This window comes from Melanaphis sacchari, unplaced genomic scaffold (genome assembly GCF_002803265.2).
Source record: "Melanaphis sacchari strain LSU unplaced genomic scaffold, SCAv2.0 Contig23_pilon_pilon, whole genome shotgun sequence".
NCBI classification, from domain to species: Eukaryota; Metazoa; Arthropoda; class Insecta; order Hemiptera; family Aphididae; genus Melanaphis; species Melanaphis sacchari.
The window spans coordinates 2,516,732-2,744,769 of record NW_020271114.1 but is presented as its reverse complement, the minus strand read 5'-3'; the positions used below and the strand labels follow the sequence as shown (position 1 = coordinate 2,744,769).

At 26.1% G+C, this 228,038-nt stretch overlaps 14 protein-coding genes across 26 annotated transcripts; 6 read left to right on the top strand and 8 right to left on the bottom strand.

Annotated features, from left to right (window-relative positions):
• Positions 1-983: 983 nt before the first annotated feature.
• On the top strand, positions 984-7,781 carry LOC112594757. Of its 2 annotated transcripts, XM_025339723.1 has the most exons (8): positions 984-1,341; positions 1,409-1,590; positions 5,015-5,151; positions 5,363-5,599; positions 5,672-5,839; positions 5,985-6,086; positions 6,147-6,252; positions 7,685-7,781. In XM_025339723.1, exons 1-8 carry the CDS (start codon positions 1,217-1,219, stop codon positions 7,714-7,716), a joined length of 1,089 nt encoding a protein of 362 aa, XP_025195508.1. In that variant the 5' UTR covers positions 984-1,216; the 3' UTR covers positions 7,717-7,781. The 2 variants fall into 2 exon arrangements, with proteins under 2 accessions (XP_025195508.1, XP_025195507.1); XM_025339722.1 differs by lacking the exons at positions 984-1,341; positions 1,409-1,590 and adding an exon at positions 3,689-4,753.
• Positions 7,782-10,077: 2,296 nt separating this feature from the next.
• On the bottom strand, positions 10,078-11,193 carry LOC112594690. Its single transcript, XM_025339634.1, has 4 exons — positions 11,017-11,193; positions 10,776-10,942; positions 10,601-10,693; positions 10,078-10,522 (listed from the first exon to the last, which is right to left on the bottom strand). The coding sequence occupies exons 1-4, from the start codon at positions 11,079-11,081 to the stop codon at positions 10,104-10,106; spliced, it is 744 nt and encodes a 247-aa protein (XP_025195419.1). The 5' UTR covers positions 11,082-11,193; the 3' UTR covers positions 10,078-10,103.
• Positions 11,194-11,635: 442 nt separating this feature from the next.
• Positions 11,636-19,473, top strand: LOC112594794 (mediator of RNA polymerase II transcription subunit 23). Its single transcript, XM_025339795.1, has 21 exons — positions 11,636-11,816; positions 12,079-12,323; positions 12,578-12,710; positions 12,777-12,959; positions 13,028-13,315; positions 13,800-14,003; positions 14,085-14,171; positions 14,248-14,450; positions 14,513-15,027; positions 15,304-15,478; positions 15,548-15,878; positions 15,938-16,092; positions 16,573-16,753; positions 16,822-16,964; positions 17,031-17,157; positions 17,237-17,336; positions 17,717-18,004; positions 18,227-18,386; positions 18,451-18,735; positions 18,803-19,012; positions 19,119-19,473. The coding sequence occupies exons 1-21, from the start codon at positions 11,757-11,759 to the stop codon at positions 19,348-19,350; spliced, it is 4,305 nt and encodes a 1,434-aa protein (XP_025195580.1). The 5' UTR covers positions 11,636-11,756; the 3' UTR covers positions 19,351-19,473.
• Positions 19,474-19,933: 460 nt separating this feature from the next.
• Positions 19,934-24,998, bottom strand: LOC112594793 (HBS1-like protein). Its single transcript, XM_025339793.1, has 11 exons — positions 24,675-24,998; positions 24,069-24,140; positions 23,809-24,003; positions 23,599-23,727; positions 23,047-23,194; positions 22,754-22,987; positions 22,282-22,394; positions 21,032-21,148; positions 20,741-20,974; positions 20,502-20,675; positions 19,934-20,424 (listed from the first exon to the last, which is right to left on the bottom strand). Exons 1-11 carry the CDS (start codon positions 24,715-24,717, stop codon positions 19,961-19,963), a joined length of 1,923 nt encoding a protein of 640 aa, XP_025195578.1. The 5' UTR covers positions 24,718-24,998; the 3' UTR covers positions 19,934-19,960.
• A 1,470-nt stretch (positions 24,999-26,468) lies between these two features.
• On the top strand, positions 26,469-29,059 carry LOC112594582 (ras-related protein Rab-21). Of its 2 annotated transcripts, XM_025339440.1 has the most exons (5): positions 26,469-26,796; positions 26,935-27,278; positions 27,395-27,562; positions 28,550-28,668; positions 28,734-29,059. In XM_025339440.1, the coding sequence occupies exons 2-5, from the start codon at positions 27,120-27,122 to the stop codon at positions 28,966-28,968; spliced, it is 681 nt and encodes a 226-aa protein (XP_025195225.1). In that variant the 5' UTR covers positions 26,469-26,796; positions 26,935-27,119; the 3' UTR covers positions 28,969-29,059. The 2 variants fall into 2 exon arrangements, with proteins under 2 accessions (XP_025195225.1, XP_025195226.1); XM_025339441.1 differs by having other exon boundaries at positions 26,469-27,278.
• A 2,663-nt stretch (positions 29,060-31,722) lies between these two features.
• Positions 31,723-52,538, bottom strand: LOC112594762 (protein phosphatase 1 regulatory subunit 12A). Of its 7 annotated transcripts, XM_025339728.1 has the most exons (20): positions 51,763-51,987; positions 49,346-49,476; positions 48,322-48,440; positions 48,092-48,251; positions 47,878-48,022; positions 47,660-47,808; positions 47,262-47,452; positions 47,082-47,193; positions 45,488-45,619; positions 45,228-45,332; positions 42,890-42,988; positions 41,865-42,093; positions 37,719-37,850; positions 37,372-37,516; positions 36,901-37,073; positions 33,412-33,543; positions 33,243-33,350; positions 33,072-33,161; positions 32,797-32,917; positions 31,811-31,886 (listed from the first exon to the last, which is right to left on the bottom strand). In XM_025339728.1, exons 1-19 carry the CDS (start codon positions 51,985-51,987, stop codon positions 32,828-32,830), a joined length of 2,667 nt encoding a protein of 888 aa, XP_025195513.1. In that variant the 3' UTR covers positions 31,811-31,886; positions 32,797-32,827. The 7 variants fall into 7 exon arrangements, with proteins under 7 accessions (XP_025195514.1, XP_025195513.1, XP_025195515.1 ...); XM_025339729.1 differs by lacking the exon at positions 32,797-32,917 and having other exon boundaries at positions 31,723-31,886; positions 51,763-52,537; XM_025339730.1 differs by lacking the exon at positions 31,811-31,886 and having other exon boundaries at positions 32,828-32,917; positions 47,262-47,440; positions 51,763-52,538.
• A 1,637-nt stretch (positions 52,539-54,175) lies between these two features.
• Positions 54,176-59,496, bottom strand: LOC112594763 (SID1 transmembrane family member 1-like). Its single transcript, XM_025339735.1, has 15 exons — positions 59,131-59,496; positions 58,915-59,063; positions 58,549-58,692; positions 58,325-58,469; positions 58,173-58,256; positions 57,643-57,866; positions 57,516-57,583; positions 56,695-56,785; positions 56,019-56,166; positions 55,774-55,959; positions 55,595-55,712; positions 55,272-55,511; positions 55,102-55,197; positions 54,798-55,036; positions 54,176-54,729 (listed from the first exon to the last, which is right to left on the bottom strand). The coding sequence occupies exons 1-15, from the start codon at positions 59,317-59,319 to the stop codon at positions 54,553-54,555; spliced, it is 2,298 nt and encodes a 765-aa protein (XP_025195520.1). The 5' UTR covers positions 59,320-59,496; the 3' UTR covers positions 54,176-54,552.
• Positions 59,497-60,709: 1,213 nt separating this feature from the next.
• On the bottom strand, positions 60,710-63,471 carry LOC112594787 (homeobox protein TGIF2-like). The gene is made up of 3 exons (XM_025339774.1): positions 63,263-63,471; positions 63,029-63,183; positions 60,710-60,821 (listed from the first exon to the last, which is right to left on the bottom strand). Exons 1-3 carry the CDS (start codon positions 63,437-63,439, stop codon positions 60,710-60,712), a joined length of 444 nt encoding a protein of 147 aa, XP_025195559.1. The 5' UTR covers positions 63,440-63,471.
• A 4,747-nt stretch (positions 63,472-68,218) lies between these two features.
• On the bottom strand, positions 68,219-86,217 carry LOC112594654. Of its 3 annotated transcripts, none has more exons than XM_025339560.1 (9): positions 73,288-73,380; positions 71,062-71,217; positions 70,913-70,983; positions 70,736-70,836; positions 70,334-70,643; positions 70,048-70,263; positions 69,560-69,883; positions 68,959-69,485; positions 68,219-68,614 (listed from the first exon to the last, which is right to left on the bottom strand). In XM_025339560.1, exons 1-9 carry the CDS (start codon positions 73,358-73,360, stop codon positions 68,290-68,292), a joined length of 2,103 nt encoding a protein of 700 aa, XP_025195345.1. In that variant the 5' UTR covers positions 73,361-73,380; the 3' UTR covers positions 68,219-68,289. The 3 variants fall into 3 exon arrangements, with proteins under 3 accessions (XP_025195345.1, XP_025195347.1, XP_025195348.1); XM_025339562.1 differs by lacking the exon at positions 73,288-73,380 and adding an exon at positions 86,135-86,217 and having other exon boundaries at positions 68,290-68,614; XM_025339563.1 differs by lacking the exon at positions 73,288-73,380 and adding an exon at positions 74,473-74,553 and having other exon boundaries at positions 68,290-68,614.
• Positions 86,218-92,774: 6,557 nt separating this feature from the next.
• LOC112594761 (UDP-glucuronosyltransferase 2B10-like) lies at positions 92,775-106,325 on the bottom strand. The gene is made up of 6 exons (XM_025339726.1): positions 106,023-106,325; positions 98,251-98,646; positions 95,977-96,408; positions 94,507-94,726; positions 93,767-93,986; positions 92,775-93,462 (listed from the first exon to the last, which is right to left on the bottom strand). The coding sequence occupies exons 2-6, from the start codon at positions 98,644-98,646 to the stop codon at positions 93,174-93,176; spliced, it is 1,557 nt and encodes a 518-aa protein (XP_025195511.1). The 5' UTR covers positions 106,023-106,325; the 3' UTR covers positions 92,775-93,173.
• A 1,894-nt stretch (positions 106,326-108,219) lies between these two features.
• Positions 108,220-118,966, bottom strand: LOC112594724. The gene is made up of 13 exons (XM_025339676.1): positions 118,816-118,966; positions 116,909-117,393; positions 114,805-115,243; positions 114,445-114,667; positions 113,897-114,119; positions 113,251-113,467; positions 110,707-110,916; positions 110,225-110,487; positions 109,781-110,111; positions 109,183-109,405; positions 108,892-109,111; positions 108,466-108,709; positions 108,220-108,231 (listed from the first exon to the last, which is right to left on the bottom strand). Exons 2-13 carry the CDS (start codon positions 117,334-117,336, stop codon positions 108,220-108,222), a joined length of 3,033 nt encoding a protein of 1,010 aa, XP_025195461.1. The 5' UTR covers positions 117,337-117,393; positions 118,816-118,966.
• A 9,294-nt stretch (positions 118,967-128,260) lies between these two features.
• On the top strand, positions 128,261-137,094 carry LOC112594824 (UDP-glucuronosyltransferase 1-5-like). Of its 2 annotated transcripts, XR_003114671.1 has the most exons (6): positions 128,261-128,382; positions 128,946-129,773; positions 130,741-130,966; positions 131,606-131,825; positions 135,717-136,896; positions 137,021-137,091. XR_003114671.1 is itself a non-coding variant. In XM_025339839.1 (5 exons), exons 2-5 carry the CDS (start codon positions 128,949-128,951, stop codon positions 135,976-135,978), a joined length of 1,533 nt encoding a protein of 510 aa, XP_025195624.1. In that variant the 5' UTR covers positions 128,261-128,382; positions 128,946-128,948; the 3' UTR covers positions 135,979-137,094. The 2 variants fall into 2 exon arrangements, 1 of the variants encoding a protein (XP_025195624.1); XM_025339839.1 differs by having other exon boundaries at positions 135,717-137,094.
• Positions 137,095-142,739: 5,645 nt separating this feature from the next.
• On the top strand, positions 142,740-155,662 carry LOC112594825 (UDP-glucuronosyltransferase 2A2-like). Of its 2 annotated transcripts, none has more exons than XM_025339840.1 (6): positions 142,740-142,868; positions 143,378-143,638; positions 147,847-148,404; positions 150,288-150,513; positions 154,051-154,270; positions 155,397-155,662. In XM_025339840.1, exons 2-6 carry the CDS (start codon positions 143,378-143,380, stop codon positions 155,638-155,640), a joined length of 1,509 nt encoding a protein of 502 aa, XP_025195625.1. In that variant the 5' UTR covers positions 142,740-142,868; the 3' UTR covers positions 155,641-155,662. The 2 variants fall into 2 exon arrangements, with proteins under 2 accessions (XP_025195625.1, XP_025195627.1); XM_025339842.1 differs by lacking the exon at positions 142,740-142,868 and adding an exon at positions 142,911-142,982.
• Positions 155,663-178,201: 22,539 nt separating this feature from the next.
• LOC112594742 (F-box/LRR-repeat protein 14) lies at positions 178,202-181,030 on the top strand. Its single transcript, XM_025339701.1, has 2 exons — positions 178,202-180,291; positions 180,874-181,030. Exon 1 carries the CDS (start codon positions 178,831-178,833, stop codon positions 180,232-180,234), a length of 1,404 nt encoding a protein of 467 aa, XP_025195486.1. The 5' UTR covers positions 178,202-178,830; the 3' UTR covers positions 180,235-180,291; positions 180,874-181,030.
• Positions 181,031-228,038: the final 47,008 nt, after the last annotated feature.

The following is a 228,038-nucleotide window of genomic DNA, read 5'->3' as shown; positions in this document are numbered from 1 at the left end:
ATTATATCAAGCGCTATTGCAATATGATCTACTTATTTGGGGAGGTCTTTCTGCTAATGAGCTAATGCTATAAAACCTTTAATAATACAACAAAGACAAATTGTTCGAATATGTTTACAGAAACCTATGTACTCTTGAAGATTCAACAAGTCAAAATTTCAAATTATTTAATGTATTACCTGTAAATTTACTATTTAAAAAAGCTGCCATTTTATGGGTAGGTAAATATATAGATTTTTGGAGAAATATAAATAATGAAAAAAAACAGGAATCATTTGGCATATGATGTTAAAGTGATATATTTAAAAAAAATCTTTTAGTCAAAAATTCCTGGACTACCTGGATTCTACTTATTTAATTCAATGCATGTTATTATTAAAATAAGAATATAATCGATAAACTCAAAAATGTTCAAATATCTATTAATAATTGGTTATTATCGTACTTAGAATATTATGTTTATTGTTTACAAGTAGTTATTATGTATACATTATTTATTTTTATTATTGTTTTTGTCTTTTATCATTTAATTATTATTTGTAAATTAATTGTTGCTCTCGACAAAAAAAAAAATTTAAAAAATTAATAACTCATGTACTTACATTCTCCTATATTCATATGCTTATCAATAAATATTAAACTATTAAGCGAAGTTTTGAGGAGATAGCGAAAGCAAACGGTTTGCCAACTGTTTACTGATTGTTTTATGTTTATTGATATAGCAGTACAACATAATAAATTTGTTTATCGTTCATCGCCAAAACGCCCAATACGATCCAAAAAAAAGATTTTCATTAAAAAATAAAAATGAATAATCAAATTAAAAAGGGATCCACATTAAAAAATCTTACACAAAATTATCGCTAAAACGATTATTGTTACACCGTTTACTTTCGGTACCTCCGTGAAAACGCGATAATCTTCAATGTTTCGTGATAAGTGTTATCAAAATGTGTGTAAAGTAGACCAAATGATTCCTAATCCAGCTTCAAATGATATTAGTATAGATACTTATAATATTTTCGCATAATTATTATTTATAATTTATTGCAGTTGTTCATGTTGTACTTGTTTACGGGTGCATCGTAAGTATTACGTGACTCGTCAAAATTACTAATTCCGAATTATTTGAAACTGGATGTTATTCGCGAGTATAACTTTTATCTGGTGTCTGAATAAATTTCAATTTACATCACTCAACTATGGTATTCACTAAATGGAACAGCCCAGCGTTTCAAGCAGAACCTATCAGCTGCTAGATATGTCGGACTCCGGCAGCAGTTCGTCCGCACATATTCCGCCATTGATATTGACTTCGCCGAGGAAAAAGAGATATAGAAAGTGAGTACACTCAGTAGTCAATATTGTTATTATTTTTGTAGTGTTCTATTTTTATATTATATTCTAGGTTTGGCAATAATAGAGATAAGTTTGTAGAAAAAGTGACGTTTGAAAAATGTCGCTTGCAGTCACGCTCAGTATGTGTTTTTTTTGTTCTATCTGTTCTCATTGTCTGGCTGCTGACAATGAGTTGGTTTATCAATGCTTTGCAAAACGAATTGGACAAATTCAACCATACCATTATTACAAGTAAGACTTACAAATTGTATTTATCAATATTACTAGGTATTCGTTTCTCCAAATCTTTAATGGTTCTACTTTCTATGGTTAATTTTTTTCTGATAGGTACTTAATACTTTTGTTGTTTACGTATTATTAATATATCTAATCAAAAAACCTTTAACTAGTAAACAATTTTGTGTAAGTAGTTAAATATCAAAGATAAAATATAGATATAACTAGACACTAGATAGCTGTTAATAATTTCTCACTAATCTCTTTAATGATAGGTATTATGATTTTTAATAGCCATCATTTTTTTTTTTTTTTTTTTTTTTAATCTTTTATAAAGTATTAAAACAGAATTGAATCATGAAATCTCTGAAATCTAGCATATTGGTTTTTTCATAGTAATTTTCATTAAGATTGAAACAAAATGAATTATATCCTATGATATTATATATTAATAATAATTAAATTGAACATTAAAACAATTATTAAATTAATATTTACATACTATATAAATAACACAAGTTTATTTTTAACATTATTTGTTTATATAAAAAACTGCAAGACTTAAATTCAATAAAATTGATCTTAATATAAATTGTTTAAATTAATATGATTACGTCTAAAATGTATGTATAATGCAGTTATTGACAACAGCTTCTTGATTTTATGACCCAGTTATTTCATAATATTCTATCTTAATAATTATTTCTTAAGCAATATTAAAAATCTGTTTTATACTACAACATTACACTTTAATGTGTTATGTACAATTATTGTATTGGTAATTTTCAATAAACTGGGTCATTCAAATTTTATATAATTTCTATTATTTTTTTATAAACAGAATATATTATTTACATTTTCAAAATGTAGATTAAAAAAGTTATTGCTATATAATATTAATGTTGTTCAATCATTTTATTATAAGTGTACAATACATTACAATTTATTTGTGTTGCATGGACCTTAAACGTTCACATTATGCATACGAAATACCTATCGGATATCCTGTTTTGGAACTACATAGTACATTTTATATTTTCTTTAATAAAAACCTGAAATTTGTTGAAAAACTTTTTAAAAAATGCAGGGGGCTAAGTCCCTCTAAGCCCCCCAAATTTACGATTATGGTGTTTAGTCAAAAATGTATTACTAACAGAATCAACTATTAATGTACAAATAATTGATCTTTAAGCTAACAAAAGTTAGAAAAACTTACAAATTTACGAGTATAGTTTAGTTTATAGGTTTATGGTATAGGTTCTATAATTCATTATTTATTATTCATTCTAAATCCAAGTTTATACTATGTATTATTAATTAAAAATATCTTTATAATCTATTTGAATAAATCATACTAAATGATTTAATACCTCATAGTATAACTTTATTCTTCAATTACACACCAAATGGTTAACATAACAGACATGTAATAAATTCAATATAGAACATCTGGCATAGCAGTTTAAAGTATAAACACAGAACATTATATTGTCACAAACAATAATAATGAATTTAGGAAAAATAGTGGTTTGAATCCTATTTCAATGATTACCTATATTTTAATTATAAATCTTTGATAAATAAAACTTTCTTTTTTTATCAATAGCTTAGATTAATTAATATATTGTATAATAATATATGACTTGATAATTATTAAAGTTTATTTAATTGACTCGGATTTTAAAAATGAACATACCTATAAATTGTAAGTAAAAACTAAAAAGTAAAAATAAAATGCGAAAATCAACAAATAGGTTTATAGGTATCTTTTATTTACGAATAGATTCGTGTAAATAATACTATATAAAAATTTTAATTTAACATAAAATTAAATTAACTTTATTTTTCACTATTAAATGTTCAAATCCAATATGATTTTCAGTTGTATATTATATATTATAACGTAGAACAATTAACATTAGAAAAACGCACTAAATTGTTCGAAAAATATCTATATTTTAGCAGATGTATACTGTAACAATTTCAGTAAATCTTATTTGGATTATGTATAAAATCTTTATACCTACTTAAAAATTATAATTTAGATACGTTATAGTAGATCTATGTATATTGTAGTTATGAAGAAAATGAAAAAGTCATTCGGTGATAGACATTTTTTTAATCAAGCCCATTATCCCTCCTTTAAATTATTTAACTTGTCGGTGATGACACTAAGATTCATAGGTAGGTCCCGGCCATAGATAAACATTTTGTACAAACATATCGCCGAGTAAAAACGTAGTTACAAACTTTATTAATTAACCAGTAAGTATATAATATTCAATATCACATCAATAAAGATAGTTCATTTAAAGAACAACAATTTAAAAAAAAGTAGTTTTCCGAGAGAAAGTACGAGTATGACAAGCTCAGATTCGGATACGCCACTGGCGGCGGCGGCAAATTACAAACTATTGATCAGACCGCGTGCACATTTTGTTCCACCCACTACCCCATCGACGGCGGCTATAGTTCAGTTGTTTAAGACTTAGCCATTACTGCCGCAGTTGACAGAGCACGCGACCACGAGAGACTCAACGTTAATATTATTACACTGTCATTGATGTTATGGCTGCAGTACAATAACAACAATATTAAATAATATACAATGTTGAGCCGGATCTACCTGTAGTCTTTGTATATAAATCGTATTCAACAGTCAAGACACCAAACTACCCTCGCAGCACTCGCCTGTACTATAGTTACTTACTCATCACATATCTACGCACCGCGCAACACTATCGTCTATCCCTATTAATATAGCCCCCAAAAACAGACGCGTCATCGTCATGCCTGTGGCCGATGAGCAGTGACGTGAGTAGGCGATTCTCGTCGGCCGTCGGCGGCGGCGGCGGCGGAGGCTGCAAGAAAATGCGGAAACGGAAGGAACTGGACGCGTTGACCGGCTGTACGGTGGTTGGCGTCAATCGAAACCGCAGGCTGATGACATGCTCGTCCGACTCGGACTCGTGTTCCTCGTCACGGGCGCCGCCCACGCCCATAAAGCTGCGGCGACAGATCACACGTAGGCGGAAACGGACGTTTGTCGCCAACACCTGGTGCAACGCCCTGAGGATGTTCGTGACGTTCGGCTGCGTCGTGTGGGTCGTGTTCGAGACGTATACTTTCCTCGACGTGCGCAAGATCCAAGTGCACTTGCAAATGCAACTCGACGAAGGTGTGTGACAGGGTGTCAGCGGGTTATAGTTGGTGGGGAAGGGGTGTTGTTATTTTTAGCGAACTGACTCCGGATGGTCTATTGTGTAAAAATAATTATAATATTATATTATTTATGTTTATGTATCTGCAGAAAACTTCAAATATATGAATTATCAGTGAGAATGTGGGCTCCACTGATTCCAAGCCATACTCGCATGGTGTTACGTGCACACATACTTGTTTGTATTACTTTTTTAAAAATTTTTATTGTTTTTTCCAGTTGCTGCTGGCAATCGTGGTGTACCAGATGACCTACAGAAATGTCATGCTATGTCTAAACAGCTTCAACAAAACCAGACTGATATCTATCAACGTCTAACAGTGAACGATGGACAGATCTTAAACTTAACACAACAGGTGAGTTTTATTTTCATAATTCATGATACCAGACTATTAGAGTACATAATTACTATGATGACTAATTGATTACATTAAAATGGATTTTCATTTGTTGTACAGTTTACAAAGAGTGTTAAATATATTATATTTTATATTTTATTACATGCCAATCATGCCATTTCAACTTTGAAGATATTTTTAATTTCATATTGTTTCATTTAAATTTTAGGTTGCTGATTTGGGTTTGAGGTTATCATTAGTTGAGAAAAAAATCAATGAAAACACGGACCTTTTATCTAATCCAGATGCCACAAAAGATCCATCTATAAAAGTCCTATCATCAGAAGTTGCAAAACTCGGTAGTACTTATCAAGACTTAAGTGGCAGTGTAAAATCGCTCAAAGATACTACTAGTTCATTACAATCATACCAAACTATATTGAAAGCAAATGTTTCTTCAATAAGTGTATGCCACAACTAATGTTTTTAATATGTTTGAATAAAATTATTTATACATTTTATTATTTTTATCAAATAGGAGAAATTAAATAATGTTGGAAATATTAAAACTGATGAAACTATGATTAATAATGTATCTGGAAAGTTACATGAGCTAATTGAAAATATAAGTTTTAATGTCACAACCTTGAACCGAACACTTACCAGCCGAATCAATTGGTTATCTGGAGATCAAAAAACCAACGGGGTAAGAAATTATGAGTAATTGAAGTAACTAATTAATTGAAATACTGTTATGAAGATGATTTTTTATATCTTTGATTACTATTTTTTAAGATTATATTATAATCTTTGATTGGTTTAATATATTACATCTTTAATATATTTTATAGGTAGAAATAGAAAAATTAAAAGAGGACAGTCAGAAATTAATCGCTCAAGTAAAAACAATTGATACTAAATTAACGACATCATTTAATGAAATGAACTCAAAAGTAAAGAATTAAATATTAATAATGAACTATTAAAATAATATAATTTTTAATATATTGTAGGTTATATCTTTAAGAACTCAAATTGACAAGATTGCAACTAATGTTACCAGTTTACATGCTCAATCAAATTTTGATAACTCTTTAATGAGTTCAAGTCAATTAAAAGGTAAAATTTTAAATTTTCCATATGCCCTTATTTTAGCATGATATATTTGACATGTACATTTATTATATGTATAATATGTTAATATTACAATTTTAGATATGAGGAAAAATGCAAGATAAAATTTTGCCATCCCAATAACTTGATAATTTTTTTTAAAATAAACTAATATCTTATATAGCAGAATCTGATGTAAAACTATAAAAATAGGCTCTCAAATTTATGCTATGCAAACCTTCAAAAAAGAATACTTTATGAATACCAATACACATAATTCTAAATCCTACATTTCTGGAAGTTAAATTAACATATATAAATTAATTTATTCTGATAAATCATTGTGTAATCAGTGTAATCATGATTGATGTGTTTTGATTAAAATATTAGTCTATGGTATTATATCAAAGTATCAAATTTTCCGAATATTTACATTAAAATTATGTTAACACCACTATTTTTAAATAAGTTGTTGCTATCCTAAAAGTTATTTTTTGCTAAATTGATATCAAGTATTAATTATTTCAATGGTCTTGGTTTTAAATTTGTAACATTTTGACTTATTTAATATCATAAAAATACAATTCTGCAGTAATCATCATAGGCAAAACTAGACATTTTTATTAGGTCAGGCCAAATAAAATATATATAAAAAAATATGTGCCCAAATAATTATTAAAATATATAATATACATTATAAAAATTTTCAGCCAGTATTAGGTCAGGCCATGGCCTGACTGGCCTGACCCGTAGTTTCGCCTATGGTAATCATTATCAATTTTTTGACTCCTTTTTCATATAATTTCTAATTTTTTTTCATTAAACTATAATGAGTAAAACATTTGTAAAAGTTAACATGTAGCTGAAATAGATATACAACTAAAAAAATCAACTAATAATACTTTGAGAATACCAAGATGCAATAGACATAATCCTTAATACTTAGAAGTGAAGCTACTACATTGACTAAATGTAAATAAATATATTATAATCAATTATTTTCTAATAAATTCATGATTGATTATTATGATGAATTCATGTAATGTAAATGTATTGAACTCATTAGTTATTGCATTTAAATGTTTACACATGTGTTACTTAATGAGTTTTTTGTAATCTACAGATTAGGTTGAAAAAGCTACTGCTTACTAGTATAAAAAAGTAATTACATTTTTGTGTTTACCAACCTTCTATTTTGAAAGACGCATCAAATAAGATTCCAGGGTTTCATAATCACTGTAATGGTCTAATTAATAACTTACATACCTAATATTATTCAAAATGTTAAATTATATCAGTATTAATAGAACTTGATCATAAATTTATATATACAATTTACTTATTTTACTAATAATCTAACATAATATGCCTCTAAGTATATTTATTAGTGAGGTTTATAAAAATCAATTAATATGAAGTATTATTATTTTGTTTTTAGGTGATAAAAATGGAACTCAGACAAAATCCTAATATTAGTATTTTTTATTTTATTTTATGTGCACAATGCTGTTGAATAATTTTGTTTTTTTTTTCTTGAAATAATAGTTTAAATGTTTACGTTTATGAGTTATGAGTTTTGTTTTTGGTATGAATATGTTTAGTTTATTATAATAATAATAATAAAAAAATGTATCTATAAATAATTTGTTTGATATATTAAATGGACTGTTTGGTAGTAATGTTTTAAATTCCTATTAAATATTAAAATCAAATTTGGTTTAAAAAATTCATTTTAACTGAGACATAATGATAATTATGAACTTAAACACCTTACATTTAAGAGCAGTACTATATTTTTTTTTTTTTTTTTTTAATGTTGTACTTTTTTTTCTAGTTTGTACTGCAAAAAAAAAAAAATATTTTTCTATATTCATTGAAATTAATTTTGTCTACAATTATGAACTTAAATTATTGTTTTATAAACAAGTAAAATTACATTGTGGTAAGCTGTAACATAAATTTAAATGTACAATGTATACTTTATATAGATACAGTTGTTATAGCTGCAATAAATTATTTTAACCATATAATAATTTCAAAGAACTTATTAACATTTTATTAAAACTATAAAATATATATTACAGTATCTAATTTATAATATTAATCATTAAGCTAATTGTTTTTTTTTTCAATTATATGATATGTTATTATATAAATTATTATACCAGAATATTATAAAAACAAGAAATGATGTGTAATATTTGTATTAAGTTTTAAAATTTAAAACTGTTGGAATACATAATCTGTGCAATATATTTAAAATTGTAATGATATGCTCACACATCATTGTATATTACATATTCATAAAATTCAAACAAATATTAACAGTTAAGTTGTCGCACGTAGATTAAAACCCCATAAACATCCTTTCACCACTGATGAAAGAAACGACTTATATTATATGGTCACAAAGGAATTGTCACATGATTTGTGGCAATGTGTTGCAAAGCGTGTGACCCAGTTTTGTGTGCCGCGAGAGCAAGGAATGGTTTAATGAGGGTCTCTGTCGCCTAGGAGAAATTCTATTTCTTTAGAAAACGTGGAGACCTACGATGGTGCCACCTGCGACTCTGGCCGGCTTAGCTAGGTCGCCTTCTCTCATCGGTGCATGAACACCGACTAAGTAATGAGTGCAGGCGCACCAGACAAGCGAGCAGGAGCTCTTCCCAAAACTACCTCACGGCATATACACAAGATTCTGCGAGCGACAGCTGGACTTCTTTTTTATAAGTCAAATCAGTGTTGCTTTATTTAAATTTAAGTTTTTCTTAAGTCATTTCGTAACTTATGTCACCTTACATCTTTCTCTGGGGAACATACTATAAGTATTCACTGCGACGAATCAGGTAAGGTGCATGTCTATAATACTTATTGTTAGTACAGGTCCCTTTACTATCTAATTTGCGTAACAGTGTGTTTGGTTACATTCTCGAATACAAGACCTCGAGAATCCTCCAAAGAACAGGAGAAAGGTAATAATACGAGAACAAGTATATTTAGTAATTATTAACACCAGAATTATATCCAAAGCTTGTGTCCCTTGTGTTTCTCAGGCCTCATCAAACCTCTACTTTTTATCATATTTTTAACCGTATTATTTATTAGTTTATTTTATCTTATATTTTCTCGTTATTACACGATGTTGAGCTTTTATTAGCAAACATTGTTTAGGCATGTATTCAACATTAATATTTAATCATATATTCATATGTGATATTGCATATGTAGTTGTGTTTAGTTAAGTTAAAAAAAAAATAGTTTGATTACATGCTTACACATTTACCTCATTGTTTATTATCATAAAATGTGTTAAAATATTAATCAATATCCAATCAATATTAAATGATATATGATTCATAAAAAATAATAATAATAATAAGATAGGTATTCAATATTTTTAAACAACTGAATTTATTTTAAGTTGTTTATTATAAAACATATGTAATTAAATTATTACATTCAATGATTATGAATCGTCATAGGAGATCACGTCTAATTATTTAAAATTCAAATAAATAATTTTTTACAAATTTAAAATGCAATAATATATATCATATCAGATTATATTATATACTTTTCAATGATTATTAGAATAAAATATGAAAAAAAAAACAATTTCAAGCTAACGGTGCCCAATCAGTATAATGATCATTTAATTGATTAAAAATATTTGGTTTCTGATATAGTTTATTAAATGTTTTGTGTTTAATATTTGGTAAAAAAAATAATATGAGATCGAAAATTTCTTTCTGCTTCTAGATATATTTCCATAGCAAAGCGTTGTTTCAATATTTTTCTTTTAAGAGTTTAAAATTGGATTTGAACAATCAATCAAAAATGGGTGACTACCTCACAAGTTATTTTATTTTTATTTTTTTCAACACAAAACCAGTATTGTAACTTGTTACCTTATCTAAAAATGGTGTTAGTCTATTTGAAGATTTTACATAATCATGATCTTGTTCAACTGTATTTTTTATCTTCAAGTGAGCAGATGCACTGTCAGTTAAAAATAGTTTTTGGTGTAATTTTTGAACAAGATTATCATAAGTAGTGAGTTTTTCTTTCAGTCTTTTTATTTGTTTTTTCAGATTTGCATTTTGAATTTGTTTTTCTCTATATTTGTTCTTCACCATGTCCAAATTTTTCTTTGCCTCTCTCGGAGTCTTAAAATTACTTGGAGTTAAAATTCCAATTGAGTTTGCATTAAACACTTTACGCTTCATTGGACTTTGACAAGGGTTAGACGTACCGTGATAGTCCACTGGTTCAATATCTTAAATAATATTAATACATTTAGACTGTTATGTTATGTATGAAAATAATGTTAGATAATAAATAAATGTATGCAAACCTGTATTTGTAGAAACTATGGGTTCAACACACAAGCGTTTCATAGGAGTTGGAGAATGACTTGAAGTATCATGGTAGGTCAAAGGTTTAATAACTAAGATTAAATAATTGAATTTATAAATTTGGACTGAAATGTTATGTAAGCAAAAAACGTTTTGTAATATATTGATACATACTTGTACTTTTAGATGCTAGGAATGGAACAGCATTCTTCTTGAGATACCCACTTGGTAAGTAATTTTCTGGTAAAAAATGATCATTGCATATCTTGTATGATGGCAAATATAATTTTATATTACACGCCTTTAACCATAATTGTTTACGATTTTCATTTTTAGGAAAACTATAATAATATAACACCAAACATTTAACGCTAATATAACATTTTAATATTCTTTTATAAATTATTGTACTTACGAATGAAATGATTTCTCTGATCCCTTAATATACAATTTCTTACAAACAACACACATTCTTGTCATTTTTACAAATAAGAATAATTATATTATTAAAATAAAATGTAAATAGAAGAAACTAAATAACTTTAACGACAGGGGTGATGAATGATGGTATTGAATATTGATATTTATTTAATTATTTTGATGAAGATGATACTAATGATACTATTGAGTATTGATAATACGATATACGATAATAATTATATAGTATCACAGCGTCTATAAGCACAACCTGGTGGTATAAGGTCGGGCTTGGGGTACTTTTCCTGAAGTCTGTGATTGTAATCCATATATTTTTAAGGTGTAAAATGACGTAATAAGTTCATTATTGATAGTACTTATCTTTTATCATGAGTAAACAATCCAAGCATAAAAATTTAAAATGCACTAAAGCCAAGTCTCTCAATTCTCAAATGTAACAGACAGTCCGACCAGTCCGTGTACCTAGATACCAGCAGCTAGTGTGTACACATTCGTGCGTTATTAACAATTGTAATTTATATTTAAAGTATAACCGGTGTTATTAATATAAAATAATGATCATGTTGTAATTTAATATTATGTATTATTGTGTAAGCATTATCGCATTATTGTAAAAACTGTGAAACTTCAGTCTTTTAGTTAATTTTTTAATTATGCCGAAATGTTTTTGATAGAATGATATTGTTTTGTGATTGAATTACAGCAGTAAATAGCAATATGACTGCCAACAACGTGACGGCAGAAACCAGTCTCAATCAAATACTCGATGAAATAGCGGTAAATAATTTCATAGTTTTGTAATAGCATGTAACATATCATTACTGAGACTCAGTTTAAAGCCAATGGTTATTTTAGTATGTATAGATGTGCAGTTAAAAATGCCTGCAAAAATTGCATTGAAAATACTTATATATTTATATATATGAATATTGTGGTTTATGTATTTACATTTACACCTTATTATATATAAATTTTAAAATTATATTTCTATGAATAACTGTAGGTAAATAATAACTGAAGGTAATTTTTTTCATTTCAGAAAGTTGACGAATTAGTTGAAGCATTTAATGGATATATTCAAAAAGATTCTCTTAAGAATTGTGAACAAATCGATAAACTATTTATGATGCTTACGAATATAGTAATCCAGTTAAATGATGAACAATTAAGCATGAGTATTAAAGTTATACTAAAAATTGCTTCTACACAAACAGTTAGTGTGCGCCAAAAAGTTTTTCTTAATATGCTTCAAAAATTAGTTCAAAAACACGGTGTTTCTTCAAGGTAAAATAATGTTAATTGTTGAAAATTAGATTTAGATATTATGTATTTACTATTTTAATATTTTGATTGATATATGTAAAATGAACAAAATCTTTAAAATTAATACTGTATTCAATTAAATACTTAAAGTATAGAGATGTAAGTTGATTGTAAGTTAATCAAAAATTGCTAAATTATTGTTTATTGCGTTATTTTAGATAGATTTGTTATACTCTATTGATAATAAGATTTATATTTTGTTTTATTTACCATAGGTTGATGTGTGAATGTATAATTAATTCTGAATACCTGGTGTATACAAATTCTGAATTCTGGATAGAGTGTTTTCATATAATTAAAAGCATATTAGCCACAGTCGACTATAAAGGAGTTAGAGAAATATTAAAAGTAAATAAAATTTAAATTATGTTAAGTGATTGTATTAAATATAACCATGTATTTATTATTATTTAGGGCTGCTTTGACAAAGTGGTTGCAATGCCAAAAGCATTACCTGCATCTATATTGCCTCAGTTTCTTGCACTCGAAGAAGTCATTCGATATATATTTGATAGAGAGTCTTGTCTGCTTCCTGGTTATTTTGTTATTAATGAAATACTCAAAGTATACAGCGAAAACAAGAGATGGCCACATTGGGTAAATTATTGTCTATTATATTCAACAATTATGTTTGAGTTACTCATATAAATTATTTTTATTTTTAGAAATTGGGTTGTTTGGTATCAAATTTTGTGGAGAGCTTTCGTGGTGTTGCTCAAATGACATCAATGATTGGTCATTCTTCTATGTTACCTGTAGTAGAACACTCTGGTTATGGTGATCACATGATTACTCCATGGAAATTAGATCCAAATACATTAAAACTGACTTTAAAAGGGAATATACCATACCCTAAACAACTATTGCAACCACAAACAAAATTATTAAGATATGTACTTGAACAACCTTATTCTAGAGATATGGTTTGCTCCATGCTTGGTCTACAAAAAATGGTAAATCATTAAAATCATATTTGCTATATTTAGTAAATAATTTAATGGTTTTTAAAATATATTTTTATTTTATAATATAACAAAGTATTTAATATTTTGAATAGTCAAATATTGAATTTTGTTCAGAATTAATTATTATTATTATTTATTGACTATTTGAAAAATAAAAATAATTAAATTATAAAAAATTAATGATAGTGGTCTAATGAAATCATTAGTACATTTTGGACAAATGAAATCCATCAATTTTGATTTTATTAGATATATGTATGGAACATTTTCAATCTTATTCAAATCATTTAATCATCCATATTACAGTAGTAATAATGTAATATAAAATTTAAGATTATTTTATTCTTAATAATAAATAGCTTTCAAGTCTAATATTGTACAGACAGTAATCATAAATTAGGAAAACTTTTATGTCAACTATGTTATGTCTTTCATCCTAATATACTTTTATTTGATATATAAATCTTTTTAGAATAAACAAAGATGTATTGTATTGGAAGAGCAGTTGGTAGAATTAATAATTAGATCAATGGAAAAAAGTGATAAAGAAGTAACTGAAGGTGCAGATCCGGAAGAAACCCATTGGCTATGGTTACATATTTCAAGTCAATTAATCTATTTTATATTATTCCAATTTGCTGTGTTTCCAAATATTGTTAATGCTCTTCATGAAAAAGTATGAAAATATTTGTTCTTTCTGTTTTAATTTTATCCCATGTAGTTTTCTTTGGCTAATAATTTTAAATTTTAATTATAGTTATTAAAAAAAGATTTACACAGATCAAGGGATCGTTTGATGTGGGTACTTCTACAATACATATCAGGAAGTATTCAACGAAATTCAGTAAGTATTTATTATTTTAAATACTCAAAATATAGAATATTAATATAAACCTACATGAATCATTTTATTTATTTAGCTTGAAAATATTTTGCCTGTATTGAAACTGTATGACTTATTGTATCCTGAAAAAGAACCTTTACCTGTTCCTGATACTAGTAATGCACTTTGCACACGTCAAATGGCCGTTACTTGCATTTGGATTCATTTATTACGTAAAGCTCTGATGGAGAATATTAAATTCCATAGACCAATACCATTAGCTTTGAAAGCACATCATGAGTAAGACGATTTAGTGAAATTATGTTGTTAACATTTTGATTATATTATTTTATTTTGTCCAGTTATTTGCAGATGCTAGTACAGCCTTCAAATAGTGTTTTATGTATGGGTACTGATTATCGTGTACCATTATTGTGTAATGCATTTTCTACAAATAATGAATGTTTATCCCGTCCAATGGCGGCTCTTGTAGATGCCGTGTTAGGGAGTAGTAGTAATCGAGGTATATCCGGTGTAACATCCAACACACAGCAATCAACACAATCGCCAGTAATTACACCTGCAGTAGGTGGTACATCTCCAGTAGCTTCGGTACCAGGTTCTGGTGGTACTACTAGTCCAATTAGTGGGAATGCCTCTTCTAATGCTATGGGTCCAACTACTCCACTCAGTATGGCTGTTTTAGATTCATTGACAATTCATGCAAAAATGAGTTTAATTCATAGTATAGTGACTCATGTACTGAAATTGGCGCAGTCTAAATCTAATTTAGCACTGGCACCTGCGCTTGCAGAAACATACAGTAGACTTTTAGTTTACACTGAAATAGAATCATTAGGAATCAAAGGATTTATAAGTAAGTAATAAAATAATAGAGATAAATTAAGTAATAATTAATAATACATTATCAAATAATCAGCTATTTATTATAGTGTTAAATGGTAATTGTTCACAATATTTAAATAGTTTAAATATCTTTAAATTAACTTCTTCCCTACTAACCTGTGAAGCAATTTTTATAAAATATAAAATACGCTTCTCAAAAAAAAAAAAAAAAAAAACCAGTATAATATTATGTTATAAATGTTATAATTATAATGATTTCATTATTTTTGTTAAATGTTTATTGCAGGCCAAGTATTACCTACTGTTTTTAAGTCGCATGCATGGGGAATTCTATACACTTTATTAGAGATGTTCAGTTATAGAATGCATCATATTCAACCACATTATAGAGTTCAGCTTCTTTCTCATTTACACAGTTTAGCTGCAGTACCTCAAACTAATCAAACTCAACTCCATTTATGGTAAGAGTGTTTACTAGTTATTAAGTATATATACATGTGTATAATAATGTGTTATATGTTTATGTTTAGCGTGGAAAGCACTGCATTGAGACTGATTACTGGCCTTGGGAGCAATGAAGTGCAACCACAATTCTCTCGATTTTTAAGTGAACCTAAAACTTTAGTATCAGCTGAATGTGAAGAACTCAACCGTGCACTTGTCTTAACATTAGCAAGATCCATGCATATCACGGGCACGTCAGCTAGCCAAGAAGGGTCTTGGTGCAAAGAGTTATTGACTACAATAATGGCCAATACACCACATACTTGGGCTCCACATACATTACAATGTTTTCCTCCTGCACTTGCAGATTTTTTTGTCCATAATCCAATTACTAAAGAAAACAAACAACAGCTAAAAGTATGTCAATTCAAATTATTGTAAACTGTGAAAACATAAAAATAAATATTTATTTTTAGAAAGCAGTTGAAGAAGAGTATCGAAATTGGGCATCAATGACTAATGAAAATGATATTATTGCACATTTTTCTGTACCTACTGCTCATCCATTGTTCTTATGTCTTCTATGGAAAATGATAATAGAGACTGACAGAATCAATCCAATTGCATATAAGTGAGTATGATGAAATAAATATTTTTAGTTTAAATTTTAAACTTTAAAATTTTTATGCCTACAATAAATAATACTAATATTGCTATCTATTTGTAAAATTGTAAAACCAAGTATACCAATCGATACAAAGAAGTGTTTAAAATAACCATGTTGTCATAATACTTATTAGAATTAACCAGAGTTAAATAATTCTGTATATAAATTAAAAAACTCCATGTTAATTTTATTTAACATAGGTTTATCTGAAGAAACCCTCATGAAAAGTATAATTTACACGCAGTCGTGAATGTATTAAAGGTCTTGGTATTAATTACTTATATTTCTCTCATAAGTCATAACTCATAACCCTTATATTCTATGTTCTATTACTTATACTAAATTACTCATTACTTTTATTACTTGTTCAGTGTTCCCCATAAATCTTAATTATCATTACTATTTTATATTTCACTCAAAAATGTTTTGTGTGTTGTATTTTAGGATATTGGAACGAATAGGTGCTAGAGCTTTATCTGCACATCTTCGCAAGTTTTGTGATTATTTAGTATTCAAATTTGCTGTGTCTGAAGAAGGCCAACATGTTAACAAATGTGTTGATGCTATCAATAGCATGATTTGGAAGTACAACATTGTTACAATTGATCGCCTTGTTCTTTGTCTCGTATGTCAAATAAATATTTAATTCAATCATACGTTTATTAAATGTCCTAATTAATTATTAAATTGCAGGCACTTCGTACTCAAGAAGGCAGTGAAGCTCAAGTGTGTTTTTTTATTATACAGTTACTCTTATTTAAAGGTGCTGAATTCAGAGCTCGGGTGTGTGAATTTGTTAAAGAAAATTCGCCTGAACACTGGAAACAATCTAATTGGTAATAAAATTTCAAACAATATTTATGTATTTACTTCAAGTTTAATTATTAATTACTGTTATATAGGCATGATAAACATTTAGCGTTTCATAGAAAATATCCTGAAAAATTTGCTCCTGAAGGAATTTTGGATCCTGCATCTTATCAGCCCTTACCTGTGTACTTTGGAAACGTTTGCCTTAGATTTTTACCGGTAATATGGTGTAAACAGTAAAATTATCTTAAATATTTAAAATTATGTTCAGTAATATTAATTTATTATTTTACCTCAGGTTTTCGACATAGTTATTCATAGATATCTTGAATTACCACCAGTAACTAAATCATTAGAAACACTCTTGGATCATTTGGGATGCTTGTATAAGTTCCATGGTATCTAATACATATTTTTTAAGTTTTATTACTAATTATATACTTGATGGGAAAAATGTGTTCTATGTTCATACAAATTAAAAAATACAATCAATGCCAGGTTTGGTGTATAATTATTGTATTAAACAATAAAAACTGTGTGAACCATAATTTTATGACAGTTTTTTAATCATAGTAATTGATTCAATTGTTATAGAAATAAAGTATAAATACATTAACTCATTTTTATGCAGTGATAGCTTAAAATTATTGGTCACACACCACCATCAAGTGCTAAAGTAAAATTTTATATCAATTTTTATTATTACTTGTAAATTCTTTCTTTCCATTCTGTATATAAATATTATAAATATATGTATAATTCAAAATTATTTATTTAGATCGCCCTGTGACATATTTATATAACACATTGCATTACTATGAATCCAAATTACGTGATCGGCCATCATTAAAACGTAAACTTGTGTATGCTGTGCTTGGATCACTATGTGAAACACGTGGCTGCTGGACACTTTCTGAATCTTATCAAAGGTACAACATACAAACACCAACATCCACAAATGCCAATTCAATGGGTACCAGCACTGATGTCACAGTTACCCCTTCAGCTCCTATATGGGTACCTGATCTCGAATATTATGTTATGCTGGTCAAACGAATTACAGATAGTATCCTTTTATTTGCCAAGTTTAGATATAATTTCAACACTTAAGGTTTGTGAAATGAGTATTTTAAACAATATTTCTTTATGGTGTTTCGATAATACCAATTTTACTCTTAAACATTGATTGTTGTTGAACTTTAAGAGAAAGTATTTTTTTTATTTTTTTTTTGGACAATACACTGTCCTTAACTTAAAATTACCAATTTTCCTTAATTTTTTTTTAAAGCCATGAACGGAAATGTGAAGTTTCCAAACATAGACTGGAGATTTAATGAATTCCCCAATCCTGCTGTTTACGCACTATACATGACATGTGCAGAACTTATGGCTTTACCACTAACTCCAGCTTCAGTGACTAATTCTTTACTTGATGTTGTAATGCAGAGGTACATTTTAATATTATTATTAATTAAATTTAGTATAGCTTATAACTGTAAAATTTATGAGTAGATATACTGAAATCCCATCACATGAAATACACTGTTGGATAAACAGTATTGGCCTTATAATGTCTGCCATGCCAGAACCATTTTGGATGACATTACAAGACCGAATTATGCAAATGATGCAAAGTCCTGGTTTGACCACATGGCAGTATGCACATACACCATTCCAATTATTTAATTTTGATCTTGCTCATGGTTGTATGCTTGACAACCGGTTTGTGTACATGTTAGCTCTGGCGCATGCTACATGGCATCACGCTGGTGTTGGACACATTGCTTCTATACTACCGTGAGTTAAAACTAGTCTAGTTACTGTTATACAGTTATAATTCACTATAATATGACTTTTTGTATAGGTTTGTAAAAGAAAAACTTGGTCCATCTGTGTATAGTGAAGAACAATTCATATTTTTATGTCATCTGGTTGCACCATTCTTATCTCGTTATAATCTCGACAAGTCATCACCATCTATAGTAGACATTACTGTTGAACTATTAAATGCTTTGGAAAGAATGGACAAACATGTTCAGACTCTACGTTATATGGACCCAATCTGCGATCTATTGTATCCTTTTTATTTTTAATATCAAATCAACATTTTTAATTTTTTCAGCACAAGCACTCTAAAAATGAATTTGAAAATTATAAGTTTCCTTAATAAATTAATTTAGGTATCACATAAAATATCAATATGTGGGAAATTTAATGAAGTCTGAATTGGAAGGGATTGTATACCGCCTTAGACTGCCCTTACAAAAGAAATTAAGGTTTATTACACAATTAAGTTTAGCAGAGGTCGAAGCAATGAATCAACCGAGTGCAGATCCTGTAGTTGTCATCACAAATGGTACCAATGGCACAGCAACACCTCAAATTACTAACACTGCATCAGTACCACAGTAATTGGTTAAACTTTATAAAACAATTATTTTTTATTAATGTATTATAAATTATAAATAATTTAAACAATACAATCCAATTATAGATGATAATTATAGGCAAATATATACATATTATAAAAATAAAGATTCTTTTGTAATTAATGTTCCTAGAAAAATATAAATAATATACATAATTACTTTTACCTTACAGTTAAAATTATATTTAGTAGGTTCATCCCAAATAATACCCAAATAATTTTTATTAAAATAAATTGAAAAGTTTGTTACTCTAATATCAAGTTGCATAAAAAATTGATTGATATAATGGTTCAATAAGGTTTAATAAACTAACCATGGCCTACCAGAAGATATTTAGGGAACCAAAACTTGCTATTGATTCTTTTTGTGTTCAGCCATTGTTTATGCAATTCGGCATTAGTCTTTAAAATAATTGTATTCTAAAATGATGCATAATTTTGATGCTATTTATTTCAAATATTTTTTATTTGATAAAACCATTCTGTATTGTTAGTACTTAATGGATAAAAAAAGTATGGATCAATTATTTCATAATTAAAAAAATAATAATAAGTAGAATGAAACAATTAATTGCTCCAAACATATATCATTATTTATTTATTAAAATTGACTTTAGTAACAAGACCAGCTGCTATAGTAGTACCACCAGATCGTAACATCACTCTTCCTAATTGCCTGATGTCTGAGTATACCTCTACACAAATTGGTCTGGATAGATTTATTTTGATAAGTGCATGAGTATTTTTCTTTATCATTCGAGGATTTTTCTTGATGACTTCACCAGTACTTTTATTTAATTCTGCTAAAAGTCTACTGACAACTGCTGATTCAGATGCACTTTGATAGTGCAATACAACTTGATGACCACGAACAATAGGGAAGTCCACATTGAATACAACCACTCGTGCTTCTAATACCGATGTTACTGGTATTGGAAGTGAAATGTCACTCAAAACACAACCAGAGTAAATAGTTTGTGCATCATAACCAGTAAGAGAAACACTAATGAAGTCACCAGCTAATCCAATTGGCTGCGGTAATTCATCTATTTCAATACCTAATAAACATAATATTGGTAATAATAAATAATAATAATATTTAATATTTTTCTTAGCTAACAAGAAAAAAACTCACTTTTAATTTGGGCGACTTCTCCCTGTGGTTGTACCAAAACTTTATCACCAACTCTAAGCTGTCCTGTTTCAACTCGTCCAACAATTGAAAATCCGGATCCTGAACTTTTGAAAACATCACTTATACATAATCTCAATGGTTTAGAAATCGCTCGCTCTGGTGGTTTAAATGAATCTAAAAACAAAAAACTAATAATTTAATTCTATTTTGAAGTATTTATAATTTATTTGGTTACCAACCAATAACATCCATTAGGCAAGGTCCGTTATACCAATTAGTTAGCAATGATTCATTTGCTTTTGTAGCAAGATTTTCACCACTTAAACCAGAACATGGTACAAATGTAACATCAGATTCTTTGTAACCAGCTTGTTTTAAGAACAGTCCAAGTTTTGTTTTTATCTCCTCAAATCGTTCTTCAGACCAGTTGACAGTATCCATTTTGTTTACAGCAACTCCAAGTTGAGTTATTCCTGAGAATAAAAAACTTTATTATTTTCTTATACAATATAATTTTTCTTGTTATTAACCTAGAGATCGTATTAAGAGGGCATGCTCTCGTGTTTGTCCTCCACTATCAAATCCAGTTTCAAATTCTCCTTTAGTTGCATCTACAACTAAAATAGTTGCATCGGCTTGAGAAGCACCTGTAAAATCATCATATAAATGAAACAGAGTTTTAAAAATAAATTGAGATCTGTTTTTCTTTTTTTATTAAGTATTTAATTAGTACAATTAATTTTGAGAAGCAACAATTATTTTAAAATATACATAATGAATTTGATGATAAAAATAAGTCATAAAGTTCAAGAGTTTCAGCCATTATGGTTCAACATTTTTGTCATTTTTGTCTAATACCAATCAACTAAAGCAAATCTCTCATTTATTTGAATACAAATAAAAAAATTATTAATCATTCTGTATACAAATTCAGATGATAAGAATTAACTAAAATTTAGAGAAAACCATGTTTATTGATATAATTACTAATTTTAATGATTAATTAAATTTCCAGTAAAACCATAGCAATAAGATATTAATAGAAATCAAAAGTTTGAAAAAAAATTATTTTTCACTTTTTTTCAATCTTCTGTTTTTATTTTTAAATTTTGATATTCTCTTGGAAATATTTTCACCAGACCTATTTAAAATCTATATTTTACATATAACTAAAACAAATGATGCCAATATGGCTACAAACGCATGTTACAATATAATGTTTTGTTCCAGTAACAACTCAGAAGAAATATCTAGCCTACTACAAGTTCACTTAAATTTAAACTGTAAATAACACTTTTTGTATTAATTTTTAATGATAAATCCTCACATATACTTTGATAATTTATTTTTCAAGTTTTTTAGAGCTCAGACTAATTAATGTTGTTTAGTACTCGTAGTATAATTTTCAATTACACTAAACATTTATATGATACAAATAATTTACAGATTTCTTTATATATTATAAAATTTGTTTTTCATTCAAAAGAAGGGTTTGATGCTTAAAATAAAGTAACTGTCTCCACATAATTCTTAGAAATTGGTACTCATATCCAACAGTAATTACTTGAGACAATTAGTAATTATTCAGAATTTTTTTCTTAACTTACAATCTCTCCCATTGATAAGATGACAACAACTTACATTTAAAAATTAGTTTTATCCCATAAAATATACCAAATAAAACCTATACATATTAATAAGTTATTTAAATGATTCAAATTTTTATATTAATACATAAAAAAAAAAAAAAGAAACATTATAAAATTTAATCAATTTTTACCTGTTATCATATTTGGTATAAAATCTTTATGACCAGGTGCGTCTAGCAAAGTGACATCTTTAGTTTTTGTTTCAAACTTCAAATGACCTACGTCCATTGTAATACCACGATTTCTATTATTAAAAATATATTATAAAAATAAAACATATAATATATATTATATTATACCAGTGGATACATTTTAAATTATTTATTTAGTAACCTAGATAATAATCTAATTATCTATGGTGGTTACACAATGTTAGAATATAAATAGGGACAATAATTTAATTGATAAGGTCTAATACATGCATGAAAATTAAAGTTTTGTACCTATTTATACTTATATATTATATAAAAAATATAGTTACAAAATTGAAAATAATATTTATAAATTTGGTATACAAATTTTAATGATTTTCTGGTGGAGCAAAAATATACCTTTGCTCCGCCCAGTTTAAGCCATTGTATTATACATAAAATTAATATTTACCTTTCTTCGGCAGTTTCGTCTAATACCCAAGCAAAGACAAAACTCTGTTTGCCCAACTTTTTACTTTCATGCTCATATTTTTGTATAGTTCGCTGCTGTATATGTCCTAATTTATAAAGTAAATGCCCCATTAAAGTGCTTTTACCTGCATCGACATGCCCTATTATAATTAAATAAAGTTGATCCTTATGAGTGGATGTTAATAATCCTTGATCATCCTTAGCTTTATTACTCCTATTAAAAATTAAGTAAATACATAAAACAATCATATTAAACTATTTGTAAATTAATACTTGGGTGAATTTAATTTGCGATCTACACGTGGTGATCCTAAACGAGGATTTTGAGGAGATCGATTGCGAGGTGTTACTGCAGGTGAGCATATAGGTGTACTAAAAGGTGTTTGTTTAGGTGTGGCAATTAAGTTCTTATTTTTTGAACCTGAAAGCATAATCATAAATCACTTTAATACTATAAATTTTATACATGCCATTATAAAAATGTGCAAACAAATAAATGATAAAATTACCAATAACATAATATTTAAAATCACATTTATCACACGAAAATGTTTTACTTAATTAGTATTTGTTATATAAATCAATTATATACTTAAAATGTATAAATCTAGAGCAACCTCAAAATAATCCACTCATTGAAACCAGGAATCTATGACTATATAATATAACATGTATATGTATATTATATAAGAGAAGAAAATAAGTTTAATGTAGTTAAGTTTTAGTCTATTTTAAATGAATTGCTTTTGTAATGCAGTAAATGCTTTTAAATTGAAATGCATTACTGTAATATATTATATAAATATTAAAATATGAATGGTATACCTGAAATGGACGTATTTCCAAAACCAACAATAATGTTATCTTTATTTTTTGATGAAGAAGCAATAACAACAGAAGGAGGCCTACTTAATCTTCCTTCAGCCGGTTGTTGATCTTTTATTTTTGTAGTACCTTCATGATTTATTAAACAATATAAATATATGAAATACAAATAATTTAATAAATGTTTTAATTGAATAATATTAAATTTACCAATTTTTGAATTTATTATTTGATTAACGGTTTTATCAATGTCAAATTCATTATTAATCAAATGTCCTGCTACAACATCCTTGGCAAGTTCAAAGCCCAAAATTTCTGTTACTCTTTGTAAACATGAATTTACTTTAGCATCAGTTAATTCTTGATCCGATTCAAATTTGGATTTGTGATTAATTAAATAAATTGCTAAAATATAGTTTAAAATAAATAAGAACTTGAAAATAAATGTATGAAAAATGATCAATATTTACCATCACTTGGAGAAATACAGTCATCATCAAATGAATTTGAATAATAATCATCATCATCATCATAATATTCATCTGGAAATATTCACATAGGTAAATACTAAAATATTTTTCAATAATTAGTTACAATTAATATTCACTCTTGAAATTTTAAAAATCATTATAAATTATTATAAACCAACATAAAATAATAAAAAATATTATTTGTAAAAGAAATAATTATATATTATTATTATATATTACTTCAAAAATTAAATGTTTTTTTAATATAAATTTAAAAAAAAATTGTGAAGGATGTAAATAAACTAAATACAATGCATATATCAAAATAAAATGTCACTAGTACTTTTAATCCTTGAGAAGGCCACTTAATACATATAATTTAACATCATTCTACTAGAATCCTCAGAATGTCAATGTAAGTCTGATTTTAAATTAATTGAATTTTTTTTTTTAATCAAAATAATAGTGAGCTCATGAAGTAGCCTCAAAAGTTTTCCTTGAAAATAATTGAAAAATAATTCAAACATTTGTCAATTAACAGCATACAAACGTCAAGTATTTGGGAATAATAAATTTGACATATGGCACTATCAAAAGAAAGTTTACCATCGGAATATTGCGTGGTCCGTACGTTCCTGTGGCGAGCCATTTCAACAGCCAGCAAATAACACCACACTCAATACTTTTAGACTTGCAACAGCGTCATACACTAGATATTTGCTCTGTGTACGTAGTACCAATTAGATTTGTAGTGTTAGAAATATTCGTTGTCGTCACCAGATAGAATAGCATTTGAAAAGGGAAATTGTTCTTATTTCATGCTAAGTTTATTTGATATGATAGGAAATATTATGAGTGCGACCGTGTGATGTTTTGATTTTGCAATTCGCACTATTCGCAGATTCCATTCAAACTTCAAAGGTTGAACTTGATTATGTTATCAGATAAAAGCATTATATCATAGAAAATACAAGTCTACAAATATACATATATATATATATATATGTGTCTGTGTCTACTACAACACTGTTAACAGCAATGATAATGATAGTAAGGTTCCTTCTGTAATGGATTTTCTCAGGAAAAAATTATTTGGTTCTGCACATCTAGTGTACTAAATTTAAAATTTCTTACATTGATCTTTTTCTTCAAAAAAATATTATATTACTTATATGCTTATATTAATATATTGATATTATTTTAATATTTTTGTATTAACACTAGAGTTAACTCTATTTTTATAGTGTTTACTTTTTGAAATTCATATAAATACTCTTATTCTTCCTGATAGGTGATAGCATTGATTTTAAAATGTAGGATTAATATAATAATTAATAAGCATAATCTAAAATCATTGCTGATAGTTATTAGTTTGATTAATTTTTATTTAACAATAGTAATACAATTTACAAGTATCAGTGAATCTAAAACAATTTTGACGCCATCCGATAATTATACCAATTCATCAATATGAAGATGTATTTTATTGATATTTTCCTAATTTAAGTATTAGAGTGAATTTAGGCAAATTGTATATTATTAGGTATAATATATCAAAAAAATATAATTAATTTTTATTTATCTATTGGGTATAGGTATATACATAAGTAGCTCCAAATAATGTAAAATTATTTCAATAAACACTAACGTTTTTAAGATATTAATCTTAAATAATTTTAATCACGAGAAATATTTTTTACTTAAATCGTATATTTTTACTTTTTCTGATGATAACATATATTTTTAATTTCTTAATCCAAAGCAGAATGGGTCTTGGAGTACTATACAGTATACACGTTTGATGAGCGCAGTGATTGATCAAAGTTTCGACAGCATTAATTATACTTATAAATCATTTTAAATATTAGATACTAAATCAATTTTGACTTTTGTATTGGTTCCCATACATCATTAATTTTAATTTTTTCATAACTAGTATCAATTATATATTTTTAATAATTCTTAGAAATAAATAATAAATACATAACTGAATATTTCATCTAATGGCATAAATATCGTTGAAAAAATATTTCTACAAACAAATGTTCGATTTAGATATTAATTCAATTTATAGAAATTGACTTCGTAACAATTATTTTGTTGTATAAGAGGTAGCGATACGGCTAGATAATAATATGTCCTGTCTCCTGAACATCACTGTCACTGTGTTACAGACCGTGTTATTCTTAAATACGTCCAAAATTTTCAATATTCTATAACGTCACGGCAAACAACACCAACAGCCGATGGCCGATGGGGCGATGAAGCGACTACCGTTGACGCCGAGTACTTGCAGACTGCAACACTTTGCAGCAGCTGTCTGGGCACAACAACATAATGATAGTTATTGTAATGATAAAATGACAAGTGTCTGTGGGCGCCCTGATAGTGTATACTCATTACTTAAAAACAGATAATATTATTCTAGATATAAACTATAAGACGATATAATGATAATTGATTTTTTTCGTAATAAAAACATTAAAATAACCATTAATTATTGCAGATCGGTGTACACTTCTCGATTTGCACTCTTCAATGGTCGACGCTTTTGTGGCGTAGATACTTATTCACGTCGATAGCGCGTGCTGTTTGCATACACATTAGCTGACATTACCCAAAGATTTAATTTGACACATCGTGTCTCATTAAGCGACCGTACAAAAACGGTGGTCAATTCCTTGTGCGACCGTCGTCTGTAACGAGTGAAGTAGATACGCCGAAAAGGGTAATAAATACTTTAACAATAATCGACGACGCCGAACAGGGTTATACCATTTTGTTCCTCTCATCTGTGTATCATGCGCTGTCTTTATTCATCTCATTTGAACGCGCGTAAATTACGTATTTTTTTTTCTTCTTATAGTTACACAACAATACATAATTATATATGATAATATAATATCGTAATCGGACACCTCTGCCGCCGCCTACTTCGAGTGACACCTGACAAGTGACCGCCTATACGTTTCGTGTGCGTACCAACGTGCGAGTGTGTTGTGCACACAAATGTAACATATCAGTCGGACCAACACTTGCAGGATCGCTAAGATGGACGAGTCGGCAGACGGCCTATCCTCGACTGGTAACAGGACGACCGCGCAGAGCTTCAAAGTTGTCCTGTTGGGCGAAGGGTGCGTGGGCAAAACGTCGCTGGTGCTTCGGTATACAGAAGACAAGTTCAACGACAAACACGTTAGCACGCTACAGGTAAGGCTTTATGATTGCTGACGATACATAGCTTGTCGGGCTGATGTGGCAGAAATTTTTCTATAGTACAATTGTTTGAGGTTTTTGTTTGTAATCGTGTTCACTGGTCGGTACAGGCATCTTTTGTCAAGAAAAAGCTCAACCTCAACGGGCGGAGAATTAACTTGTCGATATGGGATACAGCCGGACAAGAGAGGTTCCATGCTTTGGGACCGATTTACTACCGGATGTCCAATGGTGCAATACTTGTTTACGACATCACTGATGAAGATTCTTTTCAAAAAGTAATATACCTTTTATACACTTATATACTTTATTATACCTTTATACCTTATCAACACTTTTTATTCAAGTGCTGTAGGTATCATCTAACTTCCATTTTAGAGTCTATTTAGTTATTCATAAGTTGTACAATATCTTATTAATATCTCAAAGGTAGATAGTTGCGTAACAACAAGAATAAGTAGTTTTCAAAAAACCTTGAAAATTAAAGCTCTTAAATAATAAAGAAAAAATGTTTACAATATTTTTACCTTGATTAGGTAATGATTTTTATTTTCTTTCATAAATAATTATTTATTTTAATGAGTTATTATTAAATTATGTTTATCCTATATTTTTATGATATCAAATCCTCAATTTCATTAAATTGTCTTGTCAAATAACACTTTTTGTTAGATGACAATACTAACAATCATCAATTCAGGAAACATATACAAATAAATTTGTTAACCTAACCTTGTTAATATTACAATATTTATAATATTTAACTTCTACTACACCTTGTTATTGTTTTATTTTAAACCATTGGTATGTTTTTAGTATCTTTTTATTTATATATCATTAATTTATTATAGCATAAAATTTACTATTTGTGATAGTTATAAATACTTATAAATCATAGGTAGATGATCTAGTTATCTGTCTCTATTTGTATATTATAAACTATTGAAAAGTCATAGTAATTTTTAATTATAGTTTGTGTAACTGCTAAATAATCACATATTAAAAAAAAAAAATAAACCCATAATTTGGAATTTAATTAAGTAAAGTAAAATTATGATTTATACATTTCTATTTTTAAATTATAAATATTACATTGCATGATAATACTTTATCATCACAATATAGCATTACATATTGGAAAAAAGTAATTTCATGACAACATATTACAATACATATTTACTTAGATAAACAATTATAGGTGCCAATATAATATTTATATTTAATGATTATTGAATTATATATACTAAAGTCTATATGGTTTTTAGGTGAAAAATTGGATTAAAGAATTGAAAAAGATGTTAGGAAGTGAAATTTGCCTTGTTATTGCTGGAAACAAAATTGATTTAGAAAAAGATCGTACAGTTTCAGTAGAAGACGCAGAAAAGTAATAACCAAAAGTGATTTAAAAGCTTGAAAAAATAAATTGATTTCAAATTATATCATTTTCAGCTATGCCAGTTCAGTTGGTGCTGTACATTTTCATACATCAGCCAAAATGAATTCAGGCATTGAAGAAATATTTTTGAGTTTGTGTCGTATGATGATTGAAAAGGCTGATAAACAAATCGCTGATAATTTAGTCACACTAAATCGATCAGGAAGTACAAGAAGAAGAACCATTATAATTGATGATGAAGATGACATGTCATCCAAAGAATCGTCACGTTGGTGTTGTAGTAGTTAATTCATTGCTTTTGCCTTTTTAAAAATGGTTTAAAGATACCAAATTTCATGTTTATTATATATTTATATTTTTTTTGAAAAACAGTTTTGTTCGTGTTATTTTTAACTTTAAAAAAAAATTATATTTTTTATATTAGTTAAATTGTTTTTATAAAAGGTTTATTTATTTTTAGTTGATTTCATTAATCACTAATTAAAGCATTCATATTATTAGTCGTGAGTTAATTGCAGTGTATAATTTTTAAAACACTATTACTTAAATATTTGTTTTCATCCCAAGATAAGAATCAAAATTATTACTCATAGTTCAATTAATGTGGTTGGTAGGTGAAGGTCCTTAACACATTGACAGACAGTGACAATTATTAATGATTATATAAAGATATTTAAATAAATCAATATTCTAGTACTGTTATAACACTACTAGTAGAGTTCTATTACATAAAATATTCTATGTACGTATGACATAAATGTTGTAGTTCTATTATACAGAAAATAATGTAATTATACTCAACATTTGAAAATTAAATATATATTTTAAACATAATTATTTATATAATATATATCTGCCTTATTTTGTCAGTTCCCAATTGTCACCTTGTATGGTATGGGGACAATAAAACTTGGTCTTTCATATTAAATTACTATTGAAAATACCACTATTATAATAGTAGTGTCTCTCTTTTTGGTTTTTCGAATACAGCTATAACAGTAACTTCATGACTGTCTGTCAATGAGTTTAAACAAAGTCAAAAGATAATATAGGAAAATTAATCTCTCAATATTTCAGACAGAAGTTAATGTATTGGTATATTTAAAAACTACTCAACATGAGACTTTATTAGTAAATAAGGTGTTTTGACACCTATTCTAACATTATAAATTAAATGATTTTTTATTTTATTTTATTTTCATGAAATTGATGTGAATGATCTTGAATAATTCCATTAAATTATAGACATTTTTGAATAAATAAATGATTTTGGATAGTACCCGTAAAATATTATTTCATATGGAGCGGATATCAACAAATATAAAGTCAACAAAAATTTAATAATGAAATCAGGCGACGGTAGTGACAAGAGCAGAACAATATGATAGTCACGCTTTGTTATGACTTGTGGCTAACAACTGGTCATTGTTAATTTTATTTTTTTTAAGTATAAAATGCTTTATAAAAATGTTATTTTTGGAGTAATTAATTTCAAAGTACGCACTAAGGTGTTTGTGGTAAGAAAAGTAGTGTTTCTTAAACTATGGGTCGTCAGTCAATTTTTAGTTGCAAACAATTTTTTGAATTATACAGATTCCAAGAAATATATATTAAATTAATATTAAATATATTATTATGTTATATTGTAATTATTAAAAGTACATTCAAGAAAATATATTAATTATAAACCTATAAAATCATAAAAATAATAATTTAAACCTAACAAAAGTACCTAATAAACAAATTTTGTTAAAAAAATTAAAATTATATAAATTTTTAAATAATTAAATTTTTTTTTATTTAACTAAATTTTGAAAAGTGAAACCATGTGGGTTGCAAAAGATTTTTCGGGAAAAATTTGGGTCGCAGTACTAAAAAGATTGAGAACCACTGCACTATAGTACTTAAAATATCTTTAGTACTTGTTATCCCGATCACTTGAGAAATAATACGATTTTTTCAAAGTAAAGAGATTTCACTCTCAATTATCCAGTACTTGTTATTATGATCAATTGTTCGAGAATAAAGCAACATTAAGATTTATAAAGTATATGCCCTACAAAGCAGTACTCGTTATCATGGTCACCATTAGGATAATTGAATAAGTTTTTACAGTAGGTATAAATATTTACTTGTTCGATGGTTTAGGAATAGGAAACCGAGATATTTTTTTGTACATGTCAAGCCTTGCAAAGAGAATACAATAATACCAATATTTCCAATTTTAATATACAAAATTGTATTAAGTAAATATTTGGGTTTTAATATGGATACACAATTTTATACTTGGTTGTAAACATGTTAAACAACTCTGCAAAAAAAATATTTCAATACTATGTAAATATATTTAATAATTTAAAATTATTAAACTATAAAACAAAAATATTAGCTTAAGGAGTTTATTTCTTAAGTTAAAACTGTAAAGGATAATTTTACAGTTATACAATATGTATTCTGTATAGTAAATTAGTAATATATTTAATTTTTTTTTCTAATCAAATACCTTGTAACACTGTTAATTGTTATTTTTAAAGATTATGTACATGAGTAATGGAAAAAAATAAACAGGTATAACAGAATAAAAACAAAATATATTATATTTAAACATTTTTAAATGCGGTCAATTATTTTTTTTTAATTTTCATTGTATACCAAAATAAACATCCGCATACAACAGAACAACAAAATAAATAATTATATAAAATAGTATACACGAGGAAAAATGGTATGTAGTATATACATTAAAATATTAATTTGTATTTATATAATTTAAAAAAAAAATAATAATAAAATTTTGTAATCTAATAAAAATTTATGAAATTTGGGTTAGTTGTATACAAGATCACTATTTTTATTTTATCATTGTATATATTATAACAAATACAAAATATACATCAGATCTGTTGAGTAGCGAATAATAATAATAATAAAAAAAAAAAAACAAGTATGATACAAATTACAATAATATATAAGTACGAAATTATTATAAAAATAGCTTCTAGACAAAATTAATTAATACTGAATGCTAAGTATATATAAATGTTTATAATATGAATAAAAGCAGTTATTTTTGTAGGTATTTAATATTTAAATTAATTAGTCTAAGAAAAAATGTATCACTATTTTGAAAGTTTACTTATTACTCGAATCAAAGCACCATTCTCGTCTTTTAACCTCTGATTTTCTTGGCGTAACTGTTCCATTTGCTATAAAAACAAACATTATTATATATATGTAGATGTAAGAATAATAAAAAAAAAGTCATAAACGAATTCTGAATATTTAAAGAAAATCAAAATAAGCTTTTCACGGTACAACATGAAAATTGTTAATTTTAGCAATAATCAAGTTAATGTTGGTAGGTATATATCAATTAATGCAAATTTTGCATTTCTAACTGCTAAGCATTTAACTGATTAGGTGTATTTATATTAAAATAAGGTTTCAATGATTCAATATGAAAACAAAACACAGTAATAAGCTAAAAATTAAAATCTAAAACAAATAATTTTTTGAAAACCACTAAATTGTATATATTAATACAATGTAATTTTAGAAACACTCTTAAAAAAGAAATACATTTATAACTAATGAGTTAATATTAGATAATATGAAGACAAAGTTACACCCGCACATATTGTTTTAGTAATACACTAATGTACATTAGAGCAAATATGTATATGGAAGAATCTATTTTATAATGCCAGTTTCAATAATAAGGTGAATTGGTTTATTAGACTGTCAATATAATATAGAACATTTCATAGGCATTTATTGAAAATTGAATTTGAAAGTGAGGTATATGAGTTATTTAAATGCTAGTAATTTGCTTATAAATTTGATGATACATCAATTCAAATATCAAATAATAAAATTCATACCAAAAAATTGGTTGATAAAACAAACTAAACAAGTGAGTAGTGTATTAGTGTTAATTACAGCATTAAGATTTATAAAGTATGATCATTGAAAAACTCAAATAAGTTTTATACACATTTGATGAAATGAGAATTAATTGATTAGTAGACCAACTGGAATGGGAATTTAAAAACACACTGAGCATAAAAACAACAGCACACAATCATGACAATTCAATTTTGCACTTTATCTACATACATAAAAAAAAAAAAATGAAGTGTTCGCATAATCAGGTATGAGTAAGTTTAGAAACGACTCTGGTAAGGGCTCTGTTCTCAGTTCGGAGCCGTTCATTTTCTGCTTTCAACTTTTGCAATTGCTAGATAACATAAACTCAAGTGTAAGCTCTAAATATTTTCTAACACAAATAGCAACATTGATAATGAGTCTAGTTTTATTTGTAGAAGACAGGGGTAGACATTTTATTTTATTTTAATTCTCTCCACAACCCAATAAATAAGGTACATAATTACCTTGAGTTCTTCCTCCATCTCGGATAGTTTTCTCTCCATAGCCCGCCTTTCACGTTTTTCCGTTTCCGATAATGTCGTGCTTTTTCCAGCCTGAAACATTCAGTTAATCATTAACATAAAATTAATTACAACTGAGATTCGTTTGTAGAGGTAAATAACAATGTTTCTCACATTGGTCGACTGTTTTTCTATAGTAATCTTGGCTTCTAGTAAGTCTTCTTCAGTCTTCTGTAACTGTCGCCTTAATCGTTCATTATCAACGACTACTTCTTCATACAACTAAATCGATACACGGAATCATGAACAAACAGTAAATCGAGTAAACGCGATAAATACTCACAGCTTTGTAATCGATTTCGCCGTTTTCGGAGCACGGACCCGGAGAATTTGCAGCGCTATTGGGTTTACTGTCTTGTGATGACGATATTGAACAGAGCCGCGACGTTGGACTCGACTTAGTATCTCCGCCGCTCTGAAACCAATAACAATCATGTAACAACAATGAAATTAATACACGTTGCGTAAAACGCTAATAACGATAACACATGACCACCGATTGATGGCGTTTTTGGGATTTTTCAAAAGGGTAAGTAGGAATCATAAGTGCTCCCAGACATTTTTCTAAGGATGATGGGGAGCTATCTTCAATTTTTCTACTAAATATATATATAATAATATTATATGAAAAATATAGCCACATCTCATGGCGGATTCCGCCATACGATCACGGACCAATGTCGTTTACCAAAATCGATAAAATGAAAAAAGCTGCAATTCACATAAGTTAAAATATAATGTGCAATATTTATTGGACGATTTTCTACTGCAAGGGTCAGAAATTAAATTTTATGGCAGTCTAGATATTCAGAAAAAAATTTTCGTGAACCAGAAAAATCTTTAATACATTTAGTTAATAATTAATGCATTTATTTTTAAGTTAAAAAAGTTTTAAAAGCTGTTTAAAGCAAATTATTAAATATAATATAATTTATATTAATAATAATACAATTGTGTACTTGAGTTAAATATGAAAAATTACATATTTTGTCCTGAGCCAGTTTTTTCAAATTTGGTATTCTTAAAGAACAACTAATGCGCAGTGTTTTAAAAGACGGAGATCAGTTAGTATTGAACGATAATTATTCTTTAAAATCTCTAAATACATCATGAAAATGGATCAAATATTTGATAAGTGCGAAAAACAAGTGCAAAACTATTTTAGGTGGTCCAGTTATTTCCGCTACAGGGGCTAGATTAGTCCTGCGAGCTGCCCATTGCCGACTCTTGATCTACTACATGTGCAATAATGTAATTTTCAGGTTTTTAAATGTTTTTTACTGTGGTTATTTATAGTTATATTATAACTAATAAGTGACGAAATCAGATGTATTGATTTTTTTGATTTTTAAATTAAGAAAGTATTGCAACGGTTTCATGGTTATTTTTTACTATATAATATAATATATACCTTTTATTTACATTTTTAATATTAAATAATTATTACAGTTTTTTATAACGTCAAAATTAATATTTAACTCGATATTTAACATATTTTTTTTTAGTTACCTTAATTTAGCAAAATTTTTTATTAGATAAAAATAACCAATTTTGAATATATTATTAACCGTTAGTTCTAATTACTTACTAATATTAATAATAATAATAATAATTATTTCAATCAATTAAATACAATTCATCTAGTTTCATTTAAATAATCAAAACTATAATCTTATTGTATTCACATTTATCTTTTTTATATTATATTTATATAAATGACTAAATTTATATTTTTAACTTTATTGGACTTATCAAATTTTTATTTAACTAAGCTTTTAATATAAATGTCTACATGTAATTAAACATAAAATAAAATAATTTAATATATTTTAGTTATACTTGTATATAATTGTTTTGATTTACATTTTATATATCCTGTATTTAATTTATTTGTTTATTATTCATTTATTTCAAATATAAGTTACCTAACTAGGGAACTACGTCAGTTAAATTATTTATGTATATTTATAATCAGAAAATTATTAGTATCGTCTAATAAAATATGACTGAACTATAATAACTATTATTTATGACAATTATGTTTAGGTACTAAACATGATTGTAATACATAGACGTATCAATACATGAACTGCGCCTCCCCTATACTATGTTTTAAGTTACCGAGTTAGAGTCAATACTGCTAGTAAGAGATAGTTAATACCTATGGATATTATGGGACTTAAATGTATGCTATAATTTTTCCATAATCCAGCAATGTTATGGCCTGACTATATAGATCATACATTCACACGTAATAAAATGAAAACCGATGAGTAGATCAGTAGGACAATAGATCGCTCGTAATATTATAATAGTGTCGTCATTTTTTTCTATACTTGGTGGAAGTGATAAAATCGATTTTTCTTTTAATTTAACTTTTATTGTATTTAATTAGTAATACAAAAATCACTCTTAAAAACCACACAAACCTACTTTACTATATTATTATCCTGCACGTTTAGCTCTCGCTTACCGCGTATCCCTCAGATCCGTAGCTCTTACTAGACGCCAACGAATTGGACGAGTCAAATCTGGACAGCGGACTTTGGTAGTAGTTTCGTTTGAGGGAAGCATGAGGGTGTCGGGACGATGTGGAGACGAGCGAATTGCGTGAAGACGGGGAAGCGTGCGAGTGGAGCGACGACGGGGACACAGTCCGGCCGGAATACGACGAAAAACTGGGAGACGACGACGATGGGGTTATGGTCAGGCCACCGTACCCGGAAGCGGTGCCACCATAGGTAGACGTGGAATATGAAGGAATGGTGGACGAGTAGGATGACGTGCCGAGATAGGGCGTGGACAGGCCCAAGGATGAGTACATGGAGTTGTTCCGAGACGGAGAACTATAAACGCTCCTAGGCCTGGCGTAAGACGAAGAAGACGATGACGAGGGCGATGGCCGGGACTTTCGGATATTGTTGGTATAAGAGCTCATGGCGGATTTGCGAGGGAAAACACGGCTGGACTTGTTTACTGGCGGACAACGTGCGACGAAGTACTAAAATCTTAAACCACTGCACCGCGGCGAATACTGGCGCAGAGCAAATAAACGACGTGTCGCGTGGAGCCGAGGCTGACGTATATTTAGTGACCGTGATCTATTTTCGGTCTAATGAAAAGGCCCGGTTTAAAAAACGTGCCCTTAGCTGCGGTGTGTAATACGCGGTAAATTATTTTACGATTATTGTTGAGCACGTTTACGATAAACGACACCAAACTTTCGAGTGAGAGAGGGGAAAGATCTACTGTGGCCAATGGACGATAAAGTGCGGCTGCGGTGTTCAGAGTAATAATAAAAACTTTTATTTTAGAAATCGCGTATGTATTGTTTTTAATTTGTTTAATACGGGTTTGATTTGACGGAAGCCAAGTTTAAAATAAAAATAGAATTTTACTACGGAGAACATTAGCTGAATCGAAAATAGAATTGCATACATATGTATGCAATAGAGAAGGCGTTATTTGACATAGGACTGACTTATTGTAGCCGTTCTAAATAAATGATTGAAAGAAAACTACAAGTTGCCAAAAATATCAAACGACACATTACTCATTAGTCAAATTTTATACCGTACATCCAAAAACAATAATTGGAAAAACCCCAATTTTTAAGTATTATATTTTTTTTTTTTTTACTTCATTAAATTTGATCTACATAGATGACTGCTGTTATGACACTGACACAAAAAACACTTTATTTATAATAATATGACGACCAAAGTGTTATTTCATTGCCTCAACAGGTATATCAATTTATAAAAAATCTTACCTCTCCTATACTATCATCGGTACCGCCACAAGAAGAGGTATCTTGTCTGTCTGGATCAATTTCGTCCAAATCAACGTGAACTACACCGGTAGATCTTCGTTTTGGCCTCTTTCTTCTTTGTATAACTGCTTGAGTGGCTTGATGATTACGGAATTCATTTTCTTTATCTTGATCTATACAAGAAAAAAAATAGAATACCTATATTAAATCAATAAAATTAAAACATAATTCTATCAATAATTTGTAATCTATAAATGGACAAGTAAAAATGAAATTCAAGAATGTAACTACAAAATCAATAGACATTTAATACATTATTTATACTTAATGTGTACTAAATTAAGTAGCTATGAAGCTAGAAAACAAAAATTATGATGAATTGGGTATTGGCCAGAATTTACATTCAATATACGTATATACACGATACACCAATGACGTCAATTAGAAGTCATATAAACTTAACAAAATCACCTTTATCGTTAATTTCTTTAGGTGAAGGACGCCTTAATGGTAACGTGACAGTTGTATCTGCACTAGCATCAGGAGATGACGGAATGTGTGACTTTGTTGGAGGTTTTTGAACGGCTTCATTAGATCGGGCATCTTCAAGCAAAAACTGTAAAAATTAAGACAGCCATAAGAACAAGTAATTAAAAGTACTCAATAAAATTAAATTAAGAACAGAAACACATCAACACGGTGCTAAGTACGTTGTTAGACAAAAAACAATATAACTCTAGAACATTTCAAATTATCACAAAACTCACATAATTCAAACGGGACCATAAATTCCTCTACACACGGAAATGTCAACAAACCTTGCTGCCGTTTTCGACCCTAAGTCTCCAAGACGGCCTTCGTTCCAAACAGCTATCTGGCATATTAGACGGAATATTTCGGGGCAATGGAGTAATCGTAGCCGTAACAGTTACATGCTCTTCATTTTTAGCCTGACAAATTATTAAACTAGATAGTAATAATGACGTATAATAGTATCTATTAATCTATTGTTCAAAGTGAATAATTTTTTTGTAAGTCATATTTTAATACCACGTACAAAATAATAGTAAATGTACATAAGTTTTGGACGGTACAAATGAATAATTATGGAATAACCATGTATCAGTGAATAATTTTTTTTACTAAATCTCTCAACAACTCGTGAAATACTTATTTATGATTACATTTGTAGAATAATTAACAAAACGCACTGATAAAAAAATAATAATTATCAAATACTGTTTAAGGTGATTAGAATATTTTTGAAATACTTAAAAATTTAAAAAAAAATTAGCATTTTACTTGATCAAAATATAAACTAAATTATTTTAGTTTATAGTGAAAACATTATGCTTTTTATTAGTGTAGATATAGCTTATGCTATAATACTTTTCAATTCAAAGCTTAATATAATTAAATTTGAACATTAAGTTTTTATAATATTGTGTTCTGATTAATATTAATAAATACAAGCTATAAAAATATACCATAAATATAAATGTAAAACGAATGACTCAAATTTTGCACTGATTTGATTTTAAATATTTTTTTTTAATCATAAATTATTTATGTAAATGTTTGGTAAAAATTTCTAACACGAAAAATGGTTTTTTGGTTCTAAAATTAACACAGTAGATGTTTCATTATATTATATTTATTTTTATTTGGGACTAAAAATGGGTCATAAGAATATTAAAATTTAAAACTTTCAATATTTTGGCAAATTTTCAACATTTTAAATAAGTATTTGAACAATACTACTTTTTAAAATTTAGTTTATAAGTGCTTGTTTATAATGACAACTAAAAAATTAATACATTTTACATTTATAATAACTATTTTAGTACAGGATAAATGTGAGATATCAAAAATAGTGTATGACTTTTGAATTAACAACAACAACAAATTGTGTAATTTACTAATAGTTATTAAAGTATGGCATTGTTATAACGTTATAAGAAAATGTTAATGGGGAATTTCATAAAATAAAAATTATATAACTCTAGAAATAACTAATAAAAAGGAGCATAATTCTTTGGTTTGATTCAATATTACTAAAATATAAATATCTATATCAAAGGAAAAACACAAATACTTAGAGAGTGAATCAAAAATCTATTATTTAGAAGTTCTAGGTTTAAGGATATTTGAACTATAAAAGTGTATGCTTATAAATATTATATTATAAAGATTAATGTAATAATGATATACAATGTTAAATAAATTTTTAATCTAGATTAATATTATATATAAAAACTGTTGATAGATCATATTATGTTTAAATTATATCATTAAGTATATCTAATAACATGTATTGTCTGTATTGCAAATGTATAACATGACAAATTTGTGTTCAACGGCATCCATTTTGTGTAGTTTGGTTTAATATCATAGATAAATTTATCTATTATTCAATTTAAAAATATAAACTATGTTTTCTCATTAGTTAAGTATGATTTTTTTGTTATTTTAATTTAATAGCTAGTTATAAACAATTTTAAATTTAAATATTGCACCAAATATATATATATATATAAACTGAACAGATAACATAGATAATATTCTTTTCTTTTAATTAAATAATTGACCAATTATATATTGACTGGAAATAATTGTAATATTAGCACTAAAACACAAAATGGATTTTGGTGTATGAACATTTGCTATGTTGTATATTTGTAAGATGGAGATAATACACACAAGTATCACATTGATTTTAGGCGAATTTCCAGTATAAGTTGTGTTGTGTTCAATATGTTTAATGTTATGCAATAGATAACAATCATTACATACAGGTTGTATATCATATTTAACACAATATAAAAAACCTTTAGTTTTTATAATTAATTTATAACTATAAACAATATAATATTATAACTAATAACAAGTCAGTGCTCTTAAGAATGTGCTTAATATATTAATAAGTCCAGACTATTTCATATATAATTGTGTAAATCTGAAGACAGTATTTAATATATTAAAAAAAAACCTGGGGTAGACACTTTTTTGTATAATAGGTGTCATGTATTTGTTTTCATTGAGTAAGTTACTGCAATGGATGTGGTAGATTTGAATTTAATGATAAATTATTGTAAAGGTATAAAAAAAAGATTCTGAGCGGAGATGGTTAACCTATATTTCTAAGGATATTTTACTGTATATTTATAATTTTTTTTTTTTAAGTAAAACGGTAGATTTAACTAATTTTTACAAAAAACAAATCAAATATCTTATTGAATAATAATACTTATAATATTTAAGTATCTATTATTATTTTAAATTTTCAGTCAATATAAATCTTAGACCTGTTGGAACAGTGTGAATAGATTCCTGGTATAAATAGCTTAAAATTAATCTTAATATTTTGAAAATTTGAAAACATATCATAAATAATAAAATATATAATGGCAAGTTTCAAATCCATACAAATAATATTGTTTATATTACAACAAAATAACTAAAATCAATTTATAATTTTAGTTTCAAATATTCACTAACTATACATAATATGTATTTTTAAATTCTTATGAATATATTTTTATAGGATCTTTGTTCAAAATTTTAACAGAATATAAAATTTTGTTATCAATGTTTATAGAAAAAAAACTAAAAACATTGGAAAAATAATAAAAATGATTATTTTATGTTTAAATATTCATTGTTATCAAAATTTTAATTTCAAACAATAACACAATATTAAAGTGAGTTTATGTTCAACTTTTTTTTTAAACTGCTCAAAAAGATTTCTTGAAAATGCTAGTTATTATAAATATTTTACAAACTTATTCAATTCTCTGCATATATAGTATAATTATATATTTATTTTAGAACTAACTGATCAAATTTGATGATAGAAACTTTCACTTTCAAAGTTAAAAATTGAAACATTTGTAATTTTCCAAAACGTGATAATAGATATAAGATATAACAAATACAATGTGCGCCCGCGCCCACACACACACACACACACACACACACACACACATACACATTATTGTAAAATAAAATATACATTCATTGCTCCGCTCAGAATTAACAATATTAATATTTAATAAACTAATACTATAAAGTTTAACACATATATCTATAACACACTACACATTTATATATGTGTTTATTCATGTTAGCTTATAAAACCATTAGTATAAACTATAAAACAATTATAAATCATGTTTGAGGTGATAGATTTAAAACTTTTTTTAAAAAATTGAAATATTTTTTATATACGTTTGAATAGGTACCTAATTACCCAAATTTCAGACGCTCATAAAAATTAACATGACTGCTAAAGAACAATTTATGAGGAATTAAATAGAATTATTTTATGTTTTAAGTGTTAAATTTTAAAACAAAAAAAGTCTTATGAAACATAATGTATAATGTATATTTTTGTGATTCTCACAATTTATTAAAATCCAAACTTCTAAAAAAAAATTTCAATTACCTATATATTTTTACTATTTTTAAATTTCTTTAAGAATAAAACAACTTGTAATAAATATTAAATTATATTTTTGTGTTTTCCAAAATGGATAAAAATGTTAACAACATAAATGGAAAAAATTAAAAACTTATAATTATTTATAAATAGCTTACAAAGACCAAAAATATTTAGAAAATTTTATTATATCTAAAAAATGTTATAAAACAATCTGGATACAATTTATTACTATAGTTACCATTAATATAGAAATTATTATTTCTGGTATGAAAATTTTTTTCAAACACAAAAAATAAACATAAAACCATCAATAAATTCATTGCTCAGCTTAGAATCTACAATATTATAAGACCGAACAAACATTTTATTTTCTAATGGAAAATGTTTTATGATTGCTAGGATATCATAATATATTATATTGATTTACAATTTATTTAGTTTTAACTGATTTAAATTTACTAGTTCTTAAAAAAAAAAAAACCAATAGATAGTAAATATGTTTATACATAATCATTTTACTTACTTGTGGTGTTCCAATATTGTTTGTGGAGTTATTATTTGTTTCCACTTGGTGAAAGTTATTTAGTTTGCTTTTGCCAGTATCCTGATTTTTTTGCTTAACAATTTGTTCAGCAGATTTAAGTTCTTCTAAAGTTACTCCTTGAGTTGAACGTCTAGTTTCTCGAACACGTTTAGCATGCGCTTTTCGTTGAGTTTCTGATTCATCATCTCTAACTGGAGGAACAAATGACCTAAATAAAAAAAAAATCTTATATTAACATAATTATTGAGAATATATTATAAAAAAATATTAAGCTAAACACTCAAATACACAAAACAATTATTGATAAATGATAACGTAGTTAGTCAAAACCTACAACTCAAATTATATTTTAAACATAAACTAATAAAACTGAAGCTCGGAATCCATTCTATAATATCTCTTATTTGAAATATTTTACAAAAAGTTTTAATATTTGTTTATTAATTAATAAAAATATTTCAACTAGATTATAACTTTAATTATAAATTCTAAATATTTTATTTGACTATCTCCTTATATGTGATCTATTAAAATGGACGTAGTTTACTGTAATAATAATAAAAGTATAAATTTAAAAAAAATATTTATTTTATTTAAATTTATCAATAAATTTAAAAATTTTAAATTATGATTTTAAAAAAAAAAAAAAAAAACATTGTCTCATTTCTTTGGTACAGTTTTACTTCACTCTTAAATTTATGATATTGTTCTGCACAAGATAGTAGGCCATAATCTTGAAAATATTTAACTGTAAATTCTTAAGTTTAAAATGTTTATTTAATTCTTTAACAAGCATTTTAAAAACTATTTTTTGTCTTAAAATTAAAAAAAAAATTTTTTCATCACAAACGACATGAAACTAGGTTAGGTTAGGTTATATCTAATATTAAACTAGGATTCCAAGCTCTAGAATCATAGAATCATTAAATATGTCAATAAGCGATTGTCACAGAAATTATGTTATTTCATAAACCAAACAATAATTTACTATTTCAAGAACAAACTTGAAAAAGTTTTTAAAGATGTTTCCAGGGACTATTTTATGTGTTGTTTCTGACTGTTTCTGTTGCATTTGGAGACCACTGATAAATGCTTTGACACCACTAATAATATTAAACATAATTTATAGCTAACTTAGTTTTAAAACTAAAAAATATAAATAGAAAAATTAAAAAAAGATAGAGTAATAAGTTTTAAACTTTTTTTTCATAATAAAGCTGAATAAAAACTTTTTGATTAAAAATAAAAATAAATAAATAAAAACAGAAATTTTAATTATAATGATTACACAATTAGAAAATGCATTTTTATTTATTTAATTTATTGAAATACCAACATATTATTTAATATTTTTTTTATTAAAATCCATACACATTACAAACATAGTATAATAGCATAACCAGGATTTTTCTTTGGGAAGAGGTGGGTTAAAAGTTTACCATAAAAGGAAGGCTTTAATACAATGTTTCTCAACCTTTGTGTTATGGCAATACACTATTAAAATATTTAATGCTTTGTGACACACAATATATAAATAAAAATAATGGTTAATATTTAATTTTAATTAGTAGTATAAAATATATTGATAACAGAAAACTTATTTTTAATCATCATAGAAATTACCTACTAGTTTTTGTAAATCATATAAAAATGTTAGAATATTTTGTGTCATTTATTTAATTAATTTTATGACATATTAAAGCTTACTTGGTGACACATCAATGTGTCGCGATACATTGATTGAGAAACACCACTTTAATAGATCTCTGTATAATATACATAATTTTACTTAGTTATTTTATACTCATCTGTGAAATTAATTAACCTATTAATTAATCTGACCATTAATTTTAAAAGAAAGAATGGAAAAAATTAAGTATCAGATTTATATTAATAAAATATTATTAATGATAATTCTTCAAAACATTGAAAATTAAGAGATATTCTAATGTATAATTGTTGAAAAAATAAAACTTTAAATACAAATATTTATTAATATGTTTTCTATATATTTAACTTAATTGCAATTAAATATTATCTTGTACTAATATACATTAGGTCAAACTATAAAAAATAAATGAATAATCAAATTATAAAAATCATTACTGTGTATTTACCAAAATATACTATGACAACACATAAAAAAGTAAAAAAGAGTATATTTTATCAATGTACTTCTAATAATATTCTCATTATAAAAATTAATTTCATTAATCAACTATAAATCACAAAAATTAATAAAAATTTAAAAATTCTGCTTTGCTTTAAACCATTACTAAAGTTGAAAAACTAAATAAAATCATTACTAACTATAATATCATCTTAACTATAAATTATAAGACCAAATGATTAAACGTGCACAGTATATTGTCTTTAATTTAATAAATATTGACCGATGAATGACCAATAACAGATAAATATATTTAATCCATTCATGGCACATTTTTTATTTAAAAAAATTTTGAGCCATTTTAAAAGAACACCTAATTTATAAATAGTAGCTTATGAAATAATCCATAAGTGAATACAAAATTTGTTACTTTATTCTATACTTAATAACGTCTCTTCATCACATAAAATATTAGCCAACAAAGGTAATATTATGACATTTCATAATATAATATATTATATTTTTATTATTAAAAATTAAACATTCAAATTTCACTGATTACTTAACTATTCTTAGTAAATATTTTTTCATAAATTGTTTTATCAAAATATTGATGTTATTAATTTAGTTCTAACATTTTAATATTAATAGAATATTTTATTTTGTTAGTTAAAATCTATTATTAACAACATATACAATTCCACCAAAACCCGCCTGAACTTTCAAATATATAGAACTATTTAAATACTAATTGAAAATTATAATATTAATATAAATTGGTTACATATTATGTTTTATAAGGAACACTGAACCATTAATTTAATATTTTTTTATTAGCTTGAGTATCATTTAGGTTATGTAATTAAATTAAAAGATACTATGAATTAAAAAAAAATAAATACTGAATTCTGATAAAGCAATAATTTTTCAAGATCATAAAAACTTTAACCAATTTGATACATAATCTTACCTACAAAGTATACTAACAAAATACTCATAATTTTTTACTTAATTGTTGTATAATACTAGTTTTAATGTTTGAAAAAATATTATTTTATTATTCTTTATTAAATATCTATGAAAAATAGACTAAAATATTATTAGATGTGTAATCAGTATAATCTGTAGAGACTTTATGGCTAAATTTAAGTACAAAAATAAAATACTAAAATAAATAAGTTTTATCAATTAAATTTGGAACTAAAAGTTAAAATAAATAATACAAATATTACCTGCGAATATTAGAAGATGGATGAGCTGCTTCAGTTGAATTCAAACTACTAATTTGAGCAGTTGCTAAATTTGTTTGATCGTCTCTAAAATTACTTTTGTTTCGCCTAAAAATTAAAAGAAAGAATCCATTTAATCAACAAAAAATATTGAGAGTAGGTGTGTACAGTTCAAAAAACATACACTTTCTCAATTTATAAATTCAGAGATTACAACTTCTAACATAGAATATTAAAATATTCCTATTAACAATTGTAAATACCTTGATAGAGGTTTTTCCTTTAATGAAGCAGTTCTCATAGGGGGTGAAGCACATGCTGTAGATGGAGGATGTATAACTCCCCACAAGTTACCTTTAATTTTAGCACGTAACTCACAATAACGCCGATAAAACCTGCTCATATATAAACACACAAAGCGTGCAAACAAAATTATGTTAATTCACACATTCTACATTTTTAATTCAAACATATATTAGTAATTGTGTATATAAAATATGAATCAACAACCACATAACACAATAAATAATTTAAAAAAAAAAATTAAAACTATATAGTATATTTTATAGATTATTAACTTTTAAATTATTTAATATCTTAAACAGACTTATAAGTCTACATGTATTATCTTTGTCTTAATAACACATAAGATAGACAATTTAATGTTCAGTACAATCCGGTTTACTATGTTATTTTTAATATAAGAGTTAATTGATATATTATCTAATTTAAAAGTAAGAATACTGTCTTGATTAAAATTTACCTGAAATTTTGAAGCAAGTTATGAGCATGTTAAAAATGTATAACAAAAATTTGATAAGTTATGTGTCATAAAAATGGAGACAATACATGATCTTCATTTTCTTTAAGTAATTCAAAGAAATAAAAACTGATAAGAATTTGAATTACAATTATGTATAAGATTGTATTAAGAAATGATTAAATTGCCTTAAAAATAACTTCAGTGGAATCATAGAAATAATTTTAGAGCCTAAAAATGTATAACTACCTAAATTTAAAAATTTAAAAATGTCTCAAAAATATTAAATACCTATGAATCATAATAAAATTATGACAAAACTAATTTTGTTGAAAAAAAAACATTATTAAACTAATCAATACATTCATTGCTTTATTCAAAATCTAAAATTAAAAAAATTAACTATAAATATCTTTAATAATCAGAATTGATATAGAAAAGAAATAATAGAGAATCTTAGAAATAAATGTATTAAAATATTTGTTTTGTAAATAAGTTATTAAATAAAAATAAAGTAATATGTGTTAACTTATATAAGATTATAAAACCTCATTGATTCATAAAAACAAATAAATTATAAAGTAGTTAACATTTAATAATTCATGATATTTTACGAACAATTTATATTTTCGGAACAACTTTCTAGTAAATATACGTAAGCAAAAACTTCAAAACAATTTACATTTACTTGACTAAAATAAGTTTTTAAATCATGCATAATATTAATATCTTTCATTAAAAAATAGTAAAATACAAGTTTTATTTTCAAAATTGTGAATAAACACAAGTTAAATACTGACTTTTTATAAATTTATGCATTTTTTTAATTTATAATCAATTAATAATCATAAAAATTTCAGATTAAATACAATTTACAATTTGACTTTTTTCTGTATTAATTATTATACTATGCTTAATGGTTTTTAATTTATTTTTATGTTAATATTTAAACTCTTTATTTTACTGAACACTTGGAATTATTAAAATGCTAACAATTAATTTACATGCTTTAATATTTAATAAAAAAAACAAGCTTTTAAATTAATTTTTTGTAAGCTTTTATGAATATATACAAGAAAAAAAAAATAAATACTAACTTTTCATCAGATTCAAAACTTTGCGTTCTACGTAAAACAACCTCAGGAGGTTTTAACTCGTTATTATCTGATGATGGGACAGTAGGCTGTTTAAATTCTTTGGTTGTAGTACCTAACAATAACAATAAAATTAAGAATTTCTTTATTTTAACTAGGAATAATTAAAAAATTAAATATTACCAATACTATTATCTGTTGTTTGTTGTTCAATAGGTGTAAGTTGAATTTCCACTTTTTGATGTATTGTATGGTCATCCTTAATCTTAATGTCATCTTCTTCCTCTTTAATTACTCGATTTCGGTCTAATACAGTTTCCTTGTCTTTTTTTAATGTTGATTTGTCATTACCGGATAGCCTGCTGATTGAAGATCTACATTGATTTTGTGATACAGAGCATCCAACAGGAATACAGAAGCAGAACACATAAAAACATGCAAACACAAGCAAAGAATAAAAAGCAATAAAAAAAAAAAAAAAAAAATAATAGTATCAATATCAACAACACAAGGAGAAAAACCAGCCTAATTCTTAAACAATTCAATACTAAAAAAGCTAGAACTTTTTAATTATAACTAACCTTCTTTTTTGATTCTGAGAATTTGTTAATTTATTACTTATCAAGTAATTTTTATCTGATGCATCTTTATTTTGAGAAGCTTGTTTCTTTTTTAACTCATCTAGTAAATCTTTCATTTCTTCATCAGAAACATCAAATGCTGTTTGACCCTTTGAAAAATAAAAAATAGAATTTAAGTTATTTTCATAGAGCCAAATTATTTATAATAATATAAATACCACAAAATTTTTCTTTTTCATATTACAAAAATGTTCAACTAATATTTCACAAGCTTCTTTTTGACCCCAATATGCTGCTGCATGTAATGGTGTCCAGCCATCATAATCTTGACAATCAACATCTGCTCCAGCTTGAATAAGAAGCCTAATAAATAAAATATTTCATGTAACTTAATTCTCTGATTAATCCTTAATTATTTTTATAGTATATTACTCTAAGACTTTGATATATCCTTTGGCAGCAGATACATGTATCGCCATTGCACCAGTAGTAGCATGAGGAGAATCCTTAAATTTACCAGTATTAATCCATTCTCTAGCATCTCTTATCATTAATCTCTCTTCTTTGTTCCTTGCTTCTTCACAGTCAATGCCTTCAATAAAAAAAAAAAAATTATTAAAAATATTTTTACAATACTAAACATTTAATTAATTTCTATTCACCCATATCTCTTAAATGTTGTTCTAAAAGTTTTCTCATTTCATCAGATTCTGCAATGTCAATAGCTAGTTCTTGGTCACAATTAATTGCTGATACGTCTGCTCCGTGTTCTAATAAATATCTATGGCAAATACATTTTTTCTTTTAGAATTTTTATCTCTAAACTAACAGATTGTAAATTATATAACATTAGTTAATTTATTATAATACATTTTATTGACGAATCATGGCTTAGTTAGATTTGTATATTATAAATTGTATGGTTTTCTCTGGTAAGGAAATAATTTAGTATCAAAATAAATATTTAAATATTATTAGTACTAATAATAACCAATGATATAATCTATAAACTATAGCAATATATTTAATTTTTGTTGATAAAATTATAAACCTAGATTTACAACCATTAATTTCAAGAGATTATAAATATAAATATTTGTATTAAGTCTTGAAAAATTCTGATATTTTGTTTATATTTATTAATGAATGTTTTAGAAATTTTTAATTAAAACTCATGAAAAATTATTTATCATATTTATTATATCATAACAGACAATGTTTGAAACTCTTTATGCCAAAAATTAGATAAAAAAAAAAAAGAGATTCATTGATATTCTTATGTAATAATCTATTGCATTTTTTGTTGAAAACATAATTTTTTTTAAAATGTATAAGCTATGTAAAACACAGAAGCAGAGCCAGCTGGCAAAGTCTACAAACACCACAGAGTTGCTTCTAACAGTGGCCACAATCCCATTTTTAAATCGGATTGTAAAGAACTCTCTAAAAATAACTATGACTGATGGTTTGTAAGTAGTAAATTTGCCATTCGAATATTGAAAAAAATACAATGCAAGTGTTTAACAATTTTTATACCTCTATGATCCAGAACTCCAGACATTTAAATAATTTATGAGTATCCAAAAAAGTATATATAAATAAAAAAATATATTACATCTTTAACTTCATAATACAGAAAATAAACACTTTAATAAATACAATTATTAATTTTAATTCAATACTAACTTTGCAATGCTAACAAATCCACAAGATGTTGTTGCATGCAACGGTGTCCATCCTTCTTTATCACCTCTATTCACATCAGCTCCATGTTCAACCAAAAATTCAACCATATCTAGGTTATCATCAATACAAGCCTAAAATAAAATTTAAGATTACAATCATGCATAAAAAATTAATAATATGTATTTCATAAAAACACAAAAATATTCTTGAATGTATAATGAAAACAGCTATAAAATTAATTTTGTACATATAACTAGAAAGTGAATCAATGACTTTAGAGTAAACGTATTGTTTTTAAAATTTAATCTAATCATAGAAGGTACTTTTATATCAGTTTAAAATTTTTAATATTTTGTTAATATCTAACCAAAAATTAAATATAATATACTTGAATATTTCTTTTATATTATTGTTATTCTTCAAGACTATAATGCATTCGCCCTTCCCTCACAAAAAAATTTATATTTATTTACATATTTTATCGATAAAAATCAACTTTTCATACAAATTAAATTATCTCAGAATACAAAATATAAATAAGTAATTGTTGTAGCTTTATTAGGTAAAATTATAAAAATATCTAGATGATAGTACAATCATATTTCAAAAACAGTATTTTACTTTACATTTGTAATTTTATTGCCAATATATGAAGAATAATTATTTATCTTACTGGACATGATTATATAATAATAAATTAAATATATAATTATACATTTATTTGTATTTTTTTAAAGAAATTAACTTTCATTTTGAATATAATATCTAATAAAATATTTATCCTATTAATTTGAAATATTTTCAAATTAATTACAATGTAAGGGACTTTATACAATAGGTATATTGATGCTTATGTGTATATATTATAAGATTTTAATTTACAAAGGTTGAGATAATAAATAGGTAAAATAAATGTATAGAAGATAGAATAGTTGTTAAACTGATATAAAAGAAATATTAAAAAAAACTAAGTATCAACTCAGGATAAAATATTTTAATAATTATCATAATAATTTAACATTATTTAAATTTATTATTTTGTTATAATACTAAAATAAATAATCAAATTAAAAAAAAAAAAATGTATAGTAGATATACAACAGTAATAATAGTTTCAATCTAGTATTCAACCCAAAACATCAAATTCAAAGGACTATATTTTAACACATAAAAGGGATTAAAAATAATTTCAAATATTTAAATTAGTTAGAAAAAAAAATATCCTTGTATTTAACCTACATAATGTATTTGAAACCTTTTCAGTGGTGTCCAAAGTTAGTTGACATCACCAAATAGAGCAAGAATGAAAATCTAATTAGGTAGGTGTAGGTCAATGCTGTGACCATAAATGGACAAAATAACATCAGATAAGAATTCAAATAAAATATACAGAATACAGATATACCTACCTATTAAATTTAAAATTTGATTTTATGACATATAATAATTAGAAAATAAAACTAATTATTAGATTTCTAAAAGTTAAAGTTTATGAGTAAACATAAAATATTATTTAATTAAAATCGGTACCCAGCAAATAGAACAAAATAAGTTAATATTTAAAACTATTAAATTACAACAAGATTAATGAAAGTTCATTTTTTGTTTACATAGGCATAAATAATATAGTAATATACAATTATTGTTTGGATGAAATTTACGAGTCTTACCATATTCAATACGATAGGATTAGTGAGTTCTTACAGAATAGGTATTGAAGTGTCAATTAAAATATGAATCATCAAAATCATCATTATGATTATTTTCTTATTTAGTTTAATGAACATAAATATAATATATATTATAGGTACTGATTAACAGTTTCCAAAAATTACTGTATATTTATTAGTACCGCTTTGAGACTAATTGTGCAAGTCATGACAGTTGTTAATTGTTCTATTTTGTTTTAAACTCATTTTAAATCCATTCATGCATAATTCCTTGGACTACCTACATATTAATCTTAGTGTATGTCTGGAAAGAAAATAAATGAATGCCCATTTAAAAACAATTTTAATTACCAATATATTTGTAACATTCTTATAAATTCTACTCTAATGAGAAAACAATTATACAGCAAATTAAAAATAAATTAAACAAAAAAAGGTCAAGCCAAAATATAATTTTAATTATATTTTAACTATATGCACATAGATTAGGTATAAGCCTAGCATAAAAATGCCAAATACTTTATGGTGCCTATTATTTGATACCAATCATATTCAATAAAAAAGTAAATATTATTACACTAACTACAGGTAGACATACCTCTTAATCAACATCTTGTTAGTACTTAGTTATGATTAAAAAGTACAAATAATAATAGATTAAATACATATGAGATAAATAGAAGTCTGATTACCTAGTTAAAAAACCCAACACGTTTAACAGAATGTTATTGTGACAGCAGCTCCTACCTGATGCAAAGCTGTAAGACCATCTGCATTAGCAGCATTGATGTCGGCAGCCAAGTACAGCAAACTGTTCACCTCGTTCTTATCACCTGACGAGACAGACGCTAGGAAAGCACAGTCGATGGGGAACGATACTGTCTTGATGTTCTTGCGGGAGGACGACTCTCGATTGGTGTCTGATTCCTCCCATCGTTTCAACTGTTCGGCTCTCTTGAACAACGCCGACATAGCGACAACTGATCGCGCCCTGCCGCGTCAGGCGCGAACAACGGCGGCCACCAACGGTCGGTTGGCTCCGTCTTCAGGAACAGTGAGCACCGACTGCGTCAGACAACCGCGGACGAGCGCAGGGTCGGCCACCAGGTTCTATCGGACGACATTTCGTATCCTTCGCGGACGTCCGCGCGATCGCACAATTACGAACGACCGGAGCAAGAGCCGTTTTTTCCCGAACGCACCACGGTGCTCGCGCCGGCCCGTCGGTTGATCGCACGGATAAAACGGTCGAGACTGTCGGGGTCTCGAGGGTCACATCGGCCAGTCAAGCGATCGACGCGGATTTCAAACGATTAGAACATCGGACGACGAGACAGAAGACGGTGCACTACTGTTGTACAACTGATGGTGGACCACTGAAGCTGTTCCTGTTGCCGCCTTCCGCCACCACCGCTAAGCCCCTACAGAGTTGTAGACTGTAGTAGTAGTAGTAACTATTATAGTAGTGCTAACTGTAGACTGTAGTAAATAGTAATAGCTATGATGGCCATTATCAGTGAAAAAAAATAATACGCACGCACGCACACTTGATTAATGTGGTAAAAAAAAAAATTAAAATTTTTAAAGTAAATTAATCAGTGCTGTCGGACACGGAAAATAATATTGTCCCCGTCGTGGTCGGTATTAGCACCGAAAGTCTGTAATTATAATATTCACTATCTTTATTATTCGAGTATTTCGGTTGTAACTTGTAACGTGTAACGCGACGTTACTACATACCGTCTGTATGGACTGTATGTCGCGGTCATTGCGTGAAATGTGAATGGCGGGCGGGAGGGCAACGTACTGTGGAGACTGAGCGAAAAACGGTATTTACATTTTTACACACCGAGCAGGTACTATTTTTAGGCCGAAAACCAAATGAGCCAAAAATGTTGGAACATATTTTTTATAATTTTGGCATCTATTTCTATTGTGTCCGGTATTTAGTTTTTAAATCGTCTTAAATTTTATAATAATCGTTCAGTATCAGTTTCGACCTAAAGAAATGATACTTTTGACTTTTCCATCCTAAATCATCAACATTAATTATACCTACCTGTTTAATTAAGTCGCTTTTCTAATATAGAATAAAGTGCTTTCTATTTCTAAATTGTGTTTTCCATTTCAGTATGTACTATGCATTGCATTGATCTGTAAAAACCATTTTAAATAATAATTCTTTAAGCTTTTGAATAAAATTAAACTGATAAAATAGGTATTGCAAATATGTATATTGTATATAAAATATCATTGAGATTGTGAGTTGTGACATTTTATATTAAATATTATTCACATAAAGTATAAATCACAAAACTTCATAAAATGAAAAATAAAATATATATTTATTGTAAAAAATCAGTTCTAACTTTTAATAAATATATTTTATAATTTATACAAATATTTACATTATAATTATTAAATTATTGAAAGTAAAAGAGCATAATAGGTTATATTTCGCAACAGTATTTAATTAAATTTTAATTTAATATTACAAGCAGGGACGTACACAGGGGGATGTTTTGGGTGTTCAAACATCCCCCGAAATATTTGGTTATGCGTATGATTATTTACTTATTCAATTTTAATGTATGTAAAAAATCAGCTCAAGCAAATTAAAAATTTTATACTAATAAATTAAAATTTTAATATAATTTGAAAAAAAAAATAAAAATATTTAAACAGTATTTAAAAATAAAATAAAGTTATACCTATTTTGTATTTCCTATATTTATTAAAAAAAAGTTCTATTTTTTAATAACTGATTTTTAAAAACACTCCCCAAAACTTTTCTATGTATGTTCCTGACTACAAGAATGTATTTTGTTGTGATAAAATTAATATACAGTAGATTCTTAATATGTCGAACGTCGCTATCTCGAACTACTTTGAATTCCCCTTGAAACTACTATTACACTTAATAGTGTTTTGCTCTCGATAACTCGATATAAAATTAATCGTTTTTCGTTATCTCGAATGTTGAGACTACTACAGGTATGGATGATAAGGCTTTTTCTGCATTAAATAATTTGAAAGACGTCGTGGCAGAAAGAAGTAATATGAAGCAAACCTTAATGACAGATTTTTTTAAAGAAAAATAATTTATTCCGTCATTTCAGTATTTTAATTATTCAAATTTTAGTCTATTTTAGTCATTCGTATTATTTATTATTCATATACATTATACAACATAAATTTATACATACATATTAGTTTTTTTATTTTTTAATAAAACTCGATATCTTGAAGTTTTCGATATCTCGAACTTTTTTCTGTTCCCCTTGAGATTCGACATAACGAGAATCTACTGTACTTATAATCTGGTTATGGTTTATCTTAACAGTATTAACTATTATGAGCATTCTTATAATATTGCATTAATTTATAATTAATTATAAATTACTTTTGATAGACATTTTAAATACAAAAAATACAAAGCACTATATTTACAAACTTATATAATGTACTTTGATAACGTTTGACTTAATTAGATTATTATACTAATGATAATATTTAAATAAGATAATACTACATTTACTAAAAAACAGGTATTGTTGCTGTAGGTTTATTATTAACATCATCATCCAAAGTAAGCAAAACCATAAATGAGAGAAACAAACTAATAGCTGATAGAAAATGCCAAATATCATGATTGTCATAGAAATCCATAAAGGTACATGGAGTGTTATAAGTTCTTGATTCAGCTGCACTTAGCTACATTGCATAAAAGAAAATTATTAACTATTTGTTTTGTTACAAAGATAAAAATTAAAAATACTTACAGTCCATGAACTTGATTTATGTATATAAAAATACAACGAAGCAGACCAAAATATCATAGCCAACAAAATGTATAGTAATGGCCAAAAATGTAATTTTTCCTTTGATATCAACTTCATAACAATATAAAATGATAGATACAAAATCAAATTGACCATGAACAATATTAAAAGGTAATTTCCAAAATTACCAAACTTTATGACCCAATGACTTATGGCCAATCCCAAATTTATTAAAATTCCTAAATTAACATACTTTGTAATTATCATAAAAATAAATTATATTATAAAATAACTTGTGATTTACCAATACTCAACAAAACCATACGGTTTGGATACTTTGGTCTGCATGGATTTGGTGCAGTCGTTATATGGTCTAAAAATCGTTTTGGTGTTTTCTTATCTAATTATATAATAAAATAATTACTTCCAATCAATACATTATTTTTAACATTATATTATAGTAATAGTAAATACCTAATTTCCATCTGCCCATGTAGTATATTTGTGCAGATAACCAAAAAATCATTATTAAATGTAAACAAGTGAAAAGAATAAACAGTATTGGACCTTCATACATAATACCAGTAAGACCAAGTATAATAACAAATGCCAAAACACCAAACACTAAATATGCATTTGCATTGATATCAGGATGTCTAGTTTGATAAATTTTGATCATACTTAACATACAAATAATATACATAAAACTTGTATCTAAAATCAATTATTAATAAATATTCAATTATAAATTAAAATAAAATTTCAATACAATATACATAACTATTTTAAGTAATTACCAAATTGAAAATTGGAATGATTAGGGCATACATGATAACAAGCACTCATTAACCCTTCCATAGCCAGTGCTGATCCCATTGCATAATACAAACCACAGTGATTGGGAATACCAAATTTCTGCAAATTAAAAATATTTTGTTAGAAAAATCATTCAATTATAATGAGTAAAAATAATTACTTTATTGGGTACATTCATACATTCTCGTTTATATGTAATTAATATGAAAAGAAGTCCAAAAAATATATACCCAATATTTGAAAATATATGATTGAAATCACTAAATTTCCATGGTCCTAATATAAAACTATGTGAACACAGAAAATTATAATAACACAAATCTTGATTTCCAGTTTCATTAAGTACCTAAAAAATATTTAAAACAGGTAATTTTTTTTTATAGAATAAAAAAAAACAATGTTTACTTTTTGTGATGTAAAAACTAATTGAATAACAGGCAATGAATAAAATACTGCTACTGTTATCAAATTCCAAACATATAACCTAGATTTGGCTTTTAAAATTCTATGATCTTTTTTTGATAAATCACTGACATAAAGACACGCTTTGGTTCTGAAAAAAAAATAATTAAAACAAATGTTAAAATGATTAAATCAATATTTAAAATAAACTGTCTTCAGTGTCCTTTTGCTATTGAGCTATTTAGTTTGCTATTCCATTTTTAACAATTTTAAAATTATTATTTGAAAACGCAAACTAAAAGATTTATTTTTACATTTAGTATTAATTTTGTGGTTTACATTTTTTACTCTAGTATATTGAAATTTAATTTTATCATTAGTATTAAAAAATGATAATATGAAATTAAAATAATTAAATATTTTGTTTTTTGGAACAAAAGAAAGTACCACATGACCTAAGGATAATAAATTTAATTAAATATAAAATACAATTAATTTTAAATACTTTTTTGTATTATACTCACACATGCTAATTTTTAAAAAGAAATTACATTATACAAGATGGGTTGACATATTATCTTGTTTTTATTTGTTTACATGGAAATATAGCAGATCACCACGTAAAAACTATTTTTTAAATTTAATATAATTTTTTTATTGTGATTTAATATAAAATTACCTAATCAAATCTTTCCAAGGTTCAGGTGATTTCAAAATATCAATATCAGTCTCATCTAAAGACGAATCATAACTCACATTATCAGGTTGAACTAAAAAATATTAAAATTAATATTATTAAACAATTTAAAAAATAACAAAATTATAAAAATTTATTTTAAATTTATGGCAAAAATTTTCAGTATATCAAAATTAAAAAAAAATTTAAACACATATTACTGTTATATAATATATATTTGTTGTAGGTATGACAATGATTAAGCAACATTGTAATTACTTATTTTTCTTATTAGGTACTTATGGCATCCATATAATTTTTTATTTGGACTGGATAATAATAAATAAAATATAATTATTAATATTAATTTAAGATACTGGTTTATTCAAAAATAAATTTTTAATGTTATAAATAAGTATAATATTTATAGTTTATTATTTTAATTTCTGGGAAATTATGTATCAAAAGTATTGTTTCTATTTAACTTATGAATTAAAAAAAAAATAATCTCTTGTTCTACTTAAAATATTAATTAGAAATTGATATATTAACCTATGTAACCATGGACAAACTTAGAACAATTTCCCAGATTGGGCCAAAAGAAAGTTTTTGAAAGCTATCTCAAATAAAATTATATTTTTACTACGGAAAAAAAATTAAAATGTTTTGAATTAATTAAAAATTGTTGGTTTGACTATTTAAAGAATAGAGGATTTGTACAAATGCTATATGCAACTATATATTCATCTATAAGGGTTTTGTATCATATAATAATTCATAAACTATAAAATCAAATACTCTTAGTTCTAAAGTTACATCCTTACTATTAACAGGGGTTGAACAAATACTAGTTGACGGTTCTTCTTGTATATCAATTGTTTTTAGATTATTTCTGTATAAATAAAAACAAAATTTTACTTTTTAATTTAAATTAAAGTACAATAAACTCACCTATTTGGGTGATAAAAAAATGAGGTAAATACCAAGATAGAAATAAAAATAACAATTACTATTAAGCAATTGATTGTTTGATAATTAAAATCAACAGTTGATTTCATTACAAAACTAATGTTTTTTGTCCTTGAATTTGTTGCTTGATAATTTCCTTGATGACACGCTGAATTATCACTATGAACAACAAAAACTATAAACAATCCAAGTGGGTACTCATCTTTCTACAAAATAATATTAATGCAATTAAAATTAGATTTACACATATTTGTTATATTAAAATATGTCTTACACAAAATTTTAAGTAATTATTATTTTAAGTACTTAGCATAATTAAAACACTAAAATGTAATACATCTTTCAAACTATTAATAAAATATGGTTATGAAAATACATTAAAAAATTTAATGACATTATTAGATGAAATTGTATAACTTATTAAAATAACACCAAAATGAATTCTTAATAATAATTATTAGTTAATTATACTTTGGTAATATGCATATAATAAATATAAAGCATTGACATACTGATATAATAATGCCACCAGTTTTACTGACAGTTTGTCGTAAACCAACATATTGTACTGTTTCTAGAGAATCAAAAACTGGACACTAAAAATATAAATAATTCTTTTTATGTTATATAATATATTTTAAATACATTATTGTTTAATTCATACCGATGAATTTTGTATTGACAATGTCATACATATTAAATCATCAGATTTAACATGCAGTAATACCATAGAAGCATTTTGTTTAAAACTATAATAATAGTATACTGGTTCCGATGGTGATAAGTTGAATGACATTTCTTGATTTAATCTTGAACATTTTAATTTAAAAAAATAAAAACGTATATATTATATTATGATGTCATAATGAAGTAATAGTTGATACTTACAATACATTAAATGATTTTTGAACATCCAAACGTAAAATGAATGTAATATTTTGTAGACTGTTAGTAGATACACTTACAACTATTCTACTTTCATTATTAGAAACACTTAATAATGGACATAATATATGAGCAGCTTTGTAATATCTAAAAAGTTCAACATTTTTGTTGTTAAATTGTAATTTATGAGTTGGGATGTTGGATATCATAAGTAAAGCTTATGAGTCAACAAAACATGAGATTTGAGATAGTTTAGTGATAAAATAACCAACAGACATTTTTAAAAAATGAGTGCTTGGCTTAAATTTTTATTCTATTGCTAGTTGTTAGATTTGTAATTTATTTTCGTGTCAGTATAGTAATACATACTTTATTTCTTGTTCTTTTTCTATATATGGAAGTTGCCATGATATTACACCAGAGCGGTGTCTTACAACAACTATTAAAGGATCTACAATATCATTATCTTCTGGCTTTATTAATGTAACCTTAACTTTAGGTGGCTCTAAAGTTGAATTCTATTAAATAAATAATAGAAATAAAATATCATTTTTAATAATAAAATTAGATAATTAATACACTTACCAGCAAGTAATCATAAAGAAACAAATAAGAAACAGTGTTGTTAATAATTTTTGGGTAATTTTTAGAGTAATTTCCCTTCAAGACAATAGGTATAAGATCATTCGACCCATTGCTTACAAATTTTTCACTGAATAATTCACTCCATACTGATGACAAACCAAATATAGCAACAAGTATTGGTTTCCACATTTTAATAAATTATAAACAAATGTATACATGAAATATTTAGTAATTTTTTACTATTATAAATGCAATTAAATATTATATTTATTTAAAATTCATGAACAACTGTTCAGATAATTCCACATCCAATTACACAAAACAATCGACATTAAACTATCATAATATTAGTTTACATTGAAAAAAAATTTAAATTTAAATCATAATAAAAATAATAAAATAATACATAGTAGTATTTACTTTTTTCATTGTCTGTTATCACTTATCAAATTATTTAAATAAACTACAGCTGATGTATAAATCACCACAGATATAGATATAAGCTAAGGTACTATAAGCATTCTATTATGCTTTAATGCCTCTTATGTAAACATTATCGTACATTATTCTAAAAGGTTTACAGTATCTATGTTCTATACAGATTACAGAAGTCAAAAGAAAAAAAATTAACATTTAGTGTTGTCTTAGGTATTATATTTATCAATTTTTACGGATCTATAAATTTTTATTAAAATTGTAATTAATATTTAGTAATATTACATTATACAAATGCTGAGCTTTTGAATTAACTAAAATGTTGGCTGTGATGGCCCTATAACTCTATTGCTATCGAGTAGCAATTGATATAATTATTGATTAATTAAATTTATCAAATTATTTTGCCATAAATACATTAGTTTAAGTAGGTAAGCAATAAAACAAACCAATATCAGAATTGAATTAAATCTTATTATAACTTACTTTTAAAAATATTTAAAACTACTTAATACTTTAAATAGTGTTTTTTATACTTATTTTATACTTATTACTAGTATAAATTAAAATAATAACTTCGGTAATAGAAAAAAATGATAATAACAACAATAATAATATTATAAAGTAGGTATATTATATAAGTCCTTATAAATTATAACATTTATAAGCACACATTTTTATATTTAGGTATAGACGGTGTAGTGGTCCATAAATTAAAATAATTAATAACGATAAAATATTACTTTTCTCCGTTGATGAAAAATTGTTAAAATTTGCTTTAGATACGTATTTGAACTATATTAATTATTTGTACATTATTATTTATTATATTATTCTAATATATTGTATAAGTGTTATTCGATTATACATTCTCTAAGTAAATTGATTAGAATATCACAATAACTGTTTTCTTTTATACAAATATAGTTACACATATATTATGATCTAAGTCCTAAGAAGGTACCTACCTAATAATAATTAATAACTAATAAGGTAACAGTCGTAGTCCATAGATAATTTTTTTATTGTTCTTAACAAATACACTTATAATTAAAAAAAATTAAATGCTTTAATTTTATAATAAGAACCTATTGACTAACTATACATAGAAATAGTGTATAAATAATAAATATATATTATATAATTATGATGTACATGTTATTCGTGGCAATTTGGTAGCCACTTCTGCGAGCAATTGTAAATTGTAATCTTCGTCAATAATAGTTTCTGATTCGAGCAATTTTTTGGTGGTTTTACTAAAAAAAAACTTTGCTTTAATATAATTTATAATTAAACATGCTTAATTTAGTTTCTTATTGGTTATTTAATTAACATTCATATTTTAATATTTAATCACATGCGTGTATTCTCTATTAATAAAGTAATAATGAATTGTTATATCTATTCATTGAAATATGATAAAATAAATATAATATTACTTTAACCTAACCGTAAATAGTAGATACAAATTATATAAAATATAATGTATAAACGCTTTATTAAAATGATCTTTTTTTTTTTATAATAATTAGATCATTGAATAATGAATGGTAATATCATTCAATATTATAAATTATAATTTAACATTATCTACTGGCTAGAGTAGTTTAACATTTTTGACAATTTGTATCACTGTAAATTGATTTTTAATAAATATAGGTAATAATATTGAGTATTAGTTATTAACTTATAACTAAAGGGCGGATGTTCATGTTCCAAAAAACTTAAAAGTATGCTGTAAAAAATTTTAAAATATGCTTGATAAAATGTCATTATATGTCTAAAAAAAATGTAAAAATATCTAATCTGCAATGAAATAGTAATAATATTTTTTTAAAGTTAAAACTGTTAAAAACTTGAAATAAAAATAAAATGGATAGGTAAATAGTTTGAATAAAAAAAATGATGTATTTTTATTGGTTTTTTTTAAATGTTCATTTAATTTGAAAAATCAAATTTTATTAAATGTAAAATGTATAAAAAATTAAATTTTTAAAATAGTAATTGAAATAGATAATAATTCAATGTTAAATGCCAATTAAAACCTAAAGATACCAAATATGCATTATGATGCATTAATAAAATATAAATATGCTTTGAAAGAAAAATGGATCGAAATATGCAAATATATGCAGCATAAAACTTTTGATTTCGTCTTCCATAGGTTACAAAACAAATGTCTACTCTACTCTGCAACTTTTATAATTAAAGGAAAAAAATATGAAAATGCAAGATTAGGTTTTATATATAGATATGAATATCTGTCCTTTACTTATAACTTACAAGTGATAAATATAAGTAGGTATAATGGCGTATTTCGGGTGATTTTTAAGGGGAGGGATGTTCAAAAAATATTCCTTAATGACCTGGAAAAATTCGAATAATTCTTGGATATTTCAAATTAACTGTTAACTTAGCTTAAAAATATACCTTAAACGGTGTTAAAAGATCTAATATAATTAATTTTACAATTGCAATTTTGATATCTACTTAATTAAATACTGATAAATTTGGCTATATATTATTTTGATTCAGGGGAAAGAGTACAGAAATGAAGGACATTTCCCGAAAATACACCACTAGGTATACTATAATACAAATTAGATATATCAAATAACTAATATAAGTAATCCTAAAAATCAAACGTGTTCATTATTATATGTTAAAATAATTAAAGTAGTATATAGTTATTGTTGTAATGACGTTCAATTTCCGCAATTAATACATTAAAAAAAAGAGGATAGGTAACTATTCTTTTTTATAGTAGGAGTCGAGATACCTTGTCATTAACATGAAGTAAGTCATTGTAAATTTGAACTCAATGATAAATCATTGTAAAGGTACAAAAAAAGATTGGGAGTAAAGACTATATTATAAGCAGTTAGCCAGATATATTACAAAGTAATTTTTATTTTGCTACAAGTAATAGTTTATATATAAATTATAAATGGGAAATAGCTTAAAATGGAATTAAATATTTTAAATATGTCATTATGTGTAGTGACAACACACGTAAACATTTCAAGTTCTCAAGAATATTTTTGAATTAAAAAAAAAAAAAAAAAACTAAATATATTAATAATTAAAAAATTGGAATGCAGATTTCTATAAAAAAAAAAAATATGCATTTATATAGTTTAGATAATTTAATGTTCGTAAACAGGACCACTTATAATGAACCTTAAATTTAAGGAGGTTTTATGTTTGTGTTTTAATATTTAAACTTATAAACTTCTTATCCATCTTTTTAATTTATATTATAATTATTATTTTAAAATATATTAAAAATGCATATATACTTATATACCTTATTACTATGTTATTATAGTTATTAATATTGATTATCTTATTATTACCTATTATATAATTATTTACACACTCTTGCATACATAATTAAATCATTAGACACTATGTAATTTTGTTTTAAACTTTAAAATCTTAATTATATTTATATCATTCATACCATTGAGTTTTCTTTTCAAAATGATGAGCAAAACTATGATGAGTAAAACACGTGAACTTTTTAATTTTCAATAGTATTAGACTTTTGTCTATATCCTTTTCCTTTAAAATATTTGGAAGAATTCTACGACGACTATTTATGAACCAATTGTAGATCTATGCGATTAGAACATTTTTGAAACATATTATTATTTATTTAATATTTAAAATAAAAACTATAATATATATCAAGTACTTGATTTTTAGTAAGATTTGTAACTTCCATCAAAATTTTCTTCGTTGACTCGGACGGATAGGGGTTGGTGCAATTTTCTTCTAGCCATCTAGTTAATATGTTAACGGCAGCTTTCGGTAAATTTGGTCTCTTCTGTGGTCTTACTGTAACTTGAAGTTTTCTGTTGAATTTAGCCATATTTTTTTATGTCAATTTAATTTGAAAATTTATTGTTGGCTGTTAATAATTTAAAAATTATAATTAAACAAAAAAAAAAAAATAAAAGAGAGTTTTGGTACTTATACATTATATATCTAGTATTGTATATTATATCTTTACTAAATATTGTCTATGTAGGTATATGAATTATTGGTTAGATTAGTTGTTCCGGTATACCGGCTAATTGCAAAAGCCAAACTCTACTGCTGTCAAAACCTATTTTTAGTAGAGGCATGTGTTCTAATCTAAATGTCAAAGAGAACAAATTTCGTCAAGTGCTTGAATGGACATTGCTGTATTAACTATTTCAAAGTATATATTATTACACCTTCATGTTTATTATAACATATGTAAATAATATATTACCCACAAAATAAGTTAAATAAATTAAATCTTGATTTTTTAAGGATGGCCCTAAACGGCTATACTATTATTACTTTTTATCTTTCGTTATAAAAGACATACTTGCTATAATCACAAATAACATTTTTGGCGAAAATCATGAACTAATAATAATATAAAACCGATACTTTAAATAGTCTAAATTTATATTCCATAAAACCTGCGTTACATATATTAACATTGACTATTGAAAATAAATTAATAAATATGCATATTACTAATTACTAATCATCTACATATTTTTTCATTTTGATTTAAAATAGTTTTAAAGTGAATTAAATAAAATAATTTGTAGAAATCGGTGAAGTCGCTTTGTTATTTTTTAGGTGTTAAGTGAATCGCGTTATAGAATAAGTCATTGTTATAGATGTGTTTTATTTTAATTTGGTGATAAATCATCGTATATATGATTAAAAAAAAAACGATTTAGAGCAGAGACGGTCCGTTAGTATAAAAATGTTTATAAAATAATTGACAATTTTGACGTATTTTGTTAAAAAAATTAATTTAAATAATCATAAAAAAATAATATAACAAAAATAATTTTGTTAAAAACTGATTTTTTTTGTGATTGTTTGTTTTATTTTTTTTTTTACATTATGAATCATATTTTTGGTTTTATCTCACAAAGTAATGCTTTAATTTCTAAAAGTTCCAACCATAACCAAATAATTGCTTCTAACCAAAAACCGAGCTATTTTTCTTTTATCTGTTAAAAGTTTTGTGTTCAGAAATAAAACACGCATAAATCAATGTTAAGCTAATACATTCATTGCTATTTACTTAGAATCTAAAAAAATAATAAATAACTGGTTTTTTTTTTTTTATAGTGCCAGATAATGACATTTTCCAGAGCTCGAGTTATTTCTTCATTTGATTACAACCTTAATGGTGAAACACTTCTTCGGACTTTAGGGGCTATTAAAGACCTCGGTATTTTTTTTGATCCTAAACTTAAGTTTGACAGTCATATTACCAACATTGTTAACAGGTCAAATAAAATCCTTGGTTTTATCAGTCGTAATTGTGCTGATTTTGATGATCCATTAGCTTTAAAGTCCATTTACTGTAGCTTGGTACGCTCCATTTGTGAATATGGCTCAATAATATGGTCTCCATATCAGTCGGGTCATAAGCAAATCATTGAAAAAATTCAACAAAAATTCCTACGTTTCATTTCATTTAAATGTTCCATAATCAGAGAACCCCATTCTTCATATACTCCACTACTAACTTTTCTCAACCTCGAAACACTTGAACAACGTCGTCTGCGATTAGATTTGTACTTTTCGTATAAACTTTTCTCAGGAAATATAGACTGTCCTGACTTCCTAAGTCGCTTCTCCTTCCTTGCCCCTATTCGTAACTCCCGGTCTAAAAACACTTTCTATCTAAACACAGAAGTAACAAATTACGCTAGCAATACTCCCCATCATAGAATTATGAAAACTATAAATAAATTAAATATTGATTTGTTCATTTCACCAAACTTTAACTCATTCAAAAATTATTGTAATTCCTTACTTGTTAATTCATAGCTATAATTATTTTAAATAATATGTATGTATAATAATTAATATTGTACCTTTTTTGTCTTTCTCTATAATTTTTCTGTTTATGTATATTACTTTAACGATCGATTGTCATTATTATCATTATGTATGTAATTAGGCCTGGCCCGTTTAAAACTTAAATAAATAAATAAATAAATATAAAGGAACTATTAAAATTAATCCTTTCAATAAATAATAATCAAAAATATTTAACAATTATATTTTTTTTATATTCATCAATATTTAATAATTTATAACAATGTATGTATAATGTTACATTTATAAAAAAGATTATTTCCTGTTTTTTTTGAACAGATAGTAAATATTTAGTAAGTTAAAATAGTTTATACAAAGAAAACGGTTTTAGTTTTTCATAAAATTGTTTTGTACGATTAACAATAATAGTCAAGATAATTAAACCTTAAAATGTTATTACAATTTATAGTTATGAATAGGCCCGGACTGGGCCAATGTGCTACTGTTCTACAGCACAGTAGGCCTCACGTTTCGATTTTGTAATAAAATACTTGAGTCCTTTTAAACAATTAATGAGCAAAAAAAAGGTCTTTTTTTTATTTTGTATCTATGGGTCTATGGGCCGTCTACTAACTAAGAATAGTAGGCCGGTATATTCCCAGTCTGGTCCTGAGTTACAAACAATAACTAGAGTTACACTATACTAGTATACTGAATGATGGAATGTGCATATATTAATTTGTAAAATAATATTATGATCTAAAAATTAACATTGTACAATATGACTATAAACCGCATAAATTGGTATCTATATATTTGTAGATATGTGTTCGTATAAGCATAAGTATGGTACAACATACAAAAATAATATATTTCGTTGTCATTTATATTTTATATTGCTCCATTGTATACCCGTGCGTTTTTTTAGTAAAATGTAAAATGGAAACGCTTATTAATATCAAAAACTAGTTTAGGAGCTGAGTTCCCTTGCGTTCCCTCCCAATTCGAGCACTGCTTATGATCTAAATATTATAGTACGGTACAAATTATACGGACTTAGTGATTAAATTAAGAAAAAACGTGAAGAGGACACAGAGTCCCTTTTTTTGAAAAAAATATTTATGCGTAGGCGCCATTTTTAGCATTAATAAAATATTTAAATATTTACGTAAGTATGCACATTTTTTTTAGATTTTTACATTCTTGAATCCTTCTTTTAATTTTTTCCTAGTTCAGCACGCCGAGTATTTTATAAAAATATAAAAGTATCATAAAACGTTGTGCATAAGTGGTTCGTGGTATTGGCAATCCAAATGTTTTAAAAGTTTAATTGTATATAATAAATACAAAATAATAATATGCATATTGGCTAAAAATTTAAATTGTTAACATTTATAAATCGAAAAAACAAACCTAAAAATTAAAAATTTCAAACGATTATAAGTCATAGAAAAAAAAAGATCCAAAATATTTTCAAACCTGTACCATATATAGATATTATTATAAATATTTAGTGAAAAATTCAAGTCTTGGCAATTTCTCATTAGTGAATCACAACAACAAAAAATAAAATTAATTTCGTTGAAATTGGTTTTGCATAAAAATTTTTGTTTTATTTATACTGGGAACTGTCAACTTTTTTGTAATTAAATTATGTATCTATAATCTATACAAACTAAATCAAATTTACTACCAGAAACTACTTTCAACGTTAAATATTTAAATATTTTTAATTCGTTTATCCGCTCAGAATTTAAATAGATTGCCACTAATAAAAATTGTGATAATGAACAATTATGATAGCAAAAAAAAGTAAAAATCTGATGTTTTCGATAAGTTAGTATTGAAGACTATTTGAAGTATTTAATGTATTTAAATAGAACTCCTTAATAACAACCAGATAAAAGTTAGTAGGTTAGGTAATGACGTTGTCTAACGTTAAAAAATAACTTTTTTCCCTTTATAATTTATACCTTTAATTGTTATTGCAGTTAGTATTTTTATTACTTATTATTTATTATAAACTTTAAATACCGAAATAATAATATATATCATATATTTTTCGTATTTATAATATCAAGATACTATTGTAATATCTTATAAGAGAGAATCTTATATCGTTGCAAGTTTGCTCTACATAAATACATGATATCAAGATAAATAATATCATAAGACGTATTTACTAGGGTTCAGGTGTATGAGCATATCTTATATATATACAACAGTAATGCATAATCACAAATTTAAAATAATTAATATAATATATTATTGGAAATAGAAATAACTATTATTAAATAACAGAATGTACCCAATATAATTCTGTAAAAATGAGCAGGTACAATAATAATATTTATATATTTGTATACCTATTTACAATTTGTAAATATTTTTGTTACAATTGTACATTATGTATAACAACAATAGTTATGTGATATTTTCTTAGCAATGAGAAAAATTCATTAGAAGTAGTTATTTACCTGAATGTATATAAATAATGTATAGGCGTAAAAGTTTGAATGCAATATAATTAATATAATATAAAAATAAATGATATCTTCAATGACACTTAACTTATATTTTGGGAAATCACAATAATGTTAAATATATAATAATAGATACATTGTATTAACAATTGATCATTTGAACCATAATATTAACAACATATTAAATTGACAAAGTATTATTAAAATAATTTCGATAAGAACAATACATTTTGTTTGAATTATATTTATAATTTATACATATAATATTATTTTATGTATATTGTGCTTATCTACATAGGTATATAAACTAAATTTTTCAGTCATTTTCATAGGGAAATAAATAATAATTAATATTTGTATGTACAGTTGAGTAATACTTAATAAATTATAAAATGTAAGTACATTTATACATTTTTTAATCGCAATAACAAATTCCTTTCAAAATTGGCATTTTAGCGAGCATTGTTCTAGGTAAACAGTCTGCTTGATGTCCATATTTGTTAATTCGAAAGACCTGCCCAATAACTTCAAATGTTTGGGATCCGTTATTTATTTCTATACCTAGTGTGGCTTCAAAGTATCCATTACCTGGTGTGGCTTTAAATGTTATTTGAACAGATTTTTCGTACACTTTACCATCGTCGTATTTTTGTGGTGCTTCGTACAAATATGTTTCCTCAATAAAAGCCAATTTAATTTCAGCACAATTTTCAAGACCATCCAATAGTTTATTAAAATATCTAAAAAAAAAATCGAAATGATTTTCAGGTTAAATTTATTACATTTAGTTGATGGCATTAATATAATATCTACATTATGTACAAACTAATTAGTTATATTTTAAAAATGTTTAAGAGAATTTAAATTAAAAAATATTTTTTTTGTAAATTTACTTAATAATTCATAAAATAAAACTTATAACGTGTTTGACTATAAAAACTCAACAAAAACATATTTTATATTGATATTTTTTTTCAAAGTATTAGATATTTTAATGTTAAATTTTTATTAATCAAAAGAAAATTATAATTATTACTACTCAGTAAGTAGATATTCATTATTTTAGCTATTTTGCAAATTTAACCTTATGACTTCATTTGATGCTGCAATACTGTATGGGTGTTTTGAATCAAGTCGCTTTTGTTGACCTTCGTGGCAAACACACAGCCATTGAGCCACACCGGCGGCATTGCAATCTCTAACTAATGGAACGGGTTCTAACAATGATAAGCCGGCACTAGTAGCTGAAAAATGATTCTTAACGTTTTTGTCTTGGATACTGTTTAGTAAATATTCATTGATATCAGTTGATTTGTTTTGATTATTCAATGTACTTAATATATGTCTGAATGTAGCATAAATATCATAGGTGGATGTCAGTCTCATACGGTTATCACGGAGGGATTCTTTCCAAGATGGATACTTCATGCTTATCCATTCTGGAAGTACTACGGTGACCATTGGCATTCGGTCCTCTATGGTTCCAACTTTAGTTCGCCGAATGAAATCCATACGGTTGCCATGATCACCGAGCACAAAAATCACAGTTCGGTTAAAAAGCCCTTCGTGGAGAGAAGTCTTAAGGAATTTCATATAATCTAAATCTATCACCTGGAAAAAATAAATACACGATTTATTAATTTAAAATCTTGTTTGTTTAAATTATACTTTTTAAACACACTTACCCCAACAGTATTGACAAAGTCATGACTAACTTCGTTAAAAAGCGAGAATAAGAAAACTGGAGAGTCTTTATAGACTTTTAGGAATGATTTCAAATAGTCAAAATATATAAGATGTTTAGGCGTTGGTCCAAGGCAACCAGGTGAGCTCATCTTATATAACATCGACTGTTCCACAGCTAACCAATATGAACGCATGTAATGCAGAGTTGGCTGTAAAGTAATTCCTCTAGCTAAATAGTCAAACATGTTGAATTCTGGCTGGTCTTCTGCATATAGAGTCGCAGCGCCTTCTTTACTAAAGTCCTTCCATATGTATGGCCAGTCCTGTAGTAAAGAAAATAAAAATATTTTTTAGATATTATAAATTAACTATTTATAAATTGTAGTTATTGTTATTATTTATTAAATTTTGCTTTATAATATTAAAGTATTTTAAATATTAAACATTGAAATTTGGTCACACTGAACGTATAATATTGTTTACATACATCAAACTTATTGTTATGTTCCATGATGAATGATCGGCCAGTTAACATCGGAATCACATTTGGAAATGTGTTTTCACCTACTTTGGTGAAACCATGCATCACATCACCATTCATCTCTTTGGTTATGAAATTATAAGAGTTCATCATTTGTCTCATAAAGTTTAATCTTGAAATGGAATCGATTCCAATTACGGCTACACCTAGTTCCATATCGTCCTATTTATGAAATACAATTATTATACATTAAATTAATTTAAAAATTCTATTGAGTAATGTTTAACATTACTTTAAATTTCCTAACTTCTGGCCTTCTTCTAGCATATGCATGAAAGTTATTATACACAGTAATGCCAAATAAATTAGTGCATGATACGTATATAAAATCCGTAAGAGGTTCGTGAAAACCAGTGATGGGAATTTGTGGTCCATACTCCACGTGGAAATCATCATCATTTGGACGATAAATTTCTTGATAATAACAATGGAGCGTATTTGAGGTTAAGGAATAACCAGACTCTTTGAATCCTGACATATTGAACTGTAGAAGCCCAGTATCCATGTCGATGTAAGTCAAACGATAGGACCTCTCCATACATCTAAATAAGGAAATAAGTAACCAAAATTAAAATCATTGAATAATCTTAATTCTCTATTAAAACTGTACCTAGGTTCTAGGTATGTTACTCACCTTATAGGCTTGGGTACGAATACGTATTTAAGAATAGATGAATCAAATGGGTTAAGTATAGGAAACTGACAAGTAACTCTTGGATCACGATCAGTTAAATTCTATAATATTTAAATGTTACTGTGTTTAAGTACTATACTTCTATCATTTGCATACATTTATTTAACTGAAACTTACTTCGTAAACTACCAAATGTTCAAGTTTCGGCCTCACTAGCTCTTGATGAATGTGATACACCGTCACTGACGCTTAATAAAATACAAAAAATAAATATTGAAAAAATAGTAGTACATACCTAATTAACAATGTTTTTTTTTTTAACTTACCTAATGTTGTGACAAATATAAATAGGTATCTAATAGTATAGTATGGTTCTATAATTTGCTGATTACTAAGTATTCGTTTATGTTTCTTATATGTAGTCATTATAATTCTTATGCTATCCGCTTCATGTTTTTTAATTGTCTTAAGAATTGACTCTCCTGTAATAAAAAGAAGTTTTGTATTGTATTTGATAGATTATGAAATTATTTTGTTTATTTATGGACTATGGTAAGTTTATTTTAGTGATTTTTCCATAGAGTAGTGGAATTATCTAATCAATTTAATATAAATTAAATAAAAAATCAATAATATATAAATAAGAACCAGGTGCTACTTTTTTAGAAATAATAAAAACAAACATATTAACCTGAAATTAAAAATAATTATAAATTAGGTAATACAATTTACGATTATTGAAAAGAACAAATGTTTCGACGTTGTTTAAATAAGTGAAAAACTCTAAATGGTAAAAATTACAGATATATACGTGATATAAATAAAGTAAAAATTCAGTAATTAGTTATTAGATGAGCCAAAATTATTTCATGTGTACTATATACTATTATGAAAGTTTCAAATTTATATGAGTATTTAATAAAAACAAAATTATAATAATCTGATTTTTCATAAAAAATCTTGTTTTGACCATTTTTTTTTTTCAAAGGTAAATTTTAAATTTGATCCTCCAAAATACCAACTAAATTCGGTGCCATCAGTACAACATTAGACGTGATATTTTATATACAAATAATTGTAAGATTATATTGTTCATTTAGCTGTAATAAACTACGCTCGTAGTAATGTACAAGTGGCACCACTCAGTTCATAGAACCGCGGAAAACAGAAAAAATACATTAATTGGAGCTCTCAAAATCCAATAATCCTTCAACTATTATTTATGTTTGGCTACCATCAAACACCAATGATTAATCAATACAATTCACTATTTTTTTCAATAAATTGTGAATTTTATTACTGCTCGATTTATTGAAAATTTAAAAGAGCGAAACACGTTTATTTAATATAACTATACAACGATAATCATTACTTTTTACTTCATTAGTCATTAGATACGTTTTAACAGTATTAATATTTTTAATTATTTTATCAATGTATGTAAAATGTTGAAATGATACAAATTATAAAATGGCCCCTCCCTGCTTAACCTACCTGCCAAATATATATTGTACTGCTAATATAGGTATTTAATTAAAACCAATATTTGATCTCTGGTTTTGATCAAATTTTGGCTAATAATTATTCTAAATGTTTATAATATTTCTTATCCAACGTTTTTGAAGTTTTGTAGTTTATTATCTAAAATCATATTTTAAGCATTTTTAAAAGTAGTATTTTAATAGTTTGTTAAATTATTCAGTTCTAACTAAAAAATTAAGTCAATATGATTTAGATAAAATTATTATTTTTTTTTTTTTTGGTACTAGTAAAAATAAACCTCATAAAAAATTTAAGAGTACTATCTATTTAAATATTAGTTTATGAAATAGTTTTTTTTCTAGTCATTATTTAGAATTATTTACGTTTTACGCACCGACCCTTGACATACTTCAAACTATGTTACTTCACAATTTATTAACCGACCATAAAAAAAGCTTATGAATATGTATAATAAATATATGCACAATAATTAGTCATAGTTTTTGTGGTACCTTAGGAATTTCTCGAATTGTAAATAATGAAAAAAAAAGAACTAGGTAGTATAGGTGTAGATTATCTGATTATAATGTGCCTTCTTTTACATTTATATTTGAGCTTGTAACAATTTTCTATTAATGTATACACATTATACCTCCTACTCATTACAGATGTTTAAATCACACGCCTGATGTTTATTTTTTTTATTTTTTTTTAACTTGTGTAAAATTAGAAAACGCATACATTACGATTCACAGGCGCCCGTAACGCGTGAACAGCGTATTAATGTTTAATATTATCGTATCATATACACTGCATTGTTGTGTGTGTGTTCAGGGTGAAGCAAAGTTTATTAATCAGTCACTCGAAGACAGTACATGTACATTAGCGGGACACGTCATACGTACGTAGGTTACACGTAATATAATATTACACGCGACCATAATTTGATCTTTAGAGTATAAAAATAGTTTCATATCATATCATATATTATATTATTATAAAACTACACCGGGACAAGAGTGCATCGCGACGTCAGTGTTGGCGAATACCCGGACCGGACGAATACCTACTTATAGAATAAAACCTGCGCAATCTAGTGATCGGCTGTCTCGCCGGTTTTATACTGAACGGACGACGGACCATGCGCACCACACTGTATTCCGTAGTACACGTGTACAACTCAAGTGGATGTGGATGTAATGGCTAACCGATACGATGCTGATTGCTGGGTATGCGTCGACACTAAGACAATAATATCATGTTGTTAACAATTTATTATAATAATAATATTCTTTGAACATGTCATTAAAATGTATAAAGGCGCGCGATCGAAGATCCGTCTTAGCCCAAATGTCCAAACGTCGTAAATACACAATAACGACTATAGTGGGTGAGTATACCGACCATAATGCATTGTAAACAATACTTTAGACGCCGCTGAGGATGTTATATCGCGAAAAGGCCACGCGTTGAATGTGATATGTATATAAGCACACGATTATTAAAGCCGGGAATATCGTTGCGGTCATGTCTAGTAACATTTTTAAAATCCTCATTTTGGCTATAGAAAAAAGTATAAATAGTACAATAAAACAGAAGTAACAGTACAAGTCAAAAGAAAAGGGCTGGAATTCTTAAATGGTGTGCAGAGCGAAATTAAAAAATGTGTTATAGTGGTCTATAGTATGAAAATTCGTTACTATATTTAAATTTAAAATTTAAATTCAATTAATATAAAATAAAGAACAAACCGAATTTAATTCTATAAGAATGTTTATGTTAATTACCTTCTTTATTTTAAGATTGTTGAAATCGTTTTTTATATTGTAGTTTAAATGATAATAATAAATCCTATAGTAATGTATAAATATTTGAATATATTTTATTAAAGTAAAAAAAAATCAACTATCACAATAACTTTAACCAAAAAAGATCATGGATTTAAATTAATCGAATGTTTTATCGATCAAATTAACAATAATTTACATCTGTTGATATAACTCTTAACTGACTGAAGTTTGGTTGGGTGGTTGTGTAGTTTTATGTACACTATCTGTGACATTAAGAAAAGGTAAGTATGGCCTAATATAAAGTGTGCAGCACAAAAAGACATTTATTTTAGGCCCTGGGTTAAAGAGATTGAATATTTTTCGACCTGTATTGGACCGATTTTTTTCGGCCGTCCTTAGTTATATCTATCTACTTATCTTTATATATATAAATTTATTATATATTATTATTTATCGTATACATACTATTATATAGCTGTAGGTTAGGTCGTATTAATACGACGAAAACGACACCCGAACGACGATGACGTCCTTCGTGCAGGCGCGCCGGCTGGTCAAACTTTAGTGCGTCCCCCACACAATCGGCTAGTATTGGTGAGACTTGATAGACGGCCAAGAGCGTTTATTGTATTTGCCAGCAGACCTACGCGTACGATATTAACTAGAGTGACAAATTATAAAGTACGTTTTGATGGGGTGTTATTGATTTGAAATAAATGGGACACACGATGTTTATTTTTTAATTTATTAATATCTAGTTTTAATGCTTACTGAGACGAACCGTGTATTACAACATCACCTTTGTCCTTCCAATTTTCAATTATTTTTATAGATAATTTTTTATGGTGTGTTTGTTTTCCCTCAATGTTATCAATTACCTTATAATATTATTCTATTCTCATTATAAATAAATAATTAAAGCTTTGTTAGTTAATAATTATAATTTATTGCTGATGATAATTAGTAAACAGTAAATATTAATTTATATACTAACTTTATTAATTATTATAATCAATGTCATTGCTAATAAATGCTAGTAACATCGTGACATTTCCTCATTGTCTATTAATACAAATTATTTTAGTGTACCCACTGCTATAATAACTAATAACACAAAATATGAAGAAAAAAAAATTAACTGTTTGTTAAATATTATATTGTGGTATTCAATGTTTTGATTTTACCGTAAGTATTAATCAAGGGGAATAGAGATAGTAAATTAATTTTGGATATACTTCTGCAATTACTAGAAGCCGATTTTTATACTATAATAGTCTTGAATTTAATATAAATACTAAATCAAATGTAGGTATTTACTTTAAAAATAATCAACTATAGGTCATAAACAATACGATTTTATAAATCTATCACATTTTATGTTTGTTAACATAATTAATAGTAATATAACAAACTTTATTTTAAATGTGTATAAATATAACAGCAAGTATATTTATAACTAGAACGTCATATATATTTTTATAAATACGCATTATAATATATTATTAATTTTTATGACAAACTATGTCAGTATGCATTTGAATTTTTATTTTTACGAACATTTTCTGTTTTAAATTACTCATAACACAATTTTGGAGGTTTGTTAATTTTTTTTTAGTTTGTTATAAATACAATTATTGTTCATGTGAATGGAAGGATTTTATGTACAAAGGAACCTAAATTTTTTATGTACCCACCTAACTGAATTATTATCTAATTTATACTATTTTGGTATAGATATTAAGCACATTTATTTGTAGAATGAGGACTATTTAACACGATAGTAGTTGTTACTTATTGCGCTATAATAATACATAACATGCTGAATTGCATAAACTAAATTCAAAGTCTGTGTTAATTAATTTAATATTTAAAAGTATACTAATGAAACGAATCGTACTAGAAATTTATTATGATGGTTGTCATAGAATAAGTTCTATTTTACTAGTGTATATTGACATCCAATAACAGTAATTGTATTAAATTATACCAATTAACTTTAATTAAAATAAAAGAATACATTTATTGACCTTATAACCAATATATTTTTTTTATCTTTGACACAAGAATTTAAAGAAGTTTTTTACTTTTTAATTCCTAGTCTTTTTTTTAAATTGCGGTGATATAGAATTTAATTTTAATTCAATTAATATAATTGAACTTAATACAAATTCGAAATAAACTCGATGGGCCATACCAAAAATAAACTTGTTTGCTATAAATAGAAAAAACATCGCAAAATTTGTTATGTTAAGCACTTTAAGATAAAGAAATCAAATGCGAGTGTGGGGCGTTTTCTTAAGAACTTATAAATAATTCCTATACCTACATTTAAATAAAAAAGTAAGCAAGTAGAGTTATTGAATTAAATACTATAATGGATTTCGTTAAATTTGCATTCAGTGATGAACCATTGTACACGAAAGACGATTTTGAGCGAAGACTTTAAATTTGATAGCCATAGTTATAAAACAAATATTTAAATAATTAGAATATTGGATTTGCATAAAAATTCTTCTTTTTCCTTAATTTTTCATTCGTTTTTTTTCCAATTATTAAAAAAAATATTGGGAATTTTTGAATTTGACCTCAGTATGAACTAGATTTAATTTTCTATTCAAAACCACCCTCAAAGTAAAAATTGAAACATTTTATAAATTACTTATCGTGTACACAGAAACAAACTAAAGAATAAAAAAAAAAAATAAACATTTATCGCTCTGCTAAAAATATTGACATATTTTAAGATTTTTTAATTTAATATGTTTCGGCTATTTCGGGATTCGGGTATAATATATTAATATGTTTTGTGACAAGAATATTAGTTTGCTAAAATTCATCAATTGTATCAATATGTTCAAATTTAATTTTTTTTATTCATGGTGACAAAGCAGTTATAATTGAGGTAGGTAGATACTTACAAAATTAATTATTTGATATAATATAACATATTTCATTTAATAGTATCTAATAAATATACTTGTATATTAGATAAAATCATAAATATTTTTATTTCGATTTTTAGAGTTTGAAATTTAAATATAATTCAATATATATTTTACTACTGATGGTAAATTGATTGTGTAAAAAACATGCAATCGTAGTCAATACAAGTAGTGACCAAAAAGTGATAGAAAACTAATATAGGTGAAGCTAATTACATTATTATAAATTGATTCGATATTTTGATTACAACGTTACATGGTATATAAAATATAATTCACAAATACAATAAAAATATCATAAAAACCATGTTTGAATGATTAATATAGTAAATAATAAATAAATATTTCGTATCATTTTACATATTATCTTAAATCTTAACACTTTAATAATTTAATAGTTTTATTACAATACATATTTGATTTGATGATTCACCGATTCAAGATATTTTAAATCCGTTCTAAATTTGATTCTTAATTCCGATTTTAAAATTTAATAATACTATGGGCACACCTATTTTGTTTTATAAATATAAGTAAACAAAAAAAATCTCCGTCATATAATATATACAACTGTTAAAATATGACAATTATCATCAATCCGTTTCATTAAAACAAAAATAATAAAACATGATGTGTTTTTGTTACGCTATTTTTGTAGTTGTATAATATTATGTATGCTAAAAATTATCTAACTTTTGATAGTATATTATGAATAATAATTAAAACAATGGCGTATTTATCTGTGAATTTAGATGTATTCCTAACATCCTTTACCTATAGAATGAAAATGACAATTTTTAATAATTTTTTAATTCAATGATCTACAAGAATTAAAAAAAAAAAAAAAATGAATTTTCAATGTCTTTTATTTAAGAAATACAGGTTTAAATTAATACATCGTTTTAAATCTTTAAATTATTTTATTTACAATAATTTTTATCGTGTATTATTCCTAGAAGCACTAATAACTAAAATAGTGTCTTGGCTTAAAATTTAATTTCTGTATACTTTTAATAACTGTAATAAAATAAAATTCGAGGTTTATAAGCTACGATAGGATTAATTGACAATAATAATGTTGCGGACATTAAGATATAATATAATCTACATATTATAGAATATATTGTTACATACCATATGTAAAAATATTATTAACAATTATTTTTAAAAGCCTATTTAATACTAATTACAGTGAATTAATATAATAATTATTTAATCAATAATTTAAGTACCTATCTACTCTTTAAATTATATATTTATCAAAATTTGATAAAAAATTTTAATAGCTTAACAAAGGAATAAGAAACTATAGGCACTTACATAAAACCGAGGTATAGATAATTAGTAATTACTATTATGTATCTGATAGATTAATATCCCCGTATGAAATCAATTTAATCTTTCAAGTGTATACATAAAAAAGGAAATTAAACTTGTTAAATAATCATAATTATTGGTACCCATAGAATACCTGTGCCATTAAATTATTTTAGTAATTAGTAAACAACTTGTTCAATATGTTGAAAATGAATGATTGATTACACCTGATATTAATACTTTATTAGAAATATCGATTTTCTATTTTTATACGAATAAATATAAAATATAATTTTAAAAACATAAAAGAAGAAATAACCAGTAAATTCGCTAGGTGTATTGAGTAGTGAAATGGATGTATAACGATTAAATTAAATTATAATAATAAGATATTGTAGGTATAAGAAAAACGATTTTGAGGAAAAAACCGGATGGTTCATATTTATTTTTTAGCATAGTAGATGTACAATTATATTTTTAATATTATTAATATTTATTATTCAATTCTATTAGCATTGTTTTACTATTAAATAATTTGGAAATTAACTTATTTTATTTACCTGAAAATGTTTAATGTCTATAAGTAATAGAAATAAAAAGAGCCAATATATTTTAAAACTGTATCATGTCTAGATGATGATAAATATTTGGTGAAAAATTTAGTCTGCGATTATTTATTTTCAAATCAGAAGTCATAGTAAAAAAACTGGTCAAGGTTAGGTCTAAGCTGGTCAACAATTGATTTTGAGTAAAATTCTTGATTTTCACAATTTTTTTTAGAATTAAATTTTTAAAAATATTTACAGATGAATAAAAATGCTATCAAGCACCAATATAAATCGAAAAATACTTAAAACAAATAGAAAATTTAGTATACCATAATAAATAAATATATATATTTTCTTTATTTTTCATTATACATAAACATGCACTTGATTCAATAATTCTTACTACTATTTTACATCACTAAACTATATTTTTATATTTACTTAAAATATCAATAAACTTACGTTATTTATACTATTAGATAGGTGCATGTTAATATTACATTACTTCATATATATTAATCATAAATGCTTGTTCAATGCGATTTTCTTGTTGATATTGAATACGTCATTATTGTATATAAATATTATGTTAACTTAAAAAGAGTCACTATATTTTATAATTTATAATAAAATATAAATTGATATTTCTATTTCTATTTCCTAGTGTTGTTTTGTCCGTTAATATTCTAATTATTTAGAAAACTATTGGGAATTTTCTACTTTTATAAAGTTCTTGGCACATTACAGTGTACTGTATTGGTCTTTCTATCAGAATACATTTTCTAAGTTAAGAACCTAGTTAAATTTTCTGCTTCAAAACGTTATGACGCATACAAACGACCTATACATTATTTAAGAGTGGTTAGGGAGAGAAATTTCCTCCTTCCCATCACCAAGTAAAATTTAGGATGTGATACATTTATAAAGTTTTTTATGTTCAAATATTATAGTATAACGTAATTTAATTTTTCTTTGTAAGTATTAAATTGTCAATTTGCAAGTTAAAATTTAAAAAGGGATAAAGTAGATGTAGAGTGTACCTCGTCAATGAGGAGTAAGTCGCTGAATAATATTATAATATGTGTTGAATTTGAATTTAATGATAAATCATTGCACTAGGAAAACGATTTTGAGAAAAGACTGTCTGTCAGCTAATAAATTTAGTAATAGTGTAGGTTAAATTGGTTTTTTCCGAAAACACTGAATTAAAAATTTCATTGTGCAGTATATAAAATGTAAATATAAACACGTTAAAAGTTTCAATTATTAACGAATAGTATTTTTAAATTTCAACAAGATAACTAAAACCATTATTATCTTCGTTTAAATATCTAATTTCGTTCAAGTTTGCATTTACATAGATAAAATATATAAAAAAAAGTTGTATTCATATATATTTTAGGCTTTTTAATTAAATTATAAACTGCTCATGAAAAACTTTGTAATAATAATTTAATTAATTGTTATCCTTATCTAAAAAAATGTAAGATCTTACACATTTTTAACTACACAATTTTTAAACATTTTTGAATTTTTGACAAATCTTGTTAAAATTTGAACTTAGACAGCTTATAAAAAAATACACACATCAATATTAAATAAAAAAATTTTATCACTCTGCTCAGAATTTAAATTTAAGTATAATATATACATATTTATTATTTTTTATTATTGGTAGTATGATAAAAGTAAGCAAATGTATGAATGGTAGGTATACTACTTTATTATTAAGACAGAGAATTATATGTCCTATTAACCTATTTTTAAGTCTGTATGAAGATGTAGTTATGCCAAAGTACCAAAATATGTCCTGAACAAATTGCTAATTTTACTATTTTTGAAATTTTCGTCATAAAATGAAAATCATTATTTTTTTTAAAAACTTGCTTACAAATTACGTAAATTTACATTTTGTATTTACCTTAAAACAATTCATATCCGTTTTTGTTTTTAACCAATTTAATATAACTTGATGTTTTCAAAAATAATTTTTATTTGTATTTGAAATAAATGTATACATTTTTTAAAATTGTCCTCGAATTTTTTCTGTTACCTTATACACTCCAAAGACTCTACAAATCTTCAGCTCTCTTTTGTATTTTATGATTTGCAAATTACAAAAAAAAAAGTATTTTAATACTTATTTCATACATATAAAAGTACTAAAATTGTACGAATATGCAAAATAAAATTTGATGTAAAGAATTGTTTGGCCATGTGCAATACATTTTGGTATGAAATGGGAATTTTTTTGTACCAAATAATAAAAAAATGCAGAACTATATAAATACCTGACATTGTTATTATTATTTAGGTATAATTTACATAAAACCAAACACTTATTCTCATATAATTTTTATTTGTTTAACAGTAGATAGTAGTACACCAACCTAAAATTGCCATACGACATAAGTGCGGGCGGAATTGTACAACATTTTTAGCGGTGCTAGATTTAGACCATTAACCAAAATGACCCGCGCGAGGCTCACATTTACTAGTCTTGCTATTTGTCCTGGTGCTTCAGTCAATAATTTAGTTTATCCCTGTTAATAGAAACTGAGGTAAAGTAACATTTAATATCGTATTATTTAATAATAAAACAGAATAATATTGTACAATGTATCATTATATGATTGTCTTATATTAGCTATATTATGTTATCTAAATTATAAATGACTAAATCTAATCGGTATGGGTTTAGGTTTATTTGTCGCTTAACGAGTATCCTTATACTAACAAAAAACACTTACTACTAAAAAACAAAAAAAGGTCATATGATGTCTCGATTTGAAGTTTTAAGGATCTACCTATACACAAAACCGTTCATTTTTTTCCTTTTCAATGTTCCATAATGCCAATTTTTGTTATCACTTTTCACTAATCAAAAGTTTTGTCGGTTACTCGTTCTAATTTATAACATTTAGTTAGTTTTAACATAGATAAGTTTTTGAACGAATAGTCACGCTCTATTTTTTTTTTTTTTTTGACTGACTAAGCGTTATATTACCAAGGTTGTCCCTTAACAACCCATGCAAAATAATATAATAACGTTACCTTATACTAACAGTGTAACCTTGTTATTGTCTTTGATATAATTTTTTTAATCGTATGATTAAATTTTTACTTGTGCAAATTTTGCTTACGCAATAGTAACTACTTGTATACATAAGAAATCATTTTTATAAATAAAATTGTTTGAAATTTGTAATTATGATTTCCGAACATAAATGTAAACATAGATGGGTGTCGACAATTCATACAGTTTATGATCTGTAAATATGTCATTCAGTCCATGAATAACTAATAAAAAATATTATGTAATATTTAAATTTCAATAACAAACTGTACATGGACACGCAAAAAATAGATATCTATGATTCAATGTTTTTCCACGCAATGGAAAAATATCAAATAGCTACCTTTTTATCGTTTAAAAAAGTTAAAATAAATAATTTCTTATGCATAATAGATATTTATTAACACCGCAAATTGTTCGTTAATATTTTCTTAAAAATGTCGAACCACATTAATTACTGTTAAAATATTTCCATTTTTACATTATAGGTAGTGTACAGACCATTTAATAAATTTTTGTTGCATTTTAATTATGAAAAAGTATGTTATATGATGTTAAAACTGGTGGTTGACCGCGAAAAAGTGGTAAAATTTTTTCCATAAAAAAATATACAACAATTTTTTGTCCCATTTTAATTAAAATAAAATATGGCTACCCTAAGTTGTTTCATAAATGCCTTGAAAAATAAAAATTCTAAATATAGCCCTACATACAAAATAAACACACGCATTTCCTTATACATAATACATTATATAAATTATTTTTAACAAAATTCGTTTTATTCATAATTGTAATTTACGAAGATTAATTAAATAAATCTATTCGAAAAACCTAAAAATAATAAAACATATAAATGCTTAAAAATGTAAAGTTGGGTAAGTTCACCATTTTTTTTTTTGTATTTAAACTATCATAAAAAAAAAAATCGACAAAGCTAAATTAAAATTAATTTTTAAATAGTTACTTAAATTTCAAATTTTCAGGAAATTAATGACAAGCTAAATTAAAAGTTTTTACTTTTTTTTAATTACCCATAACTATATATGTAAATATATTTTATATTCAATGAATGAAAGATTATTTGTTACTTAGTTTTAGAATAGTAAAATGAATGAATAACAAACACAACCAGACTCTTATACACAAATATATTTTATTTTTTTTTTCAATAGTTGTAGAAGATGTTTGCCATTATAACGAGTATTTATTATTACTTCTTAAGTTTCATAATTGTTGAATTGTATTCCCAAAGGTTAGGTTATTCCAAAATCACTATTACATACTCTGTCTCAAAGTAGAATACACCGGTTTAGCGCATCGCGACTGAAGGTCGCGGAAGCTCGTTGCCGATTTTCTCCTACTATGCGACGAAATTGACAGCAGATGCGCGGCACCAAACGAAAACCGGTCAGCCGCCTGGTGTATTCTACTTTGAGACGGAGTATAGAAGAAATGTACGAGTATATTGGTACAAATTTACAATCAAGCAGTTCTCAGTGTTTTATATTAATAAAATTATTATAAGAAATCAAATACTTATTATATTTTATAATAATATAAATCTTATGAACAATTTTGTTATTGCTTACTATCAATTGAATCAATTTCAAATATCGTATGGATGAGGGGTCGTAGCAATTATGCGGTGCGTGGTATGGGTTATTTATATTATGCAAGGCTGGGCAAGTCAATATTATATTTTAACTAAAATCAGTAAACCATTTTTATTTTCAATTAAGTTAAAAATTAAATTAATAAACATTTTAAACATATTAATTATGATAGATAATATCATCAAGTTAACTTAACGTCTTATACTAATAACTAATAAGTTAATTAAAAAACGAAAATCCATAGAAAATTTGGATAAATATTATTCGTGTATTTGTGAAAAATATGTAAATACGCATTTCCATATAAAGAAATAAATAATACTAAAAATTTATAAATAACCAATCGTGGAAAGTGGCAATAGACTGACAAGTTCTAAGTAGTGAAAATAAATATTAAATAATAGTAATAATATTGTAGCAGTGTAATGAGCGGGAAAGAAAAATTGTATATTATAAGTGTATAATATATTTTTATAGTTATAAATTTATGATAATAATACATAAATTGAAACAGCCAAAATGCATGATAATTGTATAAAAGGACGTTATATCTGCAAATGTTGTCTTCGTTCTTCAAACGTACATTATAGAAAATTTCACGTTCACACCAATAGGTAATAATCCATTTTACTCATAATTTATATGATATATAAAATTATGTTATTTATAGGTAAGATTATTTTCTAGAAAATTTCGTAAAATTTTAGACTTGGACCACGTGAGTATATAATGTACGTCGTAACGTATATTAATTTTGTCGTCCTTCATAAAATGTTATTGATATTTCTGTACTATGTTCGCTCGTGTGGCCTCAGCCTTATTTGTATTATACAGTTTTATTATTTGCTATTAAGTGATATTTTAACTGTTATTTATGTAGTTTTAAATCTATATATAATTACTGTTTTATTTTACGACCATGATCCCCAAAAATCTTAAACAATTATAAATGCTCAACGATTCTGAAAAGGTTGAGAACCATTGCTATAAGCTGCACACATTAACGTACAGCTGTAAAACTGTAATAATTCTATATTTTTTTTTTTTTTTTGAACTAGTTAAATTATCAAACACTTATAAATTTATTTTTAACTTTTTAACTAGTAGTGTGTCTAGATTTGTAAAAATATTAAATTAGCATTTTCATATTATTTTATTAAAATAAAATAGTTAAAAATAAATTTAATAATGTAATACCGATTGAAAAATACAAGATATATATAAAGTTTATGTAGGTATATTTTGGTATTTATGCAAATCTCTGGGTTTTAGATACTTATAAATTTATTATTCAATAATTATAAAATATATACATTATTCTTATTTAAGCCATCTGTTACATTATTCTAGTTATTATAGCCTATTTATAATCAATGATTGTACTTGAACAATATCGTGATTGATAGGATAAAACAATATTGAAAAATAACAGAATGAAGAGACGTCCCAGTATAATAATTAATAACATATGAATGAAATGCTTTATTTTATAATTTTAATTATTAATTAAAATAATAAAATCTGAAATATTAATATAATAATATGTTAGCTAAAGAAATGTAAAATATAATTATTATATTAGAATGGCTAAAATAAAATGAATATTTATAATAATGTACATATTGTATATGGTACTATTACAGGGTAAATGTCAATTTGAAATAGTCGTTAGATAATAGATTCATGTATATATATATTTATATGTTATTAGACCTAGGGTCTAAATTCTAGGCTTAAGTCAATAAATAATTTTTTAATTTTTAATTGAAATTTGAATTAAAATTAATGATAATTAAAAAGAAGCGTTAAGATTTTTATGGTTGATAATTGGGTACAGCATTTTGAAACTGAAGACAATTAAACAAACGGATATTTATGTTGAAAGGTATCTATGATGCCCAAAAATAACCATACAAATTATAATTATAAAATTCAAAAATTTATAGATTGAATTGATCAAAATTCAAAGGTAATGCTATTACGATGGTTTATAAAACGTCTGTTCGGTAATAACATAGAATGGTAGGTAACCTGCTAAATGGGGAGCATCCGAGTTGCGTCCCGTAAAAAAGGTATACACGAATTGTGTCCTGAATTTTTTGGGACGCAATTCGTGTATTTTAATTAGGGGTTCTTAAACAACTAACAAATAAATAAATAAATAATAATTATATATATATATATATAAAATCACAAGTCAATCAAAAAATTGTTTATCGAATTTAATAAAAACTATATAATAACGTTAAATCACTAAGATATAATCAAAATCAATATATCCATAATATAATATATAATATATATATGTAAATAAATAATAATAATAATAATAATAATATTTTTATTAATTAAAATTTCAGTCAAAAATTAGGTTTATACTTATTAGATAAGCATTTTACGAAATCTAATCTTGTTATTTTACTTTCGTTTAATTTTTTTATTTGATTTTCAACAAATAAAATGTTATTTCAGTGTTATATCCTATATTGACGTACAGAAATTAGTGAGCTTCTAACTATTTTTTTTTTTTGTAACATCATACTGCCGATTTGAATAATCTTAAAAACTGATTTTTATATAACTAGGTACTTTAGAATGTGCCTGTTTATAAAAACCTATTAACCCACCTACCTGTTTTTTCAGACGATTTTTGCCAAAGACAACCGACCGCGTGCTCGAGCGGACGTGCTGAGTTTTCCGGTAGGCCACGTTGAAACGTCGGACACGCATCACTGCAGTAGTCCGGATAGAACGCTATTGTCGTGCCTAATACTCATTGCTGCTTGCTGGTGATTATTAAAAGTCATCTTGTGCGACAACGTAAAAAATAATGAATTGTCGTCAATGGCCGAACAAGACAGTGTACTGCTTTTTGTACGCTAGAATAACTTACGTAAGTTGACAGTCCGCAACAAAATATTCGGAGACCAGCTGCGAACAAACGGAAGAAACCGACAACACGTTAAATACCATAGTTCATAAAAATAATAATTAACTAATAATATTATAACAACACTACAGTTGTGTATTAAAGGACATGCGGTATTTATAGGATACCTCTCTATACTACAAATTGTAATAATCCACACGTCGCGCGCCCAAGTCTTAACTTCCGAGCATGTACGTGCAACACTCGACACTGCGCGGCGTCAACGATTACTGCGTTTTTGCGGTACGTCCTAGCACGCGATTACGTTGTTTATTGTTGGCACGCCGCAGATAAATAGTTCGTCATCCGTCCCCATGCGACCGTGCACGACTGTATGCAGGTGTACGTCATTTCGTCACTACGTATTTTTTGACAATATGTATGGACTTTTCTCCTCCCCCTTCAATTTGCCTGACAGCAGGACATTTACAAAAAATTTATAAATTACTCTAAAAGTAAATTTTAAGCTGTTTGACAAAAAATAATTTTACCTTTACTCAACGTGTGTGTAACTTACATATCTTTTTTTATTATTATATATTATATATATAATATATATATATATATTTTATTATTCGTTATCTATTCGTGTTTATACGCGTACTGCGTACTTACACAATATTTTATAAATTAACTAAGTACATTTAATTATGCGCATAATGTCAACTATTGTCTACTGTATGTTTTTACATTTTATTGTTGTGGAGAGGAGAAAATATACAGATTCCTGTATGCACATTTTTACTTGACTTAGTTATCCAAGGGCAATTTATTGGCCACCCCATTACATCCGGACGCCAAGACACTATAATCGTAGAAAAATATCAACGCTGTACACGATTGTAAACCGGTACAGTCCCGGTGAAAAGTGTAAGAAATAACCGAGTTGTAGCACACGAACAAACGATGATAGTCAATACACCAGCGGACGAGTAGTGTGACGACTGACAAGTGTGTTGTTATAGTTGTTACTTGTTACGTATACCCACGTATTTTCTCTCGTTAGGTACTGTTTGTATTTTAGCGCATGTATTATGTTTTATATTATAAAATAATACTGTACCGACGCCCTAGTAAAAGAGGTATTGTTTATATCACCGTCCACGGACAACGTCATATTATCGTCGTGCATTTATACAATCACGTTATGCTGGTTAAGCTGTTAACGTATGTACATACACCATGTTCATAATCGGCGTCTGGCTGATAAGGCCCTGTTAATTTTATACTGAAACAGTTACATTACAGTAATATTGTAATGTATACAGAACTCGAGTACCTACTCGTAAAATTATTAATTATTTTCTATAGAATAATGACGGGTCATATTTATTTTATACTATTTATTGTATCATTACATTTATAACATTACACATAGGTACATATTATAATTATTCTGAATTCACTAGTGTAGTCGCGCGTATCGGCCGTTAGGGGAAAAATTTATAAAATACTTGAAATTTGTATAGGTATAAGTGTAACAATTAACAAATATGAGGTTTTGAATTTAGACTAATTATATGTTGACTTACTATTAGAAATGTAAATAACTCAATTATTGTTTGGTGTACTATCATCACAAGCAACATTTTTATCCTGTAATTGTAGTATTATTTTATGTTTTTTTGCTTGTACTAACGTTCTCTATAGCACGGATTTTTTAATAAACTTAAATCACATCATAAAATACAGTTTAAATTTAAAATTTAAGTAAGTACTAGGTATGTATACATTTATTATATAGGCACTCTTTAGACATCCCCAGTCAATTTTTGAAGTTCTAAACATATTAGTTGTGAAGATTAATCTATCAGCCTTTGTATTTTATATTTTTTCAGCATAAAATGTATTTATTAGAATAAATCTCTAATACATACAATATAATGTATATTATATTTAAATTTATAATATTTTATGATTATTTGATATTATAATAATATATCTTATAATTACCAAAAATATCAAAAATGTGAATAATAATTAAACTGTATTATAAGAGTAACATAAATGATAATTTTAGGTATTCCAATATCCATTGCTTTGCTATGGATCGTTAATCGTTGGCTTAACAACTTATCAAATTTGAATCGTAATTATCTGTAGAACTCTAGTGTATATATTGAGTACTATACACAATTTGTTGATTAACAATTAATGCACCTGTTTAAACAGCGTCGATATTGCACAGCTTTTTGAAATAACCCTGACAACAAATGTTTTTACTGTACATACAATAGTAGGTACAACGCCTATTAGTAACAAACAAAATATGTATTAATTAAATTACAATATTTTAATGTAAATAGTATTATGGCAGTATAGCCGCAGCGGTGTTTTGGTATGGATACGCGAGTATACGCCGTATACTCGTCAGCAAATTTTAGATTTTCGTCGAATACTTAACGTAAAGTATCATTTTACGAGTATACGATTCTACAATGACTCAAAAATCAAATAAAACTTATTTTATAGTTCATAGGAAAAAAACTGTTATGATGTTTTAATGAATTATTTATCTTATTTATGAGTATCCGATAAATTTAATGTATTTTAAAATAAATTTATTAAATAATATTTTGAAAAATATAGGTATGTCATTAAAATATATAATAATATGGAGTATGGCCACTCAACCCATGGTTTTCAATCTGCATCATGCCCAGCAAATGTATTTATTGCGGTATTATGTTTTTTTTAACCATTTTTTGATGCCGTTTTGTTTATTTTTCGTAGATACGTTTTTAACGCTGAAAATGACTAGTGTGTGGCGTTATCTTAAGTGTTTATCAGTCACAAGCCTATTGAATGGCTTATTAATGTTTATTTATAGATTTGGTTATAAATTCTTGTTACTGTAATAATGGGTATAGGTTGAAGTTTATTTATTTATTTATTCACTATAAAACTGTGAATAGTAATAATACTCAAAAAAAATTTAATTTGAAATTCGTTTATTGTTTTGAATTTTGAATATTGTGATGACAAAATGTTGAAACAAAAATATGTAATATATGATAATAATAATGTTTGCCGAACGAGCGGGACATTGATACTCAACGTTATCGGTCTTTAATTTTATAGTAATACATTATAGAATTTAGAAGTTAATAGTTAAAAACAAGGTATAAGGGATTAAGTTAATTTTTAAGATTCATCATCAGAAGACCCATGGATAACTATAACTTATAATTGTATCAATGTAAAAAATGCATGTACCTATAGTATAATTTAATCCACTGTTAAAAAATAATTACATGTAATAGCACCCTGTGTGCTGAAACATTTTATAATTATAATAAATAAAAAAAGTTAATTTTTTCTAGCGTAAGGACTAGCAAAATAAATATATTCGAGCGGAGCGAGAAAAATATGTTTAGGTTGAATGTTGAATAATATACATATTTTGGTAATGCGTATGTAATCAAACGTTACAAAATCGTATTGTGGTATTTCAAGTTTACCATGCGTCCATGCTTACTATCTCATGCGAATGTGCGATAATATTAATGACCAACCAAAAATCTTATTACTTTGGTATACCCATAAATATAATTACCAATATACCAATACCATTGAGTATAAGTGAATGTCGACAGTCAACTGTGTACGTCGACATATACACCAAACATCGTAGAGGATGTTGTTAAAAGTTAAAATTGTATTTGTGTGGCCATGTACCAGTGGTTGTTGACATTTAAAATATGTGTTTGTTGTTTGGTAAATATTGACCAAACTTAAAACGTGATGTGTACGTGATGTGTAGTGTTAAGTATTTTCAATAGTAAAATATTAATAAAACGTTATCGCTCAGTCAAAATACTTCGAAATTTTTAATCTATGTTTAAGATTTTTGGTTGGTCATTAATATTATCGCACATTCGCATGAGATAGTAAGCAGGGACGCATGGTAAACTTGAAATACCACAATACGATTTTGCAACGTTTGATTACTAGACACACCTTCGTTATTATCGATAAGTATACTAAACCGCAACAGTGTGTTTAATAATGATGAATTTTCAAACGTTGAATTTGTCTTAAATTAAACTTAAAATTGGAAAATTATAAAAGATATTTTCATATAAAGTTTAGTGCACTTTTAATTGAAAAAAGATAAAATAATTGAAGATTTGAAGCGCTCTGCTGAACAACGGGACAAGCGCCAGTTTCGGCAATGTTGCGTTTTTCGGTGGAGTATCAGGACACGAGTACAATTTAATGAATATGATATCTATCGCATTGAAATTTTATTATTTTGAAATAGACTGGCTAAATTTAGGTTTAATTTTGAATGTTTCGATTCCTGGAACAACGGGACACGTGTCAATTTTTATCATGTATTTTTAACGACGTTTGTCCCGTTGTTCGTCCGAGCGCTTCAATTGTTTTTTATTTGAGCACTAACACATATTATAAATATATAAGTGAAGTTAAAAGTACTAAAAATAAGAAAATAAATTAACAGAGAAATGTTTATTTTATCAACATTAAAATGAAAAATAAAAAATTAACATACATTTGAAAATATAAATAATGATTTAAGTTGGTGCGCATATAGTTGCATTTGTGCAACGGACTTAAAAGCTGTACTTTTCAAGTTTGGAGGTTAAGTTGGAATTTTTAAATTATTTTTAACAAACTCTCTACACCCAATTTAATCAAAATCATTTATTTTTATCAAGAAAAAAATATCATGCAATTAAGGGTTAATATGAATAATAAATTGATATGAGCTATTACATATCAAAATAAAACCAATATTAGAATACCATGTACCTTTATGTATTCAGGCGTTCGCTTTCGGTATTCGTTGCCACACTTGCCACGACATGATATTACGTTATTGCTAGACGCTAATAAATAACAAAATTGAATTATTTAGAATCACACGAAGTGCCGGTTACCAATGTACGTGTAAATACGTATGTAACAGTTGATAACAGTGAGACGTTACTACATTAATGACTACAGACTAAGACGTTTATTTTGAATTTTGTGCCTTTGTCTTTTGTTATAGAATATGTTTATTTTACTTGATTTATAAATTTAACAAATCTATTCTAAAAATTAACGTGGATATTAAATCACAACGGTAGTATTAAAGTATTTATGGGTTACTTAGCTATAGTAAAATCAATCAAGGCTAAAAAATATTTGTAATTCAATTTCTAATGCTATATCTACATCTTCTTCTAATACTCAATATTCGTTTAAATTATGATGTAAAACAAGTTCAGACAATTATTAATTTTAAACGTCCCATAATATATGGTAAACAACGTAGTTAACAAAGTCTATGTTATAAAATATAAGTGTATCATTGGATTGAATATTTATATAATAATGTTATTATAGCTAATGTTCTAAAAAATGTCTCTTATTATTTAATTTTAAATAGAAATAAATTGAAAAAATTAATTTATGTACAACTGTACAAGTCATTCTTTATAACTGTGTCTGTCTTAAATGTTGATCCATGGCCTGCCTCCTACATAACGATGGCAGGAACTGATATAAATCTTTCTATTGAACCGTGTTCAATCAACTGTAAATATATTGTAATAAAAGCAGGTATAAATGTAAACAAAGTATCCGTGAAAATATATCAGGTAAAATAATAAAAGTATTTTCTGGTTTGAAAATAATTGACTATGTCATTATTTCCACTGTGCATTTTTTTTAAACATTTAATTACCAAGTGGAAACTTTTAACTTTTTGATAAAATTATATACCTACTGGGTGTGTTGTGTACTCGTACGTGCCTTAATACTCTTTGTACAAATTCTGTGAAAATGATTATGAGTGTCAGAGTGTAACATAGTTTATGCAAAAAATGGTATAATTTAAAATTTGAAAAAATAAATTATGTAGCACACGTAATAAGTATTAATATTGTTATTATTTTAACTTAATTGTGTTATTTTATCTATATTGTTTCTTTTCATCGGATGTTATTAACATTTAACATTAAATCATTCCCTTTTTTTTTTTAACGTATTTCCTGTCATTATAATAATATGATGATCCACTTAAGATTTTACAAAGTCCTTGGTTGGTAACTCAATTATGTTTTTATTTATAGTAATTATTTTTAAATCAATACAAACAAATTTTAGAATTTGTATTCTTTCATATTAAAAAATGTATTTATATGGTTTTGATTGTATAGAGTATGGACGTTATCACAGATTTCATAAAATCATTTGCAAAAAATTATATTTAGAAATTTAATATAGACCATATCACAAATAAAATATATTTAAAATTTAAATATTCATAAGTATACAAAATGTATAACTCATTGTAATAAAATATAATATTTTCGTGTTTAACATCGACAATTATATACAGAAGTAGTTATTTTATGTTTATTAATAATTCTAAAAGTTGCGTATACAATTAGAATATTTCACATAGGTAAGCATATGAAAAGCACATGCCATTTGTTCACATTGCTACAGTAAAGTTACTTATCGTTATGTATAAAAATTTTTTAAGACAGACCTAACTTAGATTCAAATTCAATTAGTATAAAACTGAATGAATTAGTAAATAATAATATTCATGTATACCTTTTATAAGTTTTTATTTAGGTTCAGGCATTTATAAAAATATGTAACTTTGATTTAATCTTACACTGTTGAAATAAAACGAATCATAAAACAAAATACGATTAAATGATTTTGTACGATATTGTATTGTACTGTATAGTAATTCAGGTATAATACGAATTTAATATTTCAATTTTTCTTTTCCTTCTTTTTGGGTATGGTTTTTTTGAATAATTTTTTGTAGATAGTTTTGAGCACGAAGTAAATTGAGTACAATACAGAAAAAATGATTAGCATGATAAAACTGATGACATCAACTAAGTAGTACTTCCACCAAGGCATTCCAACAGCCGCGGTCCTCAAGTGTTTCGCCCCTTTGTGTCTTATTACATATTCTGTCCAGTAGACAGCAGTTTCCGTTGCATTCAAGGGCCTGTCTTTGAACCGTTTTGATAGTTTCTTTGCATTTGTAGCGTAACTGAAAAAATATGTGCTTTATTATTTTATATATTTTATTAAAACTATCAACTACAATATTTGATTAAATATACAATTAACTTAGCACGATCGTATCGTTATATAATTCAATATTTTTATATTTAAACAATTGATTTTTAATAGGTGCAAAAGATTAACTTTAATATGATGATTTATTTCAATTTAAAGTACCTAATTGAATGATGTGCTCTATTAATGTTTTCTAATTAAAAATAAATTAAAATGGATAATATTACGGAAACGTGGTAAAAATAATGACATAGTTGCTGTGTTCGCAATCTCACCTGCTATTGTTAATTATTGTTGTAATAGCATTGTATAGAATATCTTTCGTCATCGTTTCATAGTCCAATATAATACCTGAACCTTTTTCTACCAATTTTAATATATTTCTAGGTTGATCGAAGAAAAACGGTATACCAATGATTGGTACGCTTGAGTGTACAGCTTCAATTACTCCTAACAGTCCACCGTGGGTCATGAACAGGCGAACTTTTGGATGACCTAAAATTAAAAATATGTATTAATTATATATATAATAAGCACTATAGATACGAGTTAATATATTAACATTTTATAGTTTGTAAAAATTATTCGAACCTATAGTAAATTGTATTATGTCTATTTTATTTTTATGTAAAACTATTAGTAAAGGGTATTAGAATCATTAATAAATAAAGTTAAAAACTCATTCGAATTTCAGAACAAAAAAAATCTATATAAAAAAAAAAAGAGTGGTATCATTTGAAAAAAGTAAGTTTGTATCTTCATAGGACTAAGACGTTCTTTAAATAATATTTAATTGCTAAGTATCTAGAAATATTATCTCTAAAGACTCTTAAGTATACTAAACAATTCGAAATATCAGAAAGAGAGTGAGTATAATTGAAGAAACACTTTGTATTAATATAAAGAGTGTATTTGATAAATTTGACATTTTCATATATGAAATTACTTTTAAATATATTGTAGTATCTTCAATATTAATTTTATTGTATCATATGTACATTGATTTATTACATACTCAAAATATCTCTTTGAGGCATCCATTTGCTTATATACACGTTATCAGGTTTATCTTGCATTTCTGCTTCATATTTCCATAAGACTCTGATGGGTAATTTTGCAAATACATCCTTAAACATTTGTAATACATTTGGTGGTAGTGTAGATATACGAATCAGAGAACCAAATGTGAAAAACATAACTCCATTCGGCGAGTCATCGATAAATTTCAATATGTCCTATTACACCAATAATAGAAATTAATAATTACAAAAGAGTTTTACATTGTTAACAATATTCAATAAATGTATAAACTTTAATACATGTTTAATGTGATATTTACGAGTATACACTATACATATGATTTTATAGTTGCACGTACTATATTATATTAACATGTGTATAATGTGTATTTTTTTATTTTTCGTATAATTAATTACTAATTAGTTATATTGTTTGAAAAACAATTAAAAATTACGAGTATTTAGTATTTACATTATAAGTTACAATATGGCATTTCTTTTTTATTATAATATTGTTCGTATTATAACGTATATTATGAATTGATAGGCAGGTGATAGATAACTAATATATTATTAATTAATTGTTTGAGCTCTTACTTACGATAGTAAGATATGGTTTTATTTTTCTAGTGAAATTAAAAAATTAAAATTGGTTTTAAAGATAGTTTTTTTTATATATGATCATGCATGTTTATAAGTAGATATATAATACAAGTATGCATGCAACAAGTCATTCTATTTTATATTAATTGTTTAAGCATTGGTTGCTAGGGCCATTATATTATGTTAATAATTTTTTTCTGGTATCCACATAATTTAATGTTATTGTACAAATTATTAGTTTTTAAGAATGTGATTTATACAGCGCTCTGATTTCAAGTATTTATATTTTTTTTTTTTTTTTTTGAGTATGAGTATACCTAGGTTCAAAATCAAATATAGTAATTTAATATACTTATTATTAGATTATTACTAATTTTATATTAAAAAAAAAACAATTAAAAATTGTTTTTATTATATTATTGAATTATCGAATTATATGATACAAAAATATTTTAATTATTAGAAGTGAACTTTATACCTATATTAGAAGTATAATGTATATTGTATTAAAAAATAGTATTCAAGACTTTTAGTGACCAAATCTATTGGTCATAAATCAAATTTAGCAGTATTTTATAGAGGCTGTTATTATACTTTCTCAGTAATTCTTTAATAGTCTAAAAATATTGATGACATTTTAGTGAGCATGGTTTTATCATTTCTTTAAATAACAATTTTTTTTTAATAGATCATTGTATATTGTACCACGGTAAACAGAGTTATGTGAATGCTTAACACCTCTGCAGCCTGCAAGAATTTATATTCTGTCAGGTTTTTTTTTTTTTAATTATTAAATTCTCAGTATCGTGTTTTATTTAAAATGAATAAATATAAATACATTTAATTTAGGGGTGTGTATTTACCTTAGGTAAGGGCTTGGGGGGTTTAACATGTATTCCACCAATTTCTATCATGTTGGGGACTAGGGGACGTGGTCCATCCAAAGAAAAGTGGCCATTGACAAACACCATGGAAGTGTTATAAACTATTTCATTGATGTGAGGTGTATCCGGTCCGAAGGTCTCTTTTAATAGTTCATTTGCTGGCCACTCGCTGTAATATTTCCACGCTAATTTGAAATATATATAATACAAAGTGTTGATCATTCGTTCTTTAAAGTTCATTTTTCCAGCTGCTCTTGTAACGATCGTTGGTATGTAAGATGGGTTATCTGGGCCACCCACACGGTCATAGCTCCAAGGTAGATGTGAGCTGGACATGATGGACAATAGGGGTGCCTTGAAATGGTATGCAAAACCAACATCACAATCAGCTCCAAATATTTCTGTGAAAACCTAAGAATAAAAATATAATAATTATTCTCGTTGCTTTAGGTTTAATTAGTAAATATATAAAGAAATAAATAATATTCATTATATAGTATTAATGATAATGTTTAAAAATAGAAAAATATTATAGAAACATCAAAATTTGAACCTTTTTGATTATATTCATAATTTCTATACATGGTGTAATTTTCAAATTATTCTGATTCTTTTTGAGCTATTTATAGGACTTAGAAATTTTTAGTTATTTTTTTTAAATGTCGATAAAAAGTTATTTGCTAAGTCAAAATTCTAAAAAGTTTAATACAAAATTCCAAATAAATTTTTTTTTATATGTATAAAAATAAAATTATTAAAAATATAGAAGTAAAATTTTGTATTATAAGCATTTGAAGGTAAAATTTTTACAAAATTCGTTAAAATTGCAAAAATTACAAACTACAATTATTTTCAAGTTAGCAATTTAAAAAAATCTTCAATTTGTTTTGCTAGAATATGAAAATTTAATAAAATGCTCCTCATAAGTAGTTATATTGAATCTAAAAATATAATGAAAGTGGTTTTTATTTATAATTATTTGAAGAAGTTCAAATTTGGACGAAATTACGTATTTTAGCGATGAATGACAATATTAATTATTTTGTTATAAATTGAAAACATTATTTTTTGGGACTTAAAGACTTTTACGTATATTACTATTAATTTTACTAAATACAATGTAATTTTCTAAATACAGTAGAACCTCGATAAGTTTAAATTAATGCCGTTCCCCAGTCCTCTCCGAAAACCTCGATTATTCGAAATAAAAACTATAGAGTACTCGAATATTCTGTGTTTCGAATATAGAAAGATAATAACGGAAAATTTTTAAAATAATTTGTCTGATAGGCTTGTGCATTCCAGATAATTTAAACTAATCACCTTTATTGTGTTCATTATCACTGTATTCAGTATTGTCAGTTGGAAATTTGTGATCGATCGGTTACACGTGTATGGTGTAGTTGATGTAACAATGCCTCGTGTTTTATAAAAATTTACTATTTATAATTAATAATTTTACCGCATTTTTTATCATAATTTTTTAGTAATTATTTAAAAATAACAATACACACTTGAATTATATGTACATAATATGTATCTGTACCCATATTAAACGATAATTAAAAACTATAATACGTGTAGGTACATACATAAATACATTTTAAAAACTCTCTAAGTCGAATTTTTTCCTAAAATCTAGAAACTCGAAAACTTATTAAGTCGAAAAAATTGCTTTTCTCTTGAATTTTGACTTATCTAGGTTCCATTGTATTTCGATTAATTTTAAGATATTATTATCTATTCACACTATGAACCTATTCAGGCACCAGATTATCACCCTTTTTTTAAAAGGTATAGTGTGTTCAGATGAAATTAGTAATTGCACTACATTATACTCTAAATTAATGTAGATTACAATGCAATAACAATGCTTTATTGTAAGTTCGTGTACTCAGTGATTTTTTTAATAACAAACACCATTGACTGGTAATAATTATTTGTTTTTTATATATAGTTTGAAGGACCTAATAGTATCTGTAGAGCTGTATATTTTTCAAACGTCTCATATGATTATCGAACTAAAAATATAATATACCTATATATATATAGATACAGGTCTTCGTCACCGTGGACGAAATACAAGTAAAAAAAAAAAAAACATTACACACTATGCAAACCGTGCGTCGTAATCGCGCCGACTTAAACCACTACGATATTTCCTGCGATATCATTGTCGTGTACCTATAACGACGACGTACGACGGCACGGCATCGGAGCGCGGAAAAGCAAACAATAATAAACACCACTGACCGCGTCGAACTCGATGCCGCTGTGCATCAACGCCTGCACCTGGGGCAGCTTATGGGCCTTCCGACAGATGCCCATCTGATGGTCGGCGATGAACCACTGGTTGGCGAACACGCTGGACAGGTATTTGAGCACCATTTCGATGCCCACCGTGTTCATCGCGGGGGGGAACGACGCCGACACGTCCACGTCCGTGTAGTTGGCCACCGGAGATTTCTGCGGGAACGACGTGATCACCGTCACGTTGTGGCCGCGCGCCGCCAGGGCCTTCATCACGCTCTCGTACACCACCCAGTGGCTGCGGCCGTTGATGGGGAACACGCCGAGGATGTTGGCTCCGTCGGCGGCGGACAGCGCGCCCAAGACGGCGGCCACCAGGAGCAGCCCGACGCACTTCATCTGCGCACGGACAATCAATGAATTAATGATAATAATATTATTAAACGTTACACGGCGTGAACGGGGCCTATAGTATAGCCGTTAGGTTCTCGACCGGTATGTCGCGACACACTGGTGTGTGCCGCGGAGTAAGTCCAAACGTGTCACGTGAAATACTAATTGGTATTAAATGACACAAAGTTTTTTAAACAATTAACGAGCAAAAAAATTTTTTTTTTTTTATATTGTATTTATAGGCGGCCTGAATGTTATTAGTGTGTCGCCATTTTCATGGTTCTATATTGTTAGGGTGTCATCGTACAATAAAGGTTGATAACCACTGGCCTATAGCATGATGACGCCGTGGCGGTTACCAAGCCGCAAGGGGTGGGCTAAGGCGCGAAAAGCGCTGGAGAGCTACGCACCTGCAATCGAGTATAACCGTCTGCTTGAGCAGTGCCTACCTATGTTTAGCGTTTTTGACGCAATATTCGTACATCAAAAAAAAAAAAAAAGTGATTACAACGTCATTTATATTAAGGTGTCATTGAGTAGGTATTATTGTACGCGGTTTTTTCTTTCCCGCATCCACTCATATTATAATAATACATTTTTACGCAAATAATAAATCACTATCGGATATCAGTCGAAATAGCATTCTGACCCCCCCCCCCCCCTTCCGGTCATTTTCTTTTGTATGATGCATATTATGCCTCCTGATTGACGGCGTTGAGAGTGTACACTATGTGGGTACGGGTCACTGCTACACCATCGCACAAACATAACAATACTGGTGTAGGTGCCTGCTGCAAAAACAGTCTTACTGTATAAGCACTTATGTAGTACGTGAGATTGTACGACCGTGCAGCTTCAAGCTAAAAATATAAGAATGACTTGTCGTGAGATAATTACACGCCGAGAAAAGTTAAATAAAATCCTAACGAAAAAAAAATGTATTCGAAACGATATACTGTGCCTATTATTAGTTCTGAGATGGACTACAACATTTTACAGAAATCTGATTAGGTATTTTTAGTAAAACGTAAACGATATATAAAATATTGTTTTAACTATATTTTAATGTTTTTATTTTTGTTAGCAAATTAACAGAATATGACCGACCATACCACTCATCCGTTTACTTAAAAAATATTTTTGCAAATAATAATCCAATTTCTTAGTATTTACCATTTAGCAACAACTAAAATATCTAATTTTCCGGTTATGTCATTTGAGCTAAAATTATAGGTACTTGTCTTATTGAGCGATTGCCGCACCGCCAAATGTCACTGACTTCCGATAAGTCCTATGGTATCGAAAAAATATTCAACATTTCATACGAAATCCGAACAATTTATATCGGCTCATTTATTCTGAATATTTATGTATTTTGTGCGAAAATAGAAACAAGATAAACGTTTGAAATAGTAACACATATTTTTATTATTAATAATGTATGAAATAAGACTAAAATTTATGTTTGGATATGAAAATTAATGTCCATTTATTACTATACTGTCTTTGAGTTATAATAGTGGACACAGTGTTATCAAAATGTGTGTTTTTGACATTCAAACATTGTGTGATTATACTTCGATTAGGCACTTTACACTAGGTATATTAAATGTATTATTATATTTATAATTTACTTATTTACGACAAAAATGTTTTCTTATTACTATTATTTAAGTCCATGACTGCATAATTAATTTAATAATATTGTATTAATTATTATTATTACATAATCAATCAAGAATGCCGAGTGGTGTAATTTTAAATATGATTTGTTTATCAAAGATTCAACTAAGAAATCGATAATTTTGACTTTATTAAACATGATTACATCACTGTTTGTAATACAAATAATACAATATACCTTTTGATATGATGTGCTTATGTATTAGAATACCTTTGTGTACTATAACAAATATTGTTTACCTAGTTATTAAATCAGTATTTCTATTTTTAAAACGATCGGTATATTATGTAATTTTTTAAACGATTTTGATTAAAATTTAAAGTGTTCAAACTACGGAATTGTTTTTATTATAATAAATGTAATTTCGAATACTATGGTACTTGTTAATAAATATAAAGCTTTCAGAAAACTAATTTAAATTGATTTACAAATATAAAATCTACTATAGTAAAGAGTTTATACATAAATTGATTTCGTTAACAAGACTCGTTAGTTCGTTATTATTAGTAGTTGGCTTGGTATAAATAACCAATCGTATTGTAGTGAAGTGTATTATTTATGAAATAATGTTGAACAATATAAAAGTAATGATATAAATTAATTTTAAAAATTAGGAACTAAGTATAAATAGGATATTTTTTTATATATATTTATAATAATAAATTTATATATTTTTTCAATAAAACATTTTTTTAATTTAAATCGATTATTATACTCGTATATTTAAAATAATTTAGATTAATTAAGATAAATTCATTATGCCAGTAAAAAAAAATCTTAAGAGTGTAAAATTATCATCACCGAACAAGACAAGTGTTTCATTTATCAGGTTCTGTCAAAAATTGTTACTTCTTTATAGATATAATATGATATGTTTGAATTATATACCTATTATACCTATATAAATATATATTATAATATAATTTATAAATGAATTATTTAAAAAAAAAAAAAAATGATAGCGTAGATAAATTTATTTTCTTTAGAAATTCAGAATGAATAAATCATATATTTTAATAGCTTTAAATTAATTTATCCCTAGGTATAAAACAGTGAAGTGTAACTAATTTTAGAATCTGAGTAGAGCAATAAATGTAGGGTATTGATTTTACAATGATGTGTGAGTTTTTTTTTTATTATTTAGTGTAAAAAAATGCTTCGATCTTCAACTTTGAGAGAGGCTTTTTATAAGTAATTAAATCTACTTCATATATTTATAGGATAAAAATTCTCAGCATTTTTAAAAATAAAAAATAAAGAAGAACAGAAATTTTAAATAAATCCGATTTATGACAAAATCTATTTTGTTTTTTTGGTATTATACAATAACGATTACCATAAATATTTGAAATTTTCTCCAAATTTTTAAATAACTATTTTTTATTTCCGATAAAATATTCAACATTTTTTAATTCTTTTTAAGCTATTTATAGACATGATCTATTTTCATTTTTTTTTTTTTAGTTTTTTTAGAAATGCCAGAAATTATTGAAAATTTCATACAAAGCTCTTTATAATTTGTTTATTTTTCAATTAAAAATGTTAAAATCCATTATTACAATATTTTTTTATAAATGTTTAAAATTCATCAACATTTTATCAATATACAAATTAATTTGTAATTGTAAATTCGAAAATTTTTTGTTTTTATACTTAAGATTTAATACTAGATTCTTTATAAGTTTTTTTAACATATATGAAATTCTACTGAGAGTCAAATTAAGTTTTTACTATTTCTCTTTAAACAATGTTTGATATTTTATAAAAAAAAATAACAAAAGATACCTATAATTTTCATCATAAAATAAAATTTTCAAAACTTTTTTGAGTTATTTTCTAGACATGATAAATTTTAAATTTTTTCTAAAAATGTCGGAAAAATATTAGCTTATTAGCTGGACCAAATTCCTTAAAAATTAATACGAAATTCCTCATAAATTATTCTTATAGTATCTGTATAAAAATATCAAAAATACATAGTCACAAATTTTTTTTATGTATTTGAAGTTAGAAGTTTTATTAAGTTTGTCAAAATTACAAAAAGTTGTGAACTTTTGTAGTAGGAAATTCATAAATACTTTTTTTTTTATATCTAAGTTTTGAAAATGTTATACAAGATTTTTTTATAAATAGTTCATTCTAGAACAACTATAAAAATGCAATTATTTTTTATAAATATTTTAAGTTAAAATTTGTACGAAATTAATTATTTAGATGATAAATAATCATGTTAATTATTTAATTATAATTTGAAAAATTATTCAGGAAACTTACAACTTAACATATATTTATAATAATTATAATTTTGCTATACACAATGACATTTTTGATTTATTTTGAAATATAATCTATTTATTTTATGTAATAAAACTATTTTTACTGTTATATAGTATTTAGTATTTACAGAAAGATGTTATTATATTTTGAATTAGATAAATTAATATAATAGCGTATAAATATGAATTAACTATAATAATTGATAATAATTAAATACTGATAATATAAAAAATATAATATTTTTGAAGAAAAATATTTAAAAATTAAATAAAAACAAATATATAAACCTAACACTATACTAAAAGTAAAAATAAGTCTAATAGTTTTATCAAAAAAATATACCTTTCATGAAATTTAATATACTTGGTGATAGGCTAACAGCCATGGCCTGACCTAAAACCAACAGATTATCGGCCTCAGAAATAGAGTATATATATAATAATATATTATATAAAAAATTTGTATTTAAAAAACAATACTAAAATACCGTTTTTGTGGCAATTTTTTCAAAATTTAGTTACGAAAGTGATAAAGGTAGATGAAAGAAGGCATTTGTACAATATTTTTTTGTCATGTATAGTATATGCATATTTATACAATCAAGTAATAAGAAGAACGGTGGTGGCCGATGACGACAAGTTTAGTGTTTTCGTTGCGGTGACATAGTATGTTCACCAAAAATAGGATATGCAATTTAATACATATTAAAATATTTTCTTAAAATTCAATGTAAGCTTAAATATTTGATGGCATTATAACTATAATATAAAAAATAAATGTTTTAATATCGAAGAACATTGGATATTATTACAAAAACTAAAGCTCTGAATATTAGTAGCATAAATATAAAAAGTTTTTCAATATCATTAAAAATACACAAATTTTAATTGTTAATATTTTTTTGACGAGAGTAGAGCAATCTTAAAATATTATGGCCTAACCTTATATAAATGTCTAGTTTCGTCTATGGCTGAAAGATAATTTCCACACAGACTGGTTTAATTCAAATTTAACACACTCATATTAGTTACTCACTCGACACCTAATGTACAGCAAAGCCGTATCCACTTGCCTATATTTTTTAGTTTTATATTCACGAAAAGAATATTTTTCTATGAGTTTCTATGTATTAAAATTGAATTTTAAACAATATCAAATTATAAATATTCAATGTTTAAATGAGTGGAATGGATACCCAGTAAAATATTGGCTCACCGCTCTTCTCATCTAAACTTAAAATATTTATAAACTAATTAACTACTCGATTAAAATTCAGTTTTTTACAATTTCGATTAGCAATCTTTAAATAATAGTTCTTAAAAGAATTATCTAATCTATAGGTAGGTACTTTGAAGTACATAATATAATAAATTAGTTATTAACATTTAATAGGTTATACAACAACTTCTTAGTGAAAATTTACTATAACTTTTTCAATTTTTATTTTTACACAGTTTATAATAATCATTATTTTCAATTTATTAAATTAAAATTCGTTTATTTTATTGTTCAAAAATATTATTTTTTGTTAACAAAACAAGTTTAACTTTTTTTTTTTAAAACCCTGCATAATGTTATATTGTTTTACTAAGACTCATAAAGATATTCTCATGCGGATAGTATAAAATTACGTTTAAATATAAAAACTTAGATTTAATATTATATATTTGATGTAAATAAATCTAATGAAATAATAGAAAAAGTGAAATAGCACATTTAAAAATTTGTATTCCAGGAGTAGGTTTATTCTTCATAAAACAAATATAGCTTTATATAAAAATGTAAGGATATAAATTAAACAATAAGCAAAAAATCAAGATGTGTATGTATTTTATCATCTCTGTTACAATTGTTTTGTAATATCAATCCGAAAATAAATTATCTATTATAAACTAACCGTATAACTAGACTTCGCCCGAGAAAAAAAAAAATCATAAAATACGACGTTATATTGGCTTATCTCTACTGTTTTAGAATACTAACAATACTGTATGTTTTGGCCGAATTTCGAGACTATGGCTTTAAACTCCACGGCAGGGCTGGATTTAGCGAGGGGCTGAGTGAGCTGCAAGGCTACGGCCCCCATAAATTTAAGTCCACACAGCAATATTTTTAATATGGAATTTATTATTATTTTTAATATTAATTTATGTATCAAGCTTTCAGTAATACATTTTATTACTAAGTAAACTAAATAAACAACATATTAAAAATATTGAATACAATTATCAAAAAATGTATCATCTTGTTTATTTATTTTAGACCTCCACAATATATTCCGCCCACGGATCACCTACTAATCTAACCTGCTCCTGCCGTGGTAATGAATGTTTCTGTAATTAGGATAAACAAACATATTATCTCAGATTGATGCACAAATGTTCATGTTTCTCGGAGGTTAAAATTTTAGATCATAGGTTAATGGAAATTCAATCAATTGATTAAATGTTATTTCTATATAATTAATGGTTTTAGTAAATTATGTTAGTTCATAGACAAATAAAAATCGGTGTACCTAGTTTTTCAAGTATTCGATTGGAATGGACAATCCACTTGTCGTGGCAAATTGAATATAATATCATTTGATATATTTTTTAAAGTTGTTCTAACTAATTTTTAAACTTTTGCGATATCTCTAAAAACAATCTCTGAAACTTTCGTCAAAACCGGTCGAGTATTTTTCAAGTCTATAAGCAAAAAACAGACGGACGTTGTCTTATGTTGTGTATTTACAGACAAACAATTAGTTAAATATTATTTTATTGTAAATAAGTAACATATTATTCGATTTTCGTGAGCTAAAACAAAATTTATGTGTGACTGTGTAAGTGTGTCCAATTTATATTAACCCATATCGGTTAGAAAACAAATCAAATAACACTCTCCATTCTGAAGAAATATGTGTGAAAAATGAAGTTCCAATTGATCTGTTTTAAGTCTATATAAGCCCTACATAGACGTATAATGTACATATATGTACATTCATTTATTTATATATATATTTATATAGGCGAATAAATTAAATAATATATTATTAATTTATAATAAAAATATAATTATATTAATTGTTTATTTTATTTATTATAAAGTATTTACGATGTACACAATTTCCCATATAAACTTTAATCGCTTTTCAAAAATCAACTAGTTAATTATATAATTTATGTAATAAAATTATTTCTATATTTCCTTAAAACAATAAAATGCAATCAAATAATAACCCTATTTGATTTAAAAAAGTACAGATATGAGTTTAATTTAAACGATATAATATAATTAGATTAATTAGAATATAAAATATCAATTAAATATTAACATTATTATTACACGAATAGGTATATAGTATTGTATATATTTTACAAAATATTTAAAAGCCACGTTAAAGTTGTACATTGAATTTAAAATGATAAGTTATACTTACGTTTTAATGGCTGTCAGTGATATAATAACTACGAGTATATGATTCTAACAACAGTGTGTCTATCAAAATTTAAAAACGCGATCTTTCGACGATTGTCGATGATGTAACGATCATAGGTTAACCTGTGTGATAAAAAAAGCACTGTTCGGTGTTGATAAGAGTGCGTTAAATAAAAAATAAATACAATTAAAAAAAAATGTATGCACAAGTATTATTCCGATAAAAAATAGCCTAGTGGCATCGAATCACGGACACACATTGATGCAACTCACGCAGCCCGTCGACGGTGTGTCGTCGCGTATTATAATTATATTATTATTACTGTTATTTTCAACCAGCGGCGAGTCGCGGGAGGTTGGTCTTGACAAGGATAACACACAGCCACACAAGTTCCCCTACCACATTACAACGTCTTATGTGGTAATAGTTTTGAATTGATGCAATTTAGTATTAGGAATAATATACCTATAATATGTTTGCCATGAGTTCCTAAAAAATAAGTGAACGCCGCAGTAATAATTAATGACCTTCACGTTGGTATTTGTAATACGTTATTATCACGATGATGATAATACAGCAGAATAGTATCAATACGAGTCGGGAGTCAGCTGCTTAGTGCGGCCTTAAAACATAATATAGGTATTAATCTGTTTCTCCCATACAATCGCATACTACTGATAGGTACAGTAAATACGACCGTAGGAATTATAATAATGTAACTAATATTTAATCACGTGCAGCACTGCCGTGGTTATTTTATAAACAGGTAATGTAGGAAGTATGAACCTATGTAACGAATATTATTTAATAATATTTTAATATATATTTATGATTTTAGGTTTAATATAATGTCAAAAGAAAATTTTTATTAGTATCATTACTAATTTTATTAGATACTAATATGTGCTCAAAATGTAAAGTGTATTCATTACCATATGTAATATTTGTTTATCATAATATTTAATGGCATTTTTTTATTTGTATTTGTAGGATTTTCGTTCATCGTGCAAGTGGACATGTACTCTATGTTATGTTATACATTTTTATATTTGTGAATAGTAAATAGTGTAAATACCCATCGGGAGAATTTAACGGAGTAATAACATGACATGTTTTATTGAATTAGAAATGAGAAGATTATGCTAAAATTCGTTCAAGACGTATCGATTTTAAGTAGATTTTCTCTGTAATAATATTTTTGATTTATTTGTTATTTAATCCTTTTTAGTGTTATTATCATTTACTTACTCCAGAAGTGTGTACAACATATTGAAAAATAATCACTTATGCTATACCTACCATAGTTACCTGTGATGTAAGACTTGGAGCGTTAACATTTATAAGTATTTAATATTTATATTATACGGTTGTATAACAATAAAAGTTTTAAGTATATTTCTAAACAATAATCTTATAATTTTCGAGTAAATAAAAAAAAAAAAAAAATGTAAACTTTAAAAATTTAGAAAAAAAAATTACAAGTAATGTCTTTGTAGTGTGGTTAATGTTGGTGCCCTTAATATTGGTATCTTGATATTTATATCATTATATTTATTACTTATAATGTCATAACTCATAAATCATGTAAATTAGATTTAATTTAAAAATATTATACAACATAAATAAAATTATTCATAGATTAGGAATTTATTGTTATAAAATATACAAAAATATTTTTAGAAGTGCTTGAGCAAGGTCTATAGGTAATTATATATCATGCTATATGTCTACGTATTATAATATTTTTCCCGTAACCGTTTAGTAGTGGTTATTGATTAGTTGTTTTGTTAAGCTTAGGTTATACCTGATCTAACGTAGATTGTTAGGTTAGGTATCAAACTTACAGAGTTGCGAACGTTTACTATTGATAGATTCTAGTTATAACTATGATTAGTATTTAGTAGGATTAGTTTAAAATATTGATTATTTATTAGTTATATAAAATTAATTTAATAGATTAATTTATATTTTTTATGCATGTTGTTATGTAAAACATTAATAATAATAAAAAAAATAACCGAGAATTACGATTTTTTTAGTATTTCATTGTGCATTATGTGACCTAAAGATGGCTAATAAGTAATAAGCTATAAATAAATCTACTTATCATTAATAAGTTGCATAACATTTTTGGACACAATAATTTTATCAACAGTATAGATAGTATAATATAGAATTCATAAAATTTTATGGCATACTAGTAAGTCACCTACAAAAAAAAAAAAAAATGTTTACATAAATGGTCAAATTTTAGTGAAGTTTAAATTAATTTTGTTTAAAATAGACTTTTCATCTATTTCGACGAGTTTAAATGTAAAATAAAATAACAATTATAATAATATGTAATGAAAAAAAAAAAAAAAATTGTAATTAACAATGTCCAAACGATTTTATTAAAATATCATTATTCGGTTTTAATTTGTTTCAAATTAAAACATTTAACAATAGAACATACAATTATTATTGTAGTATACAATGCAACGATTAATAAACTTATTAAAACTAATATGGCCAATATAAAATCTAACTGATGATACTGATACCAAAGCAAGTCATTTGATACTGAATTCATATGTTCAGTTCCATTATGTTTAATTACATACTCAGTCCAATATTTAACTATCGTTTTTGGAGACATTGGCCGATCTTTAAACATCTGATATAACTTTTGAACATTTTGTTTGTACCTATAGAAATGGAATATATTTTTTTACAATAAAAATAAATATACGTAGAATTGTATATTATAAGTTTGTTAATTTAAATCATAGATTTAAATATAAATATTATTTATCATATTATGATAAATCATAATTTATATACTTAATTAGAATTAACCTAATCATTGTACTAACAAAATTGAACATACTTTTTGTTGTTAATTATTTCTTTAGCTGCAGTTAAAACTGACTGCTTATCTATTTTTTTATAGTCTAGACTTAAACCCATTCCCAAAAATACTGCGTTCGCGATATTTCTATGTTGATCACTAAATAATGGTATGCCAAGAATAGGTACTTGATTGATGATGGCTTCATTTATACCAGATAATCCACCATGGTAAATAAATAGTTTTAATTTTGAATGTGCTATGTATATATAAAAAGTAATTACAAATAAAATTATTTATATTTTACTATATAATTATATTCGAATGTACCCATTATGTCTCTTTGGGGAAACCATTTTTTGATCATAACATTATTTGGTTGGTTTTCCATTACCTCACCATCATATTTCCATAATATCCGTTGTGGTAGTTCAGCAAATGCTTCTTGTAACGAAATTTGCATTTTTGCTGGAAGTGAATCCATTTTTACAGTGGAACCAAACGAGAAATATATTACCCCTTCTGGAGCGTCGTCAATAAATTGTTGTATGTCCTGTTTAATATTTATGATTAATATATCTAATGATAAGTAAAAGTAAAACTTTTAAATATTTACTTATTTTATAATGTTTATACTTTATGTGTACATTTTTTTAATATAAATGATTTTTCAAAATTACTTTGTTAAAAAATATAATACTTAAAATTAAATTTAATATTTATTAATAACATGCCCATCATTATTTCAGACATAAATATATGTATTCTATTCACTATGTTTCCTATTCTTCGGTTTTCATTTCATTTCTATTAGGTATGATGGATTAAAAATATTATCTGCTAACCAAGAATAAACATAAGAATAGGATGATTTTATAAATGCGGAACTTATTATCATATAAAAGAATAATTTATAAAAAAACCGTACTTTTGGCAATGGTTTGGGATCAGTCACGTGAATACCTCCGATTTCTATAAGATTAGGTATCCAAGGTCTTGGTAGATTGAAAGAGAAATGACTGTTGACGAATACTAATGATATTTTTTCCATTAACGTGTAAGAATCCGGCACATCTTTACCGAAATAATTTCTCCCAATTACTGTTGCCTTGCGATTGAACCACCAACTTTTACTAATCGAATAAAGGTAATCGTAAGTATTTAAAAATCGGTCCCAAAATGTTTTAGGACTCGCCATCGCTACATTTAGTGTGGATGTGTACGAAGTAATCAATGGATTGCCAAACTCGCCGTTTAACCTAATAAGCAGGATACATGTTTATGCATATTTATAATATATATTATAGTATAAATATGTAACATGTAAGGAAACAACTATAATTAATTTTATTATGAACATATACTAATATACCATGTCGGCATGGCAGATGATGTAACGGCGATCATCGGAACTTTCAGTTTGTAGGCTATATATGAATCACAACCTGAGCCCAGCAATAGTGTGACGAAAAGGTCATATTTTTTGGATTCGATTGCGGTCCAGAAATCTTTACGCTTATAAATAGCTTCACATGAAATGAGATGTGTTTTGATTAAATATTCCATACCATCAGCTCCAACAAGGTCCTTAAAGCGTCCCGACGCTGACCGTGTCATGTAGGAAGACGAATCTATCTTAAAAAACAATAAAATTGTACTAATTAATTAGTTGGTACTATGTTTTGTTTAGTATTGGAATTTCACACAAAACTGTAAAATAAAATTGAAGTTTATTTTGTAAACTATAGTTAACTACATTCTGTACCATTATACGAAAACAAATATAATATTATAACAACGATAATGAATTGTACACTTGAATAGTTTTATCACAAAAAAGTGCTATAAACTTACCTCAGTATAGTTTTCAATTTTTTCTTTTTTTATAAAAGGGGTTATAACAGTAATATTGTGGCCAGCAGACACGAGAACTTGTAATACAGAATCCATGACGTTCCAATGACTCTGTCCATATATCGGCATGAAAGCGAATATTTGAGCTCCATAAACAACGGTCATTAAAAGGTATACATTTAAAAAGACTTTGGCAAAATGCATTTGAAATATTTTACGATTTTACAATATAAACATACGAGTATGTGTTTATCAATAAACTATTTACTATATTATGCATACAATATATTCAGTAAAATAAAAATCTAGTCGTTTGGAGAATATTTTTAAACAAACGTAATACTCAAGATAAGAAAATGTTATTAATTAACATATTATAACGTAAGTACTATAATTTATTATTCGTATAAAATATTGAGTTATCAGAAAAGTCAACAAAGGAATATTTGTTTGAAATTATTATTAATCATTATTTTTTGTTTCTGTGAACAGTGAACACTAAAACCTAATCTAACATAACCTATATAGATACAATATATACTAATATAAAAATAGTACTTATTTTTTGCATAATTTTCTCGATTGTTATTTCATTAACTTCAGGTTTTCAAGTTGAGTACCCGTGTAGTTAACTAAGGCAGTATACGTATTAATAATTTATTATTTTAATTTAATCATTATAATTTTACTTTTGCGCCTTTGTTACGCGGTATCAAGCGACCAGGACATGGATTACGGGTGTTTTGATGAGAAAATGTCGACCAAACGCTTTTGTAGTAAGAATGGTCACTATAGTGCTCGTCAATTGGTCACGGTAAAAATGTGTTGTATACTTTTGATTGAAAAGCCGCAGACTTTTTCGTCATGATTATTGATTTGGTAAGGTTATGTATAAATTAATAAAAATGATTATCATAAATAATTATATTGCAATGTATTTTAATGCACGAACATTATTTTTATAAATAATAATATTGTGTCATAGATACAACTTTCCCAAACGGTGATTTAGAAATAAATGAGAAGTCGTATTTGGTGTAGTGTAAATATATAATATAGGACAGGTATACACGTGTTAAATAGATACATATTATTTATTATGTTAATTAGAATTGAAAAATAATCATTAATGATATCGATAATTAAACCTATTAGGTAATTTAGAACCGAATCTATACATTTTAAACTATTCACATCGTTAAAACTTTACCCAAAGACGTTTTGTGTTATAATATATTATAGGTTCATTAAAAAATAGAAAATATATATAATATGATAATAGTATAATACTTGCTTGTGTAGGTACGAAACTATGTGTGACTATGATATAGGTTGATTTAACTACGTGAAGTTATCGAAAAAAGAATAGTATTTTTATATTGATATATTATACATATTAATGCAATTATAAAAAATATTAAAATAAGAATTTAGATTGTTGATTTATAAATAATTATAATTTATCAATAGGTAAGATAACTTTTCATGCATATATATTTTTATCTTTATATGTGTTTTATTTTATATAATATAGAACAGTGGTTCTCAATATTTTTAGTACCACGACCCAAATTTCCCCCAAAAAAATCTTTTACAACCCACATGAGCCACATGGTTTCACTACTTTTCAGAAAGCAATTAAAAAAAAATAACAAAAAATTGTAAAATTTTAAATTTAAAAAATATATATATAATAATAATAATAATATAATATTAATTTAACATACATTTCTTGGAATCTGTATAATTCAAAAAAATTATTTGCGACTTACCAAAAATTGACTGACGACCCTCCAGTGGATCGCGACCCACAGTTTGAGAAATGCTGATATAGAACATTCGAATATTTTATTAGAGTTTAAAATTATATATCATTTATAAAAAAATCTTATAATTTTAATTTTTTATACACATAACTAATGTAAAACTGTTCAAAAGGTATGATAAGACGATAAGATTTTAAATATGTTTACACAGTAAATCCAGTACGAAGCCTCTACATTCCTATGTGTAATATTTAAGAAACCAATAAATTCTAAATCATAACATCTATATTTTTTATCAATTATTCTAGTTTTTAATGTAATTAAACTTAGTTCGATTTCACTTTTATTATTGTCTTTAAAGAAATATGTTTTCATTATAGCCACTTGTCTAAAATAACGACTAATCATAATTATTAGTTTAAATAACTGAAAATAAGTATACCAAATATCAATCGTTATATTTAAAGTTTAAGTATAAATTAAAGGATAAATAAAATATACGATGGATACAACTACGCAAATTATGAAAAAATAATATTTCATAAATATATAATCTACGATCTATCAATCGCTAAAATATAAAACAACAAATCAGTATATTTCTAAAAATAAAAAACTATCCTAAAATACGAAAACGATAAATATTTTTTGTCACGTACTAGAAATCACATATTTTCTAATTAATTATATTTAAAATTAAATTTCAGTCTTTTTGTATTTATTCTTTTTTTTGTTTGCTTAAATTACAAAAAAGATTTTTAATAGCTTTAAATAAATAAATAATAATACTTAAACTAACTAAAACAATTAATACAAAGGTAATTAGGATATCAATTAAAAAATATTGATACCAAGATAATTTCAAAGCCGCTGTTTTTAAATGATGTGCACCTTTGTGTTTTATTACATATTCTGTCCAATATATTACTTCTTCTTTTGGTGTTTTCGGTCGGTCTTTAAATCTTTTAGAAAGTTCCATCGCTTTTAATTTATATCTATAAATGCAAAATTTTATTATATACATTTATATTCTTAAAAATTAAAAAACAAAATATTAACTATATTTTAAAATTATATTTATTAATTATATTATATTATAGACAATGCTTTTCAATTGGTGTGTCTGGAGCTTTTGAAAGTTTTTTTTAAAGTACCTAATCATGATTAACAAAAATATGATATACATTAAATCATAATATAAAATTTAAATTAATTAATATTCATTTAAATAAAGAACAATTTATTTATCTAACTTGGTGTAAATAATTAATAATACTATAAAAAAAAGTTAGTTGAAGAAAATTTTTTTTATGACTGTAATACAGGTGTATGCGTTAAAATTTTATGAAGTGCATAGTGTGTCGTGCTTTTAAAAAGACAGATCACCACTATTATAAATTAGAATTCATTATAAAATTTCTTACTTGTCATAGTTAGTTATCATTTCTTTGATAGCATTCACGAATTTATCTTTGGTCAACGTTCTATGATCTAACATTATGCCTGCACCCCAATAAGCTATGTTGGCAATATTGTGTGATTGATCAAAAAATAGAGGAATACCAAGTACAGGTATTCCACTATCTATGGCTTCGTAGATCCCTGACATACCACCATGAGATATAAATAATTTTACATTCTTATGTTCTGAAATAAAAAGGGGAGAACAATATTTAATGGATAAAATATTATATTCAAATTTTAAATACAGAAAGTCATAATTTTTAATAGTGGAGAATGCATATTAAAAATAATATACTCGCCGTTGAGTTTAAACTTAAAATTATAAACTATATTAAACAAGTAAACTGACTTTAAATTCTTTAATAATTATCACACATTTATAAACTAAGTGAAGTAAATAGAGTAAATTGGTAATTAAAACGCTTTAACATAACTCATTATTTAACTACCTCTGTAGCCTGTAATGGTTATATATTTTTATAAAACAGATAATAGATAAAATGTGTACCTAATATATCTCTTTGGGGAAACCATTTTCCTACTTTAACATTTAACGGTAAGTTTTCTATATTTGGAACGTCGTACTTCCACAGTACCCTTTGAGGTATTTCTCGCAATCCTTCAACGAACGCTTTCTGCAAATACGCTGGTGCTGTTTCCAATAGAATTACAGATCCTAACGTAAAGAATATAACACCATTTGGAGAATCATTGATATACTGTTCAATATCCTAACAAGTAAAAATAAAAATTATTAACAAAATATTAGTTTAGAGTAACATACTAAAATATTTATAGATAATCAATCTTGATAGTGATACTATTTTGTACCTAGTGGCTCTATCTTTTGTACTTAAATGTGACTTACTCTAGGCAGCGGTTTTGGCTGTACTAAATGTATTCCACCTATGTTCACGAAATTAGGCAACAGTGGCTTTGTCAAATCTACGGTATAATGCCCGTTGACGAATACTAATGACGAATTTTTCATCAAGGTATCAGCATCTGGTGCGTCAGAACCGAAATATTTTCTACCGATGGCCGTTGATTCCCTGTCGACCCATTTGAAAACCATGTGTGAGTACAAGTAATCGTATGTATTTATCATTCTCTGTATGAAGTTTGTGGGTACTGCGAACGATGCGTGGTACGTGGAAACGACTGCTGGATTCATGTGACTACCGAACGTATGATGGTACCATGTATGAACATGGCTCGAGACAATGACTATCTGTGGTATTTTTAAATAATACGACACATATGCGTCGCACGACGAGGCTAGTAGTTCGGTGATAAACAAGTCAAATCTGTAAAAATCAAAAATAATATTTTAATCAATATAATATATTAATATACGAATTATTATCTATTTATTATTTACTGTTTATTTTTAAAGGTAAAATATTATTACCAAAAATATTTAATTTTAATTATGTATTTTAAATTTTAATTGAAATATCATTAAAAAAATGTGCTTAAGTAATTCATATTTTTCAAAGAAATTTCTAATTTTTTATTATCATACAAGTATTACTTGACTTCGACCTTAAAAAAATTAACGAATGTAATCAAAACAGATTTTTAACACGGCGAAGTGTTAGTAGTTCAGAAAAACATTTTCAATAAACTATAGATAATATTAAAACCGCAGAAATTATATCATGGGTGTATCTACTTATTCTTATTAAACTATTTCAGAAAGCCAGAAGCTTTAGTAAGATTAAATGTATAGATAACATAATGTACATGCATCATGCATATGTTCTTTTACCGATTATAAATATAATGAAAAGGAATATTTAAATATACAGATTTGATGAAGCATTTTATTTATTTATATTTATTTTAATAAAACTAATATATTAATATTTAACATATTAAGTTGAAAAAATAAAAGTATTAATTAATTTATATCTTTAATAAATTTAATTTTTATGTATGTTTCTCTGTACCCAAATCGTATTAAAATTAATAAGCTATTATTATTTTATACAGAATATGTATACAATTCCAATTTATATTTAATATAATATAGACCGGCATTCTTCAAATCTACATTAAATATACACTTAGATCAACATGATGGGGAGAGTAACGATGATTCTCACTCGGACAGAAACTTTTGACTTTCTGAGTGTTAAAGAACCAGTAGGTATAAATAAGAGAGGAAAGAAAAGTAAGACGTTACGAGATACAATGGTATCAGTTGTTTTGGCTTACAGATTAGCATACGTACATCATAAAATGTCATATCTTGAAGTTTAATAATTAATATCGATAGTCTATTCTCATTCTGCTTACAATAACAAATGGTAATTGGACTATGCTCTATAGAATATAAATACAATAATCACATGGACATTGATCACCAGTAACCCACACCACTATACAATTATGTACATTTATCAACATATTTTGTTAATTTTCAAGTTGTTTATTATATTTTGTTGTTTTCAGTAATTTATTAAAATCGAATACCTAATAATTAATTGAAAATGTGAAGTCATAAAGTGATGTAAAACATTACTTATATGAGTTGTAATAAGTGTTTACCGATCCAAAAGTTGTTTAAAAGTAGGTACTTGAAAATTAAAGTTTCTTGGTGTAGTTTAAATTTTTCCAAGAGAACAATATTATTATCGGTCAATGGGAGAACAAATGATTTTTGGAAAAATATTCAGAAAATAATGACTAAAAATATTTTTTACCAGTAACTTCTAGTATAATATTGTACTGCAATCATTTGTTTTAAATTTTTAGTGGAAGTAGTTAATTATTCAATTCGTCAACTGTCATTGTTGATTGAATATTGTGAATTTCGTATTCAAGTGATATTTTTATTAGCAAACGGACAGTAGCAACAAATTTTTTTTCTAGAATACACTTGGGTTTTCGCGAGCACGTACGTTGTAACGGGCGGCAAGCTATACGCAATAAAAAACATAAAAAAAAAAAAAATATGAGCTCCTTACTTATTCGTTTTGATGACGCGCCAGAACTCGTCGTGCTCGTACACCGTTCGGCACATATCCTTGTGACGACCCGAGAGAAACGGCAGGTTGTTATGTGCCGAACATTCGCCCATCACCGTGTCCCAAGGCACGGCGACGCCCGACGGTACCAAACCGGACATGTCCACTTCCGTGTAATTGGTTACCGGCGACTTCTTGGGAAACGGCGTGATGGCCGTGACCTGGTGCCCGCGGGCCACTAGCGTCTGCAACACCGAGTCAACCACGTTCCAATGGCTCTTGGCTGCAATCGGCATCATGGCCAGAATTCGAGCGCCGTCCGCCCTGTGATAGTACTGTCCCAACGTTAGCAAGCCAACAGCCACAGTCGCGATGCACCAGGACGCGTTCATTCTCGCGGCCGTATTATATCGCGGTTTGGTGCCCATTTACTGTTGTTGAAATAGATCGATCAATGACCACAGGTCAGAACCACCCGACACGCACTAGGCACAAACACATGATAATATAGTGTGGTGGAGAAGGGACAAGAGCCGAGCTAAAAGTTTTTAACTTTACATAGCTACTTTATTACTGCGGCAAAAACCGAATGAAAGAATCTGTCTAAATAAATGCAGAACTCGGTAGGATCGATCATTAATGATAATAAATTATTAGGTGTTTATTTGACATTTCAAGTATCTAAAATTATTTGTTTTTTGAGTTACAATTAAAAAACCAAAATAAAAGTTGTGAAAAACAAGATTTGAGTAAAAATATTCTTAATTTTTTCTTTTTTTTCTCGATTATTTTGAAAAATCTGTACTGGGAGACCTACTAAAGTATCAACTATAGACACAATTTTTTACCAAACAAACATGAACTCAAAAGTTAAAAACTAAAGAATTTTTATTGCCCCAAAAGGTGTTGTTAGAAAAGAATATCCATCATTGTAAAGTCAATGCATTTATTGCTCCACTCAGAATTTAAAATGTATACACATTTTAATATGGGTGGCCATTAGGCAACTCTTAAAATAAAAAATAATCATACATAATGTGCTTAGTACTTCTATGTACCTTTGTCTAATTATATTTTTTATAATATGGATAAATAGATATATAATATTACTACAATTGATTTCAATACATAAGTATTTGGGTTGTAACAAATTTTAAACATTTTAAGGGTTAAATTATCTAAAAAAGTATGATTCAACTAAAAATCTTTCAATCGATTTAAAACTTGCCGATAATTATCATTAATATTTGTACAGAATGAGTAAAACATACTGTTAGCCGCTATAAATATAATAATCAGCAATTCAAAAAAATCAAACGCGGGAAAGAATGTGCCTATTGACTTTTAATCTATTTAGATAAAAGTATAAACTTAATTAATAATTTTTAAATACACATTAAAGTGTATAATTTATTTTATTTAATATCATAAAAGAACTTTAATATATTAAATAATATATAAAATATGTGTATTTACCAAAATTAAACGCCTTGTTCAAAAACTTTATAGTAATTAAATTATGTACTTTTCAATAAATTATACCATGTCTGCGCCATCTATATTATATTTAAATTAGTTCTGTAGAAATCTTATTTAAATTTGTTAAATAATGATAAAACAAACAATATTTGTCTAATAATGATACTGTCCCAACGCTTGTGCTCACACCGTGCACTAAAAATAAGGATACACTATACAGAATCGTTAAACGGTTTACGTACAGTCGAGTATAATAAAGTTAGGTATGAAAAGGATTTGAAAAAGTAAAAATATCATTTTCTGTTTTCATTAGCCCATCATTTATACATAGAGAGAAGTATAAATAACTAACTCATAAATGTATAGATCACAGTTTTAACTATAAGTCACTAAAAAATAAACGGCATAATTGACGAAACAATACGCACCTATACTTAATTTACCGACTCGAATTACTGTTGCACTATAACTGTCTATAACTAATGATGGGAGTAATCAAGAAGAATTAATTAAAATACTCGATTGTTAAATTTAATCGATTATTTCGATTGTTTTAACAATTTTCGAGTGATTCTCTTGATATCGAAATCAGCTGAAACAATCGAATGATAATGATTAGGATGTACTTGACTGTAGGTGAGTGGTAATTGATTCTTTCAAAATTAAATCGACTGATGTCTAAAACATAAAACAATTGAATTAAAATTAGTTATTACTAGGTTATTAATTTATAATAATAAAATAATATTTATATTTAATGATACTTAACCTAATCGAATAAGATTAAATTTTGTGCACTTGAAATAAATAAATATTGATATTACATACAATATAATGTATGGGACATGGATTTTTATTTTAATTTTTTTATTTCTTAAATTTCTTTCCGTCATTGGGTCTGATATGCACGTGCCAGTTGCTAGTTTTTACATCGTATAATAATTTACATTTTTTAATATATAATATATAGCATAGTATATTTGTCTTGGTATAAACCATACAATATTATTCGATACTATTCGATTATCAAAAGGTGGTTATCATATAATTGGTGATCAATAACTATAGACATCTATATAATACTAAATAAGATACTTCGTTTGATAACAATTCAAACTATGAAGCCAGAATTGCTGCAGTTGATTAAACGGCCGCCATGTTTTCGGATGGCAAAACATTACATTCATTATACATTTATACATACTGTATTAGGAATAAGCCGGAATAACGTTTTAAATGGTAAATAAAATAATAATAATTCTAGAAAAATACTTGAAAAATATTTTGTATTTTTAAAAAGAAACTATTAAATATTTTACATTAAAACATCAATTAATAGGTACCAAATATACTGTAATATATATTATTTTAAATATATTAACAACAAAAACTAACATTTTTATTGATTCACAAGCTGTAATTTATAAATCATTAATTAAAAAAATTCGCACTATTTAAATTACGTAAAATACATCAAGTAGGTATCTACCTTGATATTTATTAATTTTATGTCATAAATTAAAATAAAATATAATATTATTGATTATAATAAAAATAACTTAGTTAACAGACGGCCTTTATGAATAACTATGGAATTTTTTTGTCTTAGCGACAAAATGCAAACGAAATTACAAATATTCTTTACATATGATAAATTAAATTTTTTTCACCAAATTAATTTATAACTAGAGCTGGGATTTATATGTAATAAAAACAAAAATAAAAATATTATATATATTTATATGTAATTTAAACAGCCAAAATATGTAATCTAAAATAAAAAATATGTAATAAGAAAAATCGGTAATATTAATTTAACACGTTGTAGATTAAAATACATTTCTAATTTTGAATAACACAATTCATTGTTTTTAATTTCTAATCAATTTAATTTAAAAATATAATATGTGGTTAAAAATAAAACTTATGTAATAAAAAAAATTCAAAAATATGGTGTTAAATTAAAATACAATTAATTTTTAATCGATTTCAAGTGAAACAATAACAAACTAACTATTGTTTTAAATTTTCAAAATTAAAAATACGATGATTAAATCTATTAACACTGAAACACCTACTAAAAGAGTTTCTACATCACAGATATTTTCACAACCACGCAAACACAAGTACTGACACTGTTGTAAATTCGTAAATATATTTTGTCAAATAATTGTTAAACATTAAGTATAACCAAAGAATTGACAAAGATTATTAAAGTATATGGTTATCGAACAGAAACAGATAAACTAAAATCAAGTTATTAATATTTAGGTAACTGGATTTCCATATACTTATTTCCTAAGTGCATATAATGCACTTACAATTTTTACGAGTACTATTATCAAAGAATAAATATAAAATATACTAAAAACACTAAAATTGTCAAAATTTATGAAATATATAAAAAAAAGTGAAATTTTACAAATTATGTAAAAATATGTGTTTATGACGAAATATAATATGTCTTATTTTATTGCAAATGACAAATTCATTTCACGTGATAATTAATTTATCTTGTTTTAGTAAAAATATGTATTTACATAAAAACAGACTATCTCCAAAAAACTTTGACTATATAATTTTTTTAAATAGCAATTAAAATTTGTTTTAAACTCTTTTCTAATGCATGAGTTTCATTTAAGGTGAGCTTTAATTTACTGAGAAAATCTATTTATTTGTTTTCATATTCAGTGAACGCATGTCTACTATTCGATTTTCAGTTTGAACTGCACCATAGTCTTCATCTGGCCCTTGTGAAATATTTTTCTTTTTACTTGCGTTTTTATAAATATTATATTTAATGTTATTATTTATTTTCAGTAAATATCACTGAACCTTATAACCTTAATTAACTAAAAATTAACCGCCTTTGGGAAGACTTATTTCGACGTTCAATACTTTTGTTTATATACTGTTTTGTATATATTCCGGGGCTTTGGTTGGTGGCTTTTTTGTGGAAGTACCTTATACAACTAAGTTTATAGTTATATGCTGAAACTGCTGTATGTAGGATCCCATCAATGATTTATAAATTAACTTAATTAACTATAGAAATAATAATCTATTCATTTTTTTGTCTCACATTCTAACCCCTTAAAGAATAATTAACACGTTTACCATCGACATATTTAGCTACGATGCTATTATATCCTTCTACATGATTAGTATTTACAAAATGAATAAGACTGTTTAAATGATGCAATACTAAATTTCTTGCTGCTAAATTATCCTGCCATAATTCATATTTTTCCATTTCAGATACATAGTTTTGTTTGCCAAGTTAGGGTCCGTTACAAAAATAGCTAAACATTTAGAATTATTTATAAAAAACAAAATAACTGTTATTGGTTACTCGTGAAATAATAAAAAGAACGAATAGATATTTATGTATTTATTATATTATAATTTAATCAAAATCTATCTAATATAAATATATAAATATAATATATTTTTTGATGAATTTTATATTTAGCGAATTTATTATGTGAACCAAAAATATGATATGGGCCGTTTTCTATGTCTTCTTTTAAAAGAGTAATTTTATAATTAAGAGGTATATTTAATTTAATTTAATTTTATATTTAATTGCATTTGTTATAGCACAACTCTAAAATAATAACATAAACAAAAGTACATTTTTTTAAATAATTAAAATAATTTGCAAATTATAAACAAAATTGTACCTCAACTTTAAAGCTTGTCTTTTAAAGCTTTCCGTAAGACTCCAGGAATCAAATCCCTTTTGAAATTTTTCTTCTAGTAGTCATTTCTAAAATGCTATTAATATAATTTCTGAGTATATAGTTGGCGCATTCAATTTTTTTACGACTATATAGATATATGTATATATGGGTTTGCCAAAATAATTTTTTTTTAAACACTTGAATTTCCGTCTCTCATGAGATAAATTAAATTATGCATAGCCATATTTTGTCGAAATCCTTCTAAAATTATGTCTGATTCGTAGCTGTACTGGTACTATCCAAATTTTTATAACAAACGTGTTCTGTAGACTTTTATTAATTTAAAAAGCTTTCATACTTACAAACTGAGCAATATTTATTTCTAACTCCAATAAATAAGACCTGTTTGTCTGATAACCAACAATGCACGCCTAAATCAAATAATAAATATAAAATTATGTAATATTGTCAATTTGTATAATTTTAACATTTTAGATAAATTATTATAATAATAGCTTACTACTCCAGGTAATGCATTATAATTATTTTTATGGGATTTTTTTGACCACGTATCATCTGCAACGACAATTATCAAGGGTACTCGTATTGTCGCTATTTACATCACCATTTTCTATAGCTAATTGAGCTTCTTCCTTACCAGCTGCTACAATTGATTTCTAAGCTATCATTTGTAATTTATTTTCTACAAATTCATAAATTCATACACTTTTTGGTATTTTTTATTAGACATGCAAGGAAAATCTAAAATGACAGAAAATTGTTCCAATTGGGAGTGACCTTGTCCTATATTTAATGTAGCACTAACAACTACGTCATTTACGGTTAATTTGTCATTTAAGGTTGGAGATTCGGAATAAATTATTTCTTTTTTACTACACATTGAATATTAAAAATAAAATCCAGATAAATATCCTTTGCAAATTTCATGTGTAAATATTAGATCTTTAAATGAACAACTAAATAGTGTGTGGTAAGCTGCTGAAATAGATTTAAAAAGATAACTAATCTCGACTATTCTTCGGTCACTTAATATGTTAATATTATTTTTAACTCTAAAAGGTAATTAAATATTTAGATTACTAACTAGTTATTTATAATATTAAATACACTTTTTCATGTTTTATTTACCTTAAAGTCGAATCTTTTTTGAAGTTACAGTACTTAGGCTGAATGTTAGTTTTAGTATATGTTGTCAAGTTTCTGGCGATAGTGGATAAAATTCTATACTCTTGCTATCAGAATTTACCCTATAATTATCATAAAAAGATTATTGGTAAAACGTAAATGGTAAAAGACATAATTACAAATTCGAATCAGTTTTTAAAAGTCTTATCGCATTATTAGGTCCGTCGAACTTATGAAAAAAAGATAGGTATATTTTAGTTGAAAAAACGGTCAGTATCGAATCCACTTAATCTTAATTTTTATCCAAGTTTGAATTAAATATTGTTTGTACATAATAAATATTATGTTCTTATTATAATATTCTTTACATGAATATAGAATGGAGTATAGATAATTTAATAATTGGGTTTGGCTTTTAATTCCATTAATAAATGTATTATGACCTTTAGAGGCCTTTAATCACCATAATATCAATATTATGTTATTTCTGAACAATTATTAACACGATCTATTTGGAAAAAAAGTTATACATGCGCTATTGTCGAATAGACATGTTCTTTTGACTCTAAAAAATCACAAATATATTATATAGGTATAGTATAAACTTTTAGAAAATGATCACACAATAGTTGACTTATTTTGAATAATGAACAAAATTTGTGGGTCATTCTAAATGACAAAACGCTTTTTCACGAGTACCGACATCTGACAGACTTTAATTGGTAATTGGTATACTCTATAAACAGATTTAATGTAACTTTAATCTCACATTCGTATTGGAGTTTGTTTTACTGTGTCTTACTAGACCAATCGTGAGACGTACATTTTTTTATGCATTTATATCTGGTAAAATAATAGTATTAAACTTGTGATTACACGGCGTTCTGCATAGTCTTTTTTAGCTGCTCTACTGTTTAAGAATACTGTTTTATCGATGTTGTATTAAAATTACATATTATTATAAGTTAGATTTAGGTTTTAAAATTATAGAATACACGCCAGAGTTTGTAGCTATTATATTATTGCTTTAATCTTTAACTTTTAAACACCAATACTATACAATAATCACCGATATGAGTAACAAATAGCAAAAAAAAAAAATAAAATAAACTGGTAACGAACACCATATATACCACATATATTATCATTTGTATATCATCGCGTACAAATGAAATCAGATATGATAATTAAATAATGTATTTTTATATTACTATTTTTTAAATTTATTTAATAATTTTAGTGTATAAATGCATGACTCCTGCAATAATGTAAAAGCTAAATAAACTATTTAGGTTGCTGTGTCAAATAATAAATTCATTATGAAAATAATATATAGCCAATCATAGTTCATAATATTATTATTGGTAAAATATATCAAATATCGTTGTGTTAAGTAATAATATATACTATAATAGTATAGGTAAGGTAAAGTTATGACTAATATGAACAAAGAAAAATTAAAATGGTAAAAATATATCATGGTTAATCATATATATTTAGAGTTGTCTGAACAAAAAATATTATGTCTAAAAATATAACTATTAAGAATAAAAACCAATTCGTGTTGTATGCTATCTACATGAACTTTGGTCGCGTTGTATATTATTTACGTTTCGGATAATATCTATGTTGTACAGAGATTGGCATTACAAGTATAACCGTATACTTATAAATATCAATAATACACTCCATAACCTACATTTTACACTTATCATAAGACTTCAGTATAAATGTATACATATAACTTTCAGTTTGGTTTGTAAAAATGATATGTATTTGAATGATTTTCAAATTAAATTATTATATTGTAAGTGAATTATTTGCATATAATTATTTTTTTGTTAAATCGAAACGGAACATTTTATTGACTTTTATAGACGTTTTATTTACAATAGCGAAACGTGCACTTATATTTAAAAAAATATTCTAATTAACACACAACGCCAACAAACAATTGCGGTAGATACGTTTTTCAATTTTTAATGTGAATAACATACAGCACGAGTTCCATAAAAACTACAACCTAAGTAACCTACTGTTTTTATTTGTATAAAAAAAAATATTTAATTGGCAAAAATCAGTTAATTCAATTATAGTATAACATTATTTATATCCACTATTTAGCATTATGTATGTATGTACCAGTTGTAAATAATTATAATTATATATAATATAATATTATACATTTTAAACAATAATATTTTGTATTACTTAAGAGTTATAACCACTAACCAATATCTAATATAAAAGTAAACTCATAGCCATAGCTGTTTATGCTTCATCAGATAATAAATGTACATACATATACATTATACATATGTATTTATATATGTAATATATATATTAATTTATTTTACATTTACGGACAAATGAATTTTTTACTAGATTATAATATCTATTACAAAATTTCTGGCAAGTATATAATATTATTTTATCACAATTAATACTAATAATTTTAAAGCCTAAAATTTAAATATATTGTGAGGGAGTACAGAAAAAAAAATTGAATTTAGTGGAAATCTTATTGACTAAAATAAAAACTCTTGAAAAAAATGTATTATTTCCACTATTGGTGTTATAATTAAAAATTACAAATAGATCAAGTTCCTTATGTTTTTATATGGTATTTATGGAAACCAATTTCAGATAATAACTCGGAACAGCCGATAAGGTTCAAAATATCGTAAATAATGTATATATAATATATATACTAAATAATGATGTGTAGGTATTCTATAGTTAATATTATTTGGAATCGCATTTTAATTCATCGAACTAAATTATACCTCAATAATATCCTCGAAAAATCTAAGTTTTATATGTCTATACAAAATTAAGATAACATCTCATGCTGTGGTAACTATTTAATAAATATAAAAAAAAAATATAATAATAAATATTACAATTTAACTTTTTTTAAATTTCCATTCTACCTAATGTCTTTAGAAGGTACTATACATAAATTGAAACATAAATTGAATGGTATAATATTAATATACAAATGAAATTTACTTAATAGATAGATTATGTATTAGTATTACATGTATATTTAATTAGTTATAAGTTTATAACGTATACAATTTTTACACAATATGTAAATTTTAAACAACATATTATAGCCACGTAGAATATCTGTAAATACCAACTATTGTCATCTTCTCAAATTTTAACCTAAATGCATTCTTAGATTTTCATATACTTTATAATCATATTTAAATAGTATTTACTTACTAAAATTGAACGCTGTATGTGTTAGTTTAAATAGCATGATCTTAGTGCCTAATAACAATTAACATCCAATCTGACATAAGAGTTGAAAATAAGTCTCGAGCGCTGTTTGAAAGTTTACTAATTACTATTACTCTCCGTACAGCTAATTTGATCGAGTATTCTTCATTTTAACACATTATTTTTTACTGTCCCCACTGGGAACTGATGCGGCTGGCAGTGAACGGGTTCATGGGCAGCCGAAACATCACCTCAAGTCAAGTGACGTACAGGACCTGCTGTGTGGTCCCACCGACGTCCCGATTTGAACGAACGATCGAATACTGGCTGCCTCTCGACGTGCCACGCGGGCCTTTTATGAAATGGTTGAAGACATTCTCAGCTGCAAGGAGCAAAATGAGAGACTAGCCGAGAGTGGAGCAAGAGCTAAACGACTGAGCTCCCTCCGAGAAATCAGCAGAACGGGATTTCAGGTTGACGGGTGCGCTCGACACCGGGCCGAGAATTGGATTGATAAACGGAACTGATATCATATTTATCCATGTATATTGTTTGGCCTTAGTCTTAGGCGAAGAAGTGCAGAAGACAATTTCGATATCAATTACTCGTGCTATGTATATTCGTTTGCATTTGTATTGTGTTTAAATGTTTTTAATGTAATTCATCAATAAACGATGATAGCAGAGGAGTAGTATTGTGTGCAAACAGATCCACCTGTGCTGTCGGTTCTAACTGGGGGAAAAAAAGACAAAAAAAAAGTATTCTTGATTTTACTTTTGTATAAAATTACATAGACGTTTGATTAGAATCATTATCAATACATATAGATAATGAACTTGTTTATAAATCGACGACTCAGGTCTTGAATAAATAGAGAACATGAATGCATTAATAATTCTATCTATAAATTATGTTTTTTTTCTATTATTTCTATTTGTAGTACAAAAACATAATAATGAGGTATATTTGAATGTAATGAAAAACATATTTTATGGAAAAGACATGATCATTATATTTAGCTTTTTCCCGAAATTAGACTATTTATTAAAAATTTATTGTAGATATGAATGTATGATTCATTATTTTTTAGTTAATTACATGTATTTTAAGATTACAAAAAATTAAGAGACTAAATCTTTAAATTAAATTTTTATATTTTATTATATTTATTATATAGAGGAAAGCCTCATTAAATAAACAACTAACAGCAATATTAATACATTTCAAGCAGGTGTCGGTTTTAAGTGTTTTTGTGCTCAGTCTAGCTGCTATGATTTGAAGTTGTGACTTATAACAATTTTAAAATATGTATAATGAAATTATATCTAAACTACTTGTTCGATTGCAAATTTTAATATTTAGATATATTCAATCAGATGTGACATACATATATATAACACATAATATTCTTAAGGATAATATTATAACCACTTTGATCATCTTTTGTGGTGGTCCGCGTGCTATTAAAATTACTTCAGAAAACGCATGTACCTATGATAATATTAAAACAAACTAGATCAATTAAGTACACCCACATTTATGTAAAGAAAAGAAAGAAATTGAATAAAATTTCAATAAAAAAAAAAAAAAAAAACCCACTAAAATATTTTAATAAGTAATATTATAAATTATAATAAATTGTTTAAAACCATAATCTATGCCAAACTTTAAATTTGCTTATTAAATAAATTTAAAAATATACTTTTATCTAATCTATCAATGATAGCCTTAAAACTCGGTCATAAACATTAAAAGAACAATAAAATACTACTGATAATTAATATTAAATTGGTTTTTATTCAGTATATGCTTAATAATTTAACTAAATCAAATACTACCAGCATTAATGAAAGGAAAAAAAATATTCATCACCCATTGTTTTGGAACTCCAGTTATTTATTTTCGTATCCATCAAAATCAAGTTTTAACTGTTTTAAGGTAAGTTAATTAAATTACAATATTATAAGATTTTAAATCCTTGTTATAAAATTTAAAATAAAATATTTATCAATAAAGTAACATATAGTATTAGCTTATAAATAAAATTTATAGGTAGATTAAATATTTCAAATAAACATTAATGTCTATGAAAATAATATCTTGTATTTTGGACATTTTTAGGTTGCTGTAAAAATCACTTATTAAATTGTGCTATTAAATTTAAATTTTATACGTTTTTAGCCAAATTCATCTAAAGGTTTTAAATAGCGAATTGTGTTTGAAAAATGAAAATGTAATTAATTTTAGAATGTATAAAATGTTTACGATTAATATTTTTTCAACAATAATAAAATAATAAAAATTGTTTGAAAAATTAATTTATAAATTAAATACTACTCATTATTTAATAATTAAAATAGAACCTTACTTGGAGTATTTAATTTTTTTTATTCGGTTACCGAGTGAATAAAGAATTAAACATTTAATGTCATATATATATACAAACACGAACGAGGGATGTCCAACCTAACCTATAACGCCGTATATGAATCGTTTTTTAGAACATGCGTTCCGGAGTAATCCGTTCGGCCATCCTCGGTTCGCTGCTGTGGTCGATCGGCTGCTTATCGACGATCTCGGCTTACCGGATCTTGGCGTGCGAGCCCAGCCCCGGACACAGCCATTGGAATGTCATGTCAGCAGTGTTGGAGAGCTTGGTGGCCGCCGGTCACGAAGTGGTGTGCTTAACTCTGCATCCGGCCACAGACCTGTTGGTCACGCATCCCAACTACACGCACGTTGACATGTCGTCGTCGTTGGGCGACGGACAACTCCAAGCATCCAGGAACATGGAATACGCACAAGTGATGAGAATCTTCCGGTCGAACACGTTCATGGTGGGACTAGCCACCTCGCGGGCGCGGTACGTGTGCAAACACTTATCCGACATGCCGGAAATGCACGGCATACTGAACAGCGGTGATAAGTTCGACGTCGTCATTATGGAATCGCTGCATTCCGAATGCATGTCCGCGTTGCCCGACAGTCTGGGCTTGCCGGCCGTCTACGTGGTCCCGTCCTCGATGGTCAACTGGATGCCGATGGCCACGGGTTCCCCCGACCACCCGTCGTACCTGGGAACTCTGCTTACCGACCGACCGACACCCGAAACGTTCGGCCAACGGCTGGTAAACGCACTGGTATACGCGCACACCATACTGGTTCGGTGGTACAACGACGCAGGCCGCGACCACCGATGGCCGGAGCACCGGCACACCATGATGTTCGTCAACACGCACTTATCGATAGAACCGGGCCGGCCGATGGGACCCAACGTCCTGGAAATTGGCGGCATACACTTGAACCGGCCGCTCAAACCGCTTCCTAAAGTAAGTGTCTCATCGTTCGCCCGTTACCCCGGTCGTTGAGTCGTTTACGTACTGTGTTATACCGGTTACGCGGTTACGTTTATACAAAAAAACAGAAGGCCTCACTTTGTCCAAATTACACTGGAAAATAGTAAGCTTTGTGGAGCTTAATTTCTAAATTATTCTAGGTTGGTTATCCGGGAAAATTTGGACAAAGTGGAGGGGTATAGTGTGAAATTAGCTCTCCAAAGCAGAGGCGAACGCAATGAAATGGATGGAGGATCTGAAGTTAAGACTTCAGAGGTAAGCTAGTACTTCAATAAGTTACCAAGTCTACCCGTTTAATCATACATAAACTTATAACTATAATCCTATATAGTCATAGTATTAGTTTGTTTGTAATTATCTTATAGTTTATTAATATCTTTATCATTTTTATTGTAATTGTAACTTATTTTTTTAATCCGATAATGTCATAAGTAAAATAAATAGCTCTCCTGGTAAATTTTGGCTAGCCTTAATTTATGAATTCACAGACTTCCAAATCTACTTTAATTTGCTATTAATAATTATAATAATCACATATATATATATATATGTATTACGTTTTTTTAGACCATCGACACTGCATATTTGATTAATGTAACATAATTTTTCTCCATAATATTTATGTTGTAATATTGCGTCACATTGGTTAGGTTAAGTAAAAAATGTTGTGTCTACGCTATTAAGTTAATATGCAATTATTACAATATTATTCAAATTTTGGTAGCTGTATTTAATTTAATTACTTTTATCTAATAAACGTTGATCATATTTTTACTTGTCAAAAAGGTCCATAAAAATACCAAATAAATTATGTAAGCGTTCTCAACCTTTAAAAAAAAAAAAAAAATTATGACATTATTGTAAAACTAATTTTAATATTTTTAAAGTTATATTATAAGTGTTTTTGTTAATTATTTGGATATGTATTGTTTTCCTGAAGCATTTAGAAGATGTGATGAACAATAGTAATGAATTCGGCGTAATCGTACTTACATTTGGTTCTTTGGTGGCCATGGATACACTACCCGATTATGTATTAAAGGCGTTTAAAACTGTGTTAAGCAAACTTCCCCAAACGATTATTTGGAAGTACGAGGACGATCACATGCCTGACAAGCCAGAAAATGTGATACTGTGTAAATGGTTACCGCAACGTGCTATATTACGTGAGTGAAATAAAAATATTTAAAGTTATTCATATTCATTAAATTAATCAAAATTAATTGTTTATTATATTAATAACTAAATTTGAATATTAGCTGATCATTTAAAATCCAATCTATATTGTTTCAATTATTAAAATAATCGCAACATTACCCAATAATATTTTATTAAACTATAATTTTTTTTTTTTTTTTATTTAGCTGTTTGTAAGGGTTACGTTGTAGGTTGGTACGGTAGGTTGTATTTTTATGATTGTTACGGTTGATAGCAAACACGTGTATGTGTGGCAAGGTTTTTAACCACCATGATCCCGAGTGGTCACCCATCCGGGAGCTAGTAGCTGTGGCCGTTACTTACTCTCAGTCGCATTCCGCGACTGGTAGCAGCCAACGCGCCACGCCAAGCCACAAACTATAATTTATATATATTACTATGGTATAAATATTAAAAATTTATTTATATATAATTGAACAGTACTTGCTTAGGTAAATATAGATGTGTTGACAAAAGAGATTAAAACAACATATTACATTTTTTAGTCACGTATTAAAAATATGCAAAACAATGAAAATTCAGAAAAAATTAATAATAAGTATATTAATAATAAATTTTCAAATCCGTTTTGGACATTGCATTTTTAGAGCATCCAAACGTAAAATTGTTTATAAGTCATGGCGGGATGAGTGGAGTGTATGAAGTTGTAGACGCGGGAGTACCGGTACTTGGAATACCATTATTTTGCGACCAACCAAGAAACATTCAAAACTTAGTGAACCTCGGTATGGCTTTGTCTATAGAAATCAATAGCTTAACTCGAACAACACTATCTGAAGCCATAAACCGGTTAATCAAAGATCAAAGGTACTATTAACACTAAATATATTAATTTTATCGGTGGTATTCTAAACATCTAAATCATCAATAATTAAAAAAGAAAAAAAAGAAAAAAAAGTGGTATACTGAAATTGTATGAGCCAAGTAAATTGGCGTTTGTAATATTTATGTATTTTAAATATATGTGATATTTAAATTATAGAATTATCGCCATAATTATTTTTTAATATAATTTTACAGGTAACTATAAGAGGTTATGACTTATGATATATATCAAAAAAATGTTTATGTAGGCTATTTATATTTATTAAATTTGATTTTGATAGCAGATAAATATCCACATCTATAAATCTGTCATAATATTTATAACAATTAATAATAAGGACAAAGGATTTGTCATAATAAAACTACTTATTCGGTTCATAAATAAAATTATGATTTGTTTTTAAGAATAAATATTATCTTATCAATGACGGTTTTTATGGATGCAATTTCCTTTGGGACTTGATTTGTTATTTTTAATATTATGTAAATATTTTAAATGATTCATGGTAATATTAATAGTAAATATTATAACAGTTTTAAAATACAAAAATAATAAGCGTGAGATTAAAAAAGCGGGCAAGTGAGTACCGCTTTGCTGTACATTAGGGGGTGGGGTGAACCTCGGACTAGGGTAGGTTAAATTTGAATGCAATGATAGGTATCATTGTATACGAAAAACGATTCTGAACGGAGATGATTTGTCAGTCTAGGATATATTATATTTAAATATTGTCATACATTCTATTTTGAAACAAATATTTTATTTTTCAATTAGGACGTATTTGCAAAAGTCATGGTTAATCAATTAATTATTAATTTTTATGAATTATACCTACAAAATAGTTTGCAAATATTCATGGTTTTGACGAATTTTTGTCAATAATTGAATTTGCTTAATATACATGCTAATAAAAAAAATTGTGCTTATGTATTCTTAAAATTTTTTGATCACTATAAGAATAACTTATGAGGAACTTTGTATTAAATGTTCAAGTATTTTGATTAGGCCAAAAAAACTTTATCGACACTTCAAAAAAAAATTTTCAGAAAAATTGAAAATTTCAGTTGTCTATAAATAGCTCAAAAAAAAAGTCAAAATATTTTGAAAATTAAATCATGTAAAGAAAATGCCAATTTAAATAACTGGTAAAATTTTCAAGTATATCTACGACTTATACTTTTTGAATATTAACAAATATTTAAAATCGTTTGAGGATAAATCGTTATCGTTACGCTATTTCGTAAAAATTTAAAATTCAAACGCACTTAAAATTTTTCCTATAATGATGCTTCGAGTTTTTACTATAGCTACTTGAAGGAAAACTTAGGAAAAACATAGTGTAGTATTTTTAATCCTTAGTTATAAACACAAAAAATTTTATGATTTTTCAACTTCAAAATTACTTACGAATTTTCGCGTTTTCGATAGATTTCGTAAATATTTGAACTATAAACGTTAATAAAAAAAAATTGTGACTAACAATTTTTTTTAGCTACAATAAGAACAACTCATAAGGAACCTTGTATTAAATTTTCAACATTTTTTGGTCATCCAATATTTTTTTATCGACACTTCAAAAAAAATTCTCATAAAAATCGATAATTTCAGTGGTTTATAAATAACTCAAAAAAAGTCAAAATTAAACTGTATATAGATAACACTAACATAAACATTTGGTGAAAATTTCAAGTATTTACAGTGATTGGTTTTTGATTTACAACCATATAAAAAAAACGATTTGGTCGAAAACTGGTTTTGCGTAAAAATTCCCGTTTTTCCGTCATTTTTTTTTTGTTTTTCTCGATTTTTTTGAAAACTGTTGGAAAATGTTTACTTTTTATCTCTATAATGCACCAAGGATATTCACTTTGCCATCGGAAACCACCTCCGAAGTTTGAAATTGAAGCATTATTTCAACTACTTATGCTGTACACAGACACAAAAAAAAAAAAACAAAAAAAAACCACACATCATTGTAAAATCAATACATTCATCACTCCGTTCAGAATCTAAAACAATTATTTAAAATATATTTATTTTACCTTAACTGAATTTATCTCCTGTCCTCTCTAAAAGTTTTACCAAAATCACTACTGTGCAGTTAATCTGTTTTATAATTAATATTTAGTAAATAAAATCTAAATTTTCAAATAATATATCGCAGGTATCATTACCATGGTAGTGCGTATTCGCATTGTGCATGATGCACGTGTACAGGCTATTAAAATTAACTACATTTGAATCAAAGCGTTGAGTATTTTTAGAGAAGTATATATCATGGTATAAGCTTCCACTTAGAATACAATTAATTATTTTTAGTATATATGCACTGAGAATAACGTACACTAATGGGCAATGGTTAATAGCTATTAAACACGCATGTTAATGAAGCGCACACCATTATATTTGTAAATGTTGATATATTTTGATATATTTACCTACTTATAAAGTTTTACTTTTTACTTATATAGAAATAATGTAGCACCACATGAAGTGTTATTTTTCTAAGGTTTTTAAAATAATAGTTTTTTTTTTTTTTTTTTCATGATAATTATCACTCTTAATAATTCAAAATGAAAATATCTTTTTGTAAAAATTATATTCAACTGTAAGCAACTGGTAAAAACATAGAAGTATTTTTTTGTTTTCGAATAGTTTAGTTTTAGTAGCTTCCTTGCTATCTAGTAACTATTAACGTATAACGTTAAACAAGCATGAAATCGCGGTACGTATAAAAGATTAGTCCTCGTGTTACATCGGGGAGGTGTGAATAAACCCTTCACATGTCTCAAATAGATTCATATTATATATTATCAATTGATTATGCTACAATAAAGCCGGCGTAAAACAATATTGAGCAGTGAGCACACACATTTCATATTGTATGGGTGCGATGTCGTTGTTCTTGCACCCTTCACCTTTGGTATTCAGTCACGTGTTTCAGAAACTCCAAACGTATCATAGTCGGCAAACAAAACCTAACCGTAAACGCTGCGATGGTGGTACGATAACTCGATCTGCACACAATAATGGCCGAATAATATCAGCACAGCGCCTAACTACTAGAATGTGGTTTGGTTTACACTGATTGAAGCACCTATTGTATTAACTGCAGGCTACAAAACAAGAAGTCAAAACTTTAGTAGCATATTCTGAGACTATAGCAATAAATAATAATAATAATTATTATAATTTATTTAAATTAAAAAAAATAATAATATATATTGCAGTTATGTAACATATTATTATACAATCTTAAATGAGAGAAGGAGGGAATTCTGCGTTAAAAACATTATGTTCTACGGTGTGTGTTGAAAATTGCTTAAAATATGTTTCCAGCAACATAGTTATATAGCTAAGTTAGTAATCAAATGTATTTGTTAGCCACTGCAAACTGTAAATCGTAATGGACGTAAAAATAATTGTCCATGTGGTTTCATTATAATAATATACGATTTTTGTTACAGTATTATACCAAATAACATATTTTTGAATTTACTTATTTTAATATATTATTTTAGTTTCGGGAAAAAAAAAATCTACGAATATCAATATACTAAAAATATATAGACACGTAAAATAAATAGTTTGATTGAAAATTTGATAGGTGGAGGGGGGAGAGAATAGTGCTCAGCTTCTGTGACACAGTCTAAATCTACCTATCACGAGTAGATTGCAGACAATTATTTCATTCGCTCCTGCAGAGTGCAGGTATATTATTGTGTCGTACTATTGTGGTATACATTACAAAAATGTATACCGCTTATGTTCTACGTTATACACACCTATCATTTAGAATTTACCATCATATATTTATTATTATTTTTTAATGTTTATTGTTATATTACTTACATGTGTGTTTTTTTCTTCAGTTTTTCGGAAAATGCCAAACGGGTGTCGTCCCTGTTTCGAGACCGCCCCATGACACCCTCCGAATCCATTGTTTACTGGGTGGAGTATTTGATTCGACACGGTACTGAAGTCAATATTCAGCCCTTATCAGCCGACGCGTCGTGGACTAGCCACTTCATGTTGGACATATGTGCTGCACTGGCGGCCGCCTTGCTGACACTATGGTTCGTGACGCGCGCCATCGTGAACGTTAACAAATCCATTCCGTGCACTGTGAAATGATGTCCAAATATACAATTACGTGTGGTGAGGCAAAGATGATAATCGGGTTTTTTAAGAGGGGGCAATTGGGTGGGTAATAGTTTAGTAATAATTAGTAGGTATTTTAATATTGTCTATGACAGGTAAACACGAATATGACTTTAAATGTCTTTATTGGGTTTGGGTGAAATATTAAACTAGCCCTTGAAAAATGTAAAATTCACCATGCCTTTACGTGTACGAGAAATAAGTTTCGTATGTACACATGAATTTAAGATCGATGTGATTTTAAAGTTTACAATAAATATTCACAATTCACCATAAATATAAATATACTAAACAAATTAAATTCGATACCAATAAAAATTTGTAGTACCTACGTCTGATAGTTTCGAGAGTGATCGATAGATATTGTTTTAATAAACGCGTGTTATATTTAAATAAGTAATAATTTATTAATTTATAATTAATAAAAGTTACATACTTATAAAAAAAATGCAATTTAATAAAATACTGAATTACTCTATTCTGTGAACGCGTCTTAGTTCTTAAACTAATCACTCTATCTACCTCATCATGAGTAAGTTTTGTACTAACTTGCAGTGGGAAGTGGCCACTGTCTACCAATGTCTGTCAACAGAAGTGTTTGCATTTTATGAATATCAGTACACATAGTATATAACCTACGGACCATAAGTACATCATCAGCATATATTGTTGAAAAAATTATCGAGCAAAGTCCATGATAGTGAATTTTACGATGAAACGATTGTACCCCTTACTAAAATTAAATAAAAGAATAAAATTAATTTTATATTCCGAGCTATTCTGAATACGAACATTATAAGCAAAGGTTCATAATCGTGCGTGCGGGTATGTTTAAACTGAAATCTTATACTCGTATACATATTTTGGATTACCGACAGCATCGTCTATACGGTAAAGTATGAATATAGTAGTAATTTATTTTTAAAACTAACACGTATACGTGCGTTAATTAGTATTTTAAAACATATTAATATATTATTTCTATACCTATTATTATAAGTCGCACTTTCACTAGGGGGCGGTTTCAGAGACGTGATTGGGAAGGAACTAAGTCATAACGTTCAGAATAATATCATAAGGTAATAAAATAATTTATTTTATTACAGTATATATTTTATAATATATATTATATATAGGTACATACTCCTAACTGGTCACTCGTATATAATTATATGTCTGTGTAATAAATTTAATGTAATATGTGATATTATTTATAATCATTTGTGATTACCAAAAATAAATTTTTAACCCACTCACAACTGCTCAAACCAAAGCGTTTATACGACGGTGTTGTGGTGACGTCATCGCAGCTCACCATAATGGAAGTTAGATTTACAGGTAATTGAAACCTGGTTGAAATCATACAATATCATTTGTAATAATTTTTAACCACAAAAAATCAATTTATAACCCACCTATAACCACTGAAATTCATCCCTTCGGCGTACCAAAATATCCTGTATCTAGAATATGATCCTTTTTACTTAATGGTATTTGTCATTTGCTTTATATTTTTAGTAATTAGTACTTAAATACGTTATATTGCTCGCTGTTACACTTACTATTTTTGTTATTGTATAAAATAATAAATTTATTAATTAAATAAAGTATGTCGAAAAAACTGCTATCAACGCAATGTGTGTAGATAATATAATTAGTAATTATTTTTTATCTCCTTAAATTTATATGTAACTTTACTGTATGGTTAAATCTATCCAAAACAAAGTATTTTTAAAATAAGATTATGACTATAGATAATTTTAAAGTCTTAACATTTTACATAGCTATATCTAATTTTAAAATTAAAACGTCAATAAAAGCTCACGCGATGCCTTACATAATATTTTTACCCTTAAGTTTGATAATAATTTAAAAGTCAATTGGCTCTAGTATTAAAGCTACTGCATAAAATGGATTTCTGCTGAACGCGAATTTGCTATATTTTACATTAGTAAGACGGAGACAGCACATGCTAGTATGGTGTCCTCTTAAGCTCCTGTAGCAGTGTATGGTAACAGATTATGTGACTAAGTTGGAATATTTGACTAAAACTCTACGTAAAACAAAGTTAATTGTCAATATTATATAGTATAGTTGTATTATTTTATATTATCGAGTAAAATAAAATTATTAAAGCTGTCATTAAAGTTGTCTCAAACTCATTGACGACCGACCATGGATAATGGCAAACATGAAGTTCCATCCGCACATTTGATCTACATTGTGATGATGGGAGTGCGTCTATAATATTTTTAATGTGGTTCGTGTTATGATTTTAATTATTTTTATTGTTATTATTTTTTTGTGCTATGTATAAAAATAATTTTAATATGTTAATAATAAGGTTTAATGAATTTATTTATAAAAGTATCTTATATTTATTTTAATAAGGTGAAAATCAATTTTAAAATTGATGTAAAAATCATTGTAAAAAATGTGTAATTTGTAGGGTAGTTATTTTTTAATTATCATAGATGCTATCGAAAATTTTGACATTTAGAAAATTATAACAATTATTCCTAATAGCGAAAGAAAATGATATCATTGCCCATTAAATGTTATCATTTTCTAATAATATCAGGCAACGATGCCATACACATCAGACATCAGTACATCACCATACCATTTTCTTTTTTAAATATTATTTTCATCAAACATAATTATTAATTATTCCAATAAATAAACAATCAAGCAAATTTTTTTTTTTATCAATTTAATTAATGTAATTTAAGCATTTTTACACTATTGTATTGATTTTTGTTTTCATATGAAAAACTTTAATGAAATTAAGAATTTTAAATTCTAGATGCCGATCTGCATGCATATCTGATTGTCTTCTATTTTATTTTATATTGATATCGGGTATATTCCTGTGCTATTGAAATACTATTTACAGTAGTTATCTCCCAAAGTGATATTGGTTTTTCTGCGTAGCCTGTTTTTTAAAACAGTAGTTAGATTCAATAAATTTGCTTTGCGTGAATTTATTTCTGATCTCGTATACATATTATGTTTAAAAAATGTACTTTCAGTGCCTATACAATTAAAGAAAAAAAAATTTTATCTATATGACATAAAAATACTAGTGTAATTCATACATAGCTTGTAAAAAATCTTCATAACTTCTATTATTACCGCTAAATGTTAATAAATTTATTGGTGATCCGAAAACACTGTGTACATCAAGAATGTTCAGACGTACTGTAGTGCCAAAACTGTTTTCATATTTTCTAAATTTTGTACAGATGATTGACATGCTATAATTATATTTTGTTTACGTTCATTAACTAATTAAAAATATTACAGTGATTATTATTTTTTTAAATGTATTAAACTATTGCATTTTATTTTTTTTAAACCAAGTTTTAATTAGAACTTAAGTCATTGGTACGTGATTTGTATTTTTCGACTTCTTTGATAAATATATACGACAGGCAGCTATGTGGAAATGTATTCTATAGCTAAATTGTGTGAAGATAACAGCTTTTAGTATGTCACCTTTACGAGTTAATAATACACGTTTTAATAATAAAGCCAGTACAATATTATAATCACCAATGCTTTCGTATATTTTAACTTAAAGTTCATATTAATTTTAAATATTAAATTAAGAATAAGGATTGTCTAATAAATTATGGAAATAATATGATTTCTTTCTGCTATTAGGAATTTTCATCATTTCCGGTAACATATACACACATTAACCAAAATTAAATAAATGGTAAGTATATTTTTATAAATTTAAATACCTAATGTATATTATAAATTTTTATTAGTTTTTATTTTGTTAAGATAAACTAATAAGAACATCAATTTTTGAAACTTCCAAACAAATTTTCCAATTGATATATACTAAAAACTATAAGAATTACCATCTAATACTTATAATAGTAAAAAAAAATACGTGCAAAACTAAAATAAAGTCATTAAACCTTGGAGTATACTTGTGTCTTACAAAAGGTAGGTATTATGTAAAATTGATTTATTTTTGATGATAAAATTTCTTTGCTAATACAAATTAAATGTGTACACAATTCTTTAAATTTAGTAAACATTTAAATCTTTTATATTTTATTTTAACTTTTTCTTTTAAAAAAGTTTTTTTTTTTAATTGCCTTAATAAAACAAAAAGTATACCTTCTTTTTCGTCGTTTGTTAATTTTGTTTTGCTTTTTAGCAGTAGTGCTGGTGAGCCATTTAAGTTTTTTTATAAAAATATCAAGCTTATTTTCAAATTTATTTTTATATTTTTTGTTATTATAGTTTACAATCAGCAACCCATAAAAAATATTTTTTAACCTATGTGTTAGGAAATTTACACACTAACGTTTTTAATATACTTAATAATTTATTATCTTAAATATTTATTGCAAATTTATTGTATAAATCATAATAATTAAATATTAAATAACAAACAAAATTATTTACAGATTTAATTTAAAACAATAGATGATTTACCATATTTTGACTGTTTACGTATTTATAATTTTTCATTATTATAAAATAATATAATAAAATGCAAACTATTTAGTAATAATTATGAATTATAAAATATTTATCTGAATTTAAAAATAAATATATTATCCATTGGTAAATCACTAAAAACCTAGGGTTCCATTTGGGTAGTAGCAGTATACCCTTATTTTTCTTTGTTTTATTGGCCTGCAATAAAATTTACAAACGCGCCGACGGCTGAAGCATAAATGTTGAAATGATGAAAATCATTATACATCAACACGTATAATATTAAAATATACATGGAGGTAATGTATATTTATTATTTATAAATATAAATTATATTTATGCACGGCAATAGCTATTTCCAACTTAGATAAACCTTCAATCTCATAAATGCACCATTTATACATGTAATACATGTTTAAATATGAAGAAAAAAAAAGTTGAGTGATGATAAAACAAATTTTATCTGCTTAAATTTTGACATCATGTACACTATAAGTATTAAGTAGTTAACAAAATTCTTCGATTTTAAAGTTTGATGGTGGTTTTGGATAGAAAATAAGATATAATTTGTACTTTTGTAAGATCTAATTAAAAAATTCCCAGTATTTTTCAAAATAATCAGAAAAAAAATAAAAATAAAAAAAAAACAGGAAATTTTTACGCAAATCAAGTTTATGAAAAAACTAATTTTTTTTTTTTTTGTTCTATTGTAAATCTATAATCAATAACTGTAGATACGTGAAATTATTACTAAATATTTGTTTAATAATTTCCTATACATAGTATAATTTTATAAATATTTTGAATCTTTTTGAGATATTTATAGACATTTAAAATTTTCTCATTTTCAAAAAAATATTCTTTTATAATCCTTCAATTTTTTACGACATTGTATCATATTAATTCGTAAAATAACTAATAACCATAAATATTTGAATTTTTGGCCAAATTTTTAAATGTTCATTTTGTAGACATGATAAAATTTTCAATTTTTTTTAATTTTAATTTCAATGAGTGTTAATAAATACGTTTTCGTTCAATCAAAAAACTTGATAATTTAGCACAAAACTTACATTAGGAAAAATTTATGTATATATACTTATATATATACATAGGTTAGGTTAGGTTAAGTTACAATGTTGACAAAATTCATCAAAATGATAGAAATTTGAAAATTGTTTTACAGTTAAAACTTTATAAAATATGAAATTTCTATAGCTTAGACTTGAAAATGTAGTACAAAGTTCCTCATAAGTAGTTTATACTGAAACCAAATAATCTAAAAAATGTATAAAAACACTATTTTTTTTATAGAAATTTAAGAACAAATTTACACGAAATTATGTATTCAAATTATGAATAATTACGATATTCGTATTTTTGTTGTAATTTAAAAAAAATATTTATTGAGATATTGAAATTGTACGTATATAATTAAAGTTACTAACTAAAACATTTTCAAATGAAATATTTTTAACAAAAATTATTTCAACCTATTGTATTACGATTTACGAATTGTTAAATAATTTACTTTAAGAGCAATATCAAAAATTATTACATAAAATATACTTAGTGATATTTTTAACTCACAGACCGTCTCTGTTCAGAGTAGCTTTTTATATACAATGATACACTGACCCACTATACACCTATTGAACAGCAAAATGGTACCCACATTCCCACCTATTTTTATCATTAATTTTTTTTCGTAGTGTCGCCTACTCAAATTCAATAGAGTAATTTTATAGACCTCTATAATAAAAAGGTTAGGAATCACTGATGTATAAAATACAATAAATGTAAATACATACTAGATGCTATTAAATAAGCGAACTATAACATATATTAATAATAACACGTGAAATAGGTGCTATCAATACTATTATACGTTATAAAAATAGTAGAGAAACTAAAATCATGAAATAAAGATAAAAATTTAAAATAGTTCATCAATAATATTTATATGAATAGGTTTTCGTTTAATAATTATAATTTATAATTATAGAAGCCAAAATTCAGATTGTAAAATAAATAATTTTAATCGAATCTTTTTTTGTTTTTTTGTTTTGGTGTTGCTGTTCCTACATACGTTTCAGAATACAGCTATTTGAATAGGTTCTGAACTTTTATCCCTACCGTTTTGTATTAATTCGACAGCATGACTAATACCATGATCAATTTACTTCTAGATCAGAGAGGTATTTTTAGTGGTGGGGGTCTATATTGAAACCGGTACTATAATCGTTCTTGAGTTGTGTGCGGCCATTTAGTGCAATATTTTCGTGAGCGATTCTCGCACGCATGGAGTATAATAAGATTACAAATTAATCGAAAGCATTAATTAGATGAATTAATAAATTATATTTTTCTACTTTACAGTTCTCTGATAATACACTAAGGTCAGTTTTAGCTAAATCACATAACTATAAACAGCCGCATAATTAATTCATTAAAAATAAAACATTAACGTACGTAGATTATAATGTCAATTTTCACTGAGACAAAAATTATAGGTAATATTTTAATTTTCAAAAATTTTCAAGACAAAATCGACTCAATATTTACTATATATAAAAAAGTAATAAAAACACAAGCATTTTAGTAATTCAAATAAAACTGTTGTTTGTGTGAAATGGATTATACTACAATATTTAATATTTTCTAACAGTATCGAAAATAATATGACCGACTTCTATAAAAATAAAATAAATATTACAACCATTAAATTATTTTAATTATATAAATTAAAACAATAAAATATCAGTTCATAGTTATGAAAGATAATTTGCTTAAAACAATAAAATTATATTATATCTAACAATAATATAAATGTTTTTACTTTTTATTAAAAACTATTGCTTAATTATTGTTTTGATTAATATGCTAATTTGTATGCCTGTGGTTTTAGATGAACACGAAATGTTTACTTTGGATATTTATCGGACTAATAACTACATACACGATAAATGCCGCAAAAATCTTAGCCTTCACGCCAATAGCTGGAGCCAGTCACTGGAATGTTATGAGCTCTGTACTGGAAGTACTATTAAATCGGGGCCACTCTATTACAGTAGTGACGCCATTTTTAAGAAAAATACCACATGAAAATTACACTGAAATTGACATATCTAAACTTGTACCGCTAGCAATAGGATCATCTTGGAAAACGGTAAAAACGATTTGAAAATATTATTTGTGCTTAATTATAATACCTTTGTAATTGTATAAATATATGTATCAGGTTAGTGTATTAAATAGTTTTTATAAACTGCATAGGTTTAAAATAACCACATAATATCACTAGAAACTAAGGCATATTTTAAATAATAGTAAATGGTTGAATATTGAACATTATAACATATTATTGTGTATATATTAATCAATTATTACGTAAATAAATGTGTTTAGTAAGTTGTAAATCATAGTACCTACTCGTATGATCTTTCTAATTTTTAATTTTTTTTTTTTTTTTTTTGTTTATTTGATATATTTTATGGCATAAAGCTTTAGGATTTAATTCTATGTTCCTCATAGAATCGTTCCTAGACCCATTATTATATGAGAGAGATCTTAAGGTTTAAACATTAAACATTACTAAACTGTGTACTGTGTATTTTAAAATTCATAATTATTTGTATAAAAATGTTTTATGAGGACGTTGTATCCGCATATGCCATCACTGTCTTATTAACTCTTGAAATACCACATTTTAAATTCAAAATAGTCTATATTAATCTGTTAGGTTTTTTTTGTATTTTAATTTAAAATAAAGGTTAAAGTTATGAGTATTCTAAAATTAAAAAAAGTTAGTTTTAAAATAACCATAATTTGTTTTAAAATTAAAACTTAAAAAAAAAAGCTCTTGGTGACTAAAGAAGCTTTAAATAATATACTTATCTTTAAAATTGATAAGTGATAAGGATAATCAATCGAATAAATCTATTATAAAAAATAGTAGAATAAAATATATTATTTTGAACCTAAAATTGTGGATGTTGTGCGATAATTGGATGGAGGTAACACATACAGATACAACAAACTCTTAGGAATTAGGAAGTTAGAATTATGGATAGAAAATTTTAACCATATATTTAGGTTATATAATAAAGTAAAATACTTTAAAATATATATATTTGTTGTATATTACCTATTTATATATACAAATGTTATCAATATTTATGTAATCGCTAACAACTTCAATTACAGACGTTCCCGGTTCCTCAAATAGATTGTCTATTAGTTATAAATTACTTATAATTCTTTCAGCGGATCTAACGGTCTAAAAATATGTAAAGTAACAATGGATATATTTTTATTTTTTTTATAGACTTTCAAAATTTTAAATTTTACAAAATTGGATGTTTAATCAAAAAATTAAGACTTTTTCTGACAATTTTAGTTATTTTGTTTTAATTTAAAAACTATTAATCGTATCGGGGGCTAAAAACTTTTCATCGATACGCGCATATTATTTTATATTAATAGGCAATAGGCATAATTTATATAAATAATAATAGTTATAATACATGTAGAGATGTAGTAATAATAGTAGTAAGTTATGTCGGGTTATTTCTTGAACTTTTACTTGTGTATATTAAAAATTAAAATCATTGAATTCAGAAATATTTTGTAAGTTATAAACAAAAGTATTAAAACTAAAATATCTAGCTAGAAAATCTCTTACAAATTAACATATTTATTGTCTTTAATCAACTTCGACTTATTAAAATCACTCATTTAGTAACCCTTTAACTGTTTAAGAGTATAAAAATATTAATTTAAGGTTCTATAATATAAATGTATTCTCTGGTTATTAAATATAATTATGTAGGTAATGCAGTATATTATTTAATATCAAAAAATTATATACTTAGTTTCTTATTTATACATACTTATGTTGTATAATTTACAATTGTAATACAGTACCTACTTATCATAAAAATATAATATGAATATTAAAAACTACTAAATTACGTCATTGACTTTATTAAAAGAATAAGTTTTTCAGTGATTTATAAATATGTACCAAATAATATATTAATAAACTTACCTTATTCTTAGATATTTGCATTGACTGGCACAATTGTAATAATTGTATTTGTGACTGCCGATTTGATGGTGTTATGATGTCATAATCTTTTATCTAAAAACATAAATAGATTATTAATTACCTATTACAAAGTTAGTAAAAAGATTCAATTAATTTAAAAATTTACTCACTTGAAGCAGAAATAGTAATATTTGATTTTTTTTTTCTTCGCTCAATTGTAATTTTGTCAATATTGATGAATGCTTGTACTAAAACAGGTAAATTTATTTTATTAAATAACTAATGAGCAAGTTTTTGTTACATCACTAGTATTTAATAAGAAATATATTTATAATTACATAGTATAGGTTGATATCATAAGATGACTTAAAAAATTGGGTGTCAACTAGATGTGTACCGCGATAAAAATTTCTTCCTAGTTGCGGCCCACATTTTTTGGGAAACGTATGAATTGTGGCTTAAAAATTTTATTAATTAAACATTTTGAAAAATAAAATTATAATGCTAAATTAAATTTTCCTTCCCATTTTTGTACAGACTTAGAACTGTCTGTAGTGGTCAGTAAGTACTATAGGTAGGTTAAAAATGTTATTTTTTTTTAAATTAATAATATGGTAAAAACTTATTTGTTAATTTTTAGGTTAAAAATATTATTTTGATTTTATTTAAAATGATACATTGTTATGTAGATATATATAAAAGATATTTTTAATTCATGTTATTATCTTGAAATAAGAAAAATCAATACGTCATAATGTTATAAGCCTATGTTATGTGATTACTCACTGTCATTAAATTATCGAACGAGGACCAATAATATTATATAGGTATGATAAATAAGACTACAACTTAGATATAACTCAAAAAACTCTGGTTGAAACTAGTCTACACCTCCCCCCCCCAAAAAAAAAAAACTAAAGCCGCAATTCAGATTAGATCTTTTTTTGTATAAATCTTTTGGGTGCGCAACTAGTATGTAGCTGAAAAATTTTCTGTTGAATTTATCTACACGAACCTATATAATTTTGGAAAATATTTTACATTGAGTTGATAATTTATTACCATTAACTTGTAAAACTTTGTGAAATTGTCCATCAAATAAATAATGTTTTGAAAATAAAATAATACATCAGTTATATATTTCATCGTTTGATCGATTTTGCAGCCTATATTAGTAGATGTAACTGATGTAGGATCGTCAATAATCTCATTTGGTATAACCACGACACTCGAATTTGATGAATCATCATTTTTCTTGTTTAGATAATTCACTGAACTTGTAAAAAATTGCTCCATAATTTTTTTTGAATAATGCATGATAAATACAGTTGAAAATTTTAAATAAAAATTTTAAAATTTATAATATTTTAAACTATTCAGTAAGTTTGTTTAGACTACTCTTGTATGATTAGTCTGTTACTTTGTTGAATGTTGAGTGCAGATTGTCGAGTGTCGACTGTGTCTGGCGTCTGCTATAGACTACGATTATTTTATACATACGTACCTATTCACTATATTTTACTATTTATAGAAATTTTCATTCCACTTTTTTAATGAAGTTTGGTAATTAGAAAATGAGCTTATTTCTGGGTAAGTGATTTATACTGTTATAAATATATTGTTAATAGTATTATTAAAAAACAATAAATAATAATTTTTCATGTATTCATATGGCTTCAATTACGTAAAATACCGATTATACCCAAACTTAATTAAAATTTCCAAAAAAACGTTGTTGACCTGCATCGGTTCAACGTGTGTCAAAAGTCGCAATTAAATAAGTTTAGCTCTAATTGAATAGCTCGCCACTCAAAATAAACTAAAAATAAATAAATGATACTATAATATGTATAAAATGTAATTACACTAAATAATAATGATGATTTTTCCATTAATCAATCATAGCAAAAGAGTTACTATTGGGCCGGAGCTATACACGGCGTATTCGTATATAGATATGTAAAAACGTTAATTGATTTTTAAGTAATGAGTTGGATGAATCAATGTGTAAAGTAGTATTTAAAAATTGTGTTTGTTACATACGTAAAATCTATTATTCGTGTAGTCTAATAGATGGTAACGCGCATATATTAATATCGTGTTTATCAATTGTCGCTACGTATAGTATAAGGTTTAACCATTCTTGGTTTAATATTTTGCTAAAATGTGTTATCCCATAATACTTTCCACTGAATCATGAAATCGGTTTTTCAAAAAATGTCACTTGACAAATATTTTTATATAATTAATCTTTTGACCATAAATAACCATATTTCGAGCAACTACGACAATAACTAATACACTTAATGAAGTAAAACACATTTCAGGTGATCGAGGTGTACAAGCCCCTTTCGGAATGTCTGAAATTTCTAAACGACGTTCATCTGAAAACGTGTGACTTAATATTCGACCATCCAAACCTCCAACGCGCGCTACATGTGGGGCATTATGACCTCGTAATCACAGAGTTGCTCGGCTCTCGATGTGACTTGTACTTAGCCAACTACCTGGGTGTACCACACATAGCCATCGTCTCCAGTCAGATGATCACCTGGTATCAGGATTCGTTCGACAGCCCGTCGAACCCATCGTACATCTCGAACTTGCAATCGCCGTACTTAAAGCCGGAGACGTTCGTCCAACGGTTTTGGAACTTTATCGACTATGCGATTATTTGCACATACTTCAAATACATAGACACTGCGGCCACGGTGATGGGACGTAAATATTTCGGCGACAGCAGGCCACACGCTGAAGTCTTACTCCGTAATGTATCAATGGTGTTCCTTAACACGCACTCGAACTTCGATTTGGCCAAACCGTTGGCGACCAATTTTAAAGAAATTGGAGGCATCCACTTGAAACCACCCAAACCATTGCCCACTGTGAGAATGCATTTAATTAATTCTAGGACTTATAGTAGCCTTAAAGTTATAATTTTAAACGTTATACACTTTACTTATATCATAAAGCAATATTATCCAACTCTAATCCTAGTGGTTGATTGGTGTTTTAAATTTATTTTCAATATCACAATAAAGATAAAATTTTACGTAATTATACCTGTATTATAATATATTAGTACAGTACATATTACTACAATGTGCTCTCGATATCCGTGGAATAGAATTTAATTCAAATTGAAACAAAAGTTCAATATTTATATTATTAAAAAAATAAATCTTATAATGCTGTATAATTTTTAAGAAAAGTGAAATAAGAACACCGGCCCTGTAATAAAATATGTTAAAACTGAAATCAGGTGACTAATACGAAGTTTTATTCAATACATGCGCCTATCACAGTAGACAGCAATGCGTTAATGCATGGTGAAGGGGATATGTGTTTGTGTGTGTGTATGTGTATCGGTCAATATATTTAAATGAAAATTGCAATAATGTAGCAGTACCACACGTGTAGGTACTAGGCCTAAGTAACGATCAAATGCACTTAATATATACAACCCGCGTTATCGAGTTATCGGTTATCATAACCCAATTACACTTATTCTTAGAATCTTTGAATGTATATAATATAATTATGGATTATGTTAAACAACATTATTTTTTTTTATGTGTACATGGTCCCGTAAAAAACCATGGATAACCTACAAAGCGGATAATCGAAAGTATATTGTATATAAAACATAAGAAAAAGTTAATAAATAAAAGATACAGCATTTTTGGAAAATCATAAAAATTAGCTGTAGATATCAGTTACCATAAGGCATATAGGTAATAGGTGATAAAAAAAACTGAGTATATCAATATTATTATTACAAGTACTATTCTTTATCAAAATAAATATGTACAATAAAATATAAAATTTTTGGTAAAATAATAATATTAATGCATTTTTGAAAATATATAAATATGTTCAATAAAAATAATTATTTTAATTTAAATGTACGCTTTACAACTTATTGCCTTTTGGAATAAATATTGAAGGGTTATTATTTAATCAGTTTCAAAAGTAAGGTATGAAATTTTTTTTTCTCACCAACTTTAGCCTCAATGACTTAATCCAAATTTATTTCAGAAAAAATTATATAAATATAACCATATTGTGTCCGTAGTTAATTAATGATAGATATGAATTTCATCTAGTTATATTTGTTAAATAAAACCAATTTTATAACATTTTGTGAGCAGTAAAGAATAATGAAAAAATATGTTGTAAAGTAAAATTAGTTTAGTGTTTATACAACTTAAGTGAGTACCATTTTTTTAAATGGAACTTATGAATGTTGAATAAACAAAATAAAAAGTTACACATTATGATAGTTTTTAATATAAAATAGAAAGAAGGATAAACTTGAAAAAAGTATCTATAATTGAATACTAAAATATTTTATTGATGATAAAATAACAATAATTAAATTATTTTTAGTTCTATAAATGACGGTCACAATAAAAATGATAAACTTTATAAAACCTCTGCTAATTATTATTTTATAACTAATACAACGAATACCCACAAAAATATAAAAAAATATACAAAAAAAACTTTAAATTCTTCATTTAATTTAAACACACTGATAATAATATTACGTTATAAAAATTACAAACAAGGATACTTTGTACTTATAATGGCTATATACCATATTTAAGCATAGAAAATTAAATAGATAGTTTTTTTTGTAGTATTCTATAACAAAATTTATTTTTAACAATTTATTTTAATTAATAATGATAATTTTATAAAAATAGTCATTCATGTAACATTCAGAAGATAATCACAGTTTTATGTTACAAATTTGATCATATAGGATCTGGAAGAATTTATCAACAACTCCGAACATGGCGTAATATATTTCAGTTTGGGGTCCGTGATCAGGATGGAAGATTTACCAATTAATATACAACATGGACTCAAAGAAGGATTCAAAGAATTACCTCAAAAGATTTTATGGAAATTAGAGTCAGATAAGCCAATTATCGATTTGCCCGAAAACATAATCACAAGAAAATGGTTTCCTCAGTATGATATTATAAGTAAGAATATTTTTATTTGATCAATAAATAATAATTACTTGAAATGCATAAAATTTGACTGAATAGTTATTGATTGAAATGATATAATACCTATAACCGTTCACATTAATAAAATTTTATAATCTTACAATCTATTATTAGTATAATAGGTAATAAATCATTTAAAGTAGTTCTTAAAGTATAAATAGAGTTTCATAAAAAATACTGGTATTTAGATTGATTTAAAATATAAAATATAATATGTTAATCACATTTAATAGGATATATTAATATGTTAATAGTAAATCTCAAAGTATTAATAAAATACCTACCTACCTACATTGAAATACATATCTACTGTAGGTTTTTTAATAATTTAAGCAACATACATTTTTTTTATCAAAATGTATATACATTTAAATACATAGGACCATAGTATTTTTTTTCTCTAAATAAACTTTTTTATGAAAAATTTTCCCTGTTCTATTATATTAATAATGCCATATAAATTACAATACTTTTTAACTTATATTTTAAGTTTGTTTTATTATGTAACCAAAAAATTAATTATCATATTAACTTTATAAAGCTTTAAGGTTATCACATAAACATCTTAAATTATGTCTTAAGCCCTTATAAATTATGAATAACTATCTACTGTTATCTTGAACAAGTAGTCAATAGTATTTCTGTTGATACTTGAACACCGTTGTACTTTATATATAATTGAGTATTTACTAATTATCTTCCTGGAAACAACATCCATTATTCATTTAAGCAAGGCATTGAAAACAAAAACAACAAACGATTACACATTTCATTTAAATTTCTTGTATGAGTAAAAAAAAAAAAATGTATAAAGTTTTAAAAGTTTTGAAATTCTTGCACATATGTATGTGTATATTTTTGTTATTTAAAAATAGTAGGGTGGCTTTTACGTGGGTATAAATTTAATGAGATAAAAGAACAAGTTTCAAATAAAAGTTTTTTACCGTCATAAATAACACATAAATAGGAAATGTTTTCCCGGTAAATGTTCTTATGGTTACAACATTAAGGGGAGGAAAAAGGGTTATCAGCGTTCATTCGTGTATGAAGCGCATTGATTTTACAATAAATTTGAATTGCGCGTCGGAAATCTGGACAGTACCTATTACCTATATATTCTAGTTCATAATATTACTTATGTAAGTAGTATTATACGTATATGTACACAAACATTTTTTTTTTTAATCAGACTAAACTTATATTCTATTTAGTGAGTTATGGGCACCTTAGAATCTATCTGGGGTTCTCTAAGATAATAATATCTAGCGATGGAGGTAGCAGTGTTTGGAAAGATGTAAAAATATTATGTTTACCTTTACATTAGATTAATTTAATATTAATCATTAAATCGTTTTAATAGTGGAATACAAGTATTACGTTAAAAATAAAATATAATACATAATAATATACCTTATGTAACACTAATAATTATTTCTACCTTATTATTTCTTAGATCTATGGTTATAATTCGATCGTAATGGTTAATAATGAAACATTACGTGTTATTTTTCCTCAATTATTTTATTAAATATCATAAAATGGCTGTGTTCTTTCGTTAAAAAACTCAACTTTATATCTCATAAAATCACTTCTCTTTGTTTTCAAGTCAGCTCGAATTCTACGAAAACCTTGTTAACTAAACCAACTTTACACTTAACATATAAAATTTAAACATTAAATACAAAATTCTTCAAAAGGTTTCTTTTAATGGAATTAAAAAATAGTTTGTACATTTTTTATGAGTTATTGAAGATTAAATGTCGAGACTATAGAAATCCATACGTGAAATGGTGTTTTATCATCAAACTATCTTTTTTGTTTTATTGTAATACAAAAATCATACGATCTTTAAACATTATTACACCATTACTTTAATTATCATTTTCTGTACACAATAAAATTTTATAAAAATTTTTTAACTAACTTTAAGTTATTAATAGGAATTTAAAATTTAAAATTTTATCTCCTTCACTGATAAATAATAATGTTAGTATAATTTAAAAAAAAATTCGATTTAATTAGGAACTCCGAATTAGGTACTTAAAACTTGCTTAAAGAAACAAAACAAGTGGAATAGGTCTCGTGAGGATAAAAATAAATGATAGTAAGCAATAAAATGATTTTCTTTGTATAGGGTACCATCTCTCAAATTCAAATTAAAAATAATCTATTCTCTAATGAATTATAATAGTTTACAAATTCCTAACTTGTTATTTATATCGCTTAAAATTAATCTGTTTAGATAAATAGAACACAACATATTTATTATTTGTATAGCCAGCAATTGAGTTTTGAATTGTGAAGTGGAGACTAGCAGTTATTTCTACATTTTTTTTAACAATATTTAAATTGTTTCACCAATTATATATCAACTTACCTATAGATAAATCATAATAATCAAATCGTTCAAATCGTACTTTCCTACTCCTGCGATTTTAAATATATTACCCTAAAGTACAAGTTTACTTTTGTGATAGTATACTGTATAATATTACATTACTATTCCAATTATTAAATTAACTTTTGTATAAGTTACTATATTGTGTTCGATTGTATTAGTTTATGAACGCTGGATCATACGTTTTTAAGACCTGTAAAATATAATTTAGAAAATTTTATTTATATCAGTCCAACAACCCGGTTTGTGAAGTGAAAATAGCTAACTAACTATTCTCTTGTTAAGATTAGGTATAAATATCGATAGTCACTTGGTTTAAACTACGAAGTTCAAAGGAGGTGAGTTAAATAGTTAGTTAATAATAAACACTTATAAACCTTGATAAAAGATTAATCTTGGTCTAACCATGTAAAAATAAGACCAAATCTTTTAAAATAAAACTTCACAAGCTTCGACACCTTCTTAAATCAATATTCCACTTCACACCAAACTCCTTCTTGGTATAAAAAAAAAATCCGTCCTGTGACAACTAACAGTCTAACTATGGGGTGCAGTTAAAATATCAATTATCAGTAAGCCCTTTAGTCTTTTCAATCACTATACATAAATGCCTTCATATTAATAATATGATATGATAATATCACAATTACCTTTTAATACGTTAGCCACTTGTCTTTATAAATCCAAATATGGGATATCTTAGTCCGGAGATCTTAATGATTATACTTTTCAGTCTAAAAAAAATAAATAAATCAAAAAAAAAAAATAAAAATTTGAAGTACTATTAATGGATATCTATTTCAATCAAGTCATCCTAATTATATGTGTTTTTTGTTATACGTACTTTTTATTGAAATTAAATATACAGATTGTAAATATTTTCTTCCTGGATGATAATAATAATAATAATAAAAGATACATCGAGGAAGTCATGTTTTATTTTTTTCACATTTAAATAGTTCTGTATATGTAAAATGAAAATAACAAATAACTTTGTATTGGTCTTAGTTTACTATGTTTTGTAATTTACTAACGTGTACAAACTCAATGTTTTTATTTATATTGTCTTTGTGTTTAATATGATTGCTTCTAATCTTTAATTAACATTTCAGGACATCCAAATGTAAAACTTTTCATAACACATGGTGGTAATTCTGGTGTTATCGAAGCGACTAGTGCAGGCATTCCAGTACTTGGCTTTCCTGTATTTTTTGATCAACCAAGAAATTTAGAACTATTCAAACATTGGGGTTCCGGCTTATTCGTAGACTACAATAATTTTACAAAAGAAGACTTTGTATACAAGATTAAACAGATTATAAGTGATAAAAGGTAATATAAATGTTGTTATCATACAAACATTTATGCCAAAATAATTATTATTATTAATAGTAAGCTATATTTAATACCTATGAATCTCCATCGACTTAAAAATAAGCATATAAAAATCTAAATTTTTTTTTGTAAAATTAGAAAATACACACTCGATTAGCAAATCGGAGTACTGTATCTCTTCGATTACGGGATTCCCAAAGTTAAGAAACGTATACCTACCTATCAGTAACCTGAAGGGTATAAGCAGTATATTTCTCTTGGTTACAAAATAATGAATACTAAATACTCAATTTCTGATTATTATCAATTGATATAAATATTAAAATATATTATATATTGTTTTATTACAACTATTACTTAGGTATCTAAAAGTTTATTATTTATTAGTAGTTAAAATAATAGGTATATAATTTCAATCAAATGAAATCAATTGTATACATAGAAAATATAATATTTACGTAGGTATCACTCATAATAATAATAATAATAATAATAATAATATTAATAATAATTTTGTGCAAACATTCATGTATAATTATTATTTATTAATATATTTTATTTGAATCCTGAACTTCGGAGAGCAAAATGACTTAGATCTATTCGCGATTAAAAAATATTTATAGCAATACAAATCATGTTATTTTAACAAATTTTAACTCAATTAAATTAAATAAATCTGTTATTTGAGGAAGTTGTGATCGTATTAAGAATTTACAAAATCGCTATAATCTGTGATGGATTTTGGATAGGTAATAAGTATTATATTATTATAGTATAAGTATTTATTATTAATAAGTAATAAATATTAAAACTATATTTTTAACATTTCCTTACAGAATTAATAGCACTAGTACACAATTAACTATTGAGTCTATAAATAATAACCGAGCGCGGTGGTTGGCTTATTATTATTTTAAAATATTTAACACATTAAAAAAAAAAAAATCCTTAATCTTATAACAATTTTAAGTTATAAAAAAATTCAAAATATACCAAACAATATATTTTGTTAGATTAAATAATATTAGACATATATTAACGTTTATTTATCTAAAATATGCAAATAAACGTAATATTTATTTTAAGTAAATATTTGACAGAAACGATTTGTATTTTATTTTAGGTTCAAAGAAAATGCCATGGATTTATCGCACCGTTACCACGATCGTCCACTCAATCCTAAAGACACAGTGGCCTATTGGACAGAGTACGTGTTACGACACAACGGCGCACACCATCTAAAATCTCAGATCATAAATACTAAATGGTATCAGTACTTCTCACTGGACTTTCTTGCTATTACATTCGTTATAACTATGTCATTACTATACTTCTTTTACAATGTTATTTCCATCATTCTAAATTAAAGACCATCAATAATATGAGACAGTTTCTCGTTTTTATTATATTAATAATCCGTTCTTCATTTACCATCTTACTATTAAATTTGTTTACAATATAATATTTTATATGATTTTTAATTATACGAATAAACTTTCTTCTACTAAATATCGACGGTGTTTGTAGCTTCAAAAACTTTTGTACAGTTTTTGGTTAGATTTTTTTTATGAGGAAAAAATTCAAAAATGTTGCATGTCGTTAAAATTTATAAAACCTTTGGTTGATTCATGTTTCTTTTATCTTATCCAATTTTACACCCTTTCCTTTACGGTCTGAATGTTGAAACTTTTAGCTCGAAACGGTAGGTAGTTTCCCCGAATACGTTCGCACAGCAACACTACAAACAACAGACGAATAAAAATCAATAACCGTCTTCCTCGTCTTTCAAAGCTCATTAATTAAAAAATAATAATAATACCCCTAAAAATTAAGTACATGTACAAGTTATGATTCTAGGCTTATATGTATATTATTTACTTTTTAATTACTTATAACTTATAAGTAACTGTAACAATTATAATTAATTTTTTTCACTAAAATAGAAAATAATTAATTTTAAAATAAAAATATGATAACTCTATAAATATAAATTATATATGTTATTACTAACTAGTGAAACTATATTGATGTTTATCACAAATACATCCAAATTATTTTATCTATGCTGAACACTAATAATTTACTAGTAACCAAGTAATAACGATATTTTTAAGTTTTAATGATGTACTAATTTAGTATACATTATGTATAAAATACTTATGTGCAGGTGTTGTAATCTAAAAATTAATATTTTTTTTTTACCTGATAAGCGGTAATTCTTTAATAGAATGTTCTTATATATATAGATAGATAGATATTTAAATATTAAATTTTAAACAGAAAATCAATTTAAGTTTCTATATGTTTAGACTGAAACGGAATTTTATAACATGTATACAGTATGTAGTTTACCAGAACATAATATAATTAAATGGGTATGGTAAAGAGTAAGAATAAGAATTTAACTGGACGGTTTAATGGTTTATTTTAGTTATGTAGATAGAGCAGGTATATAAATTTATGATTTTTATAATGTTAATAATAATAATAATAATAATTCTATAAAAATAGAAAAATCTATCGAATATTCATAAAAAATTATCTACTGCATCATTATTCACTTTTAAAAGTTTAATTTTCAATACTATTTTGAACAATAATGTAACAATGTAAGTTATTAGTTTTCAATTTATGTTTATGGTGTGTAGTTATATTGTATCATTAAACAATAATATTCATTTAATTTATTAATTTATCTTTATAAAATACTCAACGTAATTACATAATCATAAATCCTAATAAAATAACTTATACCAAGTAAAAATAATATATTTATATTGTAAAGACTTATGACCTAGAAATTGAGGCCTTTATTTATAATTATTTATTCAAATACAACGATGATATGAGTATAATTCAAAATATATATTGATTAAGCATAGGTATTCATTTTTATAATATAGTAGCTGACACTTTATATTATAACACTAATCACTATAAACTTTAATCAATAATGGAATAATTTTTTTATTATTTATGGCTATGAATAATTATAATTGTGAAAGTATCATCATACAATATTTTTATACTTAAAACATATTTTTAAAGAAACTGTAATTATTTAAATATAAAGTTTATATTGAACAAATATGAATATTAAATTGTTATTTGAATTTGTACAAAATAGTTAATGTTCTTTAGTTTAAAATATTTTCAATTAAAAATAATATTTTATTTGAACTTATTTACGAATATTTAAAAAATAAAAAAGTAGTTATTATATAGATATTCATATACTTTGTTATTTAACAGGCATTTTATAAATTAATGAATTTTTACTAGAAATACATTTGTAAAACCATAAGAATAAACAAAAAGTATAAATAACAATTTGTGTTTAAATCATTTAATTGAAAATAAATTATAGTAAAATATGTACAACTTTTATTTATATAATTTAAAAAAAAAAAATGTTAAGTCAAAAACTATTTTTATAAGATTAACTAATATTATTAAATATTAGGTATTATCATAAAAACTGTTTATTGTATATTTTAAATATTCAAGTAAATTTTTATCTTAGATAAAGATATATAAACAAAATTAAGATAAAAAATCAAATCAGGTATAAAAGTTATTATTTATACTTAATTCTACGAACTATGATGAATGTATAACTTATAAATATTAAAATTAATTTGAACATATTTATGTTTCATTTTAAGACTTTTTAGATCTTTAACATATTTTACAGCTTTATAGGAAAACTAAAAATTCAAATAAACTGTAAATGAGTTTTGTTTTTTTAGAATTAAATAAGAATTATGAACTAAAACATAGGTATAAATGGTTTTAAGTACTTTTTAACTTTCTTAAAGTTTAGTATCAAAAACTGACAGAGGCAAAAAATAAAAATATTGTGCACGCAATAAAGTTTAAAACATGGAATGAATTGTTTGCTAAAAGGAATAGGTGTGGTGAAATTAAATTCAAATTGAACTCTTATAAAGGAATTCTAAAAGTATGCTCTTCGTTTAGTTCCACTTGTTCTAATAAAGTATCTTTTTGAAAAATTCCTAAGATAACACGTACAATTAAATTGAACTTCTTATTGAATTTATGTTTAGAAATTACATTAATTTAAATAAAAATGTGTTAAAAATACAAACTCATTGTAACTTGTAAACTCGATCGAGTTTAAAATACCAATTTAAAATCGAACCATTGACCTTCTACAAAAATTTCTGAAAAATATTAAAATCAATAAAAACACGCTTTTTAGACATAAAAAATAAAGTATTATTATTTAAAATAACATTTCAACTATTATATACTAATTTATTTCATTCTTTAAATCAATATTTAATATTTACATAAATATTATTATCGTTTTATTTCACAGTAATAATATCTTACATTACCTACTCAATCTTAAAAATTATTACCTACGTATTGTAAAGACTGAATTCTATTAAATGAGAATACAATATTATAAACATAAGTACTTGATCTAACCTAGTTTTACATAAATAAGTTATAAATATCATATAAATAATGTTCTCTTCAGTCTGCCGCTTATGTTAAAAATATTATTATTATTATTTTTTCAATAATAGATGTACATTAGGCATCTACAGCTATAAGTAAAAAAATTCATTTACCAATAAAAAAATATTGATCAGTGGCGTATTTTGAATGATTTTTCGAGAGGGGGGGAGTATTCAAACTTAAAACATGTCGTTGAATTTAATAAAATAATTTTTACTTTTGCAGTTTTGAAAAAAATATTTTGATAGGCATTAATAAAATACTAATGCATTGGGCTATATTTTTTTCAAGTCAGGAAGTGTCCAATCACGGAAGACACCCCTCCAAAATATGCCACTAATGTTAATAAGTAATAACCAGCTATTTTTATGGAGTAGGTATCTTATTTTTAGTTTCTAAAATGTATTTAGTGGTTAAAAAGTTATCTATATACAGACAGCTCAACATTTTTAAATATTAATAACTATTTAGCTAATAACTGTATGCATAAATTATAAAAGAGATGAATTTTATAGATCAAAAGTCTGTTTACAGGTATTAGATCATATATGTATATTATGTGTACAAGGTGTCTAAAGTTTACATGTTAAACATGTATCCAATATTAATAAAGGGCGTATCAATTTAGAGTCTATAGTAGATAATAATATTTTTAATACAATTTTTTTTTGAACATTGAATAATTTAATAGAAATAACTTTTGGATAATGAATAATTATCAAACACTTTTTTATCATAATTTAATGAAATTACTATGAGTTTGTTTTAGTATAATAAATACCATAAACAGTGAAACAAGCTCTTAAATATTAAAGTAAATTAATATGAGACGTATTGAAACTTTCAAAAACTGTAGAACGTACTAAATTGAAATTTTACAATTACTTTAAAATTGTATGATTTAATAAAAAATACTGCTAAAAATATTTTCCTTTCGATATATTTATGAATAGTGTATTCAGTAAAATATATCGGTAACAAATAATATTCAACTATTAATTTAAAAATTTTGTATTGATATTTTTTGGTCATAATGACTTACACTAAAATATTAAACTATTATCATGAAATACAATAGACTATAATTTTGTGTAAGACTAGATAAAACAGTAAAAAAATGAATTAAATCCTTCAAAGAAATATAGTTAATATACAATTTTAAGCTAGGCAAAGTAAAAGTTGTATTTTAACGAATAGTAGAAGTTCATTTTATTCATTCAGGTAGGATTCTAAACCAGAATCTCAAACATAATTTATTTATTTTGTCCAATACTCCGAGAGCTGATGTAATGTTTTATATAAATATATTATAATTTATAACATAAACGTGTTCAACTATGATTTTTAAATTGTTTGGAATATTTTAAAGAAATAAAAAAATCATAAACTAAAAAATTAATTCTATGTTACGAATGGTTAGCAATGTATTTATGTTGTGAAATAAACGTAAATCCCAATAATAATATATTATAATACTATGAATTTATATGAATACAATTATAAATTCATTATTAAATTCACGTGAATTACAAACTTTCGCGGGATCAGCGTTAAAATGTATAAAATAATATGCATGAAAATGGTGTATTAATTAAAAACCTGATAGGTTTTTCCAAAAAATCACGCCCAACTATTGGTTATTGAAACGTTAATATGTATACTAGGTGTATCATATAATGCAATATACCATTTCAATAGCATTTATACGGATTTAGTTTATGATAGTATTTTTTTAAATTTTTTTTTTTTTGTTTTGTTTTATTCATTAAACTTTAAGCTGTATAAAAATTCAGAGCCATAATAATTAAGAGTATCCACCCCGTGAGCAATTAAAAGTTAGTAACGCGCTTGAATGGTCTTGGAGAACTGTGCATTTTAAATCCCTGTACCAAAAGACTTACACGCGAGCAATACGGTTTTATATTGACATAAGGGTAAAATGGTATTTGTATGCATAAAAAAGAGAAATATATTACAAACGTTATACTATACTACTATAATGCATTAACATACATTGTATATACTACATGTGTTCACTAACGTAAATGGCAGGTGCAGCGGGGAGAGGATTCTCAGACCACCCCTTTTCTGATAAAAACAACGCCGGTTTTGGAAAAAATGTAATTTTTTAAAATCAACGTTGTGTATTGTAATTAAAAAGAAATCAGCCACGCGTGCTTTTGTTTATTATTTTTTTTTGTTTTGTTTTTAAACGAAGCAACACATGGTCCTACCGAATATATGTGTATGTGTATATATGAACTATATAATATATTATATAATATCATATATGTATAGGTGTGTGTGTGTGTGTGTGTGTGTGTGTGTGTGTGTGTGTAATATAGGTACGCGTTACGGATAAACGACTTCAGCGTGCTGCAGTACAATCGTACGTAATGTTTATTTGGTTTCGTGTGTATTGTATATATACATATACAATATAATATACTCGTATGCATTAAAAATAATAAACTTTGAAACAAAATCATGCGTTTAACAAAAAAAAAAAACTCCCGACTCCCGAGGTCATCCAGTCATTGGTTTGTTTTCACGTGGTTGACTAATAGTGTTTTCGTATTGCTGCACCTTTACGCCCGGTTCTCAGTTGGTTTGTATTTTTAAATTATTTTTTATTACAATTCTTCGTACAAATGAATACTATAACTTGTCCAACAATAGAACTTAGATTTTACAATAATTATTGACATTTTACATATTACACAAAATAATCAGACTTCTATGAGTATTACAATACGGGTATTTTTAACTTGTAAAATATGTGTATATTAACAGATTAATCGTTCAAAATATGAAAATACTTTTTTAAATTAATAATCTTATGAACAATATATATAAAATTTTTGAAAAAATAAATAAACTTTTTTAATCCAATTACGTGTTATTGTGATTTGAGTCGTTTGAAGCAACATAATGAAAACAATTTATGTATATCATGCTAACTGTAGAGAACTAAAGTCTTAGTATAGTCTGTCGTATAAAATAATACTTTCAACATTTTACATTTCTTTTTTATTAAAAAAATAAAATTTAACTTACCATTGTGACTTATAAACTACCAATGACTAATATTTTAATATTTATATACCATTGAAATTAATGTTATTATTTTTAAAACGATTTTAATTCAAACTAATTGCTATATTACCAAAAAAAAAAAATTTTCTAAAATAATATATAAAATAAGAACTTAAGTAATTATATTTTATATTTTTATAACTAATGTTTCATTGTAAATACAAATTAATGCATAAAAAAAATTTAATTTTAAAATAATGACTATAAAAGCCAAAACGCATCTTGAGAAATTATAAACCTTTTTATAAATATGGGTAGTCAATAAATTTTCTTCTATCCTTAAATATGGCTTCCCTTGTGAATTGTCTTAATTTATTATACAAGGACAATAAAACATTTTTCATAATTTATTGTCATTTCTCTAAAGAATCCTTGTTTAAGCTTATCGTCGTTTACCGTTTAAACTTAACTTTGGGCATTATTGTGAGTTTCGTTTAACAAATAAAAATTTGATATTCTATATCAAATAATTCTATTTATTTTTTACACTATTGAAATTATATATTTACTTACTTATTATTGATAATTTTAATAAATGTATATAGTATCATTAGTATCTATATTATAAAATATACACCGAGTGTCGGAGTGAAGCATGTAGAATAATATATATTTTTATAGTAGAGTAATCGAATTTTTATATAACTTTAAAATATATCTATAAATTTTGTATTACCTACATGTCTAAATTGTAGATATTAATTTAAGAATAATATAAATAAAATATATTTATTTGAACGTGATTTATTCAAAATTTTTTTGAAAAATGTTTTTAGGGCTATTAGAGTTTATAATTTATACAAATAGAAGTACCATATTATCCCATATTTATCATAAAGTAAATTATATAGTGTTAAATTATTTAATTATAAGTAAAAAAAAATAAAAAATAATAATTATTATTATTATTTAATGATTAAAAATGTAATCATTATTTTTATTTAGCGCTAAATTTGTAAACTGTAAGATTTTATCATACTATATTTTATTTCGTAAATAAATTGAAAAATTAAACATTTTTATATGTTGAATATAATAAAATGATTAAAATGTATTTAATTTCAAATCAATTTTCAATGTTACTTAAACGAATAATTTTTATATATTCATTCATATTGATCATCTTGTAACTTTGATGAAATATCAGTTATTTATTTATTATGATCAATAATTCTCAATTTAAGTAACATTTAAAAAACTTGAATCAGGTAATTAATATTGTATATTATGAATTGTGTCAGTTTATTAAAATGTTATGAAAATCCTATACAGTTTTTGTACTATGAGTAATAAATAATGGTTTACACGCATATTTTATATTTAATCTATACCTTCTATTTGAAAATAATAATAAACATAATATAAAGTTTCAAATTAAAACATTGAAAGTATAATTATTATTTTTTTTAAATATTTCAAATAATGTTTCCAGTACTAAAAGAAACTAGTTTAAGAGTGTTATATGGTTAACCAAATAGTTATGCATGACAGACTAAGCAGAAAAATCTTACATTTAATAGTGATCGAAACCCTAAGACTTGTGCAATAGAAAGTAATCATACAAGCGAGTAGCGATTGTAATTAGACTCAGTGTCATATAGAATAAAAAAAAACATTATTGGGAAATCAAAAAAAACTATTAAAAATCATGTCAATATCAAAACACGTTTTCAATATTAATAATAACTAGTAATTTACATATAAAAATATGAAATATAGTAAAGCAACTTTATCTAAAGCTTATTTAAAATAATTAAATTGTTCTTTATTGAATTTTGCATTCAACTTGTTAACCGTTAAATATAATAAAAAGTGTAAATCATTTTGTGTCATAAAATCAAAAAAATTAAATAATTTTACAGTGATACTTTGAACTAGAACTCATGTAATAGTGTAAATATGTGAGCTAAAAATTATTGAGTAGTTCTTTTAAAAACATTTTTCAATAAGTTTATGGAAAAAGAAATAATAAATTAACATTTTTATGTTTTTGAATGTGAAGGAAAAATAATATTAGAAATTGAAATTCTATTCAGTATACACTGACCCAACACCCCAGCATTACATATTATAAATTATATGATAAATATTGAATCTTAGATGAGATGTCATATTAAATTATAAATACATATATTTGTATTTAAAATAAGACATATAAAGCCCGAAACGTCTTATAAAAATGTATTTTTAACCACATTAACAGCATAAACTTTGTACCGGGTGTATTTCTATTTTTTTAATAAAAAAACTTTAATAGATAATCTTATCATTAGGAAATATTTAAGTGAAGGTAGATTATATATGACTTTATACATACCTAGTATAAAGGAATTAAATAATTGCAGTAAAACTACTTTCAAAAATTATTATGCGTATTTTTAACAGACTATAATATAGTATCAGCCTACCTACTAGTATTTTCCATTCGTGTTTTATATACATGTTATTATTTTAACACTTTCACGATACACAGATATAATATTACATATTTTTATTACCTGAAAATAATTCATTGATTAATAATAATAGCTAACTATACTAATTTTTAAATAGCATTATTTTACTGATTAAGATAGGATTTTATTGAATGAAAACCAAAGTTTAATTAGTATTAAAGGAATATTTTTATTTTATTTAAAATTAAATAAAATTAATAAGTTGTCAGCACATTATAGTATTACACAATATAATATACTTAAAGAATACACAATAATTTATAAATATTTATAGATATTTTCAGCTGATATTTCATTTTACATTATAAATTAATCTGATATAGGATATTTAAAAAATAGAAATTCTAATCAAATACTTTATACGTATTATAAATATAATATAAGGTATTGACGTATTGTATAAAATTAAAACAATGATACAATAATTTATTATTTTTAATCAACTCGAAAAAAAATTGCATTTAGTAAATATTTTAAATGAACAAGAATAAATTAAGAAATAAAATTAAGTATCATTCTCCAAAAAAAGTATAAAGAAAAATTATGAATAATTTATAAAACATATTATTATTATTTGTTTATTAACGCGCCAACGGCAATTTTATAATACATAACATAAATTAAAGTTTATGAAATAAAAACTTATTACTAAAAGATAAAAGATATATATAGAGACTAATATATTTATTTTTTTCGTACCACACACTTTATACTAAACTTTGCATTACGGTGGAAGGCTTTGGCCTCGCACCCCTCCACCTCCTCCTCTAAAATGTATTTAAATTATACACATAAACATAAATAAGTCAAAGTTTCTATATGAATAATATATATTACGTATTAATCTATAATATATACATATGAATATACATAATTAACAGTTAGAATATTATGTGTTACAGTCAAACCTAGTTGTGGCCAACTTTATTTTGACAAAACCAAAACGTCTTAAATACTATAATATTAAACATAAATAATTATAAAACAAATATTATTGTTTAAATATAATTAAATATGCATAAATAATAATAATAATAATAACCAATAAATATAACATTAATTTAATAAATTAAAAAAGTCAGTACATTTAATGTTAAAAATATAACAAAATATATTTTTGCTTGCATACATATTTTGATTACTGCTCTACCGCTTGTAATAATATATTAATTAGATAAGGTGTATTCTGTATACCTATAAGGTGTAGATAAAATAGTAAAAATACGATAATAACGATAAATTAACTATATGTTTATTATATCAATAATCATAATAAAATGTTTCTATAAAAAGCCCAAGTGAGGTTTATCATAGCAAAAGCCAAAATATAATATTTTGTTAAGTACCGTGGGAAATTATTGTTATTTCCAGGTATTGGTTGGAAATTTCTGAAGTTTACCTGATCTTGACTTTTGCCCGTAACTTATATAATATGCATAAAAGATATTCATACAAAATATGTCAAAATTTATTGATAAATCAATCAATCAATCAAAAATAAAATGAAGAAAAAACTGTTAAAAACAGTTTTACCATTGCACACTTTTTAAGTTTATACTACGCACAATTTTAATTCTTGGATATATATTAAGTCAAGTCCAAAAACGACGATTTATTATGTAATATCTAAGTCTACTAAATATTTATTTAAATAAGTTTTTTAGTTTTTTATTATTAACGAATTAACATTTGACATTTTGTTTAAAAACATTATATTGAATACTTAACAACAATTTTAAGAAATTTATATTTTATAAAATTTAATTATTTAATTATTTGAAGAAAAGTTTTGATGTTTTATAAAAAAATTAATTATTTAATAGAACGTACTCTAGGTTTATAAATGTGTGTTGTAAAATTTGAGTAGGTACAATTAAAAAATATATAATAATAATAATAATAATAATGGTACTTAAAATGTAAAGTTATTAACTATTGTTATTTTTATTACTAGAATCCAGATTTAAATGCTTAAGACTTTCAAATAATGCTCTGAAATGCTTGTATAATCAAAAAAGTTACAATTTCATATGAAAATTGTTAATATGTTTAAAAGTATGCAAATATGTATTATATTTGATTAAATTTAAGATGTTGAGTTTTAATGGTTTAGAAACCAAAAAAATCAAATAGTGATTGAGATGAACTAGTGAGTGAGTAAAAAGTGAGGGATATAAATAAGAAAACATTTTTTAAATATGTATATGAAGGGATGTAAAATATTAATCATGATAGGGTAATATTGGATAATCGATATAAAAGGCAGATCTCTAATAGTATACTGGATAAGGTTAAAAAAAGAACATGAATTTATAATCAAATACGTTATTGTTCATTCGATTTTTTATATTATATTTTACAAGCCATAATGTAAAACTATACAAATAATATTGTATTTAATTGTGTAATAAATAACCTTCTGAGTACCAAAATTATTAAATAAACAAATTGTTGTATCAATTTAAATAATCTTAAGTAATTTTTAAGAGACTTACATAATAAAATCTAAATTATATTTAAATGAAAAAACTTACAATAACATATAATATAGTGAAACATTTAGGTATACATAAAGTAATTTAAAATATTATGTATTTCTTACTTTTTAATTTAATTTTTGATTATTAGCGTAGTACTGAACATTTTTATAATTTTACTAATTTATAATATACCTATATGTATACTCAAATAATTTATTGTTAAAATGGCTTTTACAAGTTTTTATTTATAATATTTCAATTAAATCTATTAAATTTTTGTAAGCAATACCAATATGTTAGAATTTATATTTTCTTGTGTATTTATATATATATATTATTTTATACTTAATGCTATAACTTTTATACATATTTTCTCTGCATCTGACTGAAAATGAGTCTTGTATTCCTACATTGAACTATTGCAAAAACTGCTGACCTTAAATTCGGGATGCTTTTAACATGAGTATGTCATTTCTTTTGACTGTCTAAAATATATATGACTTGAAGAATAAAAATTATGCAAGTTAAACATTATTAAAGAAAAAAGTAAATACATTTAATAATTACCTTTTTCAAGTCTCAGATCACTGAAATAAAAAATAATATTATATATTTTAAACATTATACATTCGACCAATATGTGTACCAAGTACTAAAACTGCAATGGTACAGAATAAACTGTATAATAGTTCATATAAATTTGAAGGAATATGATAAAATAGTCAATAAAATTATAGCTCTTACAAATTAATACTTCCAATACAAAAAATCTGTTCATTGCACATTAATATTTAGTATACGTTAACGTTAATTATGATCAATTAATTAATGACTTTATACATGGTGTATTGTAATTATATGGTACAACCAATTGTAAATATTCAGCAATTGTAATAGTTATTGTAATTAAAACACTGAACATTATACTATAATATTATAGTTATCGATTAATAAGTCAAAATCTTTTTTCTAAACACACTATTGAAAAATCTTTTTGTTGTGAATATGTTCAACTATATATGTAAATTTCTCACGTGTTTGAAGATATTTAGTGATGGCCACTTCTTATATATTACAAATTATTATAATATATAATATATTAGTATTAAATAATGTAGTTACGCCAAAGGAAATGTTATTCAATAGTTTGACTTTCAAATGAATAAATCATGAAATATTTATCCGATACGTGTTTAAACAATACGTTATTGCCTTTATTTGTGGCTTAAAATTCTATTACACTACCTCTAATCATATAGGTAACATAAAGCGTTTACAGGAATCGGTAAAAATAAAATTTGTTCTCGATGGTTGTGCGTGTCTACGAAACTACATGATTTTCTATAATTTTTTTTTGATTTAAAACAGAGAAAAAGAACTTTAAAATTACAATAATGAATAATTTGTATTCATATACACCGTTCATTTTTAAAATAAATTATCTTAACTGTTTGGATGAAGCTAAATAGAACACTTCTTAAGTTTGGAAATTGAATTCAAATGGTAGGTAGGCACTTAAATAGATTATTTATGTAAAAATCCTTAAAAAATCAAGCTAATGATGTATGAATTTAAATAATTTTCTATTTACAACAAAATCTGAAATGGTTATTAGCGACTATTTGATAAAAAATAAAAATAAAAAAAGAATTTGCACATCACAATCATTTTTATATTCATCGTATAATTATTTGTGTATGTATATATCTAATGAACGAATTATACTTACCTACCGTATTACCAAAAATAAAATAAATAATTTTTTAACTTTATCCATAAAACATAATATTATGATATTACTCAATAATGGAGTAAGCTGACAGACTATATTTGTCTGGAATCATTTCTCGTATACAATACTATACGTCTATACCACTAAATTAAAATTTAATACATTTTTTCTTACATAATGACATACTTGATAGTTGATATACCTAATGTATGGCAAAGCAGTATCAACTATTTTTTTTTACTTGGTTACTTATAATATTCTGATAAGATTTGGAAAACGTAATCATTACAATAATATAATACCTTATAATATCAAATATTTTTCCAAGATAGATACTTGATTAAATTTCTTGAGCGTTATCCATAATTTATTACGATTAATAAATATATTATAAAATATTATGCGAAAGTCCTATACCTATGAACTTGTATAATATATCGCTAGAAATTATAAGAATGTAACATATTATTTTTTAAGAAAACATTGAGAGATAACACCCAGTCACTCTGCATACATTTCATAAAGTTGATATAAATTACTAAGCAATACCTAATAATATACTATTTATAGTTTGTATAAAAAAATATAGGTACCACAATTTACCTATATAAACAATAGGCTAACAATATACTGAAGTGCTGCAATGATTAATTGCATTTTATATTCTAAATTCTAAATAATTATTATGCATTAAATATACATTGAATAAAAATGCTGATCATAAAAATTTATAATTTCTTGTTTGCAAAGGATCGAGTGCGATATTACAATACCGTCAATGCCCATTGATTCAATATTTAATCAATGCAATACTTTACATTTACATTTAAAAATTGTTTGACATAATTCGTATATGATCGTATATACAACTAAACACTGAGTTGATAAATTATTTAAATGATTAAAATATTAAATAAAACAATGTTTTGTATCATTATACATTCATCTATTATAGTTTTATCTATAGTCAGTAAATACAATTATTGAACTCTAAAACTATTATTTTCCGTTTTCAGACAATCGAGTAGATACAATATTAACAATATTATCTTCAATAAAGAATTAACCGGCTACATTAGTGTTTCTCAACCTGGGAGTCGCCAACTTATAATTTAGGGTCCCTAATCTGTGATTTTTTTTTATTGAAACTTTGTTATACAATTAGTCTCAACCATTAAAACCTATGATTTAAATGAATATAAAAATTAAAAATCTCAAATAAAAAATTAAAGTAATATAAAAATAAAATCAATAAATATTGTAATATTACATAATACAAGTACCTAAATGTTACTTTTAGTATTAATCATTAGTAATAATCTATGCATGTATAAAAAAAAATATATTTAGGAGGTCGCTAAAAAATTGAAATTCAAAAAGGGGGTCGCTACATTCAAAATGTTGAGAAACACTAGACTACACAACTTGAACAGATAGAACACTCAGGCCTAAATAATAAATATTATGTAAATATTGTAAATACAATATAAGTTAGATGTATTGAGTTTTTTTGAATAAAAAAATATACTTTATCAATGATCAGTCGTCTATACAATTATTTACAATCAGCAAGTTAATCATTGGACACAAAATGATAGTACAATATAATGTAAAGTCTTAAGATCAGATTAATAACTGCCATTAGATCATACAACGATACAACCTTTGTCCCATCGAATCTATCCACTGCATTAGGCGGAATTGTAAATTAATGAAAGTAATTCGTAATTAAAGGTTATTTCTGAAAAAAAAAATTAATTTTTAAAAGTAATAGAAAGGATTTTTTTTTTTTAAATATACTGTAAAAAATGTAGGTCGTAATGCGCCATATCGTTTCGTAATAAAAACAAATGTACGTATAGACTCCGAAACTTTTGCCAAGAATGTCAACCATAATAAACATCAATTCACTATAATAATAATTACGCAATTTATTTACAATTGCAATGAATGTGTATGTGTGTGCATATGTATGTACCTGTACATAAGTATTAACAATTAATCGAGTTCACAAAAACAATAAGTTATCTGCAGCCATGCGAGTAGACTTTTTTCCCGCATAATATAAATTAAATTAAAGTAACAATAAAACAATGAATAAATAAACTATTACCGCATCCACTCTAGAAATCCTCAACAATACTGAATGGAATCGAAGTATGGAACCGTTCGTGATTGTCAACACATCTACTACAATATTATATGATGTATCCAACATGTAGGTATGATCATATTATACATTGTATTATTGTATTTTTGTTATGAAATTCTTCTAGGTTGGTTATATAAGTACTGGGTAGGAAGGTTGTAAATTTATAGTTTGCACATATAGTTTTTACTATTTGGGAATAAATATTATAAAATATAAATTTTATGACAATGATAATGAATGATAATTTAGCTAATAAGTCATTTATAAATACTAATAAATTAGGATTAATGACAACTAAGTTAGTCGAACTAACTAATAAGTAATAACAATTTTATCAAACAAAAATCATAACACTTGTGTTTTTTGTGTATAAATATAAAAATAAATATTACACCATTGTTTAAAATAATTGTAGGCGACGTGTTTAATACTATTTAATACCATGCGTACCACTATAAATAAAGACGTATCATGTGTCACAGAGACATTTCAATACAATCTGAAGTAACTCAAGTAAGTAATAATAATTTCGAAATTAAATATCCATTGGACACACTACCGTACACTTTTAGTATAGTCATGTGTGTACATGACGGTAGAAAGAAACTGAATTTGTTTCAGTTGTGTTTTAGTAAACCTAGTTAAAAGTTAAAACACTAAGGACCCCGAGAACCCGGTTTTTAATTGGATCGAATATAAGGTACCTGAAGAATTTGTAGAAACTAACAAAATGTAAGCTGGTTTATGGTATAGTGACATAAGGAAAGAATATCTATGAACCAAAAATAAATCAAAGAAATCTAAGGTAGATAATACTAAGATAGTTAGATGCTATGCATTAACAATATTAGAATTTTGTGCGGTTTATGTATGGATCATAATATAAATTTAATACTAAATAGTAAATAGTATAAAATACTATTATATTATTATATTTTATATTACATCCTAATTTTATTTTGTATAAAATACTTTCTTATGTAAAACATTACTCAAATCAATTTAATATACCGGAAAATACATTAGAAGAACCAATTATTTCAATGAACATTAAATTGTTTTTTAAATATTACTGCTACTTTATTTTTAGTCGTATAATTTTTATTAATTTCCGAACAACTTTAAAAAATTCATATTGCTATTTAATAAAACTAAAATAAAATAAATGTAAATTTTGAGTATTTATACTATCTTACTATAATATTGTTATTTTATTTTTTTGACATTCTATTGTAAAAGTATAGATAATTGTAATAGAGATACCAAAAATCTTAGCCTGTAAGTCGAGATCGAGTAGTTCAAGTCATTTTTTATACTATAGACATTTGTAAAATTTTAACAAAAACCTATCTACTGTTGTAAACTACTAATAGTAAATACTAGTAAATACTACTATTCAGTAATTTTTTCCTATATATAATATTGTTAGTAAAATTTGGTAGCTAAACTAATGTCTACGCTACGGTAATTTTCTTATAGTTGCTACTTATATGTAACCATTGTAACCGGTTTATTATGTTTCTAATAGTCTAAAATTAATTGTATTTAATGTTTAAACATTATTCATAAAGAGGATACAAATTTTGATTAATATTTGTAAATTATATACGCATTGAGTAACTATAAATAATGCTACTTATTAGTAGTTAAAGTAATGCAAAGTCAAAAATATATTACCACTGCCATTGTTGAATGCGCTTATCTATTATTTTGACCTTGTGAGAATGTAAATTTGTTTAAAAAGAATGTGTATTATACATTTATTATACAAATTCTGTTTAATTAATTCAGGTCAAAAGAATTATTATTTATTTTAATTTTTATAACAAAAAATTTAGTCTTATTACTATTAGGTATAGCAATTACTTATTTATTACCTATTATATGTTTAATAAAATACTTATGTATTTACATATATGTAAGTTTTATACTTAACGTGTTAAAGAATTAAAAATTATTGTGATTTATTTAACAAAAAGTTATGATTATTGTTAACATTTTTTGTATCTAAACATTTTTTTAGTTCATGTGAAATAAATACTAAAAACTTTGTAGTTTGTACATTAAAAATTATAATCATAGTTTATAGAGGATCACTTTTGTTATATTATTAATTTTATATAGTAATATAAACATGTATTATATCGGATATCTCATATTATATGTATTGTTTAAGATAAACTCCATAGTCACACTACCATAATAGATATAATATGTCCCATTTATTATTTCCTCTGATTTGTTAAATAATGTTTTCTTTTTTTTTTATATAATATTATTATTTATAGATATAATTTGTTTATAGAGTTTTTTTTTTATTTAAATCATGTAATGAAAAATTATTCTATTACACTTTAGTGGCTAGATACCTACTTAATAATGTTTTCAAACCTTAATTTAAACTTGTTCTAGATTTTAATATTATATACTAACATAATATAAGTTATAACTATTAGATATTAACTGTCTTTTAAGTATAATTAGGTAGGTACTATATGTATAACACATATCACATCCCTGAGTCTTCATTAAAAATCAATTAATAAATGGATCTAAATAAATTTATTAACTAAAAATAATTTTTACTCCATAACACATTTACAAACTGCAATGCGCATAAAATTGATTAAAATTTAAAATTTTATTGATTGATAAAATCATACTTAAGACTTAAGAGGATGCCACACCTGCATATGTTATCTCCATCTTATATACATACAACACAGCAAATTTTCGTTCAGCAGAATCCATTTCATATTTTTTGCTTTAATATTAAAGTAAATTTACCTATTATCAAACTTAAAGCTAAGAATTTTATCTAGGCCAACACATAGGCTGTTATTAATATTATAATTTTAAAGTGAGTTATGAGCATTTTAAAATTTTAATATTTTACATAGCTATAACTCATTTTCAAATTAAAGTATTAATAAAAACCATGTGATGGCCTAGATAAAATTCTTAGCTTCAAGTTTGATAATAGGTAAATTAATTTAAATATTAAAAATAACAACATAAAATGGATTCTGCTGAAAGATAATTTGCTATGTTGTATGTATAAATACAGATATAAGCGATAAGTGATAACACATGTAAGTAGGGCGTTCTCTTAATAAAAGTAGTTTGTTATATACTTATATCACGATATTTATAGGTTAGATTATAATTATTCACAAAAAATAGTTTTTACATAGAACTTATTGTTTCTTTACTAAACAGTAAGCCCACCAAGCAATATTTCACATTTAAATTTGATATTATAATAAATCATGAATATCTATTTAAAATAATATACGGATAGTTTAATAAGAAAATATTAAGTTTCAAAGTACTACTTTAACTACAATTGGTTATTTATTAAATTTTTAAGACGATTTAAAAAAAAAAACTGAATGTTATTATAAATTGTTATTTACATATTTATTCAATTATTCATTTTGATGTAAATTATAGTGTTACGATAAAATAATGTACTAACATTGATAATAACAGTCATTATATAATATTAATACTATTGTTACATTACGATATAGTAATAGGTACTCACTACCCATATATTATACAGTAGATTTTTCAAATTATTATTACCTACTATTATACATTTAATAGACATAATTTACAATTATTATTTTTTGGTAGTTAATATAATGCAATTATTATAGTGATTTTATATATAATTTAAGAACATAAAATAAATTATTATCTTTAAAAATTTAAATATGTATAATTTATATTTTTGTAGTACTTACCTAAATGAAATATTTTATATTTTTTAAATGTTGTGCAGAATGTGTTTAAAATTAAACTTGATAATAATTTTTATCATTATTGTATACATATTATAATATAATATATTATATTATATATATTATAAACATATTTTTAATTTTTTAATTATTTAAAAAAATCATCATTAATTATAAAACACAAAAATATAAATTACAATATAATGAATATCTATCTTTTTTAAGCAGAGCTTGAGTTAGAGATAGAGAGTGTAACAATATTATACTAAAAATAATTAAAGTTTAAATTTATATAAATTATATTCAGTAATATTAGTTATTTAAAAATTAAAGAATATAATTAGAAAATATAAAACAGAGAAATCAGAAATACAAGAGATAACAAAATATTATTTTTTAAACACATTAAATAATTCAAGCCAATAACAATAGAAATACTAAAAATAGGTTATTTTACTTACATTATTAAATTTAATTAAATTTAATGTATCATTGTAGTAATATATTAATAAATAATAGTTTAAACTAATTCTAAAAATAAATACTTATAAACATATAAATATATTATAAATTCAATATATACCAATATGGCAATATAATATATATATATATATATATATTGGTTAGAAAAAAATGTACCTGGATGATATATTAGACTTTTGGAGATTTAATTTTAGATTTTTAACGGAGCGATGAATGTACCTATTGATTTTATATTAATATTGATGTTTTTTTCTTAGTTGGGAAAACATTTTTTATAGTAAAAAAAATACTTTGATCTTCAACTCTGTGAGTGATTTATCGTATGAAATCAGACCAAAAGTAAAAAATTCCGAGTTGTTTTCAATATAAATAATAAGGAAAAATGAAAAAAATGACAAAATATTTACTCAAAACAAGTTATCAACAAAATCAATTTTATTTTTTATTTTTAATTAAAAGATGAATAGCCATTAACTTGAAGTTGTTCACTATTTATTAATATTATCAATTACCAGATATAACAAAATAACTTAAAATGTTGGTTCTTTTTGTGTTTTTTGTATGTATGTAATATAATAATTTCTCCCCAAATTATTTTTAAAACTTTGTTATTAATTAATATTATGTAGAATGATATTTTTTTTTTTAATATTTCAACAAATCTTAAGCTGTTTATGAGAAATTTAAATTTATTTTTCGATAAATATAGTATATTATATATTTGATTAATAAGTTTGAAATGTAATGAAAGATACAATACAAGTTATTTGTTTAGTAATATAAAAATATTATCAGTACAAAAAAAAAAAAAAATTATAGATGTTTTTAATTAAAATCTTAACGAAATTGAATATTTAAACTTAGAAATAAATAGTGGTTTTAGCTATTAAATTGTAGTAACTTTCAATAATTAAAATGTTTTGCTATGATAAGAATATTATCATTTAATATACACATAACTAAATTTTCAAAATATTTAGATAAATTGTTTGCTATTTAAATCTTAAACCTACACATGTGTATCTACATTGTTAACGGTACGACAATATAATGACCTATAAGCTATAACCTATAACTTAATAATAGTTTAAGTAATATTATATGAAATATTATGTCATACATGTGATTTTTTTTTTTTTTTGGTAAAAATTAGTTCATCTTACTGTATTACTAATAGGAAAATAAATTACTAATAAGTAATAACAATACCTATAAATATGTTATAATAAAATAACCATTTGTAAAAATATAAGCTGACGAATGTTTCTACTTAAAATCGTTTTTCGTATGAAATGAATATTACCATTGAAATACAACTTAACAAATTTATTGAATCATTAAAGTGACAATTTCGATTTACACTCGACACCTAATGTTTTGGATTTTATACAATATTTTTGTAAACTATACAATAAAAAACGAAAAATAAAAACTTTAAGTTGAACGCCATACAAAATATCAGAAAGACCCGATTTCGTGCACAATATGTCTATTGGCTAACCTAACCCAACATTTTTTAAAACTTGAAAATAATATAATATATTCCTAATTTATAAACATTAAGAAATAATATATTTTCATCTGTGGATCTATCTAAAATTATGAACATTTCAAAATGTCGTATAATTGGTTTTAATTTATAAAACTTGTGACTTTAATTTCAATGACCTAAAAATTTAATACCTATTATACTACTAAATATTTCACGTTTTAATGTAAATTTAAAACGTATTTCTATAGGTTATAGGAATATTTAACGTTTAAAATTCGATAAGCCGAGAAACATCAAATTTCTTCTATAAATGTCTATGAATTTCAAAAAAAATTATTGTTTTCACATATAATATTTACTATTCGGTATTAATGTTCCGTTTTATAGGTTTCATCATTGACACTAGTTGTACCTTTATGTTTAATATAATTTAAATATTTATTCTATAAATGTGTACGATTCTATTAAACAAGCACTAGGACTAGGCACTATAATTTAATAATGACATTTAGAAATCTCAATTTTGAATAGGTACTGCAGTGGTATTACTTGTTTATCACGTAAAAAATGCATTTTATCGATGAAATAGTGTTTATAAGAAACGACTGAAAACCAGGAACGAATATTAATTTTCAGGAGTTTTATATTAAGTAGATAAACGAGTCGTGTATATTTTAAACGACGGAGTAGAAAACTGTAACCGTTGCACAAGCTATATAATAATGTTATATGTACAAGCAGCTGTGCAATGTTCCCATTACAAAACTACGTACATCTATAATATTCGCGTATATAATTTACAATGCGGGTACAGGTTGTTTCGCTTGGATCCAACTCATTCTACCTATAATTTACTGCAGGCACCACCGTACACGGTATTCTGGAATATATTATAATATATAATGTGACGTATATTAATATCATCGTACCTATATAATAGTATTACTTCGTTTGGTCATGCCGATTTTTATTAAAAATATTGATTTTTCAGGCACCCTCAAAGATTATTTTTAAAACTATTGATTTTGTCATCGTTATACTTGCGGGAAGCGGACTATTAGGAATTTTTTGCATGGTAGTCTGTGCAACAACATATCAATATAATATTATCTAAGATTATTGGGGACGATCGTGATATTGTATCTATTGTTATCTCTATAGTCTATAGCCACAGAAAATATCATAAATAATTTTTCGCTCTTTCACGCAGTTATAAATACATACACGTCACACACACATACTATAAATCGTAAATTTGTAATCTGCGACTCTGCGAGACTTCTTTACCACGACAACGGCAGTCACCGTCACACCATTCGTAGTTCGTACCCGTCATGGGACCCGATGAGGGAAAACCTGACGGATCGCAACCAAAGAACCCCCCCCCCCCCCGTTCCAAATGACCTAACAGAAGACCCGACTAAACCCGTCCGTAGGAATTCGCTCGTACGCAAACGACTCTACTCGTCGGCACACCTCTGACAAACTACAGATACCCGAGAGCGAGTCGAATACGGTAAAAAGACGCGCGCGACGGCGGCCGTCCGGACGAGCCGGGCACAAAAGTAGTGAAGCCGTGAAGGCTGAAAGACGACGTCACAACGACGTGAACGACGACGAGAACGTTGAGAAACGCGGCTGTCGTCGGATGGCAGCACCGGCGGCGGCGACACTAGCCGAACGCGGCCGACGCCGCGTCGGCGTCTCTCTCACCCACCAATCGTTGCACCTCTCTCGCACGCTCGTTCCCAATCCCACATACCCCCACTCGTTCTCTATCCCACTCATTTTATCGCACGCTCATTCCCTGTCCCTCACAGTCGCTCCGTTTCTCGTCACTCTCTCACTCGTCCGCGGTCGTAGGTCCCCTCCACTATTCAAACGAACACAAACACCCCGCGCTCCCTCCGCACCGTACGACGACTTGACGGTCGCCCCACTCCCCACCTCAACTCCCACCACCAAGACCATTCGTTTGAAATATCGCCACACACACACACATATGCACACGCACACACACGCAATGTTATACATGGTTTTTTTGTCCGACCCGTTCCCCCGTTAACGTCGTCAGTACGGTATACGCTGTCGTGACGTGCGTGTCCATGATACGACAAACGCGCACTTGATATTTCGCGATACGGTCGTATTTTGGTTGTGTGCGCGATCGTGACTGTGGATTTATTAATATTAATTTTTTCCCCCCCGCATTAAATCGCAGTAGTTAACAATTGTTTACGCATTTTTTTCTCCCAGCGCCGTTCGCTCCGCCATGAAGTGCGTTGCCGTCGTCGTCTCCGCCGATTTCGCGATGCGTTGCTGACGCGGCCCCTCGAGAGTTCGCGGAAGGAACGCGAGCCAACGCCGTCGGTGCGAGCTGCAGCACACGCACCGCCGACGGTGACGACAGCGCAGTGCACGCGCGACACGCCATGTCGGCCGGACCGTACGGAACTATCATGGACGAGTTGGGTGGCTTCACGGAGGTGCCCATCTCGTACAGGCACATCTCGCGGTTCCAGCCGTACCGAGTGCAACCGTACCAGGCACACGTACAGCCCGTGGCCGCGCGCAAGGTCAAGTCATCGACGGCAGTGGACCGGCGGACGATGGCTGGTGGGTGCCAGTACGACGAAAACCGACCCACGCACGTGCACCGGTTGTACCCCGAAATACTGGCGTTAATCTTCAGCTACCTGGACGTGCCGGACAAGGGCCGTGCCGCTCAGGTGTGCACCGCGTGGCGCGAGGCTGCCTGGTACAAGTCCGTGTGGCGCGGCGTCGAGGCCAAGATCGACATGTGCCGGTCGTCGCATCCCATGTACGAAAGCCTCAAGCAACGTGGCATCAAGCGCATCCAGGTGCTGTCGGTGTCCCGGTACAAGTGTCTGCGCGAAATTGTCCAGAACGTACCCAACCTGGTGTCGCTGAACATGAGCGGCTGTTACCACATCAAGGACGAAGACCTGCACCAAATGTTCCTTGAACACCACCCGAACATAACCGAACTTAACCTGTCGCTGTGCAAACAACTCACGGACGGCGGTCTCATACGCATCGCTGACACGCTGCGTGGCCTCACCCGCCTCGAAATCCAGGGCTGCTCGTACATCACCAACAAGGGTTTCTCGCACATCGCGAGGAAACTCAAGAAACTCAAGTATCTCAACTTACGGTCGTGCTGGCACCTATCTGACGTGGGCCTGTCGCACATTAGTGGCGCCAGCAAGGACTCGACCGACGGAAACGCGCAACTCGAGTTCCTGGGATTACAAGACTGTCAGCACATCACTGATGAGGGCCTCAAGTATGTATCTGAGGGCTTGCGCTCCCTGCGCAGTCTCAACCTTAGCTTCTGTGTCAACATCACCGACACAGGTCTCAATTATGTGTCACGTATGAACACTCTAGACGAGCTGAACTTGAGTGCATGCGACAACATCTCCGATATTGGCATCGGTTACCTGTCCGAAGGTTGTACCAAATTGGGCAGCCTCAATGTGTCGTTCTGTGATAAGATCGGCGACCAGGCACTTCTCCATGTCTCCCATGGATTATATGGCCTGCACACCCTGTCCTTAGGTTCATGCCAAATATCTGATGATGGCATACTGTACATATCGAAATCGCTTCGCAACCTCGAGGTGCTCAATATTGGCCAGTGCAACTCAGTCACTGACAAGGGTCTGGAGCATTTGTCAGATTCGTGTAAACTGTTGCGGTCCATAGATCTATACGGATGCACAAAGATCACCAAAGAAGCCAAAGAGAAGATTCTAAAAATGCCAAACATCAGAAGGGATACAGTCAATGAAGACTTGTGGCAGCTTAGATGACCTAAGGGATATTTTGTTTTTTAACATTTCAATATGTGATATATATTTATAATTTAGGTAAGTTAGTAACATATTATGTTTTGTTGAGAATATCGAGTTCTGCCATCATTTCAATTTGACAACATCTAATTCATATATTATTAGGTATTATTATTATTATTATTATTATTATTATTATTATCATGATTATTAATTATTATTATTATTATTATTTTTACCTATGTTAATAAATATTACATACCTAATTAAAAAATTTGTCATGCTTTCCTGCAGTTTTTATGTTATAATGACTTTATTTTTCTTTATAAATGAAATTCAAGCATTTCACTTAAACTTAGATCATCCAAATCTTGAGTTTATTTAACAAAATGTATCATCACTGACATCACTTTTATTATTTTGAAAAGCTGTAAATCATAAAGTCATTGTTAGTTTAATATTCTCATAGGTCAGGTTCCTTTTCAACTTCATTTAGTTAATTCTGTATTACAAATTGTATAATCGTTATTTCATTATGTTTTTATCTAAATCTTGACCTTCGATAACACTCTCCAAAGCTGACAGATTTTGCAATTAAACCATCCATCGTTGTTGGATTGTCTATTATTATTTTTTTTTTTTTTTTTTTTTTTATTATAGGTACTGTTCATTTTATGTTTGAACTAGGTACCTGACTCATCTTATTTTGTTATAACTCAGATACTAGTTTCACCCTGTTCCGTTCAATTACTTACATTTTATATATCAATGTGATAATTTAGTTTAATGCTCATCAACTAATAAAAATATATATTATATAAATAATATAACAAGGTAGAAATTTACTAAGTTTTTTATCATTATAATAATTTTTTTTTACCCGTTTATCATTATTTTTCTTTGTAATTAAAATTATAACCAATATTTTTGTTTCGTTTACATTTCTATTATTATTATTATTATTATTATTATTTTTTTTTTTTATTATTATATATAAGCTCAACAGAGATCAGACAATCTATATATTTGAACGTACTTATAAAGAAATAAAATTACCAATACATTGTTTAGGTCTCTTTTCTTTTTATATATAATGTTATTTTGTTTAACCGCACGTCCACTATTTGTTGAATAAAAATGCTTTTAATTGTTTGTATAATGTTAAATCTATGAACGATAAAAAAAGAAAAAAAACATTAACTTAAGACTTACCTATGTTTGTTTTTTCGTTGCGAATGAAATTTAGACTAAACGTTTTTTTGCTCAATGTGTGAAGCCAAACGGATTGGTTATTATTATTATTATTATTATTATTATGATTACCTATTATTATTTTTAATTGTGACTTGTGTTCGCGAAAACTATATACATATATGTAGGTAGGTAAAAAATAAAAACAACGTAACATTACGAGCCTTGACATTATTCCTAGTTACCACTCACTAGGTGACCTAGATGGAATCCAGATGATTAAAACACTGTAGACTATTGTCATTATGAAAAAAAAAAATTGTATATAAATATTTTTGTTAAAAAATTGATATATATTTAAGAACAAAAATTATACCTATTAACCATGGTTTTTATTTATATGTTATTTTGTGTTTTATTTTATCCCAAAAATCATCTCAAATGTTATGTTTAGATCTAGAACTTTAGAATATACTGTGCAGAGAACAATAGCTATTACTGGGTTCATAGGTAACCATAAATGGCCGGTTTAGGTAGGTACCGGTACGTTATTTTATCTTTAATTTTAGTTCTGCCAAATGTAGCGAGTTGTCAAGTATAATATTATATTTTATTCAAATAGTTACAAAAAATGTTTGCACTTGTTTTGTTAATCAAAGAATTATTTAATCAAATTATTGAATATTAAGTCTAGTACATAAAAATTAATAATCACGAGAGATTCGTGTTACGCTAATATCATTTTTATAATTTTTTTTTATTATTATTATCGAGCATAAGTTACGGATTATTATTTTTCCGTAAAAAAAAAAAAAAACAACCCTTCATATTATGGAATATGGATCATATTTATATTCAATTAATTATGGTTCGTTCGTTGGTGTTTTTTTTTATACACACCCTGATGGCTGACGTAGCGATAAATTGGGTTGCAGTTATATATTATTGGACACGATTTCTTTTCTCGCATCACAGGTAATTTTTAGAACATCTTTAAAACACAATTGGGTATTTATGTTCAATTATAAAAATGGTATTGTAAAAAATAGGTACATCACAAACGTCTACGATCTGACAAGAAAAACAATCAGACATCAATATGGAATACAACATGTGTTATGTTTTTCGCATTTGAAATATGTATAGTATTTTTTTCATTTTAAGGAAAATATGACCCGTGTCGGGTAACCGAATCGGAGTTATACATATTAGGAATGTCACGGTTCTCGCGATGTTTCTAAAATATAATTCACAGCACTGGTATACTTCTCCAGGCCCTCTTATATATAACGTTAAAAGTTAAAACGTTATGTAGGGGAATATAATAATATAATATAATATGTAACTATAGCTGCAAGAATTCAAAGCAATGGCAAATTTTTTGAATAATTTTCGTGCCTGCCGACGATGACCTTATTCTTTTCAGCTCGTCAATCTACACGTGTTACTATAATGGTCGTGTATGAGTAAAGTATTACAAAATGTGAGTCGTTACAAAACAGCGCTCGAGGATTTACGTTTTTCGATATGAAGTGCAATGACTGTCGATTTCGTTTGAAAATATCACCCCCGTCCGCTGTTTACACGTCCCTTATTATGAATTAAAATATTAGATGTAAAAAGAAGAAGAACAAACAATTATTTTTCAAAACTATTTAGCATCACGCAAACCTTTGTTGTTATTTTAGTTTATTTTTAAAGATTTATTAAATAATAATATATACTTTTATAATATATTATTCTATAATATATAAGCACACTCACATACAACAATAATGGTACTCCTATTATGTGTAATTATAATGATTAAAATAATGGGAGACCGGTGGTGGTAGGTATGTGTGTGTGTGTGTGGCAGGTTGAAACGGTCTTTGTGTAGGGTAGGAATGGGTGGGGGATGGCATGTTGTGGTGGTGGCGGCGGCGGCGGCGGTGAAGTGGTTACCACGGTAGGCTGGAGGGTGGGCGGATAGGGAAGATTATAGTTGCGGTGCAGCTGCTTCTGCCAGCAGGTATGTACGTTTTTCTGTCTGTACCCACCGCCTCCTTGTGTGCTTGTGTGTGTGTGTGTGTGTGTGCGTGTGTGATGTGCGTTTCGTGTTGCACGCCAATTCGGGCGGACCGCTTGTCAACGTTTGACAGGCTCCACCGCCGCCACGGCGTTGCATGTTCGGCGGCTGGTCGTTTTTAGGTACACATAAAATATTGTGTGTGTGCCGAGACCGTGTCGCCGTCCCTACGCACATCGAAAGAGGGGAAACTCGGGGCCACTAGCACCACATATCATTATCGTTGTTGTACGCGAACGGAAAGAAATCCTTACGAGTTGTGCTCCGACCCTCAGCCGTCGTTTCGGCCGTCGCCCTCGGGCCGTACCACCGGAGGGAGAGAAAATAACATACCTGTTTCAGACACAATAACGTAAACACGTTGTAGCGAACTAGGAGAGATTTCTCCGTCTCGCCCGAGTCCTATAGTTAGGTACAACAATATGATATATATAGCCTATTTTACGTGCATACAAGCGTCGCGTAATATGTATAATCCCCGAACGCGCGATAGCAACTGCACTTGCCCCCTTCTCGATCGCAAGTATTAACGCCTAGGCATGTATGAGTCCGCCGTGACTCGGCAGAGTTATTTGTTTTTTCTCTTGGGTGAGAACGATGATTTATTTGTCGACCGTATTTCGTGTGCGGACTGGACGTCGGACCAGCGCGAGGAGGATCTGCAAAATTGTATGATGTCGTATACCAGCTCGCCCCGGTGTTTTACGGTCGTTTTTCATTATTTCTTGAATCGAAAGGGTGTCGCGAACGGATTGCAAGAACACGATGTGGTTTTTCGATCGTCGCGCTACCAAAATCGCGTTGCAACGCCCACGCACAAAACGTCCGTCGTAATATTTATTGTGATAATGTTTTACGTAAGCTAACACCGATTTTTTGCACCGTACCGCGTAAGGTGCTCGTTGCAGTACAGCTTTTGTACGCCGATATTTTCGATATTAGTAGTCTGCGGTGTGCCGGTGTAGCAGTTTACCGCAGACCCGATACGGTCCCGCTACTGCAATATTGTAGGTACCGTGTTAATCGTGTAATAAATTATGTAAAATATATTATATTCTTATGTTGCAGTATTGGTTTGATATTAATTATGTTGTAAGTTTACAGCTATAGGTAAATGATCTCAGGTGTAGCATATACATCGGTTGTTTTGTAACGTCCGAAATGCAGGGGGTACCCCCGAACACGAAAATACGTAACCAATCTATGCGAGTGTCTATACCTCGAATGTCGCGAAAATGTATAAACGAATGTATCCAGTAAATAGCTATAAATAATATATATATATATATACACGTTTATACGGTATACGAGTAACTGGTACAATTATTATAGAAATTGTATTCAATTGAAGGAACACAATATATTGCATTCAAATGCGAAAACACTTGCGTTTATGCCGTACAGTATATCTGTATATTTATAATAGCGTATGACACGAATCGATTCAATTTTTTTCTCGGTATTTAGGTAATCCCTTTTGAATAACAGAATGCGCTTAAAAATACGGATGGTTGTATACAATATGAAAATGACAAAAGATCAAACACGACTTCGCCGCCACCCTTTGCCGAACAGAGACGCTTTTTTTTTCAATCTACTGCAGCTCTATTATTATTTTTTACAACAGTATATTATACGAAATAACTCATTAACAACACTCGACATATTAACAGAATTAATAAGCGCATTTAAAAGCCTATAAATTATTTCATTACGAGTCAACATTTAACTATATAACATTATATATGCTCATTCTTTAGGTATATAGTAATACTTTAAAATACTTGTTTCTTAGCGAATTGGACATATCTATTCTACAATACACCTAATAGACAATTCAAAACATAAACACGCATACCCTGACATTACCGTATACCCAAGAATATCATCCAAGAATAATATCTAAAATTTGATAGATCCTTCTTTTCTTTTTACTTCCTACAACAATTTACAGTCAGTATTAGATTTTACAATTTATTTTACAAAAGATTTTTTGTATCTAATCCTTTAACCAACGATAAGAAAAATTCTTTTGTACAGCGTTATCTAAAAACGGTTAGTGTAAATAAAATGATAAAAAAATGCATTTTACACGGAGTATACACATTAGTCATAGTCCATAGACATACAGTAATAGTATTATAGGCGTGTGATAATAAACATAACGGTGAGACAAAGTTGTTTATTCAGTTAAAACGCTTTAAAATCTCGTGATATTTTATAATATGATAAATATATTATGAAACTTAATTTTAAGTTATATATACGACTTAGTTCTTTATGATCATCATTGATTTTCATTCAACGCCTTTGTATAATTATTATTTTTATTCTGTATGTTAAATCTGTTCTATCAGTGTTTTGAAAATAAATTTAAAATTTTCTGATGAATTAAACCTTACTCAATTACATTCTAAAACTGTTTTAATTAAATTTAATTAATAATAACTAATTATATTATAAGAAATAAACACTTATTTCCATCATATATAACTATAAGGTGTATTATAATAATACTACAATATCTTTGTGAAGTATAAGTAATATTAAATTTAAAGGTGTTAAATAACATATTATATATTTTATTTGTCATTTAGGTATCTTAATTTTATATTGCATTTAACTTTAAAAATTAAAATGATAAATTAACAAAGGATCAACATAATTTTGTTTACGCACACAATTGTTGAGAAATCTATTCTTATTATCATATAGGGGATGTTAAATATTATATTTACTTTGTTTTTTTTAAGTTTATCGATAAAGACATCCAATATTATTAGACAAATATTATCGGAAGCGGAATAAAAGCTTGTTTTATTAATCAACATTCAACTAGTTTTTACTTTTACGTTTACTTTACTATAATATGTATGTAAAATTTAATAAAAATAATTTCTAGAATTATATTAAACTCTATTAGCGATATTACAATATTTTTAAACATATAATATCTAATAATGACAAAAATATATTTTATAATTTTAAATACATAACTAAATAAGCTAAAATTTTATCTATTATGTTTTGATAATTAAAAATATCAGATCACGTCACAAAGAATTCAAATTTTCAATGATTTACTTTAGTCTTTATCATATTATCAAATATCACACTGTTTATATAATTTATTGTTGATTTTTGTATGTATATTTTTTTAGATAAGTTAAAACTTAATATTATTTTTAAATATCATAAATCATAATTTTCCTAGTAAAATTATTAATCAAAAACTTTAAAAACATCAATTGAAATAATATTTATTTTTACTATCAGCGTGTTGATTTTACATTAAAATGACGATAAAATGTCTGCAATATTTATTTTTCATAAAAATTATAGTAAATATTTCGCATAAAAAATATAAATAATAAATTGTGTAATATATTATAAAAACAAATTTGAAAATTTTCCAAGAGTTAATGGAATTCAAAACGACGTTACATCTCTCTTGGGAAATAGTATAAAATCGATACACGAGCTTTTGGAAGCAGATATAGCTGTTATAAACTCTACGATTCATTGCTTGCTTGATGTTTAAAAGTCTGAAAATTTTACTTAGTTCAGATGTGTAAGCTTTTCATATAAAACACTTCATTTTAGTTTTCATTTATATGAATGTATTAAAATGCATTATATTATGTTCTGTAAACGAATGTAATATTAAATTTAAATAACAGAAAACAATTATTCAAGTACACTATTAAAAAGAATTTAATTAAAATCGTACGTGAAGTATTTTCGCTTGTGATTCTATATAAATGTCAATAAAATATAAATTCTTTGATTTAATTTATTTAAATTATTTTCACGATTAATAAAATAAACTAAGTCTTAAATTTGTTCAAATAAGTGCATTCAACAAACTAAATATTATTTTAAATATGTTTAGCAGCATACTATAGTATACAAGCAGATTATAAAATGTATAGTTTTGAAGTTTTAACAAAAAAAAAAAATATATAATTGAATATATTTGATATTTCGTTAATTGAATTTATATTGGCCAATTTGTATTCTATTGTTTATTCAATATTTTACATGCATTTATTATTATTGATTTTCAGTATTAAATAATTGCTGCAAGTTTATATAACCATACAGTAGGTATATAGGTAATATTTGGTACATGTAATTGGCCATTTGGGAACACGAAGGAATGGATTACGATTTATGACTTAATAATATGATGAATATGAAATGGTCCTTCCCAGTTCTTCACATATCCTTTCAAAACTTTTTGTCGAATACTTAGCCATATTATACAGGGTGGCTCAAGGGTTATAAAACAAAAGTAAAATGAATTATCTAAGAATATGATAATACTATGATTATTATATTATATATTTATATATATATATAAATAAATATCATTCTTGTATGATGTAAATATATGAGATGTCACGTCGCCATTTTCATCAATCAGACCTACTTAGCACTTGAGTAAAGTCTTAACTCATAAGCTGATTTCCGTTTGAAATAGGACTAGGTATTCAAAATAATTATTTAATTTAAACAAACAACTATATGGAGGTAGCTGTTTGTATAACTACAACTTTTCAGTCTACTGTAGTTGGTAAACGAACATTATCTACGAAACCAAGTATAGTTGCTCCAGAAAAACTGGCTTCGCGGAAATCCGGAACTGATTATATCTTGTGTGAATATTATAAAATTATTTAAATGGCGTCGTGGAAATAATGTTGCAATAAAAAAAAAAAATAAATAAATAGCCAAAGCAAAAACTACGCTTAAAATGCATATTTGTTTAAAAGTATACTACTACAGTCTACAGTAGACAGTGATATTCGATTCAAATATTCGTCGAAAAAATTTCCATTCGTGCAATAATGTTATATTTTTATAATGTATATAGTTATAGCTTCAAGATGGTCCAAGGTTTGATCTACGGCGTGCTTTTATAAAAGCTTATTCAAATTCAACTTCACTTTGTTCTAATTTTAATGATTCGGATCTGATGATGTACATGCGGTCGTAAATCCGCAATGTCATACTCAACGGCGGCGTTTGTCAAGAGGTACGTTTTGTCGTCGTTTGAAACGTCTTTCCAATAGTCACACCGGAACCGGTCGTCCCAGTCCGGACAACGGTGATGACGATCAGTTGGCATTGCAGCAGGTAGCAGTTCGTTTTGCATTTAACGCATTAGCGTGCAAGGAAATTGGCATTCGTTCCATATCCGGTTCGTGTTTAAAAATATTATTAAAAAATAAGCTACCCGCAATAACAATACTATATATGTATACGTATATATCGTCGTCGTACGACGTTTCTTGCGTGTTGAAAATCTCCAAGTCCGAACCTCATACATAATGTGACGTGGGCCCCAGTGAAAGGGATGTGGAAGGGAAGGGAAGGGATGGCGAAGAGACGGACTCTTTAGAACTAGAATGTCGGTATAAAATTATATTATACAATATGTACATGTGCAGGATATACGAGTCATAAATATATAAATATAATATATATATATATATAAGTATGCGTATACAAAAGGGCTCTAAAGATATGCAATGGGTGGCACCCCGTCGTGTTGGAGGGCTACAGTGCACACTCACACACACACACAGACACACACCCGTTCACGCACACGTGTTTAGTCGGTATAGGGGTTATCAAACGGGCATGCTCACACACAGACGCACTCACACACGCGAGCGCGTTATATTATCGAAACCTACTATTATATCGACCGTGCCGGAGGATTATCAGTCTCTGCCCCCGTTCTCCACCCTATTTTAAGAATTTTTAATGCCCGCACCGAAAAGCGCCTGTACTCCGTCACCGGTTGACCCTTGTGTGTTCAGAGTGGTTCCCAAAATGTGCGATATACTGCACCGATGGTAACAGTCCCCCCCTCCCCTTCAAGGACGACGACGTAACACTAATGACGATGACACTCGTGAGAACGACGCACACGACTGTAATATAGGCTACAATTGTCGTTTAAGTTTATTTCAAGTTTCCCGAGTAGGTGTCTATGTTTTTTTTTCGTATCGTATATTCAAAGGCACCGCAAGACCTTTGAACCGGTTTAATGGAATAGGTTTTTAAAAATATATATTATTATATTATTTAGGTATCTAGTTATTGAACAGTGAAAATATATAGCGTTATTATTATAACTTACGAACAAATCGAACAATACATCTGTATTATATACTACTATAATGTGGGTATAGGTATTATGTGAACTAAAGGATTATAAATGGCCGGTTAAGACGTGAATTGTTGACGGAACATAAAAAGAAAACGGATTAATGTTGACATTTTACAATGGTCTTATACACCTTAAAGTTTTTTTTTCATAGTGAATATTATTGAATTTTTAATCAGATTAAGTATTAGTTTAGTTTTATCTTTTTGTTTGTTTACGATGTTAGTTACAAAATAAAAATATCGTGGTTAGGTACTATATTTTTACAAATAGATCAATGATGAGTTAAAAAATATTTTCAATAATAGTGTATTGAAATTAAAAAAAAAACTTATTACATCAGAATATTTTATATTAATAAATTATAAAGTAATGACGTAATGTACACCAATCAATTTTATTTATTTATTATAAGTTTATATTTTGTAAAACTAAAAAAAGTGTTACATGCCTAAATATTTATTTAAATTTCTCAGTATTATATTTTAATTTACTAGAATATGTTTACTGTAGGTTAAATTAATATAACCTATTTTGTTTTAACAAAAACAAAGATATTTGCAACAACACGTACAATTATGAGACATAAACAATTATTTAAATATTATTAAATAAAAATAAAAATTGTATTTGATTACTTAGTTATGTAATTATGTATTTGTTTTATTTTAATATAAATTTATTATAAAATAAAATTGTGGTAATTACCATAAAACTAATATACAATATAAAAATACAAATTATAACTATTACAAGTACGTGCATTTATTTACTTTGATCCTTAAGAAAAATAATATATTAAGCTGGATGAAGTCTAATATAACTTTTATATTTCGTTGCGTAACTAATAGCAACTTGACAATGATTTAAATCATATCTCGTAACGGATTTTAAATCCGCATATGACATTAGACGGTGTAGGTACTGAGTATTATACATAGTTTTATTTTAAGCTAAAATATACTTAACTAAATATGGATGTGTACTTATAATATTATTCTTTTTTTTTATTAGAAGAGGAAGAAAGTTTTATAAACAAACTTGTGATCAAAGATATGGTTTGAAAAATTCACTTTTATTGTTTCCTAGAATTTTTATATCTATATTTATGTTAAATAATATGGTTGTTCTGTTGTTAAATACTTAAATGTTGTATATGTATAGTATATACGGTATTGTTAGAAGTTACATATAATATATATAAAGATACTAACATTATGCATGTTTTTTTTTTAATCATAAAAACAGTAAAACCGTAGGTAACCTACATACATGTTCAGTTGCATGTTAACAACTGTTATACGTTATAAAATACTACATGTGTATCTGTATATGGTATATAGGTACTTTGATAAATTGCTGGTGCATTTTAATATTTCGCCATATACCTCTCACACAGATATTTGCCATTAATTATCATTTTTTTCACATGTATAGAAATTGTTGTTAAAAAATGATTATTATCAATAATATTTGCATTTTGCAAACACAGGGTAAAAGAACAATATCTTTGTGAATCTTAACTACTTTGCTTTCATTTAATCAACAATCTTGCTTAAAAATTTTAATCTAATATATTAATAGATTTGAAGTATTCTGAGTAAATACTGTATAACAATTAAATATCATAACACTTAGGAAATCATGTATATTTTATTGTTTACCTATAATAGCCATACATAAACAGTAGGTATATACGCGATATAAATTTACTTTACAATGTGAAGTATCATTACCTAACTAGGATTTGTGTATATCTTACAATGATTTTAGATTCTAAATAGAGCGATGAATGGATTAGTTTTACAATGATGTGTGTTTTTTTTTCTATCTGTCATCACTTTTTGAAGCAGTAAAAACTAAAAAATACATTGATTTTTAACTTTGAGAATGGTTTCTGATAGCAAATTGTATCTAGTTGATACATTGATGAGTCAAAAGTAAACATTTTCTATAAATTTTCTTAATCGTTACGAAGGGGGGGGGGAGAAATAATTTAATAAAAGGAAATATTTATGCTATTTAGTTAGTTATATTATACGTATGAGCTTATAAGGTATAACTAGCATTTATTAGTGATAATACATTTTTGTATAATAAATTAAACTTTATCCTTCTATTGCCTATAAATTAGTTACAATAATAATAGAATCAAGTTTAATAAACTTAATATATTTAGTAAATACATTTATTATCAAAAATGAGCATATGTTATATATTTTAATCTTTGGAAATACATTGCATAATGTTTTAGTTTTGGACTGAAGTAATGCTCTGTAAAACTATTAACAAAATATTTTTATTATAAAAAAAATAAAAATAATATTATTAATTAGTAATTAATAACTACTATGGAAGAATCTGAAAAACAATCTCATCATTCAAAATTAGAGAACACAATATGACTATTGTCAATTAGTATTCAGTTCAATTTTTAAGTTCGAAAAACTTAAAAATTATTAATATACTTAATAAAATATTTCATATTATAAATATATTTTTTCTGATTCTACTCTTAAATCCAAACAAGCATGGTTTTAGTTCTAATTTAATTTTTTAAATATAAAATCCTCTATTTCTATGATCTTTGTTTATAATGTATACCTCATATAATAATAAAAAGTAAGTATATTTAAAGATTTTATAATAAAATATGTAATATAAACTAAATGGTATTATATACTTATCATTTCATTTAAAAAAAGAATTCTATTTAAACCTTATTTACTCGAATATTTGATAATTTACGGAGATAATACAACTAGGTACAGTTTTATTATTATGATTATAGGTGTTTTTTTGTTATACCACTGCAGATCAAGGCACGGCTGTACATAGCAGGTGTCCGAGATGCCAAGAACGTATATCATCTACTTCCTTAGGGGGATCACAATGGGCTCATTTTATGTCTGGTTAACATTTTAGAAAAGTACTGTATGAGGGGTGACTTACATTTTTATATTTTTTCTATATATATGTATATTACGAATCATGTATTTTACACACCATTGTTTTTTTTTTTTTATTATTATTATACATATATGCGTAGGTAAAGTTATTAAATAATTAATACATCGTGCAAATTTATTTATACATTAATGATCAATGAATAAAGTAAATATAAATTTATAGTTTTATGAATAATAAATTATCTGTGAGTGACGAGTAAATTCTTTTAATGTAAAATTATTTTTAAGATTTAATCCGAGTATAAACTGTGTGATATAGTAATATATTACTATAGTTTTGTAGTCGTTAACAGTTTTATAGAATTTCTTTGCAGTATAATAAATGCAATTTAGAAATAATAATTTAACAGATGTATTAATCTACACATAGGTAAATCATTTTATTACTTATTACCTATAGTTATTATTTTATAATTCAATTTTAGTAATATAAAATCGATAATAATCCATTTTAAAGATGTAAACGTGTTGGTATATTAAGTGCTTCCCTATTTTATCAATATATTATGTTTTAATTTTTATACTTTTTCCTCAAAACAGAGAAATAATAACATTTTATAGCAATATAATATATGCAAAATTGTAATAAATAATTCCTAAAAATGAAGTACCAAGTAATATTATATTTTTGATATTAGTATACTATATTATTATTTTGATTTTTTTTTTTAACATGTTTGTAGTATAATATTTCACCACGTTTGATGATTTATCGTTATAATATGATAGAATGCGTACTTCTATATTTTATTTATATTATATATATATACATAATATAAATGTTTAATGTTATTCAGAGTTTTCGTAGTATACGCGCGTTTATAGTTAGAAAATTAAAAATAAACATACCATCGTACTATTTCCAAACCCGTAATCGTATATCTATATGTACAGTGGTGTTATATTAAATATATAAGACACACACTGGAACAGTTGAAGCTGAAAAAGTCAGACGATTAAAATTGTTTACATCGAGAATATGGAAGATCGTAAAATTAACTTTTTCAAGGAGAGTTATGAAGAAGCGTATAATATAATATAATAGTGAAACAGATGTCGATAAAAGTACGTTACTAAAACAAATACAAACGTTTTATCGTGAAAAAATACATATCAAATAGTAATCATAGCTTCTGCCAATTTTTTATTTTATGATTTGAAATATTTCGCAATGTTTTACACTAGAAACGCTATAGTAAAAATAATGTATAATATAGTAGTAGTAGCAGTAGCAGCAGTGAAGAAATCGATAACTCGCTATGAACGTGGAGTCCAAAAGTATTCGTTCTTTTTTTTTTAAGCGGAATGAAATTTTCCAAGACCGACTACGAAAATCTATGCGATTTTTTTGTCTTTTATTTTTGGTCTAACTCGAAGAAACCGAAACACAGCGTTTTTCCGGCGGTGGTATTGGTAGTTTGAGAAATCCATTACGTTGCGCAGCGTTGCATATCGTAAGTTATGCACCTCAATCGGTATTTTAGGCCGACCCGGGCCTGCAACCAGCTAACACAGGAGGAAACAAAAACGGGTTTCCATTCGGTCGATTTGGCCAAGAATAATTGGAAAACGATCGTTTTGTTCTGTTTTTTCCTCCTTCCTCTTTTTCTACACCAGTTTTTCATTTTTCGAACACAAAAGGCAGTACAACGAAAAACATATTTGGACGAAAACCACTGATGGTTACTATGTGGAGGAGTCGGCTGTGTCGGTGATCCGGTTGAAAAACTGTTTTTGTATATGTGTATGGTGAATAGTAAAACAAACACCTGAAATACCGCATGAAGCAATGGCTAGGTCCGGATATTATTTAAACACTGCGTATTATGTACATATATTACACACGAGTTTTGTTCTGTCCGAATTGCATACTTTTAATTTATTTTATATTGTTAGAAAATCTAAACATTGCAAGGACATTCTCCACGATTCCAAGAATCTTTTTTGCAATTTTTTTGATTAAAAGCTTGACAGGAATGTAAAATAATAGATATATATGGTATACTTGGGAGGTTGCCAGGGGGCCTTAATAAGGAAATTATATTCGTTCTCGTGAATGACACTCCTTTTGTGTAAGTTTTTCGAATCAAATTTAATTTTTATACTAAATTTAAGTTGAGTAAACATAAATTTCCATTTGGAATAATTCGTTTCACGTGTCTTAAATATATTTCATGTGATATTTTACAGCTTGTGAAATATTGTTTCGAGTCGTTCGATAAAATGATCTAGAGCAGGGGTCGGCAACCCGCGGCCCGCAGAGCAATTTTTGATGGCCCGCACAAAGGTGGTTAATTTTTATGTTTTACTTTTGTTCAATAACATTTTTCATATAATTTTCAATATTATATAATTCTTTTTCCTTTATAAATAAAATCTAATCTAACCGTTTCATAATAGCAATACAATTATAAGTATTATATCATAATATGTCATTTTTTTTTTTTTAATGTGGCCCTTGATGAACAATTGAAAAAAAAAATGGCCCGTGTGGTTAAAAAGGTTGCCGACCCCTGATCTAGAGAGTTAACAATTGTTCAAATTAACATCAGTTAAAATTATTTATTTTTTTAGTTGAAAATAAATCTTGTTGGTTGATGAATATTGCAATATAATTTTAGTAAAATTATTGTATTTACACTTTGATTTTTGAACCTATTGTTGAGCGAGTAATGACGTATAAGTGTATAACGTATCTTTAGTCGTTACCTATCCGTTTATTACATTTTATATCAATTACTAAAAAGTAATTAATTTTATTTATATTTCATTCTAACAATAATATTTTTTAAATTATTACTGAAGTTTGAACTAACTGTATTAATCAAGTAGGCAGGTAATGTAAAAAAATGATAATTATAAACAAAAACTAATTTTCCTAGTCGTTATTTTATTTTTTTTCTTAAAACAGCTAATAAAATATAGTAGATAATATGTCATATTTATATACGATAGTTTGCTACAATATGCATCTATATGTATTTATACTACTTATAATTTTGGTAGTTTGGTTTTTGACTATTTTTTTAGTATATTCTCTTATATCTTATATATATATATAATTTTGGTTACGCTTATTAACTGTTATGGTATTATATTAAAATGTGGCTTATTTTTTTGGTTAATATAAATACATTTGATTTTTGAATACCTACCCATTTGTTTCTTTATCATAGTAGCATTCATTATCCGTGTGAATTGCCAATAAGTCATAGTGAATACCCTAAACTTATCAATTTATAGTTTATTCGGTTACGCATAGTGCTATATATTGTATATTTGAGAAGTTTCATGAGAACTTATACAGTTATAAATAAGCGTCAAGCGTGTACTGAATTTACATGCCATACTTAACATGGGTAAATCTAAGAATATAGAAAGATACATTCAATTTTTTTTGTTAACTCCAAGCATAATTTAAATTCAATGGTACAGAATTATTTTACTGTTAACATTATGCCTATTAAGTATTATCATGTATAAAACTGTATTCTTATTTTTTTCAATGAGTTTTAAAAGGAATAAATTATAAGCATAAATATTGAATTATACAAAATAGATACGGTTAAACTCTAAAAATTTTACTCCCTAAAAATTACCGAAAACATTATCAATAAGTAATAACTACATCAAACAAATAAAAATTACTCGGTCAGAAACATCATATTATAATAATAAGTACGTAATATATATTATAAATATATTATGTAATATTAAATATTAGTTCATATATATTGTGATAACTGTATTCAAGACGATATTTTATTTTAATATAGTTAAGAAAACTGATTACCTAAAGAGCAGGGCTTGCAAACGTTATAATAACGTTATATTTAACAAAAAACGATTGAAATTTGTAAACGTAATTATAACGGAAAACGATAAACATAAATAATTAAATAACACAAAACAAAACATAACGATTAACAAAATATATGATATAATATCATCAAACCAAACATAACGCAAAACGTTATATAAAGGTATGATATTATTAAAAGAAATAATTAATTTCCAATTATTTAATAATTATAAATTATAAAATATATTAAACATTTTAATTTTAAATAACAATAAACGCAAAATTTGTATAACGTTTTAATTGTGAATAATGTATGACATAATATTTTTTTCAAATGCAAGCCCTGCTAAAAAATGAAAATACTAGTTTTAAATTATAAGTACACTTAAATATATAATAATAATAACATTAAAAATTTAAATTTTATAATATTTTTATATTTTAGAGTTAAAAACAATTTTTTATTCATTACTTCGTTTAGTATATATTAATGTTTTATATAACAGACCTTGTTCAAGGTGATTACATTCAGCACGTTCACTTGTTTCAACGGTCAACCAACGAACGGTTTATATCTGAACATTATAAATTAAAAATACAAAAGGCAAACATTTTAAGTTACACAAAGCATAACATTTAATTATGCTCTAAATAGTTGTCAATAGACTACAGAATTATTAATAAATTAAATAACTGTTTTTGCTTTTATTTATAGCCTACAGGTGTTATTCAATAAAAATGATTGTATTTATCTCTTTGCTGGGCCTATAAACCTACATGGCGTTTTTCGATGTGATTAATTCGTCGCGTTTCTATGCGTTTTTCACTGCATCAGCTATGTACGGGCGTATCCGTTATAGTATTCCGACCCGTAAATTATATACAATCATGGAATAAACGGATCGTTTTCCGTCACCTGTATAGCCAATCCCAATTTCAAAACATGTAAAATTAGGATTTAGAGTTATTAATATTTTGGCGGTCGTCCGGAAAAATTCGGGATGGTCGTCGTACTCCGTCGTGTACACTAAATCAAAATATATAAAAACGATTTAACAATGAATATTGAATCTGTCAGAAAACGCCACGAAATACGTGCTCTGTATAATAAATTGACATTTATTTTTCCTTGCCTTTTCGTTATTTAATTACTATAATTTCTGAACAAGAAAATATTAGAATATAATCTAAATGATCTACATTGATCCGATTTAATTAAAATTTATAGGATTTTATATAGCACATAACACATCGGAAAATATTGAATAATGCATACTTATTTAAAATCATGAAAAAAAATGTATAGCAAGTTTTAATGCTTTATTGATATAATTAAAATTCTTTATTTTTATTTTTATTTAATTTAATTTTTATAGTTAATAATTTCTTTATTTATAAGCATTTTAAAATAAAGTACATAACTAATAAATTATATCAACCAATTATTAATAATTATTGAAGTATTTGTGTTTGTGTTTTCAAGAATATACTTTCATCACCTAAAAAAAAAGTCATTAAGAATTGGGGGATTTATTTAGTAAATTTATTAACAGTAAAACATTGACTATCATACTAAGATATTATATAGGTTATAATATGTATTCATGTATCATAGGTACCTATATGTGTTTTTCGATCTACATTATTTAAGTTTGTATATGCCAACCCCATGAAGCCGTACGCGCTATTGTGCCGACAACACATACGAACTTAAACAATACAGTATACTGTATACAGCAGGTACCTACTTACACTAATTCTATTTTACTTAATATTGTATTATTAAAAATATATAGTTATTAGTTACTTGTATTTTTTGATCATAATTTTTATATTGATTATAATATAATAAATAATACTCGCTATACACATATAAATATATTATATATATTACATAAAATATTCTATCAAAACCAAGTCTTAAAAATTTTACTTGAATAATGAATTGGTAATTGGTTATAACACTTATAACTTTATAAGTAATAAATATGAACAGTATGATGGAATACTATGGTAGTAACATTATTTTTTAAATTATTTTAAAATTTAAGTTTGATAATTTTATATAACATAGATGTAACCTGAAAATCTGAATTATCCTTGGGAAGTATTAGTCCAACCAATTTAGGTATAAGAATTTAAAATTAATATAATTAATAAATGCTGTCTTTAAAAACTGACTGGTTAGAACCCTTAGCATTATGTATCATACAAAGGCCGAAGGGTCATTCACGCTGACCCGTTCTATAGTAGTATTGCCGCTTTGTGTGTTGTGCTCTATTGATCCAGAACAATTCAATGGAAATTTTGTCAGCCATAATCCTAATTCCTAGTTAAAAGTTTAATATCATTCAAATAGATTATAAAATAAATCTAAATAATTTATCTAAAAATGTATTGAATGTAACTATATCTATCATAGTTTATGAATATTGTATAACTGTATTAGTATACAATGCTATAGTTCCTATTGGTTATTAATAATTTATTTTATTTCATTTTAATGGGAGTTAAAAAATATAAAAACACAAAATAAACATTTTATGAGTCGGAGTCGATATATTACATTTTATACATATATTTATTTCAATATTAAAATATATGCTATAATATTTATATATTTTATCATGTTAAGCAAAAAATAGTTTTCTACAATAATATTATCTACACTGATATTTCATAATATATTTTTGATGTCGAAAAATGTATAAAACTAAATGAGTGTGATGTTAAAATATATTTTATCATTTTTGTTTGATTGTTTGGTTATATTGAATAATTTATTAATTATAACATTGTCAACGAATATATTCTACAATGAGATCTTTAAATAGTCCATAAGAATATTAATATTAATGTTTACAAAAATGACGATTTAATATGAATATAGATTATAGTAAAAGTTTGCTATCAATTGTAAGTAGAACAATTTACAAATGTACCAATATCTTAAAACCCACTTTCCTTACGAATTCTATTAAAATATATTTTTCTGTTTAGTTACAGCTATATAATATCTACGGAGAAGTAGTCGTTACATAATAAATAACGAAATATGGGAAACAAATATTAATAAAAAAATATTATTCTAAACAAATTACATTAATTTATACTTTGTTTATGAAAAATAAATATTGTTATATATTTTTCCTACGTTGATAATAGTTCAATATATTTTTTCTATAATTTTACTATATTTTAAAATTACATTGTTATGGTCAGTTTTTGTTTCTTAATAATTACTAATTGTTTTACTTTCTTTGTCTTTAGAACATCTGATTATTGAATTAAAAAACGTTACAAATGATTTGTCAAGTATATTAAATTAAAGTAACACTCGTAAATAGTAATTAAATTCAAAATACTGTTGTAGTTAAAACATCATAATATGAGTATATAATATATAACATGTACCTTTTATTAGTAGTTTTTTAGTTATTATTATATTATGATGCACATACAATATGCAAAAGGTGTTTTCTATTCACACTTAAAAAAAAGAAATATAATTATCTAGGTAATTTACTATTATATTATGATTTAATATTGTTTCTTTCACTTTCCAATAATAATATTGGTTTTCCACCATTATATTTATTATCTAATTTAGGTATAGGTTAGGTACACGCATTTATTAGAATCAAGTTGACATTAAATCTAATATAATATAATTTTCTTGCATTTTTACAAAGGTATAATCAATGGTATTACTAATGTTTAATTATTAGATATTATTAACTATTATATTTACAGAAATGAAATTTTATTTATTCTCAAAATAATTACTTAATATAATATTATTATTGTAAAGTAAATCAAACAGAATTTTACATCAATTAATAATTAAACTTCAAATATATATTTACAATATTTAGGTACTCATATCTAATAGTACAATAATGAATAATGATTTATTATTAGTTATTACAATACCATCCATCTAATGTTACTACAATAATGGTTTATTATTGTTTTATAGTCAGTCGAATTATAATAAATTATATAGAAGGTTTTCCAACCTATTAGCATAGATTGTTTGCGATAGACTGAATAGTCAAATAATAAAAACATTAATCGAAATACAGAATAAATATCTGTGTAGTACTTCTTTATGATTTAAGCATGTCTCAATGTTTGAATATGTAAAAACTAAAAATTGTATAAAATTATAATATTGTAATAAAAACGGAAAAATATTAAAAACTAAACAGTAAATAGTAAATATAGTGGTTTTCTTTGTTGGCTTACAAATTATTTATGAACTATGTCGACAAGGTCTGAAAAATTGGTTCTCAATGTATTTTTATTGTTATGACGTAAGTTAAGACTGTAGAATTGCAAAACGTTTATCTAACGTTGCAGAAAGAGAACTTTGCCACTGACCACAGTTTTCGAAATGTAGATACCCATTTGAAGACGTACAGCGTTTGTATGTAATAGGTAATAGCAGTTAGATATAAATAAGTAATTGTTACTCATGAATTCAAACATTTTATTATCAAAAAATGTACTTTTTGTGTAAAAGTGTGAACTATAGTAAATTGTGAATAAGTAATAACAATGTATCTATCGTCTGATAGTGGTGGTAGTAAATATGTTGAATAGAATACAAAAAGAAACAGAATTTTTATAATTATTCATATCGAATCGGCAAATATTCTCAGTAGTATAATATTATTTTTTGTTAGAACTTTTTTATATTATCGACAATAGAATAAACGAATTTTAATATAATGTAAATAGAATGGTTTTTGTTCTCATACCGTTCCGGGTAAAATAAAGCACTATTTTCTCGTTGACGAAATGTAGTTTTTCTAAGTTTTCGGAAGAACGGAGTAGCGTACTCGGCGTCTTATGTAACTTCTCTCGATAACAATTTTTTTCCCTTTGCGTCATCTATGCGCGCATAATTTCAAGGAAAACCCCATTTTTTCGGCCTCCACGTGTAACGCGATTGCACGTATATTATCCTAATCGTGTTGTGTGTGTGTGTGCCAGCGGTCGAGGACGAATGCTAATGTTATATTGCATTAGAAATTAAAATATATTTTTATATCCGTGGCGCAGTGCAATTATATTTTACAAAAATTGAATGTGTTTCAATAAAACCATCGGAAAAAACGAAAATCGAAAATCGTTTTAAACGCGGCGATTGGACGATAACGAGAAAGAGAGAAATAACGATGCAGTAAATGCAGTATGCACACCGTAAAACACAGCTATAGTATATTATGACGTCTCGTACAACGTAGTGCAACGCGGGTCCACAACGATAATAGTAAAATATAATAATAATAATAATAATAATAATAGTAATAGTAGTAATAGTAAATAGTAATATATAATAATATCATATTATAGCGGAGGAACGTGGTGCGTGTTTGGCGGCGACGGTGAAACGGCAACGTTGCGCGACTGCGTTCCTCGCCCGGTCCGTCGGGAGCGCGCGCTGTTGCCGGGTCGCTCACATGCACACGCCGCCGCGACTCCTTCGACTTGTCAAACTGTCAAGTTTCGGTGGGGCTTCCTAGACGCCGCGCCCGCCGATGGGAATATTGCTGGCGTGGCGTGGCGAGCACCGGTAGGGAGGGAGTCGGCGGCCTGCGGGCTTCGGGTCTTTGATTAACGGAGGGTCTGCCGTTCTGCCGCCGCCGACTGTATACGTGTGTGTGAGTGTGCGTGTGTGCGTGTGTCAGTGTGAATGTGCATTGCGGAGGGGAACGCATGTGTGTCTGTATGTGTCCGCACACACAAAAACGACGCGCCTGCAACACGCACACATGTACACACGAAGTCTGCTCCGTTTGATTGTGGGTGGGGGAGGGTATACAACAGGTTTTGGAAAAAAAAAAAAAAGAATATAATATAATATGTATGTACGTAAAACATAATAATATACGTGTATTTATTATATTTTATGTGGTACACAAATTATGTACAGGTACAAAGATGGAAAAAAATTACTCATCCCGAGATGAAACATGAAAATTATTCTGGTCCAGTTTTTTTTTTTTTTTTTTTGAAAAAAAAAAACTTATATTTTTATAATATTTTAACTGAGCGAGCAACGTAAAACGAGAGGGCCCCATAAAAAATAAAATAAAAATAATACGTGGAATTCCTCCGGAGAAGAGAAGACTAGGTTTATTTTTTATTTTAGTATTTATATTTTTTTTCGTTTTGTTTTACGGGGAGGAGGTGTTTACGAAATGAAAAAGAGGAAATATCTCGGAGGTTTCGGTATCCAGCAAAAATCCAGAGACTTACCGAATAAAAAAAAAAAAAAAATGCAGACGTGTATGCTTAAAATATATTATTTTCAAATCCAAACTAATTTTTAATGTTCGTGTCATACAGTAAGACAGTCAGACATGTACGTTTAAAAAGAATAGACAGTGCTATTAAAAATATTTATAACAATAATTTATTGCTGAATTGAATTTTAAAATTAGTATAATATATTATTAAACAGATTACAAATTAAGTTGAAAATTGATTTTTTAAATTATTTTCAAGTTCACGAGAAGTCGAGAGCATGTGACAAGTATTCAAACGTTAAATTAAATTGCGTGTACATTAAATTAAATTAGAATTAAATTTGCACCTATGTATCAAATAAAAATTAAAAATACTGCACACCATACAAAATAAATTTCTCAGAATAGCTGGAATAGCTTTAAAAGCTTTTGGGTCCATATTTGATACATGCGTGTAATAAGCAACTCAACAACGACACTGGAGTTTAGAATATTGTACTTAGAAATTTGGATCAACTCCATTTCAGGAGTTTTTCAAAATAGAATTGGGGAAAAAAATGAGAAACAGCCAATTGAAACCAATCCTCCCTCAAGATGTCCTGATTTCTCCTTCATCATTTGAATAAATACAATGTTGTATATTTATATATTTATGTAAACTGTACATACTTTTTTGCACTAAATTAAATTTAAAATTACATAACAAAACTTTAATTTATGTTGGAACAATTAAATTAATAAACAAAAAACAATTATGGGTATACGCATATTAAAAATATTTTACCAGCGCCAAAAAATTTACGATCACTTTGCTCGAAGTATATATAACTTAAAGTTATTAACTTATCTAATGTTTCATGCTTATGCAATTGTATATAAAATATATTTTAGTATTAAATAGTACAAGTAAAGCATGTTTAAATCGTATAATATTAATTGTTCAGTCTTTAATTTTAACTTAGAGATTAGAGTACAATAAATAAGCGATAAATAAAATAAAATTAAAAATATAATTTAATAACTATACAAAACATTTTATTATTATTTTAACTTTAATTATTTACTAGCTAAATGTCTAAATTGGATTTTTAATATTTTTAATTTCACATATCTTCCACTACACCTGATACATGGCCTAGCGAGAAATCACTGGAAATAGCCAACAAAAATAGTTAATAGCCTGTTTGTGTTCTTAATTTATAATTAAATGCACGATTGTATTAAAATAAAAATAGTTAAATTTAAAGTATAATATTTAAAAAATGATATGATCAATTTTTACTCGGATCATTTAAAATTTTTACTGTTATAAAGTTAAATAAAACACAAACAACTCTATTATAACTATTACTGTCTACTTACCTGAAGGATTTATTAGCTATTGAGGAAATTACACTTATTTAGGTGGTTTAATTATAAAGATTAATTATGTATAAAAATCAAATATTGAAATATGTTTTTTTATCTTAAAATAAATTTAAAAATAGTTATAAGTAATATTCATAAATAAAATATAGTCAAAGTATTTTTTCCAAATTTCTTTTAAAGACATCTTTCTTTATAGGTATCGCTGTATTTTCTTCATAAAAAGTTTATATTTTACATTACTAAATAATGGAGATTGGAAATCTGTTTGGTAATACAATTATTTTAGTTTGGTTATTGAAAATGGTACTTGGTACTAGTTTTGTTATTTATTTTGGAGTTTTGTTAATATTTGAATACCTACTGCGCTGTGTAATAATTATTTATAATATTGTTCTATTCTGTAGAACTAGATTATAGCAAATATTCAAGCCAAAACTACTACAAAAATCAAATCTATTTTTAACAATTTACTGATAATCTATCCATGTCACAATTAAAAATAATGGGGAAAAACTAACATTAAAACTCAACAGCATTCAAAATCTTATTTTTTTTTTATTGTAATTCAAACGGGAATACCCAAAGAGTTATAAAATATTCATAAAATATTTATATTAGCATTTCTTAACCATGAACTTCTTTTAAAATATGTTGGCTGTTTTAGACTCTATTTAAAGAAAAGTGAAAATTTCGAATTTTTCAATATCTTTTTTTCTATTTATGTTGGCATAATATTTTTTGTCTAAGTCAAAAAGTTTCATACAATTATTAAAGGTTTCTCTGAAGTTGAAATTATAGTAATTACAATATATCAAAAGTTAATCAAAATTTTGACGAAGTAGATCAAATAAACCAAATTTTTAAATTATATTTTTGTTGTTCAAAGTTCATAATTTTTTTAATTTTAATATTCCTTAACTTGTTAACATAGCAATTTAAAAATATTGAAAATTCTAATACTCAGTTTTTTCTATCGAAGTTTAAATTTTGATAAAATTAAATATTTAAACGAGCAATAACAATTTTTGTTATCTACGTAGGTACCTAAATTTATTTAGGAAGTTTAATGATTCATTAATAATGAACAATAACATTAACCGGGTTATTATAATTAATAAAAATGTACTTATACTTAGTGACTGAAAATATTCTTGATGACGTTCTTTTAAATTCCTTTAAGACATTTTTTATAAAAAAAAAATTAAAAAGTGATCATAAGTTTATAATGACTAATGGGTATGTACTATGTATTGAATCTATATTATTATATGCTTGAGATAAGAAATAAAAGACTTCAAGTATTCTCTAGCTGTGGTGAGAAGGACCTTCAACATTTTTATTTAAAATAATTACGAAACTATTTTTCAAACTATACATAACAGCATATATATGAGTTACTAAAATATTATTGTACATTTTTTGACCATATAATATACTGAATAATTAATTATAATTATCTTGTAATAAAATAATAAAATATTTGTTTATTCTATTTACAACTTAGTACAACTAAGGTATACGTCTACAGGATATTTGTAATAACTCTGGTACTATAATATGATAATATGGTATCGTTCATTATTGTATTATTGTTATTACTATTATCTTTAGACACTCTTAATAATAGAGTATAACATATTAACAATCAATGTTATTAATTCTGAGTTAATCAATAAAAAATACGATTACATTTATCAACATATTAATCAACTTTTGAATATTCCGAATAAAACATATAATTTTATAACAATATCTAAGTACTATAGTATTTAAAATATACTAAACTGTTTAATAAAACTATTAAATAAAAAATATCATTAAAAAAATTAAAATATAATAAATTTTATTTGTTATTATTAAAAATATAGTTCATAGTTAAAATTAAACAATACAATTGAATCTTAACATAAGTGTGATATCGAATTACACGACGGAATTTAATATAAATGTTAAAATGTGTATAAATATTCATAAATAACATTTAATTCTCTGCACAGAATTAAAACATAGATTTATACATCATGTTAAAATACTTTTTACATACATTTACCATGTTTAAAGTAGAAATAGAACATATTACTATTATAATAATTCATTTATGAAATGTCGTATAAGAGAATTTATTAGTAAAATAAAGGCTTCTTAGACAACGAATTATACATGCGACTTTTTTTATTTAAGACAATAATGATAAGTTAATGTGTGTTTATTTATTTTTATTTATTAGCAATATGTCTTAAAAGTAAAAAAAAACATAAAATGATGATTTTTACACCTACATTTAGTGTTGTTCGTATACAGAATTTATAATTATTTGATGTTATGATCTATATTGGTGAACTGAACATTGTTTTCTTAATATTTTATGACTTTTTGTAGCTTATGTATGAGATATAATTTATTTTCATCGCCATGTACAAATCTTTAATGTAAATCATACCTAACCTACATTTAAATCTATCATAATTAATATTGGTTAAAAAGAAAAAATGCTTTTTTTCATATTTCAGATTATGTTAATAAAATAATACATTATATTATTGTCAATACCTGTAATGAAGATTCGTTTTATACATTTTGGTAAAATCAACTGTTTTTTCTTTCATATTGATATGATAATAAATTATATTTTGTTTTGTTATATATAGAATATAGACTATTATTTAATGTTAAATTTAAGAACATGTCAATTTTTATTTTATAAATATGTTATGTTATCTTTTGTCCACGTTCATATATGAATGGATGGCGTGCTAAATATTTTGAATTCAATGATAAATCATTAAATACATACAAAAAATGATTTTGAGCAGTGTGCCAGTTTATATCTATTTTTATGGATATTTTCAAATTATTTAATTTTACTCGTATTATGACTAGAAAACGTTATGTGTTTCTGTATAAAATTACTCAGTATTTGCAGTTATTCATTCTTGAAATACAAGAAAAAAAAACAAGTAAAACAAAATCAATCGGATCGAAAACTGCTGTTACGTAAATATTTTTATTTTCCCGTTAGTATTGGGAATTTTCTAGTAACAATTTGATTCAATTTTCTATACCAGAAACTACCCTCGTTGTCTAAGATCGAAGAATTTTAGTATATCAAAAGACGATGACAGACTAAAAAACACTTCATTGTAAAAACATTACCTAATAGATAGGTACATTGTACATTTGTAGATTCGCTTAGTACCTATGTATATACAGATTAAAACAAAATACATTGAAAATGGTATGTAATATACTTATTAATACGTATAAAAACCAATTATCACATTTAATCTTGATTGAATATTAGAAAATAACAAATTATCTATAAATATTTCATAAATAATTATGTCTTATACTTATGTTAGAAGTGTATACTGTAGAGTCTAAATAATAATTATAATAATCTGAAATATTATATAAATAACCTAAAAAATTTAATAGTAATAAAAAATTATTCATATTGTGCATTTTTTTTAGATTAGAATTTAGTATTAAATAAAGTTAAAATAGGATATATAGCCAAATATAACGTTCCAATAGATGTATTTTTTATACTTGATATAAAAAGTCGTTGTAGCGTATTTATGTTTAGTTCAATGACGTTGCAGTCGCTTTCTATACATCAATATCCATAACAGTATTTACTACACTTCAGAGTATTGGTGAATGATCTCGCGCTATGATCTAAACTCAAAATACTATAACGTGCAATAACATTGAATCGTATTTGACAGTTCACATCCACGCGCTGACAAATGTGTAAGTCAGTAAGTCGTATGTTGAATTTTGAACTTTGATGTGACTTGTGATTTGTGAAAGTGACTTTCGACCATATCCACGTGTAGCTTGACAAATTATTGCGATAAATATATTTCATTGAATTGATGTCGAAATGTATAAAGTAGGAAAATATATAAACTATTATCTATGATGTACTATTTAACGTCTAAGTTTGTTTTGTTAATTAAAAACATTATAATTTAATATATTTATTCTAAAATTTTAATTTTAATAAGATTATATTCTTCTTCTATTACTCTATTACTAGTATTACTATTATCACATAAATATATGAAATACTTGGTTCTTTACAAGTTTGTAATAAGATTTAAATATATATTAAAAGCCTTACAAATTAAATATAAAAATGAAATCCTTTACATAATTGTAAAGGAAGATTGTAAAAGATTATATATTAAAGGAATAATTACGATAGTTATATCAACAAGTATGTATAGGTACTCGATTGTTTTTACTTAAAAAAAAAAAAGATAAATTAACATAATTTATATACTTTTTATTATAATGTATTTATCTTCTATGTAAAAGGTATGGTATGTTTGCTTTAGTGTAATTTTTGTATTGGAAATTGATTCTATTGTAGTTGGGGTTACATTCTCAGAATATTGTAAATAATAGCAAAATATATCTTTGTATTTTAGATTCTGAGTGGAGCGATAAATGTATTTATTTTACAGTAATATATGTTCTAAAAGTGTGTTTTACGTCACCTTTAGAAGTAGTAGAAATATTCATTGATTTTTAGTTTTTTTTTTGGCAGTTTCTAATAAAAAATGGACCAAGTTAATATTTCCTGTTAAGTATTTTTCAAAATGATAAGAAAAAACAAACTAAATTTTTATGTAAAACCAGTTTTCAAAAAATGTACATTGTTTTTTCATAATCATTAAAAAATTAATAACTGTAAAGATTTGTTAACCAAATATTTTTTTAGCGTTTATATGATGTAATTTTCAAAATATTTTGATTGTTTTTGTGCTATTTATATATATTTAATATGTTTGACTTTTTAAATTCATTATATCAATTAATTCGCAAACATAATATGCAAGTTATTTTAAAAATATAAATCATTTTTAATTTTAATACCTAAAATTCGAAAATATAATATAAAGTTTTTAAGTAAATATTTAATCTAAATATTAAAAAATATTAATGCACAAGTTTATTTATTGACATATTATATAACTTCAAATTTTGAAATTTTAGCAAAAATAACGATTTTAACTATTTTTTTGAAACTAAACAAATCATACTCATAGAAGCTTGAAAATTTTTACTATACATATATTATTATATTAAAATGGTAGTTTTTAAATTTAAAAAATATTTAGATCAATTTTATGCTCATTATACCGCGAACCTATTCACACTGTTCTATGGTATATCGTTATATTGTTAGCTAGTAATATTATATAAACTAATAAAATAATTATAAATTACTCTATAATATCTACCTTACTACTATTATAGAAATAGAATTATAAAAAAAAATAATATATATTACTGAGAGATATAAAGGATGAAAGTTTTGTCTCATATTGTTTTTTAGTATGCAATGATTGATTTCGTGGTATCATTGAATTTAAATATAATTCATTTACACATCTATTACAGTGATTTACTCAATGACAAGGTACTTACTAAATTAAATTATAGGAGAGAAAATTCTCTGTTTATTTTTTTATTTTTCATGTTATTAGGTATTTATTACGTTCTTTAGAATATTCTCCTTTTTCATTTTCTAAGTACTTATTGTATATTGTTTAATGAATTTAAAACAATTTAAATCAAAAATATTTCTTATAGATATTTAAAACTTGAGTAGTCTAATTCATAAATATATAGTTATTATTATACAATAAATAGGATATTAGGTAGCGCTCGGGTCATAATAATTGCTATACAATCAAACGTTTTTGAAATATCTAACACAAATATTATTCAAAACAATTGTGTTATTCGTATGCTTTTTCCTTTGCGGCACGCCTTCTACAAACACCTATTATGTTATTAGAATTAAATTCTAAACTCACTTATTTAAAATTTATTCAATAAAAGTATGTATTAAACTGAAAAATATCAGATATTTTTGGCCATATTTTGAAGAATCGAGAAAAAGAATAATATACTTTGATAACAATCCTCAAACATTACAAAATTAGCAAAAATATTTTAAATTAAAACTTCTAGTGTAATGAAATACATTTATTTTTTATATACATAATTCGGTACAATTATTTTAGATAAATATGCAAAATATGAAAAAACTAGAAGTCATTGGTCTATTTGACTTGGTGTTATACTATAAAATATTAAGTATTATAGTATTATAAATGTAAACAAGTATTTTGTAAGTAGGCATATTGCTTTAGAAATAATAATTATTATACAAATCAAAGAGGTAAATCATTATATGTATTTAAAAAAAAATATTAAGTATAAATTATAGTTACATTTTATTTCTTTTGTTTTTTCAGATTGATCAATTTTTGGAGAATTTAACTTTCAAGAATTTTAAGAATATTGATTATAAATTTTATTTTGTTCTTGCATACATTTTATTTAAATTGTTCTTACATTGTTTTTTTTTTAAATTAGAAGAACACCATTATTTAAAAATTAAAACTTATTAGAAATAATTTTTTTAATCAAAATATTTTATTTATCACTTTTTGTTTTACTCTGTTTTTTGTATGTAATATTTGTATGTTTATAATTAGTATGTGAATAGTGAACATTATATAGTAAGATAGTTTATTTTAGTTTTTTGTCATTCAGAATAATTTTTTTCAGTTTCTTTTTTCTTTTTGTTTATAATTTAAAAATTTTTCAACTACGAGTATACAGTTTGAGTCTACACTATGCCATTGTCTTGAAAATATTTCATAATACGATGAACACACCTGCCGTCCTCGTACATTTTTTTTTATAGGTGAAAGCATGGTTAGACAAAAAAAATAAAAATTAAATTTATATTTAAATAATAATTTTCATACAGTAAAGAACAGTAAAATAACATTTCAAAAATAAGAAAACAATATAAGATATGTAAGTCGAAATTAAATTTAAGCAGTTATACTTTACATAGTGTATATGCTTATCGAATTTTATAATTATTGATAAAAACTTTTTTTGCAATGTGCACTTTACGTTTAATATACTGTTTATTATTTTTGAATTCGAATTGTTTTTTATACTTGACTTGGCATATATATCTCACACGCGGGTATTGGTCCCGGTGGGAAGCTACCCCTTTTACGGAATTCAGGGTGGTTGATTTTTGAGGGGGGGAACAATTGAACATATATGCGAAATGTGTAGAGGGCGACGATTGCCTAGGCGGGAAAATGACATTTGAGCTCTCATAATAATTCAGAGTACTATACAGAAGGGATCGAAATCGTAGGTACTCTTAAGCATACTAAGGGGTTGGAAAAATTATATATATACGTTCATGGTAAAAATTGGAAAATATATTCGATTGTTTTTCAGTTTCTTATTATTATTAATCTGCTAATTTAAATATTTTTGAAATGTATTTATTATTCATTATATATTTTTACAGTTTAATGTTTATGTTGTAGCAAATAATGGTTGATTACTAAGTTTAGCTATTTTATCAAAGATAATGTTATTTTTTTTTTTAAATATATACATTTATTTCAAATAATATTCCTTTACAGTTATCCAGTTCATATTTTTCGTTTGATACCACATTTTATAAAGACAAAATATAAAAGTCATTTTTGAAGCAAATATATATTATGTACATGATATTCTAGTGTACTTATTATGTGGTCCATTGCTGTTTCAGGGATAGGGCTCATTGAGATCCGATATAAACAGAAAATATCAAACGATCCATAGAATTTTCTGCAAGGGGCTGTTGTAAAATATAAAATAAGAACGTTGGACTTTGGATGGTATACATCGTCTGGTTCGATACTAAAATTACATTTAAAAAGATATTTAGTCCAAAGTCACTGTACCGTTTCACCCAATAGCTAGATGTATTGGTAATTAATGTTCTTTTGAAATAACCGAGGAAATAACATTAATTTTTACTATTAGATGGTTAAAACTAAAAATGATTAGTAATAGACTCCGTTTTTATAATGGATGTATAAAAAAATCTTATGCCTAACGACAGATGATAATCACAGATGCGATTAGATTTAAAACAAAATGTAGTTAATGTAATTATGTTATTTTTGCTATGAATATTTTATTAGATTAACATAATAATTATTATTCATTAATTAGATAGCCATATAACATAAAATTTATTTTATTTTATTGTATTTATACGCGATCGAGTAAATTCAAATTCAAGTGTTTTTTTTTTTTTTTTTTTTTTTATCTGACTTAAATACCATTGCACTTATTTTGTAGTAACATCAACAAATTTTTCGACATTGTAGTCTGCATCAGTAAATTGGACACTCGTCGTCTTCCTGAAATCTAATGATCTAAATTATGAGTAAATACTCAATAACAGATAACATTATTTTCTCAATAATTTGAAAATGTTAAAATTATGACTATACAGCCAATATATTAATGTATACATTTATCTGATTTATAAAGTTAAAGTTATAACATATATATATAATATGTTATAAACATAATTTAATGACTAATGTCCCTATAAGTATTATATTTTTCGACTAGCCAATTTTAAATAATGTCTGAATTAATGGTAATATATACAATGTATTTCATCATATAGATATCTGATGTACGTTTTACCTTGATGCATCATTCTAGGAAAATTCTTATGAAACGGTCAACGGATGACACGGACCGGAAGCGATGAGATTCACAATGCAGAGGATATTCTATAAAGATTTGTTTCACCGAAATGAAATAAACCCACAAAGGGCGACGAGAAAACGGTTTGATGGCGATGCTTTGCTCGCATTGCATAGATCTATAGACTCGCCGAGGATGCGAAAATTATCGTGGTTACCCTTTGTTACCTGTATATAGTTTAAGTTTGTCATAGATCAATCGTATAGAAAAATCGTTGAGATTCGGACGTAAAGAAAAATGGTCGGTGCCTACAATTAGTATTGTCTTTTAAGACTGACCAACAAATAACAATTGTTGTCACTGATTTCTTGTATCGTTATAATTATTATGTGGGCAGTGGTTGATTCAACTGCATTTTAAACTATTCGGTTACCACGTGGTATATAAAATTATGCGATATCCTCATAACCATGATGATATACACGTCAACGATTTGAGGAAAGCACAATCATCGCCTGCTTTTTTTTTTCTGTATCTGTCCTAGCTGCAGCCCCCCTCCCCCCAAATCGGCCATCGTTATTTAGTGACGTTTGATGCGTTGATGTTGTCCGTTAGTATAATATTATAGAATTAAAAAGCTGAACGATGTACAATATGTAATTCCGTACTGATCTTAAACGATTTTTCGCTATGCCAAAAGCTTTTTGTTCTTTCCCCTAGTCGTGTGGTGTATTTTCACGTCGTGCGGTGTGCACATATTTACGAGTATTTTGATGTTGTGCGACTGTTAAACTTTGTATTTTTTTAAATAGGTTTCACAATTTCAGGAACCCACAAACCATATTATACTGACGTGCTTAAAAATTAAAAAAATTACCTTAAGTGTAACGTAAGAGCTTATACGATTATGAATTACCTTAATCGTTTATTCCTCAATTTGTACGGACTTGTTAGCTGCAGTGGTGGCGCTAAGTGAGGGGGCAAGCTGGGACAAGTGCCTTACCCAAATTTGGTTTAGCCCCACTTTTGTCCTACTTGTTTGAGACCAAATGAAAATTTAAATTTCAAGTAACTACTAATAACATTTTCCGTTTATTTCGTTATGTATTTGAGCGAGATTATGTTGTATTATATATTTATATTACCTATTACAGAAATACATCTATTAATCACGCATGTCTTTATTCATATTTTTTTATTTATTCTAAAAGTTAAAATTGTTTTTATTTATCTTTACAATTCCCTAAAGAAAAAACACTGTGTTTAAGTTATGTAGTTGCATATATAAATATGAAAAAAAATAATTTAATTTTGTACTTTTATAAGAAATGTCTGTCATATATGTTTTTAAAAACAATTTGATTTTTAACTAACATTTTTCAATAATCTTTAGTTATTGATAATTATCAACAAAGTATATTTTAAATTGTTAATAAATCCTAGTTTTCAATTTTATTAAAGTAAAAAAGGTAAAAATTAACATACAGAATTTGTTGAATTGACTTATTTTTTACGCAATAAAGATAATTTAAAAATTACGAACTCTTTGTTAAATTTACATTTAAGAAAAGACTAGACTACGTATTATTCTTCTTTAAAATTTAAAAATAAAGTATTAGAATAAAATTGGGATATGTAGATACATAATGTACTAGAATTGATGGATCCCATTATATTTCTCTGATTATTGATTTTTTAATACATTAATACAAATAATAAATTACTTTTTAATCCAAAAAATTTCGTCTAACTGTTATAGTAATTAAATTTAAATTGAATATTACCTATAAAGTGAATCAGGCTTTTTATTTATTTAACAATTGTAATCAATTTTAAGCATTAAAAATTTCACTGTTGAATAAATAGGTATAATAAAAATGGGAGATACCGCAGAAAGGTATAAATTATTAAATGTCGCAATAGAAATTTATAACAACGAATCATATTTCTAGGACATATCAAAATCCTGATAAAGATTTATACATTTAGTGCACGTTCTAATCAAAACCTTTGTCCAAATTACTGCTTTTAACTAGTAAATACAAAAAATAAATTCAAGGAAACTATATTATGTTTACTAAGTTTATCTCGTAAGAAAATTCTTATGGTATTTCTAATATTACGATAACTATGAATAATCAACAAAAAGAGTTACGTGAATAGTGTTAACGCCGTCGATAAATAATAGTTTATAAATATAAAATTAGGTACACTCAAATACGCGGTCATCGTCGCCGATCCATATACACACACACACATATAAAACACAAACACATAATTATTTTTATATTTTAATCGTCGTTGTAAATTATATAATATATTATATTATTATCCAGATACAGACCCACGTTATCTGTTTCTGCCGCGTCGGCTGCGCGAATTTAATTAATTTTATTAATTAGCACGGCCGCTGTGAATTTTTGTCTTATGTCGTACGTCGTTGCATGAAGACCTAACGGCCGTTTTACTGTTTTTTTATTATTATTATATTATTATTATTATTTGCGTGCGCGAATCACAGCTTCTATTATTTATTTATTGTTACCTATGTCCTATACTCGTATATTACATTTTTATACATATTTTGTGTGCGCAAATCGCCACTTTTTGTATTTAGTTAAATATTTTCTATTATTTTTATACTGTGTTCTTTGGTATTGTGTGTGTGTGTGTGTGATTATTATTTATATATAGCTAGGTAGCAGCTGGACAGCAGTGCGCCGAAAATTTGTGAGTTTATTATTATTATTATTATTTATTTATTATTTATTTACATTTTTATGCGGTTAGACCAAAAAGGCTAAATATTATTATTATTTCACATTGCAGTTCTAATAGCTGCCTTTATAAATTGAGCCAAAAGGGCTGTTTATTATTATTATTTATATTGTAGCTCTAATAGCTGGTTATATTATTTTTATATCTACCTATATTATTATTATTATTATATTTTTGTTGTGGCTCTAATAGCTTATATTTTTACTTGTTGGGCCTAAAAGGGCCGTAATTATTATTATATATATCTTATTAGTTATTACCGTAGCATAGAGTTACCATTTATTTTCATTGAGTTACCTATATATTTTGTCCCTAGCTTTAAGTTACACACATACACACAATTACACATCCACCGCACACAAGCATTCAATAGTCTTGCTCGGCAAACCCGTCCACTTCTATTGAATTGCTAAAACACATATACACACATACACAGGTCGGTCGGTGTGTAATCGTACAGGGCGCGAGAAGTATTTGGTGACCGGGACGCGCGTATTTTATAGTTATATGCTCCCGGCTCTTACAAATAGTATTTTCGATTTATTTTAATATTTTCCCTATTCTTCTCAAAAACTTAAAACAGTTAAAATAATTTTCAACAGTAGATAAGTAGTATATATATATATATTAAATAGCTATAAAGGTACTTACTTTAAACAAAACTTCTCTTTTTATCTGCTAAAACTATTAAATATGCCTGACATTATAAATAATTATCTTGTACTAGTACGATTTTATAATAAATGTTGAACTTACTAAAATATATAAAATTATATTTCTATATATATATATTATATACTTAGGTAAAAATACCTTAATCAAGATATGTAACTGTATATAATAATAACTGAAAACAATTGCTTTTGAAAATTTTTTGTATGTCTAATACCTGTGTTTTAGGGAATTCTCAGAAACGTAAAATTCTTTTTCGGAATCGTTCCAGCAAATATCCGAGAGTATCAACCTTTATTCTACTATGCATAGATAGCAAACGAATTCAATGACATTTGCATATGTTCATAGAGTGTATGTTGCAGTCGATTTTCCGGCAATTGCACGTGAGTGCATGTCAGCCAAAACAATTTTGATCAAAATATGTTCGCGTCAATGTGTAATGTAGTTAATCGACGTCGTCTTATTTAAGGGGACCACAGTTGACAATACAATATGATAATAGTCTATCTAACGACCATATACCATACAAAATATATAGTAAATATAATATATATATATATATTATATATATATAAGTATTACACATAGTAATGTGTATTGTTTATGTAATATAAAATACAACATCCACTCCGATGGCTAAACAATTGAAGTTTTTACGATGTATTGCCGTTTGTCTTTTTCGTATTGGTTTTCTTTTCTTACTCTCTCTCTCTCTTTACAATCTCAATCTTGCTTAGTGTTTTTGTCTCTGTTGCGAGTGTGCCTATTTGCTTTCAAGATATCGTATTATACCGACCCCGTGAATATAAGAAAATCAGCCAGAGACGATAAAAACAAACAAATTCAATATCGATATGTTTGCCGCTCTTACGAGTCTTATGATTCAATATTCGACGTGACAATGTTCAGCCAATAACGATGAGACGTTGTGAAAGCGTACACTATAGCATTGAATACTCGGCAGGAGGTATGGGCGTCCGCAGCGATTGTTTGGGGGGAGAGGAGCAACCAATTTTTTTTTTTCGCAAATTAATATTCTAATAATATTATGGTTATTTTTTTAAATAAATGTATATTCGTTGTTTACATAAATAAACTAACAGAAAATAATCAAGAAAATTTACTTGGCTCGTTTACTATTTATAATTTTATTTCTGTATATTATGTTACTGTATTAAATTGCAATAATAACTTTACTAAAATTTTGAACGTATAACAAATTAAAACTTTAAGAATTATTACGCAATAAATTAAATAGTACTACAGATTTCACCGAAAATCGATTTTTTTTTTTTGGTAATAACATACTTTCAAAAAAAATAAACATCAAAAATCATAAATTGAGCACTGATTTGAATACCTACTATTTATGTTTTAAATTGTAATATTACACAGTTTAATTTATACTATTATTATGAGTAATAACCATTGACCTGGCATATTAAACAGTGAATATGTTATATATTCTATAGAAAAAAAGGCAATGGGCAACTGCCACAACTTGACCTCTCTGCGGATACACATTACAGTAGGTATATAACCTAAAACGTCACGTAAAGTATAAATAAGTCATATAGGCCACCTATATACAGGTTTGTATAATAATATAATATAGTGTATACTTCTGTATTTTACCTATAATATGTTTTTACAATAATATGATCTAAACCGATGTAAGGGCTTCAAGCTTAATAAATTCAATTTTACTGCTACATAAAATTTGTTTTATTCATCATTTAATTTTTTAAACGAGGTTAAACTAATTTTTTCTTTAAGAATTTGTTAGATCAATTAATATGATTGATTTTTTTATGAACTTAATTCACACAGAATCCTCTTTCTTACACGAATAAAATTGATCACTGTGTACTTGTGTGTGACGTCAATAGTGTTAGAAGTAATAAAATTAATTCTGACATAAAAAAAATAAAACCAGACTTAACATCTTGCAGTGTAACTAACACCAAAACTCTTAGCATAGGTAAGTGTTAAAGTAATAATATATGTATTAACTGTTATAAAGTCTTAGTTCTGAGCATAGCGATGAATGTATCGATTTAACAATGATGGCTTTTTTTTTTCAATTTACTTTTATACTCAACTTTGAGGGCGGGCTCTGATAAAAAATTGGATATAAATTGTACATTAAAATCAAAATTAAAAATTACCAGTATTTTAAAAGTAAGTTGGGGAAAAAAAAAATTAAAATTAAAGAAAAAACTGAAAATTTTACACAAAAACAGTTTTCAACGAAATCGATTTTGTTTTTTAGATGTAATTAAAAAACAAATAATCTTAAATACTTAAAATTTTTATAAAATATATTGTCGTTTTCTAAACATAGCATTATTTTTAAAATATTTTCACTTATTTTGAGCTTTTACAGATATTAAAAATTTTTTTTTTAATGTCCATAAAAAAATTCTTCACAATTTATAATGCTTGTAAATTTAATATAAAGTTCCTCATAAGTTTTTATTTGTTAATTAAAAAATATCGAAAATACATAGTCATAATATTATTTATAGGCATTTAAATTCATAATTTGTGAAAATTTTTCTGCACTTTGTCAAGAAGTAAAGCTTACAGACAATTTAATACAAGATCCCACATAATTTTATCTTTTAACTTTCAAAATATTTGAAATGCATAAGCACAATTTATTTTTGTAAGCATTTAAAGTTAAAATGTTGACGAGATTCGTCGAAATCGTGACAAAATTATTTTGTAGTTGAAAATGTAGATACATTTTACACACTTATACTATATCATGGTATATTATATGGATATAAACAGTTGGTAAGCAGTATGTATTTTAAATATTAGAGTAAAATTCGAGGACCTGTAGACTGTAAAATAAATGGTATCTCACGCTGTGTAGAACTTTTGAAAGTGATATAGATATTATAAAAATAATATTAAATGATTATTGTAGTCCAGAATTTTACAAACGATAAATCTTAGGAAAAAAAAATTATTATAGTAAATCTTTATCCATGAAAATAATACATTATAATAATTAATAAATACATTTTCCAAATCAAGTATGATTAAAATTAAAATTAGAAATTTTATTTGAAAATAGATCTATGTATTAAATTTTAATTTATTTGATTAATAAATGTACCTATACAATTATAAATTATATAAATATATATACTATTGTGATATTTGATGATATAACAATGTATATATTTGTTTAAATGTTAGGAAAATTAAATGTAGCATTATTGAAGTATTAGATATATTTAACTATAATTACGTATGTTGTAAATGATTTTTAATAACGAATATTTTTGAATGTTGTCTTATGCAATTTTTGATACTACGGTAGTCAATCATACACAATAAATAATATTACACGTATAATAATTTTCTATTTTTATTTTATATTACGTTCAAATTTTGTTCATAATCATTTTTATAATTCAATTTTTATTAAGTATTAAAATTAAATATTATTAAAATGTAATAAATGCATTTTATACCTACTACAATAGTTCTAAATTTATAATTTTATATCATAATTAGTATTATATATATTATAAAATAAAGTATGAACAATTTTCAAATACTTAATAATAATTTCACTTTAACGTATATGATTTGATTATTTCGTTTTTTAACATGATTTTTTATATTTATTTGGATTTGACTTTAATATTATGTAGTATATCTTAAAATTTATGATTTCTCATTTGTAAAACTCCATTTTATTTACAATAATCATTTAGGATTTAACCAAATTAATTTATATTGTAACTTACAAATCATTAAGATCAATTGATAAAAGTTTGAAATTCTAGGATTTATTAGTTTAAGTTTAACCCATGTTTTCCGGTATTCGTACTTTTACCATAACATATTCTTACAGACCATTCATTTATGCAATATTGGTTATATAAGTATATAATATATTAATATCTAGTTAATATATTACCTATCATTATCATAAATATTATTATTATCATTATCATTATTATTATAGACATTATAAATTTGATTAGTATAATAGTATATTAATTGTTTTTAAAATAAAAATTATGTAACTGTCTACATTTTCGCAGATATCTTTTACAAAAATGGTCACTAGTGTATTCATATTGTGTAGGTATTTGCACTGTGACTTTTTTGGCCAACGTAAATATTATTGGTATACTGCAATTCTATTGCAAGTCTGCAGAAAAGTTAATTACCTATTTAATATGTTTTATTTACATAGTATAAGCATTGTGTAATTAAATTTATACTTCATAGACAATAATAGTAATACTAGAACGCGGATATTTATTTTTATGATTTTAATTTACTTAGGAATTTTAATAACTTTAGTTGGGCACAGAGTTATTATTTCTGAAAATTAATCTAAGTTTAGTGAACGTTTTTATTAAACTAGAATAAAACAATTTAAGTATATAACTTTTTACCCGATGTGAATTGTTATAAATATATATTAATCTATTTGAAATCAATAAATGATTTTTTTTACTATGATTATGTTGAACAATAGTTTATCAAAGAATTTAATATTACTACAAATAAATCAAAATATATTATACCGGTTATTTATATATAGTAATACTCGATAGCTTTTCTATCATTTTTGTAAATTTGAAAGTATTGAAACATAGTTCTTATTTTTAATATATTTATAAAACACTTGTTGTAGCTCATTTTTATTATTGTATTATAGTTATATTTATATAGTTTAGAGTATGTATTAATTCACGTATTGCTAAGTTATAAAGAAGTTTCAAATAACATGTTTATTTATTAGATTAGTTTTCCAATAAAGTTGTATTTGTTCAGATTTTTGTAAAGCTTAATAAAGTAAATTGAAAAATATGTTCTATTAAAATCAATTTGTAAATAATTTCAGGTATGATAATTGCAAGTTAAAAAAAATATTTATTTATCGATTTAAATTTATTAAATATTTTATAATAGTCTCATGAACCACATTTTAAAATTAGAATAGTTAAAATGTTTTTATTTTATCTCAATAGGTTTTAAATAGTATATTTGTACAGTGTACACATATCAAAATACGTATGTGTAGGTACTTATTAAATGTTCGTATGTTAGTTTATAGCGTTAAAAATATAATTTGAGGAACAGATAAGACAAAGCTCTTGAGACTTGAACTTTCATAGTTGTAAATATACAATAAGTAAAAATATTATTTTTCTAGTAGTTCAAAAAATCGATTGGATAGTAAATAAACTATATACTCGTACTTTAATATTATTTGTTATCAATTGTTAGGACGCATTATGAATATTTTTTTTAAAGTCACTTAAAATATGCCGACGCGCACATTTGAGGTTTTCCAATTGAAATCACATAAAACAATTCTCTTTTAAGTAAATCAACAACAATACAATATAAACGTGCATTTTCGCTTCAATTGTCAATGTTTACTTTACATTATTTTGAGGAATATATGCGTGTGCCGTAATATTTTTGTATTTCTCTTTTAAGTTTTCTACAGTATATACCATAATATATGTTATATAGAAATTATGTATTATGCATATTGCATAATATGTAAGAATATTATAATGTACAGCTTAGAACAGGCATATTTATTAAAATTAAAATTTCACTCTTTACTAAGCAAATATTTAATTATAGTCAAATCGCTGCATGGTCTTGCCTATAAATTAATGGTACTGTAAACTTATTTATTTTTTTAAATACCACTGCAATACGATGCTTTTGCATACGTTATTACGTAAATTGTTTTGTTTTTACGCCTTTGAATGTAATTTCTCCCCCCTTATTTCATCCCCTATTTCAAGCGCATTCGTATTCTATACTTTTATACTTGGCAGGAGTTTACTTCCACTAAGACACCCTTTTTTCTGAATAAGCCCACGAATAACCATTAAAGACGCCTCGTTCATTTTTAGTACAATGTCAAGTCAAAAGAATCTAAATGTGAATTTTGAATTTAAATTTGAATATATTTATATTTTCCTCTTGTCTTCTATGAACATTTATTTAATCCACAGGGATCTAATAAAGTTTATTTATTTTTATTTTTTCATTTCGAAAAAATATTAATTCTTGACAAGGAAATTATCTGTAGGACTCATTGTTATATTATCACGTAATTAGTAAATACTATGAAGTTATTGATAGATAATCATATTTTTTATAAACAATAACAGTTAGATAAAAATCAATTCTTACCATGAAAATTATAATAATTGTTTGATATGATATTAGATTATACGAATAATATGATATTTATTTTTAAGCTTTTTAGTCTCTTATTATTACATAAATCAATTAAACTTATTTATTAAATGAATATTTCTAACTACTGTAGTTCAATAACATTCATTTTTTATGTCTTACATTTATATGTTATATGTACCTACATGTTGTGAATGTAATAGCGGTTATTACTGTAATGATATGCTCACACATCATAATTTATTGTATATTTTATCATTTCGTTAAATAAAGTAACGGTCAAGTTGTCGCACGCAGATAGCCTTCAATAAAAACCTATAATCCCTATTGATCACTGACGAGAGAGACGATCTACATTGTTTGGCCATGTGGGAACCCAAACGCTATTGTGACCATATGGCACAAAGCGTTTGACCTATTTTCGTGTGCCGCCAAAGACAAGGGATGGTCCAATGAGGCTCTCTGTCATCGGGGACCCTGGCTGTCTTGATCACGTCGTCTTCTCTAGTCAGTGCATGAGCACTAGCCAAACCATCGAGTGCATGAGCACCAGCCAAACTATCGAGTGCATGAGCACCAACAAAATTGCAGTGCAGGCGCATCATAAAAACGAGCAGGAGCTCTTCCCAAGACACATCACACACCCTACAACTCAAGACTGCGGGCGACAGCTGGACTTCTTTCTTTTTCTAAGATAAAATCAGTGTTGTTTTTCTTATTTAAATTTAAGTTTTCCTTAAGTCATATCGCAACTTGTATTATCTTGTCTTATATCTTTCTCTGAGGATCGTACTACAGGTATACACCGCGGCGAACCAGGTAAGGTGCATGCCCTATATACTTATTGTCAGTACGAAATATTTTGCTATTTAATTTACATACGGTGTATTTGATCATATTCTCGAAACACGATCTCGAGAACCCTCCGAAGAACAGGAGGAAGGTAATAACGCAAGAACAAGTACATTCAATATTTATTAATACCGGACTTACATACAAGGCTTGTGTCCCTTGTGTCAGTCCGGCCACGTCATACTCATAACAAATACCCTTTTATAATAATTTTGAATATCTTACATCTTTTTATTTTAATTTCTCTTATTTTTGTGTTATTACATTACTAATTAGTAATAAGTAATAACATAGACGTTGAGCTCTTTGATCAAAATTGTTTTCTATTTAAATTTCTATAAATACGTATAGCTAAAGTAATAACAAATTATATATTTACATAATAATTTCTATGGCCAAATTTTAAGTATGTAAGTTTTTAAATTTCATGTTATTAGATTTACTAATTATTGGGTTAGAATTTAACTTAGAATACTGTTATTTCAACTAATCAGCAATGTCATGTTCATTTATCGAAACAATAATATTATATTTTGTTTTTATATTAATACGTCTGTTAGTTTCTTCATTTTATATTTAATGATAGTTATTGTAACTCGTATTGAAATAAAATATTAATCTTAATAATTAAAATTAATTAATTTTGAAAATTATTTTATATTTATAAATTTACCACAATTTTAGAAATATTCCGCCATTGTTTAAATCTATCAAAAAATAAATTTCTTGTAAAAATGTAAAAAAAAAATTATTTAAATTTTATTCTAAATAATATCTAAATCTAGTATCTTGAAATTTTAAATAAAAGCTACTTAGAAAAAATTTCTTCAAAAAAGTATGATAAAAGAAGCCACTGTTGTCGGTTTAGTTAATATTTAGTTGTATTTTTAACAATATACATATTCAGTTGAAACTGCTTAATATTCCATTTATGTGACTACGTAATTTGGTCTTGTTAACCAATTGGTGAGTTTAATAAAACATAATAAATCAACGTTGGAAGTTTAGCTGAGACATAGGATTTTTTGCATATTAACCGATATTACGTGTTGATTGATGATGTACTAAACGATTTCTATATAAATATGATAACTATAATTGGTTTTCTTTTTATATATTTTGTATCTATAATATTTAGTAGACACGGTGACAGGGGAGGTTGGACATTTAGAATTATATTTACAGGCTTATAGCTGAATTCTGTTCGATGATACACTTGATTGAGTCGAATAAAACAAGTATACTCTGTCTTCTAGCGAGAGAGCACGGTTAGGTTAGACGAAAATCGTTTTTTTTGCACGTTCCTTAGCGATACCGTACCACAGTAGAATCTTGGTACTCATGTGAGAATGAACAGAGTGGTGTATTTCTAGCAGGACGAGTATAGCCAGTATCTATAGGTGATGTTGGATTTTCCTATTTTTATCATTATAGGTATTGTTTTTCAGACTCAATAAGGTAATTTGTCGAGTCAATATAATAGATGTACACTTGGGGATCTACTGGACTTAAACGCTATACATTTCTTACGTAATTTTTGATAGAAAATTCGATTTACTACAACTCACTTTAGTTTATTTTATATTTATTAATCAGCGCTATTTTTATATTCAATTTAATGAACTGTTTTTTCCTGTAGGTATTCATAGTAAAACACGTATAATAGAAATAATTGTAATTGTACGTATCTACGTTTATAGATTATTATTATATTATTAATGTTATAATATGATGAACAAAATAATCTTGAAAAACATCTTTGCACCAATCTACACCCACACTTTCATAAAAGCACATGTAGTTGCATTCTTTGGTCATTGATCACCCAATTGGATGCCACTGATTTTACAGGTTTTTAACCTATCATAATATTTCAATAATTTATGATAAATCTCAATAAAAGTGATTGGCCAACTATCATATTATGTTATTTTCATTACTATAATTATTTAATTTTATTGTCAGAATAATATTTAATGAAAATTAAAATGTTAAAGCGAAGCAATTAAGCAAGTGTTATAAAAAATAATCGAAAACAAGTTAAAAGTAGATACAAACATTTAAAAACCATATAACATTTCAAAGAAGAAATTAAGTACAATACATGATCAAACAAATTTTGATTAAAATGTTGTAGTTATGTTTAAACGTTCACTGGAACTTATTAAAATGAAAGGGAAGAGTGTAAAAAAGTAAGCAAAATTTGTAATTTCTTAGTTTTATAAGTATAGTTATTTAATAATTTGTATTACGTTATTTTATGTTAATTCTGTCGTTCTCAGTTTTATTTTAGATTTTAAAATACATCTGAAAAATTTTGAGAATATATTTAGATTTAAAAAGAGTTGTACCCGATCAGGAAATCATATTTGTTGCCCTTGCGACAACCCGTTTCTGGATAATAATTTAGCGTGCTTGCAAAACAGGGCATGGTTTATTGTCTTAACAGTACTATCAGTGTGATTCGCTCTAAAGTCGAAACCCTGTTCGATTCACAGAAACTGAAATACGGAATAGTATCGATTTAAATATTACAATAATAATACGCTACCCAGCACCCTATATGTGCGAGTGTGCGGCGTATTCGATCTGATAAACTATTGCGATAATAACGCAATGCAAGTAATGTAAAAACTGCTGGTTAGGTATTGGCGGAATCACAATACGGGAACCGTTTTCAAACAAGTGCAATACAATATATAATATTATATACGGTAGTCGATTTCGGAAAATTGGTTTTGAGATCTTCGTGATGATGAAAAATAAAACCGTTTGGGGTGAACAATTTTATTACGCGTTCACACACTGCTGGCGGCGAGAAAACGCCGTACAGACGGGAAAAAAAAAACAACGTAATCGTTGAATTGGAAAAGAAATCCTTCGTGTAACACACTTTATAGTACATACGCCGAGGACCGTGTGTCGGCGCACACGCGGACACAGTATTAATGATTTTTGTTTCGGTTTCTACTCTTTTTTTTTTTCTCGTATGCAGACAAATAGACAATGTACTACGCCACTACGATACTGTATAGGTACGGGTACGCGATATTATGTTATATAATATATATATATATATATATATGTACGCGCGCGCACACACACACAGAATCGTCGACTCTAACACCATCACTTCCTTTGCTTTGTACTCGGACTCATATATAACATTCTTGAATACGCGCACCTACCTGCAACACCCGAAATGCATACGAGTGTGTGTGTGTGTGTGTGTACGCGTATTATGCAGTGTCCGCGACCAATTCAATATTATAATAATGATATATGATTGAAGACACCACCCCCGCACGACACCGCAGTCGGGTCTTTTTGTGTGATTTTTGCACGAAAAACGCATCGTCGGCCCCATTATGCGGAGTACAAGAAAAGAGAGGACGGAGACGACGATAATAATGTAATATATTATAATAATATAATGGTGCGGCGGTGTAGGACGTGTGTACGTTGGCTGGCAGATAATATATAATATACCCCAAATGCACACAATAATAAACGAGACGACGCGACCCTGCTGCTGCAGCCAGTCGCCGTCATCGTGGGAAAGCAAAATGCAGGACACGTAACATACGGGTGGAAAAAAATCGAAATAAAAATCGTTTAATTTTTTAACTTTATTCATATGAACACAATTCCATATTTTTATGATATAACAATGATTCATAAAATTTTAACCATAACATATAATATTTAACATAATCGCACATAGTCTCCCTACTATAATACCTATATAATATTTTGTATAATATAATATTGTATATAATTATTATTGGTTGTTTTTTTTTTTTGCTGTAAGTCCCAAACGCGCGCGTCTCCCACTGTGGTTATTTCTATAATATTATCCCGATACACACGAACGGCCGATGCGCAATACGAGATGGATTTTTCTATTGCAAACAAATTGTTTTGTGGCTTTTGCGTTAGGCAATAAACGGATAACAGAACCGTGCGCGGACGCCCGCTGCACTCATCGGCGGATAACTATCATCTCACCTACGTAAATATTGCTTGCATGTGAGTGCGTGTTTGAAACTGAGCGAACGTGTATCATGTGTGTTGGTCTAAATGTTATCGCTATACGTCTGTAACCTACGAAAAAAAAAAAGAAGCCTCACGACGATTCTATAACAACTATAAATATATGTATAATGCATATAATATAAACGTTTCAATACACATCTGTTTATTCGTGCTGGTACGACAAAACGACACTATATATATTATTATTATAGGTGGACAAATTAAAAAAAAAAATACAAACAATTGATTGAATATGAATTACACTTTTTTGAATTTTTTATTTATTTATTTATTTTTTTTTGTAGAACACGATAGTAGGAAAAAAAGGCCAAGCGATGAAATATTATACTCGAATGAATCTGTGTATGACAAAGTCGGGAGTGTTTTTACGCGATAAGTTAGTATTATATTTTATTATATATTTTTAATTATATTCATTAAGCTAACCGTATTATTTATAGTATTAGAAATAGTTTTAATAATTTGCATACAAAATTATTCTTAACATTGTGGCTTATGTATCATAATAATATATTATTTTGTGCTTGTTTTTGTTTAAAAAAAAAAAAAAATGTATTCGATTTAGTTTAGCGAAAAACAGCAACAATTTTTAATAATTAATATAATTTTTATTTTTATTTACAGTCCTTAAACGCACAAATAGATTGTATAATAAAAGATAACGATCTGCACGTGTAAAATTATAAAAAGAAACGATCAAGTGTATGACTATTAGCAGCTTCCACGAGTCCTTCGTTAAGTATATCAATGTCAACGTCCAAATTTATAAACTCAATAATATCAACGAATTCATAATAACATTATTAAACAGACGATTAAAATACGGTGAAACGTAGGAAACATCATATAATTCGTGAACATTTCCCTTAAAAAAGAACCG

Coding starts and splice junctions, on each gene's coding strand:
- LOC112594654 (XM_025339560.1), bottom strand. CDS start 73,360: ATGGTCCGTCGTCCGTTCAGTATAAAACCGGCGAGACAGCCGATCACT. Junction 71,218..73,287: donor GCGCAGGTTTTATTCTATAA/GTAGGTATTCGT, acceptor TTTTTATTACAG/GAGAGTCAATTCTTAAGACA. Junction 69,486..69,559: donor ACTTTGTCAATACTGTTGGG/GTAAGTGTGTTT, acceptor TATTTTTTCCAG/GTGATAGATTTAGATTATAT.
- LOC112594787 (XM_025339774.1), bottom strand. CDS start 63,439: ATGGCTAAATTCAACAGAAAACTTCAAGTTACAGTAAGACCACAGAAG. Junction 63,184..63,262: donor CAAATCTTACTAAAAATCAA/GTACTTGATATA, acceptor CTAATCGCATAG/ATCTACAATTGGTTCATAAA. Junction 60,822..63,028: donor TTTGAAAAGAAAACTCAATG/GTATGAATGATA, acceptor GTTTTTTTTTAG/TAAAACCACCAAAAAATTGC.
- LOC112594690 (XM_025339634.1), bottom strand. CDS start 11,081: ATGACAAGAATGTGTGTTGTTTGTAAGAAATTGTATATTAAGGGATCA. Junction 10,943..11,016: donor TCAGAGAAATCATTTCATTC/GTAAGTACAATA, acceptor ATATTATTATAG/TTTTCCTAAAAATGAAAATC. Junction 10,523..10,600: donor CATAGTTTCTACAAATACAG/GTTTGCATACAT, acceptor ATATTATTTAAG/ATATTGAACCAGTGGACTAT.
- LOC112594761 (XM_025339726.1), bottom strand. CDS start 98,646: ATGAAGTGCGTCGGGCTGCTCCTGGTGGCCGCCGTCTTGGGCGCGCTG. Junction 96,409..98,250: donor GCGGCATCGAGTTCGACGCG/GTCAGTGGTGTT, acceptor TTTTATTCTTAG/GTTTTCACAGAAATATTTGG. Junction 93,987..94,506: donor GCCTCAAAGAGATATTTTGA/GTATGTAATAAA, acceptor TTTTAATTTTAG/GTCATCCAAAAGTTCGCCTG.
- LOC112594824 (XM_025339839.1), top strand. CDS start 128,949: ATGCGTTCCGGAGTAATCCGTTCGGCCATCCTCGGTTCGCTGCTGTGG. Junction 129,774..130,740: donor CGCTCAAACCGCTTCCTAAA/GTAAGTGTCTCA, acceptor GTTTTCCTGAAG/CATTTAGAAGATGTGATGAA. Junction 130,967..131,605: donor ACCGCAACGTGCTATATTAC/GTGAGTGAAATA, acceptor TTGCATTTTTAG/AGCATCCAAACGTAAAATTG.
- LOC112594582 (XM_025339440.1), top strand. CDS start 27,120: ATGGACGAGTCGGCAGACGGCCTATCCTCGACTGGTAACAGGACGACC. Junction 27,563..28,549: donor ATGAAGATTCTTTTCAAAAA/GTAATATACCTT, acceptor TATGGTTTTTAG/GTGAAAAATTGGATTAAAGA. Junction 28,669..28,733: donor TCAGTAGAAGACGCAGAAAA/GTAATAACCAAA, acceptor TATCATTTTCAG/CTATGCCAGTTCAGTTGGTG.
- LOC112594742 (XM_025339701.1), top strand. CDS start 178,831: ATGTCGGCCGGACCGTACGGAACTATCATGGACGAGTTGGGTGGCTTC.
- LOC112594762 (XM_025339728.1), bottom strand. CDS start 51,987: ATGTCGGCGTTGTTCAAGAGAGCCGAACAGTTGAAACGATGGGAGGAA. Junction 42,989..45,227: donor CCATCTTCTAATATTCGCAG/GTAATATTTGTA, acceptor TAATATTATTAG/TGGTGTCAAAGCATTTATCA. Junction 33,544..36,900: donor CCGATGATAGTATAGGAGAG/GTAAGATTTTTT, acceptor TATTGGTTTCAG/AGCGGCGGAGATACTAAGTC.
- LOC112594757 (XM_025339722.1), top strand. CDS start 4,378: ATGAGCAGTGACGTGAGTAGGCGATTCTCGTCGGCCGTCGGCGGCGGC. Junction 5,152..5,362: donor TCTTAAACTTAACACAACAG/GTGAGTTTTATT, acceptor TTTAAATTTTAG/GTTGCTGATTTGGGTTTGAG. Junction 5,840..5,984: donor GAGATCAAAAAACCAACGGG/GTAAGAAATTAT, acceptor TATATTTTATAG/GTAGAAATAGAAAAATTAAA.
- LOC112594793 (XM_025339793.1), bottom strand. CDS start 24,717: ATGGCTCGCCACAGGAACGTACGGACCACGCAATATTCCGATG. Junction 24,141..24,674: donor GACCACGCAATATTCCGATG/GTAAACTTTCTT, acceptor GAATATTTCCAG/ATGAATATTATGATGATGAT. Junction 22,988..23,046: donor CGCAAATTAAATTCACCCAA/GTATTAATTTAC, acceptor AATTTTTAATAG/GAGTAATAAAGCTAAGGATG.
- LOC112594794 (XM_025339795.1), top strand. CDS start 11,757: ATGACTGCCAACAACGTGACGGCAGAAACCAGTCTCAATCAAATACTC. Junction 15,479..15,547: donor CAAACTCAACTCCATTTATG/GTAAGAGTGTTT, acceptor GTTTATGTTTAG/CGTGGAAAGCACTGCATTGA. Junction 18,736..18,802: donor CACATTGCTTCTATACTACC/GTGAGTTAAAAC, acceptor CTTTTTGTATAG/GTTTGTAAAAGAAAAACTTG.
- LOC112594763 (XM_025339735.1), bottom strand. CDS start 59,319: ATGTGGAAACCAATACTTGTTGCTATATTTGGTTTGTCATCAGTATGG. Junction 59,064..59,130: donor TTCTTTATGATTACTTGCTG/GTAAGTGTATTA, acceptor TTTATTTAATAG/AATTCAACTTTAGAGCCACC. Junction 56,167..56,694: donor CCTTGGAAAGATTTGATTAG/GTAATTTTATAT, acceptor TTTTTTTTTCAG/AACCAAAGCGTGTCTTTATG.
- LOC112594724 (XM_025339676.1), bottom strand. CDS start 117,336: ATGGGCACCAAACCGCGATATAATACGGCCGCGAGAATGAACGCGTCC. Junction 114,120..114,444: donor TCCCCAAAGAGATATATTAG/GTACACATTTTA, acceptor TTTTTATTTCAG/AACATAAGAATGTAAAATTA. Junction 110,488..110,706: donor AAATTGAAAACTATACTGAG/GTAAGTTTATAG, acceptor TTGTTTTTTAAG/ATAGATTCGTCTTCCTACAT.
- LOC112594825 (XM_025339840.1), top strand. CDS start 143,378: ATGAACACGAAATGTTTACTTTGGATATTTATCGGACTAATAACTACA. Junction 143,639..147,846: donor TAGGATCATCTTGGAAAACG/GTAAAAACGATT, acceptor AACACATTTCAG/GTGATCGAGGTGTACAAGCC. Junction 148,405..150,287: donor CACCCAAACCATTGCCCACT/GTGAGAATGCAT, acceptor TTGATCATATAG/GATCTGGAAGAATTTATCAA.